This window comes from Zootoca vivipara, chromosome 1 (assembly GCF_963506605.1).
Source record: "Zootoca vivipara chromosome 1, rZooViv1.1, whole genome shotgun sequence".
Classification (NCBI taxonomy): domain Eukaryota; kingdom Metazoa; phylum Chordata; class Lepidosauria; order Squamata; family Lacertidae; genus Zootoca; species Zootoca vivipara.
In genome coordinates this window covers 8,170,958-8,459,315 of record NC_083276.1, presented here as the reverse complement: position 1 = coordinate 8,459,315, position 288,358 = coordinate 8,170,958, and the positions used below count along the sequence as shown (strand labels likewise).

The window sequence follows — 288,358 nt, the reverse complement described above, 5'->3', positions numbered from 1 at the left end:
TAAAACAGTCATGGATTCCCCCAAAGAATTATGAGAGCTGTAGTTCCAAGGGCATTACCCTCCAACATTTCTCCAATGAAAATGCGTAGGTCCTATTCTATTATTAGTGCACAACCCAAAACAGAAAACCAAGAAACACCCACGTACAGGCCCTCCAAATTTTCTTTATTAAATCTATATCTCGCCACATCTCCCCAAGGAACCCAGGGCCAAGGAAAGGATGGTTGATCTGTCAATTAGGGTTTCTCATTTTTTCCAATGTGAAGTTCCTTTTGCCATAGCTGCACATCAGTTTGTCTTTTTTAAAAAAAAAAAGTTCTTGTGAACATTAACTAATATTTTGCTGCACATTTTGCATGCAATTTTGCCCAACGGATATAGATTTGCAAGCAGTTTACAACCCTAGAGTACTAGGGTTAGAGTACCAAAAGAGATTAAAAGCCCTTCAACTTTCTAAGCATTCGAGTAGACTCCTCTTAGAAAGGATGTTTTCAGCAGGTGCAGGAAAGAGCAGGGGCGTAGGAAGGGGGGCGGGGGGCAGGTTGCCCCAGGTGCCATCATGGAGGGGGGTGACAAATTATCGAGGAACAATTACTGCCCTACTAGGGCGGTTCATAAAAATCTTTAAAAAGAAAAAGAAAAAAAGCCTGCTCCAACAGTCTTATCTTACTACAAGCTGACAAGCTGGACCGTGTCCAGAAGAGAGCAACCAAAATGGTCAAAGGCCTGGAAACGATGCCTCATGAGGAACGGCTTAGGGAGCTGGGTATGTTTAGCCTGGAGAAGAGAAGGTTAAGGGGTGATATGATAGCCATGTTCAAATATATAAAAGGATGTCATATAGAAGAGGGAGAAAGGTTGTTTTCTGCTGCTCCAGAGAAGCGGACACGGAGCAATGGATTCAAACTTCAAGAAAGAAGATTCCACATAAACATTAGGAAGAACTTCCTGACAGTAAGAGCTGTTCGGCAGTACAGTATAATTTGCTACCAAGGAGTGTGGTGGAGTCTCCTTTTTTGGAGGTCTTTAAGCAGAGGCTTGACAGGCATATGTCAAGAATGCTTTGATGGTGTTTCCTGCTTGGCAGGGGGTTGGACTGGATGGCCCTTGTGGTCTCTTCCAACTCTATGATTCTATGATTCTACTACACTAGGGATTATATAGCTATATCTGAAATTCCATGCATATCAGTTAATAACTTGACCCTCCTCCACGAAAATAGCTGTTTACTTGGCCATTTTCCTATGTCGTGAAGGCTGAAATTTCCATTCAGTGGAGCAGGGTCAAGATATTAACTGATATGCATGAAATTTCAGATATAGCTATATAATCCCGTTTAGTAAGATAAGACCTTTGGAGCAGGCATTTAAAAAAATATATGTTTTTTATGAACTGCCCTACTTCCCTACACTCCGCTGGGCTTCCCTCCCCCACCTCCAGTCTTCATTGTTGTGTCGTTATCCGTTGTGTGTCCTCGCTGAGGGGGGAAACAGAAGAAGGATGGCCATTGGTCAGGGATGGTCTAGTTGTCAAAAGTTATCTTTCCCCCACCTCCAGTCTTTGTTGTTGTGTGTCCTGGCTGAGGGGGAAAACAAAAGACAGACGGCCATCGGTCAGGGATGGTCTAGTTGAGATTCCTGCATTGCCCCAGGGGTTTGACTAGATGACCCTCAGGGGTCCCTTCCAACTCTACAATTCTCTGGTGCAGGCTCGTGCAGAATTTTAGGTACAAGTTGTATGCAAGGGGTGCGTAGGATTGTTTACTGTGACAGCACCTGCACTTTGGAACTCCCCGCCTATTGCAACAAAGCACGTGCCTTTGCTAGACTCTTTTTTTGGGGACCTGCAAAAGCATTCTTCTTTAGGCAAGCATACCTGGATGCTTAGGAAGGTGAAGTAATTTTAATTTTAATATTTTAGCTTTTGTATGTTTCAAGGTAGGAATGCTAATTTTTCTTGATTTTACTGCTGTGGTGTTTGTTTGTTTTTTGCTTTTTGTTTTGGTAAACCACTTTGCAGGTTTTTTAAAATAAATTTTATTAAATAAACAAACAAGAAATATAAATAAAATAACACAAGCCAAAACAAAATCCACCCTGTAGATTTAAGTATCTGTCCATAGTCGCCTACTTGTCAGCAGAGGCCCGGAATCCACATTCCTTTGTAAGAAAATATGAAATAACGTAAAACCATTTTTGCAGGATTAAAAAAAAAAAATAGTGGGGGGGGGGTTTTGACAAGAAAATTTCTGCACCGGGTAGCACCTGACCTTCCTACGCCTCTGGGAAAGAGTACAACAAAGGGGGCCTGCTTAATCGCAATGGGCGGGGAGTTCCAAACTAAACAACCAGGTTCTTACAAATGTGGGACGGGTATTGTGTGGCATCTGTAGTAGTGCCAATTCTGCCAATCAGAACACATATGGGATAAGAAAATTCCTTCAGTAGCACCTTAAAGACCAACTAAGTTTTAATTTTGGTATGAGCTTTCGTGTGCATGCACACTTCATCAGATACACTGAAACAGAAGAAACCAGACCCTTATGTATATTCAGAGGGTGGGGGGGTGATGGGAATGGGTGATGGGCTGATAGGAGTGGTAAACCTGTAGATGACTGTTAACGACTGTTAATGACTGCAATTGGTCTTGTGGGGGGGGAAGCAAGGGCTGAGGTGCTAAGGAAAGCTTGATCATGTATAATGAGATAAGAATCCTATGTCTCTGTTCATTCCAGGTGGCTCCATGGTGCTACTGAAGGAATTTTTTTATTTTGTTTCGACTCAGACCAACGCGGCTACCTACCTGTAACTAGAAGACATGGGATAAGGTTAAGGATGCTGAGAGTTGTTAGGGGACCCAGTGTTTCTAACCTTCCTCCCAGGGAACTCTGGGAAATGGTAGCTCTGTGAGCGAACTAGGGGCCTCCCGACAACTCTCAGCCCCCTTTGGAAACTACAATTCCCAAGATTCTTTGCAGGGGAGCTGTGGCTATTTGTACTTGTGAACTGCCCTGAGATCTTCAGGTGAAGGGCAATATAATCATAACCATCACCTGTTTCAAAGTTGTCGCGCAAGATTTATACGATCTGAAGAGATACCCGCAAAAGCCTTCTGGGAAATGGTTTATAATGAGTTGAAAGAAATGGTGAAGATAACTTTTTTTGGGGGGGGAGAGAAGTTTTTCTTTTAGGTGTATAACGGGTGGAGAAGTACCTAACGAACTGGGGGGGGGGGGAGTTTATGTATGCTACTACAGATGCTGGAATGATTTCTGCCCAAAGATGAAGGAAGAAACCGTTCCCATCAAGGAAGATTGACAATTGAAATTAATGGAATACGCAGAAATTGAGAAACTCACCAGAAGAATAAGAAATCAAGAAAAGAGATTTTTTTAAAAAATAGAAGGGGGAAAATTTATTGACTATTTGAAGACAAATAAAAACACTAGCAGGACTGAAATAAACACACACAGTAAGAGACAATTAAAAGGAAGATAAGGGGGAAATTATAAATATATTTGAATTGGATATGCAGTAAGAATTTTTTTAAAAAATAAATAACCACAGAAAGGAGTGGAGGGGAGTTGAGGGGAAGGTAAATTAGATTTTGTAAAGATTCTGGGTTTTGGCGGGGTGTGTGTGTTGTTAAAATATTTCTAAAAGGTGAAAATGAAAAAATAAAATTATAAGTTGTCGTGCAAATGGGGCCTGAGATAGCCAGGCTTCTCCTTATTATCCTGCAGAGGGCAGCATCCCCCTCCACACTTCGCCAGTTGGTTCTCTAGCCTGCAGGGCAAGACAAGTCTTTCCCTGGAACAGAGAAGCTGGTATTTGGACAAAGGGTCATTCCCTCCCTCAAAAATGTGGACAGAGAGCATCTAAAGGGTTATCTATGTCCCACCACAGCCTTGCACCCCAGTCCTAAACCATAGGGCATACCTGGTACAATTTCTTCCTACTGATTACTTTCGGTTTCCATTCTGATCCCATCTGGTTTTGCTGTTCTTTATTGGTTAATTTTTGCCTTGTTCCTGGTGTTGTCTTGTATCATACAATCCCAATAAAAACTATTTTAAATATATATGTACCGGTATATATTAAACCTTAGTATCATGTCCTGTTTTGTGATGCTTCATTGCTGGTAGGGCGTCACCAAATACGAGGATATATATCACCCTCCACTCCTCACCCCCCCACCCCCAAAAAGGAGGACATAAGAAGGCATTTTCATATATTGCAGGGGGTTGGGCTAGATGACCCTCAGGGTCCCAACTCTACGATTCTAGGTCTGCGTCTGTGAACCTCCATTGGATGAAGTTGAGCCAGCCACAGCCTCCTAGCCTTACCTACCTCGCAGGGTTGTTGTGGAGGTGGAAGAGCCTTGAGTTCCTCGGAGGAAAGGTGGGATTTAAGTGCAATAACAAGGATAAAACTGTGAATTGTGATAATGGATCAGAAAGATGATGTAGCAGTACATTGGTACCTCGCAAGACGAATGCCTTGCGCAACGGAAAACTCGCAAGACAGCGTTTTGTCTCGCAAAAGGAAGTTTTATATGGCCGTGCTTCGCAGGACGATTTTTTTTCTAAAGCCACAGCGCCACCTAGTGGATATACAGTGGGAATACAGTGGTGCCTCTCGCAAGACGACGTTTTCGCAATACGACACGACTCGCGGAACGAATTAATTCCGTCTTGCGAGGTACCACTGTATAGGCAGTCTGTGACTTCCTGCGTACCATTGATCTGAAAAGTCTTGCTTGTTTTGGGGGGGGTTTCTTTTCTTTCTTTCTTTCTTTCTAAATAGCTGCCATTTCGTAGCACCCTTTCCAAACTTTCTGGAAGTTAAATCCCTTGGATTTCATGCTGGAATTGTAGGAGATGTATATCTGGAAGAGGGGGGGCATTGCTAACCTTCCCCCCCCCGACCCTCCACCCCTCGCTCTTGGTGATTATGTCTCATTACCCTTGTCTGGCAAACCCATCGTCTCGCCTTGATTCTTCAACTTTTTCATGCAATAACACTTGTAAATGCTCACCGCAAGCTTAAATATTTCTGCAGTGACTAATAAAATCCATAAACCAGATGCAGACACTTGTAAAGCAGGATGAATCAATCCGTTGTGTGTGCAAGCGAGGGCAGAGAATATGCTGTGGGCAGCTAAAATACCGGGATGGGGGGGCAGAGAGAGGGGGGGAGCAACAGCTGATTTAAAATGCCTACATCCTGACTTTCTCCCCAGATACCGAAATGAGTGAGAATGTTTGCGGAATACATATAGAATCCTTGCCAAAATAGCACGCTTTAAATTTAAATTGCTTTGTTTCTTACTTACGGAGGGGGGGGATTCAATTGTTAAATAATTTTTAAATATTTTCAATAGGAAGATTAAATGTTTTCTTTGGGCAAAAAATAAAATAAAATCCAACCCCGCAACCATCCAACCATTTCTTCTTAAAAACCTCCAAGGAAGGGGAGTCCGCCACTTCTCTTAAGGGTCTGTCCACTGCTGAGCGGCTCTTACTGTCAGAAATTTCTTCCCAGTGGTGTAGAATCATAGAATCATAGAGTTGGAAGTGACCACAAGGGCCATCCAGTCCAACCCCCTGCCAAGCAGGAAACACCATCAAAGCATTCTTGACATATGCCTGTCAAGCCTCCGCTTAAAGACCTCCAAAGAAGGAGACTCCACCACACTCCTTAGCAGCAAATTCCACTGTCGAACAGCTCTTACTGTCATTACTTCCTAATGTTTAGGTGGAATATTCTTTCTTGTAGCTTGAATCCATTGCTCCGTGTAGCATAGGGGGAGGCACATTTTTGGGATGGGGCGAGATCAGGCACCCCCCTGACAGGCTCCATTGTTGAAGCCTGGCTCCAGAGCGCAAGGGAGATGCCATGGAGCAGATTTCTCGCGCATGACCGCTACAGCTCTGCCCTCAGGTCAGCTCACCTCTGCTGGATTGGTTTCCAGACCCTTGATCACCTAGTTGAGCATCCTGTCCTTACAGTGGCCAACCAGATTACATGAGCACAAGAGCGTCACTCTCGCCTCCCGTGGTGTCTGGCATTCAAAGGCTGTTGGGAAATAGCCACCTTGGCAAGTTGTCCTTCGTGAATTCATCTCATCCTTTCTTCATGGCCACCACTGCCCCTTGTGGCAATGAGTTCCACAGTTTCACTATGGGCTGTGTGAAGAAGTGTTTTCTTCTGTCCACCCCAAATCTCCCAACATTCAGCTTTGTTGGATGCAGCGGCGTAGCATGGGGGGTTGGGCACAGGGGCGGTTGCCCCAGGTGCAAAATTCTTAGGGGTGCAAAATTTCAACACCCAGTGCTGTCTAAAAACAGCTGCATGCCCCATTGAAAATGGCTTCTCCATGTGAACCAGGAAGTGACCTCTCTAGGCAATGGCTCTTCTTTCCTTATGGCTGTGATCTCCTGGGTGACACAGACGCTGTTAGGCAGTTGAATGCTCATGCGCACTCTGTTGGTTTCCCTCCCTCTGTGCTGCCCCAGGCACCAGGGGCGGAGCAAGCGGGGGCAGGGGTGGTGTGCCCTGGGCACCGCCCTGGAGAGGGTGTCACTCGGGGCCGCACCCCCGCCCCTCGCCTCTGCACGGCAGCCTCGGGGAAAACAAACAAACAAACAAAAAAGCTGCAGGTGTGCCAGGTGTGATTGCCTGCTGGAGGGGGGGTGGCTGCGCCCCCACCCCACGATTGGCGCCTGAGCCTGGACGCTCTGTTTAGGCTGTTTAGAAGCCGCGGGGGGGGGCGATCCCCCTCTACGTAGTGATGCATGTGTAGCGGCTGCGCCAGTGGGCTATTTACCTGGAGCCTGGACGCTCTGTTTAGGCTCCGTTTAGAAGTCATGGGGGGCGTGATCCTCCTCTACGTAGCGACGCATGCACCGTTACGAAGTGACGCCGCGCCCCCCGGGGGCATGGCAATTTGCCGCCCTGGGTGTCGTGCCGCCTCGCTATGCCCTTGCCGGGCACTGGCAACCCCCGCTATCCCACTGATTGGATGCCCACAGGAAACAGACCGTTGGCCATGCTGGATAGAATCACAGAATCATAGAATTGTAGAGTTGGGAGGGACCACGAGGATCATCTCGTCCCGGGGTCAGCAAACGTTTTCAGCAGGGAGCCAGTCCACTGTCCCTCAGACCTTGTGGTGGGCCGGACTATATTTTGGGGTGGGTGGGTCAATGAATTCCTAGGCCCCACAAATAACCCAGAGATGGATTTTAACTAAAAGGACACATTCTACTCATGTAAAAACACACTGATTCCCGGACCATCCACGTCCCGTATTGAGAAGGCAATTGGATCATCTCGTCCCGGGGTCAGCAAACGTTTTCAGCAGGGAGCCAGTCCACTGTCCCTCAGACCTTGTGGGGGGCCGGACTATATTTTGAAAAGAAAAAAAAGAATTCCTATGCCCCACAAATAACCCAGAGATGCATTTTAAATAAAAGGACACATTCTACTCATGTAAAAACATGCTGATTCCTGGACCATCTGAGGGCCGGATATAGAAGGCAATTGGGCCGCATCCAGCCGCCGGGCCTTAGTGGGGACCCCTGATCTAGTCCAACCACCTGCAATGCAGGAATACGCAGCTGTCCCATAAGGGGGGTCAAACCTGCAGCCTTGGTCTAAGCAACTGATGGATGGAGCTGATGTGAGTTGCTGTTCAGCAACATTTGAGGGTCACCAAGTTCCTTATCCCTCTGTCTTACAGAGTCTCCTCTGAACCCCCCCGGAGGAAAGACTGAGCACACAAGCACATGTGTGCACATTCAGGGGAGAGGAATAATGCTGTCTTTCCAAGGGCATCTCCCCGCCCTGCTATTTCCCCCACACACACCCCTCTTGGGAGCTGTGTGAATTCGTGGCCAGATCAAAACGAAGCCCTTCTGTGTGTGTGGTTTGCATTTTCCCGTATGGTAGATAGCAGGGAGGCCATTAGCAGAATCAGCCGCAAGCCGGCTGCCCTGCCAGCACATCAGGTTTACCAGCATTCTTAAGCTTGCGCCTGAATAATAAAGGTAGCCGGTGTGGTCTGCAGCCTCTTAAACATTCCTTGTGTTTTCGTTTTATTAGCACAACCCCTGTTAGCCTGAAAGAAAGAAAAAAGGCTCCCCCAAAGGCTTACCAGCAAGTTGCAATGTTCTCTATTTAACGCTGAATTGGACTCCGGGGAGTATGAAGGGCGTTTTGGCAACAGGGTAGAGGTTGGGGGTGAGGTTAAAGGAAGGAGCTTTAAAGCATTTTACAAGAGGGGCCTGCTCAACTGCAAAACTACCTGGTATCTAAGCAGAGCTTGAGGCTGCGCCTGTCGCGCTCAGAAAGGGCTCAGGCATCCGTTGGTACCCATGAGAAAATCCCCAACTGAGTGCAACTTTCTTTTTCCGATGGTAGATGCTTTCAGGAAGCCCACAAGCCAGGCTTGATGCATCCCCTCCAAGCGTCCCGATTTTCCTGGGACAGCCCCAGAATTACGAAAGCCATCCCAGCTTCCACTTTGATCCTGCAATATCCCCATTCCCCTATTGCCAGTGCTGCCGCCACTGAGCTCAGAGAGGAGTATGAGCCGGTGCTTGTCCCGAGGAGGAGCGGTGGGGGGACGTCTTGTTGCCTCTCCATGGCCGCTGCTGCCAGCCTCCTTCTTGTGGGCAGCTTGCAGCGGATGCTGGAGAGCAGGCGAGGAGGAGGAGGAGGAGAGGTTGCCACTGCCAAGGCCCAGCCCTGCATGGTGTGCCAGCTCTGAGGGGCAAGCAGAGGGCAGGGCCACCCTGGATGGGATGAAAAGGGGAGCAGAGTGGAGCACAAGGAGTCTTGAGTAGGAAAAACCCACTCTGCATCCACCTAACCAAGAGCAAAAGGCTCCCTCTCAAGAAAGCTAGCAGGTCAGGGAAGAGAACAACACTTCTCCCAAGCCTGTGAGATTGTGGGGAGGGTATTTGGTCATACAACCATCCAGCAGTATTGTAGAGTGCAGCTCCTGATGACTATAATCATGACACCTTTTCTGAATTAAAGCTGGAACAAAGCATTCAGAGATGCAGCGGGCAACCTCCTCGGTGCATGGCTACGCTGAGCTCACAAGAGCCTTAGATCATGCAACTCATTCATTCATCCACCCGCTCCGGCTTTAATCCTCCCAGTTAGAGAACGACTAGCTCGGGGCCAAGCTACACCTGACGTTCAACGCATGGCTTTTGCATGGCATTTTAACGCCGTTTGCATGTTTTTCTTTATCGCTTAATTTATGCATTGCTTCCTGCAAAGCATCTTGAAGCGATTTCACACCATGATGAAAGCAACGCACAAAACAATTTCATAAAAAAGTTAAAAACAAGTATTTACCACACACACACATGTGCACGCACACAATTGTATATGCGCACAAAAAATTCAAATAAATTCAAATATACAGAGTGGCATAAGAAATTCCACTTGGAAGTAGGTCTGATCTGCAGTCTTCAGGTTTGTCTGATCCCCTCCAGGTGGCAGGTGAAAGGATTGAATCTCCAGGTGGGTGAGAGGGCCTTTGATAATCATGTCATGGAGAAGAAAGTGCATGAAGTTTATAAGCTTAGGCCTGGCAGAAGCTGGCTAAAGATAGACACTTGAGGTGGGAGGCTGCCCTCCTCTGTTCCTCTCTCCCAATTAACCTCCATCTCCTGGGCTCACTCTGTAATGTGACTAAGGGCTTCCCCCGTGACATCATTAGGCCTGGGTCCTGAAACATCAGGGGCTGAGAGAATCCAGGGACAGTCCCGAATTTACAGAAGCCATCCCGGTTTCTGGTTTGATCTCGGAATGTCCCGCTTTTCCTTAGGATGTCCCTATTTTCATCAGAGGGGATGGAGGGGATAGAGGAGGGTGAAAGGTTGTTTTCTGCTGCTCCAGAGAAGCGGACACGGAGCAATGGATTCAAACTACAAGAAAGAAGATTCCACCTAAACATTAGGAAGAACTTCCTGACAGTAAGAGCTGTTTGGCAGTGGAATTTGCTACCAAGGAGTGTGGTTGAGTTTCCTTCTTTGGAGGTCTTTAAGCAGAGGCTTGACAGGCATATGTCAAGAATGCTTTGATGGTGTTTCCTGCTTGGCAGGGGGTTGGACTGGATGGCCCTTGTGGTCTCTTCCAACTCTATGATTCTATGATTCTATGAGTTATGCAACCCCTGAGCCAAGGAGATAAGTAACTATACAACCTTTAGAAGAAATCTGAAGGCAGCCTTTTTTTAATGTTTAAAGTTTTTTTCAAAACGTCTAATGTTTTGTCATGTTTTATATACAGGTGAAACTCAGAAAATTAGAATATCATCAAAAAGTGCATTTATTTCAGTAATGCAACTTATTGTTTTATATTTTTCTTTTAATTTCTTTTGGAAATTCCACAGTAATAAAACAAATAGTTACAATAATACAAAAATAAACATCACTATTACATTTCATTAATTACATTAATGTAATGTAATTAATGACAAATAATTACAATTACAACAAATAAAGGCTTGACATATCTTGCTTTCCATGTCATGCATCTATCTCATATATTGGTTTCACCTTTTAAGTTGCATTACTGAAATAAATGCACTTTTCGACGATATTCTAATTTTACGAGTTTCACCTGTATGTTGGAAGCATCCCAGAGTGGCTGGGATGACCCAGTCAGATGGGTGGGGTATTAACATTATTAACTTTATTTATTTATTTAGTACCTATTTTCATTGGATAAATGTTGGGTGGTATGTTCTCCTGATACGGCAACGCTAGTTAGAAGGCTTATTGCAACTTAATTCCATTTTCAAACTGCACATGCACCAGCTTGTGGGGCAAAGGAGTAAAAATATGAAGATCAGATTAGGAGAGGGTTATTGAGAGGTGGTAGAATTCAACATGTGTTGTTTGACTCTCAAACTAATGTAAAAACACAGCGGAGGCAGGTCCTTATTCCTGACGTTACTTTGCTTAAAATTAGACTGGTCAATTCCTTCCGCTTGACCTCATGGGCCAAGTGTTTCCGAGTGAATTTACCTGTTGAGATGCCAATAACATTAATAGAAGCTGGAGCGATGAATAACTGGGCACTTCACTTCCCTCATCTCATCACAAATACATCGCTCTGGCTCTTAACCCTCCACAGATTATCTTGCAGTTTGAAGGGTTTCAACGTCCCTTGTGCCAAAGGGTGGGGGGAGAATGATGCCCGCTCCGGAGGACATACCCTGGCAACTAGTAAGTTGTTTACCACTTGTGGGCCTCCTTCTGCAGAGGCCTCCCAGAATGAAACCTTTTGCCTCCAGGCCTTTCCCCCGTTCTTCTGACTCTTGCCTCCGCAACCCGCAGCTTTGAAAACTTTGGTGGCCTTTGTTTCTCACCGAGTAAGCTTGGAGAGCACCAGCCTACTGCAAACTTGAAGCCAATCCCTTTCGCAGCAATCCTCTCTCTGCAAGCCTCGCAGGACCTCAGCATAAGGAGGCGGCCTTCAGGGCCGGCTATAGGGGTAGGCTGGGTGGCGCCGGGCTGGCAGGGGGGCACCACGCGGCAAAGCTGCGCCCGCCCACTAGGGCGGGGGCGCCGGCGCAATTTCCACACCACGGCGCCAGGGCGGACTTGCTAGACATCAGCTGCTAAGCGTCCCTTTATTTAACGGGGGTTCAAGAACAACCTTGAAGGACAGATCGTGAAGCTGAGGCTCCAATACTTTGGCCACCTCATGAGAAGAGAAGACTCCCTGGAAAAGACCCTGATGCTGGGAAAGATTGAGGGCACTAGGAGAAGGGGACGACAGAGGACGAGATGGTTGGACAGTGTTCTCAAAGCTACGAACATGAGTTTGACCAAACTGTGGGAGGCAGTGGAAGACAGGAGTGCCTGGCGTGCTCTGGTCCATGCGGTCACGAAGAGTCGGACACGACTAAACAACAACAACAACAACAACAACAACAACAACAACAACAACCTTGGCTTGAACAGGACATAGGAAATGAGGAAATGGCGTGGGAGAGAAATGAAAAGAACTGTCTGTCTAGTGTGGCACTTCTCTCAAGCTTGATCTGGGAGCTGCAGTCTTTGCAGAATGCTGCAGCACAATTGCTGACGGAACTTTGGAACTCCCTGCCTCTTGACATCAGGCAGGCCTCCTTCACTATACTGTTTTCGGTGCCTGCTTGAAACATTTTCATTTAGGCAAGCCTTCCAAGACTAATAGAATGTTGGCATATGTTTCAGTCTGCTTTTAGTTTATTGCCGATTTAATCTTCTGAATGTTTTAAAGAATTGCTTTCACTGATAGTTTCATTCTTCTGTTCTCTTTGAAAACAGCTTTGAGGGTGGTTTTCTTTTTTCCAATCAAGCAGTGGATAAATTTTACGAAACAAGTAATAAAATAAATTAAGGCTTCACAGGCCAGATTGCAGACCCTCCAGGTGTCCCTATTTTCCAGGGACGTCCCTGATTTAGAGAAGCCGTCCTGGTTTCTGATTTGATCCTGGACTGTCCCGCTTTTCCTTAGGACGTCCCTATTTTCATTGCAGAAATGTTGGAAGGTATGGAGTTATCCAACCCCTGAGCCGTCTGAATGTAATCCTGTATAGGGAAGGGTTTCTTTTTTATGTTCAATGAATGTTCAATGATGTTTTTATATGTGTTGGAAGCCTCCCAGAGTGGCTGAGGCAAGCCAGTAAGATGTGTGGGGTATAAATAGGGGGGGGGGAAATATCATTATGGAATGGGACGTCCCTATTTTCATTGGAGAAACGTTGGAGGAGATATTGAAGGAGTGTGGAAAGTCTTGGACCTATAGCAGGCGCTGCAACAGGATTGGTCCTCTAAGACTACATGATTTGGAAAACCAGGAAGATTGCAATCTTCATTATTTGCACCACAATCTGAGCAGTTTACAGTGATGTCCTCCGGCCACTGGCCTAGCAGAGAAGAGCACAATTTTCGGGGATTTTGGCTGGGGCACGATGCCCAAAGTATTGAGGAGCAAAAGGGAGGGCCCCCACATCTTGCCTTACCTGTGCAAACTCAGCTGGCCAAACCCTGAGCTCAGTGGCTGGCGGGCCTGACTCTGCATAGCAATTCCTAATGTTCTTAAATGCAAACCTGCCCTATATTTTACCAGTGCGGCTGCTTCTGCCCTGCCTGCCTGCGTTACCTCATTGCCCCGTTTTTAGCTCCTGGAGACTCTGCCCTCTGGATGGCCTGGGACGAATTTACGAAGCCCATATCTGTATATGGGATAAACGGTAGTAACTGGTCCAGAATTTCCCCCCTTCCAGCCAGAAGCCGGAGCATAAATCTTTGAAATATGTGTTGAGCCAGCTGCTGCATCATTTAAAAATAGTCAACTTGGTGCCAATAAGACAGATCACTCAACATGGGGGCCGTAAAGAGAAAATCAAAGGCATGTGCTTGTGCCCTGACGGAGGCAGAGCCTTCAACCCCCCACCCCCACCCCCATTGCAACCAGCCCCCTCCCGCTGAATACTTTACAGTGTTACGTTACACATTCCCCCCCACCCCGTGGAATTGTCTGCTGTCAAACATTAATTTCTCCCTGCCCAGGAGGGCAGAGAAAGCTTCATGTTGCATTGAAGTCCGGTGCCATCCATCCCTCTCCCTTTTGTTTGACATTATGCAGAGTCTCCTCTACAGCTTAAAAAAAGCAGGAAAGCGGTTTTCTTCTCCCACGTATTAACAAAACATATTCAGTGGCACCTCTACTTACGAATAACTCTACATACGAATGTTTCTACTTACGAACGGAGCTCCGTCCGCCATCTTGGATGCGGTTTAGATAGGATTTTTTTCTACTTACGAATTTTTAGATAGGGTTGCTTCTACTTATGAATTTTTTCTCCCAATGCATTCCTATGGGATTCGACTTACAATTTTTTTCAACTTACAAATGTGCGTTCGGAACGCATTAAATTCGTAAGCAGAGGTACCACTGTATGAATAATTTTTCTGACAGTATGAGCTGTTTGACAGTGGAACGGTTTCCCTTGGGAGGTGGTGGACTCTCCTTCCATGGAGAGTCCTTTTAAGCAGAGGTTGGGAGGCCATCTGTCTTGGGTGCTTCAGCTGACATTTCTGCTTTTCAGGGGGTTGGACTAGATGACCCTTGGGTCCCTTCCAGCTCTAAGATTCCACAATTCTGTGTAATGTAATAGCAATAATAATAATAATAATAATAAAAATAATAATAATAATAATACTGAGAAGGAGGAGGATTAGTAATTATCACATAAACATAAGGTGAGCCTTGGTCCCAGTGGCGAACTTAGAACCTAGCCATTGCAGCTAGTAGCCTTGTGTTTCCTTAATACATAATATTTTTATGTAGCCACATAAACTATTTGCCATAAGGAAAGAGGGGGGAACTCCCACAGGATATTCTTGCAAACTAAACTGCAATGATCAATTATTCTATCTACATTATTCTATCTAGCGAGTGGTGCCTCGCTAGACGAATTTATTTTGTTCCACGGGTCTTTTCTTATAACGAAAAATTCGTCTAGCGAATCCCATAGGAATGCATTGAAATTTTTTTGATTTTTTTTTTTTTGCCCATAGGAACGCATTAATTGAATTTCAATGCATTCCTATGGGAAACCGCAATTCGCTAGACGAATTTTTCATAAAATGAATTCGTCTAGCGAGGCAACCTCCGCTAGAAAAAACCTTTCATTAAGCGGAAATTTTGTTAAGCAGGGCATTCGTTAAGCGAGGCACCACTGTATTTCCCCCAAAGTAAAGTATATTGGTTGTGTCTTGCACCTTATTATTCCAATATTTTATAAATAACCCCCACATTTTGACAAACGTGTTCCATCTTCCTGGCATATAAGCTAAATTCCCAAATCTTTAATAATAATAATAAAATTATATTGTGGCTGCCCCCTGCGGCCCTGCCCCATCACAATTCCTCATGTTTAAGCAGCTGCTAATGAATTAATACTCTTTCCGAGGCCACATTAAAGACAAGGAAGTATTAAAGAGGCATTTGGAATGGTGTCCCTCTGCCCCCGACACAGAAAAAGGATTTTGGCAACAGGAGGGTTCTCTGATTTTTAATGCATAGCTTTGTGGCACTTTCCCAGTTTGAGCCACTGGGGTGATTTATTGGTCGGCAGCAGAACCAGCTGGGACACTGTTCATGACTCAGGGCCGCAATATCTCAAGCAAGGGCGTACCCACCACGGGGCAAGTTAGGGCAGCTGCCCTACTCTAGAAGCCAGCTGCCCCCCCCACAAGGGCATACCCACCGCGGGGAAAGTGGGGGCCGCAGGCTTCCCCTCCCTAGAAGCCGGGCTGGTGGGCAGAGGCGGAGCACAGCCCGGCGGAGCGCGAGTTCGCCGTTCCCGCCCGCTGTGCTGCGCCCTCCCTCCAGCTCCCCGTCGCGCCCTCTGGCAAGGCCAAGCGCGGCGGGGAACCAGAGAGCGCGGTGCGGCGGGCGGGAACGCCGAACTCGCGCTCCGCTGGGCTGGGCTCCGCCTCCGCCCACCAGCCCTGCTTCTAGGGAGGGGCACAGCCCAGCGGAGTGCGAGTTCGGCGTTCCCGCCGCGCTGCGCCCTCCCTCCAGCTCCCCGTCGTGCCCTCAGGCAAGGCCAAGCGCGGCGGGGAACCAGAGAGCGCGGCGCGGCGGGCAGGAACACCAAACTCTCGCTCCGCTGGGCTGGGCTCTGTCTCCGCCCACCAGCCCGGCGCCTCTGAGTGCACTTTCCCCGCCCACTTTGTGGCCCCTCCCCTTCCGTGCCTTGGCCCCTCCCCTTGCCCCCCCCTAGTTTTGATCCTGGGTACGCCCATGATCTCAAGGACTGCCTCTCCCTATGAGCCTATCCGGACCCTGAGATCATCCTTTGAGACCATTCTTCGTGTGCCTCCCCTACAAGAGATCCAGACAATGGCAACGGGGCCTTTTCTGCAGTGGCTCCGCGTTTATGGGAGGCTTTCCCCAGGAAGGCTCACCTGCAGACCCTCCGAGTGTCCCTACTTTCCAGGGACGTCCCTGATTTAGAGAAGCCATCCCGGTTTCTGATTTGATCCTGCAATGTCCCACTTTTCCTTAGGACCGTCCCTATTTTCATCGGAGAAATGTTGGAGGGTATGGAGTTATCCAACCCTCGAGCTGTCTGAAGGCGATCCCGTATGGGGATTTTTTTAAAAAAAGTTTTATTATGTTTTTGTATATGTTGGAAGCTGCCCAGAGTGGCTGGGGCAACCCAGTAAGATTTGTGGGGTATAAATTGTAAATTTATCATTAAGAAATGGGACATTCTTATTTCCATCGGACAAATGTCGGAGGGTGTGCTCTCCGGGTGCCATCATTATACACCTTCAGAAGCCAGGCAAAAATGTTGCTCTTCAGCCAGCCTTTGGCTGATTGACATCTAATGCCCTTTTAAATGTGTTGTGGGAGGAGGGATTATTGGTTTGTTGTTGTTGTTGTTGTTGTTGGTTTGTTGTTGTTGACTATGTATCTTGTTGTTTTTATATTGTGATCTTATGTTGTGGAGCACCCTGAGATCTCGTTCTTTTAAGGCTACACCTTTGGTCTCAATTATGATGGAACTCACAGGCAGAGAATACTTTCATTTTTATATATATTTCTATTATTTGTGAAGGGAATCTTCCTAGGAGCTGATATTTTTATCATTCCCGTTAATCTCCTTTATTTTGGCTCCTGTCGGTGGCCATTTTTCTGGTGCCACTTTGCCCAGCGCCGGAACTCGCATCTACGCATGTCCGGAAGTGCGTAGACGCAACTTCCGGTGTCGCTTTGCCCATCTATGGGCACCAAAAATGGCTGGCGCCAGCAGCGGAAGTTGCATCTACGCACTTCCAGACATGCGTAGAGGCGATTTCCGGTGCCGGCCATTTTCGGTGCCCATAGATGGGCAAAGCGACACCGGAAGTTGCGTCTACGCAACTTCCGGTGTCGCGCAGCTGCCGATCCCGGATTTCTCTGCAAGAAACTTGGCAGGTATTGTTTAGGGAAGTTTTTTATGTTTGATGTTTTATTGTGTTTTTAATACAGTGCTACCGCGGTTTAAGAACAGTCCCTGCTTACGAATGATTTGGTTAATGAACTCTGCAAAACTGGAAGTAGTGTCCTGGTTTGCAAATTTTACCTCGGTCTAAGAATGGAATCTGAACAGTGGAAGGGCACCGACGGTGGGAGGCCTCATTAAGAAAGCATGCCTCAGTTTAAGAAAGGTTTCTGGAACAGATTAAGTTCGTAAACCGAGGTACCACTGTGTTCTATTGGGAGCCACCCAGAGTGGCTGGGGAAACCCAGCCAGATGGAGGGGAATGAATAAATAAATAAATAAATAAATAAATAAATAAATAAATAAAATTCAATAGGATTCCTGCATTTGCAGGGGTTGGACTAGATGACCCCCTGGGGTACCTTCCAACTCTGTGATTCTATGATTTGTTGTTGTTCCACAGCATCCACTGACAGATAGGTCTGAGGTTGGCTCTGATCTCTCCCCTGCCCCCCTTCACCGCAGTATGTGCCATTTGTTTCAGCAGTCCTGATTAAGTCATGAATTTACAAGCAAGCGTTCCATCAAGACTGAATCAAAGCAGATGTTTGGGTTTCCTGCACTCAAGAAGGCATCAGTCAGAGAGAGCCTTGTACATGTCTGCTTGCGTATCGCTCCTCAGACCCATCCCACTTTTTGCAGCACTTCAGGAGGCGAGTTCGCTGCTGCAAAAGTTTAATTTCAAATCAGGCTCCTTAAAAACAAAACAAAAAAACCACACACACATGCACACATAGTCTTTGCATTCTGTCACACAGAATCCAAATTTGGTACCAAACTCTTTTCTATCCTGTAGACGGGGAAAGAAGCAGAGTGGGAAAAAGTTTAATAATATTCTGTGGTAGGTTAGGAGACCAACACACAAACAAAGGAAGACTGTTGCCAATGCTGTGGCTTTGGGAATTTTCTAACAGCTTCTGCTGCCAAAAACATAGGCAAGGAAACATTTTTTGACAGGAATATTTATGAGGAGAGTAATAGATTTGCACAATCTTAGGAATAATGGAGTGGGGTAGAGGAGAGAAAAGACATATAAAGTCGACTAATACCAAACTATTGGTCCGTGTTGTTCCATCCTGCCTCCTGCAACTGGCAGAAGGTGTCCAAGCTCTCAGGAAGAGGGAGAAAAAATGTTCCCAGGCCTCTGAGGTAATAGGAGACACTCAATTTAGTTCACCTGTAAAAGTGAACCTACCAGATTAGCATTTTCCTAAACTACATACAGGGACCCGGGTGGCGCTGTGGGTTAAACCACAGAGCCTAGGGCTTGCTGATCAGAAGGTCAGCGGTTCGAATCCCTGCAATGGGGTGAGCTCCTGTTGCTCGGTCCCAGCTCCTGCCAACCTAGCAGTTCGAAAGCACGTCAAAGTGCAAGTAGATAAATAGGTTTGCCAGAAGCGGCTTTGTCATGCTGGCCACATGACCTGGAAACTGTATGCCGGCTCCCTCGGCCAATAATGCGAGTTGAGCGCCGCAACCCCAGAGTTGGTCACGACTGGACCTAATGGTCAGGGGTCCCTTTACCTTTAAACTACATACAAATCAAAACACAGCCATCCGCCCAAACCTGCAATGCACAAAGCGGTTCCCCAGCCAAGCAGGTTAAACAGTCCTGGTTTCCCTGAAAGATTCTGGGATCTGTAGTTTGTTAAGGGTGCTAAGGTTGTTAGCAGACCCCTGTTGCCCCTCGCTGAGCTGCAATTCCCAGAGCGATTTACATATCCTCCATCATTTTGCCGATAAAAATAGGGATGTCCTATTCCACCTTCTTCTTCTTCTTCTTCTTCTTCTTCTTCTTCTTCTTCTTCTTCTTCTTCTTCTTCTTCTTCTTCTTCTTCTTCTTCTTCTTCTTCTTCTTCTTCTTCTTCTTCTTCTTCTTCCCCCTACCCATCTAACTGGGTTGCCCCAGCCACTCTGGGAGGGTTCCAACATATATAAATACATAATAAAACATTAAACTTAAAAAAAAATCCCCATACAGGACTGCTTTCAGTTATCTTCTAAAGGTTGTATAGTTACTTATCTCCTTGGCTCGGGGGTCCTACATAACAGTTCTCTGATGGAAATAGACAACAACAACAACAACAACAACAACAACAACTGTTGTTGTTGTTGTTTTATTTATACCCCGCCCAACTGAGTGGGTGACTCCAGCTACTCTGGGTGGCATCCAACATATATAAAAATATAATAAAACTGTAAACTTCCCTATGCAAGGCTGCCTTCAAGATGTCTTCTAAAGGTTGTATAGTTACTTATCTCCTCAGCTTGGGAGTCGCATAACACCATGACCTCCAGCGTTTCTCCGATGAAAATAGGGAAATCCTAAGGAAATGTGGGACGTTCTGGGATCAAATCAGAAACAGAGATGGCTTCTGTAAATCTGGGACTGTCCCTGGAAAATAGGGACACTTGGAGGGTCTGTGTTTAACCATCCCACTTCCCAAGGAACTCTGAGACTCTTCCGAAGCATTTGATTGTCAGCAGCTGGAAACGGCATCCGGTCCAGATGGACTTTACCTTGGTCAGATCCAGCAAAGCATTATATCAGGCCAGGAATCTGAACAGCTTTAATTAAATTGCTTTAAGAGCAGACTTAACCCTAAGCAGGCCACGTCTCCCAGTGCCGTCCAAATAAACAGAGCCTCCCCTATGTTTCCGAGCGCATAGCCCCAGGGAGCGCGCCAAGCAAGCATGCTTGATGCCGAGATGGCCTCTTGACTCGTAAAAAGGCTAATTGAAGCCACTGCGTGCCGCTGAAGGGCGAGATGGCGGGTTTACATAGGGACCAGGAAGCGAAGAAGTGGGCGGCAGAAGGGGAGAGGCAGGGGATCTTCAGGGCAATTTAACAAAAGCTGCCTTCCAGGTGGTCCGCAGGCCAGAGGCATGACCTAGGAAAGAGCAATTGGGAGCCGTTCACCTGCAATCAATCGGGGGGGGGGGGGCTGAGCTGCCAAGGCTTCTGATGGTGAAGTAATCCAGGTTCCAGTTATTAATTTGGAGCCGGCAATTTAGGACTGTTCCACTAAATGGTTTGGAGAAGAAAGGGGAAGAACAAACAGAGGAAGCAGCCCAGATCCGAGGGGGAAGTCCCGACCTCTCGGCCACTGCAGCTTACGCGCCGTGGCTTAGAAAACCCAAGGCTCTCTCTGACACACCAGCAGCTAAACCAAACAGGCATTAAGGAAATGAAAACATGTGTGTGCCGTGCCCAGAGACCCACTGGGGTGAACCAGCATTGGTGCAGATTCTTAACCCACATTTTGTGCAGATCCATATACCAATGGCTATCAACTATTTTATTTATTTGCTGGGTTAAGGACTCGCCCTTTTAGGAGATGCTCTTTCTTTATTTAACAGGTTAACTGGCCTTCTGCAAGATTCCATGTGGGAATCATTCAACCATCAAAGGAATTAGTTAAGTGCCACAAACATTGGACAGGGAGAGGCTGGGTGAATAGCCTTTCCCAACCTGGTGCCCTCCAGTGTCAAAGTGTGAGCTGAAAGTAAATCACACTGTTCAAAGTTGGAGTTAACTCTTTATTGGGAAAAGCATGATCTTCACCGATTTCGCTGGGTGTCTGGCCTAATGAGCAGAGCAGCTTATCCCCAGTAGGTCTGGCCACATGAATCAGTTGCCGAGACAAAGCTCCTGTCTCCCTAGGGCCTTTCCGCTGCCCACTTCATGCCTCTTCTGGTTCTGGGAGAGAAGGAAGGAAGGGGACCTTGTAGCAGCAGGAGGGGGAGACACCTGTGACCCTTCCCCAGCCTGACTCATCTCTGCCTCTTGGCCTCCCTCCTCCCCTGCTTCAGCTTCTGCCTCTGATTCTGGGCTGCTCTCTGCCACAGACTCTCGCTGCTCACAAAGCCCAGTTAACATGGAGTCAAAATGGAGTAAAGGGGAATTCCCCAGCATATCTAAAATTGGACTGTTCCTTTGATACATTTACCCCCATTGATATATGGATATTTTAAAAGTTTTATAAGGAATTGAATAGTCAATTAGTTTTTTTAAAAAAAAATAAAAAGTATTTTGCGGGAACTGAAAGGACTATACAGTCGTACCTTGGAAGTCAAACGGAATCTGTTCCAGAAGTCCATTCAACTTCCAAAACATTCGGAAACCAAAGCGCGGTTTCTGATTGGCTGCATGAAGCTCCTGCAGCCAATTGGAAGCCGTGAAAGCCCCATCAGATGTTCAGCTTCCAAAAATAGTTTGCAAACCAGAACAGTCACTTTCAGGTTTGCGGCGTTCGGGAGCCAAAACGTTCGAGAACTAAACTGTTCAAAAACCAAGGTACAACTGTAAAACTATTGGATGCTAATCAGAAGAAGAAAAGAATACAGCGCTTTCAGGTATTAAAAGTTCGATTTTTCAAAATTTCAAACTTTTGGGTATTCAGCAGTTAAACAAAAATGAAAATCCTCCCCTCAAAAAACATTGAATTCTAATGCTTATGTTCTGCCAAATGTCAAATGTTTGCAAAATGTTGTCTCCCCTCCACCCTCCATTCATTGAAGAATTGGACAAGAAAGAAAGGAGGCAATCAGAATTGCTGGCACCTTCATTTCAGGAGCTATAATAAGGTCAGGGAAGGTGGAGCCCTTAAAAGCCAAAGGGTAGGAAGCCTCTCCTCTCCTCTCTCAAGGACTTTTGTTCTGCTCTTTTGTCTACCAGTCAATTAAAGCCCACTTCAAGGTGACCTGGCCAGGTGTGCTCTCAAAGGGACTTAAAGATCTCTTTTGCTGACTCTTTTTCACTTCAGGCCTCCCATTGGTTGGTCTTTTTTTAAAAAAAAATAATAGTATCAATAAGTCCTTTCATGCTGAAACAAGGACTGGAGAAATGCTCTCCAACGAAAACACTTGTAACTGAGTGCAAAGTTACTGGATATATCAGCAAGGCAATTTTTACGTCAGGAAAAAGTCTATGAAAGCAGGAGTCCTTTAGGCTAACTGAACGATGCAGATGGGAGAAGGGAAGGAAGGAAAAGAAAGGAGAAAAAGGAAATGAAAAGTCAAGTACCTGCAATGTTTAAGTGTTTTTCTTATGTTGACAATATGGGCACATGCAAAGGCACACATACAGCTGAAACTCGGAAAATTAGAATATCGTCGAAAAGTGCATTTATTTCAGTAATGCAACTTATTATTTTTTATTTTTATTTTACTTTTTACAAATCCTTTCTTTTGGAAATTCCACAGTAATAAAACAAATAGTTACAATAATACAAAAACAAACAAACATCGCTATTACATTTCATTAATTACATTCCATTTATAACTGACCCGCCTAACGACAAATAATTACAATTACAACAAATAAAGGCTTTCTTTCTTCCCAATGTCTCAACAAATGCATATATTTCTGTAACTCAAGAAAACCTTTAATAAAAAAACAAAAACAAATAAAGGTTTGACATATTTTGCTTTGCATGTCATGCATCTATCTCATATATTGGTTTCACCTTTTAAGTTGCATTACTGAAATAAATGCACTTTTCGACGATATTCTAATTTTCCGAGTTTCACCTGTAAATCTCTGGTGGGATTCTCTCACCCAAGAGTACTTGCCCCAGACCTGGATCTTTGCATCCAGGGAATTCTTCTATATTTATACCTGGGTTTTTCCTTGCACCGACACCAAGCAAATGGTTAAATGTGCAGACAACAACAAAGAGGGGCACATGCAACCGATCTGTGTGCCTCTCTGTGTGCGCCGGGCTATTATTACATCAAACCTCTGCGGCAGGTCAGCATGGCAGGTTAATGCACTTGGAGAATTTTTCATGAAGATTTTTTGACTTGGTCACAGCTTGGATTCATAGATCATCCATTAGTCACAGATGTCAGCAAGAGTATCAAAAGTATTAAAGGTCACAAGAAGAAGAAGAGGTCACTTGTCCTACGGAGGAATCTTGAATGCAATAATGCATCGCAGAAGGGCTCTCCATTGGCTGGCTGCAGAGTTAAAATTACACCCAGCCTTGCATTTGTCTGTGACCCTCCCTCATAAGGCTTGAATTTATGCACACAGATAGATTCAGCAACGTGCAGACTCTGCATTTTGTACAGCCCTTTTGGAGTGTTTGGAGCAGCCATCAGCTCAGAAATCCCTCCAGAAGCCCTGTAAGCGCATAAGAAGAGTCGTGCTGGATCAGGCCAAGGGCCTATCTACCCCAGCATCCTGTCCTCACAGTGGCCAAGCAGATGCCCCAGCCTACCAGAAAGGCAAGAAAGTGCTGTAATGGCTGGAGTCAGCAGCAAAAAGAATAACTCGAGGCCAGTGAAGCTAAAGCTTTGTTCAAGGAAACAAACCACAGCTCAGGCCTAATGGTCTCAGCAACCCTTTCTTTCCAGGAGGTCTCATCCTGATGTAGCAGACCCAATGAAGGTCCCCGCAGGTCAGGGACCGTGCTGAGGAGGGCTGCACTGAGGAAGAATGTTTGGAGGCACCCCCTCCTCCTGATCATAGCTGCCAAGTCCGGGTCGTAAAGATCCGCGATCGGCAGCGCGCGCATGACCGGAAGTTGCGTGACGCAACTTCCGGTGGCGCTTCGCCCTTCTATGGGCATCAGAAAATGGCGGCGCCAGCGCCGGAAGTCGCTTCCACGCATGACCAGAAACACGTAAAAGCGACTTCCGGCGCCGCCGCCGCCATTTTCTGATGCCCATAGAAGGGCGAAGCGCCACCGGAAGTCGCGTCACGCAACTTCCGGTCATGCGCGGAAGCGACTTTCGGCGTCGGCGGCGCCATTTTCTGGTGCCCATAGAAGGGCAAAGCGGCACCAGAAAAATGGCCGCCGGGAAGAAGCGAATTTAAGGGAGAATGCCGGGATTTATCACCAAACGGGAGACCGCCGGGAAACAGTAAGAAAAAAGGGGTTTTCCCGGCGGATACGGGATACTTGGCAGCTATGCTCCTGATCCTGATCGTTCCCAGGAGCAGAGGACAGCATAGATTTGGAACAGTGGTTTGCCGAGGGGCATAATTTAGAAGGCAGAAGCATGGAAATACTGGATGGGGAACAGCTAGGAGAAGAAACACTGGAAGAGAGTTAACAAACTCACAGTTTCTGGATAGTACCTGAAGGAGCATCTCCACTTCCATCGTTCTGCCCGGACCCTGAGGTCCAGCACCGAGGGCCTTCTAGCGGTTCCCTTGCTGCGAAAAGCCAAGTTACAGGGAACCAGCCAGGCAGAGGGCCTTCTCGGTAGTGGCGCCCGCCCTGTGGAACGCCCTCCCACGAGATGTCAAAGAGAAAAACATCTACCAGATTTTTAGAAGACATCTAAAGGCAGCCCTGTTTAGGGAGGCTTTTAAAGTTTAATAGATTACTGTATTTTATTTTTCTGTTGGAAGCCGCCCAGAGTGGCTGGGGAAACCCAGCCAGATGGGCGGGGTATATATATTATTATTATTATTATTATTATTATTATTATTATTATTATTATTATATCCACCACCACCCCCTTCCTCAAAGTCCTGGAGAGCTCAGAAAGTGCAGCAGTTACAAGCTCAGATTACAAGACGTAGGAGTGACGTACCTGTTTATCTACTTGCACTTTGACGTGCTTTCGAACTGCTAGGTTGGCAGGAACTGGGACCGAGCAATGGGAGCTCACCCCGTCATGGGGATTCAAACTGCCGACCTTCTGATCGGCAAGCCCTAGGCTCTGTGGTTTATCCCACAGCACCACCCGCTAAATCATACAGGAGGTGAGAAAGCAACAAAGGATACCTCTTTTCAGGGGCATCCCTGTGTCAAGTGTCATGTCTTGTTCCATCCTTAACTAGGGGAAGGGATAGCTGAATGGTTAAAGCACCTGTTTTCCATGCAGACGATCCCTGGTTTAATTCCCGACATCGCCAGTTAGGGTGGCGGGGAGGGGGGAGAGCCACTGCCGGTCAGTGTAGACAACTTCGCTTGTTATAAGGCAGCTTCTTACCTAAACTGGCGCAACCTCCAAGATAGTAAGGCATTTGTAGAGATTGGAGCCGGTTGACCATCGATCAACAGAGATGTGAAGAGATTTCCGGCGACTGGCATTTTCTTATGCCCCAGTGTGAAAGATAATGGATCAAATGGGAAATCAATGGGAAATGCGGCATTTTCTCCAGTGCATGCTTCAGAGTGCATTACACCAAGGTTTTTGGTTCCATTATTACGATGATATATTGCTAGAGGTGGGCAGGGGATGAGCATCGGAGGAGGAAACTTAACTCGGCACAGTTTCTATTCATAGTTTTGCTCGTGCCGGGAATGACTCCTAAGATATGTACAAATATTTCCCCACTGCCAACGCTGCCGCAAGCCATTCTTTTTGGAGAGTGCGAAATCAATTAGTGATTTTCTGCCTATAAAGTGGCAAGGCAAAAATTTATATGTATATCTATCTCTCAAGTGGTCTGTCAGGAATCCTGGATTTCCCAAAGATAATATCAGCAGGTTCAAAATTGGGAAAGGAGTACGACAAGGTTGTATATTGTCTCCCTACTTATTTAACTTATATGCAGAATTCATCATGCGAAAGGCTGAACTAGATGAATCCCAAGCCGGAATTAAGATTGCCAGAAGAAATATCAACAACCTCAGATATGCAGATAACACAACCTTGATGGCAGAAAGTGAGGAGGAATTAAAGATCCTTTTAATGAGGGTGAAAGAGGAGAGCGCAAAATATGGTCTGAAGCTCAACATCAAAAAAAACCAAGATCATGGCCACTGGTCCCATCACCTCCTGGCAAATAGAAGGGGAAGAAATGGAGGCAGTGAGAGATTTTACTTTCTTGGGCTCCTTGATCACTGCAGATGGTGATAGCAGTCACGAAATTAAAAGACGCCTGCTTCTTGGGAGAAAAGCAATGACAAACCTAGACAGCATCTTAAAAAGCAGAGACATCACCTTGCCGACAAAGGTCCGTATAGTTAAAGCTATGGTTTTCCCAGTAGTGATGCATGGAAGTGAGAGCTGGACCATAAAGAAGGCTGATCGCCGAAGAATTGATGCTTTTGAATTATGGTGCTGGAGGAGACTCTTGAGGGTCCCATGGACTGCAAGAAGATCAAACCTATCCATTCTGAAGGAAATCAGCCCTGAGTGCTCACTGGAAAGACAGATTGTGAAGCTGAGGCTCCAGTACTTTGGCCACCTCATGAGAAGAGAAGAATCCTTGGAAAAGACCCTGATGTTGGGAAAGATTGAGGGCACTAGGAGAAGGGGACGACAGAGGACGAGATGGTTGGACAGTGTTCTCAAAGCTACGAACCTGAGTTTGACCAAACTGTGGGAGGCAGTGCAAGACAGGAGTGCCTGGCGTGCTATGGTCCACGGTGTCACGAAGAGTCGGACACGATTAAACGACTAAACAACAACAATATCAGCAGAGGATAGGATCACATCTATTATCTCTTGTGTTACGTTTTGGTTAATATTTTATGCATGGCAGAAGAATTGCCCGAGTCCGTTCCAGATGTGACACATGGCAGACGTAACTGTTATGGACCAATCAGGGCTAAGCCATGTGCTTCCTGAAGCAGACAAGGAAAGCACAGATGGGAGCCCTGATTAGACCAGAGTGGGGATGAGGAAATCCTCGTCTACAGAGGCCCCTGTTACCCATGGATCTGGAAGTATTGCCCTTAAAAATGTTTAAAATGTTAAAAAAACAACCACAACACCCTACCTGTAATCAACTGGTGCTCCCAGGTAGGGGCTTAATTTGCAAATGGGTCCCAGGGATACCGCAAATGGGTTATTGGATACAGAGGTTTTTCTTTTTTAATAAAAATACTTTAAGAATCAAATTTCCTAGAGAAAGGGGAAATCCAGATTAAATTTGGGGGCAGGATACTGGCTGGTGCCTTGATGCCAATGCTGCGGTCATCTTGCATGCTCAAGAAACTGGCATGCACAAGAAGTACTGATTCCACCAATAAATAGCAAGTTTGTAAAACTACCTTCGTATTGCTGCGCGTCTATTGATTGCCCAAAGATGGAAAACAACATTATCTGAAATTAACACCTCGTTATGATGGAGTAATATATGGAAAATTACAGTGCATGAAAATCTTACTGGGCACACCTGTTTTTTAAAAAAAGGAAAATCAAAGGTAACCTCGTTGGTCTCAGTTTGGTGGGAATACGTTAAAAAAGAGAGAAACTTTACATTTGCCTCTTCCACAAGCCTCTCGGGAAAATTGGGATAAGTAACATCTGACTGCTTGAATAATTTAAAAAAATTCTTGATGTAATATAGAGCCTTTTATTCTTAGTTTCAGTTGCCACACCTATGGACCTCTCACTTCTTTTGATGCCACTCTCCATTTACCTGTCTGCATCTTATCACAAATATCCAGATAACCTGCTTTATCACTTCTTCTTGTGCATGTAACAACCCATGCTAACTTTGGCTTCATTTTGTTTTTTATGCGTTTCATGATTTTATTATTTGGGTTATATGTTAAAAATTCAATAAAAATACTACTTCTTTTTTTAAAAAAACAACAGCCTGGAAGCATCCTGCATGAAGCACACTTTTCATTTCTGCCTTCTTCAGGTGTTCAGATTGTATCTTGAGCGAGTTGAAGGGGATGGGGGGAGTCTATTTGTATAGGCCCCTCGCGTGTGTTGGAATGATGATTTTCCACAGGCACAAGAGGCTCCCAGTTTCAGGAACTCAGCTTCCAACTTACAGAGACCGACAGCAATGGTGATGGATGCAGAAGTTGCATGCTCATCTCAGCATGCTCATCTGCCCCCCAGCATGTTGCCCCCCAAAGCTGCAAATTATCATTTAAGCCAGTGATGGCGAACCTATGACATGCGTGTCAGCACTGACACGCATAGCCATTTTTGGTGACACGCGGCCGCATGCTGAGACCTCAATTCCGTCCGGCGGTGGAATGTCACAGGCGAAGCATCTCTGGGGGCCTTGTGGACTTCCGGCGAGGCAAGATGGCGGTCGGCACGGAGCTGCGGAGCTCCTGAAAGTGACCAGCGCTGCAGGAGCTGCTGGACGGGCTCCCGAGCCACCGAAACTGCCACCGCCCGGACACTGGGGGCCACCAGTGCAGCAACCGGGGAGCTGCCAGACCCTACCCCCACCCCGCAAACCTGATGGACAGTGTTGAGGCACTCCGGAGGCCGGTGGAGGAATAAGGAAGCCCCTGCACAGGCCAAACCCGAGCCCACCTCCCCAGCGGCAGACCCGTTGGAGGAAGGCCTGAGCCCAGAGTCCCACTGGGAAAGACCTCTGGGTTTTGCCTTATTTCCCCCCCCCCCTTTTAAATATTTTTTTAAATTATTTTTTTAAAAAAACTTTAATAATTTTTTTCTCCCCTTTTTCTTTTTCTTTTTTAAGGGGAAACAATTATACATTTTTGTTATTTAAACTCTAAATATTGCGAAATTATGGTTTTTTTTCTCGAAGTGACACGCCACTCGAGTTATGCTCAGTTTTTTGGCGAATTTGGACACATCAGGCTCAAAAGGTTGCCCATCCCTGATTTAAGCAGAGTTTAGGAATAGCTCTGTGAAACACTGTTTTCACTTAAAGATCCACCGTTGGATATAATCTTTATGAGGACGTATGGCCCTATGCAATTGTATTTTATTGTCTCATAGCTGAATGCCATGAGCACACTGGAAAACCTAAATTTTGCACTGGTACCCAAGCACATTGTGCATCCGATGCATTTCCGTGTAAAAGCAATGCTTCTAGTGCCTCACGTGCCTGAAGATTTAAGGAAAGGGAGAAACCAGGCAAGCAATTTTGTTTTTGTTTTGTTTTTTAATGAATAGGGCCTTTGATCTTGCAGGCTGCTCTGCATCAGAGCCTCTGCTTTTCAAGTTTGCAGATGGAGTGGAAATTCAGAGTAACCACAGGACTCCTGGCACAGGTGATTTTTCCTGTTTTCAAAGTTGAAACCTGGCAGCTGCTGCTGCTGTTTCTCTCTTGAACAGGGCAGCCATCAATGGATTCAGATAATTTGCGGACAGAATGGGAGGATGGGATAGAAGCTTGAAAACTGCATGCATAGTCTTCCTAATTTTTTAAGGTGCTGCCACCTACCTGGAAATTCAAGCCTGCCCCCAGGTCAGTTCTGGAGGTCTGGCAACCTTAATCTGGAGGGCTCAAACCCTGCTCATACAGGTGAAACTCAGAAAATTAGAATATTGTTAATTATATAGAACTGGGAATGCAGTATTTTGAGAACGCCTAAAGAAATCTGAGGTAGAAATAAGTGGAAGTCTTTAGTAGGAAGATCATAGCTAAGGAATTGGGATTATTGATTAATTAATAGGGTATGGACATTGAATCTTTGGGGTATGAACGATGGAATGAATGTTTTCTTTTCTTTTTTCTTTCATTTTCTTATTTTCTCTTTTTCTTTCACTTTTTCTTTTCTTTTCTTTTTCTCTTCTCTTTTACTGTTCATGTATTTTGGAGAATATTATTATTTTGTCTATTATTATTTATAGTACCAGATGATTATTCTTATGATTTAGTTTATTCTATTATTACTTTTAGAATTGGGTATATTATTACTTACATATTTGTGTTTGTTTGGTATGTATGCATTAATTTTGAGTATGTGATGATTGTATTTTAAACTAAACTTAAATAAAGCTTTATTTTAAAAAGATTTTTTTAAAAAGAATATTGTCGAAAAGTGCATTTATTTCAGTAACACAACTTAAAAGGTAAAACCAATATATGAGTCCAGAAGAGGGCAACCAAAATGGTCAAAGGCCTGGAAACGATGCCTTATGAGGAACGGCTTAGGGAGCTGGGTATGTTTAGCCTGGAGAAGAGAAGGTTAAGGGGTGATATGGTAGCCATGTTCAAATATATAAAAGGATGTCATATAGAGGAGGGAGAAAGGTTGTTTTCTGCTGCTCCAGAGAAGCGGACACGGAGCAATGGATTCAAACTACAAGAAAGAAGATTCCACCTAAACATTAGGAAGAACCTCCTGACAGTAAGAGCTGTTCGGCAGTGGAATTTGCTGCCAAAGAGTGAGGTGGAGTCTCCTTCTTTGAAGGTCTTTAAGCAGAGGCTTGACAGGCTGCCTGTCAAGAATGCTTTGATGGTGTTTACTGCTTGGCAGGGGGTTGGACTGGATGGCCCTTGTGGTCTCTTCCAACTCTATGATTCTATGATTCTAAGATAGATGCATGACACGCAAAGCAAGATATGCAATTTATTTTATGCAAAATAAATGCACTTTTCCACGATATTCTAATTTTCCAAGTTTCACCTGTAAAATCACAAAATATGCAGCAAGGTAAAACATAATATAGGTTGTTAAACCTTTAAAATATGCCTTTGTGAATTCCAAAACTTCCCTCTTCCCCAGCACAGGAAAAGACCACATGTTTGGCAAGTTAAAATTTGGTTTACTTACAAACTCTTTAAAAGTCAGGTTCATGTGCTTTTCCATACACCATTCAGAATCGGTTGCATAGTCAGTAAAACTTTGCTTAGTTACAGTGGTGAAAGTTCCTAAATCATTGGTCTAGGAACTCAAGAGTGAGTTGCAAGAGCCATGCAGTCGAAGCTTGGAGCATCCAGCTCAGACCTGACACATTGAGCTTCTCTTCTCAGGTAGGCTTGATTACCTTCCTCCCTAGGTGAGGGGGGATGACCTAGCTAAGCCTGGCAGGACAGCTTACTCTATGGAGTTAACCCCTTCAAGCATTGATTAGACTTAAGCATGCTGAATGCAGATTTCCAAAAAACAGCAAGGAGAGACAAGAGGGTCTTCTTAAATGAGCAATGCAAAGAAATAGAGGAAAACAATAGAATGGGGAAAACCAGAGATCTGTTCAAGAAAATTGGAGATATGAAAGGAACATTTCGTACAAAGATTACCATAATCAAGGACAAAAGTGGTAAGGACCTAACAGAAGCAGAAGACATCAAGAAGAGGTGGCAAGAATACACAGAGGAATTATACCAGAAAGATATGGAGGTCTCGTACACCTCAGGTAGTGTGGTTGCTGACCTTGAGCCAGACATCTTGGAGAGTGAAGTCAAATGGGCCTTAGAAAGCATTGCTAATAACAAGGCCAGTGGAAGTGATGATATTCCAGCTGAACTGTTTAAAATTTTAAAAGATGATGCTGTTAAGGTGCTACACCCAATATGCCAGCAAGTTTGGAAAACTCAGCAATGGCCAGAGGATTGGAGAAGATCAGTCTACATCCCAATTCCAAAGAAGGGCAGTGCCAAAGAATGCTGCAACTACCGCACAATTGCGCTCATTTCACACGCTAGCAAGGTTATGCTTAAAATTCTACAAGGCAGGCTTAGGCAGTATGTGGACCGAGAACTCCCAGAAGTGCAAGCTGGATTTCGAAAGGGCAGAGGAACCAGAGACCAAATAGCAAACATGCGCTGGATTATGGAGAAAGCTAGAGAGTTCCAGAAAAACGTCTACTTCTGCTTCATTGACTATGCAAAAGCCTTTGACTGTGTCGACCACAGCAAACTATGGCAAGTTCTTAAAGAAATGGGAGTGCCTGATCACCTCATCTGTCTCCTGAGAAATCTCTATGTGGGACAAGAAGCTACAGTTAGAACTGGATATGGAACAACTGATTGGTTCAAAATTGGGAAAGGAGTACGACAAGGTTGTATATTGTCTCCCTGCTTATTTAACTTATATGCAGAATTCATCATGCGAAAGGCTGGACTAGATGAATCCCAAGCCGGAATTAAGATTGCTGGAAGAAATATCAACAACCTCAGATATGCAGATGACACAACCTTGATGGCAGAAAGCGAGGAGGAATTAAAGAACCTTTTAATGAGGGTGAAAGAGGAGAGCGCAAAATATGGTCTGAAGCTCAACATCAAAAAAACCAAGATCATGGCCACTGGTCCCATCACCTCCTGGCAAATAGAAGGGGAAGAAATGGAGGCAGTGAGAGATTTTACTTTCTTGGGCTCCTTGATCACTGCAGATGGTGACAGCAGTCACGAAATTAAAAGACGCCTGCTTCTTGGGAGAAAAGCAATGACAAACCTAGACAGCATCTTAAAAAGCAGAGACATCACCTTGCCGACAAAGGTCCGTATAGTTAAAGCTATGGTTTTCCCAGTAGTGATGTATGGAAGTGAGAGCTGGACCATGAAGAAGGCTGAGCGCCGAAGAATTGATGCTTTTGAATTGTGGTGCTGGAGGAGACTCTTGAGAGTCCCATGGACTGCAAGAAGATCAAACCTATCCATTCTTAAGGAAATCAGCCCTGAGTGCTCCCTGGAAGGACAGATCGTGAAGCTGAGGCTCCAATACTTTGGCCACCTCATGAGAAGAGAAGAATCCTTGGAAAAGACCCTGATGTTGGGAAAGATTGAGGGCACTAGGAGAAGGGGACGACAGAGGACAAGATGGTTGGACAGTGTTCTCGAAGCTACGAACATGAGTTTGACCAAACTGCGGGAGGCAGTGCAAGACAGGAGTGCCTGGCGTGCTCTGGTCCATGGGGTCACGAAGAGTCGGACACGACTAAACGACTAAACAACAACAAAGCATGCTGGTTACATGAAGCTCAACATGTAAAGCCTGAGCTGGTTGCTGCAAGCTCATACCGCATGGCTCTTACAGGCCACTAAAAGGAACAAACAAGCCAGATCGCATACAGCTTCCACAACAGCATTCTGAGAACACATTCCAAACACCTTTCTGAAATTTCCAAAGGGTGTGGCTTATGGGGTAATCCTATGGCACCACTAAACTTCATGCAGGGCTTCCATATCTGCAGGTACCTGCTCCTGTTCACTACTACTCTAATAACTGGGCAGCAGGGATTTGAGATATCATGCGAGTGGTAGGTGAGAAATCCTATCTCCCTTGTTCTGAGCAGTAAATCAGAACACATTTTACAACTGAGTGGTCTTATTCCTTCACTTTCCTCTCTGTTGCTGTAAATCACTGACCCCTGTAAAAGACAACAGGTGGTGAAACTGAGGTGTTTTCACTTGGTCTTTGAAGGAGAGCATCGTCTCTTGCCATCCTGGTGGATGGTTTTGGTTTCTAGTGGTTAGTAGAAAGGAATGGGGATTGTGTTGATTACATAAGATTACATAAGATTGCTAGTAGGTGGGAGCTGCTACAATGTGTTGCAGTGTGGAATGTTCCTGCTCAGGGTTCCAGATTACTTAGTAAAAGGTAAAGGGACCCCTGACCATTAGGTCCAGTCGTGACCGACTCTGGGGTTGCGCGCTCATCTCGCATTATTGGCCGAGGGAGCCGGCGTATAGCTTCCAGGTCATGTGGCCAGCATGACAAAGCCACTTCTGGCAAACCAGAGCAGCACACGGAAACACCATTTACCTTCCTGCTGTAGCGGTTCCTATTTATCTACTTGCATTTTGATGTGCTTTCGAACTGCTAGGTTGGCAGGAGCTGGGACCGAGCAACGGGAGCTCACCCCGTCACAGGGATTCAAACCGCCGACCTTCCGATCAGCGAGCCCTAGGCTCAGTGGTTTAGCCCACAGCGCCACCTGTGGTTTTGTTCCCCAGTGGGCTAAGCAGGTGCCTTCAGGAAGCCCACAAGAAGGTCACAGAGGCAAGAACCTTCACTATAATACCATATTTACTTGAATCTAATGCTCACCTTTTTTGGCCAAATTATGTTGCAAAAATTAAGGTGCACATTAGATTTGATGGCCCATTTACATTCGCCAGCCAATACTTTTTTGGGTTCCAAGGTTCTGAAAATTGAGGTGTGCATTAGATCCGATGGCGCATTAGACTCAAGTAAATACGGTAATCATTTGATATTTATATGCGGCCATCTGACTGGCATTAAGCACAGTAAAACATCAAACATGGAAATCTTCCCTATACAGGGCTGCCTCCAGATATTGCTGAACCACAGCTCCCATCATCTCTGCCTATTGGCCTCTTTTAAATGGAAAAAGCCATCATGGGACAACTGCGATTTTTGAGAAGAAAGGCAACTGCTTGGCCCTTTCCCTTAAACTGTTTCTCCCGCTCAGCTGTACCCATCTATTAATTTTTCCCCTTTAAGGAAAAGATACAAGGAGCAGTATCCTTTTCCCCAGTGAGAAGGGAAGCACCTTGGGGGAGGGATGGTTTTGAAAGCGGGGAGGGTTATGCAGCCCTTGACCCTCACCTCCTGCTTGCAGCTGTTTTGAAAAGAACAAACTGGGGAAGTTATGCACAACCATGTGTAGCATGTCATTTTGGCCCCCAGGCAATCTTTCCTCGAACTCCTGGCCGGATCAAAACCTTATTAGTTGGAGCTTCTCCATACGCCAAGGAAAATCTGCGTGTGCACATGTAGATGATACAGAGTTTCTCCCTTTTCCTGGGGTACGGATGGAGAATGGAAAGCAGAAGACGCAGAGCAGCAAGGGGCTCAGTTTACAGCCTGAAGAAGTGCTTTAAAGGAGGGAGTCTTAATAACCAGACGCCACCAGGAAACCGCAATTAATTGGCCCTGCTTTTGTGCTATCTCCACAGATGTGGGGGGAATGAGGAAATAAAAGCAACTCCTGCTGTTGACAACTCTATCTATAGCGTAATCCCCGAGCGAACTCATCCATCACCCTGCTCTCTCCTGTGGCAAAACAGGGCTGTAATCCTGTTTTTCAGCTGTGGAAATCAATCACTGGATTGCAGAAGTGATCGTTCGCCATGGGCTCTCTCTCTCTCTCTCTCTGTGTGTGTGTGCGTGCACGCGGTAATTTTATTGTGCCAGTGGACAGAACAACAGATTTATTTCTCTTTTTTTAGGAAGCATTTTTGCTTTTAGCAACAGTGCTCCGTATAGTTAAAGCTATGGTCTTCCCAGTAGTGATGTATGGAAGTGAGAGCTGGACCATAAAGAAGGCCAATTGCCAAAGGATTGATGCTTTTGAATTATGGTGCTGGAGGAGACTCTTCAGAGTCCTATGGACTGCAAGAAGATCAAACCTATCCATTCTGAAGGAAACCAGCCCTGAGTGATCACTGGAAGGACAGATCCTGAAGCTGAGGCTCCAATACTTTGGCCACCACATGAGAAGAGAAGACTCCCTGGAAAAGACCCTGATGTTGGGAAAGATTGAGGGCACTAGGAGAAGGGGACGACAGAGGACGAGATGGTTGGACAGTGTTCTCGAAGCTACGAACATGAACAAGTATTTTCCCACTGGTATGGAAAGGCTTGTCCTCCAGCAAAACCAGACTTGATCCTCTGCAACAATGGAAAGCAGGTAAAAACGGGAGGATGGACCAATTGCCTGACTCCGTGTAAGGCACCCTCCCATGTGCTCCTGTGGCTCCTCCAGACGGCATTTGCAGGGGACAATCTTGTTGGCATCCATCTGTCTTGAGACAATGGAGTGTGCCTCTGGGGGTGAAGTCAAACCACTGCATTAACCTAAGTGACTGTCACGGTCCGGTCGGCGGGCGGTTGAAGCCCTGACTGGGGACGTCAGGACCAGAGGCAAGATGGTGGTGTAGAAGCAGGAACAGGTGCAGGGCTGAGGGTCCAGCAGCAGGCAGTCGCAGGGTCAAGGAGCAAGGCAGAGGCAGAGGCAAAGGTCTGGGAGTCAAGGAGCAAGGCGTCGGCAAGGTCCAAGGGTCGAGGAGCAAGGCGTCAGCAGGGCAAAGTCCAAGGGTTGAGGATCAAGGCGTCGGCAAGGGTCCAAGGAGCAAGAGGCCAGAGGCAACCAGGCAGGGATAGCGTTGCTGTGGCCAAGAGCTGAAGGGAAATGCTGAGCTTTTATCCCTCCCAGCTCCTGCCACCAGGTGCAGTGAGGTATCAAGTGGCCTCACCTGAGTGGCCACTCCTTGCTTCTCCAGCACAAGCTGAGGCAGGCCCCAGTCCTGCAAAGCACTACAGGCCCCAGAGCCTGACTCCTGCCCATACTCCTGACAGTGACCTTCCTGGGGTGCAAGTCTGGGCAATGTGTATGGAGGTCCTGAGCTGCCCAGATGACGAGACTCCCCTGTTGGCCTCGCTGATGTGGTCCAAAGAAAAGCGGAGCGAGACGTTTGGAACCAGCTTGGTTGCCAGAAAGATTATTATTATTTATTATTTATAACCCCCCCCCCCAAATCTGGCTGGGTTTCCCCCACCACTCTGGGCGGCTTCCAGCAAATACCAAAATACATTAAAAGATGTGTGCAAGGCACCATCCAACCGGCTTGTGGACTCTGGATTTCTGTACGGTTTATGCCTTCACCTTTTCTTCTTCTCCTGAAGATATCTCACAAGGCAGCAGAGGTTTAGGATCAGTGAACAAGAAAAAGGAATGTGCCATTCTTCTACCCAAGCTAAGCAAAGGCCTACAGCTCTCTTTCCTTGACTCAAGCATGCAGCTCTTGAGTTCCACCACAGAGGCCGCACCACAAATTGGTGCTCATAGAATCATAGAACCTTAGACCTGGAAGGGACCCAAGGGTCATCCAGTCCAACCCCCCCCCCACACAATGTAGGAATCTCAGCTAAAGCAGCCATGGCAGATGACCATCCAACCTCTGCTTCAAAACCTCCAAGGAAGGAGTGTCCATCTCCTCTCGTGAGAGTCTGTTCCACGGTTGAGCATCTCTTACTGTCAGAACTTTTTGTCCAAGTGTTTCGTCGGAATCTCCTTTCTTGTAACTTGAAGCCATTGGTTCGAGTCCTACCCTCCAGAGCAGGAGAAAACAAGCTTGCTCCATCTTCCATGTGACAGCCCTTCAGATATCTCCTCTCGGCCTCCTCTTTTCCAGGCTAAACATACCCAGCTCCTTCTAGCACCCCTTGTAGGGCTTGATTTCCAAACCAAGGTGCTGTTGGTTTGGGGTCGAAATTGGGTCGCTTTGCCATATGATATGAGATGGCCGAGTTGAGGATGAAGTCTTCATTCAGTTCCAGAAAGGACCTAGAAAGTGTCCACTGCATCAGGCCAATGGTTCCTCTGGTCATGCATCCTGTTCTTACAGTGGCCAGCCAGATGCCAGAATACCAGCAACTAGTATCCTGCCTGTTGCCTTTGTCCATGGAGTTTTCTTGGCAGAATACTGGAGTGGATTGCCAGTTCCTTCTCCAGGTGGATCACATTTAGTCTAAACTCTCAGCTATGACCTGTCCATCTAGGGTGGCCCTGCACAGCATAGCTCATAGCTTCAAGCCTCTTTGCCACGACAAGGCAGCGATCCATGAAGGATCTTGAGAGTCCCATGGACTGCAAGAAGATCAAACCTATCCATTCTGAAGGAAATCAGCCCTGAGTGCTTACTGGAAGGACAGATTCTGAAGCTGAGGCTCCAATAATTTGGCCAGCACATGAGAAGAGAAGACTCCCTGGAAAAGACCCTGATGTTGGGAAAGATGGAGGGCACAAGGAGAAGGGGACGACAGAGGATGAGATGGTTGGACAGTGTTCTCGAAGCTACAAACATGAGTCTGACCAAACTGCGGGAGGCAGTGGAAGACAGGAGTGCCTGGCGTGCTCTGGTCCATGGGGTCACGAAGAGTCGGACACGACTAAATGACTACGGTATCCTGCCTGCAGCAGTGGAGGGAGAGCAGACCATTGTGTAGATCACGGCCAGTTTTTTTTATACAGGGAGTCGATTGCAGACTCTTGGGAGTTGGGCGTGCCTGGTCTAGTCCAACCAATGCAGGAATATGCAGCTGTCCCGCATGGGGAATCGAACCTTGCAACCTTGGCACTACCGGTATCAGCACCGTGCTTTAACCAACTGAGTTGTTACAGACACAACTGTGAAGATTGCACTTTTTATCCTAACAATGTTATTGAAAGTTTTAAAATATATTAAAACACTAAAGTTCAAGCTCATTTGCAAGTAAATGCAAAACACAACTGCATAGAAAAGCGGGGAAAGAATAGAGAAAAGACTGCACTTCTTCCAAGGGCAGAAATCCTGTTTGTATATCACAGAGAGCCACAGTGGTTAGAGTGTCAGACCAGGACCTTGGAGACCAGGGTTCAAATCCGCCCTTGGTCATGGAGCTCGTTGGGTAACCTTCAGCCTCTCACAGCCTCTTTTAGCCTAACCTACCTCCCAGGGTCATTGCGAGGATAAAACGGAGAAAGACAGCTATCAAGACTTCTTCAATACAATGTTGTTTCTTTCATTTTACACAGGTGGCGCTGTGGGTTAAACCACAGAGCCTAGAGCTTGCCGATCAGAAGGTCGGCGGTTCGAATCCCTGCAACGGGGTGAGCTCCCGTTGCTTGGTCCCAGCTCCTGCCAACCTAGCAGTTCGAAAGCACCTCAAAGTGCAAATAGATAAATAGGTACCGCTACAGCGGGAAGGTAAACGGCGTTTCCGTGTGTTGCTCTGGTTCGCCAGCAGCGGCTTTGTCATGCTGGCCACATGACCTGGAAGCTGTATGCCGCCTCCCTCGGCCAATAACGCGAGAAGAGCGCCGCAACCCCAGAGTCGGTCACGACTGGACCTAATGGTCAGGGGTCCCTTTACCTTTATCTCCCAGGGTCGTTGTGAGGATAAAACGGAGAAAGACAGCTATCAAGACTTCTTCAATACAATGTTGTTCCTTTCATTTTACTGTCTCGAGGGTTGTTTTAGTATTTACTTTAATCCCATTGAGTGAAATGGGACTCACTCCCATAATAAGGGCTGCAGCACTAGAGACCTCCCACATATACCACCCTTGCTCCCCCGTTTTGTTTTTGACCCAGATTTTCTACCAGCTGCTCACCCATGGACGTGGAAGGCTGCCAATTGATTGGGCTTGTGAACGTGGTCACTTGCGGAAGTCTGCCCCCAAAGCTGCCATTGAAGGGGGTTGGAAAGTTGGCAACCTTATTGTCTTTTCTGCGGCATACTTTATGGGTGGTCCCATACCAGAGCTCTGCCTCCCATTGTGTCTGGCCATTCACCTTGGCTGTTGACAAGTAGGACTTCCAACCCTGTGAGTCTGACCAGTTTCCCCCAATGCTTGGCAGCAGCTGCAGAAATCAGATCTACGGGTCTCTCCACCCATTGGGCAAGGTGAGCAATTGTCCATTTGGCGTCAAGCTGCCAGCTTCCTCCTCTACTCCCCACCTTATTCCCCAAGCAACCTCTCTATATTTTGCTACCCAAGCCGCCTCTCTATGTGATTTCCCCGGCTGGAAGCTTCTCCCCTGCCCTGGTGCTTGGAGAATTCTGGCCATTACTGCCGGATTTATCTCGGATGAACACCAGGTGGCTTTTCAGGGTTCCACAGCTCATGTGCTTTGAGCCCAGCAGCTGTTGGCCGAGAAAGCAGCAGGGATCGCCATGCCTTCAAAACCAGCCTTCATTCTTCACATGAGGATTAGCGCTTCTCCCTGGTGATCTTGCGTGCCTTGCCAGCTTTGTGCTTCAGCCAACTCTGCCCCCAGCCCCTTGGCAGCCTCTCCACTACCTGTCCGTTAATGGTGTATTGGGGTGCTGTTTCAGGAGGAGCAGCCCCCTAGTCACCACAGTCATTGCCCTGCTGCTATAAGCCGCAAGCATAATTCACTTTGCCTCTCCACACTCCGTAAGGGGTGGGATATACTTGCATCCCACTATATCTCATCCATGCCAAAGGCGTGATGACTGAACAGTGGTTCACTTCGAATCTCCTTTCCCCCAATGCTCAGTTTCAGTTAGGATGGTTATTTTATCTTCCTTTGTTTATTTCTTCCCCCTTTTTTTTCTTTGGAGGCCTAAGCTTGGGGCTTTTAGTAAGGTACAGAGACTGTATACTCATGGGGGTAGTAGAGTGTTGATGCAGAATCCTGGGTGAGAGAGACAGAAATGTTAGGCTCCCATGGAGAGAGGTTGGGATGGGAAATGACAGATCTCAGGTGAGAGGCTGGGAGGAGATGCTTAATCTTCTGTGGGTGGTAAGGGTCAAGAACTACTTTTAAGAGAGGACTCCATATTCTATTTATTTTTTTTGTAGTTGCTATTTTATTGCATTATGAAAAACTTTAAAATCCTGTTGCAAAAAATTGACTTTGGCAAGGAGTGGGAATATAAGAAAGAGAAAGAGAAAGAGTTTGCATCCTGCTACAGTGGCGCCTCGACTTACGAAGTCGGCAAACCCGGAAGTCCTTTCGCCATACGCGCGGTCCGCACTTGCGCAGAAGCGCAAAATCGTGCTTCGCGCATGCGCTAAATGGACGCTTCGAGAACCGAAGGTTTCGACTTACGAAGAGCACCACGGATCACCTTTGTAAGTCGAGGTACCACTGTATATCTCTTTCACACTGCAGGCATGACGACTGAACAGTGGTTCCCTTTCCCCAATGCTCAGGGGTGAGTTTCACTGGTTATTTTCATCAATCCATTCAATTAATTGCTCCCTGAAGTTCTCTCTTCAATGGGAGAAGTCAACCTTTGACAACCTGGTGGCCTCTGGCTGCTTTAGACTACAACTCCCATTGGCATATCAAGATATCTCTGCAAGAGGAATGTAGCTGCGCAGCTAACCTCTACGCAGGGAATCTGGGCTCAGCAGGGGTTGGGAGGCTCTGCAGAAACAGCTTGCTAATTCTGCAAGGGGCACAAATGCCTTCTGATCTGGAACTCAAAGGCGGACGAGGCCTATTAGGTCATGATCGGGCCTTCGCCAGAGCCAAGAGCATTCCTTGCATTCTGCTTCCTGTTGATTATAGACTGAATCCTATGATGGGAATGGGATTGTCTCATTTGCCAAGAGGAGAGACTTCTTGGCTGTAGTTATAAAATCCTAGAATTATGGAGTTGGATGGAACCATGAGGGTCATCTAGTCCAACCCCCTGGAATGCAGGAATCTTTTTGCCCGACATGGGGCTCAAACACACAACCCTGACTTTATGAGTCTCATGCTCTACCAACTGAGCTATGGAAGAAGTTGACCATCCAGTACTGCCAGGAATGGCATGAGAGTTATCTCCTCCTTCGCTTTTCTCCTGAAGCTAGGGGGCGGACTCTACAGTCAGGGGAAGCAATCCATCTTAGCAAAATGTTTTAATATTACACTGTGCAAGGAGACACTGTAGTTCCCCCACACTCAGGGTGCTGGGTGGCGACAAAGATTTAAGGTGTTGGCTGCTAATTGATCTACTGTACGTTTTGGGAAGTTGTTGTCTATTTTGCTCTGCGCTTGGACACCACTTAAGGTACAATCATTGCATCTTGCACGATGGTTCCTGAGCTCAAGGAGAATGGTTACACAAATGCATACATTAGGAGAAAGGCTGCATTAAAAATGCACTTATTGCTGAAAATAGCACACAGCGCTTTGTTGTATCAGGGACAATTGCTAGCAAGAAATATTAATATCAGGTTAAAAGCACATTATGTGGAATGAACATTCAATACTGATGAATTTACATCCTATGCCCTTTTAAAAAGTGTTGTTTTTTTGTTGGGGGGGGCTATTGGGTTGGTTTTTTATTTTTATTATGTATTTTGTGGTTTTATATCTTGATTTTATTCTGTGAACTGCCAACTAATAATAAATAAATTTTCAAGAGGACTATTTAATTTTAAATTCATTTTTTTAAAATGAAATCATAAACTGATGCAACAATCCTGCAAAATGAGACGAAAATTGGAAAAACGAACAGTAAGAAATACCCAAATTTACAGATTCACCCATCCCTCTTTTAAAACATGCATAAGAATGATGAGTCATACTCCTAAGACTGCAGTGAGCAGGGATACTATTAATTCTATTACATATAGATATAGATTTTTTTTAAAAAAAACTGTGGAAGAAGAGGGGGAAATGAGAATTTGGGCATTAGTGCCCAGTGCATAAAGAAGGCTGATCGCCGAAGAATTGATGCTTTTGAATTATGGTGCTGGAGGAGACTCTTGAGAGTCCCATGGACTGCAAGAAGATCAAACCTATCCATTCTTAAGGAAATCAGCCCTGAGTGCTCCCTGGAAGGACAGATCGTGAAGCTGAGGCTCCAATACTTTGGCCACCTCATGAGAAGAGAAGACTCCCTGGAAAAGACCCTGATGTTGGGAAAGATTGAGGGCACTAGGAGAAGGGGACGACAGAGGACGAGATGGTTGGACAGTGTTCTCGAAGCTACAAACATGAGTTTGACCAAACTGCGGGAGGCAGTGGAAGACAGGAGTGCCTGGCGTGCTATGGTCCATGGGGTCACGAAGAGTCGGACACGACTAAACGACTAAACAACAACAAGCCTAGTGCTGGGAGTTTATTTTTTAATTTATTGCATTTATATCCCACCTTCCTCCTCCAATGAGCTCAGTGTGGCCTGCATCGCTCTCCCCCTCGTCATTTGACTCCCCACAACAACCCTGTGAGGTAGGTTAGGGTGAGAGGCAGCGACCGCCTCATGGTCACCCTATGAGCTTTGTGGCCGAGTGGGGATTTGAACCCTGGTCTCCCGAGTCGCAGTCCAACACACTAACCACCATACCTCCCTGGCTTCAGAATGGATGTCTTGGGAACTCGACTGCAGCTTGCAGTCGATTACGGCAAGAGCCCCACAATGGCCCAGTTGAAGAAAAAAATCACCTGTCCAGCCTCGAACCATTCCAAGCATGTCAGAGGGGAAATTCAAGACTTCCAGAGTGCCCTGGCTTGTGCAATGCCAGCCCACGGGACAGGAGAGGACATTTTCCATCTTAATCCGAACAGGTGACCGGATTGTGCAAGAGGACCGCTTGCCCTTGCAACCCGATCCACGCCGTCCCTGACAGCAGATGCTATTCTTACTCACCGCAAGGCCTAAGCCTTTTCAGCACCCAGGGACCTGCCACAATCATAAATCCCCAGCAGTAAATTGCCAAATAATTACTCAGTTTACACTTGCATGTCTTCAAGTGATTGTCAGCAACAGGTTAGCAATTTGGGTGCCCACACGGATTACGCTTGGGGGTGTGGGAGAAGCTCTCTCCTCTCGCTACGAAAAAGGCTGGGGATTTTCTATGAATCGCAGCCTAGGGAGGTCTACATCCTCTCCGCAATGCATCTAAACAGGGCAGAGAGAAGGGAGGAGGGCTGCCATATGGCTCCATGGTCCCCGATTATCCAGGACAGTCCGAACTTTCCCGGTAAATCACTGCTGCTATGTTTCCCTTGGAGAGATGCCTCCAAAAATGTTGTCAATGTGAGTTGCTAGAGGCAGGGGAGAAACTTGGTTCAGTTCACATTTAAAAGTGAACAGGCGAATCCTGCACTTTCTGAGACAATACACGAACCGAAACACAGCCATCCTATGAAATCCACGTTTCTCAGAATTTTGCCATGAAGTTCTCCAGCCAAGCAGTGTTTACAGGAATGCATATCCTAGGGGAAACGGTGCGTTTTAAAAATGCATCTGTTGGTGAAAATAATATACAAAAATGCTTTGGGGGAAAATGTGTGCCATTAGGCAAAAATGCATACAAAGATGTGTATATTGGCTCTATGATGGTGATGAATTTTCATGAGGTCTTATAAAAAATATAGCAAACTGGGGTGGAAAATTGAATCCAAACTTGGGGGGGGGGCGGAATAAACTGAAATGGAAAGGTTCTCCCATCCTTGGAGGGGTGCACCGAAGGGTGGCGCGTCCATTTAGGCAAACTAGGCAACTAGGCAAAATGGAGGGGGTGCTGGCCAGCCTGCCCCCCGCCCCCCAGTGCTGCTTGGGGCTGCCTGTCTCCTCAGTGCCTGTCACTGCACTTGATTTCCCTCCCTCTCCTGCCTCTGCTGTCTCCCCAAAATCTGCTCTGGATCTTTTGGGGAACCCCGCAGATCAGCATATACAGAGTGGGAGGAGTGAGGAGGTTTCTGGGCAAGCAGAAATACTTGCATTGATGGAATAACTGAATTTCACCCCCAGTTCTCCAGATCCTTTCTGGATTCCTTGCCGACACAGGATGTTCTGAAAGGTGCTATGAAGGGAGAACCACAGAATCTGGGGCTAGATTTGGAGTATCTTGAGAAATGATTATCCACGCAAGAAAAGAGAACGTAGAAAAGTGCAAAATTGCTTTAAAGGTGTCCGAAGGTGTGCATGTGTCTGTCTGAACGTTCGTCTGTGATTGAGAGTGTGTTGCCCACTTTGGCCACAGGATATCGGTTGCTGTTAGGCTCGCTCAGGCAGCAGCTGATCTCCCCTGACTAGGCAAAGCTGGCAGCTGCCAGAGCAAACAACTGAACAACTGCTCTCGAAAAGACAGCCACAGCTGCGGAGGAAGGTGGGGCAAGTCCTTCTCCTGCCTAAGAATGAGGGAGAAGCTAGCAGCAAAGGAAGCCCTTCCTGTCCTGGCCAGCTGCCTCGACTGCTGCGGAATTCGCTCCCACAGTGATGGCCACCAACTTGGATGGCTTTAAAAAGAGGATTAGATAAAGGAACGAAGGGAAAGGCTATCAGTGGCTGCTACCCACAATGGCTGTCCACCATTGCTCCTGTCAGAGGCAGCATGCTGGGAATCACCAGTGCAAAAAAGGAGGAGGAGGAGTAGTAGTTTGGATTTGATATCCCGCTTTATCACTACCCTAAGGAGTCTCAAAGTGGCTATCAATCTCCTTTCCCTTCCTCCCCCACAACAAACACTCTGTGAGGTGAGTGAAGCTGAGAGATTTCAGAGAAGTGTGACTAGCCCAAGGTCACCCAGCAGCTGCATGTGGAGGAGCGGGGAAGTGAACCCGGTTCCCCAGATTACGAGTCCACTGCTCTTAACCACTACACCACACTGGCTCCGAGAGCTCTGTTGTGCCCAGGTCATTGTGATGTCAGGTGATTGGCACGTGGGTGGTTCTGCCCACCGCCAAATGTAGCCTGTTGAGTTGTATAATCTGGCGAGAAAGGTTGCCCACCCCTGGGCTGGAACAAGGGCGGCCAACATGGTTCCTTCCAGATGTTATTGGACTACAAGCTCCCTATCCAAAGGAATACACATGCCAGATAATTAACCTCTTGTCAAAGCTGGTAGTTGTTTCTATGGCTCCAAATACCCCACCCCCACCCCCTCCAATAGTTTAAGCAGCTCACCCTTATGGGCTGCAACACATGCATCCAGAGACTGTGCCTACATAGAAGCTTCCTCTGCTCCTCCCCTTTTCAACCCCTCCTGGTTTGAATGGCAGTGCCCATCAACTTTGGGGGGGCTCCAGCCCCCTCAAATATTTTATTGTGGGGGCCAAAGCCCCCACGGCTCTTATGTTTGGACCAGATAGCCTACGAGGCTGTCTTTCACTCTTGTGAGTCTGGGCACCGCTACGTAGATTTATGGAGAAAGCACTTTGAACATAAGGGGCAACAAAGCAGAATACTGTACAGTATAACTGCATCTGATGCACAATTAATCTGTGTGATTTCAACCTTGCATGGTTGAAAGTCGACTCACTGAAATTGTCAAATTACATGCCCGCAAGGCAGAGAGCCTAAAGGCTCTTTTTGCACTGGATTTCCCCAGCGTGCAGAGCTTCTAAGCTGTGTCTTGCTTACTGAGCAAGTCCCGCTCCACAAATGGGCTCCGGGATGCTCTCGTGAGAACGCAGGTGGCCCTGCAAGATCTCCCAAGAACATCCCAGAAGCCTCACACTGAGCAGGACTTGCCCAATTAAGCAAGGCGGAGAGTTTAAAACTTCTCTGCGTTACTTGGGAGGTGGGTAAGGCCGCCTTGGCACAGAGGATGGTTGCAAGGGGGTGGTTTGGGTAGATGCGAGGTGCAATGGTACCGTATAATAAATCCCCGACAAGAATACTGACGGGAGCTGAGAACATGCATGCAACAGCTGCACACATTCTCACTGCACCACCCACCTTCCCAGCCTGTGCAAACTCTCAGCCATGACTTTGATTTGCTACATGACATTTGCTACAATTTTCCGACCCGTTTTCCAGAAAAGTAGTTCCACGAGACCAGACTGATTAGCCTCCGGGCAAGTAGCTCCCTGTTCGGTTTATTATAAATCTCGGGCCTCAGATTACATCATGCCCGAAAATTGAAACGCAAGTCAGATGGTTAAGGCATCAGCGGCGGCGGTTCTGTGGAGACTCAACAATGCAAGCCTTCCCCAAATGACCCATCGCGACCTTCCCTGGGCTGATAATAAAAAAAGTGACATCATGTGCAAATGAGTTTTAAATGCAAACCAGGTGCTCGGCATGGCCCAGGAGTATTATGGGCCACAGAGCAAGCTGCCAACAGCCCAGGAGCTGGGCTCAGCACCTTCAGTATTCAGAAGAGGCTGCCACCAGCCTCGATTTGAAGTCAAGTTCCGGTGGATGCGATTTCCCCCCTTGAAATCCTATGAATTATGGTGCATCGTTTGGACATGCTGCTTGGGCACGAAGAAAGCTCTCTGCAGGTAGAAAGCCAGCCTGTCAGGGTGAGGGGCAAAAATAAATAAATGTGGTGGTAAAATTCTGAGACAATAAGAGTGGGCTGTGCAATGTACCACTTCAGGGTGCAGGTGGGGGCCGCCCACCTTTTGGGATGTTCCTCCACGTTGCAAAAACAAAATCCCTGCAAATAAAAAGCTAGCACATTAATGAGATGTCCCTATGGCAGTTTCATACCTGCAGGGAGGTGTGCTTTGCTTTGGAAGCAGAACCACAGATGAGTTAAAAAGCATGGTTCCTCAACTTGCCATGTGATGTTAGGTAGCAGTCTCCGGCACCTCTTTTCCATCTTGGTGGAACTCAGCAACAGGTAGGGTTGAAATATTGTCACACCTGGCTGTCAGCTGCATTTGGCAGGGGAGGGACCTTGACTCATTGGAAGACCACTTGAAAGGGTCCCAGGTTTAATCTCAGCTAACATCACATAAAAACAAGAATTTGTTGTTGTTGTTTAGTCGTTTAGTCGTGTCCGACTCTTCGTGACCCCATGGACCATAGCACGCCAGGCACTCCTGTCTTGCACTGCCTCCCGCAGTTTGGTCAAACTCATGTTCGTAGCTTTGAGAACACTGTCCAACCATCTTGTCCTCTGACGTCCCCTTCTCCTAGTGCCCTCAATCTTTCCCAACATCAGGGTCTTTTCCAAGGATTCTTCTCTTCTCATGAGGTGGCCAAAGTATTGGAGCCTCAGCTTCACGATCTGTCCTTCCAGGGAGCACTCAGGGCTGATTTCCTTAAGAATGGATAGGTTTGATCTTCTTGCACTCCATGGGACTCTCAAGAGTCTCCTCCAGCACCATAATTCAAAAGCATCAATTCTTCGGCGATCAGCCTTCTTTATGGAAAAACAAGAATTATTGGGCGGCAAATAATAGAAACGAACCCACTTGCTGGACCAAGACAGAGTAGGGAACGCTGGACTCCATGGACAAAAAGGCAGCTCCCCATATGCCTATGGCAGGTGGAAGACACATACACTTAGGCCAGGCCTGGGGAGCCTGTGGCCCTCCAGAATTTGTAGGACTACACCTCCCATCATGCATGGCAATGCTGGCTAGGGCTCATGGGTACTGTAGTCTACCAAATGCCTGGAGCACCCCACTACAAAAACTTGCAATTCACCTGGGAGGTGTGTTGTTTTTTGCACAGTCCACATGAATGTGTCAAGTCCCACTGTTGCGTGTGGAGCAAATGGGCAGAGGCAGCGCAAGCAGAATGCCCCCCCCCTTCACTTGCAGTCCTAGGGCTTCTATTTAAAAGTGAGGTGCCTTTAATTAATTTATTCTAGAACGGGTCAAATTGGAACCTCATAGCACACCATACTATGCATGCAGCCTGCCGCTGGGATTTCCCTCTCCACATCTGTAGGCAATGAAGATAACCTGCAGATCGAGTGTGTGCCCCGCCCCCCGTTCTGTCTGCCCAGCAGCACGATGGAAATTATATTGGTCCCATGAAGGTGTGACTTGCCTCCATTCCATTTAACAGTGTGTCAACTTCAAAGGCTGAGCCTAACCATTGAAACCAGCAGTTTCTAAAAAGCTTGTCTCCTAAGATGTTGCCCGTGATTGATTTTCATTTACTGGCAGCGCCTTGAAACGGTGCGTTTCCCTACAACGCGGCACTGAGACCATAAAGGAAGCTTCCCAACACTGTGATTTGGAGCCACTTTTACATCCCTGGGTTTGGACATCTAGTTAAGGTTTCTGGTTACGAATGCCAACCCATTCTCCTCCTTTTCTTGCAGGGCCAGGAAGTGTAGGCTGCATAGCTGCCAAGTTTTCCCATTTCTCGCGAGGAAGCCTATACAGCATAAGGGAAAATCCCTTTTAAAAAGGGATAACTTGGCAGCTATGGTAGGCTTGGCGGTGGAGCTCATACGTCCATTCATGTTTACTCACTTAAGAGCCAATGCGTTCAGTGGGGCTTACTCCCAGGTAAGTGTGCATCCGGTTGCAGTATTGGCAACGGGGCAGGCTTCTTCCAATTACTCTTTCTTTTAAAGGTGCAGTGATCAGTCCAGGGGAAAATGGGGGCCACAGACAAATCCTAAATGCAACTAAATTAGTACATTCTATTTCATGTAGTGACGGGAAATAAATTTGGCTCTGTTTGCGTTTCTAAGCAAACCTAGCTAATTCGAACTGAAAAGCAGCCATCCTTTGGAATTCTCACTTCCCAGAATGTTGCAGCATCGTTCTCCAGTCAAGTAATGCGTACAAAGAGCTGTATACTGGGGTAACGTGTGCATAAAAATGCATCTATTGTAGGAAATAGCATACAAAAAGGTTTCGATAACGGAAAATTGCTTTCAGAAAATGTGTATATGGGGGGGGGGAATGCACACAAAGATGTGTGTTTTAGGATAAATTTGCACCAAAATGCTGCTGGTTTTTCATTAGTATTTGCTTCTAAAAAAATGGAAACTGGTGTGGGATTGTAAAGAATTGAATATTAGGGGGAAACGGAGAAATATAGAAACTGAGGGAGCTTTGATAAAGAGCTTATGGTTCTTTATCTTCTTACATTTATACCCCACTTTTCTTCCATCACAGAATCTAAAGCTGTGTAAATCCCATGGTCTCCCATCCAGTCACTGACCAGACCAAGACCTGCTTAGCAGGAATAAGGCTTTGGCAGAAAGTGCCTTCAGGCCGTAAGAGGTTTTCTCCTTTTCTTCCCTGGCAGGTCTATTTCAATCTTCCAACAGCTGCCTAAGAGGCAGAAAACAGCAGGTTAAGCTTTTCCCCATCGTTGGATCTCTATGCCAGGGAAGTTTCACATCTTGATAGCCGAGGGTTACGTAGCCAACAAAAACAGTGGTGTGGCAGCAGCAAAATCTTGAAGCACAGCATGTCAGCGCCTCCGGAAAAAAGAGGGTGCGTGGCCACATTCCCCAAGGAGAATCAAAAAATGCAGGCAGCTGTGTCTATCCATTATATAGATATCTTCCCCCACAAAGAACAACAGCACATAGCATAATACCGCTTGTATTAATATCAGCTGACAGTCATAGAACAGTGAGCTGGCAGAGCGTGCTGGAATCTGACTGGCGAGTCTTGGGTCCTATTGGGACTGGAAATCTCCAGCTCTATCTCTAGATTTTAAAGATCTACGGTCCTACTGAGACTATAGGGGTGGCATCCAGCTAACACGTCCCATCGGTGCAAGGATTTACGCCTGTGCAACAGAGCTTTCCATTACTCTCCTCCACCCATTCATGTCCTATGCCCTTCCAAAATCTGCTCTGAAGGGTTGGGGAACCCCAGATCATATTTAGTGGGTACACAGAGGAAGGAGAGGTGGGGTGGGTGGGTGGGGGAAGTCCCATTGTGGACATGTATATCTTTAAGACAGGACATATTAGTTGGATGCCACCCAAGTTCTATAAAATCCATAGCACGACCAATGGTCCAGGACTGAATCATAGAATCATGGGATTGAAGAGTCGGAAGAGTCATCTGGCCCAACCTCCCTAAAATGCAGGAAGAGCAATGCAAGTCAATCATCATCAAATTCTTCACCCCTGGAGTAGTGGATTGTGTTCTTCCTCTGCCAGCCAAGAATATTTAGTTAAGCCCCGGCACATCCTATATTGGGTGCAAATGAAGTTAACAAACTGCATTTTCTCTGGCTTCTGTATTAACTTTTAGGGTTTCACAAACTGTCTGATCGATCCTTGAGAGCTCACGCCAGTATCAGAAGGAACCCTGTTATGTGCTTCTAGCTAAACTTCATGCATCCCGAATTTCAAAACTCCTCTACAGTTCAGTGCCTCTTTCCAAGAGTATACCTGAAGGAATGTCTCCACCCCATTTTTCTTCCCGGACACTGAGGTCCAGTGTTGAGGGCCTTCTGGCGGTTCCCTCACTGCGAGAAGCCAAGTTACAGGGAACCAGGCAGAGGGCCTTCTCAGTAGTGGCACCTGTGCTGTGGAACGCCCTCCCACCAGATGTCAAAAAGAAAAACAACTACCAGACTTTTAGGAGACATCTGAAGGCAGCCCTGTTTAGGGAAGCTTTTAATGTTTAATAGATTATTGTATTTTACTGTTTTGTTGGAAGCCGCCCAGTGTGGCTGGGGAAAACTAGCCAGATGGATGCGGTATAAATAATATATTATTATTATTATTATTATTATTATTATTATTATTATTATTATTATTATTTTATGAACGAGCAATGTGGACAGATCTGATCCTTTTTTGGAAATTAAAAAAAACACAGAAGGAAAATTTCCAGGAACTTCAGAAAAAAGGGGGATGCCTCATCATGCCCTGGGGGGATAAGGCAACAAGTAATAATTGATTTACAGCTGTCTTCGCTTTTTGCACAAGGTGCGTTTTTGCCATGTTATCTATTTAGGATTTTCATCGTACAGACCAAGACAGCTGAGAATAACTGCAGAGCTAAGCCTGTGAATCTGGAGAATTAAGAGATCCTGGGAAAGGAAGGGGGGATGAAGACCACTTGTCACGGCTACAAAGTGAGCGCTTAAGACTATGCTTTATTCTATCTAGCGCATGTGAGTTGGCTTTCACGCCAGCGAAGTATTTTTTTTAATAGGGCGTGTATGCGAGAAAACAAAGCACGCACTGCTTGGTTGCAACGAAACCTTAAATCGGTTTGGAACTTTGGAACTTCTTGCCTAGTGACACCAGCCATTTACCATCGCTTGTACAGTTTCTGACAGCTGCTAATAACATTTCTGTTCAGGCCAGCCTTATCCAGACATGTAGGAGTTGACATGTAACTTGAATGTTTTTAGCTTACTGTTTATTTTAATTATAGTTTGGTTTTTAACACCTGTCTTTTATTGACAATGTTAATGTTCCTTTTAATATTTTTTTGTGAACAGGAGTGGTGGAGGCAAGGGGAGAAGGAGAGCTGCTGTGGGTCTGAAGTGCTGGCTTCCAGCTAGGCTGCCAAATCCGAGGCAGGTCTCCAGTCTATTTTAAAAGTGCTTTTAGCCCATGGCTAGATCTTGTGCATGCCAAGTCCTCAAGGAGAGGTGCACCTATTGACAGACAGTGCAAGTCCTGTAAGGGAAGCAAAAGGTCGTCCAACTTGGAATGGAGAAACCTCACAGAAGACCTTGGGGCATCGAGGGTTTTTTTGTGCTTTTGGCAGGAAGTTCCAGCACGCAGGCAGGAGTGCTCCGGAGGCAGGGATGCTTTTGTAAGCTCTCAGCCAAAATTAAACTCCTTCCATCCATCTGGAAATAATGAGGAACTCCGCACTCTGAATTCTTGCCATTCCAGTATAAGGTTTAATGTCATAATTTCATGTTAAGCTCCTATTTTCTGGAGAAACTCGCTTCCTTTGAGCATACGGTTTTCAAGACAGATGAAAGGCTCTCTCGGTTTAAAATACAAACCATCCCTTGGGACGATTTCGGGGGGGGGGTGGAGAGGGGGAAATGTTGTTGTTTCTACTCCATGAATAATATTGGCTTTGCCCAGAAGTGTTCGCAGCAAAGCTAATCTGGAGGTTCTCCCCCTGGCATAAACACTGTAAATAGGAGTGGTGTTTACAAATCAAGATAAGTTTTCCCACGTTTGTGACATTGTTAATTAATGCTTTTCATAACTCAAAATAAGAGGCAATATTCTCCTGCCCTCTGGAACACTCATGGCCACTATATACTGTGTGTGTATATATATATATATATATATATATAGAGAGAGAGAGAGAGAGAGAGAGAGAGAGAGAGAGAGAGAGAGAGAGAGAGAGAGAGAGAAGAGTGTGTTTTTATTGATTTTCCAATATTGTTCCCATAGCAGCCTCATCATAACAATACCAATTTTATCCAATATTGGCTACAATATTTTGGAGCCAACCACATTCATTTCATGCAGGTATGAGCAGTGGCAGGACAATACTTCTGACCTACCTTACAGAATTGCTGTAAGGATTATTGAGATAATGTATATGAAAAGCTTTTCGCTGCTAGCTTTCTAGGGGAGGGGGGCAAGTTGTATATTCTTCCAAGTCTTTTTAAGCCTTCTGACTGTGGAGGAGACTTTGTTCCCATTCGTCATTAGGCTACCCTTCATCTCCCTCTTGTGATTTTGGCTTTGCTGCTTATTTGATGGTTGCTGCTTAATTTTTTTAAGTTTGCTGTCTTCAATTGCTGCATTTCTTTTTGTTACCCACCATGAAGGCCCTTTGGCACAAAAGGAAGAATAAAAATATTTTAATGAATAAAAGTATTAGGAACACTAATTCTCAGGCGATTCTTTCCCCTTTCTCTTGCTTTGAGGTGCAGGATGGCTGCTTGGTCTCTATTTTAATAAAATATTCTCCCAGCCACTACATTGCTTTCTCCAATGGCACCCGATTCTCCCTTAACACAGTTCCTTCTGTTCTCTTCTTTAAAACTGACTCAAAATACATATTCCATTTTGGGCTATGCAATTTCAGCCGATTCCATCCCTGGCGTCTCCAGATAGGGCTGAGACAAACTCCTGTCCTGAAACTCTGGAGAGCTGCTGCCAGTCAGTGTAGACACTACTGCGCTAGATGATCTGACTCAGCATAAGGCAACTTTCTATATTCCTAGTCCCTAGTTTTCTAAACTTCAATGAAAGCGGTGTTTGGACCAAATCAAACTTGGAAGGTTTTGAAGTGATGCAGTCACTTCAAGGTTTTGCAATAGACCAGCCTCCCCCAAACTGATGTCCTCTAAATGTTTCAGATCGCAGCTCCCACAAGATCTAGACAGCGCCGATTCAAGCTGGCTGATCTTCTGGATACCGTCCAATTGTCTTGCTTGAAAGTGCTCCCACTTGAAAGAGACCCCTTCATATAGAAACATACAAGTTGGAAGCGACGCCAGGGGTCATTTAAATGACCATCCAACCTCTGCTTAACTGTCAGTAAGTTTTTCCTGATGTTTAGTTGGAATCTCCTTGACGCCAACTACTACTGGTACCCTCCAGAGTAAGAAAAAACAAGCTTGCTCCATCTTCCATGTGACAGCCCTTCAGATAGTTGAAGATGGTTATCCTATCTCATCTCAGTCTCTTTTCCAGACTAAACATACCCAGCTCCATTGAGCATTCCTAATAAGGCTTGGTTTCCAGGCCCTTGATCATCTTGGTTGCCTTCCTCTGCTGCAGAAAGCTTCTAATCCTGCTTTCTTCTCCACCACCCCAATCCCTGAACCACCTTCTCCTAGATGTGTAATATTTTCAAAAGCAGGGAGGTATTGAGAAACTAGAGGTATCACCTCCCCCCCCAAAAAAATCTAGTTATTTGTGAATTCTGAAGTGCTGAAGAAGAAGAAGAAGAAGAAGAAGAAGAAGAAGAAGAAGAAGAAGAAGAAGAAGAAGAAGAAGAAGAAGAAGGAAGAAGAAGAAGAAGGAAGAAGAAGAAGAAGAAGAAGAAGAAGAAGAAGAAGAAGAAGAAGAAGAAGAAGAAGAGTAGTAGTAGTAGTAGTTTGGATTTGATATCCCGCTTTATCACTACCCGAAGGAGTCTCAAAGCGGCTAACATTCTCCTTTCCCTTCCTCCCCCACAACAAACACTCTGTGAGGTGAGTGGGGCTGAGAGACTTCAGAGAAGTGTGACTAGCCCAAGGTCACCCAGCAGCTGCATGTGGAGGAGCGGAGACGCGAACCCAGTTCCCCAAATTAAGAGTCTACCGCTCTTAACCACTACAGGGACTGTACCGTGTCAATTTAATACACATGGTTTGAAATAGGTCTGTATTGACATTAAGGATGATTCATAAGATGGGATCTTTATCATTAATTGCACTGAAGTATAAAACGACACATATTTTACAGTTCAGTTATGAAGTCAGGACACATTGGCAAGGCACAGTAATTTCACCATCATATTTTACTCCTCTGTTGAACTGTAAATTGTCTCATATGGCAGGCTTTAATCAAACTTATACCGGGCCTGGTTTTGATCTGCAAATCTAAGCACTCTGGAAGAAGGCCGGGGAGCCTTTGCAAGCTGTTTCTGTGAAACTGACAGTAACAGGTGTAGAAAGATTTCAGCAATTTTCAACCAACCTTCTGAGAAGACCACCTGTCTTGCTGGATTTTAGTAATAACGATTCCACATTTTGACACAAGACACATGATTATTCACTAATTGGCAAGGAGCAATTCACAAATGATCTTCACATGTTGTAATCTCCACTAGGTCCCATTATGCGCCTAAGACCAGATCTAGGCAATGTTAACACAATGCCATTGGGCTCCGAGTTTCCTTGCTTGATTTCATTAGCTACTGCATGCAGGAATTAAAATATTAAAAAAAATGGGAGTGAGGAAGAACTGTGGAAATCCTCCATCTTCTCTAGCTCCAGCATAAGTTTGCAGGACCACAAAGGCTGCTTTGGTGAATGAAGAGATAATTGGTCGGGAGTTTGGTTTGTGATGGTTTTCAAAGCCCCAGGCAGTCTCTTTATGGCATCCAACTTGAGTGATTTTGCTTTAGACGTAGCCGGAAATGATCATTTGGGCTGCTGCGAAGGTGGCAGGGATTATTTCACTGATGAATCCAATCATAAATGATCAGTACTAAACTGACAATACCAAACAAGAGGCCAAGAACTAGCAGTGCACATGCCTGTGAAGAAAATCACACGAACGGTTTAATCCTAAGCAGGAGAAACCAATTTACTATTCTGTTACACATACAGAGTGGAGGACAGAAAATCATTTCACCTCTTAGGTGGTAGAAGCTCTTAAATGGTTTCAATCGAAACAAACAGGATAAAAAAACCCTCTCCTTGGTATGCAGACATCACTGAGAATAAGACATCTATTCACAAAAACTGCACTTGTGGCTAAGGAGACGATTACACCAAAGAATTTGCCCTTTCAACTGGGTAAGGCTGCAGTGAGCTCCAAGACAGTAATGGCTAGACATAACTGCATATGATCTGCTATTGGTGATTGGGGGGGGGGGAGATAAAGAAGATTGCAATCAAATTTAACTTAGATCGCAGGTGCTAATGTCACATTTTGAATTTTCCGCGTCCCTTTTACAAGAAAGTCACTACAGCTCATTTAGCAGAGTGCATGTTTTAAATGCAGGAGGCCTCTGGATCATAAGCCACCAAGCTCTCAGGAAGAAGATAAAGAAAAGACCTCTGCCTGGGGGCCCTGGGGAGGCGATGCCAGTCAGAGTAGGCAATACCAGTCTTGACATGGTATAAAGCAGCTTCATATGCATTGCAGGGGGTTGGACTAGATGGCCTTTGGAGATCCTGTCCAACTCTATGATTCTATGTCATTGTACAAACCTGCATTATGCCTCTTTGTACGGAAGAGGGCATGCAGGAGAGGCCACACAGCAAGTTTATTTATGGTGATATTTCCTCTGAAAAGCACAGGGCAATGTACAGCAAATACTAACGCAGCTCATTATAACATATTAAAAACAAGCAGAAACACAATGCTACATAAAATCTCAGAACAGTCAAGTGAGGAATCCAGAGTTAATAATCCAGGCCTGGATGAAGAACTATCTTCTCAAGAGGCACAGAAATACTGACACAGTGTCGGGGGGGGGGGGGGGAGTGCAACTCTGCGGGGAGGAAATTCTATAAATGCCGGCCAGGGGAACGTGCAGAGAAGGCACTGTCCTGTATCATCATAAAACGGGTTTGCCTGCTGTTGGGACCACAAGGAGCACCTCCCTCACAGATCTCAAGGCATGGGGTGGCTGGCAATGGAGGAAGTGCTCATTAAGTACCTGGGTGCCCAAGCCATTTAGGGTTTCAAACATGAAAACCCAACACCATGAATTGGGTCCAGCAGTTCACGGCAGAAATGGTGATTAGCAAGCAGAAATGGGAATCTTTAAAACTATGCCTGTTTACGGGAAAAGAAACACAACCTCCTTCCGCGGAGGAATTTCAGCAGAAGTGAAATGGCCACCTATTAGAGATGTCCTGCCAGAGTGGTGCATACTCTGGTTATTTCCTGCTTGGACTACTGCAATGCACTCTATGTGGGGCTACCTTTGAAGGTGACCCAGAAACTACAACGAATCCAGAATGCGGCAGCTAGACTGGTGACTGGGAGCGGCTGCCGAGACCATATAACACCAGTTCCTACGTTGGCTCCCAGTACGTTTCCAAGCACAATTCAAAGTGTTGGTGGTGCGGCCCAGTATACCTGAAGAAGTATTTCCATCCCCATCATTCAGCCTGGACAATGAGATCCAGCTCCCAGGGCCTTCTGGCAGTTCCCTCCCTGCGAGCAGCAGAGGGCCTTCCCGGTGGTGGCACCCACCCTGTGGAATGACCTCTTATCAGATGTCAAGGCAATAAACAACTATTTGACTTTTAGAAGACATCTGAAGGCAGCCCTGTTCAGGGAAGTTTTTAATGTTTGATATTTTATTACTTTATTGTTATTATTATTATTATTATTTAATAATAATAATATCTGACCTGCCCAGAGTGGCTGGGGAAACCCAGCCAGATGGGCGGCGTATAAATAAATTATTACTATTATTATTATTATTACTATTATTATTAGAGATGTGACGGCAGACAGGTTCATCTAGATGACCATTGGGGTGTCCTTCAATGTTATGATCCTAAACTCCTTGAAATGGCACAAGTCAGAGAGGGCCATGCACTTTAGCAATTGAATTGCTTTAAGTACCCTCCACATTAGCATTCCAAAACAAAGAACTTAAGTCGGCATCTTACCCCAAGCTTTTGTCTCGATATAAAATCCTCTGTGCTAATCTTCAGATAAAACAGCCCAGGGTATACAAAGAGCAAGCAGGTGGATGTGGTTGAGCCTTTAAAAAGATGGGGGGGGGGGAAGGGGAGTCATTTAGTCACAGCAAGGCTTGTGTGCAGATTTTTTAAGAATACAGGATTGGGGAAGATGAAAGCACAAAAACTTACCAACCACTCCAAAAAGGTGTCTGATGTCAGGCACATACATGGCAATCAAGAAAACTGTCGCATTGAGTGCCAAAGTGACGAGGATGTGGCACATCAGGGAGAAAGGAAGATGTGAAAAAAATACCATCATCACAGCCTTCCTCGCCTGCGGAATTCAAAGGAGAAAAATAAAAGCCTATCAGACCGGTAATAAATAAATAAGTTCACTGGGTGGAATTCAACGTAGCACCAAGAGGGGTATTGCATGCATGGAAAGAGGTCCACTCACAGAAGAGGGGAGGCAGGAGGAATAGGGGGCAAGGCCCGCCTTGCAAGTGGACCTTGTTCCACACTTAACAACTTAATTGAAGCTAACAAAAGACTGTTGACTTGCACTGAGGACCGATATCTTAACACATTACACATAAATTGTGTGGGAGCTGTGATTAGCTGCAGTTCCCTATTGGGTATGTACTAGGTTGTAAACAGAGGCGAGGGCGATTGGGGGGGCTGACGGGGGGCTGACATCACATGCAAGACGTCGAGAGGAGCTGGGGGGAGGGGGAGGAGATGAGCACGGCGGCAGCTTCAATGGCCGGTGGCTCCTCCTCCTGCCGCTGCCACCGGAAGTGACCTACTTTCCTCTTTGTGGCAGGAGGAGGAGGAGTCAATCCCTGAAGCCATACTGTGCTCTGCTCTGCGTTCAACCTCCTCCACCCGCTGATCTTTTTGGACAGGGGGGGGCTGGCACCCTCCCAAAAAAGTGGGGGGGGGAGGTCCCAGCTCCCAGAAGTTGGCACCCTTGGTGTGAATTCTGGACTTGTTACTACATAATGTGTGAGTTGGCCATAAGAGCACTTGCAGCTAATTGAGGAGTCTTCTTGCTCACGAGTGTTTCCTTATCTGCTTTTCCAAACAAAGGGGGAAAGGTATGCCATGGGGGGGGATAAAACAGCTTTCAGGAGTCTGAATAAGTGATGAACCGCAGCATTCCCCTCTGCTGATACTCTAATCAAATGTGCTGCCACCTCCCATAAACGCGATTCATTTTTTAAAAGAGGTTTGGAGCCAATGTTGTGTGACATCTACTTTGGCCCCCAATACAGCGGGAGATTTCAGAAATGGCTGTGACCAGCAACAGTTTTGTGGTTTTCTACAATCCCTGTTAAAAACTTAAAGTAAACTCCATGTCAGGAAGATCCGTTTTGAGCTTGCTTGCAGGAAATCATTAGCAAAGGCCACTTCTTGCTGACTCCTATTTACATTAAAATGCATGCTTGCCTTAAAACCAAATATGAAGAAAACAGAAACAAAACAAAAAGAATCAAACCAAATAAACTTTAGGAACGCCACATTCTGCAAACTGCAAGCAATGCTGTGAGTCAGCTCAGATCTAAAACTCGTTAAAAAAAGAAGAAGAAAAAAGAAAGAAAGCACAAATTAGCTTAGCGGTTTAGGCCTTGTTCCTTTGCCGCTGTGAGCGGAACATACACAAGCACAGCACTCTGATCCACCGCAAGACAAACGGATGAGACAGCCAAGACTAGGATGGCGGGGCCTGCAAATAATTAAGGGAGCCACTTTTGCTGGGCCAGCAATCAGGTCTTTTGCAATACTTACAGGGAAGTGGATTAGGGGCACCGTCAGCACCACCGCAAAGAGGATGCCCAGTTTTACAGTCATGATTACAGTGTCATGGGGCAGGTACGTGCTGTATCCTTGCAGCAATTCTGAGTCCACGTGGTCTGAAATTTTGGAGGGGAAAGGTTATTAAAATGGCAAGCCGCAATCTGAATTGGACCTCACCCATACAATAAACAGCAGGCGCGTGCTTTTGCAGGGGCTCTCAAACTGTTCTGAGATTGCTGGGAAATAAGCAGGGGTTCTTAAGGTGAAAATTAGTCAGGGTATACAGTACAAGATTCCCTGAAAAACTGCCCACTACTGTTTTAAACCTGCTAAGAGCAATTGTAGAAATGATACTGGGACATTTTAGGGACTTGTTCAAATGGGATGGCAGCACCAGCCCCCCTGTTAAGACAGTCTTAAGCCTAGTGGGTCACACGATTGCACAGGCCTGCCCCATCACTTACGAAGAAACAGGAATTAATACTTTAAAAACATACCATAAAAAGTGAGGTATCCAAATAGCGCTGACACAAAATAAACCAGAAAGCTCAGGCTAATCCCAGTGTTGGCTACCTTCTGCATCCTGCTTTTGGATGGACTACGAACACACAGAGAAAAATATGACATTATTTAAGACTTTAGGAGGAGCAGTATGAAAATGCAGGAAAGAAGTTGCTATTGACTGTTTCACAGTTTTCCCAATGTGCATATGAAACAGGTTTCTGGGCTGGTCTACCACTAAGACCATGAAGCAATTCTGAATCTTCAGGGGATTTTAAACTGTCGAATCTTAATTAGTCAACTGAATGCTGCTTTCAAATGGACAATCCTAATTGCTGAGTAGCAATTAAAATGTCACAAAATAACACGCACACTTTAAAGTTCTCCAAAACTCTTTATCAGGGAAGATGTTACACAAAGTGCGTGGGTGGGGGGAGGAGAGAGGAAAGAGAACAAAACAAAAATAACAATAACAAAATTGCCTGCATCCAGACTTAGATTCAAGAGGGAGAGTACAGACAGCCTCTGTGAGGTCCTGCAGGTCTCAGGACACACCTAGAAACGATGGCTGGCAGGAAATTTTTTGAAACATAGGACCGGACGCAGTTCATAACACCCACCAGCAGAAGCCAATGCAAATTTTTCCAGTAGTTTTCTCCTCTCTTCCCCCCATTGGCCCTAAGGGGGGGGGGGAGATAACCCTCAGAACATGGGGTGGGGAGAAAGCGGGAATTGCTGTGTCTGTTAAGCTGAAATGCTTATGCTGAGGGAATGAATGCTATAGTGCTACGTTGAATACCTCCCAGAAAGTCTACCAATTACGCAGATCTGTTTCCAGCCTTAAGTGAAATACGTTGGTCCCTTGCTGGGCAGAGAGCAGAAGTAAAGAGAAACAGGGCAGGCTTTGTGTTAGCGTAGCTAGAGATTAAAGTTAGGTGGTATTTTAGGCAAATAAGGCAACTGTGGCCCAAATGGAGAGGTGTACCTACTGGCGGGAGGGAATGTAACCCTCAAAAAGTCCCTTTTCAAAAACATCTGCCTTGGATCTGAACAGATTTTATGTATGTGTTGTTGTTTTACGCTGTACACACACATGCAATTGCTTTGACAGGTTTTATATATGTAACTTCCATAGGTAAATTGCTTCAAGATATCTCACGGGAAGCAATTCATAAATGAAATCAGTGATGATGGTAATGTAGCCCTTCCCCATCTTGGTCAGGGATGATGGGAGCAGTAGCCCAACAATATCTGGCCACTCAAGGTTGGAGAAGGCAGCTTTAGAGGACTGGTCCAGTGTATTGGGAGAATCAGACATAGAATAAAATTGGCATTCCTTTTGAACATGGATGCTAAATGAAACAGGAAGCTTATGTTCTGAGAATGGCAGCAGTCAGAGCCAACAACATTTTTTAAAAAAAAATGGTACGCGTTTACAAATCACATGTTACCTTTGGAGCTCGCAATAAATTGGCAATACTGATGTATGGCAGAGAAATGAGAAAGCCATCGTTGGAATGGCATATGCACTCTGCCAAAAAAGAAAAACGGAAAAGTCACGCAGCTGAAATGCAACCTATAAATATTTGATACTGATTTCTAAAACCTTCCTGGGTGGTTTCTAGACACATATTTAAAAATGCTTGTGAAAATGCTTTAAAAAAAAAGTTGTGAAAAATAAATTGAATTTGCCATAGCTAGTGTCACATTTGTATACTGCACTTTAGAACACACTTAAAACTTTTTATTTGCAGCTGTATAGCTGAGCCCATAGACTATCACTCAAGAGTTATGATGCTTTAAAATGACTGTTTTTAATGCTTTATTTTGTTGTTACATACACCTTGGGCATTTTTTTATGGAAAGGTAGGATACAAATGTTTATAATGAAATAAGAGCTGGATTGCACAGATTCTCAAAGGGCTGCTGAGGAAGGACCACAGCTGAGTGGCAGAGCAACTGCTTTGCATGCAAACAGTTCCAGGTTCACTCCCTGGCATCTCCAGGTAGGGCTGGGAATGTCCCGTCTGAAATTATTCTGCAGAGCCACCACCAATCAGGGTAGACAGTGCTAAGCTAGATGGACAATGGCCTGATTCTAAATTAACTCTTTGTTTTAGCCAAATGTCGACAGGGCTTTGAACAGTTCAATTCCATACTCATATTATCTTTGTTACCTGAGCAGGGTGCAACACACACAAGGAACACACACAAGGAAATGCACAGACTGAGAAACCCTGGCTTAGCCTGATGCTTAAATACATTTTTGCAAACTCTTGTGATCTGTTGTGATCTGTTAAGAGGATGATTTAATATTACCTCTGCGGAAAAGTTAAACAGCGCTGCTTTACAATCTTCAGTAGAATTTGAGACCTGTGTAGGACAGAGAGGCAAGAAATAAGACTCACCAGCTGGCTTCCCACCCATAATTTTAGAACAAATACTTCAGCTTCAGCAAGGTGCTGACATTATTGGAAACGTACTATACACTGGGACTTCCAAGTCTTTCTGGAACCTGAAGCTGTGCAACATTCAGGAGTGGAGGGCATAGACATTGCCTGCAGTGCCGCTAATACGCTATTTTTCACAAATACGTCACAGTCATAAAATAAGAGCCTTGGATACGACGACTATATTCACTGTATGGATCCGAAGATCCCACTGCATCAATGTAACGCATTTCTGCTGTTTCTGTGCAATTTCAAACAACAAAAAATAATTGACCTAACTTATCATTTTACAGTTTAAAAAAATGCAGTAAGCACTTTTACAATCAAAGAATTACAGATAAGTCAGGAAAGGTACATACCTGGGAGAACCCCACAGCAAGCTTTGGTGGCAGAGGGCAAGGAATGGACCACTTTTTAATTATGACCTGTAGAGAAAGAATACAGTTAACACTTTGCAGACAATGGGCAGGATTCAACTAAGTTGTCACACACACAGAATGAGGTCCACTCACATGCTCTGGAGCAGGCATCTCCAAACTCAGCCCTGCAGATGTTTTGGGACTACAACTCCCATCATCCCTAGCTAACAGGACCAGAAGTCATGGACAATGGGAATTGTAGTCCCAAAACATCTGGAGGGCTGAGGTTGTGGGTGCCTGCTCTGGAGGGTTGGGGAGGAATCCAAAACAGGTTTAGGGGGTGCAGGGGGATGGAAGGGTGGCAAAAGTCTTATTGTGCAAGCAGACTTCATTCCCAGTGTGCGTACTCTGCTCCCTGCTATGTTGAGTTGCACCCTGAGCTAGGCTAGGGGTATAGCTAAGTCACACCTTAGCTCTAAAATGTAGCAATAAGCAGTGGAAATAATGACTTGTTCAGAGAGCAAGATTGGAGATCTGAAACAATGGTGTTCCATTAGGGAACAGAATGCTGGGCTCTCTACGCATTATTCTAATATGCTAGTAACTCTAGAGTACTTTTAGAGCACAGCTCTGTCATTCTTAGATCATACATACTCCCCCAAACCCTGGAAGGTAGCTTATTATTGTTACTCCCGTAATAAAGGTGGGAAGCAGGCTGCCAAAGATCACCCAGGTGGGATTTCAACCCGCCTGATGGTCTCTCAGGGCTAAGCCCATTTCTGTAGCCAATATTCAGTTTCTCTCTCCCTCTCTCTCAGGCAATAATCTGAACAGATGGCTCGCCCTAAAAACCAATCACAGAAAATTACAGTAAATGTAAAAGTATTGCTTCCATATGCCTGGTGAAGATTTCCCCTCCGGAACACATTAAAGTGTATCTGCTTGTGACAGCAACAGATGATATGCAAACCGCCGTATTCATTTCAACATGACATTTTTCCAGCTTCAAAAATCAAAACAAAAAACACCAACTAGCTTGGAAAACTGAACTGCATTTAATACACCTTCCAGTATTTCAGTGCGGCAAATGGAAATTTTATATAGATGTGGATTTCCAAGCAGCAGCGTAATATATAATGATAAAAAAAACATTTATATAGTGTGTGTGTGTGTGCCCATACCGGTACTTGGCTCCTAATGTGCCACACCGACACTTTAGGGTACACAAAATGGCTCTAGATTCAGAAGAAATTCCCTTGACTACAGTAATTAGAGCCAGAGAGAACTTTCTGCATCAGATTATGGCTCAATGGAGATGGAGATTGAAGATCTGGATTCAGATCCCAGGTTGTGCTCAGTGGGTGACCTTGAAGAACGTAATTTTCTTAAAAACTAAAGCTCCCCCTCCCCATTTGTAGTTATGGCCTCACTGGTTTGCACAAAGGAGTGTGAATAAGGTTTAATTTCAGATACTAACAAAAATGCTACATTAAATTCTAAGCAATATACAGGCAGATACAAAATCGTGCTCCTGAATCGAACTTCATGCAGACGCATGAATGCTTGGGGAACACATGTGTCTCACTTTAGGTATAAGGTCAGCAACCTTGGGCTCATTCTCTTAGGGGTGAGTTTTCACTGAACTCTGTGGGATTCACTTCCGAGCAATGACTGATAAGGCTGAACTGTATTCAACAGCATTTGTGGTCTTGATAGCACACTCTGCGTTCCTTCCTGCAATATTCATTCTTCATCTTCCACCATGTTTACCCTTTCCTCTGCCGCATGCACACGATCGCACCTTTTTAGGCTGCATTAATTCATCATCCTGGAAGAGCTGCCAAACAGGAGTCAACAAATATTGTTGCCAGGCTGCAGGTGGTGAGCTCCTACCCCCCCCCCAATGTCTAGCAACTGCCTGTCTCACTATGAAATGAGAGATGGGAGAGATGGATGTTATCTCCGATCTTCTGCTGGGCTTCTGCTTCCCTGTGACTCTGAAGCTCAGCATATGAAAGATGAGCCCCTGCCCCTCTCCTGGGTCCTTTGTGCAGGGGAGTATAGCAGAGGTGGTGGCAATCGCAAGTAATGGCTAGCTGGCAAGGCCAGCCAAAATGTGTGACACCCCCTCCCTCCCTCCCCTGTGACTAATCCAGTTCTATACTGAAGCCAAATGCATAGTATGGCTGCAATACTAAACCCACTTGCTAGGGAGAAAGCCCTGTTGAGCAAAGTGAGACCTACTTCCAAGCAAATGTGTATACGATGCCTTTGTGCAAGGAGGGAATCCCTTTTAAGCTTCAAGGAACATAAGATTCGTAAGGAATGCAAAGGCTAAGGCTCCAGTTCTTAGAATCATAGAGCTGGAAGGGACACAAGGATCGTCTAGTCCAGGCTTGTCCAACTCCCAAGAGACTGCGATCTACTTCCACTAAAAATAACTGGCAGTGATCTACCCATTGGATTGACCAAAGTTGTTGAGCTTTTTGGGGGGAGCATTCATCAAAGTTGTTGAGTGATTGACCACGATCAACCAGGGACGCCCCATGATCGACCGGTAGATGGCGATCGACCGGTTGGACATACCAGGTCTAGTCCAACCCCTTGCCATGCGGGAATCTTCTTGGCCAACATGGGGCTCATATCCATGACCCTGAGTTTTCAAGAGTCTCATACTCCACCACCGACTGAGCTATCCTTCTTAATTGAGGACAAGGCTGATCAAACCTGCCTCCAGCGCCATACTGTGTATTTGTCACTTTTGAAACAGAGAGGAGTTTGAAAAACAGACTGAGTCTGGAAAAACGGCTTGTTGTTCTAAGTTTAAAAACTCAAAAACAAAACAAAAACACAACCCATTGGGAGAGCTCAAGGAGCTGAAACATGCTGGGCAAAAGTAGACCAAAGTCCATATTACTGAATGGGGATTCAGTTAACAGGACGCTGATGCTGAAGATTACCATCTCCTAGACCTCTACAACGTATTTTGGAATTCTTGACAGGCACTGCCCTTAGGGAGCTGCTTCGACAGCTTTGAAGTCTGATGTTATCACATGGTTCAGTTCCTTAATGGGTTGGTTGCCTTGCACTCTGGATGGCATTTTTTTTGCTGGATGCCCTATACGTGATTTTTATCTTCTTTAAAACAAAACCAAAACAAAAAACAAAAAACTAAGAAGAAAATTGGTCCACGTTATCAAAGACCTGCATACAAGTCAATGCAAGCTAAGGGCATTCCTTATGATGCTAAAATAACAACACTGAACTCTTAGCACAGAAGGCTTAAGAGCAAGGCAGTTCAGCTCCTATTAAGTGCAGGCATGATTTCATTCATTCATTTACTTTCATTTCTTCCCCAATCCATCCACAGGGCAGGTAGCGGGCTTTTAAAAGAAAAGGGAGCGGGTAACAGAATAAAGCACCCAATTAAGTAATACACACATGTATCTGTGTGTGTGTGTAAAATCAGCCTTTGTTTTAAGTGTAAAAATGCCTTCTGAAATTATAAAGTATGTTATCTACAGCGACAGGGCACATGGCACCTCATTACCATGTTGCTCCTTAATTCAAGCCATTAAAAGCCAGCCAATCTTCTCCCTTCCCCCAGCAAAAGAAGAAAGAAAACCACAGTAAGTCAAAACAGCAAGTCCAGACCACTCAGCAGGTGGTGATTAATCTCATCCTGGGCCTTAGGCTAGATACCCCAAAGGGAAGAGGAGGGGAGAGGCCATTTGTTAAGGGGTTGTTTACTTTTGGAGAGTCCCTAAATAATGGGGGCAATGCAGCTGACCTTCGCATTCAAGGGCCTGCGCAGCTGCACAGTGACTTGAGAGGTGATGCACAGGCAGCCAGTCTTGTACAAAACTTGGTTTTATCACAAAGCTCGAACTTACACTGAGGACAAAGAAGAAGAAAAGTGTGCCACGTGCAAAAAGATTTGAGGGGAGAGGAACAAAGCCACTATTTCAACTACTATTTCACAACTGCTGATGGACCTGCTTTCATCCAGACTGCCACGTGAAAATATGCATGTGTTCTGCTCTTATGCCGATTATCCAAATCAATTAAACAGAAGCATATTCCTTTGCAGGTAGGGGAATTCCAAGCACATCGGAGCTCCCATGTATGCAATAAATCGCTGGATTTTTAATATTATTATTATTGATCATATTTGTATCTCACCCTTTCTCCAGCAGGAGATTTACCCATTTTTAACACCTGAGGACCATAAAGAAGGCTGATCGCCAAAGAATTGATGCTTTTGAATTATGGTGCTGGAGGAGACTCTTGAGAGTCCCATGGACTGCAAGTAGATCAAACCTATCCATTCTTAAGGAAATCAGCCCTGAGTGCTCACTGGAAGGACAGATCCGGAAGCTGAGGCCCCAATACTTTGGTCACCTCATGAGAAGAGAAGAATCCTTGGAAAAGACCCTGATGTTGGGAAAGATTGAGGGCACTAGGAGAAGGAGACGACAGGGGACAAGATGGTTGGACAGTGTTCTCGAAGCTACGAACATGAGTCTGACCAAACTGCGGGAGGCAGTGGAAGACAGGAGTGCCTGGCGTGCTATGGTCCATGGGGTCACGAAGAGTCGGACACGACTAAATGACTAAACAACACCTCAGGTTAGGATGATAAATAATGACCAGCCTAGAGATTTGAATCCAAGTCTCCCAGGTCCAAGTTCAGTGCTCTTACTACGCCACACTGCACAATGTCTTACAAACGTTGTTGTGTTTTCCTTTAATACCCTCCTCGTTTTCTCTCTTTCTAGTGATAAGAAACTGTGCCTGATAAGTGACTAGCTGAAGGCTGCCACAGTGAATCTATAGCACAGGTGGAACATGAACTGGGACAATCTTCCAGATCCAAATCTAAGGGTTGGCACTTGCCATATGTTCCCTTTGTGGCCTGGGTTGCTGTTTCTGTGTGGCTTCAGCATTAGGGAAACAACCTAGAAATATGTATCTGGGTATCTGAAGAAGTGTGCATGCACACGAAAGCTCATACCAAAATATAAACTTAGTTGGTCTTTAAGGTGCTACTGAAGGAATTTTTTTATTTAACCTAGAAATATATGCAACATACCAACTCCACACTCCAGTGCTACTCATCCTTAGGAGCTGGTTGCTTTGCAGTGGAAGGTAAAAATGTCCCCCCCCCCATGTGTGCAATTCTTGTTGCAAGTTACTAGAACCTGTAGGAAGCAGCTGTTAGAAGAATTTAAGGTCTCAAATATATAAATTAAATGTTCTTAAATTTATTTCAGAAGTCTATCTAAGAGCTTGCACACCAAGGTTCTGGGTTCCTCCTCCCTCCTGCATGTGGTGAGTGAGCACCTTGTTGCAACAGTTTAATAAATATCAGGCTTACTAGCTGCTTTGCTTCTCAATATTCTTTGGTTGGCCTCTGTTATTTTCTCCTACTGATAGGGAACTCACTTAAGGACTCTATACTGGCTCTTGGGGTATCATAAGGGGAAAAGGGCAGGTTTTGTTTACTACACAGCCATGCAGAAACTGCAATTACACCAGTAAGGTTGCATATGAAGTGCTATAAATTCTATATTCACTTCTCCAAAATAATGAGCTTCTAGAATGGGGAAATCTGCTTTGGTCTATCATGCTCCAAGGCCTAGCTCTGTGTTCCCTTTCAGGTGTTTTCCAGCATCAAACCCCTCAGCTTTAAAATAAACACCACCATCTTGTATCTTAAGTTATGTGGGGGTTTGCTTAGGCTAAGTTTATGGTAAGCCCTGCCCAGCTCAAAAGGCACAGTGGCCTCGCAGAATTCATTTATTTTAATTGTTTTTGAATATTTACAATAATTGCTTTTAACTGCCTTTATTGATGATCTCATTGCTTATTCTTTTTGTAAACTGCTTTGATGTTTCTTTGTTTTTACTATCAAGCGGTATATGAATTTGGTGAAATACAATAATAAAATAAAATACTCCATGCCATTTGTGGGCAGTGAAATTGGAGGAGGGGGAATTTGCCAAATATTTGGTAGGGAACGCGGGTGGCGCTGTGGGTTAAACCACAGAGCCTAGGGCTTGCCGATCAGAAGGTTGGTGGTTCGAATCCCCGCGATGGGGTGAGCTCCCGTTGCTCGGTCCCAGTTCCTGCCAACCTAGCAGTTTGATAGCACGTCAAAGTGCAAGTAGATAAATAGGGAACGCTACAGTGGGAAGATAAACGGCGTTTCCGTGTGCTGCTCTGGTTCGCCAGAAGCGGGTTAGTCATGCTGGCCACATGACCCGGAAGCTGTACGCCGGCTCCCTCGGCCAATAGAGCGAGATGAGCGTCGCAACCCCAGAGTCATCCGCGACTGGACCTAATGGTCAGGGGTCCCTTTACCTTTATAAAATTCTCAAAAGTTTTTATCTTCAAAGGAGTCTTCTGAGAAATTTTAGCTCACTTAATGTTGAACAAAACTCTGTAGCTGGTTCATCTTGGCAGATGAATAAATCAGTGCAATAAGAGAGGGCAGGAAGGAGCAAACTAGATCCACAGTTGCACCCAAAATTCACAGATGGCAAAATTCGGGAAACCATTTTGCTGAAATTCCGGATAGGACTGAAATTCTCCAGGGGAGTTGGAATTCACAAAAGAAAAATCACACATGGGGGGGGGGATCTGAGAAATTTCTGCTCAGTTACAGCTCAGTTGGTAGAGCATGAGACTCTTAACTAGAGGGTCATGGGCTCAAGCCCCACCTAGGGCAAAAAAATTCCTGCATTGCAGGTGGTTGGACTAGATGACCCACAGGGTCCCTTCCAACTTCACAATTATATATGATTATGGCTTCACAAAATGGAAATCTTGCCTTAGTATGTTATGCTGGGATTTTACATCAGTTAGTAATATTTAACATTACAGTGGTACCTCTGGATGCGAACGGGATCCGTTCTGGAGCCCCATTCGCAACCTGAGCAGTGGGGCAACTTGAAGTGCCGAATCTGCGCATGCTCGCCGCACGATTCTGCGCATGACGCCATTCGGCGCTTCTGCGCATGCGCGAATCGACAAACCCGGAAGCAACCCGTTCCGGTACTTCCGGGTTCGGCGCGTTCGTACCCCGTGATGTACGCAACCTGCAGCGAACGTAACCAGAGGCATGACTGTATATGGTTTTGAAATTGCACTGCGATTACTTAAGTGTGGTCAATTGTAAACTACTTCCATAGAATCAGAATTGTAGAACTGAAAGGGACTCCAAGGGTCATCTAGTACAAGCCCCTGCAATACAGGAATCTCAGCTTTGTAGAGCTTGCGATCAAAAAGGGACTAAATTTCTTTCTTTCTTTTTTAAAGTTCTACCTCCACTGTTAAAGGCAGTTATTCATCTGAATATCAGTTTCTGGGAACCACAGGTGGGGAAAGTGCTTTTGCACTCAGTTCCTGCCTTCAGACTTCCCATGTGCATCTGGCTGGACTCTGTGAGAATAGGATATTGGGACTAGATGAGCCTTTGGCCTGATCTCACAGGCTTTTCTCATGTTTCTAAATAAATACGATCATTTTGGAAATTCTCTAGAAACCATGGGGCAAGGGCTGGTGGACTGCCCATGAAATGTGAGCTGTATAAATTCTCCAGCTCCCTTCTGGAGAGCACCATTACTTACTTACCTATCTCCTTGATGAAATCTGGCAGCAATTTAGACATAATGTACCTCTGGTGCGCAGTGCTGCCACAAAGGCATTAACATGCTCAGGATGTATGGGCCAGGGACCAGCAAGCTCACCTATGCGCTGCTGCAACATGGATTAAGAACTTTTTTTAAAAAAAAAAATGTTACGGCACCTGCAAGACCTACCACCGCAGATAGCGGTTTTGTGGGCACCATGCATGCCGTCTCGGAGATGGAATCATGCCTAAAATGATTGTGCCTGCTAAAAACACTTCCAAATACTCCCTCATTTGCAGAAACCACTAGCAAAACAAATCCAGACCAAATGTGTTCCAGTACTCTGCTTTCCATATATCATATAGGAATCAATGGCTGCAAATATCAGCACTGAAATGCCCTACTTGGCTCAGAGAGAGAGAGAGAGAAGGGGAGGAGGAATATTGCTTTCAGATGGAAAGAATAAGGCTTTCGCTATATTAATATATACATTAAATTGCTCAAAAGAGGTTTGCTGCGTCTTGTGCTTTTTTACTATTAAGCGAACATGTACATTCAATTTACTTGGAATATATGACATTTTCTTCTGCACGAGTTGCAGTAAATGGTGGTTGGAAGCAAGGACAAAAAAAAAAATCCATTCCACACGTGGAGAAGGGGAGGGGAAAGTGCTCAGGCCAGTATTTTTCATTGACCTGTCAGCAAAACAAATACACTCTAACTGCATTTTACAGTCCAAACAATTAACGATGGCAAATCTTTTCACATTCGTGACTTTTCAGCCAAACCAACTTACCCCAAAAGCAAGAAAATACATACCACCACACTTAAAGGAGAGGAGAAGGAACACTTCGTTTTTAGAGGCAAGCTTTTAAAGCACAGACATCCGTTTCAAAGGAACTCTGAGATCCATCAAAATAATAAGAAAACTTAACATAAGCTGTGATCTGGGTCGGGTTGGGGTTTTTTTTGTGTGTGTGTGTTGTTTTTTTCAGACTTACCACAAGAGCAAAGTACACCATAAAGAAAAATGATAAACTACTTGTGTAGCCAAGAAAGCCTGTAAAATAACAGTAAAAATAAGAGGCAATTTATAAGGAAAGTGATCCTGGAGCAGGGCTAAAGGAGCTTCATGCTGTAGGTATGTTTTGCATTACGGGGCTCGGTATCTGGGGCTTAAGATTCAGAATAACAACATTCCAACTTGCCTGTCACAGATCATTTATGTAGTTTTGTAGGGCAGAATTAGAACTGGCTTACCACTAATGGCATGCTGTAAGTAAATGCAGCTCTTTAATGTTCTGTTGTAAAGGTTTTATTTTAGTAGAGCAGACACAGTACTACTGCAATCTAAGTAATAGGTTAACTAGGCAAAGCTGGAGGACGGCAGACTAGGTTGCAAATAAACCTGCCTCCCCTCCCAATCTTTCCTCGAATCTTTAAAACAAAAAACAAAAAAAAACACCACCCATTAAGGCTTTCTTTTTAAACCCCTCAATTAAATTGCTACTAAAAGAGAACACTACTGCTAATAGTAATTATGGTAGCAATAATACTCCCTTTAAAATTACTTACCAATTTTAGGAAGAAGTGCTAGAGGGAAGACAATGCAAACTGAGGTAAGAAGCAGAAGCAATCTTCCATCGAGATACCAGGAGCTATCGGAAAAGACAGTAGGGTTTCTGTTATTATTCTTATCTCTCTGTCTCCCTGGTGTTCTCTTCATTCTCTTTCCTATTTGCTGTTTTGTTTATTGTATGTTGAAAAGTCTTAATAAAATTAGGGGTTTTTTTTTAAAAAAGGAAAAGATAGTGAGGTTTCAATGTCCTTAGGACAAACACTATTTAACTAAACACTGAGCCCTCACATGCAAATCATGGATAAATAAGCATCAAAAAACAAGAATCACCTTCTTCCAGTCTCCCTAATAACTTCCAAAGAGTGGTCTTTTAAAGGCTGAATTTTAGAGTTTAAAAAGACGTGACCCTACTACTCCCAGACTGTGAACAGGTTAGAAGGGCTGTTACCCTGTTAAATAATTCTTAGCTTGCAACCCTACACACATTTACTTGGGAGTAAATCCCATTGAACTTAACTGGATTTACATCTAAGTAAACACAAGTAAGGTAAGTTATTAAAATCTCATGCCTAATTAATCAGGGAAATGTGCTTCACGTAGCAACATATAGTTTTAGTGGTACCTCGGTCTACGAACAGCCCTGTTAACGAACTATTCGGTGTTCGAACTCCGCAAACACGGAAGTAGGTGTTCCGGTTAGCGAACATTACCTCGGAAGCCGAATGGAAGCCGAACGGTGGAAGGGCACCGGCAGTGGGAGGCCTCAGTAGGGAAAGCGTGCCTTGGTTTAAGAAGAGTTTCAGTTTAAGAACGGACTTCCAGAACAGTTTAAGTTCGTAAACTGAGGTATCACTGTACAGTATACAGTGGTTTATGAACACAATTGGTTCCAGAAGTCTGTTCATAAACTGAAGCGTTCATAAACTGAAGCAAACTTTCCCATTGAAAGTAATGGAAAGTGGATTAATCTGTTCCAGACGGTCCGCGGAGTACTTAAACTGAAGCGTTCATAAACTGAAGCGAACTTTCCCATTGAAAGTAATGGAAAGTGGGTTAATCCGTTCCAGACGGGTCCGCGGAGTACTCAACCTGAAGCGTACTTAACCCGAAGCATGGGTGTAATTGGTTCCAGAAGTCTGTTCATAAACTGAAGCATTCATAAACTGAAGTGAACTTTCCCATTGAAAGTAATGGAAAGTGAATTAATCCGTTCCAGATGGGTCCATGGCGTTCGTAAACTGAAAATTCGTAAACCGAGGTGTTCATAAACCGAGGTTCCACTGTACTGCAAGAAGTCGAACCCAGGGCAAATGTGAGGACAATTGCGGCGGCACTTTAACCAATGTAGCTCTCAAGTCAAAGGACCTTGATGACAGGTATGGTCTGCCTTGCCAGGGGGGGGGGCCAAAAAAATCTCAGGAGGAGCTGTTTTGACTGTGAGCTACAGAGCCACCAAGAATGTTCTGAACGCCACATTAAGAGCCCTCTCTGCTAAAATCCCTAATGCTGATTGATGAGTGTCTTATGCATTATCCCTTATGGTTGTTCCCTATAAACACCTTGGCCTTTGGTCTCTGGTTTTATTTAGCCCAGAACATGGTTAGCACCTCGTAAACAGGAAGGGGCATCATGTTACCATTTTAAGAGTGTCAGTAACACTTATGGGCATGTCTGTACTGGTTGTTGAAATTAGGTGGGCAGTACTGACCTGAGGCATATATTTACACACATCTGACCTGCCTGAGCAAGTAATGTATATACACACACAGGGCAATAGGCACCAGTGGCAAATTACAACTTGTGTAGCTGCTTCGGTTGTGGTCGCCCTACTTTCTCAATGACCCCCCAACATGTGCACCTTGGCAGAGAGCCTATCAACACAACCCCTAAGGCCAGGAGTCTCTGCAACTAGGTCCACATTTTGGCACCTCTCAGCCAAGAGGAAACCACTGGTGAAAAGAGGAATGGAGCAGGGGTGCAAATGGAGTATTCTCCCAACATTATCCAAGCCTACCCTACTCCCCTACGAGTTCATGAACAGCTTGTGGCCTTGCCTGCTCCTTGCACCCCCTGGGTCTCTTCGTAATGCATAAAAGACTATGCCAGTGGTTCCCAACAGGTGGTCCGGGGACCCCCAGGGGTCCGCGAGCTATGCCAGAGGGGTCCGCAAGATGCTATTAGAATAAAAAATATATTAAATATATTTCGTATGATAACAGATTTTTTGTTTTGGCCGCTTCCTGCATGAGCAGAGTCTAGCGCAAAACTAGAATTAGATGAGGCAGTAGTTCTGCTGTATGCCGTTAGGTGGCGCTTTACAAACACTACTGTTTTGCAAAGAGGCAGCGCGCGCATTTTACTAACGCTCACCTCCCCAAGATGCTTTGCGCGCGTCGGCTTCATTTGCAGGTACCCTGTCTTCTCCATTCCCCTCCCTCCTCCCTGGCGCGCGCTGCCTCTTTGCAAAACAGTAGTGTTTGTAAACAAACCTAATATTTCAGAAATAATGGACTCAAAGGACAGATTTAACTCATCTCATTAAGAACTGAAAATTAAAACTAACTGTATACTGATGGAGTACTCTGTTGTAACTGTAAAAAACGTATAAATATAAAATATAAAAAGACTCTTAATTTGGCTCTCACTTTTTTATTTTAGGATTAGGAATTAATGGGGGTCCTTGTCACAATAGCGGCTCGATGAGGGGTCCTCGAGAAAATTTTGTTGGGAACCCCTGGACTATGCTAAACCAACAGAGCCTACATTTATTTGATCACACAATCTCCTGATCCTCGTGTTCTGTAAACTGCCTTCTATGAAGAACAGAGACATAAAAGGAGGGGTGTGTGTATTGCAATAACAGGACCCAATTTCCCCAGAATCCTGATAAATGATTTTTCATCTGCTACCATGGAGATCATGAAGAGTCAGACACGATTAAACGACTAAACAACAACAACCATGAAAACACGCCTACTCTTCCCAACACACTTTTAAGTGCAATCCTAACCCAATTTGCCCTCTCTCAAAAAAACTAGAACTCGTGGACATCCAGTGAAGCTGAATTTTGGAAGATGTGGGGCAGATAAAAGGAAGTGCTCCAAGACCCAGTGCAAAGGTAGCCCATGGAACTCGCTCCTACACAAGGCAGTGATGGCTACCAAGCTGCTCTACCTCCCTGGTCAGGGGCAGTAATGCTTCTGAATACTAGTTGCTGAAAACCACCGGAGGGAGGGCTCTCGTGCTCGGGGCCTGCTTGCAGGTTTCCCACGGGCATCTGGTAGGCCGCTGTGCGAATGGGATGCTGGACTAGGTGGGCCATTCGCTTGATCCAGGAGGCTCTTCTCATGTTCTCGTGGGTCTCGTGAGTTAAGTGTGTTTAGGATTGCAGCCTTAAGGGTGACTGACAAGCAATCCAGCTGGAGTAAAACCATCATTCTCCCGCGGAATCTATGGAACAACAATGGCTTTACGCCAGCTGGATTGCCTGGCACAGATGAACAATGAAATTTTATATTGATCTGGCTCTGTGGTTTCATTTCTTTGGTCTCAGGGCTGAGTGTTTTAATTTAATTGTTGTGCTTTTTTTGTTGCGTTTTACTGCATTTTTCTTGAATTATTTGTAAAATGCCAATAGAATATAAATAATGTAAACAAATAATGCATGCAGTCCCTTTGGCTCTATGTGACACACCCAAGGAAACAAAAAATGAATCCTGTGCACAAGGCTTGCACTCACCTGCCTGAAATATATGAAAGATGCACTATACTGTTTCTAAGTGTACTTTTTCTATTTTAATATTTTTTTAAACGTAAAATAGTCATTAGCAGCCAAGCATATTTAAACCAAATTTATATTGATGAACTATAATTAAATCATACCCTCTTAATATTACCAACCATTCTGTCGTTCCATTGTATTACAAAAAAAAAAAAACCCCAATAACCATTACCCTAATATTGCAATTCCTTGCACATTTTGAAGCCTCTCCTTAGATTCAGCGTTGGATTGTATATTTTCCATTTCTAAGCATTTCCTCTACTTTAAAAATCCATTGCAAAGAGGTGCACATGAAAGTTCTACTCCATCATAGATTAACTTAACAAAATTTAAGGCTCCTGGGAACTAGAATCTCTTTTTAAAATGTTATTTAGGCAATTGGGAATTCTGCCCTATCAGCACTTAGTCTTTGGCTGATGTTGACAAAAGCAGGAAAGATGCTTCTTGCTTATACAGCAATTTAAAAATATTTGTTATGGAAAGAACAGTATTATTGGAGAAGGTAGCAGCTCCCAATGTTGGGTCTATGTTCTCAAACTTGCTTTCAAAATGGCCGTAAATGAAGCAGATTCTCTCTAAAAAGTTCACTATAGGTTAATAATTTGGCTCCTTCAATTTTCAAAGTTGTTTTGGTTTGGCTCCTTTGGGGGGGGGTTAAATATTTTTACAAGGGCTTGAACACTTTCTGGCCAAGTGTTTTCCTTGGCCATCAGCTGCAGTTGACTCCCAAATAAAGAGTTTATTATAGAACTACACAGGTTTTGGCACAGCCAGTTGTCCTCTGCAAATCTGGCACATGCTACAGGAGCCTTGGGATGGGTCAATGTTCAGGGTTTGGAAACTGTGGCTCTTTTTCCATATAGGTGAAAGCAGCCTGAACAGTGTTATGTGTGGCTCGTGTTTGTAAGTGTAGTACGAAGTTATCCAGAGCATCACGGTGCCAACCTGGCTGGAGTGGGCAGGTAACAAAGCAGATGCGGATCTCTAAGAGGTGTGTGTCTAAGGTCCCTTGAAAAGCAGAGGAAAAATTCTCAAACTGTGTGCTGCGAGAAATAGATTAACTCCTGTGAGCTCAAAGCATCATCAACAAAGAAGGCTGCCTGCTGTCTCTCTTTCTAATTCTGAAACAGATTACAGGACATTAGAAACTATGTCTGGTTTCAATTCAGCCTCCAGTAGAAGATGGATTCTGTCCCGTCTCTGCACTGAATATATCCAATCGCTACCAATGCAGGTGCAACAGAATTGCCTGTCCTCAGAGCAGGCATGCCCAGAACCGAATGTAATTGAAACACAAGGGCTCCGATGAGGGCAAGTGGTTCTCGCTCTTGCATGCTCTAAAAAAAAAACACAAAGCTTTCCAGCTGTAGGAGCAAAGTTTCCTTAGCTTAAAATATTTTTTTAATCTCATCTCTCTATATCCATGTGCCGAGACTTGCAATTTTTTTAAAAAGCCCCTAAAAACAGCCATGAAAATCATTATCTGTAAAAGAAAACAAACAGAATAAAAATGTGAAGTGGGGAAGCCCAATGGGGGGGCATTTTTAGAATGTTTTAATGTTCTGAAGTGTGTAGCCACTAGGCAAATATTGAGGAATGGTCTTCCAAAACTAGGGCACCACCATGAAAAGCCCCATCACCGGTAGCCACTTACATAACCCACCCGAGACTCCAGCACCACACAACTCTCTTTTCTTTCCAGTACAGCAGCTGCAAACAAATCCTACAGAGAAGGATAGTTCGACTTTTCCAGACACAGTGACTTATTTTCAAACAATAGCTTAAACATGGGACCAACTCCTGCACCTTTAGCAGTTGGGAAGAAGAGCTCGTCAGAGAGAGATGGAAAAAGGGTAGCCCTGCCAAAACTCTATGCCTGTGTTTCCCAACCCTATGGGTCGTGACCCAAAAGTGGGCTGCAGGCTTTATAAGGAAATGCAAAATAATTGCTTGGAATCCGCAACTGGTATATGATGCAACTTTTTGTTTCCCTGGCATATTGTAACGCTGTGTGTCGACACATGCAACTGAATGCCAGCAAGACTTGAGTCTTACATTTTAACACTCAGGAATTCATGTGACAATTGATCTATGGGTCGCCCCCCCAAGGTGATTTTGGACTTGAGGGTTACCATGCAGACAAAGTTTGGAACCGCTCTTTTACACAACTACAGTGGTACCTCTACTTACGAATAACTCTGCTTACGAATGTTTCTGCTTACAAATGGAGCTCCGTCCGCCATCTTGGATGCGGTTTAGATAGGATTTTTTTCTACTTACGAATTTTTAGATAGGGTTGCTTCGACTTACGAATTTTTTCTCCCAATGCATTCCTATGGGATTCGATTTACAATTTTTTTCGACTTACAAATGTGCGTTCAGAACGCATTAAATTCGTAAGTAGAGGTACCATTCATAAGTAGAGGTTCAGGAGGCCTCCCTCTCTCAATAACTGCTCTTTGTTCTAGAACAGGCTTCCTCAAACTCAGCACTCCAGTGTTTTTGGCCTCCAACTCCCATGATCCCTAGCTAGCAGGACCAATGGTCAGGGATGGTGAGAATTGTAGTCTCAAAACATCTATGCTGAGTGTGCCTGCTGCAACCTACCTTAGGTTGGGGCACAACCGACTTGTTGGTCCCAATCCAATGAGCTTAAACCCAGAGCTAGCGAAGGTAATAGGGGGGGGGATATCCCGATTGTTTTTACAGCACAGATCACCCAGTGCTAGTGGATTGTGCCCTATTTTATTTCCAAACTTGACTAGAAACCAGGGAGAGAGAATAATTAAAATGAAACAAACGCTTAAGATCTAAAAACTGATCCCCTGCTGCCTCCACCCATAATCAAAAACACATTCTTTTTCACTTTTTTGGAGGGGGGAAGTCTATTAAAAATATTGTGCATTAAGCTACAGTTCAAGGAGTATGTTTCGTGCTAAGAGTTTGAATTCATTGAAACCAAGAGATTGAAAAGACGGGCAAAGGACGCCCTGAAGTTATTGTAGGAGCAGGGGCAACTCCAGTCTATTCAAAACAAGAACAAGCTATTCAAATGTTGGAACATTTTTCTCAGCAAGCTGAACCACAATTTTTTTAAAAAAAGAAGAAGTTTTGAGTCAGATCTAAAGATGAAGTGAATGCAGCTGCACAGCCAAATTGGAGGAATTATAAAACAAATACGAAAACTGGCACGTTTCCCAAAGACAAGTCCAATAACTACTCAGCGAAAACAAAAATATTTAAAATTTCACTAACTGCCAGATTTTGCTTTGTGGTTAGAAAAAATATGTTAACATGGTAACATGACAGCGGCAGTTTAAACGTTTCAGGGCTCAGGCAGAGGCCTGATTCTCATGCTGTAAGTTTGGTGGGATTTCTTAGGCAAAAAGTGAATTTTACAAGTGACAGAAACCCATAGGGAACTAGCCTGTCTTAGTAAGGTAAAACTGGATCCTACTGTGTGAAAAAATATATTCTAAAGTATTTTCTTGTGCAAAAATTATGCAGTTAAGGCACCTTGTGAAAACGTCACACGTGTAAAAGAATGATTTACAACTTGGGAACGACACCGCAAGACCAAGGAATCTGTTTGGCTGCTTTTGAGTGGAGTTCCAAAATTCATCTAAAGTGCAACTGATTATAACCACACTCACACCATCCATTTCATTTGAAGCACTACGCTAAAGGAGACCTCTATTTTCCTCAGAGAGGTACAGTTCCCAGAGTGGTTTAACAATAAATCCCTCTTCACAAGGAACTCTGGGAACTGTAGTTCTGTGAGGGGAAGATGGGCCTAACAACTCTCAGCGCCTTTAACAAACTACAGCTCCCAGAATTCTTTGGGGGAAAGCCATGATCGTTTAAAGTCTTAGCATAGTACTTCACATGTGTGGTATTAATATGGCCTAAGGCAGAGTTGCCTCAGACTCCAGTTAGAAAACCCAATTTTCTAGAAGGGGGGGGGTTGGAAGGGGGAGGTTAGATCAATGGAATACTGACAAATCAAGTAGACAGGGCAGGGCAGTGGGAGACTTTGCTTCAGTAAAGCTGCTGTTAAAACCCAGCTCAGCTACAATTTACAAAACCAGCAGAATCAATTTGCTAAAGCTTTGCATGGAGAGCACCACTTCAGAAAAAGCAAGAATATTTTAATGACCCACAATTATTCAGAAACTTTCTAAACACGGAAAGGTTTCCGTGTTCAGCATGGCCGTTTCCTCAATATTCCAACTTTCTATGTGCAGAGATGTGTGTGTGTGTGTGTGTATTCGTGCATGAAAACCTTCTATTTGTAGCCTGAAAATCTACAATTCAAGAAATGTGTTGCCACTTGGTTCTGCTGACTGTGTAAGCTTGTCTGAAGAAGTATCCCACATTTGGCACAAAGAAGAAACAACTATTTTTGTGTGAGCTGCAGGTGCAAATATGCTGACAGCAAGTTATGATTTTCAGGTTCCTATTAATCACTACGGGCGCAATCAGAAATGAATTACACTTTTGAACAGTAGCACACATCTGGATTGCACAGGTGCAGGAATCTCTCTCTCTTTCACCTGCAGAACAGTGGGAAGCATCGTGGTCCCTATGTTTGAGAAGAAATGCCTTTGCTTGCCCTCGCAGGATGCTTTTATGTTTCTCCTTACCCGCTGTGGTCTCCGCTAAGGAATCCTTCAATGGCCCCAGGAAGTTCGGACTTAACAATGAGAAGATAGGTTGACATGGCTGAGAATTAAGAAAACAGGCATTGGTTGAGTTAGAACATCGAAATATCTAGGCAAAGTGCAATGCCTGAAGGAGCGTCTCCCCCTCCATCATTCTGCCCGGACACTGAGGTCCAGCACCGAGGGCCTTCTGGCGGTTCCCTCGTTGCGAGAAGCCAAGTTGCAGGGAACTAGGCAGAGGGCCTTCTCGGTGGTGGCGCCTGCCCTGTGGAACGCCCTCCCAACAGATGTCAAAGAGGAAAACAACTACCAGACTTTTAGAAGACATTTGAAGGCAGCCCTGTTCAGGGAGGCTTTTAATGTTTAATAGATTACTGTGTTTTATTTTTCTGTTGGAAGCCGCCCAGAGTGGCTGGGGAAACCCAGCCAGATGGGCGGAGTATAAATAATAAATTATTATTATTATAATTATTATTATTATTAGCATTGCTAGGACAGAACAGTTAGGAGACCAAGAGGCCTTGTCTCACTAAAGGGCACAGCACAGCACAGAAAAACTCCATTTGTCCCTTTCTTATATTCCGCTGAAAAACTCGTACAAATGTTATTTCATAAGTACTGCAGAAGATTCATTAGTACTGGAGGGACCTTATACAAAGGGGGGGGGGGGAACTGCGGAGATTTCATTCCACGTTATCCTAGTGTGCAACTTGGAGAGTCAGGGATACTTGAAAGAAAGAGAGCAAGATAACCTCTTCCTTTTCCTTCATCCCCCCCTGCTTTTTCTTTCCCATATTTGCTGTTCTCCAGTTCCCAACTCAGTGTCCGATGGGAGTCTCCATGGCAGCTCTGGCTAAGCAGGTATCCAAAGAGATATCATTACTTTCTCCCATGTACTGTAAGTGCCATAGTGCTCTGTACTCTTATGGAAGGGGGTGGGGTGGGAACTGGTGATGAGACACTGCTGAGGCAGAGGCAGAAGCAGACCCCTGTGTTGGGTGAAGCAGTCTCTACCACTGGGTTCGGTGGGGAGGATGAGGATGCTGCAGAAGAGATCTTCTCTCTGCCCTACCTGTCCCCATGATGATAAATTCACTAGCGACCAGATTGCTCACCGGAGCAAGACATTTGAGCGTATTACACCGATCCTGGTCTGACTACAATGGCTACCAATTAGTTTCCGGGCCCAATTCCAAGTCCTGGTTTTGACCTATAAAGCTTTAAATGACTCAGGACCACAATACCTCAAAGACCGCCTCTTTCCATATGAACCTACCCAGACCCTGAGATCATCTTCTGAGGCTCTTCTTTGTGTGCCTCCTCCTTGAGAGGTCCGGAGGGTGGCAAGGTAAGAACAGGGCCTTCTCTGCAGTGGCTCCCCGTCTGTGGAATGCTCTCCCCAGGGAAGTTCGCCTGGCGCCTTCATTAAGTGTTGGTGCTGACCTTTAAAGCCCTAAATGGCCTTGGTCCTGTATACCTGAAGGAGCGTCTCCACCCCCATTGTTCAGCCCGGACACTGAGATCCAGCGCCGAAGGCCTTCTGGCGGTTCCCTCATTGCAAGAAGTGAGGTTACAGGGAACCAGGCAGAGGGCCTTCTCGGTAGTGGCGCCCGTCCTGTGGAATGCCCTCCCATCATACGTCAAGGAAATAAGCAGTTATCCAATTTTTAATAGATATCTGAAGGCAATCCTGTTTAGGGAAGTTTTTAATATTTAATGCTGTATTATTTTTAACACTTGATTGTTAAAGAGTGGTTGGGGAAACTCAGCCAGATGGGCGGGGTATAAATTATTATTATTATTATTATTATTATTATTATTATTATTATTATTATTCACCTTTTGGCACCAGGCAAAAGCATTCCTTTTTAGCCAGGCCTTTGGTTGATCTGATTGACATCCTATAACCTGTTAAAATGTGGCTCTTTTGGGGGTGTGTGTATGTTATTGGGTTGTTGTTTTTATTTTGATTATATATACTGTGGTTTTTATGTTGATCTTTTCTGTGAATCGCTCTGAGACCTCCAGGTATAGCGGGATTAATTGCACACATCAAAATGATTTGATTTGTACCCCGCATCATTTATTATTGAATTCTGTTCTGCACCTTGCTCTGGAAAAAAAAACACCTACCTGTACATTCTTTTAAATAACCAGAAAGGTTCCCAACTCATTCATTGAATTGCATTTCCCCCCCACCAAAAAAAAACATAAGAATGCAACACATTTCTGTAAGTTTGTTATTCATATCAATCACAAAAAAGGAGTAGAAAGTTAACTGCAGAATGCTGCAGCCCTGAAACAGTTAAGATTACAATTTTTCAAGTGGAGGAATGTGGCCTCCATAAAGAAAAGTGAATTGCATTAATCCAGAGTGGCATGTACCTACAGCAAGGTTAAATTAAAAACAGTTGTGAGGTCACTAAATAAGGAAACATTCACTTCTTTGTATTGAGATACTCAGGTTTTTCCAATCGACGCTGGCCTTCCCTGTTGACTAAGGCATGGGGAGACATTTTATTTGGTGTCTCCAATTTTATTCCTTTTTTAAAAGGAAATTTGATGGAGTGTTATAAGGTCATGTAATTTGAAAACCACCAGCATGACTGCAGGACAGTAATAACGATGCTGTACTTTCTGATGGTAACCAATAGGTGCCAATGAATATAAAGGAGATTTTTTTAAAAAAAAAACCTTGCAAAGAAATTGAAACTTCTTCTGTATCAAAACTTAAAAATTTTCTCATGCCCGTTTTGCACATCTGGAATTGAGAGAGCAGGCATTTATCTCTTTCACAATTGTTTTTTAAAAGTCACATTGGTTAAATCACAAAAAACCCAACCTTCAACTAATTTCCAGCTCAGATTTCTTGCTAATATACAATGTGTCACTCTTTCTCGTGCATTTATTTTAGCCTCTGGCGAACCATTTGATCATTTTTTTATCCTTTGTTGTTTGATTGACTCATTTTGTTTCCTAAATGACAGGGCTACTCCTTTGAATACAACACTCCCGAGAGAGACCCGATCGCCTGTGCTACATTCGGATGCTTTTATACAAAAACTAAAATGAAATGAGCACCCTTTCTTCCGCTCATATGCTGTTCCTTTTCTTCTCGTCTAGGCAATAAGTGGACTCCCAAGTTCAGTGAATCTATTTCTACCCTGAAGCTTCTGTAAGATAGAAATCTCTCTTTTGGCAGCTCGTGAGAAAACAGTACAATTCAGACGTGTGCTTTATCCTGAGTTTAAAAGGTTAAACTATGGGGTTGGGTCCCCCCCCCTCTAAATGTTTAGCACTGAAGAAGGCATTCACATAAAAGCCACCGCCAAATAATAGTAATAGCTGTTGGAAGAATAAAAAATCAGCCACTTGAAGCACTCAATTAAAGGGGAAGTACAAGGTCTGCATGTACTTGAGTTGTTTACAGGCACGAATTGCAGAGTTAGCTACAATGGCAGCGCTTAAAAAAGCAGCACATTACATCTATTGTTAGACCTGCGTTACTAGTTGTCAGCTGAACTGTGGTCAGAGAACTTCCTTGTATGCCTTTCCACAGCCACATAACTCAATTATCAATGATGGAGTACTAACGGCAGAAATTAGCTCCTGCTTAGAGATGCTTAAAACTGATTTACAGCCCTTCCTTTCCGCATGGGCTCTTAGACAGGAATTTTACACAAAAGATGCCGGCATCTGGGCATTGCTGGGCATTTGGTTGCTGCTGGAGACAGAGCGCTGGGCAGAGTAGCCTCTTGGTCTGGTCTGCAGCCAATTCTCGCGTATCTCTCCTCTCAGCTTCACGAGTGAAACTGCCCTACTCCCTGCAGATCCCTGACATTTCTTGGTGGATCTGCAAACAAAAAAGTGCCCCATATATCTATCTCAGATGCCAGATTCACGTGACTACTACTTCCCCACATTGCAGGGCTGTTAGGGGAATCAGTTTCTGGTCTGTATCCTTGTGGTGCAAGCTGGGAAAGTGAGTTAATGCTTGCAAGGGGAACTTAGGAAATTTCAAGCAGCCTTCACATGCAGCCCACATATATCCAGTAGCCCAGTCTTGGTGGAAAGTAAAGGCCCTAAAGCCACAGAGAGCCCAACTCCCTGTTCCTTTCTCCCTCCCCAGAGTCTGCAATTGGTGCACTCAAATGCTAGGCTCCTTGCACTTCGCTCCTAGCAATTTTGAATAAATTCACCGTTCCTCAAGTGGGCAGGAGTCAACCAATCACTATGGCCAACATGGTATCTTCCCCAATGTAGTTCAAGGCCAGAATGCCTGCCTTCCCGTTTGCTATTTAGAATACTAAAATGTTTGCTGTTCATGGGGTTGGGCTTCCTGCGCAACCCCCATGAAATAACACACATTATCCCAGCGGAGATGCAGAAAGCCCTCCGGTGACTCACTCATGTGGTGATCAGCTTATCATGGGCAAATTGTTTTTGCACTTTTGAAATTGGAGACACTTGACCGGAACACAAAGCCACTAAGTGCAACCTTCACCCTATCCAGTCCATAGCTGCCAAGTTTTCCCTTTTCTCGCGAGGAAGCCTATTCAGCATAAGGGAAAATCCCTTAAAAAAAGGGATAACTTGGCAGCTATGATCCAGTCATTCCAAAGAGTTGCAGTTTTAGACGCCTTGTTCAAGTCCCAGAAGCACAGAGGCACTCTTTGGACCCATCAGTGCACTACTGCAACCACTCAGAAAGACTAACAGAGACGGCTGCGGGTGCACAATAGTGCCTTTTCCACCCCAAACTATGTATTGCACATGGCTGAACCCTGCCATGGATATGGAATCCTAGCTGAGAAAAAGACTGGGAGCAACCCGGAAAAACGATCGCATGACATTGGCCGGAAAGGAGGGGGAAAGGTCTGAGAGGTTGTGCTACTGCAATAAGTAACCACACGAATGATCTTCATTTGCCTTTACTAAAGAGGCTCTTAGTGGGAGCTAATTCATGGGTCACATTGTGCAGCCACTGCCAGGCATAGGCAAACTCAGCCCTCCAGATGTTTTGGGACTACAACTCCCATCATCCCTAGCTAATAGGACCAGTGGTCAGGGATGATGGGGGTTGTAGTCCCAAAACATCTGGAGGGCCGAGTTTGCCTATGCCTGCACTAAGCTATGGCTGCTTGCTACTTGCCGTAACAATGCCAATTTAGAACTGAAATGGAAGAAACGCAACTGGAAATTTAAAAAAAAACTTTGGGCCGCAGCCACCTAATTCATTTTGTCAGCACAAGGATTCACACTTGCGCAATGGAATCTCCTCCTAATGCGTGTACCCTGCACACTCCCCCAAATATGGGAACCTCCAGAACAGATTCAGGGTGCACGCAGAGTTCCATTGCACCAGCATGTATCCTTGCACTGACAGAATAATGTACTCTGGATAAAAGCCTGTTTCCTAGAAGGAATGACCACTGGGAAGGGCGCAGAGAAGAAACCCCATGGTGTATCTGCAGCACCACAACCCGACACCTTCATCTGCCCTATCTGCAACAAAACATGTCTCTTCTGTATCGGTCTCTACAGCCACAGCAGGCACTGCAACCTTCCCCCGTTTGACTTCACCCCCAAAGGTGTACTCTTTCATAGTCTCTTGAGACAGAAGATGCCAAGAACAACAAATTACCAAAATGAGTTTTAAGGGGACCATGTGGCAGCTTTCTTGCTGCTGTTGCTCTGCTAAACTGCAGGGCAAATAAAAAGTGAATGAGTTTTTTATTTTTATGTTTTAAAAGGCATGAATGTGACAAAGCATGTGCATCATAGGGAGTCAGAATTCCCCACAGTTCCCTGTTGAATGCATCCTTAGTCCAGTGACTGGATTGAATTTCAGTCCAAAACATGGATGGAGAAGGCTGCTTTAGTCGGTGTTTACCCTGAGTAACGTATGAAACAGTTAGTCAGGATTTGCCCTGAGAGATATCTGAAACGATTCTAAAGGCATGTATCTGAAGAAGAAACGAAGAGCAGAGAAATTCAACTTAGACATTGCTTCACGCTTCCTGAATAAATCCCAAAATCATAAACAAGGATTTACAAGAAATAAAGTACTGAAGATAGTCACAGAAAATGTGCCACTCCACCCCCCCCACACACACACAAAAGGTGGGTTTTGTTTTTAAAACCAGAGGCTCCAACTTTTCCTAACCACTCCGTCCACAGACAAGAGACCAGAGCCAAACCATCGGTTTGGTGACAAAAGGCGGATGTGTCTTTGTGAGCTTAGGGAGTTGTCAGAGAGTTCATAGGATCAGCCTTCCCTTGCTGAAGGGCTGGCAAGACACCCTTAGAAATATCCGGTGGTTGGAAAGAATGAACCTCATCCCCTCTGGCTAGATGTTCTTACCCAACCAGTTCAGTTCATGACACTGTTATTAAGAAGGACGCATGTCTTCCTTGCGGGACTTTATGGAACAGGCTAACAGAGCGTTTTATAAAAATGCATTTGGGCTGAGGGTGCATTTGGCGACTTCTGAAATCTATTTTCCCTACTGATCATCACTTACTCAGCATTTTTAATTTTCAAAGTGCCTTGCCCTCGCTGTGGTTGCCCTCATAACAAGTCTGTGAAGTAGGTCAAGCCTACCCATTTCTTTTTGCAGATGGGGAAGTGAGGTTGATAGTTGCTTGTCCTAGTCCACAAATCACACTGATACCGGCACCTACCAATCGTGTGATCCACTAGCCTAAAGAACAGCACAGGCAACTGAGGCTTGGCAAACCTAAGACACATACTGTTTGCCAACCTGGGCTCCTTCAGGAGGAACAGTGGGATATAAATTCAGTAACAATAACAACTGATAATAATAATCCAGCAGCTTTGCAATATTATTGCAACTGGGTGGATCATTTGCAACAGCGCCTGGCCAGGTGCTGTGTTTAACATCCTGTCCCCACCAACCTCACAGGTGGGCCAAGCCTCTCTGGGAACTGTTGCAGATCCTGGGTTTGTTTGAAGTTTAGCTGGCCTCAGGTTGTGGGACAAGTGGTCACAGGAGCAAAGCAGCATACGTAGATCTCACTCTATATCTAGAGCTTTGGAGGCCTTTTGTAAGCCAGCACATTTTTTGGGGGGGGGGGGGTCGTCCCATTCATGCCATCAGCAGGTCAAGATGATTACTTTAATGATTGCACCGAATAACTTAAAAAGTGGGGGGGGGCATACACCTATCTCAAGTGTCAAAAGCCAGGGTAAAAATGTTACGTCAGCATTTGCCCAAAGTTATAAACTGAAGGTGCCAGGCACATCTCTCCGGGAAGGAAGTTCCTCATCTTAGCTTTATACAGTGCTACCTTGGTTCTCAAATGCTTTGGTACTCAAAGAACTTGGAACCCAAACACTGCAAACCCGGAAGTAAGTGTTCAGTTTGCGAACTTTTTCCAGAAGCCAAACGTGCTCCGTTTTGAGTGTTACACTTCCGATTTGAGTGCCACGCTTCCATTTTGAGTGTTACGCTGAGGTCTGTCTGCTATTTATTTTGCGTTTTTGTTTTTGCAGTTCTTTTTCGTTTTGTTTTTGTGACTGTATGGAACCCAGTTCAGATACTGACTGCGTGACTGCAGTACATTGTTTATTGCTTTCATTTTATGGATCAATGGTCTTGTTGGATAGTAAAATTCATGTTAAATTGCTGTTTAAGGGTTGTTTTTAAAAGTCTGGAGCAGATTAATCCATGTTGCATTAATTTCTATGGGAAAGCGTGCCTTGGTTTTGGAACGGACTTCCGGAACGGATTAAATTTGAGAACCAAGGTACCACTGCACCATCTTTACTGATTTATAAGGTACCATAGTTAACCTGTAGATAAAGTTCCTTCTTAGTTCAGGTTCCATGGCATTTTTGGAAAGTATACTTCTTGCTGTTATTTTTTGCAGCCCGGTCTCCCCCAGCTCCGCAAACATGCACTTGTGGAACTGAACTAGTTGGAATTTGCTCAGACAATGTCCAAAAGTGTCACAGACCTATCTGTAGAAAAAAACTCATAAAAGTGTGGACAGTGCATATGGTTATGAAAAGCTGGAAATCTTACTGGGAACGTTAGGGAAATTTAAGGGAGCCCAATAGAAGGATGCAGGTACTCTTGATATAGGACGCGGGTGGCGCTGTGGGTTAAACCACAGAGCCTAGGGCTTGCCGATCAGGAGGTCAGCAGTTCCGATCCCCGCAACGGGGTGAGCTCCCGTTGCTCAGTCCCTGCTCCTGCCAACCTAGCAGTTCTAAAGCACGTCAAAAGTGCAAGTAGATAAATAGGTACCGTTACAGCGGGAAGGTAAACGGTGTTTCCGTGTGCTGCTCTGGTTCACCAGAAGCGGCTTTGTCATGCTGGCCACATGACCTGGAAGCTGTACGCCGGCTCCCTCGGCCAATAACACGAGATGAGCACTGCAACCCCAGAGTCGGTCACAACTGGACCTAATGGTCAGGGGTCCCTTTACTCTTGATATAGGCAAAAGAAGAGATGATTTTAACACCACACGGCACCAATTTGCAGTGGGAAAACACTATGAATTAATTATAAAAGTGGCTGATCCAAGCCCAGTTAGATTACGAGCTCAGAAGTGCTGCTTTTTATTAAGCCCATTCCTTCTCGCATTATTTCCTCTACGCATTCCTGCTAGTCAATATATATGGATGGAATGACACAACCCGCAGGCACATTCATTGTTTCTCTTTTGGAAAGGCCTTCCTGTCCTTAAGGTTTTCTTCCAAAATAAAAATCCTGGACTATTGCCTTAATTATAAAAATAAAACATAATTTACCTTAATGGGCCTGAATTGTTCAACTGGAGAAGGCAAGCCTGCCTTTAATTAAAGCGGAGCTGGAAATCGTCAATTTAAAACAATAAGGGTAATTAGCTTTCAGGCCAAACATAAGCTGCTGAAGGGGTGAGCACTCAAATTAGTCCAAATCCCTTTGTAAACAATCTACACTTGCAGCAAATACAGAAGTCACTTAAAAGATTAATTTAGGCAGATCTTTACCAAGAAATGGATGCCCCTTGGCAGGAAATTTGCTCCCACTTTAGGTGTCTGCTTATTTCAAACATGTTTGGAAAGTATGTACTGTGGTGAGAGAAGAAGCTATATATTTCTGGCTTCCTTCCCTGTATTTGCCTTTCTAATTCCTTGGATTAGCACTTTTTGAAACACACTGCGCACACACAAATACAAAAATAAATCTTTTCTCCATGGCATTCAGGAGTCTGTGATGTGTGCAGGGATTGCCCCATGTCATCTTTTGCAGATAATCAAAGTTTATAAAGGTAAAAAAACCTTTTAGATATACACAACATTTTTTGTGCCGTTTCCCCACTTGATCCTGTAGCAATCTTGCAAACGTCCATAAAATTTGCTAATCTACTTGTCCTCAGATGGTAATTTACATTACAGTAGTACCTCGGGTTACGAACACGATCCGTTCCGGATCGCGGTTCGTAACCCGAAAAGGTCGCAAACCAAGCGCGCGCTTCTGCGCATAGCGCGATTTTCGCATGCGGGACGTGCGCGCGCCGAAAACACTTCCGGGTTTGCGGAGTTCGTAACCCGAACTGTTCGCAACCCGAGCGGGTCGTAAACCGAGGTACGACTGTACATTAATGGGAAGGGGACAGGGAGGAAAGAAACGTACCCAATTTACAAAAGCTTCCCTACTTGCCATTATGGCAAATCTTACCACAGGCAACCTGGCAAGTGGATATTTACAAATCTGTCCTGCACTCCTTTTTACAAAAGAAAAGGAGGTGAGGGAGTATGCAATAACATAGCTCCCTGTACACAATCAGAAATCTGACCTGGTTTAGTCAAAGACCTTTAAGGATCTGAGTGAAGGCGTCAAAAGGACTTGACTTCTCTGTCCTCTCCATCGCCCTTTCAGGGCCAAACCTAACAGAAGTCCCCTATCTGTAGCACAGAGGCTCCTCCCTTCCCATGCCACCAATCTGAGGCGCTCTGTGCAGGAGAAAAGCTTGTTGAGGCAACGTTTACTCTGGAGTCATGTTGCTGCAATATGCCAACTGTTCTACAAATCCACCACAGCGGACTGACTGCTCCCAAGTCAATGTAGCTTGGTCACTTTCCCCAAGACAGAGCCATACACTACCCTGTTTCTCATATTTTAAGACATACCCATAAAATAAGCCATAGCAGGATTTTTAAGCATTCAAGGAATATAAACCATACCCCGAAAATAAGACATAGTGATGGGCGCAGCAGCAATGCCGGCCGCGGCAGGAGGAGGAGGAAAAAAATAAGACATCCCTTGAAAATAAGCCACAGTGTGTTTTTTTGAGGAAAAAATAAATATAAGACATGTCTTATAATATGAGAAACACGGTAGTGAGGATGTTTCAGGAGGGGTGGGTAAAAAATAAAAAAGTAAAATGGCAGAAACATAATTTAAAACTCCTAGATGCCGGCACAAATTTGCATAAGCTGTCTGGGTCATTTCTAAACAGCTTTTTAAATAATGATAATAATAATAATAATAATTTATTATTTATACCCCGCCCATCTGGCTGGGTTTCCCCAGCCACTCTGGGCGGCTTCCAACCGAATATTAAAAACATATTCTCATTGGGGTTTCTTATATGCAATTGTTTTGGCTGTTTTTTTAGATACGTACCCGCTTTATATATGTTTTTATATTGTAAACTGCTTCAGAATCCCTCACTGAAAGGGAAGTGAGATAAAATGACTCCCCCTTCACCAAACAGCTACATAAACCCTGGCTGCACAAAGAGTTAAAAGGCTAAAACCATAAAAAGAAAACGTTTTGCAAAGCAGAAAAGCTGCTCTCTAGATTGCTGCAGAGGAAATACAGATTAGACTAATTACAGACTTGCAAATAAAATGAAGCGTGAACCTAGTACAATAGGTTTTAAGATAATCCCCTCTCCCCCAAGGTCAGGATGCACACTGCTCTCTATTTTTTGCTTGTTTGTTATTTTTTGTTGCCTTCCTTCCAGAGAGAGAGAAAATTGCAAGAGCTTGGCTCCAGCTCTTTCCTAAGAAATGTTCCAGATGCAGCTCTACTTCAAATGACCACCAGATGGAGCGACAACAGCACCGAGGGAACGAAATGTTCTCAAGTGTACCTGGGACTTTTCTTATCCTGTTCTCAAGAGAAATAAACACATGCAGCTCCTAATCCAAGCCACCTTTGGTTTCTTCCTATGTGGAAGGAATCTTGAAAAGCTGAACGGGAGATCCTTAATCCTGTCTAAGGCCCAGAGACCAAAGTCTCTACAGGTAGCCTTGCACACTCACGCTCCTTTTTAAATGGCCTGGTAAATATGGAACAATATTACCGGTGAAGTGCTTGTTAGTGACTCTGCTGAATCCCTTCTATAGTGACTGCTGCAGTTGCTACTGAGCAGAAGGTAAACTAGGATCTACTGGTACATCACTGGGTGGTTTCTGCCTTCCAATTGTTTAATAACGGGAACAACCATTTCTCCACATTAGGATTTCAGAATCCCTGCTCTGTAGTAACTCAAATGTAGATTTATATTTGTATATGCAGGACACTGCAGTGTACGGCTCATGGGCTGCCGCAGGAAAGCAGCTCCCAACTTCCCAGCCCCCATTTTGGTTCTAGCTCTGTTTGCTACCTGCTTAGCTCTTCTTATCATTCTGTCTTTTAACAATTCTCCAAGCTTTCGAGAAACAAAGAGGAAAGTGGGAAGGGACCCAGCACTTTTCCCTGCAGGATTATTCCTGGCTTTGGAAGGAACTAGAGCGGTCTGTGTTAAAGCTGGCAAGGGCTCACACGCAATGCATTTCTGGTTTCCAGGTTTTCAGAGCCGGCTTCTGAAAGGTTGCCCTCACCAAAAAGGTTCACAGGTGTACCCATTACACTTCCTTCGTGCAAATGTCTAGTGGGAAATTATATCAAAAGTGAAAGAAAAATGTAAAACCAAGTTAACTGCTACACAAGACAAAATCTGGTCAAAGGTCTGTATCCAATGCTGGCGTTTCACTTAAGCGACTTCCTTTTCTTCCCCGGACAGCCCCAAACACCCTCAAAATCTGCTTCAGAGGAGGAGGAGGAGGAGGAGGAGGAGGAGGCGTAGTTTGGATTTGATATCCCGCTTTATCACTACCCTAAGGAGTCTCAAAGCGGCTAACATTCTCCGTTCCCTTCCTCACCCACAACAAACACTCTGTGAGGTGAGTGGGGCTGAGAGACTTCAGAGAAGTGTGACTAGCCCAAGGTCACCCAGCAGCTGCATGTGGAGGAGCGGAGACGCAAACCCGGTTCACCAGAATACGAGACTACCGCTCTTAACCACTACACCACACTGGCTGGGAGACATTCCAGGACAGATTTTGGGGGCATGCAGGGGGAGGAGAAGAGGGGGAATATTCCATTCCACAAGTGAAACACCACATGCACAGCACTGGATGCAAGTCAGGAAGCTCACCCAATTTGGCATCCTGCTTCTAACAACAGCCAGGCTGATGTCTCTAGGACCTCCCTTAAGCGAGCTACAAATGCAGCAACTCTCTCCCATTTTCTGCCCCCAGCATGTTATTGAAAAGCCAATGACCATTGATAGATCGATGTTGTATGTTCTGTTTAATCGAGCCACCTTATCCAGAAGTCACCACCAGATCTTGCAGTAGTGAGTGCTACAAATTAGTTATGCATCATGTGAAATAGAACTTAATTGTTCTGAACCTGCTGCTGACAAGTGCTTTTTTTGGAGGGGGGTTTGTTTAAAAACAAAATTAGGTGCTGATACTCATATTTTGATATGACTGCCGTGGGTACCAGCACAAAATGGATGCACAAAAAAAGGTGCCAGTGCTCTGTACTAGTGAATACTGACACATAAAAGCCCTGCTGCCAATCAGTTTAATTGCAGCATTGACAATTTTAGAAACCTGTAGCACCACCACCACTGCTTAGCTCCCTGTGCAGAATGATGGAGGACAGTCCCTTGTCACAGTCCGTAAGCCACCTCTCCACCTGGGTGTGCTGTGCTCTGAATGGTTGGCTTATGTAGCAAAAATGCAGTTATGTTGTACCTTACGGGCATGTTTGCACTGTCTACAGATGTCATTAAAGGTAAAGGGACCCCTGACCATTAGGTCCAGTCGTGACCGACTCTGGGGTTGCGCGCTCATCTCGCATTATTGGCCGAGGGAGCCGGCGTATAGCTTCCAGGTCATGTGGCCAGCATGACAAAGCCACTTCTGGCAAACCAGAGCAGCACACGGAAACGCCGTTTACCTTCCCGCTGTAGCGGTTCCTATTTATCTACTTGCATTTTGACATGCTTTCGAACTGCTAGGTTGGCAGGAGCTGGGACCAAGCAATGGGAGCTCACCCCGTCACAGGGATTCGAACCGCCGACCTTCTGATCAGCAAGCCCTAGGCTCAGTGGTTTAACCACAGCGCCACCTGGGTCCCACAGATGTCATTAGCTACGTACAAAAGAAAGTAACACTATCCATGTAACATGGGATCCATGCAAATATGGTTATGGCAAGAGAATTATCCTTTTGCAGTGACTTTAGGTAAAGGTAAAGGGCCCCTGACAGTTAAATACAGTCGCGAACGACTATGGGGTTGCGCGCTCATCTCGCTCTATAGACCAAGGGAGCTGACGTTTGTCCGCAGACAGTTTTTCCAGGTCATGTGGCCAGCATGACTAAGCCGCTTCTGGCAAACCAGAGCAGCGCATGGAAATTCATCTGCTTGCACTTTGACGTGCTTTCGAACTGCTAGGTTGGCAGGAGCTGAGACCAAACAACGGGTGCTCACCCCGTCGTGTGGATTCGAACCACCGACCTTCCGATCAGCAAACCCGAGAGGCTTAGTGGTTTAGACCACAACGCCACAATGGCTTTAGAACAGGTTAATTTCATGGTGGTGGTGGGAGGTGAAATACCCACATTTTGCAAGATAAATGTGTGTACTCCTATGGGAAGAAAGCGAAACAAAAGCACCGAATGCTGAAGGGACATGGAAATTTCCATCGAGTGATATGTAAAAGCTTGAAATAATATTTTCCAAGTGCAAATGCTGCTTCTTGAATTAATCAGAAATGGGAATTCTTGGCAGATACGTCTTTGCTTTCTGACAGCCAGTGTTATTGTTGAGGACAGAATAAGTAGTTTGATAACACCCAGTGTGCAATAGCTCAGGCCTCTAGGGTTTCTCGGGGGAGTTTTATTAAAAGTGACACACATAGAAGGTTATGAACTGTTGGAAGGAGAAGAAAATAAGACTCAAATTTCCTTTGACCGGCACACTCTTGTAATAGGTCCTAGGTCTGGCAGACCCTTCACTGCTTAGACCCAACTTGTTTAATGACATTTATTTAGAGGTGCAGTCAAATAGAAAAGGAAATTAAAAAATTTGTTTCTCACTACGTAACGTCACCCCAAACCGGTATGAATAAATAATACTTGGTCGTTGGGATTAGAGTGTTCATACTCCTGCCTGGAGTTAATAGCAAGAGTTTATTACACTTTAAAACATACCTTGTTCTACAAAGGACACTGTGAGGGACAGGGGATATCGCGAAGTCCCTCCCCTCCTGAGTTCAAGCCCGTCCCCGAGCAAAGGGGAAAGCAGGGAGAGTTCCGATTCCAGTGGGGAAGCAGGAAGTCGTGTCCGAGGCTCAGGCAAGGTAGAGGAGCCAGGGTCCCAGGTGGGACAGGAAGGGGCAAGTAAGGGGGGAAGACCCATCCCCCCAACTCCAGAATTACGCAGGAAGAGGAGGGGCAAGAGGATGGGTCTGCCAAAGCTTTTGTGTTGGAGAAAGACGCGCCAAAAGCCATTAGGAGGTTCTGAAACCGACTGACAACATCGCTCCGTGTAAATAGCAATGACTTGAGCACTGTAAATACGCAGCACCAATAAAAGAATAAAATGCAGAGCTGCGTAGCGTCGTTACTCTGAAGTAGTCCACTCCGGCCACTGTGACAGCAACCTCCTAATCATTTTTGGGCTACTTTGGAGTTGCCGGGATGAGCGTGTCAGAGGCGGAGAAGTGGCGGCAGATCGCTGAGCAAGCCCAGCTAGAACTGCAACAGCTGTCGCTGCAGGCGCAGGGAGAATTGAAGGCAGCTAAAGAGGAGACTAAGAAGGTCCAGGACGACCGGCTACAACTTGCGGAACAGGTGAGAGAGCTCCAGGAAAAAGAGCAGCATTTAAGGGCGGTGGCGGTAGACCTCCAAAACAAGCTGGATGCAGAGAAAAACAAGGCGGGAGGGGCACCCCAAGTCCAAGTGCTGCCAGGAAGGAGAGCTGGGACCCTAGTAAGCAAGTTCAATGGAGACCCGAAGGAGTTTCAGGGCTTTGAGACTGAGATTGTGTATGCTCTTGAGCTGCACCACGATGAGTTCCCTGATGATGAGCACAGAGTAGCGTTTATTGTGGAGCACCTTACAGGGGCGGCCAGGGAGTGGCTAAGACCGTTAATTGCAACAAGGAATCCTTGCATGAAGAATGTCAAACTATTTCTAGAAGGTTTGAAAACGATGTATTCGTCCGATAGTCATATGGACCAGACTAAGGAGGAACTTCATAATTTACGCCAAGGAAATATGACAGTTCGCGCGTATTGGGCGAAATTCACCATGCTGGTGCACAGATTGGGGTGGGATCTGGAGTCTGCCCCACTGCAAGCGGCGTTTTACTTGGGGTTGCATGAGGAGGTGAAGGATGAGCTCTCGAGAGGTCCAAAGCCCAGTAATATGGATCAACTGAGCAAAGCGGCTCTGGCGGTGGGGGTGAGGCAGGAATCCAGATGGAGCGACAAGCAAGCAACGCGCGCAAAGCGGGCTTGGTTCCCACGGTCGCAGGAGAAGCCACTCCCTCAACAACCCTTTCAAGCCACGCCTGGGGCCAGTCAGGACCAGGAACCCATGCAGATTGATAGCGCGCGCGCGCGGGCTTTTCAAACCCCAGCGGCGCCAAGACGCAAGGAGGGAAGGGGTGGGAACTGCTTTCTCTGCAACTCCCCCCAGCATCTCGTCAGAGACTGCCCACATCGCAGGGAGTGGCAAGGAAAGGCGGGAACGGTTGTGCCCTCCCCCACTGACGCAGCACCACAGCAGGGAAACGGGAAAGCCTGGCTGCAGGAGACAAGGGGCGGCAGCCAGGCACAGTCAGCAGACAACAGCCCCAGCCCACCCACCCGCACAGAGAGGAGCAGAGCCAGCCCACCCCTCCCAGAGCAGGAGTGGTTCTAGAAGTGACGCTCACGCTCCCAAATGGCTATCCCCTGACAGTCCTCGCCTTAATTGACAGTGGGGCGTCAGCGAACTTCTTCTCGAGGAACTTTGCAGAAGAGCACCAGATCCAGCTTCTGCAGCTGGATTTTCCTCTGCACGTGGCAACCATTGACGGCAGAGAGCTGCTGGGAGGGGCCATCACTCATCAAACCCCCCCCATGAGAATGACGGTTGGAAGGCACTCAGAGACACTGGCATTCAACGTCACCACCATCTCAGACCCCCCAATCGTTTTGGGCATGAGCTGGCTGGCGCGCCACGACCCCTCCATAAGTTGGCATCAGAGATGCATCACTTTTGGATCGGACTTTTGCCTGGAACATTGCATGCAGCACCAACCAGGGGAGGGGCCTCCGATAGCCACGGTGGCCACCATGCACGTCAAAGGGGGTGAGGCGATACCCAAACCATACTGGGACCTGCAGGAGGTCTTCAGTGAAGCGGAGTCCGACCACCTGCCCCCACACAGGCCTTTTGACTGCCAGATCAACCTGGTGCCTGGGGCAACTATACCCCCAGCCAAGCTGTACGCCATGTCAGACCAGGAACTGGAGGATCTGCGCGCTTTTATCGACAAGAACCTCAAGCGGGGGTTCATCAGAGAAAGCAAGGCAGCAGGGGGCAGCCCGGTCTTCTGGGTGGACAAGAAAGACACGCAACAGCGCCGTCTTGTGGTGGATTTTAGACGGCTGAATTCGGTGACAGAGCCAGTGGCTTTCCCCATGCCCAGAGTGGATGATCTCCTGACAGCGGCACGCAGGGGCAAGATTTTCACCAAGCTAGACCTGAGGGGGGCGTACAACTTGATCAGGATCCGGGAAGGCGATGAGTGGAAAACCACGATGTTCACGCCTCTGGGCTCTTTTGAATATCTGGTGATGCCCTTCGGGTTGCAAGGGGGCTCAGCATGCTTCCAGGCCTTCATGCACCACGTCCTGGGGTCCCTACTCTTCAGGAAATGCTTGGTCTTTCTGGATGACATCCTTATTTACTCCAACGACCCAGTGCAGCACGTGAAGGACGTCAGGGAGGTGTTACAGCGCCTGAAGGAGAACCACCTGTATGTGAAGCTGGAGAAGTGCAAGTTTCACACCAAGGAGGTGGACTTCCTGGGCTACAAGCTGTCAGACAAGGGGCTGGCAATGGACAAGGACAAGGTGCAGACCATCCTGGACTGGCACAGCCCCAGGACGCGCAAAGATGCCCAACGCCTACTAGGCTTTGCCAACTTCTACAGGAAGTTCATCAAGAACTTCTCTCGAGTTACGGCTCCCATCACTGACTGCCTGAGAGGCAAGCAGAAGTTCAGGTGGACACCAGAGGCGCAAGCAGCGTTCGAAAGCCTCAAGAGGGTGTTCGCCTCAGACCAGAACCTGTTCCACGTGGTTCAGGACGCGCCCCTACGCATTGAAACAGATGCTTCTGATAAGGCTGTGGGCGCCATTTTGTTGCAACTGGACGCCAACAGAGAGTGGAGACCCTGTGCCTTCTTCTCCAGGAAGTTGACCCAGCCCGAGCGAAACTACACAGTTTTTGATCGGGAACTTCTTGCGATCCACGCGGCGTTCCAGCACTGGAGACACTTCCTGGTGGGCGCCAAGCACCCCATCCAGGTGTGCACAGACCACAAGAACCTGGAGTTCTGGAGAACTGCCAGGGTGCTCAACCAGCGGCAGATACGGTGGGCGGAGTTCTTCTCGAACTTCAACTTCTCCATACACTACATCCCAGGAGAGCAGAATGTCAGGGCGGATGCCCTCTCCCGCAAGCCAGAGTACATGGAGGAGGAGGCGCCACCAGCCCCAAGGCACATTTTCCCCCCGTCGGCATGGTCCTGCGGAGCAGCAGTGGTGAGCGAGGCAGAACTCACAGCACTGACGGCAGCGGATGAATTTGCCAACCGCATCTTCAGAGAACTGAGAGGGGGGAGGGAGCAGGCAAAAGACTTTGCAGAACGCAGAGGGCTGCTTTTCTACAAGGGTGCGCTGTACCTACCCACCACCCAGCTTCGACGTACGGTCCTCAAGCAGATGCACGACAACCCTACAGCGGGGCATTTTGGAAGGGACAAGACCACTCACCTAGTCATGAGACACTTCTGGTGGCCAGGGGTGAGGGAAGATGTTCGAGACTATGTAAGGGGCTGTACCACCTGCCAGCGGGCGAAGGTGGTCAGAGCAGCGCCACCAGGGTTGCTGGAGCCTTTAGCCACACCACACAGGCCGTGGGAAGTGGTGTCCATGGACTTCATCACAGATCTGCCTTCGTCCAGGGGTAAGACTGCAGTGTTGGTGGTGGTGGACCTCATGTCCAAAATGTGTCACTTTATACCGTGTGCCAGGGCAGTCTCGGCAGAAGAGACAGCCAAACTGTTTGTTGATCACATTTTCAGACTGCATGGATTACCTTTAAGGGTTATTTCGGATCGTGGCCGCCAATTTGTTTCCAGGTTCTGGCGGCGGCTCATGAACCTCCTGCAGGTGGAGGTCAGCTTGTCGACGGCTAGACACCCGCAGACCAACGGACAAGCGGAGAGGGTCAACGCCATTCTGCAGCAGTACCTGAGATGCTACGTCAGCCAGCGGCAAACGGACTGGGTGGATCGCTTGCCACTAGCAGAATTTGCCTACAACAATGCAGTGCACGTCTCCACAGGGGTGTCGCCCTTTAAGGCCAATTACGGGCGCGACCTCAGATCTTTCCCAGAGAGGGAGAGGGAGGAGGAGGAGGAGGGCCCACAGGCTGAGGATTGGGCAGAGGAACTGGAGACGGTGCACCAGCAGCTCAGAGAACACTTGGAGAGGGCCAAGGAAGCGTACAAAAAGGGGGCAGATCGCCACAGGCGACAAGGGGAGGTCATCAGGGTGGGGGACAAGGTGTGGTTGTCCTCGGAGGGCCTTCCCACCAGAGGGAGGTGCAAAAAGCTGGCACCCAAATGGCTGGGCCCCTTCACGGTCACGCAACAGGTCAACCCGGTGGCATACAGGCTGGCACTGCCAGAGGACATGAGGGTGCATCCAGTGTTTCATAGATCGCTGCTGTCGCCGTACAGGGAAAGCAGCAGGCTCCGAGACAGCGAACAAACCCCCGAGGGAGGGGGGGAGAGGGAAAGCAGGGAGCAACTCAATGAGGCCACGGCCATCCTGGATTCAAGGTGGGGGGTGGGGGGCCTGGAGTACCTCATGGCATGGGAGGATGCTCCACCGTCCCAGAATGAATGGGTTCCCGCCACTCAGATACAGGAGGAATTCTTGGTGGAAGAATTTCACGCCCTCTTTCCCCACAGACCCAAGCCCTGGCACATGGAAAGGGAGGGGGAGGAGGAGGAGGCACGGGAGAACAGCTCACCATGGCGCTGGGAAGCGGAGTTTGAGGAACCAGAGGATGAGGTATGGGTGTCGCCAAGATCCACCCAGTCAGAGGAAGGAGCAGATTGGCAAAACATTTTTACCCCCACCAGCTCTGACGCCACGGACTTTTTGGGATTCCCGTCCTCCCAGGCGGAAGGGGGGGGCTCGCAGGACTGGGGGGAGGTGTTCACACCAACGGGCTCGGAGAGCACCGAGTTTTTAGGCTTCCAGTCGTCACCGACACATGGGGGGGGCCTGGGGAGGGGTGAAGGAGAGCTTGGGAGGGGGGTGGATGTGAGGGACAGGGGATATCGCGAAGTCCCTCCCCTCCTGAGTTCAAGCCCGTCCCCGAGCAAAGGGGAAAGCAGGGAGAGTTCCGATTCCAGTGGGGAAGCAGGAAGTCGTGTCCGAGGCTCAGGCAAGGTAGAGGAGCCAGGGTCCCAGGTGGGACAGGAAGGGGCAAGTAAGGGGGGAAGACCCATCCCCCCAACTCCAGAATTACGCAGGAAGAGGAGGGGCAAGAGGATGGGTCTGCCAAAGCTTTTGTGTTGGAGAAAGACGCGCCAAAAGCCATTAGGAGGTTCTGAAACCGACTGACAACATCGCTCCGTGTAAATAGCAATGACTTGAGCACTGTAAATACGCAGCACCAATAAAAGAATAAAATGCAGAGCTGCGTAGCGTCGTTACTCTGAAGTAGTCCACTCCGGCCACTGTGACAGACACTAAATTGAATTATGAAAGCAAGCGACCTAGTTCTTAAGTATGTTTATAAAAAGAGCAGTGACTGGGCAGCGTGAGTCAAATTTATGCAGTCACAGTATAATTACGCCACTCAGCAACTCTCGTATGTGGTGCTTGGTCCCAAAGCTACAGCAGTCTTTCCTAGGCAGGTAACTATATCTATAAATATATCTATGATCTCCAACAGAGGTGCCCACGAATTTAAGGACATAGAAACAATTCCAAGCCCGGTTTTCATATGTAGAATAACTAGACCGTGACTGGAAGGATGGACGATACAAGACATCCAAGGAGACAAAGCAGTTGACCATAACTAGATCAAATCCTATATAATAATGTCCAAGTTGTCCCTGCGTCCAAGCTGTCCCGTGTGTCCCTGGGTCACTGCGCATGTGCCCCAGGGATACAGGGATTGGACAGCAGAGACTGCGCGCGCGCACTCTCCCCCCACTCTGCCTCCTCCAACCGCCGCTCCCGCCGGACACCGCCTCACTGCAGGGCACGTCAGGGAAGCGAGGGTGGAGGCCGGCGAAGGCCTCCTCACAACCCTCCCTGGCCGTGAGGAGCGGCGGTTGGAGGAGGCAGGGGGGGGAGTGCGCGCGTCCTTCCTGTCGGCGGCTGCGGGAGAGGAACGGAGGAGGAGAGCGCAGCGCTTTCTCCTCCTCCGTTCCTGTCCCCCTGCTGCCGACAGCAAGGACAGGTCCCAGGGTTCGGAGAAGCGCTGCGCAAGCGCTTCTCCGAACCCTGGGATGTCTTCTTCCTGTCGGCGGCTGCGGGAGAGGAACGGAGGAGGAGAGCGCAGCGCTTTCTCCTCCTCCGTTCCTGTCCCCCTGCTGCCGACAGCAAGGACAGGTCCCAGGGTTCGGAGAAGCGCTGCGCAAGCGCTTCTCCGAACCCTGGGATGTCTTCTTCCTGTCGGCGGCTGCGGGAGAGGAACAGAGGAGGAGAGCGCAGCGCTTTCTCCTCCTCCGTTCCTGTCCCCCTGCTGCCGACAGCAAGGACAGGTCCCAGGGTTCGGAGAAGCGCTGCGCAAGCGCTTCTCCGAACCCTGGGATGTCTTCTTCCTGTCGGCGGCTGCGGGAGAGGAACGGAGGAGGAGAGCGCCGCCCTTTCTCCTCCTCCGTTCCTGTCCCGCAGCCGCCGACAGCAAGGACAGGTCCCAGGGTTCGGAGAAGCGCTGCACAAGCGCTTCTCCGAACCCCAGGATGTTCTAGCGCCCGTTATTAAACGGGCTGAAATACACTAGTTACTATATAATTGTCCTCAGGACAGCTCTGAAAGATCCTCATTGTTAATAATAACACTGTGTTATTGTAACTTAACATTTCTTACCTCCGACATTCTGTATAACGATTGTGCTGGCCACAAGAACCTACAAAAACAGTAGATGATGTTAAGAAAGCAGACTTAACCATGTCTTTAACAAAAAAGGAGCAGAAGTCTTTAATGTTACAAGGGGAGATGCTGGGTGCCCATATGGTACTGTAGAGAAGAAGGCTGTAAAAGCTAACCATCCCTTACTGTTGCTAATCCTTTTTTTAAAAAATGAAGTTAAAAGAGTCAATGAAATAAGTTCTGACTTGGGCATAATGCTTGGAAACCATGAAAGAACAAACTTGTGCGATTCATGAAATATCATACAACAGTCCCTAAGTGGGTGGCTCTGTGGTCTAAACCCCTGAGCTTCTTGGGCTTGCCGATTGGAAGGTCGGCGGTTCGAATCCCCGCAACGGGGTGAGCTCCCATTGCTCTGTCCGAGCTCCTGCCAACCTAGCAGTTCGAAAGCATACTGGTGCAAGAAGATAAACAGGCACCACTGCGACGGAAAGGTAAACGGCATTTCCATGCGCTCCGGTTTCCGTCACAGTGTTCTGTTGCACCTGAAAGCGAGATGAGCACCGCAATTCCCAGAGTCGCCTTTGACTGGACTTAACTGTCCAGGGGTCTTTTACGTTTACCTTTTTACCTAAGCGAGCATCAGCCATAGCTAGATATCCTACATGCTACATCCCTCCAAGTGATGATGGACTTTTATCTCTTAAAAATGAGCAATAGCAAAACCAAAGGGAGATAAAGGAGAGTTTGGAAACTACCTTTCCAGGTGAGCCAAATGCGAAGAGACCGAGATCTTCATAAGAAGTAACAGCTGTTAGAAGGAAACAAATAATTCCACATTAATATTTACTGGAAAATTATATGCATGTTTTATGCATGCAGATCAAATACATATCATATGGTTATAAATCTAATATATGTGCTTCTTCCATCAAAAAAACACAAGGACTTAGAAATGCAGATGGGAAAAGTTTTTGGGGTTAATTAAGGAAGTCATGGAGTGTGCCCAAAAATGCTAATTTTGTGGATGGTGTATTACTGGCTAAATTACAGTTATGGTAATTGCCAAATATTAAATCTAGCCAAAATCAAGCTATTTTACGTCTCACTGATTTAACTAAGAACATAAAGTACATATATATCTCTCTTAATGCTCAACTTTGCTAGAATTACTGAATCATACCCTTTGTGTTTATAAAAAGATAAATTAGAATTGCTGAATACAATCAATCAAAAAATGATCTAGGTTTTTAATTATTTCTTTTTTTGCACTACAGAAACTAGCATATTACATATTTGGGAGCAGATTAATGGGAAAAAATGCAGTTGGCATGATACAGAAAATTGCTACACAATGGAAACACACATTCTCTTAAACAACCTGTTAGTGCAAAAGTGCACAACCTGTTAGTGCAAAAGTGTGCGAGATTCTGCATTCCATAAAAATCTTTGGCACAATGAAGACTCCTGCATAGCTCCAAAGGTTGGGTACTCCTGTACCAACGGAAGTGACCCAATAAAAGGTGTCATCTTATTTTACATCTCAATACTGCCCCCCCCCAAAGAAAAATCACAGATGGTGTAAAAAGGTGGAGATCAACTACTGCTCAATGTCCTAGCTAATCCTTGTTGCCATGAGTTCCCGAAAAGATTTAGGCCCCAAAGAAGCTCACTTTCTGCTCAGGGGTCTTGCACTACAGTATTCCTGCTCATTCTGCCAGAATTTACTCAACAATCTTGCGTCTTCTCTCTCTTTTTGGGGTCCATCACATTCATTATTTTTTCCAGACAAGTCTGTGCTTGCCTTAATACCAACTTGCTGTTCTTGTCATGATTTTAACATTTGCTTATTGCATTGTAACTGTTGACATTTTTTAAAGTAAATAAATAAATAAATGACTTGGCCAGTTTTATGGAATAATAGCCTTAAATAATAACCTTAAGATAATAAAAAGTAACAATTGGACCCTACCTCTATCCAACATTTAAGAGTGCAGGCCAAGAAGAAGTGGAAGCCTAGGAGCAGCAGCCTCGGAGAAGAATCAGAGAAGGCCGGAGAATGGCCAGAGAAAGCTACGGCGAACAAAAGGAACAAGGAAAGAGAGAAGAAAAGTTTTCTCACAACATGAACCCCCCTCATCAGAAAAAGGCAGAGAGAGGAGTCAGGAAATGAACACAAAAGTGATGCGACAGAGATTGTGGCCCAAGTATCAGTGGTATCTTTGTTCTCAAATGCCTTAGTACTCAAACTTGGAACCCAAACACCGCAAAGTGTTCCGACGAACTTTTTTGGAAGCTGAACATGCTCCGTTTTGAGTGCCATGCTTCCATTTTGAGTGTTACACTGAGGTCTGTCTGCTTTTGCTATTTATTTTGTGTTTTTGTGGCTCTTTTTTGTGTGTGTGACCGTGTGGAACCCAGTTCAGCTACTGACTGGTTGTGTTAAATTGCTGTTTTTTAAAAGTCTGGGACGGATTAATCCATGTTGCATTAATTTATATGGGAAAGCGGGCCTTGGTTTTGGAACGCTTTGGTTTTGGAATGGACTTCCGGAACGGATTAACTTTGAGAACCAAGGTACCACTGTACTGGAAATCTTGCATTCAGAAGGTTGGGAGGTAGGTTTATGTGTTGGACTAATAAATAATTATGGCGATGACACTGACTCAAGCCTCCTTTTCACTCATGTCCCTGATGCAAATGCAGACAAAGCAATGTGAAAGCCAACAAGTCTACACGCATTCACATCATGCTTTAAGGCACAGGTAGCTAATCTTTTATGATCCAAGGGCCACATGCACCCATTGTTAACTCTCGAGGGACCACATGCCACTAGGAAGTGTGGCACCCACACTCTTGCATACATGCTTTTGCATGTGCAGGCGTACACTCAGGCTCACAGCAGGGGCGGACTGTGGTATTTCAAATCTCAGTGGTGCCCTGTACAAGGCCAAAATTCGGCACGCACACCCTGTCTCTCGCCTTCTGTTCTGCTCAATCCACTATGCCATAGTTGCGGCGCCCCCTAGCCCAGTGTGATGGAACCAGTTGTGATACCCTAAATCTGCCTCTGCTCACAGCTCCCCTCCTTAGTAGATCCATGCAGATCAGCTGAGGAGGAGAAAAGGTTGCTGCCCCCTCTACTTGTCACATGATCGATGACATGACTGGGGAAGGAGAGATTTGCATCCCCTGTTAGCAATTTTACTCCTCCGATGCTGCATTTGTGATTGGTGTAAATCATGCCTGTCTGAGAAGACTGTGGGAAACGGAAAACAGGCTTATCTCTCTCGCTGTATGTACTTTGTAATGTACTTTCACTTTTACTTGTGCCTGTTTGTTCTCTCGGAGCTGGAAAGAACGGACGCCATTATGTTTTTGTCTGTACACAGTGTGTAAATAAATACAGTGGTACCTCTACTTACGAAGACGTTCCGTTCCGCGGCCGTCTTCGTAAGTCAAGGTTTTCGGTTGTCGAAGCGCGCTGTTGGCGCATGAGCTGCCCCTGCATGCTGCTCTGCGCAGGCGCCAGGTGCGCGGCAAAAAGACTTCTGGGGTTGTCGACTTTGGAAGTCGAAACCTTCGGAAGTCGAAGCGTTCGGATGTCGAGGTATGACTGTAGTAGATTAGCTCTACAGTGTCTCACATTTCTTGCTGTGTTATGCCAGAATCTTAGTGTGCATATATCATTATGATATATGTCGCTAGGAAGAGCACTGGAAGAGAAGGGAGATGCCTTTTCCAGAGCTGCGCGTACCGGAAGACGCTCAGAGTTCCGGGGGCTTGCAGGCACCCCCAAGGCATTTTCCACTGCTGTGTCTATCCTCCCTTTTCACTACAAAAATTAGTGGGGTCGGTGGGGGTGGGGGTGTTGGATTTGCTAGGTGAAGTTACTTAAAAGTTTTAAAAACACTGGGCTCTACTTTGGATGGAGGGAACAGAAGCATAAAAGGCAGTGTTAATGAACGAAGAAGCCTCACTGTTCACCAACTCTTACTGCATCTAAAGTTACTGAAAACCCATTTTTCAAATTAACCATGCAGAACTAGCATTCCCACTACTCTTAATTTAAAATCTTGGGATGTTCCTCAACCATTCAGACAAACCAAACTGGATGTGTGCAATATTCAAAGCAGCACACTGCAGCCTTTCCCCAAAAAAGTTCCCTTCCTTGCCTCCCGCCAAAAGGAAGAAGTTGGTTGATATTCTATGTCTTTTTAAATTTGTTAGTGGGAAAGGAGGTCATGGATACTGCGCCCCCCTTTTCCCCATGTTTTTTTTTTTTTTTGTATTTTAATGCTGTGAACTGCCCTGAGATCTTTGGATGCAGGGTGGTGGTATACAAATTTAATATAAATAAATAAACTTGGGTCCCTAGCTGTTGTTGGACTACAACTCCCATCATCCCTGACCACTGTTCCTGCTAGCTAGGGGGTGATGGGAGTTGTAGTCCAACAACAGCTGGGGACCCAAGTTCGAGAAGCACTTACAGCATTACCTTTTAAAGAGAAATTTTCAGACTGGAAAAACCTGGGTTTACAAAGGAGTTTCTAAATCTGACATTTAATAATGGCAGGCATGCCCAGCACTACTGATCTTCCCCTTTCCGGAGCATCCTTACAGTTCAGGGGGGCAGGGGAAGAGCAGCAAAAAAGCCCAACAAACTTGGCAAGCAATTTGCACAAAGGGCTATACATTCAAAAACATCCCCCAAAGCCTTTCGCAACACATTTGTGTGATTTCATTATCAGGCAGGACAACATGGAAAGGGCTCTATGTTGCAATAACAAGATAAATCACTGCAATAACAAGTCACAGGACTTGCCCTGAGAAAACCCCGTGTGGTAGGTTAAGCTGAGAGGTGGTGACTGACATAAAAGCCTAGGGCTTGCTGATCGGAAGGTTCGAATCCCCACGAAGGGGTGAGCTCCCGTTGCTCGGTCCCAGCTCCTGCCAACCTAGCAGTCCGAAAGCACGTCAAAGTGCAAGTAGATAAATAGCTACCACTCCGGCGGGAAGGTAAACGGTGTTTCCGTGCGCTGCTCTGGTTCGCCAGAAGTGGCTTAGTCATGCTGGCCACATGACCCGGAAGCTGTACGCCGGCTCCCTCGGCCAGTAAAGTGAGATGAGCGCCGCAACCCCAGAGTCGTCCACGAATGGACCTAATGGCCAGGGGTCCTATTACTTTTACTCCCAAGTTCTAGTCCCACACTTCAACCACTATGACACACTCGTTCTCATACGGCACCAGCTGCAGCGATTGTTAACCCTTGAAATGCACTTTGCAAATTCTGAATATATTTCTAACTTGTCCATTCTAAAGGCTTGTCTGATTAAATCACTGTGTGCTGCCTTCACTTACCCGTATGAATGCACATAGTAAGCAGGAGAAATACAGAATACGATGCAAGGATGGCAACAATCAGCAGCAACACACTAGGACAGAAGAAATGAATGATCAAGGCCACACTTAATATTATATATATATATATATATATATATATATATATATATATATATATATATATTACATTGTGTATTCCCAGAAACAAGCAGAAGAAATCATTCTTTCCTCATTTTATGGTTCACATCGGCAGAATCTAATTCACGCCACGGTTGGTTACTCAATAGTTTCCATGTTCTGCTTTCCTTTTGAATTTTCTGTGTCATTAAATTTGGTCCCATCATGACTTCCCCATATATGGGGGAAATGCCAATTGTTGAACCATTTGACCATCTCTATGCTTTAGAACATTCTAAAGAACATTTCGGGCCACCCATTTAATTTGGTATTTGCCTGTTTGTTCATGGCAAATGACAACAGCCCTCTCCTGAGAAAGAGAATACAGGAAACACACACTGGCTGGATGACCCACCACAATCACAAGACACAGCTATTTAAATCTGGCACTGGCAATTTCCTGGTTTGCACATAATGCTAAACCACACATTGCTGAATATGAAACAAATCACAACTTGCCCCACCAATCTTTGGCTTGTTTTCCAGCTGCCCTTCCTCACGCCTTTGTAGCTTGGTAAGCACCCGGGGTGGCGCTGTGGGTTAAACCACAGAGCCTAGGGCTTGCCGATCAGAAGGTCGGCGGTTCAAATCCCTGCGACGGGGTGAGCTCCCGTTGCTCAGTCCCAGTTCCTGCCAACCTAGCAGTTCGAAAGCACGTCAAAGTGCAAGTAGATAAATACTGCTCCAAGCGGGAAGGTAAACGGCATTTCCGTGCGCTGCTCTGGTTCTCCAGAAGCGGCTTTGTCATGCTGGCCCCATGACCTGGAAGCTGTACGCCAGCTCCCTCGGCCAATAATGCGAGATGAGCGCCACAACCCCAGAGTCAGTCACGACTGGACCTAATGGTCAGGGGTCCCTTTACCTTTAAGCACCCGGGGTGGGGTGGCCAGCAAGTTTAAGGAAGGGTGCTGGGTTCACACAAAATGCCAAGCTATCAACATCAAGCCATGGTTTGTAAGCTAAAAACAAACCATGGATTCAGGCTGTGGTTTATTGGCAGCAAGCAAACCATAATGAACTCACTGGGCAGCGTTCACACATGATGCCAAGCTACAGTTTGATTGCCACGCCATGCTATGTGTGGACCAGTTCAATGTCAATCACCCCAGTTCGGGTTTCCGAGCCAGAAATAGTGAGCTATGGCTTGCGAATTTATTAAAACATCACAAAAGATGACTGCACAATTTGTCAAATGGTGGTGTTCTGACCCTAACACCCCACCAAGCACTCCTATCACCCAAACATGGCATTTGAAGTGGTACTGTCCAATCTACCACCCCAGAATTCTGCAATTTCATACTGTCGCATGTGTAGATCAAACAGACAAGGGTAGTACACTGAACAAACTTGGGATTTTAACACAATTGCATTCCCCTCCCCCATGTTATATAGTATTTTTGAATACTATATACTATAGTATAGTATTTTTGAAGCTTACTTTAACTTTTTAAATATCCCATAGTATTGTTAGTCTCTCCCCCCCAAAAAACAATAAACCTTTCTCACTATAAGGGTTAATATACATGATTGATATTAATTGATCTACAACTGTAAGTGTTAATATATATACCATTATAAAACTCTTATACACTACTTAAAAATATAGTACAATATAAAATCTAATTGACACACACAAAACTTACCTAAATCCAAGGATTCCTGTCTTGGCCATGGCATATGCCAATCCAAGTATCCCACTGCCCATGATAGCATTCATTAAATTAAATACCGAGAAGCCAAAGGAAGCACCAGACGATGTCTGGTTGAAAAATGTCTGTAAATGACAGAACCAGATTGTTAACACTGTGAATTCTTCATCTGGGCAAAAGCAATCACACAAGCCCAAAGCAAATGGGAGTGGAAAAGTAATTTAATTCAAAGAGGAGGAGGAGGAGGAGGAGGAGGAGGAGGAGGAAGAAGAAGAAGAAGAAGAAGAAGAAGAAGAAGAAGAAGAAGAAGAAGAAGAAGAAGAAGAAGAAGAAGAAGAAGAAGAAGAAGAGTTGTTGTTGTTGTTGTTGTTTGGATTTGATATCCCGCTTTATCACTATCCGAAGGAGTCTCAAAGTGGCTAACATTCTCCTTTTCCTTCCTCTCCCACAACAAACACTCTGTGAGGTGAGTGGGGCTGAGAGACTTCAAAGAAGTGTGACTAGCCCAAGGTCACCCAGCAGCTGCATGTAGAGGAGCGGGGAAGCGAACCTGGTTCACCAGAATACGAGTCCACTGCTCTTAACCACTACACCACACTGGCTCTCGACTACGACTGATAATCCACTCAGAAGTTTTATTACAGTCAAGCGGTATATCTATTCATTTTAATTATTTCATAAAATGTATACACTGCTTGATTGTAAAAAAACAAAAACCTCAAAGGAATTTCCAAAAGGTAACAGTAAAATCAAGAAAAAACTACAACCACAACTAAAATCATTCAAATGTTAAAATATTACAACATATTTTAAAAATTATCTCAACTTTTTAAACACCTGGGTAGGCTTGTCTAAACAAGAATGTTTTAGCAGGCACCAGAGAGAGTACAGTATATGCATTTAGTTAGTTAGTTCATTAAAGGTCTGAGTTTGAACATACAAAAATTATTTAAAACCTAACAGTTACTAGAGATGAATCAGGGAAGACCAAATTCTAATAACTGTTAATCGATTCTAGCCAGGAAAAAGAAAAATGTCGTAATTTATTTGTTTTTTTAGATTTGACATGGCTAGGAGCGTGGAATTCTTAGCATCATTAGGTTTTCCAACTCGATTTCTTTTTTAACCAAGTATTGTAAGTTTAGGGACTTCTTAGAGCCAGAACTTATGAAATACGTAATCAAAATGTGAGCTTTCCAACCTTTATTTTTTTCCTTGGTCTCAAAAGTGGCAATGAAAACAGAAAACGAAGCCAGGTCATGCCTGCAAAAGACTGTACCAGAGCCAACCCTGTTCCATCTACTAAAACTCAAACTTAATAACATTATTGCTAGAGTTACAGGTAGGTAGCTGTGTTGGGTCTGGTGTAGTCGAAACAAAATAAAAAAATCTTTTTCTTCCAGTAGCACCTTAGAGACCAACTAAGTTTGTCATTGGTATGAAGAAGTGTATCTGAAGAAGTGTGCATGCACACGAAAGCTCATACCAATGACAAACTTAGATGGTCTCTAAGGTGCTACTGGAAGAAGAAGAAAATATTATTGGTAGAGTTAGTGGATCTCTAGTCTAGTTGAATAGACCCCTAGAGTCTATGGGGAGAGACACTGATAGTTTTACAGTAGTGGTTTTTGGGGGAGAAATACTATGGTGCTTAGAGGATGGATGTTGTTGTTTTTAGTTCATTTACTACATTACGATTTTGTCTATTTAAAAGGTATCCAGACCCTGTGAGACATAAGAGGTATACATGATCTTTGATTTGGGCTGCAATCCTAACCCCACTTACCTGAGAGTAAGCCCCACTGAATTCCATGAGACTTACTTTCGAGTAGAAAAGGGGAGGGTTGCATTATTCTCTCTTTCCTCTCCCCAATGCAAGTGTCTTTTCTATGCAACAGGGACCCTGTAGAATTAATATACAGTCCATAAATTTCTAGGACTGCAAGAACATCTTTGGCGGGTCCAGATGGATTCCCACAACCACCACTACAGCTGTAGGAATAATGCTAAATTCTGGAACTATGAGATTGTGAGAAGTGGGATGGAATGAAACAAATGGGCAGAGAGACCTGTTCTACAAAGCCTGTATCTTTTAGGTGGGGCATACTGCTGCTTTTCCTAAAGAATGTGCTGGACAATCTCATTTATAAGAGGACTGTGTGCCATGGCCTGTATATAATGGCGGGGAGGCACTGTACTATGGGGCCTTCTGGTGACACAGAGACTCAATAGAGGACAGGACTTCTGTGCCTTTAATTGCCCTGCTCTCTTTTGAGTCTGGAAACCTTAAAGAGAAACCACCAGACCCTTTGCTTGGAAATTAAACAAAGGGTCTGCTGGTTTCTCTTTAAGGTTTCCAGACTCAAAAAAAGAGCAGGGCAATTAAAGGCACAGAAGTCCTGTCCTCTATTGAGTCTGGCAACCCTAGATGACTTCTAAGGGTTGCAAAAAGCATTTGTAGCATGTGCAATGTTGGTGCTGTGAAGCTCTATGGAGATGCAATTGTGTTATAAACAACACCGGCGGTATGTGGGTCCATTCTACAGGGCTCTACGCCAGGGGCCGAGTCTTCAAACCCACATGAGGAACTTCTGTGCCACCAAGCTGAATAATAGAGGAGTATGTGCGTCCATTCTGTGGCTTCTATGGGGTTGTGAAGTTCTATGAGAGGGCCCGACGATGTTTCAGCGGTGGCACTTCAACAAGACTTACTAGGGTTGCAGTTTCATGGGTCTGTGCTGTGTGCTTCTACGGCACTAGGAAATGCCCCTTTGCCCATAGGGCTGTGAGCAATGTGTGCTGGGAGGCTCATGGAGATGTGGAAAAACGCAACACAGGCCTGGTAGCATCATCGGGGTAAATGATGTAGTCTGTCTGCTTCCTGTAGGTTTCAAGAGCAGCCAGGCAACATGGGGAATATCTTTGAGTAGAGGGCTAAATATCGTGGAATGAGTACCGTGAGTCTATGTTACGGCGCTGTGCAAAGCGAGACGTAAAACACTGAGCTGGGAAAATCTTTGTGCCTAATCTACGTGGCTTCCGATTTTGAAGACACAGGATGGAGTATCTTCAAAGGAGAAGTGGTTTCAAATCCTTACTTAGTCATGATGCCCAACTCAGCAATTTGGAGGTCGCCCTCCCTCTCTTAGCCTAACGTACCTCACAGGGTTGCTGCCAGCATTAAGATAAATTCAACAGTGCAAATAAGTTTTCATGGATAGAATAATGGAATACTCAAGTGATTAAGTTTATATAAAATATGCAGGGATTTGTGTTACGCAAAATGAACCATGGAAAGAGAAGAAAGGAAGTCACTGGTATTTTAAGGTTGTTTAAATGAGTATGCTAAATTGTAAAATAGAAAAATTAATAAAAATTAATAAAAATAATTGGGGGGGGGGGTTGGAGGGGGAAAAACCAGTAATAGGAATAGCATTGATTTAGAACTGCAAGGTCTTGGCAGTCGTTATTAATGATTCCTACGGCAATTTATTTTACACACGTTTTACTTACCAAGCCAAACTAAACTGGGAAACCCAGTCAGATGGGCGGGGTATAAATATATTATTATTATTATTATTATTATTATTATTATTATTATTATTATTATTATTATTATTATCGAAATATCTTTTGAAGCCCCAAGCCATATTACAACTTATTTTTAAGCACCCCTCACTGTGAGGGGATTTGAAAGCGGGAAGCACCAACCCGCCCTGCTCTGTGGGGCTGAGCGAGGAGCCGCCGTATAACCTGGAGGAGCCAATCCCCACCACCTCCCCTCTCGCCCCCCACCGCCCCAGCCCCAGCCCCCCACACACCCTGCCCGGGGGCGGCGGCGGCGGCAGGAGCGGCGCTCCGTCCTCCAGCTCCTGCGCCGACAAGTACCATCCCCGCGGCTCGCAGTTGACGCTGCCGACGAGCCGCGGCTCCTCCATGGCGGCGAAGGGAGCGGAGAAGTCCCAAGAGCGGCGGGAGGCCGACCGAAGCCCCGTCCTCAGGGCCGGGGTGGAGCCGGCGGGCGCTGAGAGGAAACAGGGCGGAGCGCGCTACTCGAAGGCGGCGCTTGGGCGGGGAGGCTGGGCCTCGGCGAGCTGAGGGGAAGTGAGGCGCGGCGAGAGGCCGGCATGAGGTGAGGCGCCCCGTTTAAAGCAAACGAGAGCGGGAGGAAGGGGGCCGGGGGCTCACCGCCGCTTCCAACGGCGGCAGGGGAGCTGTTTTGGGGTTAGTTTTAATGCTTGACGTTTTATTGTGTTTTTATGTGCGCTACAGGCCGCTGCGGAAATCCAGCCGGAGGGACGGCCTATAAATATTACTTTCGTTTTTTCCTTCCCTCATATGGCTAGGCAAAGGCACTCTGCGCGCGCTCAGAGGCACGCGTCCCTGCAGCGTGGAGGGAGAAGGACCCTTTTTCTGTAGGCCAACTAGGCCTCTCCCTCCTGCCTCTGCTCCGCGCAACCACTGCAGGGCGAGAACATCCCTAGCAGGCCTTAAAAGCGCTGCCCAACCTTCTCCGGTTCTTCGCCTATTGCAGGGTTTCCCCAAACTGGGGTTGTGTTTTTTGTTTTGTTTTTTGTTTGGACTACCATTCCCATCGTCCCTGGCTTACTGGTCGTGCTGGCTAAGGATGATGGGAGTTGTAGTCCAAAATAATAACAAACTGGAGCCCCAAGTTTGGGAAACCTTTTGTCTGTCGTGTAATGAAGAGGCATTGGGACATCTTTTAGAGCACTAGTTATGGCTGCAAAGATATATTAATGACACACGGAGTTCATAGATTCGCAGAGTTGGAAGGGACCCCGAGGGACATCTAGTCCAACCCCCAGCAATGCAGGAATCTCAACTAGAATATCCATGACAGATGCCCCACCTGATCTCTGTTTGAAAACTTCCATGGAAGGAGATTCCCTGAGAGAGCACTGCCGGACAGCTCTTACCGTCAGAAAGTTCTTCCTGATGTTTAGTCGGAATCTCACTTCTTTTAACTTGAATCCGTTGGTTCAGGTCCTAGCCTCCAGAACAGTTGTCACTGTTATTATTTATTAAATGTGTTTGTCACTTTATCTCGCCCAAGGCAACCTAAATTGACTGTTCCCCCATTTCATAGGTCCTTGTTTGTTTTTGTTTTCTGCTTTTTGCTCTTTTTATTACATATTAGATGTTGTTGTTGTTGTTGTTTTATTTGTACCCCACCCATCTGACTGGATTACCCATTATATGATGTATAATGGTTTTTGCTACATATTGTCAAAAGATAATATTAATACAAAACAATTAAACATTGGTTGAAGGTTGAAGATCCCAAGCCAGGGAGAAGCCCAGCAACCCTCTAGGGTGAATTGGCTGCATTTTGCTATTGCTCTGAAGGTGTTTCATGTCATGTTCAGGCAAAAAGATCTTATCCTTCTGCAGCTTAAGGTAAGAAGAAAAGAAGAGCCCTTCTGGATCAGGCCAAAGGCTCATCTAGGTCTAGCATCCCTGTTCTAAAAAAAAAAAGGCCAACCAGATGCCTGTGAAAAGCCAGAATGGAGGACCCGAGTGAAACAACACACTCCCCACCTGACATTTGCAGCAACTAGTGTTCAGAATCATACTGCCTTCGATCCTGGAGGAATAAATAAATAAATAATATACTACTTATATCCCTATGGGTGGCTTCCAACAGAATAAAAATAAACAGAATACAGTGGTACCTTGGTTCTCGGATAAATCGGCTCCTGGACACCGCAAACCCAGTTTGCGAATGCTTTTTGTAAGCCGAACGTCCAACACAGTTTCCGCTTGAGTGCAGGAAGCTCCTGCAGCCAATGAGAAGTCACACCTTGGTTTCTGAACAGTTTCAGGAGTCAAATGGACTCCCAGAACGGATTAGGTTCAAGAGCCAAGGTGCCACTGTAATAATAAAAACAGCAAAACATCAGACATAAAAAGCTTACCGATACAGGGCTGTCTTCAGAATATAGCCATATTGGGAACTGTAGTTTATCCCTTCCCCCCAGCTACAATATGCAGCACCCTTAACAAACTACGGCTCCCATAATTCTATGGGAGGAAGCCGTGATGGTTGAAGTGGTATAAATGTCTTAAATCTATGGTGTGCATGTGAGCCAAGTTCTTTGCCTTCTCTTATATGACCAACTTTTGAAGAGTGCTGGCCCATTCTCTCTCAGTCTTCTCATTGCCAGGCTAAACATACCCAATTGTTTCCATTGTTCCTCACATAACTTGTTTTTCTACGTCTGATCTTCTCTTAAGAGTTTATTTACTCAAAATACCCATCTACCCCATTTCATTTCCCAAGGAGATATCAGCGACAGAACTGTTGTAATAATAATAATAATTTATTATTTATACCCCACCCATATGTTCTTTAAATCAAGTTTTCCTTTAAAAAGAAACTCAGTGAAACTCAAAGCTATTTGGAAGTATCCAGAAGGCCCGTTGCCCAAATTAAGGATCCCTGTGTTTATTATCAGAGGCACCTTCTTGCTTTACTTGGTACAAGGATAAGCCTGAAGATTCTTAGGATGTGGTTATTCAGCTGCTGAGGGAAAATTGCTCCACATTTCAGGGCCAGGGCTGCAGGTATTTGGGAATAGGCCCCACTGATTTCGATAGGGCTTACTTTTGAGTAGACACAGGATAGCACCCTGCCATTGACAACAGGGCTAAAATCTCGGGTACCAGATTTGCTCCACAGGGCTGCAGGAACCCCTAGAAGAGTTGTAGGCGGCATATGGGGGGGAAACAGGAGGAGGTGACAGTAAGAGCTGTTCGGCAGTGGAATTTGCTACCAAGGAGTGTGGTGGAGTCTCCTTCTTTGGAGGTCTTTAAGCAGAGGCTTGACAGGCATATGTCAAGAATGCTTTGATGGTGTTTCCTGCTTGGCAGGGGGTTGGACTGGATGGCCCTTGTGCTCTCTTCCAACTCTATGATTCTAAGATGGGGAGAACATTCTGTTGCACAAGCAGGAATCCTTGTGCTTAGGAATGTTCACATAGCACTACTTTGGATACAAGCCCAAAACTCCTTCCTCTGCCAAGCTTCCAATTCGTTGCCGCATCAGTGTTATCTTTGGGTTATGTAGAACAGTTTCGAATAATCTCATACAAGTGCAAGTGATTTTATGAGAACTGTACAGACATGTGGATTTGTAGCATTTTTTCCTATTTTTTTTTATTGAATGCTTACATAATGTCTATAAAGTGAATGATTTACCTTCTAGGGTTTTCAGGCGATTAAACAGCTTGCCTGCTAGCCTCCTGAAAGTGAGATATTTTGGAACAACTTGCTCAAATACATCATTTCAAGCAGTCTGGACATTTTGCGGTCAGCCTCTTAATAGGCTTCCTGGACATCTTGCAGCAGCTCGTAGAAATAGTTTGTGCACCATGCCGGAGGTACCTGAGCAGAAATTTGACCTTGACCTGCACTCGCCACATCCCAGGGTCCGTGGAATGACCACCCTTGACAGAGCTGCTTTCAAAAGGGATGTTGTCATCCCAGCTCTGAAGGTTAACAAAGACCTCCTGAGCAAGCTGGAGAAGCCTCTCAAACGAGTGCTGTTGAAGCGCCCAGGTCTCAAAAGAGTTACTGAAGACCCAGAAGATGAAAGCAGAAAGTTTCTTTTATTAGATCCTCATGCCATATCCGACAGCTGTTCCCTGGGCGAATCTGAGCAACAGATCCTGAAGAGCTTTAACATTAGCCCTGAGATTGTCAAGTATAACCAGGAACTGACATACGACCATTTCAAGGTGGACGAAATTCTGCAGGCAGTGCTTCCTGAAGGTCAGGAAGTGACCACTGCATTCAGCAGAGTTGGCCACATCATTCACTTGAATCTGAGGGACCATCAACTTCCCTACAAACACATAATTGGTAGGTTAAGACTTACATCAGAGAAGTCTTGTGTGGTTATTTCCTAAGCAATGACTGAGCTGTTTCTTTCTGAAGCAGTGTTACGTATGTCTGAAGTATGTATTTTACATGTACTTTAAATACACGGTGTGGATATGACTAGATCCAAGCTATAATGTTGCAAAAATTCTGGAGAGACTAAAGTGATCTCTCCCATTCGTAAAGGCCTACTGATAACTCATTAATGGCTGGAGGAGGGCAAGCATTGTGCCACATTCCTTGGCAAGGGCAATCAGCATTTCTTCACTAAAAAATTTAAGCAACAGCCTAATGGAAATGGAGTGGGGTTTATTTTATATGTTCTTTATGAGTCTGTATCATGGACATTTAAATCACCTGCCTGCTTTTTTAAAAAAGCAAATTTCACAGCCCGTTTCTCTGCCTTTCAGGTCAAGTTTTCCTTGACAAGAATCCAGGAATCACCTGCGCTGTAAATAAAACCAATACCATAGATAATGCTTATCGGAATTTTCAAATGGAGGTATTAGCTGGAGAGGAGGCCAATATGATCACAAAGGTACCAAGAATTTTTAATGGTATTTTCTTGCATCAAAAAAGCGGGGGATTAAAAATCTAACATTGAGAAAGCAGACAAAGCAAAGCGCAGACATTGCAGAAAGATACAGTCTGACATATTAATTCTTTATTCCTCTCTGTTCCATAGACTTGGCAGTCTGTGTGTTCCCAGATGTCCAAGTCTAGCCTAAATGAAATCACAATTGTTCATAAGACTTTGGTAGGAAGAACGTAGCTTAGTGGTGGTCAAATGTATAGATGGATATTAATTTTTAGAAACCACACAATCAAAGATGCTAATGAACTCTTGAATTTTTAGAACCAGTTCAGAAACCAGGTACTGATTTTGCTTCTTTGGGAAAACAATGTCTTCCTTGTGCATTAGAAGAAACTGTGGGTGGTATTCAACTAAATTATTGACCAATGCCACTTGCACATCAAGACTGGCCTCCATGCTGTCCCCAAATCTGTTCCAGAGAATTGGGGGGGGGAACCCAGAACAGATTTAGGACTTATGGTATGTCTTCTACTTGGGATCTGATTCCGGATTAGAAAAGGCAAACACACAGCACTATTTCTGAATGGCACCCACATGTATCACAGCTTTCACCTATGGAGTACGCTTGGCCAGGGGCATGATCATTTCTCAGGCACTGATAGTAGGTTTTGCATGCAAAAGATATTTGATGGGATAGATCTTGATGTAGAAGGTGATGCACGTATCTGTATTTTACCTTCAAAAGCAGCTCATGAATACAAAATAAAATGTGTGAGGCATCCTTTACTCGGGAATTCTGGACCAGAGAGATTCTAGCCTGCTAGAGATCATCCCAATATTTTGAACCCTTGCAGGTTAAGGAGCACCATATCATGTACGAATTTGATTTCTCCAAAGTCTACTGGAACCCCCGCCTCTGCACAGAACACATGCGCATCGTCGGTCTCCTCAAGCCAGGCGACCTTCTCTTTGATGTCTTCGCCGGGGTGGGGCCTTTTGCGATTCCAGCAGCAAAGAAGGGCTGCGTTGTATTTGCAAACGACCTCAACCCTGACTCGTACAAATGGCTGCAGCACAACTGTAAGCTAAACAAAGTGGACAGAAAAGTCAAGGTCTTCAACATGGATGGCAGGCAGTTCCTGGAGGAGCCAGTGAAGGAAGAACTGACCAGACAGCTTTCTTTGAAGGAGCGGAACAGCTGCCTGCACATTGTCATGAACTTGCCAGCCATGGCAGTGGAATTCTTGGATGCCTTCAGGCACCTCTTGGATGGAGAGCCGGGCAGCACCAGTCTTCCCACTGTGCACTGCTACTGCTTTTCCAAGCACGACAACCCTGCGCAAGATGTTCAGGAGAGAGTCGAAGCCTGCTTGGGAATCTCCTTAGAGGGCCTTTGCTCTGTGGAGCTGGTGAGGAACGTGGCGCCCAATAAGGAAATGATGTGCATCAGCTTCAGCCTCCCAGCCAGGGTGTTGTACAAGCCGCTGTCTTCTCTGAAAGGTAATAGAGCAGGCATGTCCAAAGTCCGTTTCAGGGGCTAAAACCGTAAAAAAAAAAACCCTCAACAACTTCAACCCCAAGAAAAGCTCAACAACTCAGGGGTAAAATCATTTAAAAAGGTCAAAAACCTTGGCTGTCCCTTTGGTCGGCCCTCATGGTCCTTCACTTCATCAAATCTGGCCCTCTTTGAAAAAAGTTTGGACACCACTGTAATAGAGTCAAAGAAAGAGGCAGGACTGCTGCAAGCTTTTAGGATCCCCTGTGAATCCTTTGCCTCAGATCGGACGTTGAAATGGGGATTAGGGCTGGGCGATACCTGGTTTTCAACATACTGTACAGTAGTGATATATCGCCAGTTAAACATTGTGATATATCAATATATCACAATGTCTGAAATAAGGATGGAGCTATGCAGAAGCATTGGGTGGCTTTACAGTTTTTTCCTGCATCTTGGTTTTTGCTGGCACCTGCGCTTGTGATTCGCTGCACCCTGCAGGATTCAGAGGAGAGCTGAGCAGGCAGAGTTAGCAGGGCTGCAGGAATCAAAAGCAGCGTTGGCTGCCTTCAAGACATGGACTTCAAACCAGTTTTTGATGATAAATCGATATATCGCCCAGCCCTAATGGTGGCCCTTAACCTGTGTAGGAGGCCGAGGGGGGGATGTACTTCTAGGGAGGAAAAAGCATAAAGGCCACAAATAAATAATGTGTTACAGGTGCAGATGCAACTGTTTTGTTGCTGTGCATGCATAGGGAAGCTGCAGCCAGTCCCGATTTCTCAGCACATGAATACATAGGGAAACAAATGTGTGTGTATTCCCACATGACCTTCTATGTGCAGTTCTCCCTGTGGGAAGTTCACAACCTGTGATGCGGCTGCATGTCTTGGGGCATGTTGCAAGTGTGTTGTCAATGCCTCGGATGCTTAATAAAATCCTTTTGCTTTGCTCCTGCTCAAGTTTTGTACTGAGGATGACCCCAAATCCTAAGAGCTTTGCAGGTGTGCATTGAGGTGTTGCCGATGGTCGCTTTCCAACTGCAGGCCCTTTGCCTCCCATTGAATTCTGCTGCTGCAAAGGGTTCCTGAGCTTCAGGAGCAGCAAGAAAGGCTCTGGTGGGAATGGAGGCAGAGCTACAATTCCTCTGCATCCTGTCCCAGGGTCCCTTTATTGTACCTCCCCTGCCCCTCCTTTCTCCACAGCCACTTTACATGAGACAAGTTTGAGAAGTGTGGTTTTAATTTTGCTCCCTAGTTCCAGCTTTAATTTTTTTTCCTCCAGCTTCCTTTTTTTAGGACCCTTTCCCACCCCCAGGCAGCCTCTTGACTGTGCTGCCTACATCACCACACAGCCTGCTGTCGCTGTACCATTTGCATCCACTGCCACACACAGAACCGGGCTGCTTTTAATGCCACATCAAACCCACTTTCAGACGTGTTTTGTGATGCCAACAAAACTGCCCAGCCACAGGCAGACCGCTGGCATTTGCATGAAAGTCAGGGGACTGGGAGAAAAACTTAAGGGTCTCCCCCTAAACTGCTAGAAATCCATACATGCCTGCAGATCCATTTTGAGTCAGAGAGTCTCTCATCTTTTACTTGTAGGTGCAGATAATCCCCAGGAACCAGCATCTAAACGCCTGCGTCCAAATGAAGAGCCCCCTGAAGAAAAAAAATAACCTGATGGTCTAGGAGACTTTGTGGGTACCGTTCCAGAAATGATGTCTATGCAGAACTTTTAACTCCCATCTTTCAAGGGAGGCAAGCAGATTGCATTTGTTCATCAGAACTTGTAAGGACAGCCTCTGAAAAATGGTATTAACAGCTGCTGTGCTGATTATGCCATGATCAGCTTTGTTTCTTTTTAATTCCGTAACAGTTGAATGGGGTACTTAAAAATAAAAAAAAAGAATATTAAATGTTTATTTTGCCACACTTGGTAGCATCTTCTGTTCAGGTTGTGTGCAGTCATTCCCCAGCCAATGAGAAACTGAGGTGAGAGGTTAAAGGAACCAGGTGAAACAGCCTGTGTCTTTGGTAGCCTTGAAACAACACCTGTTCCTGCCCCTGGGCTGCTTCAGGAGGAAAGGCTGGGTCTAAATTGAATAAACAGATAAACATGACCATCTCCTAAGCAGGTTATCTTATGAGGTGAAACCCAGGCCATCACTGTGTTCATGCCAGATGAACAGGTGACCAAGGTGGCAGCAGCAGCAGCAGGTCAAGGGAGCACCAGGAATTGGCAGTGGGCTCCCAGCTGGGATATAGACTACAGAAAGAGTGCAACTAAAGCTGACTCTGGATCCCAGCCCTGCCCATGTTTGAATCATGACAGAAACACATTCTGGGTCTACTTCCGCAACCCAGACCTACCCAAGCCAACTGGTTCTCTCCGCAACACACACAGTGTGGAAGTGCTGCTGTAAGCCTTTAAAGCCCTCTAATGACCCAGAACTAGATTTTTTTAAAGGACCACCTTGAACTATGTGAACCTGCCTGGGTCTTCAGCTTGGCATCAGAGGACCTGCTCTCTAGCCTGTTGTTAGTAGACAAAGGTGCCATGGGCTTTGAAGAAACTCAATCTCAGGACGCAAGGGAGAAACGTGCTAAGAGGAAGGCACGCTTGGCAAATCCACACCGTGATCAACTCCCGCCTGGAAACCAATGTCCCCACTGTGGGTGGACGTGTGGATCCAGAATTGGCCTCCACAGTCACTTACGGACCCATTGTTAAAACCATGTTTATGGAAGACAATCTTACTCTGCTACGAGTGATCACCAAAGAGAGAAATATAACTTTGGAATTGTCTCTGGGAAATTTATCCAAATTTTTCACTTCACATCTTTCGATAGATGCTGAAAGTCTCTCTCCCCACCCCCTTTTTATTTTGTTTCAGAGAGCACTGTAAAATTATTTTTAAATGTTGGTATTAATGCTGCTGTGTTTTATATTTTAAATATTATAGTTATTTTTAGTAGTGAATTTTATTTTTGAGCAAGCCACTTTTGAGGTTTTTGTGGGGAGAAAGCAGGCTGTAAAAGTCATTGAAATAAATAAACATCATCATCCCAAATTGAAATCAGCAGTCACTCTGAACACAGTGCTTATCTACACCAATCTGCCTTGCCTGAGAAATGTCGAAAGGCACATTTAGGTGCTGCCTGGATGGCTGTCCGAAGTAACTCATTGTCGTCATTAAATTTATTTCATTCATTTATTTTATAATTTCATCGATTTCAAAGCAATGTACAATATAATAAAACAAACCAAGCAGCTGCTTTGCTGTTTGTGAAGAAGCAAGAACTTTCCAAACAGGCATTGGAGTGGCTGAGTTGCAATTTATTGTATTCCCTGGGAGAAAAGAACAACTGGTACAATTACGAGGTTATGATGCAAGCTGCAGACTGAATAGCTTTTCTGTTCTGTTGAGGGGAGAGGGAGAGGGAGAGAATCCTTTGGGTGCTTGTCCTTCCGACGCTATGCATCATTCCACTGAATTAAAATTAGCATATTTAGTGGTATAGGATTGTGGCTAAGAGACTGGATTGCAAATCAGGAAGTTGCAACCGCCATGAATTCAGGCATTGGGCTACAAAGCACTTGCAACTCTCCAAAGTTCTGTCTAAATCAGTGGTTCTCAAAGGGTGTGGTGTGGCACACTGGTGTGAGGGGAGGAAGGCAGGTGTGGCAGGAAGATTCAAGGACAAAGAAACATTTGAACATTTCAGTTTAGTATAGTATATAGTATCAAAATATTTATTTGAAGAATATGGATAGATATCTTTTCAAAATGACAGTGGCATTGTCGTGAGCATGATGATTGGCAAAGAAGCTGCCCTGCCCTGTCCTGGCTGTTCCTCTGTGGCTTGCCTGCCCCCACCACTGTTCTGTCATATAGGCAATATATCATATAGGCAGCCATGCAAACTGCAGCATGATGACACCCTTGCAATTTTATTCTACAGCAGGAAAGATAAGACGTTCCTAATAGAGCTGCTGCATTCTGCGGCACAATCATTCTAACTTACATAATTCAGAACGCAAAGTAGAATGAATTAGAAATCAGTCCCATATCCGGTTCTTGTATCGTACTTCAAGGAAGGAAACCCCCATTTGCTTGCATTAGGAGAAGCCAGTGTTATGGAGATGAAAGAACTTTGCGCTTAATGCAGAGCTACAATATATAAAAGTAGCATTTCAGTGCTTGTGCAAATAAAACCCTGAAGTGCAGCAGCAGAATCTGCAGAATTTAATAACAACGATCTAACTTTATTTTAAAAATCTTTTACAAGTCTGGTTCTGAAACCTCAAACATACAAAACAAAATCATTCTCTTCCATTAGCCTCTAGCTGCAAAGTGACTAGAGCCTTTCCCACCCTTACCCTCATTCCACCAGTGAAAAAGAAATATGACCACCATTTTAAAAAGAAAGTTTCTGTACATCATGTTTTTAATATTTATGCGCAGCTGGCTTCACACACAAAAAAGGAAGGAAAGACAGACGGCAGCCTGGCCAGAGTGCAGACGGCAGCAATTTTCACCTGAAGTTTTTTGCTTTGCTCGCTCCGCTCCAGTGTCTGTTACTCCCAGCCTAGCCAGGATGCCAAAATAGCCCGCTGAAGGCATCTTGAAGGGCTCGATGACAGGCAAGGGAGGAAGTATAGCCACCAGCGAGATCTTGTGGGGAGGCGGCTCGGACGTGGTTTAGATACCTAGAACAAAGAAAGGCATTGTCTGAGCTGAGAAACAAGCATTTCATGCTCCGGGATGGGAATTGAAAGAAAAGCCAATTTCTCTGGTTCCCACCGCTGGGATACACTGCCACAGACACTGAACACTTCTCAAAACCTCGGAATCGGAAACGGCAGAGACCAAATCTGATTTAACACTCCTTGTTGGATTAATCATTCACATAATTAGAGAGGGTGAACGGATTCAGTGCCTCACCTGGTTCAACCACCTCCTGCCAGGAGTCAGGACGCCCAGTACCAAAAACTTCAACAGATGCCTGCCCAACATTTTCTCGCATATCCAAGAAAGGAGATGGAAAGTTTAAGCTGCTCCCATATCGCTCCCATCAGTACAACTTTCATATGAATGTGATTGAAATGGTTTCGAAGCTGCTACGCAGGAAAGAGCCCAACAACATAAAACCTATTCACCTGTTGTGTAGCCCAGCTTTGGGAAATCTTTAGAGCACTCATTATGGTTGTAAAGAGATACTAATGACTCTGTGTGAGTTCCCAGAATCCTAGATTTGCAGAGTTGGAAGGGCCCCTGAGGTTAATCTAGTCCACCTATTGGTGAATAAATGTCAAGAGCTAGACGTCCACCCCACTGGGGATCTCACATCGCCTCTGTCCAACATTTACAACATTGGTGGGTCCAATCTTCTTGTTTCTCCTCTTTAACCTATAGCATGGCTCTCATATTAACATTGCACAGTTACTATTGCTCAGTAGCGCTGTCAGCCCATAAATACCGCCTGAGCCTTGATGTGCAGCTGGTTTTGTTACTATCTTTTCAAAGGGATGATGTTTTGAATTGAGCAACACCTGAATGGTCACCTCTGACTCACTCCCATACCAGCTGAGACAGAGGCAAAGGGATCTTGGCCACCTTCCCACTCTGTTTGGCGCAGCAGTGCCCTTACGATGCACCATGGATGCTCGTACCCAAGGGTTCCTCTGTGCGGGAATCAGCAGGGGTGGCCGAAAGAGAGAACCTGGCCAATGCCTCGGCGGCTGTTTTATGCTAGGAAGGAAATAATTAGAGGAGCCCTTTTGGGGTGGGGAGCCTGTAGCCCTCCAGGTGTAGCTGGACTACAACTCCCATCATCCTTGACCACTGGCCACATTGGCTGAGGCTGATGGGAGTCAAAGTCCAACCACTTCTAGAGGACCACAATTTAAGGAGGATATTGGTAACTCGGAACGGGTGCAGAGGAGGGAACCCAAGATGATCAAGGGTCTGGAATTGGTTCCCTTAGGAGGAAAGTTGAAGAGATGGGGATGTTTAATCTGGGAAAGAGGAGATTGAGAGGAGATAGGACATCCATCTTCAAATATCTTAAGGGCTGTCCCATGGAGGATGCAGCAAGCTTGTTTTCTCCTGCTCTGGAGGGTAGGACTTGAACCGATAATAATACAGTAGTAATAATAATAATTTATTATTTATACCCCAGCCACTCTGGGCGGCTTCCAACAAAATATTAAAATACAATGGTCTGTTAAACATTAAATGCTTCCCTAAACAGGGCTGCCTTCAGATGTCTTCTAAAAGTCTGGTAGATGTTTTTATCTTTGACATCTGGTGGGAGGGAGTTCCACAGGGCGGGTGCCACTACCGAGAAGGCCCTCTGCCTGGTTCCCTGTAACTTGGCTTCTCATAGCAAGGGAACTACCAGAAGGCCCTCGGTGCTGGACGTCAGTGTCCGGCCAGAACGATGGGGGTGGAGACGCTCCTGAAGTCACACCGATGACTTCAATTCACAAGAAAGGAAATTCTGACTAAACATCAGGAAAAACTTCAACAGTAAGAGCAGTTCAATGGTAGAAGAGACGCTCTTGGGAGGTGATGGACTCTCCTTAATTGGAGGTTTCAAATGTGAGGTTGCTCTATAATTCCCCTCCAGCTCTATAATTCTATGTTTCCATGCCCCACCCAATGTCTTGGTTGGAAGTTAATGAACAGAGGTGAGGAAGTATATTGGAGGCCAGACAGGAAGCCCATGGAAGACCTGACTCCCTCCCTCTCCCTGCTCCCTGGCTGTCAGTTGCTTATCTCTATCGTAAGGTGTTATCCTGTCATAAATGGGCAGCTGATTGTCTCAGCCCTTCACAGACACCAGAATTCCGAATGAAAACCAGCTTTCGCAGTTCCACCTCAAACCAGCAAGATTACAACTCGCTGTTTTGGTTTCGCCCCATCTCTTGGTCCAACTTGCCTCCTGGAAAGGTAGAGTCATTCCATCTCTCCACTTGGCAGCTCAAGCGTAAACTTGCAACCCACCCACAGATTCTCTCATACGCTTCCCCGAGAAACCTGAAACAGCTGCAGTGCTAGCTGGGGAGAGAACATGGGAGGGACCACCAGTAAAACAGTTGCATCTTCTAATTTACAGCTAGTTTCCGTGAAGGGTGCTTAAACGAAGCCTGCTTTTACAGGGAAGATGTCATAAGCAGGAAGATCCCACCAATGTTGTAAAAGTGTTAAAGAGATAAAGGTCTGTCCACTGACTTTAGTAATAAGCTTACATACACATTCAACGTTCAAACCTATTATTTAACCTCTCCACTGAGAAAACTGAGTGGTCTTGATTTCGATTGTTCACACAAATGCACTGCTGGATAAGTGTTTAATGGTTCTTGTGTTTGTTTCAAAACCAATAATTTTTTGTTTCTTTGGTTTTTTTTTAAGGTGGGGGGCTTTAAAGGATGAATTGATTAATTACGGTTTTCCAAAAGTCTCTGTCTTGCACCTAATAAAGAGAACAGGCAGACGCGAGCACTATTTCTAACCTGGTTATTTTTGTGAAGATGCTACGTAGACAGAACAGGGAGGGCAAACCCCCAAGGTCAGTTCTGCTGCAGTGTCTCAACGGAAGAGGCAGAAGGGGGTCTGGCCCCTACACTTGCCGAGGCATCCAGAGACCTCTGCGTTTCCTTCCAAGGGGAAGGAAACTCGTCACTCCCCTGGAGTACTTAATCTGCCCACAAACAAAAGCTAAAGGGATCACAAGGCACGGTTTCCTAATCCCAAATGGAAGAAAGCTCGCGTATAAGATGACTGGGTGTATAAGACGACCCCCAACTTTTCCAGTTAAAATATAGATTCTGGGACATACTCGCCATATAAGAAATACGACCTGGCGTATAAGACGACCCCCGACTTTTGAGAAGATTTTCCTGGTTTAAAAAGTAGTCTTATACGCAGGAATATACAGTACAGTCGTACCTCGGGTTACGAACCGCTCGGGTTGCGAACAGTTCGGGTTACGAACTCCGCAAACCCGGAAGTATTTTCGTCGTGCGCGCATTCCGCGCATGCGCAGAAGCAGCGCACGGGTTTGCGCATGCGCAAAAATGGCACTCGGTTTGCGACCTTTTCGGGTTACGAACTGCGACCCAGAACGGATCGTGTTCGTAACCCGAGGTACTACTGTACTTGTGATTACTCGCTGGTAGGCATGCCAAGCAATTCCGTCAGAACGGGAGACTGGAGCAGAAATGGCGACAAAGCACACATTAATCAGAGATCAGGAACGGAAGTCATACAAGCGAATCCCAGCAGTATTCACTATTGCTTTTTTAGTTCACAAGTGTTGTGCAAATGATTAAGTTATTTTCTTCATCAAGTTCCAACATTTCCCTTCCATCAAAATGCCTCAAGCCAGCAGGAAACACAGTCAGCAAAGGGCCAATCACTCCAACAGGATAAAACCTTTCTCACTTTTGCAGGGCTCTCAAAATCCGATCGCCAGCACTGCCTCCAAACACAAAAAGGTGTTGTTTGGCCAGCAGCCATCAAGAAACGGATTCTATGTTAATTTATCAAATCCTTTCCGATAGCCGTCTGAGTAAGAGGGCGGCCCCGGATCTAGAAGCGGCAAACTCCCCCAGTTAATAACATTTGATGAGGGTCAAAGGTATGCTGGAAATGTAAGGAAAAAGAAGGGGCCTTTTATCATATGTGGTGGAAATGTAAGGTAGTAAAAGAATTTTGGGAAATGATATATAATGAGTTTTTTAAAATGTTTAAAATAACCTTTTATTTAAAAAACCTGAAGCCTGCCTTTTAAGAATTCTAGGTGCTGAAATCCCAAGGGAGCAGAAAAGACTATTTATGTATGCGACCATGGCTGCGCGGATGTTATTGGCCCAGAGATGGAAAGAAGATTTAGTCCCGACCAGAGAAGAATGGCAGATGAAGTTGATGGATTATGCTGAAATGGCCAAAATGACTGGAAGAATCAGAAATCAGGAAGACCAAAATTTGAATAAGGAATGGGAGAAATTTATAACTTATCTTAAAAACCATTGTAAGCAGTTAAAATTGTTAGCAGGATTGGAATAACACTTGTAGTATAATGGTGAATTTTGGATATAATGGAGAGATAAAAGATTTGGAGTATTATAAAAGATGCAGGAGGAAATGATTAAAAATAGGACCCAAAAAGGGGAGGGAGGAAGTCCAGGAGTCTCTGCAATCTTGTTTCTATGTTGTATGTTGGATATGTGACTGTAAAATTCTAATCTGGAAACCAAATAAATTTATATGAAAAAATAACAACACTTGATGAATAGGGCAAAAGCAGCAATGAAGGGCAGTCGAGCCATTCCTCCACCCAACTGCCCCCACCAGCCTTTGGCCATCTCTCAGGGGTGCTTCAAAAATCTGCTTCCTCATATGCAAGACTGTGTACATGGGAGGCAAAAACATATCCCCACCCCTTAAATATTAAATTTGCATTCCTGCTAGCCCAGGAAACATTTTATCCTTTCCTTTAGGTTTCTTTGGGAAGGGGGGGGGGAACCCAAAGGCGTCCCGCTTCAAATGACAAAGAAATTGGTTTTGGCACATTTCTTAAAACACCTCAGCAGAAAACCTAGTTTGCCAGCAGGCATCTTGAATTGCTCAAGATGTGCGAATTGTGAATATTTGTTTTGAGCAGCCAAGCAGGAGGTTTAATCCAATATTTATACGTTGGAATAAGTTAAGTGCTGCCTAGAAACAAAAGCCAGCCGTCTGCTGCAAACTGGGGACCAGTCTTGGGGGGGGGGGCCTCTTCAGCCGTGGTTTCACAAGTCCAGGATTGGTGGGGAAGGGACCCTTAAGTCTCAGTGGGTCCCATTCATCTGTGACAAGGTAGGTGACAGCTTGAAGGACTGGGGAATAGGGCTGGGCGATATGGTTTGAAGTCCATATTGTTATATCGGTTTCATGATTGTTGACCTGGCAATATATCGTGAATCATGATGTGTTTCTGTGTGCTGTGCAAAAATAACAAAGAGGGGGAAACCGTGAAGCCGGCCAATGACTCTGCATAGCTCCATCCTTATTTCAGACATCACGATATAGCGGTATATTGCGATGTTTAGCTGGTGACATATCGTGATGTTGAAAACCAGATATTGCCCAGCCCTAGTGGGGAATAGCTGGTGTTAGTGCAAGACTGACAGAAGGTCTTGAAAGCCTGTGTTCGGGGAAACTAATCAGCAGTCACGTGCCATGTGATAGCCTTTTGTCTCTCTTGGGGCAGGGCCCAGACCTAGCCCTGAAAAGGCAAAGCGGTTCTTCCTGGAAACATGGGCGACGGAAGCATCATTTGCCCTATCCTGTCCTCGCTTGGGCAGCCTGAAAGCGTGCGTTACACAGACTGTCAACAGTGCACCATACATCTGCAAGTATTTGGCATGCAGATGTTTCCCTCCTCAAAATCTGCTGCCCAGATGTCTTAAGAGACGGCATGGGGAAGATAAGATTCATTCATTCGCCAGTTGTCTGACAGGGAGGGGAGAAAGTTGCACACTCACTAGAAAACGTTGCTGGCTCCCTGATTTAACCTCAGCATCACAAACGGGGGGGGGGGGGCAGGACAGTACAGCAGCTTTTTAAAGTGGGAGAAAAATGCAGAAATATGTTCTTCCTAACTCCTTCCCTCTCCCTTGGGGTAAAGGTAAAGGGACCCCTGACCATTAGGCCCAGTCATGACCAACTCTGGGGTTGTGGCGCTCATCTCGTGTTATTGGCCAAGGGAGCCAGCATACAGCTTCCAGGTCATGTGGCCAGCATGACTAAGCCGCTTCTGGCGAACCAGAGCAGCACACGGAAATGCCATTTACCTTCCCGCTGTAGTGGTACCTATTTATCTACTTGCACTCTGGCATGCTTTCGAACTGCTAGGTTGGCAGGAACTGGGACCGAGCAACGGGAGCTCACCCTGTCGCGGGGATTCGAACCGCCGACCTTCTGATCGGCAAGCCCTAGACTCTGTGGTTTAAACACAGCGCCAACCGCGTCCCAATCTCCCTTGGGGCAGACTCATATAATTGGAAGGGATCCCAAGGGTCATCTAGTCCAACCCCCTGCAATGCAGGAATCTAAACTCAAGCATCCATGGCCAATGGCCATCCAACTTCTGCTATAAGACCTCCAAGGTAGGAGAGTCCACAACCTTCCAAGGGAGACCGTTCCACTGTCAAACAGTTCCCACTGTCAGAAAAGTGTTTATTGGTGTTTAGTCGGAATGTGCTTTCTTGTAGCTTGAAGCCATTGGTTTGAGCAGGAGAAAAGAAGCTTGCTAGTACGATTGATCCAGATCCTGGACGTAAGCAGCCAAAACAAATCAGCAAAAAGCCTTGCAATGCATTCAAGCAATGTTCAGGCCTGCTTCCAGGGGGAGGGAGCACCGCAACTATTATCACTGTCATTATTGCCACGATCATTATTTTATAGATGAGTGTCATCAATACACATCTGCTGGTGCCCATTGGGAATGGTAAGCCAGGGAGGTCGACAGGATTTGGAGCCAGGGCCAATGAGAAGTTTACCATTAATTCTAGTTTACCTCCCAACCTCTTCCTCCTTCCTGATGGGTTCTACAAGGGGCGACATAGAGACCGAGGAGGCAGAAGGAGACAGGCAGCTCCACCCCCTGCACTCAGGTCTGGCCCAAGACTCTTGTTGGAATAAATGGAACTTTTAGCAGGATATATAGGATATATCCTGCTAAAATATAGGATAAAAAAGACCCCCACGGTACAAACAATAGCAGGGATTTTCTACCTTGTCCTTGGGAGGTCTCCCAATGTTGATCTCCTGCTCCACGGGCTTCTGCAACCCCACATTCTTATTGCTGTTTCTATTCTACCTCCACAACCTATCCTGTTGGTTGGTTGGTTGGTTGATGGATTGATATAGATGTAAACCTAAGATCTCAGGATGGTTTACAAGATAAAAATACAGGCTAGAAACACAAAATAAATAGTCAAAAGAAAAACAAAACAACACCCCCTCCCCACGAATTCATTTAAAAGGCTGTGGAATATTAATCGGCCCAAGAAGAGGAACATTTTTGCCTGGAGCCTAAGAATATACGATGAAGGCACCAGGCGGACCTCAAGGGGGAGAGCATTCCACAAATGGGGAGCAACTGCAGAAAAGGCCCGCTCTTGTGTTGCCACCCTCCAGACCTCTTGTGCAGGGGGCACACGGAGATTATCTAGCCATCCTAGCCCAGATACTGCAATGATTTCATAAATGTGTCCAGGCAAAACCAGGAGGATTACAGAAACTGCCATTCCCCTCCTAAACACGTTTACTGGGATAAAAGTCAAAACAGATCAAACGTACCTCCAAGCAACTTGTTCTGGGGGTTGCGCCCCAGAGTGATTTGCATAAAACTACTGATTTGCATAATTCCAACTTGAAAGAAGCATTTGAGTTTCCTTTAGTCGCCGGCTTCCTCACTCCACAATCCCTATGCTCCTGTTTCGACATGCAGGGAGTGCTAACTTTACATTTCCTTCCATAATTTTTTTTTTAGGCGACTGAGGTTTTCAACAGGTGCAAATACACCCTGCTGAGAAAGGCCCATGGGTTATGCTGGGTAACAAATGCCTTTTTAATTTCTTTCTTTCTGTGTGTGTGTGTGTGTGTGTGTGTTTCGAACAGCCACTGGTGTCTTAGATTACAGCAGTGATCTCATCCCTACAACATTCCGCATGCCATCGCTTGGCTGCGCAACAAGGTCGGCTCCAACCAGCTTTTTCAGCACGACAAAAGAAAGCAGAAATCTGCCTCCCCAAATGCACAAGGGAATCTGCTTCCCTGGAGGCCGAGCCTCCAAGCACAAGCCCCTGCCTGTTCATCAGAGCCGGCAAACGGAGCTCGCTGGGGGGCCTCCTCCTCCTCTCGGCCTGAGCTCCTTCCGCCCACCCTCCTCCGAGCTGGGGCCTGGCTTAGCTCGAGGCATTCTGTAGCGGACCCAGACACCTGGCCCTGCATTTGTCATTCTCCTGAGGTCATCGGCCAGCTGTCTGTCCTCTCAACACCCGGCTCCGCCAAAACAGCCAGCGCATTTTCTGCTGCACTCGGCTTTCCAGGTCCGAAACCCTCCAGATAGAGCAAATCAATCATCTCTCCGCAGAAACAACTGCAAGTAAGCATTTTCACATCCTTGAGCAGCTCGTCTGCCTGGCAAGGACACTGCAGTCGAGTCCCCGGGCCGGAATCCGGCAAACGCGCTCCCCGCTGCATGGTGGGGATAGATTGCATGCTCGGGGACCGCAGAGCATTTAGGCCATGGCTAAATCGGGCTTCGCATGCATCTCGCTCTGCAGGGAGGGGGTGAGAATGCCAGTGAGCGTGAGGGACACTTCTTCATTCCCATTGGCTCCCCCTTGGCTTTCTGCTCCCTCTCATCCACGTACACAACTGGGCAGAATCCGAAAGCTTGAGTTTCTCATTAGACCAGTGTTGCCATTCCCCCCGTCTCTGTTGAGCAGGGCACTCAGGAAAGCAGGCAGCCACAGGAGCAGGCCACAAGCCACTTAGCTCTGACATACTTCTGAAGTACTCTCAAAGACTTCGGCGGAAATGGAACAGAGAAAAGGAGGTTGCGGGTCCTGTTCAGCAAAGCCGACCATTTGAACGCAGATCCTGCTGAACCGACTGGCTTGATTCCTTTCCTGATGAATGGCTAAAAGTGCAAATATGACACCTTTAATTGGCTTTTGCATCAAAGTTCGTGGCTGATCCATCAAGGTGGTGGTGTTGGACATAGAACAGAAAAAACCCCTGCTCAAATCTCCCTTGGCTCAATCACCGCCTTTCAGCCTAACGTAGGTCGGGGGGGGGGGGAGGCTATCAGAAGCCACAATACAGTACTGATAAGCAATGGTAACAAAGAGGATAATCTCAGAAATAGTCTGGGACTGTGAGAACTGGCAACTGCCATCCACAATGCAATGCGGTTGTTTCCCCACATGCCACAATGCAAGAATTTTAGCACAAATTCCCTTTAGATCTATGGATTACCCTTGCTGAAACTAAGTTCCTGCAAATTCCCCCAACCTCTTAATTTGTTTTGAAAATCCCCCTGTTGCGCAGCACAGACTCCACCTTGCATGACTCTGGTCGCAATCACTCACGCACTCGCCATGTATTGAATGGGCACCAATGTAAATTTGCCCCCCAATTATTATTTTTTTAGAAAAGGTTAACAACAATCGGTGTAGGTTGGCGTTGCCAGCATGACAAAGTGCCATTTTGCTTCAGCTGCTGTGAGTGGACAGCCAAGGATAGGTAGCCTGAGCTCAGAACCCCAGGCAAACTCACCTAGGTCACTTTTCCCATCAAGCTGGATAGCTCAGTCGGTTAGAGCGTGGTGCTGATAACGCCAAGGCTGCAGGTTCGATCTCTGAATGGGTCAGCTGCATACTCCTGCCTCGCAAGGGGTTGGGCTAGATGATCCTCAGGATCCTGTCCAACTCGGCAATTCTATTATTCTGTGAGCCAGCCCTGATTCCAAGTGAGCAGAAAACAGTCCAGACGAACTCACTGCCCCCCTTTTTGTCAACGTATTATGAGCGCCATTATTCTTTGGCTTCTGTTGCATCAAACACTGCGCCTGTTTTTCCTATTTGTTACAAAGTCTGTACATAACTCACTGCGTTTTATTGTCCCGCTCCATCTCACCATGATAGACTTTCCAGAGAAACGCAGTTAAAAATACAAATAAGGGGGGAGCAGACAAGCAGAGAAGTTCAGCTTCCTTTTAGAGTGAAGACAACAATGAATGAGGATGCTAGAGAAAGGAGGACTTAAAAAAACAAAAACCATAGAATCCAAATCCATGTTTGTAGATGATATGGTTCTGTGGGGCTAATACGATTTCCTGAAGCCGCAGGAGCCAAGCCATCAGAACCGAAGTGTGCAGATATCTATTTGTGACTTTGCACACCTGGGAAAGGAAAAGAGCTAAGAAACTTGTTGTGCAGAGACAGCGTTTCTCATCCGCTGGAATTCTTCACGGTTGCAGGAGGAAACCGTGAGACACCCATTACGAATTGCAGCCTCAACAACAAAGCCGTGTTGGGGGAAAATCAACAAGAAGTTATAGATATAAAAACTAAACTGGTTTTTTTTTTAAGGACAACATCTTTTTCTGATAAAAGGGCTGCATTTTCCAGCTGGTGCAAAGGGTACTGTTGGGATAGAGCCGGCACATTCAGTGACCAAATGGAACATTTGTCCCTGGTACCAGGTACTAGAGAGGGGCTCAGCCAATTCCTTCAGTGCTTGTCCAGACTGAAGGGCCCCTCACGGCTGACCTAGTGTTCTTTGTTAATGGGAAGAATGTACTCAGGGCCGGCCCAAGACATCTTGGCACCTGAGGCGAACCACAATATGGCACCCACCTCCCTGCTACAGAAGGGGTGAGTGAAGATCGGCATCAGCAACAAGGGGGGAATGAAGATCTGCACTAACCTGCCGCCTGAGGCAGTCACCTTGCCTCATGGGTGAGCCGGCTCTGAACGTACTGAAAGATGGAAGCATCAATTGACATGTCAATGTCATGCGATTTTATTTTGGGGTGGGGGGCGTACTACCTGTGCTAGTTCCATAATCTGCCATCCAGACTGACAGGACTCGTCACTAAAATTACATGGAAAGCACCCAGAAAAATGTCAGCCAGGGAACAGGTCTAAGGCAAACTTGCACAATATGTCTGCACTAAACCACTTCAGCCTGAAGGTGAATGCACAAGAGCTTGTGTGTCCCTTAACCTCAAAAAGGCTTCTACGTATGAAAGCTCTGAGTTATGTTTATGTAGGGAATTTCTTTTTATATGGGGGAATGTCTGAACATTCAACGGCCCATCTGCAACTTCAATTGATACTGCCTGGCAACTGATTATCAAGTGAGACTGGTGATCAATGGTTCCAGCTCCCAGGCTTGGTGGGTTTAGGGAACAAGAAAACTGATGTTCTGCCCTGAGCTCCAACGAGGCAAGGCAAGAGCTGAGGCTCAATACTAATGGAGAGCAGAGTTTAGATGTTGCTTCGGCAACAGTCAGCCTTACACCGAGCCCTATATAGAGGCAGTTGTTGTTGTTGTTGTTTATTTTATTTTTTTAATGGTTAAAAAAGACTTTATTTCAAATTTCAAAATGTACAACAAAAGAAAAACAAACTTAAATGAGGTAAAATCAATCATATACATAAATACAATCCCCTTTACCCGCCCTTTCCCTCCCCCTCCCGCCTATACTTCCCTCCGCACTTTTTCGACTTCCTTTTCCACTCTTGTATTCACCCATGCATTTACTTCCAATATAATTCCACTTTGCTATTAAGATTTCTAATTTATTATTTTTGTTTTTATTTCCCTTCATATCCCCTAGTCTACACATATTAACATATCTTCTTTCGAACAATGTTTCCTCATATACTCATCATAACTTTCCCACTCTTTTCTTAATTTCTGCTTCGACTGATTCCTTACAGCTGCTGTTAGTCTTGCCATCAGTAGATACTCGCTTAATTTATTAATCCACTCTTCCACTGATGGTATCCTAGCAGATTTCCATTTTGCTGCTAATTGTTGTTGTTGTTTAGTCGTTTAGTCGTGTCCGACTCTTCGTGACCCCATGGACCAGAGCACGCCAGGCACTCCTGTCTTCCACTGCCTCCCGCAGTTTGGTCAAAGTCATGTTCGTAGCTTCGAGAACACTGTCCAACCATCTCGTCCTCTGTCGTCCCCTTCTCCTTGTGCCCTCCATCTTTCCCAACATCAGCGTCTTTTCCAGGGAGTCTTCTCTTCTCATGAGGTGGCCAAAGTATTGGAGCCTCAGCTTCAGGATCTGTCCTTCCAGTGAGCACTCGGGGCTGATTTCCTTCAGAATGGATAGGTTTGATCTTCTTGTAGTCCATGGGACTCTCAAGGGTCTCCTCCAGCAGCATAATTCAAAAGCATCAATTCTTCAGCGATCAGCCTTCTTTATGGTCCAGCTCTCACTGGACATAGAGGCAGTAGGTCTGTCCAAACTACAACCTCCACCTTTGCTGAAAGTGGGCTCTCCAGTTAAAGAGGCCCAGCTTGCTTCCAGCAGTCTTACTCTGAGGAAGTGGGAGAGAGTCTGGTTGTCCTGGGGCTTCCGCAATAGAGCATTCTTAAGTCAGAAGATGGCAATGTGATATCATCAAGTTGTACTAGTACCACAGGCTCATCTGGCAGAGGTGCAATTCCTCTTCTGATTAAGAGGAAAGAAAGGGAATCTTAGAATCACAGAATTGTAGAGTTGGAAGGGATCCCGAGGGTCATCTATCCCAACCCCCTGCGATGCAGGAATCTCAACTGAAGCAGCCTTGACAGATGGCTATCCAGCCTCTGCTTAAGAACCTCCAAGAAAGGAGTGTCCACAACCTCCCAAGGGAGACAGTTCCACTGTCAAATAGCTTTTACTGTTTGCAAGTTCTTCCATTGGAATTTCCTTTCTTGTAACTTGAAGCCATTGGTTCGAGTCCCACCTTCCGGAGCAGGAGGAAACAAGCTTGTTCCATCTTCCATGTGACAGCCCTTTAGATATCTGAAGATGGCTATCATATCTCCTCTCAGTCCCCTCTTTTCCAGATTAAACATGCCCACCTTCTCCAACTTTCCTCATAAGGCTTGGTTTCCAGACCCTTGATCATCTTGTTTGTTCTCCTCTGCACATGTTCCAGCTTGTCCATAGCCCTGACTCCAGGGCTATGGCACTTGAGTTACCTGTCTGTCTGTCTGTCTCTCTCTCTTATGTGGCCTCCAAAAAATAAGGGGTATTTGAATGTCTGGCAGAACCAGTGTTGCTTATGTACACAAGCTTTAGCAGCCTCTACCTGATTATCAAATTCCAGCTCCTACTTTAAAACATACACACATCCAAGTGCAGCCTGGATAGCTCAGTTGGTTAGAGCATGGTGCTGATGATGCCAAGATTGCAGGTTCAATCCCTGCATGGGGCAGCTGCATATTCCTGCCTTGCAAGGGGTTGGACTAGATGATCCTCAGGGTCCCTTCCAACTCTCCAATTCTATGACTTAATCCAGTTTTCCTTATACAGTTGGTTACAATTTTCTTAAATAGCCTGTCATTTTAATCATTGTTCTGCACTGCTTTTAACAGGGGGTTGTGTGTGTGTGTGTGTGTGTGTGTGTGTGTGTGTGCGCGCGTGCGCGCGTGTGTGTGCATGTTCTCATAGTGCACCGCCCTGGTATTTTGTGAAAGGGCGGTAGAGAAATACTTGTGTAAAGAACAAAAGGAGTTGGAATTGCTGCATTTTCTTGAGCACATGAACCTGTCGAAGGAAGCATGGATCTTCGGAGGAGGGAAGAGCAAGTTCATGACCCTGTGGAGGCTGTCTGAAAGCCCGGCACCGAGCGGGCACCATGAAAACTGCTTGCTGTAAGCTTTCCGAAGGCACAGAAAGTGCTGCATCAAACACTAGGTGGCAGGAGGATCTGTCTCATCGGGGCCACCTGCAAACAGACATGTGCTTGCCGAATAACTTATCCCCGGGCAGATTTTCAATGCATGGGAGGGCGAGGGAGGCAGAGGCCAGTCAGGAAAAGCTATTTTTGTGCTACTGGTTCCTTCTGTCAGCAATGCGGGGTGTGTTTATGTGTGCTGTTATTCGGTGCACAAAGCCCTAGAACTGCCGGGACAAAAAGCAATATTGCATTCATAACCAGCTTTGCATTTTGAGCCTCACCCTAGGAAAACATGGGCGCACGGCTAAGGATCCACACCTGTCCACACAAACGCCCTGGGAGACCACCTTTCCCCTGTGTGCTCCATTTAGAACCCCCTCTAGAGTGTTGGTTTATAGCACAGCAAGTGCACACACGGCTCTAGTGTAAGAACAAGAGACCCTCTATGTTCCCTGGGCTATAAATGAAACCTGGACCTCCTGCGTGCGGAGTAAATGCTCTGCCCCTGAACCACAACCTTTCCCCAAAAGAGTACGGGAAGCTCTGGGTTCCTGACACTGACTGGCAGCTTCTCTCCAGGGTTTCAGGCAGGGGTCTTTCCCAGCCCTGCCTGGAGATGCTGGGGATCAGCGGGAGGCTGGTGCCCTTTGGGACTGGTAGGGCGGAAAGCAGGGAGACCAACAGCAGGTGGCGCTAGAGCCAATGGCAGCAGAGCCGGCTGGTGCTAGCTTTGTCCCAATCCTCTCCCTCCCTGCTGAGTTCCACAGCAACAACACTGAGGCTAAGAAGGAGGAAGCTGGGAGCCAGGGCCAATGCCTAGACTTATTGGAAGTACAAAGGCAGGTGGGTGAGGGCTGGCTGATGGCAGAATGAGGGTGGTAGTGCAGAGACCCATTCGCCGTGATCAACTCCCGCCTGGAAACCAATGTCCCCACTGTGGAAGGATGTGTGGATCCAGAACTGGCCTACACAGTCGCTTATGGACTCATTGTTAAAATCGTGTTTATGGAAAGACAATCTCACTCGGCTACAAGTGATCGCCAAAGAAGAAGACGACCCTACTGGGAAAGCCCCCACTGAGGAGGATTGAACCACCAGTGCCAGCCAGTATGGGGAATTGACAAGGATGATGGGAGTTGTAGTCCAGCAGCATTATAAGCAACTATCCAGCTTTTAAAAAACATCTGAAGGGAGCCCTGTTTGGGGAAGTTTTCAATGTTTAACGCTGTATTGTGTTTTTAATATTCGATTTGGAGCCGCCCAGAGTAGCTGGGGAAACCCAGCCAGATGGGCGGGGTATAAATATATTATTATTATTATTATTATTATTATTATTATTATTATTATTATTAATTACCCTTGGGGTCCCTTCCAATTCTATGACTGTGCTCTAGAGAGTGTCCTGAACTATTGTACATTTGACTAGGAAGTTCCAAGCGGGTATGTGGATCAGTAGCGAGCAACCATCTTCCCAAAGTAAGTAAGTAAGTAAGTAAAACTTTAATACGGTCAAAGACCAGCAAAAGAATAATACAATTCAATTCATAAGTTATCTTGCTATAACCTATAATATTATTGAAAACTACACAATTTTAAAATTTTATAACATGTAACATATAACACGGCTGCTTTAATAACAGAACCTCTATCGCCTCTCCATCTTCTATGGGTTAACTAGGGTCTTTATCTTTGGTGGTTGCTTTCTTCATGGCTTGTCTTGTTCTCGCCACCAAATAGCAATATTTGCAATACAGCCCTAGTGATCTCTGTATCTGAGTCAGCTACGTTTCAGGCTTCGTTACAGAAGAAGTCTTGCAGAGAAAGTCCAGTCCCTTTGCCCTACCATGACTTTATCTGGAGCTTTGCTACTCCTCTGCAGGTAAACCGGGGAAGGTAGTCTAGCGAAAAGAAGGGAAAGCTGTAACTCGCTGGTAGAGCTTTACATGCAGAAGCTCCCAGGTTAAACCTCCGGCATCACCAGGCAGGAGGCCGGTTTGAAACCCTGGAGACTTGCTTCCTGGCAGTGTGGGCAACACTGAGGTAGATAGACCAATGGTCTGACTACTGCCAGTGTCCGTATAGTTAAAGCTATGGTTTTCCCAGTAGTGATGTATGGAAGTGAGAGCTGGACCATAAAGAAGGCTGATCGCCGAAGAATTGATGCTTTTGAATTATGGTGCTGGAGGAGACTCTGGAGAGTCCCATGGACTGCAAGAAGATCAAACCTATCCATACTTAAGGAAATCAGCCCTGAGTGCTCACTGGAAGGACAGATCCTGAAGCTGAGGCTCCAATACTTTGGCCACCTCATGAGAAGAGAAGACTCCCTGGAAAAGACCCTGATGTTGGGAAAGATTGAGGGCACAAGGAGAAGGGGACGACAGAGGATGAGATGGTTGGACAGTGTTCTCGAAGCTACGAACATGAGTTTGACCAAACTGCGGGAGGCAGTGGAAGACAGGAGTGCCTGGCGTGCTTTGGTCCATGGGGTCACGAAGAGTCGGACACGACTAAACGACTAAACAACAACAACACTGCCAGTGTGGGGAAAATAATGGGACCAAGTCCAGCTTGTGATAAGGCAGCTTCCCAAGTTCCTGTTTAAACCGGTGCTTCATTCAGAACCATGGGGACTAGACTCTCGCTTTATATGGGGAAGGGCCATAGATAGCCCAGTGGTTAGAGCATCTGCTCTGCTGTCAGCGGGTCCTGCGTTTGATCCCTGGCATCTCCACGCAGGGCTGAAGCCCTGTTGCAAGTCAGCGTAGACCAGGTTTTCCCAAACTTGGGTCTCCAGCTGTTTTGGGACTACAGTTCCCATCATCCCTGGCCGCTGGTCCTACTCGCTAGCGGTGATGGGAGTTGTAGTCCCAAAACAGCTGGAAACCCTGGTGCTGACAATGCCAAGTGAGGTGCTTCAATGGTCTGAGTCGGTATAAGGCAGCTTCCTATGTTTCTATTTAATAAAAATTCTAATTGTTGCCACGCTTCCCCCCCTCCCAACTTTGAAGTGAGGATCACGGTGGGGGGGGGGCTGCTGCTTTTGTCAGACCACCCCCCCCCTTTGTTGAACCGCCTCTGTCACTATAACAAGAAAGGCAAATGATATGCCAGACCTGGGAGGAGAGCCAAGTTCTGATGAAGAACATTGAATATTTACGGCATAATTATATGTTATAACACTGATTGCCAGAAAGGGTAAGGCGGTGTGTGTGTGTGGTGGGGTGGAAAGTTATCAACATTTGAGCATCTTGAATAAAACTATGTCCTGTTAAGCTGAAACAGATTTTGAAAACCAAAAACTGGGAGGAGGCGGAGACAAGAAAACAACATGTGATCCTAAGACTTAGGCATGATCTTCAAGGGGCTAAGTTTTAATAAGTGTACTTACTGGTGTATATGTTGTGGTAGCAGTGGGGAACCTCTCAGAAGTTCCCCCATAAAAATAATTTGCACCGGCTGCCCAAAAGCCAGCAATTAACGGCGCAACAAACCGCCCCTGCCATGTTTAAATTGCTTTCTGCTTTTCACTCTTCAACGCTAACAAGAATCAATACACTTCAAATAGGGGGGATTTCATAAAGTTTAAGTATAGAAAAGGAAAGGAACTCTATGCTAATATGATTTGGAGGCAGAAGACAGGCTTTTAAAGAACGAAAAGATGGCAACATGGGAAACGTTGCAAGAAGAAAATCAGCCTCATAGTTATGAAAATGGTTTAGTTTCCACAGTTTCGTATGTGTTTTTTTTTTATTCCAAGAATAGCATTCAGCATTTTCCCCCAACCGCAAAAACATGTAATCATAACCCCATGTTTTCATATACAGATTGTATTCTTTTCAAAAGAAAGCTCTTGAAGCAGAATGGGAAAGGAAAGAAAGTTGGATAAAACAACAGAGAAGGATCCAAATAAAAATTAAGATGACCCAAGACAAGAAACCCAGCAGTGGCTGAAAGCAAAATGGAGGCCGAGAAGAAGGAGAAGGCGGCAAACATTTGGAGTTCCCTTTACAGAAAGTAAAGCTATACAAAAGAAATGTCCTTTAAGAGGATGCTAACCCTGGATTTCAGGGACGCGGGTGGAGCTGTGGGTTAAACCACAGAGCCTAGGGCTTGCCGATCAGAAGGTCGGTGGTTCGAATCCCCGCGACGGGGTGAGCTCCCGTTGCTTGGTCCCTGCTCCTGCCAACCTAGCAGTTTGAAAGCATGCAGTGCAAGTAGATAAATAGGTACCGCTCCGGCGGGAAGTTAAACGGCGTTTCCGTGCGCTGCTCTGGTTTGCCAGAAGCGGCTTAGTCATGCTGACCACACGACCCGGAAGCTGTACGCCGGCTCCCTCGGCCAGTAAAGCGAGATGAGCGCTGCAACCCCAGAGCCATCCGCAACTGGACCTAATGGTCAGGGGTCCCTTTACCTTTAACCCTGGATTTCAGGCGTCCAGTATAAAACAGCAAAGATACACACAAGGTGCTGCAAAGCCTATTTTATCTGTTCCAGCTCTGAAAGGGGAAAGGCCTCTTTCTGGAGAAAGGATGCAGCTCAGTGGCAGAGTGTGCAAAGGGCCCCAGGAAAGAGGAGCTGCAAGGCAGTTCAAGCTCTTGAACCCCAGTAACGGAGGTCTCCTTTCTGGGCTATGCTTTCTACCTTGGCTCACCTCGTCTCCTTAGAATCATAGAGTTGGAAGAGACCACAAGGGCCATCCAGTCCAACCCCCTGCCAAGCAGGAAACACCATCAAAGCATTCTTGACATATGCCTGTCAAGCCTCTGCTTAAAGACCTCCAAAGAAGGAGACTCCACCATACTCCTTGGTAGCAAATTCCACTGCCGAACAGCTCTTACTGTCAGGAAGTTCTTCCTAATGTTTAGGTGGAATCTTCTTTCTTGAAGTTTGAATCCATTGCTCCGTGTCCATTTCTCTGGAGCAGCAGAAAACAATCTTTTCATCCTAATACAAACAAACCCAGCTTTACCAGCATATGCACCCAGACCTCCAAATCTCATTTGTGCAAAGAAACCCGGCTGTTGTCTTCGCAAACCATCTTTGACCAGGAAGGTGCCCGTTGCAGTCTAATAATTCTTCTTTCCATTTGAGACCAGTCAGTATTGTGCATTGATGATCTGTGCGATCTTGCTGCCTGGTTTCTTTATATTGTGTGTTATCTGTGTCACTTGGCTGTTTGGAAAAAAACAACCGAATGTCCACTCTCATCTCCGTAGGGAGGAAAAGTAGGATATAAATTATTTTGAACAAATAAATAGACACTTGGATTAGTCAAGAATACCATACCATTCAGTGAGAGGACATACAATGCTGTGACATCCTTACTGAGCCACGTGCCAGATCTGATCATATTTTAAAACAACTATAATTCACGTCCATCGCTCCCCTCCCCACCCCACCCCGGCAAAAAAGGGTTTCTGTTCATACCGAATCAATGGGCAACGTTCCCAATTAAAGGCAACAGAGAAGGCGAGCAATCACACACATACTACAGTTTGCAGTGAAAACAAAACAAAACCTAAAAGGAAGATTTTATTTGGAAGAGGTTGATGGAGCCAAGCGATTATGCCATGGACTTTTGGGAAAGGCTTCTGGTAGGATATAGCAAACAGGGCTAATATGGAGCAGAGATTGAATATGTGAGATGAAGGCAGCTTAAAGAACAGTGCATTGCTTAAAGTTGTGTACGATTTATTCCTGTTTTTAAGAACAAAGTCACTTCAGGGTCTTATGAATCATATAGAATCGTAGAGTTGGAAGGGACCAGTAGGGTCATCTAGCCCAACCCCCTGCAATGCAGGAATATTTTGCCGAACATGGCGCTCAAACCCACGACCCTGAGATTAAAAACCTTATGCCCTACCAAATGAGCTATCCCGTGTCCACATTATGGTACAGAAACGGTATAAACAAAACAATAAATGCCCTCCAACTTGGCCCCACAAGTTCTACCGCCATCTGTGATTTTAACAAAACTGGCCCCACAATCATAGGGTGGGGGGGGGAGCTATACTTAAAGAGAGAAAGGGATGTGAGGATTCGCAAGGCTCCTTTGAAGATGGAAAGGGAAGGAGAGAGAGCCAGCTTGCTAAATTTAAAGGTATGGGAATTGAAATAGATTTAAAGAGTATGTGTGCTGTACAGCCTCGCTTTCATTTGTACTTCTTGCCTTAAGATGCTGTTTTTTGCTTTCTTAGGAAATCTGGCAGCCAGGATCCTATTCTAAAAACAGGTCGCAAAACATTTCACGGAGATACCATTTCCACCAAGGCTTGGCCAAAATAGTGCATGGCAGGACTCTGCTGTTTCAGCTGCCGGAGACCTCGGAAAGGGCAAATATATGCTGAATGCAAGCAGAAAGAAATGATGGTTCTGGCTCTGCAGCCAATTGCTGCCCTCTGGTATCATCAGGAATATAAGGAGCCACCTTAAATAGCCCTTTTGGGCCAAGAAAGCAGAGTAGCAATGGAATAAATAATCAAAAACTAAGCAGAAGGACAGAAATTACTCCGTCCTTGGGACCGTGTGTGTGTGTGTGTGATACGTTAAAGAAGGAAGAGAAAATGCTAGAGGTCACTTTAAAACCAAGCAAATACTAAAACATTCAAATCAAGCCAAACATTGGATCCATTTAATGGTTTTATAGTTCAAATTAATTCTCTTCTGTGGCTCAGGCAGAAACAAAAGTATGAGATTTTCCTTTCCATCCAGGCCCCCCTTTTGGGTTGACAGCAAGATTTTAATCTTAAGTACAGAAGCAGACATGCTGTTAAACTAGCTACCAAGTTGTGCATCAAGGGTAGCAGACCAAGGGCTCGGGACGGTTTTGCAACGCTGCTTTCTTGTTGTGAAATACGGGCCCAGTGATGGGGAGAAGCCAGGGCTGAGGGTGGCGAACTGCCAGCCTCCAGCCTGGAACCTTATCTGCTCTCCCACCCAAGATCTCCAAGCTCAGTCATTGGAGCTGGACTCAAAGCCTCAAACTGAACTCCTGGCAAGAACTTCAGCTAGAAGCCAGGGCATAAAGTGCCATCTGTACTGCTTGTAGTTAATCGGGCAGACATACTTTCTCTTTAAATGTTATAATTGTGTGTTATTAAAAGCATAATTGTTGCTTTCAAAAGGAAGACGGAGGTGACTTCTCATGCGCTGTCTCCTGCAATTGTTGCATAGTCTTAAGAAAAGCAGTTTTCTTCAACCCGTTGCCTGACTAATCGGGAGATACCCTTTTAAGTCAGTCAATCAAAAGGTTTTTTGTCAATTCATCAGACTGATTAATCAACTATATATTGCAGCCCTTCGTGACCACGAGGAGTCACGGAGAGTCGGACACGACTAAACGACTAAACAACAACAAATATTGCAGCCCTAGTTACCTGCCCCTCAAAAAACCTCCCTTTAGACTTCATTCAAGAGGGCGGGAACTCGGCATGGGTCAAATAACTATCCCCCACTTGGCCTATAGAGTCAATCAAGTCCTATTGAACTTTCAAATCAGAGGAAACAGAGTGAAATTGAGTGTGGATTACCAGCATCATTAAAGCGAACAATAAAACCCTCTGCTGACTTCACTGGAGACAGGATTTTGGCGAGGGACTAAAAAAATAAACCCAAATGTTATTTAGAAATGGTGCGTAGCGGTTTATTTGGAGGGGAGGCAACTGGGGGGGGGGAGAGACCCAGGGAAGGGCCTTCAACAGGTACATGATGATATATGCTTAGTGAAGCTGCACAATGAGGCCTCCACATTCAAAGCCAGTGGGACGTCTGAAGTATTGATGCAGGAGAGCAACAATGGGAGAGGGCTTTTGCATCCATGCCCTTCATATGAGATTCCCAGAGACACCTGGAGAGCCACTAATGGACCGAGGATGCTGGGCTAGATTGACTTAGGAAGCCTCTTCTTGGGTGCTAAAGTTTACTTGCACAAATCCTACTAAAACAGGAACAGGAGCTAAGCTAAGAGCTGCCCGTTCTCTTTAGCAGGGCTTGTGCAGGAGAATTTCTGCCTCAGTTGTGCCTTTAGTATGGGCGCCATTTAGGTGGGCCAAGAGGCAGAGAGGGGAGCAAGGTTCATGGGGCAGTTCAAAAGCCTTCCCCTCTTAGGATCTACTGAAGAATGAAACTGCCCCAAAACAATATTCAACGTAGTGCTAAGAAGATCACTCCGTCAGTGCAAGCATTCCCCTCTCCTCCCGCTGTGCGCTGTTCTGGGGCTTCTCCCAACCAACGCCACCTCCAGCCAACTTGGGGGGCATGGGGGCAAAGAAGAGGGGCAAATGCCCATTGCACTAGCCGAAGTCCTTGCATAGGCTTCCGCTAGCAGGACCCATTAGTTGAATGCAACAAAACTTGTGGTCCCTTCGTTACGTAACGTTATAACGGGATAGGGAAGCATCCTGAAGAATATGCATGCGTCCTGAACATGCAAAATGAAATATGCAACATATTAATGTTCATATGTTTAACACCTGTGCATGTATAAAGTTTGTTTTATATCAGTTGTGCTGAATGGGTCACTTTAAGAAGTCAACTTTGGAGCTGTAGATTTCCATCACCAATAAAATCAATAAAATAAAATCAATACTGTACCTATCTATATAGCCTGATATTACAACATTGTTACTTTATGCAAGCAACCACTGTGTTGTGAGAGCCATAATCTTGATATACATCATATGGTATGTACACTTTGGTGCAATTGTCCATATTGGTTGTATTATTTGTTTAAAAGATGTTGAAATACCTTATTGTATTCATTCATATTATTTAGAAACATGTACCACTGACGAAGCCCAGGAGGGCGAAACAGGGTTGTGATTCCAGAAATCCTTGTCGTGGAAATGCAGCAAGCTCCCATTTGGATTCTTTGGACCTTTTGAATACACAGAGGCATATGTGGATTAGAAACAGCTCATATTTGGGACTTTATGAATGAACTGGTTTATTGGGACTTTTATTTACTTTGTCGATCTTTACATGCTCATTATATATGAGAGAAACTTTTGATATTGTGAAAAATACACTGAAGAGTATCATTTATGTGCAGCCGGTTATGCTGTGTGTGTTTGTGTTTAAGAAGATCACTCCGTCAGTGCAAGCATTCCCCTCTCCTCCCGCTGTGCGCTGTTCTGGGGCTTCTCCCAACCAACGCCACCTCCAGCCAACTTGGGGGGCATGGGGGCAAAGAGGGGCAAAGGCCCATTGCACTAGCCGAAGTCCTTGCGTAGGCTTCCGCTAGCAGGACCCATTAGTTGAATGCAACAAAACTTGTGGTCCCTTTGTTACATATAACATTATAATGGGATAGGGATGCATCCTGAAGAATATGCATGTGTGCTGAACATGCAAACTGAAATATGCAACGTATTTCATATAGTGAAATGTATTTCATATACTGAAAAATGCATGTATTTTATATATTGAAAAACACAAAACATGAGAGCTGAAATATAAGGAGTGGGCAACACACCTCTCTGCTACCCCTGAACCTGGAATGCCTCATTTCTAAGGAATATACAACACAGATCAGAGACATTTTGCATTCAACGCAGGAGCTAAACGACAATCAGCTCCTCCAACATGAAGGCGTTTCTGATCCTTACTCTTCTTAACATTGCTCGCAAAACCATCCGCAGACGTTTATACTAGGAGTGATGGATACTGGGGGAAATGTTAACCGAAGAATGAATTAACAGAAACATATTAAAAAATCCAGAAAATATAATTTCTATAATGAAAAGTCAACCAAAGTAAGCAAAGCAAACACAAAAACCCAAGAACTAACAATAAATCAGAATCAGCTATTATCATCAACCTAATGCTCTAACTCTCTTTTGGGGTACAGTATTTTCAAACAAATCTTTTTACTGTGTGGGGTTTTTTTGTTTTGCTTTGTTTTGTTAAATGCAATTACTTTAGGTAGTGGAAAAAGTCTCTGGAAGGTGTACTTTCATAGACATCAATATTGCTGGGGATTTTTTAATTTTTTTTAAGACTAAGAACCCATTTTTTAAAAAGCAAAAACAAATTAAAGCGTCCAGCTTTATTTTTTTAGTGGTTTTTTTTTCTTTTTTAAGAAAAAGCTTGTGTACACACACCTGCTACAAGTCTATCAATCTAGAGCAGGAAAACATTTCACCTCTGCATCATAACTAAGAGCAAAAGTGCTTATTAAAACATTAATCACAGTCCATTATATTCTGTCTCTCTGCCAAACATTTCCCATTACATCACTGAAAAATATCTATTAACTAAAACTTGATTCTGACAAGTTGCAGAAGTATAGAGTTCCTACAGCTCAGTAATGTACAACCCAGGGTTTTTGGTGTGTGTGTGTGTGTGTGTGTGTGTGTGTGTGTGTGTGTGTGTGAGTGAAGGTGAAGTGGGGGAAAAGTTACACAATTGATTTTGCAGTGGCATGCAAAAGCATAGGGAAGGGAGCAAGGTAGGAAGGAGATTGGCGACATTTATGACTGCAAGGGGGGGGCTGATTTAACTTGTGATTTTACTGTGAAATAATTCAAAAATTATTTCAGACCTCACCACGCTTTATTAAACACATTCACCGAAATTGAACGATATACCCAAGGCTGCCTAAACAAGTTTCAAATATTTCAGATGGATGCTGCTGAATGCAAAACTGCATTGTCTTGCAAAAAGGTAGGCCTTGTTTGGAACAGTGTCTCACAGGAAATTATAGCAAATGAAAACCACACCACCCCTGCCGTCTCCCCTCCAACAAGGTAGGATTTATGTTTTTACATTTAAAGCCAGTTGTGCAAAGGAACAAAAATACAGCCGTGCTACCTTCTAGCCTTGACAATGGCTAATCTGTAAATTCTGCATATGTTCAAGTCATTATTTTATTATTAGAAACATTACAAGGCTTCGAGACGTTCCGAGTCCAAAACTCAAAAAACACATTTCTTAACATTGCAGGCAAGGCCAGGAAATGTATTTACTTACTAACTGCCTGGAATTTCTTTGAAGGTATTAAAGCTGAATAAAAACACACACAAACACAAATACTGCTTTACCAAGACATAGAGGAGCAACCACTTTCGTTATTAGTAGAGTGAATTTTTCGTTCCTGCCTCATAATGCTAGAAGTTGGAGGCGTCCAATGATGCTGAATGTTGGAAGATTCAAGACAGACAAGGTTTAAGTAGGAAACTCACTCTCATAAGAAGCAGTGGTGGCCACTAATTTAGATGGCTTTAAGAGAGGAATGGGCAAATTCATGGAGGGTAAGGCGATCAATGGCTACTAGCCATTGACGACTATGTTCTTCATCTGATTGTGACTTGTTGGGATTTAGAAGTGGAGAGAGAGATATGCACTCAGATCCTACTTCAGGACTTTCTACAGACATCTGGCTAGCCAGTGTAAGAACAGAGTTTTGGGACTAGATGAGCCATTGACCTGATCCAGCAGGCTTTTTCTCCTTGATTTTGTATTAAGGAACAAACACGGTACAATTTAGATCTCCAGGCTTGCGATCATGCTAAATTAAAGACTGCTTTATGCCCGGCGCCTAAGTGTATTGGTCAACCAGCTCTCTGTGTGACAGAGCAACAGAGACATGTCTCTCCCCTACATAAAGAACATAACATGCTGCGTTTGTAAGAAAGCTCTTCCCAAAGAGAAAATACTACCTCGGAACATGCCACTAAGGAAGGAAAGCTTAAAACAGGGAGGCTTACTGTCTGAATGATACAGACACCTGAAACTTTTTGAAGACTGGGAAACACTTTTATTGTCAAAGGAAGGACTCTCAAGTTGGGCTTCTCAAAGTGCAGGAGAAGGAAGATTGCAGGAGGTGGACCAACCTTTTTGCCAACTTAGCGGGGAGTCCAATGGGTGCCCTTGCGCTCACGGAAAAGCTTTTGGTCCCGCTGACAGCTTTGTTAATGGAAGAGGAAGGAGTTCACTCTTCTCAATATGGCCCCCCAAAAAACCACCTCTACCCTGTGTCCCAAAGGGTGATTTTAAGAGGTGGCAGGAGATGCAGGGAGGAGAGGGAAATTGGCAAAAATCGCCTCCTTTCCCCTCCAGTTAACAGAGTATCCACTGGGTCAAAAGCTCACCTGGTGAATACAAGGGCATATTGACTTGGTTTCCCTGCCCCAATTTAGATGATAATGTTTAGCCCAACTAAGTTTTTATTTTGGTATGAGCTTTCGTGTGCATGCACACTTCGTCAGATACACTGAAACAGAATCCACCAAACCCTTATGTATAGTCAGAGTATACATAAGGGTTATGAATATACATAAGGGTTTGGTGGATTCTGTTTCAGTGTATCTGACGAAGTGTGCATGCACACGAAAGCTCATACCAAAATAAAAACTTAGTTGGTCTTTAAGGCGCTACTGAAGGAATTTTTTATTTTGCTTCGACTCAGACCAACACGGCTACCTACCTGTAACTAATGTTTAGCCCAGTTGCATTGGGGGGGGGGCTCCTGCTCGTTCTGAAGGTGGGGCAGCTGAACTTCTGCCCCACTTCTGCCTCAAAGTCCTTTCCTGATAGCACCAGCATTCCATGACTGATCTTTTCATAAAATTTCGAAGGAGCCATCAAAATGCCTTGGAAGATGATTTGAAAGCCACTAGCTTTTCAGCGCCATCCTACCCAACATTCCACAAACCCATTCCTTTCTTGCCCTGAATTTCCAACACTTTCGGCCACTGAAAAGTGACCGCCTGTAACTTCAGCAAAACACCAAGACCTTGCTACCCTCCTACAACACACACACACAAAAACCCAGAGACTATTCCAGAATAAAATGGTATAATTACATTTCCTACAGTGACCTTGTAATCTCTGGAGTATTTACTCTAGACTAAACAACCCCCTTCAGCTGCCCTGTGTCTGATTGTCAATGAAAGAAGCTTGTTTGACAACTGCTCAGAGCAGAAACCTTTTTTTCCCCCATGATTGCATTTTTTTTTAAAAAAAAAGGAAAGGGTCGGAGAAAGCACATATTACTGGAGAAGCATTCAGAGCACACCGGCTCATGTGAGATCAATGAGTTAATTCTGAAGCCGAACGCCAACAAAAACAATTACTGGGGACATTCTCCTGTCAGGTCCAGGCTTCTGAGGTTAATTTAGTGGTAACATGCACAGCTGAAGCCAACTTGGAATATAAGTAACTGCACAGTCTGGTGTAGGCTTCTCCCCCCCTTTCCTTTATACATTTTCCATATTCTTGGGTTTTATCATCCTCCCGGGGCCGTTAACAGCTACAGAACCCACACTAGGCCCACAGGTGGGCGGACAGGAAGGAGAAAAATTCTGTTTCATAAGCGGCCCGCTCCTAACATATTCCGTTAACGACCTTGACAGAAGTGCTCCTTGAAGAGAGAAGAGGAGAAAGCTCCATATACTGCAGGGTGCCATTTGAAAAGCCCAGAAGACCTCTTACCAGAAACGTCCCAACTTCTCCAAACAGCTCCGGGCTTCCTGCAGGAGGCCACGTTGCTGTCCTTGGTTGCCGTTCAGCTGGCCAAGCCTCCGCTATCTGCTTCCCTCGTTATTTGGGAAGAAAACAGGCTCTCGTTGGTTCCAGTCCATCACCTCACCATCAAAGCAGGGTCACTCCAAACATTCATGAAGGCCAAATGAACCTGTTCCTAGAAATCAGGGGTTGCGATCCAGCTCCTGCCGTGCGAAACTCATCTTTTCGGCAACTCTGGGGTGTCCCTGGAGAGGACCCCCAGGGTCCCATCAGAAGGCCCATCCAGTCTGTTCAAAGGGGCAAGGGAATGTGAGGAGGCTCCCGCCAGATGTGTATCTGCACCTCGTTCCCAATGTGTGCATTAGCCCAGCTTCTGCACCTGATTCTCTCTCCATTGCTGGCCTGGGACAATTTCACTGTTATTTGTTGATGCCTATTGAATCATTCTGATGCTTGCTCTTCCATAGCGCTATCCATATGGAAAGTGAATTAAACATATTTTTCGCATTCTCTTCCCAAGTGCAGTGCAGAGGTAGGACAAGGAGGAGGAGGAGGAGGAGGCAGTTTCATTGGACTGATCTCATGATGTGAACATTTGTTCAACCATGGAGTAGCGAGTCCTACTGATTCAGAGAAAGCTCCAGGTGCCAAATTCTGCCTTTTGCACCACTCTCATGACAGCACTGGCTAGGGATCTTGTAGTCCTCCTGATGATCATAGAATCATAGAGTTGGAAGGGACCCCAAGGGTCATCTAGTCCAACCCCCTGCAATGCAGGAATCTCAGCTAAAGCATCCATGACAGATGGCCATCCCAACCTCTGCTTAAAAACCTCCAAGGGAGGAGTCCACAACCTCCTGAGGGAGACCGTTCCACTCTCAGACAGCTCTTACTGCCAGAATGTCTTTCCTGGTGTTTACTCGGAATCTCTTTTCTTCCAACTTGAAGCCATGGGTTGGACTACAACTCCCCTCAGCCCAAACCAGCATGGGAAATGGTATGGGATGGTGCGAACCGTAGTCCAACCAAGGTTCCCCAGCCTTGCATTTCAGCCTGGAAAGGCTCTTGATTTACATTTCATTTACATTTCAGCCTGGGTCCTTGGGTAGCAGCTGTGGCTAGGAGTGCTTTTGCTCGGCTTAAGCTAGAACGACAGCTGCAATGAGAGGACTGATTTGGCCACTGCCACTCATGCCTTACTTGTTTATTTATTGGCCAGTCTTCAATCATGGCTCTCAGGGTTGCTTCCAATAAAACCACAAAAAGTACAATAAAGAAGAAAACCCAACACAGCATACAAATCGCAGCAGGCAGATAAAAAAATCTCGCAGCCAGAAGAACATCACAACAGACACAGTCCTAGCCGCATCCAAGATGAATTAGTGGAGGTTCCTTTGAAAAGGTGGTGCAAAACAGGGCAGTAAAGAAGCAGCGCATGCTATGACCTCTACTTTAAAAGCAGTTACATAGGCTTCAAATAGTTTCCAAACCAAAATTCAAATGACTGATCTATCACCACCTTCAAAGCCCTAAACTGGCCTCCTCAGAACCTGCTATCTTCAAGATACTTCGGGAGTCATTGGCTGGGGCTGATAGGAATTGTAGTCCAAAACTGGATGGAGAACACTTCCCTAAACAGTTTAAGATCCAGATACTTAGAATCATAGAATCATAGAGTGGAAGAGACCACAAGGGCCATCCAGTCCAACCCCCTGCCGAGCAGGAAACACCATCAAAGCATTCTCAACATATGCCTGTCAAGCCTCTGCTCCAAAGAAGGAGACACCACCACACTCCTTGGTAGCAAATTCCACTGCCGAACAGCTCTTACTGTCAGGAAGTTCTTCCTAATGTTTAGGTGGAATCTTCTTTCTTGAAGTTTGAATCCATTGCTCCGTGTCCGCTTCTCTGGAGCAGCAAAAACAATCTTTCTCCCTATATGACATCCTTTCATATATTTGAACATGGCTATCATATCACCCCTTAACCTTCTCTTCTTGAAGGACCGTCTCCTAAATGAACCCGCTGATACCATGTTCTTTGGATGAGGTCCTGCTCAGTGTTTCACCACGGATGGAAGACTGGCTGGTCTGCAATGGCTGTGTCATTCAAACTCTGGGAGAGTGGCTGTGTCACTCTCTGTTCAGTTCTTCCTTTGATGTTGTCTTGATTCAAGATGGAAACAGTATTCTTCCAAACGGCTTTTGGCCTGTAATCTGAAGTCACTTCCCATTTGATAGTGATGCTTTTCTGCTCAGTTGTTTTTGCTTTATTGCGATTCATTAAGCGTGCCAGATGCCTATCACAATAGCTCAGTGATGTAGATAGAACCTGTAGCTCATGAGACAAATTAGGCCCAGCGGGGGCCCCAGTTTGGCCCACAAGGCCATTTCCCCCAAACCAAGCCCACGTGCCCCACACCTGACATTGTATGAGTTGTCAGGAGTGGGGCAGGTAAAGACACAGCTACAAAGGAACAACTGGGTGCCTTGAAGCATGGTCCTGATTGTTCCTTGCCAGCGCTGATCAGTGCTTACAGCAAGCAGCACAAGGAAATACTTCCTTTGGCTGTGCCGCTTGAAATCAACCCATGTGGGCAAAGGAGTGTTTCCTATGACGTCACTGTGATGTCACGTGTTTGACAAAGTGGTCTATGGGCTTGGAGGACACTATGATACTATCTGACATCTGGATCCAGTTCTCCATCCCTGCAGTAGCCTCTAGGCAGATTACAATAAAATAAGAACAGTTTGTTGTTCTTTCTGTCCTTTTTTCATTGTTGTTACTGGGCTGTTGTTGTTTAGTCATTTAGTCGTGTCCGACTCTTCGTGACCCCATGGACCATAGCACGCCAGGCACTCCTGTCTTCCACTGCCTCCCGCAGTTTGGTCAAACTCATGTTCGTAGCTTCGAGAACACTGTCCAACCATCTTGTTCTCTGTCGTCCCCTTCTCCTAGTGCCCTCCATCTTTCCCAACATCAGGGTCTTTTCCAGGGAGTCTTCTCTTCTCATGAGGTGGCCAAAGTATTGGAGCCTCAGCTTCAGGATCTGTCCTTCCAGTGAGCACTCAGGGCTGATTTCCTTAAGAATGGATAGGTTTGATCTTCTTGCAGTCCATGGGACTCTCAAGAGCAGGGGTCCCCAGACTTACCGGCGTTTGGGCCGGTTCCCACTGCGCCGATCGCGCGGCGGGCCGGAGGACGGGGGAGCGCGCGCCTGTGCGGGCCGGCGGGCGGGGGTGGAAAAAGCGCCGAAAATCCGTTGTGCGCATGCGTATGGGCCTCCCCCGACCCGGAAGTGCACCAGAAATGACCTCTTCCGGGTCGGGAGAGGCCCATACGCATGCGCACAAAGGATTTTCGGCGCTTTTTTCCCGACCCGGAAGAGCGCTGTTGCAGGCCAATTGGGCCGCATCCGGCCCCCGGGCCGTAGTTTGGGGAACCTCTGCTCAAGAGTCTCCTCCAGCACCATAATTCAAAAGCATCAATTCTTCGGCAATCAGCCTTCTTTATGGTCCAGCTCTCACTTCCATACATCACTACTGGGAAAACCAGTAGCTTTAACTATACGGACCTTTGTCGGCAAGGTGATGTCTCTGCTTTTTTACTGGGCTACAGTAGTTTTAATCTCATTTTGTTAAGGTGCTTCAGAAGGTGCTTCAGAACGTAAAAAGCAGAGTGTAACTAAATGGCGGAGCAAGGGTGGAAGCCCCAGCATGGCCGAGATCCTACTTTGTAAAACGCTGGGCATATTGATCCACTCTTAGATGGACGAGTCAACAGAACCACCCAACACAAACTTTGGATTCCAAAAAAGTGCCAGATGGCGACTCAAGAGTGGAGTGGGGAGCGGACGGGAATATTTATCTAAATACATAAAAGGGATAAGCTTACGTTAGTAGCATAGGAAAATCTCAGCTGCCAACAGAGCAGTCTTGGGAACCTCATTCAGCACTTAGCACTGGGGAAACTCAGCCCTCATTGGCAAAACATTAACTTGTGTTTCCATCTCGTCTGGAGCAAATTAGTGTAATTGGCAGTGCCAGAGAGAGAGAGAGCGGTGCCACTTGGGAGCCGCATGGATATTGTAATCCTTCTTTTTATCCCGCAATAGAAAATATTCTGCTGTATTTCACAAAAACCATAGGCAACGTGTTAAAATTAATTTTGTTCTTCTTTCCAAGTAAGACACAAACAAGAAAGCGACAGAAGGCTTCAGTCATCAACACCGCTACCCTGTTCATAAAATGTGATACGCAAATGTTTTGGCTACACAAATATTTATTTGACTAAAAGAAGACTATTCACACACAAGAGGGAGGTTTGCAGAAGAGTGTGTGCATGTGCCTATAAACAAATTGGGGGTGGGGTGGGGAATTAAGAGGGCAAAAAACATTCAGCCAGGACTGAGCACACCCAGTGGGCACTAAATGATGACTGTCGAGGGGTGGGGTGGACGGAACAGGAGGGCAGGAAGTGGAATAGAGTATTCTGGAATAGGGCATGGTTAGCTGCTTGGAACCCTGAACAAGCAACGTTTTATTGCAGGTCTTACTTGTACCCATTTAATACTAAACTTCTCCCTTTCTCGCCTTTGCCCTGCCATCTTGTCCACGCACAAGATCTACAAGTTTCCTAAAAAACCCACACAGGAAAAATGGATATGTGTTAAATCTTGTTTGATGACTATCTCAGAAGCTGCGACAAAAGACAAAGAGAGAAGAAAACATCTAGAGGGATTGTTGGAAAAAATCGGGACTATTGTGGATTACAGCAAGATTTTGATATCAGGATTAGGATGGCAATGCGAACAGTTATCTAGAATCCCCAGACACTGAAGCATGGGAAGCCTAAAAATTTTTATGATTTGGCATAATAATTGGCTTAATTGATATGTATGTGTATAATTGGATATAATTGAAATAATTGAATTGTGTTTTAATTGGAAAATTTAATAAAAAGTATTTTAAAAATAAAAGATCTACAAGTTTCCACATTCTCTAGCTTCATGAAATCCCTTCCATAGCAAGAAACCTGTGTGCATTTGGCACAACAGTGCCTCTACACCCAGAGAGAGACACACCCGTGTGCATCTGCCACCTGCCCACCCACAGATTCTGGGCTGCGTTGAAGGGAACACAAGTGCGCTGGGCCTCATTGTCACCTTGCATGAACCGAGTGAGCCCATGGGGTGCATCTGGCAGTCCCCCATGGCTGTGCAACGCAGGGGTAAACAGCTTGGCTTGGGTAGGAGTCCTGAGCAGCCAGGAAAGTCTGTTCACCGTTACTGACTCTCTCATTGAGGAATCCTTGACACATCTCCGTGGAACCCCAGGATTCCTTTGGAACCTGGCTTGAAAACCACGGCATTAGAACATAAAGACCGGCGCCATTTCACTTTGCTGTTTGTTCTTTCCCCCCCCCCTTGTTTAAACAAATCTCACTGTTAGTCATGGGCTACAGCAAAAACTTCGCATTCCTAAAATAATATTGCAACTTGATTACTACAATTTATTGCTTACTAGCCAGTTTCCCAAAGCGATGTGCAGACCTCAGCTTCTTCAAGTCTCAGGAGCAAAGGCCTCCCTCCCCCCCAACCCTCCGGGTTCCCCCCCCCTTCCCACCCACCCACCCCTTTTTGCTGCCAGTGCAGCGTATTACTTTTGTCCTGCAGCTTTCTGAAAAAAATTACTTCTGGTAGCATTTTCTATTGATTTTTGGAGACATTGTTTATTACTTTCAGGGCATTTCATGAGATGGGTCTTTCAAAAATATATTCCTGCCTGTCTAATATCCTTCCACAGCGGACTTCCTGCAGCCTTATCAGCAAAATCACTGTACCTTTCGCTGAACAGTTCGAGCCAGGTGGGGAGGAACAGAACTCTTAGGCCTTAGCTACGGGGCCATGGATGATGGAGCCAGTGTTGTAGTGTAGTGGTTAGAGTCCTGGACTGGGACCTGGGAGACCAGGGTTCAAATCCCTACTCACCCATTCATTCATTCATTTTCTATGTTGGCCTTCATCTGCAAGATCTCAAGACAGTTTGCAACACAAAAATACAAGATAAAAACTCAAAATGCACAATAAAAACACGAACAAAACACACACACACACACACACACACACACACACACACACACACACACACACACCAATAAGCCCCCACCCCCTGGGTGACCTTGGGCCAGTCACAGTTTCTTAGCCTGACCTACCTCACAGGGTTGTTTCAAGGATAAAATTGGCAAGCGGGGGTGGGGCAGGGACAGGAGGGGAGAGAGCCATGCGCACTGCTTTGAGCTCTTGGGGAAAAGAGCAGGCTATAAATAGAATGAACGAAGCTCTGGAGCAGGAACAGCCAATATGATGCTTTCTGAGTGTTCGAAAATAGATGGGCACCAGGCACATTTTGCACCTGGCTATTGACCACTTGCGACCAAGTGCAGATGCCGGGGTGCCAGGAGGGCGCTTGAGATCTCCACCATCTGGAGGTGCATGCCTAGGGATCCTTGGATCTTAACTGTTTTCACACACTGATACCACTTCCTGTAGAATTCTGCCCGTTATATTTTATTTGCACAACCAGAATGAATTTCAGGAACCAAAATGCTTCTGCTGTGCAGCCTGAGCAGGAGCAGTGAACAACATCATAGTGAATTGTTGTCGCTTGTCTTCACTTACCACACCCCACTGCCCTACTCACAATTGTGAAGACTATCCCTACATTATGAATGGTCTGTGTCACCCTTCAGAAAAAGAGGTCAGAATAGCCCAATAAATATATATGGACTGTCCCTGGATTAAGTGACTTTTCTTCTTTAAGTTCTCAAAGCTCTTCACCTCCTTCTCTCCTTTCTCTGAGGACCACTCGTAGCCGACTAAGATTGTCTTCCATGAACAAGGTCTTAACCAGGGATCAGCAAACTTTTTCAGCCGTGGGCCAGTCCACTGTCCCTCAGACCTTGTGGGGGGCCGGACTATATTTTGAAGAGAAAAAAATATGAACGAATTCCTATGGCCCACAAATAACCCAGAGATGCTTTTAAAATAAAAGGACACGTTCCACTCATGCAAAAACACCAGGCAGGCCCCACAAATAACCCAGAGATGCATTTTAAATAAAAGAACACAGTCTACTCATGTAAAAACACGCTGATTCCCGAACCATCCGCGGGCCGGATTTAGAAGGCGATTGGGCCGCATCCGGCCCCCAGGCCTTAGTTTGGGGACCCCTGGTCTTAACAGTGAGTCCTTAAGTGACTGTGGAGGCCAATTCTGGATCCACACATCCTTCCACAGTGGGGACATAGGTTTCTGGGCGGGAGTTGATCATGGTGTGGATTCGCCACACGCGTCTTCCTCTTAGCGGAATTTCTCCCTTTCATCCTGAGTTCAAGCATCTTCAATGCCCATGACAGCTTTGATAAAGGCTGTTCTCCAACTGGGGCACTCACAGGCCAGTGTTTCCCAGTTGTCGGTGTTTATACTACTTTTTAAGGATTTACCTTGAGAGAGCCTTTAAACCTCTTTTGTTGACCACCAGCATTATGTTTTCCACTTATAAGTTCGGAGTAGAAGTAGTTGCTTTGGAAGTCGATAATCAGGCGTCCAAACAACATGACCAGTCCAACAAAGTTGATGTTGAAGAATCATTGCTTCAACACTGGTGAGCTTTGCTTCTTCCCAGTACACTGGCATTAGTTTGCCTGTCTTCCCAAGTGATGCGAACAAATTTTGGAAACACCGTTGCTGGAATCTTTCAAGAAGTTGGAGATGGTGTTTACAAGTGGTCCACGTTTCACAAGAGTACAGTAAGGTTGGTAGTACTACAAGCATTTTGGTTTCCCTGTGAATGTCCCGGTTCTCAAACAACCTGCACTTCAATCAGGAGAAAGCTAGCTCACAGTTGTCATCTGAAATAGCCAGATGTTTAATAAGACTTCAGAGCTGTCTTGCCCCAAAATGGCAACCAGGCATTCCATTTTGGCGACTGTGACCTTGGATTAAAGAGCCACTTGGCGCCCAGTTTATCTAGCTGAGTTTCTAACGCTGCGCCTTCCAGATGGCACTGGAGGCCAACTCCAACTAAGCCCGCCAACAGGGCAAAATCATCAGAAATGATGAGAGCTGCAGTCCAGCGAAATGTGGGGTGTCTCATAGAATCATAGAGTTGGAAGAGACCACGAGGGCCATCCAGTCCAACCCCCTGCCAAGCAGGAAACACCATCAAAGCATTCTTGACATATGCCTGTCAAGCCTCTGCTTAAAGACCTCCAAAGAAGGAGACTCCACCACACTCCTTGAGAGCAAATTCCACTGCCGAACAGCTCTTACTGTCAGGAAGTTCTTCCTAATGTTTAGGTGGAATCTTCTTTCTTGAAGTTTGAATGCATTGCTCCGTGTCCGCTTCTCTGGAGCAGCAGAAAACAATCCTTCTCCTTCCTCCATATGACATCCTTTCATATATTTGAACATGGCTATCATATCACCCCTTAGCCTTCTCTTCTCCAGGCTAAACATACCCAACTCCCTAAGCCGTTCCTCATAAGGCATCATTTCCAGGCCTTTGACCATTTTGGTTGCCCTCTTCTGGACACGTTCCAGCTTGTCAGTATCCTTCTTGAACTGTGGTGCCCAGAACTGGACACAGTACTCCAGGTGAGGTCTGACCAGAGCGGAATACAGTGGTACTATTACTTCCCTAGATCTAGATGCTATACTCCTATTGATGCAGCCCAGAATTGCATTGGCTTTTTTAGCTGCTGCATCACACTGTTGACTCATGTCAAGTTTGTGGTCTACCAAGACTCCTAGATCCTTTTCACATGTACTGCTCTCAAGCCAGGTGTCACCCATCCTGTATTTGTGCCTTTCATTCTTTTTGCCCAACATTTCTCCCTGTTAAAATTCATCTTGTTTGCTTTGGCCCAGTTGTCTAATCTGTTAAGGTCATTTTGAAGTGTGATCCTGTCCTCTGGGGTATTAGCCACCGCTCCCAATTTGGTGTCATCTGCAAACTTGCTCAGGATGCCCTCAAGCCCATCATCCAAGTCATTGATAAAGATGCTGAATAAGACTGGGCCCAAGACAGAACCCTGTGGCACCCCACTAGTCACTGCTCTCCAGGATGAGGAGGAGCCATTGATGAGCACCCTTGGCTCACGTTGGCTCTCCGTCTCCTCACCTAGGGTCTTGAGGTCCAGGTGCAGATAGCCACACAACAGCTACCAAAATCGGCCGGGTGTGCCTTTTGGCTCATAGTCTCTTACCCATGTTAGTTATTTGTTACAGGTACTGCTTTTAGGCAAGAGCAAGGACATTTAACAAACAGCGAATGTCACATGGTGACTTCAGGCCGTGTGCCAACAAGCATGACACAGGGAGGCTGTTTCACGTTTGGCTGCTGAAAGCCGGTTCTCAAAACTCTAGTGGAAAACACGAAATGCCAAGAGCTGAGAGATTCCTGATGCGGAATGAGAGGCCCATTCCTTACCAGCACACATTGCAACTGGTCATTAGAAATCCCAGGGCTTTGGAGGCCTAAGCAGCTGTTCTGCTAACAGGTGGCGCTTGCAAGCTCAGGCTGCACCAGGGTTGGGAAAGCTAATTAACATTTGCCTCTAATAACCTGATACACCAGATAGCGAGAAGAGAGGCAGGAAACAATACCTTTGATGTGAAACCCAAAATGTAAAGGGCTCCTCAAATAAAACAGTTGGGGCAGACCCTCAAGAAACCGAAGCAAACCCTACACAATGACATCATAATTCCTTCACCGATTTAGTGATTATTTGCAATACTTATTACGGCTTATCTGTTACATTTATATTCTGCCTTTCCTACCCAAAGAAGCAAAAGAGTGAGGAACGGATCTCCTGAACTGCTTTGTTGCATATGAAAGGTTCCACATTTAGTCTCAGCTCATCACCGTGAAGGACAAAGGCTACTGGGACAAGCGGATGGATGAGGCCAGGCCCTAGAATGATTAAGGTAAAGGATTGCTATTACGCCCCCCCCCCCCAGCTTCTGCTATGCCTACTCTCCCACCCTCCGCAACTAATACTTACAATGCGGGGCCCAAAAGTATCCTGGGGCTAAATGAGAATGACTGAAAACAGCATCGCCCTCAACCCATCCAATTCACATTCACATTCAGCATCATTTATTTTATTTTATTTTTATTTTTTGAATTTATATACCACCCTATACCCAGAGGTCTCAGGGTGGTTCACAGAAAAGATTACAAAAAATAAAATCAAAATAAGAACAAGGACCCAGTAACAACAATACCCCCCCCAAAAAAGAGCCACCTTTTAAAAGGGTATAGGATGTCAGATGTCAATCCAGTCAATCAAAGGTCTGATTATTATGATTAATAATAATAATAATACCCCACCCATCTGGCTAGGTTTCACCAGCCACTCTGGGCACCTTCCAACAAAATATTAAAAATACAATAAATCACCAAACATTAAAAACATCCTTAAAAAGGAACATTTTTGCCTGGCGCCTAAAGGTGTATAATGAAGGCGCCAGGCGAACTTCCCTAGGGAGAGTATTTCACAGATGTGGAGCCACTGCAGATGGGGAACCTGGCTGCTGAATTCTGCACCAGCTGAAGTTTCCAAACCGTATAACATATTGCAGTAATCCAACCCTGAGGTTACCAGAGCACAGACAACAGGAGTTAGGCTATCCCTGTCCAGATAGGGGCGTAGCTGGGTCACCAGCCGAAGCTGATGGAAGGCACTCCGGGCCACTGAGGCCACCTGAGCCTCAACCGACAGCAACCGATCCAGGCATACCTCCAAGCTGCAAGCCTGCCCTTTCAGAGGAAGTATAACCCCATCAAGAGCAGGCAATCTCCCACCCATCTAGTCTAGGGAACCGCCCACTAACAGTGCCTCAGTCTTATCTGGATTGAGCTTCCGTTTGTTGGCTCTCATCCAGTCCATTACGGAGGCAAGGCACTGGTCCAGCACTTCCACTGCCTCACCTGCAGATGTAAAGGAGAAATAGAGCTGAGTGTGCCCTGGGTGCTGGTATTAGGGGAGAGGGAAAGAAATCTGCAAAAAGGCCATTCATTTCTGAAGCCATGGGAAAGACCTTTCATGCAGTTGGAACTATCTCACAAATTGCACGGGGAGGCGAGCCAGTATTCCCAATCCAGGCTCAAATGGAGCTTGGACAATGGATGCTCTCCTGATGGATGGAACACACCACTGAGCTTTGGACCAGAGAGCCAGATCTAACCCCTCTCGTGGCAAAGGGCCAGCCCTGATATTTTTCCTGGCCTCCTACGGCTGGACAAATCAAGGAGCGCCCCCCCCCCGGTTTATGGAGGGGTTCTGCTCTTTAATGCCGTGCAACTGAAAATGAACAGCTACTTCTCCTCAGCTGCCAACGGCAACCTTGAAAACATGAATGCGATCCAGCCCAATCCTCAGCTGATCTATAAAAGACCAGAAAAGCAGAAAAAGGGAGCAAGAAAGAGAGAGAGAGAAAATTATATTCGGCCACCCAAACAAAACATTGATTTGGGCAGGAAGTCTAGTATTTCATTTAGGTCTGTTTTGCTTTCACTCCCCCCCCCAATCCCTTTATTTGGGGGGATAAGATGGCAAGTTTCCTGCCTGAATACCATTTCACTGACAGCGGTGTTGGTTAAAGTAAATAAATAAATAAATAAGGAAAAGCTTACCCAAATTTCCCCAACACTTCAATATCTGGAACTGGCGGCCCGTAGGTCTTCACATGCAATGGCTGATATTCGTAGAGCACTTCCTCGATCTTTGGAACAGGTCCCAACGAAATATGCTGACCCTGTTGGGAAGTTACACCAGGATGTAGAAATACTGTTACCGGTACATTTTAGGGCTTTGGTACAACGAGGGTAATGTTGACCCTTAGAACAACGCTGGGCTGAAAACATCACATCCAGCACATGCTAGCTATTATATGATCCATTTCCTGCTTCTAACTTGGCATTCTTCCCTAGGACCTCAACAGTATGGGAATAATGGTTTGGGTAAGGATAATTCTTCTGGAAGGGGAGGGGTGGAAAATAAGATTTACTAATGTCAGATTTACTGTAACTGAGTGCAGCTGCTTCCCAATGTCAACGGTGAACTAATTAGGTAAACACTTATCATTAGCAATATCAAGCAAACATTGTGCAGCAAGCCTTTTGCAATTTGTAATCAATTATTTCCTGAGAGCCCTAATTAAGAAGGGGAAGCTACTTTTAATTAATCTCTGCAGGGCTTTTTAAGATACCATGCATAATGGTTTTCAGGATGGGCTTTTTACAATGGAGTAACAGTTCATTCATTCAGCAAATTCCCATTTGTTTCATAACTGAAAAGGAGGAACACAGAGACATACTATAATAGGTTAACTTCAGATGGCACATGTGCAAGTTAACTGCTTTTGAGAAACAATAAGGACTCATTTAAAATTCCCATATCATCTGTACCATAAACTATGGTTAATCTTAACCGTGGTTAGTTGAAACAAGCCTGCTTCATAAACTATGGTTTGAAGTTGGCTTGTTTAAACTAACTGTAGTCAAGATTAACCACAGGTTTGTCTTGGTTCAAATAACACGGCAAGCTGCAGGAAATTTAGGACACTAGGAATAGCTTCCAATCTTTGCATCACAGCTATGCTAGAACAGGAGGGAGAGGAGAGCATGCAAGCCCAGGATTCACTGCAGCTCATTCCTGAAATGCTAACCTATGTTTTTAGCATCATGTCCAGAGAATTGACACCCAACTTGGTATTTGCCAGCCACGCAATCTTGTCCAATATATCACAATAGCTTCTTGTACTGAGTCAGCTTTTAAGATGCAGTTGAAATGCTACCTCCTGGCCTTTGGTGGTTCCCACATCTCCTTAAGGAGACCAACCTCAAACTTTGAGAGGCACTGGATCTATAACATCAGAGGCTATGGAGCTGACGGGAACCAGAGGAAGGTGAAGGCTGGTGATGGAATGGTGCTACTGGCATTCAAATTTCTCGCCACCAGAGACCAGCTCCTTTGGGAGAAGAGCAGATTATATTGCTCCGATTCCTGCTGCTCACTGACAGACAGGGCCGTCTTAAGCGCCCTGGCGCCGTGGAGCGACGGGTCCCTCCGGCGCCCCCCCCCCCGCCCAGTTTCCCAGCGCGGTGGGCAGGCGGGCTGGCGGGCACAGCGCGCAGCGTGGCTGCCACAGGCGCTGCTGTGTGGCGGGCGGGCAGGCACAGCGCGGTTGCCGTGGGCGCAGCTGAGCATCGAACCGGCCGGCCAGCGGGTGGGCGGGTGCAGCTCGCGCCGCCTTCCTGGCAGGCCGGCGCCATGGTGCCCTGCGCCACCGGGGGTCTACCTAGAGCCGGCCCTGCTGAAAGAACTCTAGAATTTACATCAGGGATTGCCCATTCAGACAGCAGCACGTGTCCCCTCCGTTAAAGCTGGCTGGCTGGGCAGTGGGGAGAGGGAATCCACCAGTAATCAACAATGCTAAATGCTAGTATACTCTAAGTATATTGGCTTTCCCTGAACTTGAAGGTTGGTGGGTCTTCATGAAAGCACAGTTTCAACATTGCATCCCTGACTCTGTGAGTTGACAGGAAGCTAGGATAGAGGGAGGAGAAAGGAGAAAGTAGGAATTAAACTTTATCTCGGGCAGGTTTGGCCTGTCCATCAAGACAGCAGGGTGTCTCTGTAGGCCTCAAATCTTCCTTTGCTTTGCTTTACCCTATCAGGCCTAGCATTTGATTCTGTGGTCACGGGGAAGCATTTCTCATTCCCTTTGGATGCTGTAATATTTGCATAGGGGGAACTGACAGTCTCCAAATGGTACGTGGAATAAAATCCAAGAACATAGACAACAGGGATAAGGGGTTGTTGTTGTTGGGGATTTTTTTTGGGGGGGGGTGTTTCATGACTCATCACGGTCTGCTTCATTTACTGTACACTGTCCATTCTTTGCAGCTCTGGGAACTGCAAAACCATCCAAAGGTTTATTACAAGAATGCTTGCATAGGACTTACGGTACATTTTCCACACAGCGTGTAAACGAAGAGTCAGACTTAACTCGGGAGGATAATGGCAGCAAGGATATGATCTGGCCTTACAATTGGGAGGACGAGGTGCAGAATGGTGGCGCAACTGGTCAGCGCGTCTGGCTGTTAACCAAAGGGTTGGTGGTTGGAGCCCAACCTGAGACGGCTGTGGGGAGGATTCCTGCATTGCATGGGGGTGGACTACATGACCCTTGGGGTATCTTCCGACTCTACAGTTCTATGAATCTTAGAGGTGCGCACATGTATACCAGCCCTGAATCAGTCTACCTCCCAGAAGCTTTGCAAGTCTCCTAGGGGGCTTTGAGGCAGCTGAGATAGATTCAGGATAACAGAAAACATCACCAGCCAACAGTTACCCTTTTAAAATGTACAGTTAGGGACCTCCCAGGTGATCCAGTTTTTCAGCATTCATCTCAATTTGCAAAGTTTACATGCCCATTAGGTCTTTTACCAAGACTCCTTTCTCATTTGTTTACCGAGCAGTTATTCTGCACCCATCCCAATTTGCTTGTGGGGTGTTTACAAATCTTCCCATTAGTCATTTGTTCACCCCCACACTTTTCAACGCATTTCCTAGGGGAGGCGAAAGAATCGGCTTGCTATGCAAAACCCCAACCCAAATTTCCATTCTATCCCATCCCTTCCACCCCGTCATCTTCCTAAACGTCCACCGCCCTCCCCCAAAACCCCGCATTCTGCTCAAGCTGCTTACAATAACACCCAGGAAGAGGAGAGTAAAACCGATAGATGAGGAAGACCCCGTTTAGTATTATTTTAACCTCTAACCCTCCCCATCTTCTGCAGCCTGTGAAAACAAACAAGTGTCAAGCTGAAATCTGCAATGCCGTCCCTGCCCTTTTAATTCCCAGGCAAAGAGGGATTGATTCTGGCCTCGCAGCATAACTCAGGCTCCTGCTCCTCACAATTCATTCAAGTTTGTTGCTGCTGTTCTGCTTTTTAAGTACAGGCAACTGCCAGAAGGAAAAAGCATCGGCTACTTCACAATTTCACAGATCTGACGCCTGCTGTTTGTTTTTTTCCGTTGTTACCCTGGCAATGGTAATTACCCACAGACAGACAAACAAACAGACACACAAACAAACATACACATGGGACCTCTCCAAAACACAAAGACAGCATAAAAATCAGAGGAGAGAGAATAGATGAAACACGTTTCCCCCCCCCAGAAAAGAGTCACAGAGTTTCATATATGGAGGGAACCTCAAATCAACAAGCTTCCTGATTCACATTTTATAGTTTTAATGAAGGTCAGGAGTTGAGGGATTTTGAAATATGAGTTACAGAATTAAAACAGGAGAGATGAGGGTTTTCATCTATCTATCTATCTATCTATCTATCTATCTATCTATCTATCTATCTATCTATCTATCTAGTATATTCATCTGAAGATCGCAGGGAGGTTCACAACATAAAAATACAAAATAAAACACATAATGAAAACAAGAAAACAAATCAACACTGCCCCCACATAACAGATATATAAAGGTAAAGGTAAAGGGACCCCTTACCATTAGGTCCAGTCGTGACCGACTCTGGGATTGCACGGTCATCTCGCATTATTGGCCGAGGGAGCCAGCGTATAGCTTCCAGGTCATGTGGCCAGCATGACAAAGCCACTTCTGGCGAAACAGAGCAGCACACGGAAACGCCGTTTACCTTCCCGCTGTAGCGGTTCCTATTTATCTACTTGCATTTTTGACGTGCTTTCGAACTGCTAGGTTGGCAGGAGCTGGGACCGAGCAATGGGAGCTCACCCCGTCACAGGGATTCGAACCGCCGACCTTCTGATCAGCAAGCCCTAGGCTCAGTGGTTTTACCCACAGCGTCACCTGGGTCCCTTAGATATATATGCAGATATATATGCAGCAAAAATACTGCATTCATTTGTCACAAAATAGTTTTAATAGCATCTGCTAACGGACTAGGTGTGAGAGTAGAAACGTAAGAAGCTGTCAGGCCATTGGTTCATCAAACTCAAAGTAGCCTACACTGACTGGCAGCACCTGTCCAGGGTTCGAGAAAAGAGAACTCACTCAGCCCTACGTGGGAACTGAACTTGGGGGTTTCTGCAAGCAAGGAAGATGCTCTACCACAGAGCTATGTCCCTTCACCCAAATGAAATGCAGGGATGCGAGACCTCAGGCCTGCAGAGCAAATACAGCCCATTCAGGCCTCTGTATCTGGACCTCGGAATTTCCTGGGGGCTCTGACTCCTCCCCGGGGCACAGCCCACAGCAGTCCAGCCCCATGCCCGCTTCAAGTGTTTTTTGTGTAGCTGGAATGTGCCCTTGTGCCGTGAGATTGCCCCTTGTTTGCCTGGACAGACAGATGTAGACCTCTGGCTCTTCTGCAGCTGGAATGCAGCAGCCTTCCGGACAAAGGTCAAATTCTCACCCCTTGCCCCACCCACTTTTTGCCTCTGGCCCCACTCACCAGTGGCACATGGGCTCTGCAAGGGTATCTGGATGTCAGGATGAAAAAAATACCCCCCCCCCCCACCATCCGGCATTAATATCTAAATCCAAATGCTCTAGGCGGGTGGTTCATCTCCTTTATAGCTGCTAGGCTCACACCATGGGTGTAAAAACTCATTGCATGTAACAGGATGAACAGATGATCTAAAAAACAACCCTGAGCTAGAAATATGGATTATTATTATTATTATTATTATTATATTTTATTTGTACCCCACCCATCTGACTGGTAGCCCCAGCCACTCTGGGCGGCTTCCAATAAATATAAAAGCATAATAAAACACCAAACATTAAAAACCTCCCAATACAAGGCTGCATTCAGATGTCTTCGGAAGGTCATATAATTGTTTATCTCTTTGACATCTGATGGGAGGGTGTTCCACAGGGTGAGTATCACTACCGAGAAGCCCCTCTGCCTGGTTCCCTGTAACTTCGCTTCTTGCAATGAGAGAACCGCCAGAAGGCCCCCGGAGCTGGACCTCAGGTGGGGTGGAGATGCTCCTTCAGGTATACTGGGCCGAGGCCGTTTAGGGCTTTAAAGGTCAGCACCAACACTTTGAATTGTGTTCAGAAATGTACTGTAAGCCAGTGTAGATCCTTTACAACCATTGTCAGTATTTGGAAAGCTATATCCTTCATCAATATGTACATGGATCAATATTTCTTCTTTCTTAATTAATATTTTTCTACCGTACTCACGTGCATGTTGCGCTAGAAGGAATGAGCTGTCAGGTCCCTGCCCCAAAGAGACTACAGTCTAGATCAGGCACCCCCAAACTGCGGCTCTCCAGATGTTTTGGCCTACAACTCCCATGATCCCCAGCTAACAGGACTAGTGGTCAGGGATGATGGGAATTGTAGTCCAAAACATCTAGAGGGTCGAAGTTTGGGGGTGCCTGGTCTAGATGCTGACACAAGGCTGTCATTGTAGGAAGGGGAGGGAAATGGAGACAAGGCTATTCCGGCAATAATATGCCATTATTTCAGTTGCACATACTTAGGCTTAGTTACAATAATGTATGTGGTGTTACCAAAGGCTTCGTACATATTATAAAACTTTATATATGCCAATTTATGGGGTATCAAAGACCATCTGGATAATGTTTTAAAGGTGTCAGCGTACTAAATATTGCTAGAAAATATGCAGAGGGTTGGGAGGTATTTTCACAGGAGGTATATCCCAAACTCCAGCAATGTTGGCAATCATTCTTCATTCAGCAGCAATTAAGTCATATAGAGGAGGGTGAAAGGTTGTTTTCTGCTGCTCCAGAGAAGCGGACACGGAGCAATGGATTCAAACTTCAAGAAAGAAGATTCCACCTAAACATTAGGAAGAACTTCCTGACAGTAAGAGCTGTTCGGCAGTGGAATTTGCTGCCAAGGAGTGTGGTGGAGTCTTCTTCTTTGGAGGTCTTTAAGCAGAGGCTTGAGAGGCATATGTCAAGAATGCTTTGATGGTGTTTCCTGCTTGGCAGGGGTTGGACTGGATGGCCCTTGTGGTCTCTTCCAACTCTATGATTCTAAGTTTCAGGAAGCTCAGAAACTGAAGATCATGTACCTCTACACACACACCCTTAAATCAAACAGTTTGCATGATGGCATTCGGGGAATCCTTCCTATGGATAAATATCTCAGCTAAAGATCACATCTAACCTCAGGCACTCCAATGGCTTTCCGAATAAGAGACCTCCCCCTCCTAAAACAGACTTTGTGGGCTGGAAATACAAGAGAACAGTTCAGCAGTTTGGGGTCTCTGTTTCTCTTTTTTTTTTTCATCCTTTCCTCCACTTTTCTGCAGGAATGTGCAATTTAAAATTTTGAAAAAATCCTCATGGAAATTATTCAGCGCTATAGCACTAATTTTTCCTAGTAACCTTTTTAATGTACATTTATAAAGCAATTTCTCCTAATGTAGAGTGGCTGGAAAACCCAGTCAGGTAGGTGCGGTGCAAATAATAAATTATAATTATATAATTATAATTAGTGCAACAAAATCAGGAAAGCCACACGTCTCCTAAAGTTTTTATTTTCTCCCCAGTCTTTCCCCACTTTGTTTGGTTGATTGGGGATATATTTTTTTTGTTCTTGTTGGTATGAGACAGGACATTACTTTCGAAAAGTAAAAACCCTTTCAAAAATTATCGTAAAAAAGAAGGGCTGTGTTGCTGCTGTTTTAACCGAGCCACGCTAGCTCCCTTTCAAAACGTTGCCATTTCTGCAGCGTCTCTGAAGAAAGCAAATGTCTGTTTAATAATATATGGCAATATCCGTCTGCTTGGCTGCGGAGCAAGTTTCGGGATTACACGGCATGGAGCTATCGAGCATCTTTCCACCCATTCACATCAATACATCAAAACTTCCTGGACTGCAGTGCCAGATGTGGACAGGGACAGGAGGAGGAAGAGGGAATTTGTGGATGTTTATTGGAACCAGCCACTCATTTAGCTTTCAGCAAAAATTCCAGGAGGAGTTCCAGAAGGAGCCATCAAATTCTCCTTTGAATCCCATCCGCCAGGCACATAGGTCTAAGATGAGAGGAAACCACACAATTCCTCCCATTACATATCAGACAAGGGCCATCGCTATTGTCTCTCGGGCGCCTTGTAAAGTCCTTCCTTTTCCAACAAGCCTTTTAAGTGGAGATACTTATCCCAGTCTGTCTCTGGTTGGATTTGAAATTGTTTTTGTTATGTGTTTTTCTTATGGGTGTTTTTTTATGCCATATTTACAGTTATATCGCTTTGGGGTGTTTTGTGGGAAGTAGGGCTGAGCGATATATCGATATATCGTCCAAAACCGGTTTGAAGTTCACATCGTGATAATGGTTTCATAATACCTGAGCTGGCAATGTATCGCGAATCAATCACAAAGGGTGTAAGAGCTAGGCGATATCTGGTTTTCAACATCGCAATAACTCACCAGCTAAACACTGCAATGTTATCACCAGCTAAACCTCACATTATCACCAGCTAAATATTGCAATCTACCACAATGTCTGAAATAAGGATGGAACTATACAGAGGCGAACAGGACAATGTTCTGACAGCTGCTACTACTTAGGGGACTAAAACAAATAAATGACAATATTATCAATCATCAGGCTCTCAGTTTCATCAGCAGGCAAGCCAAAATGCATCCCAACAGGACTTTTGGTTTGGGGCTTGGCTACCAAATGGTGGTAAGGTAAAGGGACTCCTGACCATTAGGTCCAGTCGTGACCGACTCTGGGGTTGCACGCTCATCTCGTATTATTGGCCGAGGGAGCCGGCGTATAGCTTCCAGGTCATGTGGCCACTTCTGGCAAACCAGAGCAGTACATGGAAACGCCGTTTACCTTCCCGCTGTAGCGGTTCCTATTTATCTACTTGCATTTTTGACGTGCTTTCGAACTGCTAGGTTGGCAGGAGCTGGGACCGAGCAACGGGAGCTCACCCCATCACAGGGATTCAAACCGCCGACCTTCTGATCAGCAAGCCCTAGGCTCAGTGGTTTAACCCACAGTGCCACCTGGGTCCCTTATGGTGGTATTCAGGACAATCCAAAGTACGGCAATGAGTCATAGAATACAAATAATCCGGAACTGCCAGACTGCCAGCAGGCCTGCTAGGAGACAGCAGTGCCGGCAGAATGCGAGGCTTTGCAGTGGCGACGGAAGGTGGCAGCAGTAGCGGTGGCAGCCTGCAAGGCCTCATAACGGTGACAGGCAGTGGTGGCAGTGGTGGCGGACTGCAAGGCCTCGCAGTGGTGGCAAAACATGGCAGCAGTAGCGGTGGCAACTTGTGAGGCCTCACGGCAGTGACACAACAGTGACACCCTGCAAGTCTTCGCAGGGGTGACAGGAGGTGGCAGGAGTGGTGGTGGTGGCCTGTGAGTCCTCGTGGCAGAGGCTTGTGGGGACTCGCGACTTGCAACAGTGACAGGTGATGGCAGTAGCGGCATCCTAAGGATTGGTTGAGAGCCGGGTAAATTGGGGCTTCTTCAAAGCCTCATCTAAGTTCATGGCTGTTTCCTTAAGCTTTGTGTAATACATTTTTAACCTAGTGGGTTTGTTGTTTTCTTAAACTGTCTGTCATGAGAAAGAAAAGGATGATTAGGAATCAAAATGACAGGCATTTGCTAGTCAAAAGAGAAGACATAGGGGGAGGTTCTATTTTCTTTGACGATGTCCTATGTGTGGCATTTCCATAAAGGAAAATCTGCACTAAGCTCTTGGCAGTCGATGCAAATGGCCTTGCTGTGTTTTAAGGTACCTCTTCTGAGAAATAAAACCAGTAACATCAATCAGTATCCACCTTTCCATCTGAAGAGACGGGGGGGGGGGGGAAACACCCACTCACTTTAACAAACCGTATCCTGAATCTGCAGGCAATTGGGTACTGCAGCTTAATTAACTGCCAGTTAAACTACAAAACATTCATTTTCCACCAAAAATTTGAAGCATTCAGTTAGCTCTGGACCAGTAGCACTCAGCAGCTTTCAAACCTGCATCACCCCGTTAACCTGGGGCCAGAGGAATGACAGGCACTCAGGCAGGGATTAGGTCAATGTTCCACAATGCACTTCTGGCCACACCAGCAAGGAGACCTCTTAACATCAAGAGACCATGATGGGTCATAGTTGGTGCCCCTTGACTTCTATGGTGACTTCCACATCAGATCTGCTTGCTGGTCTTAGCAACTAGCAGCTCTTGCTGGGGAAACCCAGCCAGATGGGCGGGGTATAAATAATAAATTATTATTGCTGATGAGCTTGGCCTTGATTCATCTCTGCATCACACTGCTCTGCTTCCACCTTGAGAGGAGCAGCACGTGGCGGACACTAAAGCCAGCAGAGCTTGGCACTAATTTAGCCAATGTGATTTATTTTCGTATCCCGTTTGTGGTAGATGCATGTGCATGGTATGTATATTTTCTCTGTTGGCCTTGGAAAATTCTGTTTGCGTGGAAAGGCAACAGGCAGAGAACACTTATTTGCATTATTAAAAGCCAAGTAATCCTTCATGACAAGGCTTGTAAAGCACCTCTGTAAATAAATACTTCATCAATTAACACAATGCAAACTGTCTTTTGCCCACTCCTTCTCAGACTACTTCCAAAGGTAATCTCCCTCCGAGAGCACCTGGAAAATACGACATTTAAGATATAGCAGCCTAGGTATAAATTGCTTTCAATCCTACTGGGGTGTGTGTGTGTGTGTGTGTGTGTGTGTGTGTGTGTGTGTGTTGCATTTCTGGACCCATTTTTCTTTGACACAGAAATTCACCCATGTATGGTACTTTGCCGGCAGAAATATCAACAACCTCAGATATGCTGATGACACAACCTTGATGGCAGAAAGTGAGGAGGAATTAAAGAACCTTTTAATGAGGGTGAAAGAGGAGAGCGCAAAATATGGTCTGAAGCTCAACATCAAAAAAACCAAGATCATGGCCACTGGTCCCATCACCTCCTGGCAAATAGAAGGGGAAGAAATGGAGGCAGTGAGAGATTTTACTTTCTTTGGTTCCATGATCACTGCAGGAGGTGACAGCAGTCACGAAATTAAAAGACGCCTGCTTCTTGGGAGAAAAGCAATGACAAACCTAGACAGCATCTTAAAAAGCAGAGACATCACCTTGCCTACCGTGTTTCTCATATTATAAGACACGTCCTATATTTATTTTTTCCTCCAAAAAACACACTATGGCTTATTTTCAAGGGATGTCTTATTTTTTCCCTCCTCCTCCTGCCGCAGCCGGCATTGCTGCTGCGCCCATCACTATGTCTTATTTTCGGGGTATGGCTTATATTCCTTGAATGCTTAAAAATCCTGCTGTGGCTTATTTTATGGGTATGTCTTAAAATATGAGAAACAGGGTACAAAGGTCCGTATAGTTAAAGCTATGGTTTTCCCAGTAGTGATCTATGGAAGTGAGAGCTGGACCATAAAGAAGGCTGATCGCCGAAGAATGGATGCTTTTGAATTATGGTGCTGGAGGAGACTCTTGAGAGTCCCATGGACTGCAAGAAGATCAAACCTCTCATTTCTTAAGGAAATCAGCCCTGAATGCTCACTGGAAGGACAGATCCTGAAGCTGAGGCTCCAATACATTGGCCACCTCATGAGAAGAGAGGAATCTTTGGAAAAGACCCTGATGTTGGGAAAGATTGAGGGCACTAGGAGAAGGGGACGACAGAGGACGAGATGGTTGGACAGTGTTCTTGAAGCTACCAACATGAGTCTGACCAAACTGCGGGAGGCAGTGGAAGACAGGAGTGCCTGGCGTGCTATGGTCCATGGGGTCACGAAGAGTTGGACACGACTAAACGACTAAACAACAACAACAATGGTACTTTGAACAAACAAGTCACAGTTGCGAGCGAAACCCTGTCGTGTTGGGGCTGGTTGTACATACATCTATCTCTTTTCATGTTCCCTCTTTCTTGCCATTTCTCTAAACTAAATAACTGTATAAAAGATAAAGTATCACTATTGGGTTGGAATAAAAACTTAGCCATCTCCAAATGAAGGGCTCCTTCTGTTCACAGAAAGCCTTCCACTGTCAGAGGAGGGGAAAGCGGTTTTCCCCTTTCCGAGTCCCTCCTCTGTGTGTGTGTGTGTGCGCGCGCACACACAGCCAGAGGGAGTCCTCCAATTCTGCAGAGCAGATTTTCAGAGGATGCAAGGAGCTATTGGCAAAAGTTGTCTCCCCTCTCCCACCAGCAGAAGAGTCTCCTGAGCAAAACTCCATACTTTGGGGGTGCTCCTTCCTCAGGGAGTAAAAATTCTGGATCCAAGCCATGATCTGCTGTACAGGGGTCAGCAAACTTTTTCAGCAGGGGGCCGGTCCACTGTCCCTCAGACCTTGTGGGGGGCCGGACTATATTTTTTTGGGGGAAAAGAATGAATTCCTATGCCCCACAAATAACCCAGAGATGCATTTTAAATAAAAGGACACATTCTACTCGTGTAAAAACATGCTGATTCCCAGACCGTCCATGGGCTGGATTGAGAAGGCTTTTGGGCCGCCTCCGGCCCCCGGGCCTTAGTTTGGGAATCCCTGAGCTATTACTTAATTTAAGCAAAGTTCAGGGGGGTGGGGGGTGGGGTTGTTCATGGACTCCTAAAAGTTTGCTTGGAGTTTGTTCCAAAGGCTGCCTGTCACTGTTCAATGAATGTATTTAGCTCCCATCGATTTTGCTTCAGGAATTAACACATTTTCACTACACTTATAAAAGGGAAGGGCCATAGCTCAGTGGCACAGCATCTGCTTTGAATGCAAAAGGCACAATTCAGTTTGTAATCCCAGAGAGCTGCTGCCAGCATAGACAATACTGAGCTGGATGGACCATTGGTATGACTCAGTAAGGTGGCGTCCTATATTCTTAAAATAAATATTAAGTCAGCCTCTACTGGGACTTCTTCTTCTTCTTCTGGGGTGGTTGCTGGATGAGCAGTTTGGGAATGTTGTTTTGTACATTGCTGCTTAGATTCCTGGTTTTTAATTCATCTCTTTGCATATTATCTTGTTATGTCGCTTAGAGACCTCTTTTTATATATACGGCAAATCAACTTAAGAAAAGATATAATTAATTTAAAATAAAAATTAAGTGTGTGAAGGAGCAGACTTCAGGAAGCCAAGATACGGGACAGGGGAGGGAGTGCTTGGCATACCCTGCCTAACCTTCCTTTTGGAATACCTGGAAGTTTAGCAAAAGGCTCTGTGGCCATCATATCTTTTGAACCAGAGGTACACTGCCCTGGGCCCTTGCACTCACATCCAAGACAGAGAACTGGAGTGGCAGCTTCCGCACCCAAACTCAGCCTGCTTTTTCTCTTCCGCAGCAAATCACAAAAGAGGCTAGGAGCCACCTATTTAAATATTTTCCAAACAGCACATGTAAACATTACTGCTTAGTCTGGCAAAGGGCAACAAATATAAATCAATACGGAGGTTTACAACTTTTTTTTTTGTAGGATTTTTCAGCCTGCCTTACATCCCAGATCAGGCCCTCGAGGCAGCCAAGACATATATAATAACGAAAACATTTAAGTCCCGTAAAAATAAAGTTATATTTTAAAAAACAGAACAGCAGACGTAAAACAAACCATCTTAAAAAGTGAAGTTTGTCATTGGTATGAGCTTTCATGTGCCGGTAAAGGGTTTAAAAGGCAATTTTTTTGGGGGGGGGGGGATCTTGCTAAAAGTCCTTCAACGTTGCCGGGTACCCTTTTCTCTGCAGAGGGCAACATTCCCTTGAGCAGGAATCTGCTTGGAGCTGCATGTTGGCAATAGGAGGAGTCAGAATCAATGACTAGGAGAGCCAGAGACAAAAAAACATTGTGGAAAAATCAGCCCGAATTAAGACTACCCTGCTTCATTTTTCTTCCCAGCTATCCAAATTAGAATTCCCAATCCTAGGCTGCTCTATGCAGAAGTTCACTCCACTGGGTTTGATGGAGTTACTCTTAAACATACAGAAATTTATTTATTTATACATCCCTGCATTCCTATGCATTGCTGTGCACTGCAGTTCTGTGCTGCTGTGGCATTATTCTGATAGTGGCTGTTTTTGTGGTTTTCACTGTATGTTTCTAATCACACTTCCCCACCCCCACCCCCGCAACTTGCCCTGGGACCGCTTGGTGTGGGGCAGGCTATAGAAATACAAATAAGTTCAGCTACACAGTAAAGGGAACGCGGGTGGCGCTGTGATCTAAACCACAGAGTCTAGGGCTTGCCGATCAGAAGGTTGGCGGTTCGAATCCCCTCCCGTTGCTCGGTCCCTGCTCCTGCCAACCTAGCAGTTTGAAAGCACGTCGAAGTACAAGTAGATAAATAGGTACCGCTCCGGCGGGAAGGTAAACGGCGTTTCCGTGCGCTGCTCTGGTTTGCCAGAAGCGGCTTAGTCATGCTGGCCACATGACCCGGAAGCTGTCTGTGGACAAACGCTGGCTCCCTCGGCCTATAGAGTGAGATGAGCGCGCAACCCCAGCCGTCCACGACTGGACCTAATGGTCAGGGGTACCCTTACCTTTACCTTTACACACTAAAGACAATTTGTTTTCAGGCTGCTTCCCCACCCTCCACTGCCCCGGACCATTAGCCATCAGTAAAAACATATATACAGAGAGAGAATTGGTGGGATTCAACATCACATCATTGATTAATGTTCTGTCTGCACAAGCAACTCAGCTCTGCCAGACAGAACAACTCCCACTTTCCTCCTCCATTACTATATGCCTGTGAAACATGGACTACTTATAAATGCCATCTCCAACTCCTATCTCCAAAAATTTTTACACACCACTTGGGAAGACAGGCGAACGAATACCAGTGTACTGGAAGAAGCAAAGATCATCAATGTTGAAGCAAGGATTCTTCAACATCAACATCGTTGGACTGGTCATGTTGTGCGGATGCCTGATGATCGTCTTCCAAAGCAACTACTCTATTCCAAACTTAAAAATGGAAAGCGTGCTAAGAAGAAGGCACGCTTGGCAAATCCACACCATGATCAACTCCCGCCTGGAAACCAATGTCCCCACTGTGGAAGGACGTGTGGATCCAGAATTGGCCTCCACAGTCACTTACTCCACAGTCACCTCCATTGTTAAAACCGTGTTTATGGAAGACAATCTTACTCGGCTACAAGTGATTACCAAAGAAGAAGAGGAGGAGTTCTGGGGGTTCTTCCAACCCCCAACCCCCAAAACCATATCCCTTATTTTCCACCGTTTTGGCTTTAATTGAGAATTCTGTACCCCACAGAGATATAGTTGTATATGCGTTGGAAGCATAGCGGCGAATAATATAAAATGGCCCTGATCAGCTGCATATATCAACTAGATCAGTTTCCCAAACTTGGGTCTCCTGGTGGTTTTTGACTACAACTCCCATCATCCCTAGCAAGCAGGACCAGCAGTCGGGGATGATGGGAATTGCAGTCCGAAAATGGCCAGAGACCCAAGTTTGGGAAGCCCTGAACTAGATGCACGCTTCAGGTGGGTATGTATATAAAACAAAATATACAGGCAGTTCAGTGAGTATCCGGATGTGCCTTTGCACCTGTATAATCTACACACACACACACACATAGTTCTCCCTTGCTGGATTGGGGGCAGGTTTCTTCTTTTCCATTAGTGGGTCTTATTTTTATACAGCATGTGGAAGTCCAATAATTTTTTAATCTTCTCATAACGCCGAGCTTACTCCATAAAACTTTTAAAAAGGAAGTTCCCTACACTAAGAAGCACACTGCTTTGAAGCAATTAGCACGGATCCTGAAGCCTTAAGCCTTTTTGGAAATAGCTGCCCTAGAAGAAGCACCCTCTTCCACCAGTTGCTGCCACACATGCTAATGCCACTCAGGAGCATTTGCCGGAGCGCATTCCGGAGTTTGCTAAGTAATCTCCCCACCAAACTCGCCCCACCCCCCAAATTGGCCATGTGCAATTAGAAGCAATCCCCTCTTCTTTTTAAGGAATAGAAAGCACTGCAGTCCGTGGGGTGGGGGGTGGGGGACGAGCCTGGAGCCCAGCTTTTGCTTTCCTTTTCCCATTTTCAGAAATGTTGCTGTAATATCAGCCAAAGATAATACAGTAAAACTGCTGAGGAGGACGGAGGGAAGAAATGAATCTCCAGGGTCTATTTTTACAAGAAGATAAGGATCATGGTGTTGGACGAGATCGCAGCCTATCTAGCTCAAATTAAGTAATCAAGTCAGCTAAGTGTGAAGAAGTAGTGACCCTATCGGCAAATCAACTTCACTGGGTGACCCTTCGCCCTTGTAATGTACAGCAAGGGAAGGGAAGTACTTTGGAGCGTTCCTAAGGCCAGCAAGGGAAGCCGCTGGACCTTCAGATGATAAGGGAGTCAAAGGTGTGCTAAAGGAGGAAAAGGTGACTACAGAAAAGCTGAATGAATTATTTGCATCTGTCTTCACAGGAGAAGATGGAGGGGCAGATCCCTGCACTTGAACTTTTTTTTTTCCGGAAGGGAGTCTAAGGGGATTCTGGAAATTACAGATTGTTTTAACTTAATGTCTCTTCCAGGAACAGTGGTGGGAAAGCATTGTTAAGGAAAGAATTACCAAGCATATTGAAGAGCAAATCTTGCTGAAGCAAAAGTGCAGCTTCTTTAAGAATATCAACAAGCAGATGATATAGAAGATAGAGATAGAGATAGACTTCAAAAAAGCTTTTGATAAGTTTAAAGGGATGCACATTGGGGCAGAAAACCCTAATTTCACATATACGCTAATGGGCTCTGAACTGGCAGCGACTGACCAGGAACAAGACTTCCAGGTCTCAGTGCAGAACTTGATGAAGATGCTGACCCAGTGTGCGGCAGCTGTGAGAAAGGCAAATTCCAGGATAGGGAAGACCAGGATAGGGAAGAGTGTTTAGTTCTGGTCATTTCATCTCAAAACAAGTATATTGTAGAGCTGGAAAGGGTTGAAAAAAGAGAGAGCCCAAATGATCAAGTGGATGCTTCAACTCCCCTGTGGAGAAAACGCACAACATTTGGGACTTTTTAGTTTTGGAAAAAAAATGTGAGTAAGAGGAGGCAGGAGAGAGGTGAGTAAGATTACGCATGGCGTAGAGAAATTGGGTAGAGAAAATTTTATTCCCCTCTCTCATCAAACTAGAACTTGAAGCCATCCAATGAAGCTGAACACTGGAAGATTCAGAACAGACAAAATAAAATACTTCCTTGTGGAGTTAAATAATGGAATTCGCTCCCATTAGATGGCTCGGATGGCTTTGAAAGAAGATGAGACAAGCTCGAGGAAATAAGACGATCAATGGCTACTAGCCACAATGACTAGGCTCTCTGTTCACTGTCCAAGGCAATAGGCACCTGAACACCAGTTGTTAGGAATCACAAATGGAGAGACAGCTCTTGCGCTCAGTTCCTGCTTGCGGGCTTCCCATGGCTGGCCACCATGAGAACAAGAAGCTGGTTTAGATGGGCCTTTGGCCTGATCCAAGAGGGCTCTTTATGTGTTCCTATTTTATAATGGCCCTTGTTTAAGCCAGTTCCTTTTTAAACTAAAAGCCCCAAATGCTTTAGTAAGTCAGTAATTCCCAAGCCAAGTGTTCCAAGAATTGCAATTATGCTGCAAGAAATTGAGGATGAGGGTGATGAAACCTAAATACACATCCGCAGAGGAGGCTGCCCACTGCAACTCTGCATGAGCATCTGCTCTGGCCTTGCCTCCTCCCTCCCTCCCAGCCAGGCTCAGATGGGGGTGGACATTTTTGCCGCATTTCTGCACCAGGTGTAACTGAATGATCTAATTGCACCCAGTGCAAAGATGCAGAATAATCGCTTGCCGGGAAGGTACCACCCACCCCGGTGACTCAGACGAGAACAAAAGAGGTAAGCCGTTTTGCAGGTGAGGTGCTTTAAAAACCGTGATCTCCGTTTCAGGGAAATGCTGGCTCTGGGCTTTCCTCCCAGCTCCTTGGGCCATTTCAGTTGCCAAATATACATGGTCAAAAAACAAGCTTGGGGAATTAAAAAATGCAGTTGTAAATGGGATCCACCCCATAGATCAAAAGGGAAAAGCAAAACTATGGATAACTTTGCAAAGTTGTAATTTCTTTTTCTTTTCCCCCCAACAAGTAAATTTGACCTGCTCCATTTTCACATCAGGTTTTAAACATAACCACCCTCCCAAGCTGCCATAAAGCTGCTCTCATTCAGTAACGCAAGCTAGTTCCATGACCTTCCCAACGACCTCTGAAAAAACAGTTGTGCGTACTACTGTGGTGTAAATCCTTGCAGACAAGTCGAACCTGTTCTTTCTGGCATCTTGCCCTTCAGACGAATATTCCCTTAAGATTTATTATGAAAGGGGAACGAAGGGGCGCTATTGCACAACATGCGTCTTCCACATAAGAGTCAAGTTTAACCCTCCTACGCCTTTTTTTAAAAAACCCACTTTTACTTATCTGATGCTGGGGGTCAAATAGAGCCCGGAAAAATCAGTTTTTTAAAAATGAGACGTATTTGCTCCAATTTAACGATAAAAAAAAACAACCTGTGTCAACATGGGTATAAATATCCCCAGGGTAGTGGCTAGGATATGCAATGAGCCCCCTAAGTAATTTCCAGTGGGGTCCCCCGATACTTTTGTTCATCCACTTTTTCAATGAAAAGCTTCCTGGGGGTATGAATAATTCTTTCAAAAGCACCCAATGGTTCACGCCTTATCTTAAAGGGGGGGAGCCTTTTCAGCCTGAAGGCCGGGTGCCTTTCTTGACAACCTCCCAGGGGCCACATCCCAGCAGTGGGCGGGGCTAAAGGCAAAAGTCGGCAGAGCCACAGAGGTGAATTTTACCTTTGTGGAGTGGGCTGCTTTCTACAGAGATTCACACACCCGTGTCTCTAGCCTCCATCCAAGCAAGCAAAAGGCATCAGCAAAGTTCAAGGAGACATTTCAGCCATGCAAGGACACTCAAGGAGAGCCCACAATGGGCATGGCCTGCAGAGAGGGGGGGCGTACTGAGTAAGGAGAGTCCTGAGGGCCAGATAGAGGCTTCAAGGGCCACATTTGGCGCCTGGACCTGAGGCTCCCCACTTCTGTCTAGTATTGTGTTTGTTCAATGACAGCCTGTGCCATAGTGGAGTCGTTTAGATTCCCAACACTTTGTGGACGTGCGCCGTTTTATTTCACCGCTACACCCTTCCAGTGGAACCGCCAAACAATCGCAGAGGAGTGAGGTCTGAAGCACTGCAAAACCAACTCTTTTTTATCTGATGAGACCGTACCAGTTATGAAGTGGTATAGATGAGAAGAAAGAGTTTTCCGTGTTTATTTTATACCTGAGTTAGGACTCCAAAATGCGTACAAATGGTTAATCCCTTTTAGCATTTCCAATGGCTAAATCCACAGGATCTTTGGTGATTTGTGAAAGATCTTTTGCTGCTGTATCTTAAATGCCAGGCTTTAATGTCATTATGGATGCAGAGAGATCGCACAAGACGGTGCCTGCAAGTATTGGAAGGGCCTTTTATTAATAAATTAGTATTTCCTGTAACTGGACTCGGGGGGGGGGATTCAGCAAACCCTTCAGCTGTTTATCTGAAGGATTTTTTTCCATGCTCAAACAGCATCGGATTCCCCTAAAACGATGCACTTTAATGTGATTAAACATGAGCGCTCGGGGATCATTAACAGCACGAACCTAACTAGGTTTACTCATAAGTAAGCCCTAGCTTAGTAGGGATTCGAACTGCAGCTATTTTCGTGGGAAACGTTCCCCTCCCTGCATCTGACAGCCTTGGGCACTGGAATTTTAAATCTGAAACTCAAGGGGGAAAGAGAAAGAAGTATTCTGAGGCCTCCCATTATAAAATGCCAACGACATGAACAGTACTCAAGCACTGAGCCTTACGGAAACGGCATGTAAAGTAAGCTGAGGACTCACATGCACAACTGCATGCCTCTTGCTGGTAAAGCAGTAAGGCATAAGAAACATATGTTCCCGCGGAGCAACAGCATGACTAAATTATTCTGCCAGCTAAATTAACGCATTACAAGAGGGTTTCTTTCCCACCATTCGAGGTGATGGCCATGAGCGAGCTACTCAGTTTTCACTAGGCATCTCCTATTGCAGGGTATCGACAGCGCCTGACATCCTTGGTTTCAGAATGTAGGACTTCGCAGAATTCTACAGAAGGGAAACTAAATGCGTATAGTCTCTCCCCTTGCACTCAAAGCGTCGATCCAGAAATCCCACGGACGTGGTATGTCGATACTGACATTTGTCCTCCAAGGCCAAAGGTGTCTGTGTGACCACAACCACCCACATGACGCTATCAATATATCCTTATATTTTAACCATTTATCTTCCATGTTCAACTTTTTATTAACTTTTGCCTCAAGAGGTGAAATCCACCTGGGTGTTTTCCTTTCTAAAAGGTCTTTATATCTGGCCCAAACATTAAACAGTGATTTCCTTATAATATGGCATTTAAAACCTTTATGAACTTTGACCTTGTCATACCATAAATAAGCATGCCAACCAAATGCATTGTCAAAACATTCCAAATCTAAGACATCAGTGTTATCAAGCATAAACCATTCTTTCATCCAGCAAAATGCCGCAGCTTCGGAATATAACTTTAGGTCTGGTAGGGAGAAGCCTCCTCTTTCTTTAACGTCAACCACCCACATGACGCTGTTGCCTGAGCTTATCACTAGGGGGACCAGCTTTCTTCGTCAGGTCTGCTGTGTGTGCTACTCAGACCTACTGCCAAAAATGGTGCACAAAAGCTGGGACTCAAGGCTGGGCAGAGATAAACCCACCAAAAGTTAACGGCCTCAAAAATCCAGGACCACGCACGTGCCAAGAAAAATAGATTTTACCATTCTATCTGAATGTCTTTTTTAAAACAAAAAACTGAAATAAAAAGATAATTAACTTCTCTCTTTTTTTTACAAAGGTGATTAACTAACAGTAAGGCATAACTGCATGAGCCAGCAATGTGTGTATGTCAAACCCAGGAGGAGAGGAGATGGAGGAGTTGGGGCTGGTGGGGGATATAGCTCATGCATGCTAAACTACATCAAACTTAATCACAGAACCATCGTCATCCTTTACATTAACTCCAGAGCTCTAAGCGATCAGCCATCAAAACATCTCTTTGTTGAAAAGAGAAGGGAAAGGAAACAGAAAGGAGCTAATGCAACCGGCCTGAGTATTTTCATCTGGGGACTTCAGGTTCAAACTAGCTTATCAGAAAAATCACTCTCCTTTGCCAAAACTGAAATATGTTGATTCAGGTGACATTCCCTTATCTGACCTCTCTCTCCCTCTCCCCCCTTCCAGCCTCAACACTGGCTGTCACAGGCAATTGAAAATTCATGAACGCACCAATAGAACTGAAAAATAAGGAATTGGGACGTTCCCAGCTGCGCACGCACACACACACACACACACACACACACAGAGAGAGAGAGAGAGAGAGCAATCTGGGGAAAATACTTTCCTCCTAGTGCAGGGATAGTGAATTCATGGCCCTCTCGACAAGGTTGAATTCCAGCTGAAAACTGAAAAATCTCTGCAAATTGGAGTTGGGGCATTTAAAGCACATTACTTCCCCCACATCCAGGGAACTGTAGCCCCATGTGGGATAAACTACAGTTGCCATGATTATTCAGAGGCCACGGTGTGCTTTAGAAATATAGCTATTCATTAGTAAAACAAAACCACAAGACAGGAGGTAGATTTTTACTTTATTTCTACTCTGCATCTTCCACGACTAGCCCTTCCTGTGGATCAATTCTTCTTAGCAGCCAATGATGCGAAGCAGGGGCAAGGCAATGGGGGGGGACGGTACGGACACTGGGGTGGCCCCATACTGGAGGCCGGCCATTTTGAGTGTCAACTTAGCCAAAGAAATTGGCCGATGGTGAAATGGAGGGGAACTCGCAGTGAAATGTTCACAGATTCATAGAACTGTAGAGTTGGAAGGGACCACGGTGGTCATCTAGTCCAACCCCCTGCAATGCAGGAACCTTTTGCCCCATGTGGGGATTGAACCTGCAACTCTGGAATTAAGAGACTGAGGGGCTCCATACATAAATGGAGATTACTTGGTGAACCTTAGCTGACTGCATGAACTAAAGGTAAAGGGGCCCCTGACCATCAGGTCCAGTCGTGTCCGACTCTGGGGTTGCGGCGATCATCTTGCTCTATAGGCCGAGGGAGCCGGCGTTTGTCCGCAGACAGCTTCCGGGTCATGTGGCCAGCATGACAAAGCTGCTTCTGGCGAACCAGAGCAGCGCACGGAAACGCCGTTTACCTTCCCGCCGGAGCGGTCCCTATTTATCTACTTGCACTTTGAGGTGCTTTCGAACTGCTAGGTGGGCAGGAGCTGGGACCAAGCAACGGGAGCTCACCCCATTTCAGGGATTCGAACCGCCGACCTTCTGATCAGCAAGCCCTAGACTCTGTGGTTTAACCCACAGCGCCACCTGGGTACCGACTGCATGAACTACCACCAGCTAAAGTATTAAATGTCCAAGCTGAAATGAAACATATATAATTTAGAAAATAAGCTGTCCATTTATTTACCCGTGAAATTAACAAACACTGGTGCACCTCTTAGCTAGGCTTCATTAGAGTTGAAACACATATTTCTAGCCCTCATCATCATAAACAGAGACAGACAGACTCGCACCTCCTGCATATTCAAACACACCCATCCCAATGTGTTACAAACTACAGCAAGTGTTCTCTTGTCCCATTAAAATACTAAAGGTTTTATTTACAGGTAAAGGATCTGCAAAGGGTCTGTAATGGTATACTTTGAAATTGGATTAGCTGGGTTAATTATCTGAGAGGAAATAAGAGCTGATACAATAAAACCAAGATAAGCCATTAAACCTTTCAAAGGCTGAATATTTTTATCCCTTTAAACAAACAGGGATGTAACCAACAGGTGAGTGCATTTGCCTCGGTTTTGACTTCACGTTTGATGTCTGACAATGGTTGCAGGGAACAATAATCTCTTCTCCGCCCTTGAGCACCTGAGCACACACCCTTCATGAAAACCATCATTAGGACATCTTCTTCACTAGGTATCTGAAGAAGTGTGCATGCACACGAAAGCTCATACCAATGACAAGCTTAGTTGGTCTCTAAGGTGCTACTGGAAGGAATTTCCTTCACTTTAGTTCATTGTCTCTTTGATGCAGAAACCCTTTTCACCACGACACATGCAGGCAGGCACTCAGTGCTTGTACTGTACCTGATTAAGGCCAATTCCCAAACATCCAATGGGCACCCAAATAAATTCACTCTTCTTTAGTTCCTCACAGGAGGAAGAGCACCTCTGGCGGGGGACACGTCATGCTCCTTCTGGGGCAGCCTGTCCACCTTTGGTCTCCACCCTGCACTCAGCTCTTACCTGTGGCTCCTAGAAACTGTCAGTGGCCACACCCAGGAAACGACTTCGACTGGGTGGCAAAACCAGGTGAGGGTAGCCATTGGGTCTCAAACCCTGCATGTGAAAACAGGCTCTACTGCATTGGACCCAACAGCGGGTCCAAAGGTCAAAACATCTTATCCCAAACCTCTGCTGCCTTCATACTTGCCAAGTTGCTGTCAGAGAAATAAGGGACCGGGCCGGAAATAGCAGACTGGAGGTAGCGCTGTCGCCATTTTGGAACTGGGCGGAGCATGCTCAGAAGTGACTTTTGATGCTGCTTTGCCCAGTTCCAAAATGGCCGCCGCGCCAGAAGTTGCACTGCAGCCATTTTGGAACTGGGAAAAGCAGCATCAAAAGTCGCTTCTGAGCATGCTCCGCCCAGTTCCAAAATGGCCGCCGCGCCAGAATAAACCGGGGGGAAACAAAAAAATCCGTTTTTTCAGCTTGGAACAGCTGGAAAAACGGGGATTTCCCGGGGAAAACGGGAGACTTGGCAGCTATGGCTGCCTTGCGGGATAACTAAGGAGCTAAGCAGTAAACCCTACACATATCCAGGGGTCTTGTGGTCTGGGCAGCCCAGGACCTCCGTACACACTGCCCTGGCTTGCGCCCCAGGGAGGTCACTTAGATAGATAGATAGATAGATAGATAGATACTTTATTGTCATTGTACATAGTACAACGAGATTGAATGCCATCCCATAAAAACAAAAACAAAAGCACAATTACAGCCACACATACACACACATCGCAACTCCCCAAGATCCTATTATTTAGTTACAGCATTTAAGATGCTTATAGCTCTTAGATAAAAACTTTTTTAAATCTATTTGTTCTTGATTTAATTGTTCTGTAACTCTTGCCCGAAGGCAACGGTGCAAAAAGACTATATCCAGGACGAGATGAATCCTGCAAAATATTATTTGCTTTTTTTGAGGCAACGGGAACTGCATAGTTCTTCCAGAGATAGGAGGGGATGACCAATAATCTTTCGGGCTGTGGCTATGACCTTCTGGAGCACTTTCCTATCCATGACTGTGCAGCTGGAAAACCAAGCACAGATACAGTATGTAAGAATGCTCTCTATGTAGCCTCGGTAGAAGGACACACGCAGTGGTTAGACTTCACCCCTGGAGGTGCACTCCATTGTCTCTCAGGGCAGATGGATGCCAACGGCTCAGGACCGCAATACCTCAAGGACCGCCTCTTTCCAAACTATTTTAGAGCATAGAGCAGTCACATGCCTGTAAGACCTTGTGACTTACACTTCAAGGGGGACAGAAGAGGCTACAGGCCCTTAGTGCATCCAGCTCAATGCTGTTTGCACTGACTGGGAGTGGCCCTCCAGAGTTTCATACCAGGAGGAGCCCTTCCCGGTCCTAAGCAAAGGTTCCTGGGGACTGAATCTGCGACCGCCTACATTCAAAGCAAATGCTCCCCATGAAAAGCCAGACTACCACAGAGCTGCAGCAATTCTCGCAGCTGCATTACTCGTTTTTAAGAAATACAAAAAAACCCTGCAGCAAATCACACAAAATATTGTTTAAACTGAGTTGCAAGCAAAAGGCGCTCCTTGACAAAGTTACCGATGTTCCTACCGGTTGCCCCCTTTCTCCCCAGCTGTGGCTATCCTGGAAAATGCCCCCGCGGCGGAATGAGGTTTGAAACCAATCAGTTCTATTGAAGCCAGTAGCAGGCTGTTTTCAAGACCTGTGGAACTCCTTGCCAGTAGAAGTCCAGAGGGAGATATACCTTCTGTCTCTCAGGCATCTTTTGAAAACTGCCCTGCTCAGGCAGGCCTTCGCAACTAGAATTCTTTTTTCCAAACGGTTTATTGATGTTTTCACTGATGCTATTGTTGCAAAGCTTAAGTTTTCTATGCTGAACACTGCCTTTCTACGTTTTCTAGGAAAGCGCCATTTTTTAAATATTTAAATAAAGAAATGCTTAAAAGCAGGCCCGAAGTGGGATCTGATCTCACGGCCACCGACATTTGCCAGCCATTAAAACTTCATCCAAGTTTCTTTTCTCGGCCATTTCGCTTTGAATATTAAAAGTTTATTACCAACATTCTAAAGCAGTAAAAGATACCACTCAAAATGCATCTTTCCATTATATTTATATGGTGCAAGGTTTTATTTCGTTTTTCGGCCCTCCGTGATTTATTCAGCACATGGTCAAAAAAACACGGTTAACAAAAGAAGGAATGCAATAGACTTCATCTTTAAAAAAAAAAAAACAACCAACCCAGACAGCAGAAATGAGAAGTTATATTGAGATAATCTATTAAATGTGCTTGCATTGCACGGATGATGTGCTGTTCCATCAGAAAGCATGTAGGAAGTCAGCATTTATCCAAAGTGTGAAGTACTTCCATGTGCTTAAAACGTGATCTTTCCAAAGCAAACAATAGCGGAAAGAGGAGGGGAAAACAAAGAGTATCTATTCCCTGCCAGCTATTTTTTGGCTAGTTCTAGAGACACCTTCCGTCTTGCACAGCTTAGCCGAACAAATCAGCAAAAAATCAGCACTAAAAACCCTGGGAGTCCACTGATGAGTATTTACTTACTAATGGACATACTGGCGCCCTGTCTTCTGGTCTCTAAAGATATGCAAGGTGGTTAACAACATGTTGGAAATATTAGAAAATAATAATGAACAAAAAGAAGACAGGCACAGAGAAATGAACACAACAGAAAACTGCAGGGAACAATAAACAGGGGCACCATACCAAACCAATGCCTTTTTACAGCATCTAAAGATCAGCAGAGGGTGGACAAAACAAGCATCCCCCAGGGAGGATGTTCCACAGCTATGGTGCCACTGTTGAAAAGGCCCTGCCATGATCCTGATGATGATGATGATGATGATGATGAACATTTGTTTATCTTGCCCAGCACAAGCCATAGCAACATACAAAAAAAAAATCTGACAGACAAAAAAACCCACATTAAAACCAACTGGAAAAAGAAGTACATTAAAAACATCCCGCCCACGTCTAAAAAGCCACAGCTAGTTAAAGACTAGAGGAAAGTTGTTGACTGGCACCTAAAGATACAGTATAAGTTGCAATTTTCAGCTGAAACCATTTGAAGCATCCATTGTGTTGAGCTACAGTGGTGCCTCGACTTACGAATTTAATCCGTTCCGAAGACACCTTCGTAGGTCAAAAAATTCATAAGTCGAAAAGTGCCATTGGAAACGCAATTTCCCATAGGAATGCATTGGAAACAGAAAAATTCATAAGTCGAAGAAACCAACCCTATCTAAAACTGCCGCGGTTTCCGTTCGGATGTTGATAAATTCCTAAGCGTGCGGACATTTGCCCCATTCATAAGTCAAAAATTTGGTTGTCAAGTCGTTCGCAAGTCGAGGTACCACTGTATTTCAATTGCTTTTGTTTGATTTGCTCATTGCAAACAGCTGAAAGTCTGTACATTTTGATAACAAACCTAATTTGCAATTGGCGCTGAATAATTTTGATTGCAACTGTATATAATGATGGTGCCAGGCAGGCCTCCCTGGGAGGAGCATTCCACAAATGGGGAGCCACCAACGAAGAGGCCCATTCTCATGTTGCCGTCCTCCTCCAGTCCTCTCGCGGAGAGGGCACACGAGGGTCTCAGGGGATGATGATCCCCTCCATTATAACCTTGCCAGCAGAGGGACCTAAAGTATCATGGATACCATACACAGCCTGCAACAAAGCATACATTGCAACCTAGTCTGTGGCTACAACAGAACGTTTCTTTCAAGCCTAATCTTTTTTGGGGGGGTAGGGGGGGCCGAGAGCACCAGGGAAATTCTTTCTGGGAACACCCTGGTGAGTCCTGAGTGAGTGTCTGCATATCCCATAAGCCAGGGGTAGGGAAACTAAGGCCCAGGGGCCAGGTGCGGCCCATTCGCCTTCTCAATCCAGCCCATGGACAGTCCGGGAATCAGCATATTTTTACATGAGTAGAATGTGTGCTTTTATTTAAAATGCATCTCTGGGTTATTTGTGGGGCATAGAAATTCGTTCATTCTCCCCCCCCCCAAAAAAATAGTCCAGCCCACCACATGGTCTGAGGGACGGTGGACCAGCCCACGGCTGAAAAAGGTTGCTGACCCCTGCAATAAGCTACTGAAACCTTGGTGGATGACTTGGGTGGTTCAGTTGATGTCAGGGACTGGACTGAGGAGGAATGGTGGAGACCGTCCCCCCCACTCCTCAACCTTCAAGAGAAGAGGGAGACAGTATAAATTTACAACAGTGGTTTGTAGACGGTCACAGCTCAGAGATAGATGAGGGGCAAAGCTGGGAAATAATGGGAGGAGGGGGGGAAGCAGAGCCGGAGCAGCTGGCTGACACGTTATCACTAGAAAGCATTCCAGACACCCCTTCTCCCTGAACCATTGAAAGTAGGAGAGCAAAGAGACAAGTGGCCCTAAGCAGCCACCGGAAGGGACGGGAAGGTGGAGATTACTCTGAGCAATCCCCTTACTCCAAGAGGCTGCCTTTCTAAGCCTCTCTCTGTGAATATTGAATAAAAGACTATGGTAAGAGCTTTTCTTGTTTATCTATCCCTGGCAGCCTGCTGTGGGGGGATCGGATTCCCTGACGCCTGACAGCTGTGCAAGTATTTGGTGCCACACCAACACAAATTCGAAGGCTGTGGTGTATTCTGCTGAAGTTCTGCTCACCTTGATGCCCAATGGCAATAGTGCTACTGGACCGTCCCCAAACAATTGTGTCGGGGGACTTCAATATCGCACCAAGCCTGTATGGGAGGCTCCTGAGTTTCCTAGTGAGTTCTGTGTAATGAAATTTCAAGTGCAGGTGGCACAAGAACTGTAGTGACAATCACAGAGTTGTAGAGTTGGCAGAGATCCTGAAGATCATCTAGTCCAAACACCTCCAATACAGCTGTCCCATATGGGGATTGAACCTGCAACCTTGGCATTATCAGCAGCGCCTTCTAACCAACTGAGCTATACAGTGAATCCTTGAATCCAGTGGATCAATGAGCAAGCACAGGATCATAATTTGCCTACCAGGTAGCAGTGCCAAAGAACGCTTACTTCTCCACCACCATTACATCCTGGAGTTGCTCCTTAGCTGGGCTGTACGGCAAATTACCTGATGAAAACCAGTCCATCGTAAGTTGCATCAGAGCCCCTGGAAGCCAGCTGTGCCCAATCTGCAGGGCATCTTGTGGGCTCCACTTTTGATGAAGGCTGACAAATTTCAGCTCAGTCTCAGGCTGCTACTGCATGCAAATCAGGTGAGGCTGTGTGGGTGCTGGGCCTCTGGCTGGAGGCAGAAATGGGCAGGATGGTGACCAGTAAAATGACTTATTAGTCACTTACGATTTTTCTTTTTTTAAATAAAAAAAACTAAACTAAAAACTAAATCCAAGCTAATTGAGCTTAATGCTTGAACACTTTGAAAGATCGGCAATTACATAGTAACCCTCAGGCTAATTAACATATCCTATGCACTAGTTGGTAGGTTAGCACTCATTTAAAAAAAGAAAAACTGATCCAATGACAGGCTGCTTTTCAACACACTCTGTCTGGCTTACACTTCAAATAACAAAAAAAGGAGGAAATAGTCCAAACCTCTCAAATGCAGCTAAACATGTTCCTGCTTGAACCTTTTCTTCGCTAAGAACATTTTAATTTTTTAATGTGGTTGAAAGGTCTTTGTTATATCATCATCATCATCATCAACAACAACAACATCAACAACAATAAACTCCAGGCAACAACAACAACAACAACAAACTCCAGGCTTTGCCTGTCCTGAGACAATCCAGTGCACAACAGAAATATACAAACACTTTCCAGAGGGGAGGGGATAGTCCCATTGCACCAGCTTCTGCTAGCTCAACAACTTGGTTGAATCCGGCCCTATATTTTTCAGAAAGTTGTTTGCTCTGCATTTGGACAGCTCTTAAGATCCCACAACCGAATGTTGCATGGCAGTTCCTGAGATCGAGGAGCAGGTTTTCATCTATATTCAGATGCATCATTTTGGATCAAGACGACAGACTGAACCTTTCAAAACTGAACTAATTTGAAACACTAAATTTAAATACTCCCAAGCAGCACCATCCTGCTTCCTACAATGGCCAGTCCAAACCAGGTAACTCATGGAAGCATACATGATGAAGGCATGACCCCGCACCTCTACCCTGCAATTGTTTCTCTCCACAGGGACGTAAGATGTTGTTCTTCTATACCCGATCACCCCAACAGTACGCAGAGTTCAGTACGGTACTTTCTACTACAACAAGGATAGCCAATGTGGTGGCCTTCCAGGTGTTGTTGAAACAAACCTCCCCTTCGTCCCCAACCACCGTGCAAAGTGTGCAACTGAAGCTTCTTCTTCTACAAGAAGATAAAGCAGCCGGGGGAATTGTGCCAGCACGCAGGTGCTCCTTGCAAAATATCGAGAAAGCGCCCGTGCATTTTACAACTGCATGCATGAAATTTTCATGATGCATTTTTAAGGTTGAGCATTTGCTTTTTCCACAGTGAGGACAGGTAAAGGGTCCTGGAAAGCCTTTTCCAAATGTTTTGTGGTGGGGTCATATGGGGAAAATGGAAGGTGAAAATGAAGTGGAGTTACAAAGAATTAAAAATACGTGCCTCTGGTTAGTTTTGTGCATTGGCCTGTGTATGTGATTGTTTGTGTGTCTGGCCCTGCAGCCCTTTGCCTAAAAAAAAAACATTTCAGAGCATCCCTGCACCCATAGTACTAGTATCAACAGAGAAAAACAAGCCCTAGATTTTGAATTTGCAAACGCTGGGACCATGAGCCTCCCTGAACCAAAAAACACACCAGCAACTCAGTGAACAATGCTGCTAAGATGGTGCCTGTTGTCTTTGTCCATGGACTTTTCTTGGCAGGGATACTGGAGTGGCTTGCCAGTTCCTTCTCCAGGTGGATCACGTTTAGTCAAAACTCTCCACTATGACCTGTCCATCTTGGGTGGCCCTGCATGGCATAGCTCATAGCTTCTCTGAGTTATTCAAGCCCCTTCGCCACGACAAGGCATTGATCCATGAAGGGGTGCTGGAGGAGACTCTTGAGAGTCCCATGGACTGCAAGAAGATCAAACCTATCCATTCTTAAGGAAATCAGCCCTGAGTGCTCCCTGGAAGGACAGATCGTGAAGCTGAGGCTCCAATACTTTGGCCACCTCATGAGAAGAGAAGAATCCTTGGAAAAGACCCTGATGTTGGGAAAGATTGAGGGCACTAGGAGAAGGGGACGACAGAGGATGAGATAGTTGGACAGTGTTCTCGAAGCTACGAATATGAGTTTGACCAAACTGCGGGAGGCAGTGCAAGACAGGAGTGCCTGGTGTGCTATGGTCCATGGGGTCACGAAGAGTCGGACACGACTAAACGACTAAACAACAACAAGATGGTGCAGTTGGCAGAACTCTGTCCTGTTCCATATCCACCAGATTGCATATTGCAGGGAGTTTGGCTAGCATTTAAGATCCTGAAAGAAAGGCTTTCAGGCTCTCTTGCGACAAGCTGCGAGCTCTTCCACTACCACTACATGCTGCATTTTGCTGAATGGGAAGCTTTCTGAGTGTGGCCTCCTCACCCAAGCAAACCATGAGCAAATGTACTAGAGCAGCCTGTTAATGCAAGGATTATTGAAGGGCCATCATCTTCCATATGAACTTCCTTCAGAGGCCTTCTCTGGGGGTCCCCATCAACAGAGGACAGTTGATAAGTGAATAGGGACAGTGCAGCATCAGTCGTGGTGCCCGGATCGTGGAATGCTCTCCCCGACACCTTTCCTTTATTAGCTTTTAGGTGCCAGGTGATGTTTTTGTGGATAATATTTCAGGGCAGCTTTATCATTTCACTGCTGACTTGTTGCTGATGGTTTTATTGCTGGCCTCCTCTCGCTGCTGTTTGAGACATTTTTATTGCCACATTTGTTTTAAATTTAGAGCTTTAATTTCTGTTGTTAGCTGCCTGGAAAGCTGTTTTGCCGAAAGGCAGGGGGAAATTAATATTTTGAAATCAGTAGTTCCATACCTCTCCTGGAAACAGCTCACACGTCAGAGGGAGCTGGAAGATCAGCGGGACATCTAAGCCCTGCAATATCTTCTGATAGAAAAAAGAGGAAGAGGACGGAGGAGGAGGAGGAGGAGGAGGAGGAGGAGGAGGAGGAGGAGGAGGAGGAGGAGGCGGAGAAGAAGGAGAAGAAGGAGAAGAAGGAGAAGAAGGAGAAGAAGGAGAAGAAGGAGAAGAAGGAGAAGAAGGAGAAGAAGGAGAAGAAGGAGAAGGAGAAGGAGAAGGAGAAGAAGAAGAAGAAGAAGAAGAAGAAGAAGAAGAAGAAGAAGAAGAAGAAGAAGAAGAAGAAGAAGAAGAAGAAAGGGAGGAGGAGGAGGAGGAGGAGGAGGAGGAGGAGGAGGAGGAGGAGGAGGAGGAGCTCCTCCATGGCTATCGCTATCCATTTCCCACCAGGTGCCATTTTTTAGATCAACCTTCCAAGGACCACATGCCAGTAGAAGACAGGGCCAGAGGCAAAAGTGGGCCGAGTACTACATCTAAGTTTATGCTTGTACAGAAGTCAAGTTTCTACACACACTCACACATCCCTGTCTAGCCTCAACCCAATGTCAGGGCGGGTGGCGGGTGCAGGTCTGCAATAACTCGCAAGGTGTCACTGACGTTAACTCTTTATTCGAAGAAACAAAACAGCTCAGGCCTGGTGAGCACAGCAACCAATGAGGTCCTCACCTTCCCACAGCTCCCTAAGTCTCCTCCTCCCCGGGTCCTTCCTAAGCAATGTGAGCCTCCGATGCCTTGACTGTTTTTGCTCCCCCCTTTTTTATACCTCTTCTGGTTCTGGGAGGGGAACTGCTCACAGCAGGAGTTTTTTTTAATGTTTGATAAGTTTTTAATGTCTGGTTTTAGTTTTGTTTTTATATGTGTTCGCCCCAGCCAGATGGGTGGGGTACAAATAATAAAATTATTGTTGTTGTCCCACCACCAATCCCTTGGGCTCTGAGCCTTCTTCCCTTGGGGGTTCCCCAACTGGTGCCTCCCCCACATCCCTCTGCATCCAGCCAAGCATTATTAGATTTCAAGGACACTTGCCAGGCAGGCAAACAGGAAGGAGGACCAGTGACGGATGTGTTCTTCTTCTTCTTCTTCTTCTTCTTCTTCTTCTTCTTCTTCTTCTTCTTCTTCTTCTTCTTCTTCTTCTTCTTGTTATTATTAATACCCAGTCCATCTAGCTGGGTTTCCCCAGCCACTCTGGGCGGCTTACAGCATATCTAAAAACATGATTTGGCCTGGGGAGAGTTCCAAGAAAGGCTTTGAGGGCAATATCTGGCCCCCGGTCTTGAGTTTCCCTATTCCTGCTGCAGAGAATTCTCTCTATGCCAGATATGTATCTGTATAGAGTAGTAGGCAGGGGAAGCAAAGTGCTATGCAGAAGCTAGATCCCCATGAAAAATCAAGAATCCCAGGTTAAGATCCCTTTTGCCAAAATATGGGCTGGACACACGGACCCCAGAAGTCCAGAGCATCCAAACAAGAGTTTGGCCAACATGTCTGTAAGAGTAAAAAAAGTTTGCAGCTTGCTTTAGCTGCCAATTATCTGAAGTGTTCTTACAGAAATCATGCTGAACCTCTTCACCGTTTACAAGATTGACGTTCCAGATAAAACTGCTCCAAATGGCATTGGGATATTTGAGGAATTAAGTAATTATCTCCATACAATGAATTTTGCTACAGGGGACCAACAAAAATGTGTTAAAACAAGCAAGGAAAGCTTTGGAGGGCTAACATCGAGGGAGGAAAGAAAAAGAAAAGCATTTCAACATAGCATGCAATCAGCCCTATTTTTTTTAGTTTGAATTAAGGGAGCAAGGAGTGTTTAAACAGCACAGAAGATTAAGTCATTACCCAAATGAAAGCTACTTGTGGCTTTGTTAACTACTGAGCAACCGGAAAATATGGCAGAGTCACTTGCGCAATCATGGAGTTCTTGTGTACCTACGGATTGTGCAAACACCACTTAAGACTCATCAGTTTGCGTCCAATGAAGTTGTTTGGCCAACACAAGGATATCTGCTTGCACAAGGCAACTTCCCGTCCTCTCCCTGCATGCCACCCTCCAAATCTACTCCAGGGGGTTGGGTGGAACCTCCAAAACAGTTTGCAGGGGGCATGGAGAGCACACACTGGGAGGAGAGGGAGGGAAAGTTCTATTATGTCAGTGGAGTCCCTTATGCCAGGCATGTCCAACAGGTAGATCGTGATCTATTGGTAGATCACTGGACGCCTGTGGTAGATCACTGGCTCCCCCCCCCTAGAAGCTCAAGAACTTTGGCTCCCCTAAAAAATGCTCAACATTTTAGCCCTTCACCTCCCAAAAAGAGGGCTTTCCTCCCACCTCAGAAAAGCTCAACAACTCTGACCTGAAGCCCTAAAAATGGGCCTTCCTCCTTCCTAAAAAATCTCAACAACTTTGACCTGAACCCCTAAAAGGGGGTAGATCACTGCCAGTTTTTAACTCTGTGAGTAGATCGCAGTCTCTTCGGAGTTGGCAACCCCTGCCTTATGCCAATTGAACCATTTTGTTGGGTAGAACCCAAAGAATGTTGGAAGGGATTCTAGTCCAAACCCGCCCCCATTGGTTCCGCTGCCTACTTCCACCATCACAAGCCCACTCAGAATAGGCGACACTCATGTTTACAATAACCACGTGGAAACCTGGTTCACACCAGATTGCACGCACCAGTGAAGCACATAATGTATTTTGGGGTTTTTTCATATTGTAAACCGGCCTGTGATCTTCGGATGAAGAGTGCTATAGAAATTTAATAAATAATAATGACCCCCCTCCTTTATTCTTTTAACCACCGCCTTCAAATTTACATTATACCAACACTACTTAAGTGCTACCACAAAGTTTGATGCTGGCATGGTGTTAAAGGCAAGTCAAATGTAGATCTCAAAGACCAAGACTGAAAGAGCTAAAGACTGCGATGCAGAATGTAGAAAACTCATCCCTCTCCCCCCCCCCCGCCACGCACACACACACACACACACATGCACAAAGATGTCTGGCCTTACCATTTTGATGCCAGTTGAAAATGCAACTGGCTTGACTGGTTTGGGAATCTCCAGTTGCATTTCGAGTTGGGTAGACCTGTCCTTGTGCTGGGCCAACAGCAAAGAAGCAGGCAGATGAGAACTTTCCTGTAAATGGAATTAAGGAGAGAGAGAAAAATAAGACAGAGTAAAATATTTAAAAGGCATAAACAATTCACCATTAGTGCCGTATATTCCTAGAATGACAAATTGCATCTCAAAAGGCTGTTTTCAGGAGAACAGGACACGGCTCGATACTCCTGGTTTACCAGAAAACGATCACTTTCAGTAATAAGAAAAAGCTGCATTAGCCTCATAAATCAGAGGGACTTGCAAACAGCCATTTTTATAGATTCCACATTAAATGACAATATAACAAGCTCCTTATTTCAGAAGGCCAAATGCAGCCATTATGTATTAAAAATGTTTTTTTAAGTAATAATAATTAGAACTTAATCACAAAAACAAGCAGCACAGAAAGTCATCTAACTTGGATCAGATGTTTATCTAAGACGCATTCTTTCAACCAATGAACTCCATCCAGTTTCAAATTGGTTCTCCATTAGATTTCACCTGAGGCCGTTTGGAGGTGATCCTCGCTCCCCTTTTGCACAATGGCGCTATTGTACACGCAACCAACAGCATATTTATTTTCTCCTTTAGTGATTTCTTTTTAGGGAGGCCAGTCAAAACCTTTCCCATTTTAAAGGAAAATGGGCGTGCGTGCACATACAAAGCAATGAAAGTTGCTCAAAAACAAGTTAAAATTACTTAAATTTTTATGAGCAAGAGCAACAACAGAAGGATTGTTAATGCGGGCAAGCACTCTGCATACCAAGGAACAAGAAATCAAATTATTGGCTGAACTGACTCCTGAGCTTTGACGGGAACTACAGGTAGATGCAATGCCTGCCGTGGGCTTGAGGCCAAAAATGGCAGATTCCTCCCCTCCTCCTAATACAGTCATACCTCAGGATATGTCCACTTCATGTTGCATCTTTTCAGGTTATGGACACGCCGAACCCAGAAGTCCCGGAATGGGTTACTTCTGGGTTCGGTGTGTCCATGACCTGCGCGCATGCACAGAAGCGCTAAATCACGCTTTGCACATACACAAAGCGCCACATTGCGTCACGCTTGTGCGCAGATGCGGCGCTTCATGTTGCAGCCTTTTCATAGGATCATAGAGTTGGAAGAGACCACAAGGGCCATCCAGTCCAACCCACTGCCGAGCAGGAAACACCATCAAAGCATTCTTGACATATGCTTGTCAAGCCTCTGCTTAAAGACCTCCAAAGAAGGAGACTCCACCACACTCCTTGGTAGCAAATTCCACTGCCGAACAGCTCTTACTGTCAGGAAGTTCTTCCTAATGTTTAGGTGGAATCTTCTTTCTTGTAGTTTGAATCCATTGCTCCGTGTCCGCTTCTCTGGAGCAGCAGAAAACAACCTTTTGCAGAGGCCGCCCTGCAAAACGGGCCGCCGGAACGGATCCCGTTCGCAACATGAGGTACCACTGTATGCAGTTAGGAAAATGGATTATGTAGTACCACAGTGCACATTTTCCTGCTCCATTTCTGTGGGGCAGGACAGGGCATGTGATGATATGGCTTGAGAAAAACTCCTGGAGGATAAGGTTAGGAATGGCTGCTAGTCATGATGGTATAAATAATAAAATTATCATTATCATTATCATTATCATCATCACCAATACCATTATCAGAGGCAGACTGCTGGTGAACACCAGTTGCAGGAAAACACAAGTGGGCAGGAGGGCTGGGCAATATCTGGTTTTCAACATCATGATATAGCACCAGCGAAATATCGCAATATACCAATGTATCACAAAGTGTGAAATAAGGATGGAGCTATGTAGAGGCAATGGCTGGCTTCCCAGTTTTTCCCGCATCGTGATTTTGGCCGACACCTGCTGTTGTGATTCGCTGCCCCAACAGAGTTAACAGGGGCTGCAGGAATCAAGAGAAGCATTGGTTGGCTTCACGCTTTTCCCTACATTGATCCAGCTGCAAAGCTCTTATTTTCCTACTGCTCATACAGAGCAGATTGTGCCAGTTTTGGAACAGCACCACTGGAAACTGGTGCATTTCTGAGCACAATTCAAAGCGTTGGTTGTACCCTACAAAGCCCTCAATTGCAAGGGGTCAGGGTACAAAATTTTAAAGGACCACATTCTCCTGGATGAATCTGCCTGGCTTCAGATGAGCTTCGGAAACCCTGCTTTGGGTGCCCATCAGCATCAACATTGAAGTCAGGAATGGGGTGAAAGTAGAGAGGGGCTTTTCAGTGGTGGCCCCACAGATTGTAGAACTCCATTCTCAGGGAGATTCTCCTGGCATTGTTTTTATTTTCAGCACCAGGCGAAAATTTGGTTTCCAAAGCTCTTTAGTTCTGCCTATATTTTTTGCTGGATATCCTAAACTGCCGCTCAATTCTCTCTTTGTTTTATTTTAATGTCACTTTGTAAACCCCTCTGAAAGCCACGACTGAGTAAATATGTTAAAGAAATAAACAGTGCACTGCGTGAAGCAGCAGTATTTTTTTCCCCCCCAGTCCGGAGCTTACCTGCCAATCAAGCCTTGTTCCAAACCTCTCGTTTGACATGTGAGTAAATGTGTATATATAAACACCATCTACTCTTCAAGCTCTCAGCTGCCATCTCCCAATATTATTTCACAGAACAATTGAATCATCAAACTTAAAATGACCCTGGAGATCCTTCCGCTTCTGTTCTCTACAGCGTACAGAGGCAGAAATAGCCAGGCAAGGAGGCATGGGAGAGGAGACAGGACTGGCCATCGCCAAGGCTAGAGTGCTGTTAAGCAGGAGTAGCAAGCAGACCACTCTCCAGATGCGGCAAGGCTCCCATCAACCCCCAGCAGCATGGCCATTGGCCGGTGATTATGGGGGTTATAGTCCAGCGACATCTAGGGGCTGGATTGGCCCAGTTTTGGCACAGAAACTGCTTTGGTCACCCGGTATGATGACCTCTGTCAAGAGAGAGAGACATGGGAAACATGTCCCTGTTAATTCTTCTCGACCTCTCAACGGCTTTCGATACCATCAACCATGGTATTCTTCTAGAGCGACTGTCCAAACTAGGGGTTAGGTGGTGCCGCTTTACGTGGTTCCAGTCCTACTTGGATGGTCGTTCCCAGATGGTGTTGCTTGGGGAAAGCTTTCCAGCCCCATGGAACCTTCGATGTGGGGTTCCGCAGGGCTCAATCCTATCCCCTATGTTGTTTAACATCTACATGAAACCGCTGGGTGGGTTTATCCAGAGGTTTGGAGTACGCTGTCAGCCGTATGCTGATGACACTCAGCTCTATTTCTCCTTTACATCTGCAGGTGAGGCAGTGGAAGTGCTGGACCAGTGTCTTGCCTTGGTAATGGACTGGATGAGAGCCAACAAACGGAAGCTCAATCCAGATAAGACTGAGGCACTGTTAGTGGGCGGTTCCCTAGACCAGATAGGTGAGAGATTGCCTGCTCTTGATGGGGTTATACTTCCTTTGAAGGAGCAGGTCGCAGCTTGGGGGTACACCAGGATCCGTTGCTGTCACTCAAGGCTCAGGTGGCCTCAGTGGCCCAGAGTGCCTTCCATCACCTTCAGCTGGTAGCCCAGCTATGCCCCTATCTGGACAGGGATAGCCTAACTCCTGTTGTCTGTGCTCTGGTAACCTCAGGGTTAGATTACTGCAATGCATTATGCGTAGGGTTGCCTCTGAAGACAGTTCGGAAATTTCAGCTGGTGCAGAATTCAGTGGCCCGGTTGCTCACCGGAAAAAGACGGTTTGAGCATATTACACCGATCCTGGTCCAACTCCACTGGTTACCAATTAGGCCCAATTCACAGTGCTGGTTTTGACCTATAAAGCCTTAAACGGCTCAGGGCCGCAATACCTCAAGGACCGCCTCTTCCCATATGAACCTACCCGGACCCCGAGATCATCTTCTGAGGCCCTCAGAGTGGTCCATCCTCGAGAGGTCCAGGGGGTGGCAGCACAAGAACGGGCCTTCTCTGCATTGGCTCCCTATCTGTGGAATACTCTCCCCAGGGAAGTTCGCCTGGCTCCTTCATTATACACCTTTGGGCGCCAGACAAAAACATTATTTTTTTAACCAGGCCTTTTGTTTTTTTGGTTGACATCCTATGCCCTTTTAAAATGTAGGGGGGGTGGGGTTGGGGGGGTCTATTGGGTTGTTTTTATTTTGGTCATGTATTTTCTGGTTTAATATTTTGATGATGATGATGATGATGATAATAATAATAATAATAATAATAATAATAATAATAATAAGGCACCACGTTGTCTACCTCTGCAATGAAAAGGGACCCAAACCCACTAGGGCGATCCTGGGAATTTAAAAACACAGTTTATGAACTGAAAGGGGAAATTTCCAGATCATACAGTCACAAAGAGAGACCCAAAAAGCACGTGGGCAATTTCTGTATAATGCAAGGAAGTCATACAGAGACGGACGCTAATAATAACCAACAATAACTTTATTATTTATATAACAAAATAAAAAAATTCCTTCAGTAGCACCTTAAAGACCAACTAAGTTCTTATTTTGGTATGTTCTTATTTGGTTCGTGCATGCACACGAAAGCTCATACCAAAATAAAAACTTAGTTGGTCTTTAAGGTGCTACTGAAGGAATTTTTTTATTTTGCTTTGACTCAGACCAACACGGCTACCTACCTGTAACTTTATTATTTATATGCCGCTCATCAAACTGGGTTGCCCCAGCCTCTCTGTTCAGCTTCCAGCAAAATATTAAAGTACTATAATTCATCAAATATTAAAAGCTTCCCTAAACAGGGCTGCCTTCAGGTGTCTTCTAAAAGTCAGGTAGTTGTGTATCTGCTTGACATCTGATGGGAGGGCATTCCACAGGGAGGGCGCCACTACCGAGAAGGCCCTCTACCTGGTTCCCTGTAACTTCACTTCTTGCAGTGAGGGAATTTCACTACAAGACTGAACCTCCATGTCCGGGCTGAAATTGGGGGAGGAGACTATAAGAGGGTTGCTATCAGGAATGCAGAGGGCTTGTTTATAGATTCAGAACTACTTAAGCTCTATCCCATCAGAATGACAGCCTGCACTCCATAAGGCACAAGGTTCTCACCACCAATACAAACTGAGATATTTTTTTTCTTTTAAGGAAAAAAATTAATTGAGAATTCACAAAGGAGGTTGTGAATATTCCCTTTCGGGTGGAAAGAAACACAAACAAGAACCTTCTTTCCACCCTGCCCTTCGCGTTACCTTTCAGTCGTTAACAACATATTTAGATATGTTTAGTAGCAATGTGTGCACAAATGTCATTAAGTTACCTATTTTGGTCATGTTATAAAGATTATTTATAACTGCTCTCTTTTTTTGCAAGCCATCTGGCAAAATGGATTTCCAGTAAAACCAACTGCTGTGTAAGAAAACAATGTCCACCCCGTATAAATTAAAAGAGCATTTAAAGCTGAGTTGGAAACACTTTGGTGACTCAGTATAACCCTCCCCCCCCCCACTCCAGCCATTAAAAGAAATAAACTGTTAGTACTGGAGCTGTTAAGAACTTCAGACTATGTCTACCTTACAGCTTGCCTCCTCCATGTATTTCTCCCCTGCCACTTGAGATAAAGACATAGGGCTTTGCATCATGTTTCCCCATGTACAGGGGGAGACGTCTTGCCTACTGACCATGTGTAATGATTAGAGCAGGCATCCCCAAACTTCGGCCCTCCAGATGTTTTAGACTACAATCCCCATCATCCCTGACCACTGGTCCTGTTACCTAGGGATCATGGGAGTTGTAGGCCAAAACATCTGGAGGGCCGCAGTTTGGGGGTGCCTGGATTAGAGGGTCACACTGCAATTGGGGACAACTGAATTCAAATCCCCATTCAGCCATGAAGCTCAATGGGTGACTTTGGAACAATTGCTGCATCTCAACCTAAATTACGGAACTCCCAATCAAGTAAGGACCATATGGCCCCTTTTCTGCAAACCACTGGAATACCAGCAAAGACTGTGGTTGGTTGGTTAGTTAATTATTTTAATTTGTATGCCACCTTTATCTTCTGTGGATTTCAAGGTGGTGTAGATCAGAGCTTTCCAAACTGTGTGTCGCGACACAATCATGCGCTGGCTGCAGTGTGCACGTGTGTCATGCAAACGTTCCCCGCGCTTCCCGGGGCTGGAAAGGGGTTAGTTTAACCTCCAGTTTACTAGTAAAACCGATTTACTGTGTCGTGAAATGGTGCATGTCTAAAAAGTGTGTGAGCGACATGAAAAGTTTGGGAAGCTCTGGTGTAAGGTGGCTCTCATAGAATCATAGAGTTGGAAGAGACCACAAGGGCCATCCAGTCCAACCCCCTGCCAAGCAGGAAACACCATCAAAGCATTCTTGACATATGCCTGTCAAGCCTCTGTTTAAAGACCTCCAAAGAAGGGGACTCCACCACACTTCTTGGCAGCAAATTCCACTGTCGAACAGCTCTTACTGTCAGGAAGTTCTTCCTAATGGTTAGGTGGCATCTTCTTTCTTGTAGTTTGAATCCATTGCTCCGTGTCCGCTTCTCTGGAGCAGCAGAAAACAACCTATCTCCCTCCTCTATATGACATCCTTTTATTCCTCATAAGGCATCGTTTCCAGGCCTTTGACCATTTTGGTTGCCCTCCTCTGGACACGTTCCAGCTTGTCAGTATCCTTCTTGAACTGTGGTGCCCAGAACTGGACACAGTACTCCAGGTGAGGTCTGACCAGAGCAGAATACAGTGGTACTATTACTTCCCTTGATCTAGATGCTATACTCCTATTGATGCAGCCCAGAATTGCATTGGCTTTTTTAGCTACTGCATCACACTGTTGACTCATGTCAAGTTTGTGGTCTACCAAGACTCCTAGATCCTTTTCACATGTACTGCTCCCAAGCCATGTATCTCCCATCCTGTATTTGTGCCTTTCATATTTTTTTTGCCCAAGTGTAGTACAGTACTTTACATTTCTCCTTGTTAAAATTCATCCTGTTCTCCTCCTCCCCATTTCATCCTCACAACAACCCTATGAGGTAGGTTAGGCTAAGAGAGGGTGACCAGTCCAAGGTCATCCAGTGAACTTCATGGCTGAGTAGGGATTTGAACCCTGCTCTCCCAGGTCCTAGTCCGGTGATCTAACCATTACACCACACTGGCTCATTTGGTGTGGATTTTCTCTTCGCTGGATTTTTGTGCTGCTGAATTTTCATCTATTCCTCTTTTCTGCGTTAGGTAATATTGGTTGTTTACTTTCCATCATGTTGAATTTACTTGGGCTCTCATGTCCAGTCAATTGCAACCAATGATTATTGGGGGGGGGGGTTGCGGTGGAGGAGGGGAACTGCAGAAACTCCCGAAGTCAAGCTATGGGCAAATTATCTCAGACACTACAAAAGGGGGGAAGGTACTGAGCATCGCAGCTGCAGTTTTCTTCAATAGCTGCAGGTTTCGGCCAGCCCTGGAGTCCGGCTTGATTTTGCTTATTGCCACAACACACCATTCAAAAGTATTATTTCAGCAGCTTTGTTGTTAGGCTTTGGAATGTCCTGGTCCGCTGATGCTTGCTGCTTTGCGTTTTAACCAGAGGCTGCTTTGGAAATATTTTACACACAACGAAGTTTCATTGGTTTGGGGGGGGGGAGTCTGTCCTTCAAGACCCTCTCTTGGGACCTTTAAGGCTTTTTTTTTAAAAAAAAGGAGGAGAAGGAGAAGAAGGTGGAGGAGAACCCCAAAGAGAGAGAGACTAGGCTCAGAGGCAAATTCCCCCTTAGCCCACCCAGATTCTTTTAGCTGCAAAGGAAAATGGCCTGTCTCATAGCTTAAAACGGGGGCGGCAAATGTGATACCATTGAGATGCGGCTGTACTACAACCCCCATCAGCCAGCAAAGGTCAATGATGATGGCAGTTGTAGTCCAAAATGTCTGGAGGGCCCCACATTGGCTATTCCTAGCTTACAGGATGCTATTGCTCGAGATTTGGCTCTCAAAATGTATGTGATCGTGCCCTCTGAGTCCAATTCCTTCTACTCTTTTGGGGGTGGCTGTAAGGAAGAAAATGCCAGGCCAGCATTCCTAGGCCAAACAACTGTGGGCTTAAGAGTTCCAGGCTGCTCTCTGCTGCCAGAGGTACTTAGCACCGTGCATATACACTCTTTGAAACCTTGCAGTTTTGAGTAGAGAGAGAGAGGTTTGCTTAGACCTCCCCAATACTTTCCTGCAAGATGAGCAGAAAATGCAGCAGCTTAGTGGCAAGAGCATCTGCTTTGCATGCAGAAGGTCCCCAAGTTCAATCCCCGGCATCTCCAGGAAGGGCTGGGAATAATATCCCCTGCCTCAAACCCTGGAAAACTGCTGCCAGCCAGTGTTGGCAATGCTGAACTAGATGGACCAGTGGTAAGGCAATTTCCTAAGTCCCTGCCAAGTGAACAGGAACATAGTTCCATAGTAACCTCTGGCATCATCAAGCAGAGCTGGGGAAAGACTCCTGCCTGAAACTTGGAGAGTTATCTTTGTAAAGAAAAAAAAACCTGAAGCTTTCTTACTAGGAATTTTAGGTCCAGAAATACCTATGGATCAGAAGAGACTATTCACAACAGCTGCGCAGATGCTACTTGCCCAAAGAAGGAAGGAGGACAATCTACCTACAAAAGAAGAATGGCAGATAAAGATGATGGACTAAGCCGAGTTGGTGAAAATGACCGGGAAAACCAGAGAACAAGAGGACAATTTTAACAAAGAATGGGGAAATTTTCTAAGTTAATTGAAAGAGCACTGGAAACAATTGAAAACATTGGCAGGATTGTGAAAACACTTGCAATGAAGCGAGAACTATAATAAAAATTGAGTTTTTTATTATTATTAAAGGTTCTCTTGAGTTACAGAAATATATGCAATGTCTCTCATAACATGTTTACAAATCAGTTTCATTTGTTGCGACATTGGGAAGAAAGAGGGGGGGGGAATTGAGTTTTAAGAAAATATGGAGACTATGATATAACAGAGATTGAAAAAAGAGTATCTGGGGAAACCATGGAAGGGTGGAGGGAAGTTCCGGGATTCTGAGAATACTTTTTGTAAAATGATCATGATTTATGTATGATGATGATGATAAATGTTAAAAGTGAAAATGAATTTTTAAAATGTTTAAAAAGAATACCTGGAGAGCAGCTGCCAGTCAGTGTAGACACAACTAAGCCAAATGGACGAATGGTGTGACTCTGCATAAGGCATGTAGTGTGTTCCTGCCTTGTCCTCTAACCCACCTGTTTGGCTCTAAGTGCATCCATACGCTTAATACCCACTTGGATACTACAGGGGAAGTGACAGAGACTATAGACTTAAGAAAAGAAAAAGGGAAGGAGGGAAAGCAGCCAGACCCTGAGCAGGTTGCAAGGTCTTTAAAACATTATACTGTTCTGCTGCCTGCAAGGTCAAAGGCTACACAGGATTTCCTTTTTCTGTCAACATCCAAGAAGGGGAGCATGCCGAAACATCTAACATCTAAGAATAATTTAAAAATACAATACCTCCCCTTTAAAAAATAAAAAAAATATCCACATGCCCCCTTGCTCCCAAGTGAGGTTCTCCCTGGGTATATCCCCCCCGCTCAATAAAACCACCTCTTAAATCACCTGACACTAAATCCCCTTCTCGTTTCAGTGGCTATCCCTCAGGGTCAGATAAGGAGTTCAGGTGCTCAGCCCAAAGGAAGAACGGAAACAGAACAGAAATAAAAACACATCAACAATTGGATAGGACTATTAAAGCAAAACAATAAAAAGTGTTGTTGGGGGTTTTTTGGGGGGGGGTTGCAAGACAGGAAGAAAGTGAAATCCAGCTGGTGTGCTCGTAACAAGAGACCCAGAGGAGAGGAGAAGCGGGAAGTGAACATTATGGGGTGCAATGGAGGAACCATGTGACTAAAATGAAAATTCAGGTTGGGCCATGGTGCCAACAGAGTAGCCAAGGTGTATTTTTAAAGAGATCTGACATAGCCCGATGACCAGTCTTGTACTGACAGACTGATGGAAAATCTCTTCTGGAGGCAGGGGGTGAAAGACAGAAAAAGAGCCAGTCTCCAAAATAAATCGGTCATTCTCCTGCTCCAGCCCACTGAGCCAGTGTGGGATAATTGGTTACTGTATGGGACGTGGACCAGAAAGGCTGGGGTTCAAACCCCCATCAGTGGTGAGACTTGCTGAGCGACGTCTGTGCTCTGCCTAACCTACATCGCAGGATTGCTGCGAGGAATAAAACACAAGGAGACATGCGTCACTCTGAATTCCTTGGGAAGAAGGGTGGGATACAAAGCCTATGCACCGAGACAAACTGTGTGTACAAACTGAAAAAAAAGAGCCACTGCCAGGTGGGTAGCTCCTAATGCAATCTAATCGCCGCTCTTCCATTGCAAGCTGCAAAAGGAATTGCAATCAACTTCCCACAATATCTGGGGTGTTGCAGTTCTGCTGTGTGCTATGGTCTGTGCAACCCATTCTTCTGGGGAAGAAGAGAAAAAATCAAGAGTTGCTGCAGTCTGCGAAAAGGCAGATCCTCAGGGAAAATGCAGAATCATCATCACAGTTCAAGAAGGATCCTGACAAGCTGGAACCTGTCCAGAAGAGGGCAACCAAAATGGTCAAAGGCCTGGAAACGATGCCTTATGAGGAACGGCTTAGGGAGCTGGGTATGTTTAGCCTGGAGAAGAGAAGGTTAAGGGGTGATATGATAGCCATGTTCAAATATATGAAAGGATGTCATATGGAGGAGGGTGAAAGGTTGTTTTCTGCTGCTCCAGAGAAGCGGACACGGAACAATGGATTCAAACTTCAAGAAAGAAGATTCCACCTAAACATTAGGAAGAACTTCCTGACAGTAAGAGCTGTTCGACAGTGGAATTTGCTGCCAAGGAGTGTGGTGGAGTCTCCTTCTTTGGAGGTCTTTAAGCAGAGGCTTGACAGGCATATGTCAAGAATGCTTTGATGGTGTTTCCTGCTTGGCAGGGGGTTGGACTGGATGGCCCTTGTGGTCTCTTCCAACTCTAGGATTCTATGATCATTGGGCTTTGGTGGTTATGTGGATGTCCCATCAAAAAGTGACTGAACAAAGCATGGCGATGATGATGATGATGTAATTATTTATTCCCTGCCCATCTAGCCGAGTTTCCCCAGCAACTCTAAGTAGCCTAGTGTGGGAATATCACCTTTCTGGGAGTGGGTACTTAAGAGAAGGTCATTGGTCTTTGGTGGCATGATATGGGAATAAGCCAGACAAACAGAGAGAGAGAGAGAACCTGCCCATTTCCGTATTAAGTAATTGAGATGCCCTTCTGGGTGCTTCATCACCTACCAGCTTATCGAGAAGGTCCTGCTTGTTCTTCCTCTTCAGCATCTGTTGCATTTGCCCCTCCTTTTGTATAAGAAGCCGCCTGATCTCGCTTTCCTGCCGCTCAACCTCCAGAGCCTCTTCCAGCTCCTCTTGCTCTCGGGACTAAGAGAGAGAAAACAGTGAGCACTTGGGAGGTGAAGCCTAAGAGAAGGGTATCTCAACAAGGACCATCGCAGCAGAAAAACAAAGGGGAAGAGCAAGCCTCTGACTGAGCCATTGCGAGGTTTCAGAACATCACAAAGGCTCGTTCTCCAGAGGTGGCGAACTTGTGCCTAGGCTGTACCACTTCAGACCACCCTTGCAGGGCGGGCAACGTGATGGAATGCAACTCAACACAAACAAGCAAAAAGGTTTGCCTCCAGATAGGAAGCTAGCATATCCAGGGGGGAGAATCCAGCCTGAGATGCTAGTTTTCTATGTAAAGGGGTTTTAAAAATTATTTTTTGAGTAGAATTCGCTGGGTCCCCTCCATCACCCACTTGCAATTTGAAGTGACAGAGGTCGGTCACGCACGCACACAAAATAACTCAGAACTAAGCTGAGTCTCAAATACTCTAAAGCAGCCAAGGAATTGCTGTCTCCTTCCTCAGTATGTTTAGAATGATGTGTGGGCTAAGCTTCAGACTTGCAAAACAGCAACAGGTACTAAAGCACAACTCCCTCGCATGTCTCCTTACTCATTCTGAATATGGGTGCCAGCTCAGCTTCCCTGTGTGTTTGCTCTAATTACAAGACAGACTCAGAATGCTACATATAAAATTTAAAAAAAACCACTGCATATAGTTTTTGTTTTTGTTCTCCAGCCCAAAGAACATGCCTTAAATTTGTTCAAACTTAGCTTGCTTTCTTTAAGCCACTACTTTACCCATTCAGAAGACTGTCTATAGCAGACTAAGGCTTTCTCTACTATTTTAGATACTAGACAGAACTAGGGCTTTTTTTTATTTAAAAAATTCCATTGTTTCTTTTGGCAAATAATCCAAAGAAGAACTGTAAACAAAACAAAAAAAAGCCAACCCTAAGCAACTTACCAGTTTGATCTTATTTTTCTGAATGACTTCCTTGTTTTCTTTCTGATACATCTCCATCTTCTTTCTTGTGTTTTCTACATCAATGTTGTTGGTTAGGTTGAACACTAGATCAATGTTTTATAAATTAGCAGCGGGAAGAAAAGAAGCAAATCATTACTCTTACTCAAGGACAATGTTTTCTAAAAATATATTCCCACCTTAAAATTAAGACTCAGTTTCTATCATCAGAAATCTTAATTTCTGCAACTATTCCCCCGCACCTCATAAATTGTAAAGATTTAAGTAACAACATGCCTCATGCATAATTATACATAGTGCTTTTTTCTGGCGGGACGCAGGGGTACGCATACCCCTAAACATTTTGTGAATCTAAGTTTGGCCACATTGAGGAGCAGTATTTCAATGTGAGTAGGAAAATGAGAGTACCCCTAAACATTTTTTTAGAAAAAAGCACTGATTATACACCATAGATGTATTTAATTTTCTAGTTTATCCTGGTTGCGAGACAATTGTTCACAAAAAGGCAAGCACAAAGGGATTTGAGCGCGAGCGACACAAATTCAAATGCAACGTTTGATATCTGCATTAAGCAGAGCAGCAAACCTTTTGAACTGCACTGATTTTCTTTAGCAAATAGGAAGGCAACAGACAAGCTTTCATCTTCAGTTCCTAACTGGCATATTCAGGTTTTTAACAAGCTTGTCCACAGACCATAAGCCAGGTCATCAAACCTCCCACATTGACCCTATGTGCCTCGTGACCTGTGCATTCTTCTCTGCCCTAGCACCCTTGGCCTCATTGGCTTAGCTACTCTGATGTCAAAGAAGGACTGGGCAGCCAACAGCTCAGCAGCTTAGTACTAATGGAGGGGCGAGGGCGGGAGTGCTTGGGATTTTCCTGTTTGATTGTTCACAGGATACCACTGGCTAGCATTCAGAGCCATTGGCTGGAAACAGACAGGAAACACTTCATACGGTAGCTGCCAAGTTATCCCTTATTTTAAGGGATTTTCCCTTATGCTGAATAGGCTTCCTCGCGAGAAAAGGGAAAACTTGGCAGCAATGCAACACTTGCATTTATGTATGAAATGGGATATAAGACTGCCAGCATTTGTGTATGATTGGTCCTATAAAAAAAATGGGTTCTTCCTATTTCAAATGGGGTTTATATTTTCTTTTCCAAGCTAGGAGTACACATTGCCGGCCTCAGCTTCTACGCAGGGTTTTTTTGGGGGAGGGACATAAATCAGGGCTGGGGAACCTCAAGCTGGAATGTAGCCTAGTATACAACAGTTAGGTGTCACCCTAACCCTAACCCACCATTAGCATGACACACACACACACCCAGACAGCTGCTCAAGAGGGAATGTGGCATTAGGGCCCCAAAAAAGCATTTTTAAGAAATAAAAACTAAGCCAAGCCTTGTTATATTGCAGGAAAAACTTTGGATACCAGTCGCTGGGGTTCACAAGTGAGATTGGACTATTGAACTCAGGTGAAATAAGTGAGATTAGACTATTGCACCCAAGTGCAATATGTAAGTGGGCTTTCCAGAAGAGGCACCTTGTTAGCCATTGCGAGAAAAGGAAGCTGGACTAAATGAGCCTCTCTGGCCTGATCCACCTACAGGGCTGCTCCACTTACGTACTTATGAACAGGTGGCTGTTTTGCAGGGATTTAAAAGAAGCCTCTTTTTTGCATTCAGACAGAAGCATACTGTACGTTTCCAAACAAGAACGTGCCCACAGGGGCCGGGAGAGCAAAAAGGAAAATAGACTAGTGTGCAGCCACTCTTTATCTCCTGGTCCATCTCTTATTGGCTGGGCTTTAGACATCTGTCAAAATATAATACAAAAAGCCCATTGTTTCTGAAGCCCAAAAGGTTTACTGCTCTTTGAATAGCAATCCCACTTCTGAAAAGCCAGACTTTCTTCCGCGGAGAAAGAAAAATGCTCTGAATGGAAAGGAAGAAGCATTTTCCAAGCCACTATCCAAAAAGGGAGGGGAGTGGCGTGATGCTAGAACTGCAGGTGAACTACTATGCCATAGCTCAGGGCCACAAGCTCAGTGGTAGAACATCTGGCTAAAGCCCTGCATCTCCAGCCAGGACTTGGAGAGAACCTTGCCTGAAACTCTAGAGAGTGGCTGCCAGTCAGTGTGGACAATACTAAGCTAGATTGTCATGGTTATGATTGGATAGATAGAAGATAGGGTGCAGCAGAAGGGGAGAAACAACAGCTCCATGGAAAAAGGAGCGTGAAGCCAACAAAAAATGAGAGAGAAGACGAATCTGTGTTTTGACTGTATATGTTTAAAATATTAAAACTTAATAAAATATAATTGGGGGGGAACCCACTAAGCTACCGGTTGATGGACCAGTGGTCTGATTCAGTACTGTATAAGGCAACTTCCTACATTACTATATTTCTGAGCTGCACTGATTTTTCAACCTGCTACTGCAGCCAAGGAAGGCCTCAAATTTAAGACTTGGGCACCCAGTTCCACAAAACCTCACTGTCTGGGTCACCTCGCCAGAAGAAGGAGCCACTGGGCTTCTATCCAAGGTACCTGCAGCTTACAGACTCACAAGTTGTCAGGTGACACAAGGGACCAACACACTCCACGTGGCCCTAAAAACAGGGTCTGGGAACCTGTGGCCCTCTAGATGTTGCTGGACTCCAGCATCGCTGATTATTGCCCATGCTGGCTGGGGCTGGCGAAAATTGGGAGCCCATCAATGGGCAGTGAGTCCTACAAGACCTGCCCCCTGTTTTGTCTGGCTTGGGAGGGTAGGATTTGGACTGACTCCAACTGCAAAGGCGGCTTCTGCTGTCCAAAGATACTTACAGGCCACCAGGGTGAGGCTGTTGCTGGCGTCAAGACAGTTTTGAAGGTGCATTGGCTTTTTGCTACTAACTTGATTGTATTCCTGTAAATTTGGTTGCTAGATCTTGTCGTGAGCTCCTTCTACTCCTCCCTAGACAGAGAGAGGGAGAAGGAAGGAGCTACCCAGCTGCGATTCCTGCCTCGAGTAGAGACTCCGCGGTTACAGGGAGCCACCGAGACTGGGAATGGGACTGTCCCACCATCAGAGGGGAAAGGTAGCCAAAAGGGAAGGCAGGCATCCAGCCGCCAGAGGACTCGCAGCTCTATCGCTTCCTGGAGTTTTGATGGCTGTGCTTCGCAATACATTGCCAGCTCAATCATTTTGAAATGGTTCTCACAATGCGGTCTGCAAACCGGTGTTGGACGAGGTGTCGCCAGCCCTACTTCCAATAATGGGCAATAACTACTCTGGCAGCACTAGTAACACTTTGTAATGCCCAAGTCACCTTGACTACTTTAATGATATAGTTTCCTACCACTATCAAGGCTGGCACGATTGTACAATATGCTCAGCCACTAGGGAGTTTTCCCCTAAATGAAAAGCTGGCTACATCTTTTCCAGGCATATTTTTATTTTACAACATTTTTATTCTGAATCTTTTGACATTAAAAGCAGAGGAAACCAACAAAAAAGTACAATGAACCAATAAATAATAATAAAAAAGCAAGGGGGGGACACACACAGCCCAGGGTAAGCCAATGAAGCAAACACACAGTTTAATAAAGCTAATCCTTTAATGCTCCTTGGAACAAAAAGGTTTTAACACTCGGTAGAGATGTGGGACAGAAAACTTTCCACTGCTTTATTTTTCCATAGAAAATTTTCCATTTCGTGAGTTCATTAGTAACAATGAACAGGTGCCAATTATAAATACAGCAAGGGACAAGCTTGGCAGCCCACAAAATACAAGTAGAATCATATAATTGTAGAGCTGGAAAGGACCCTAGGGTCATCTAGTCTAACCCCCTTGCAATGGAGGAATCACAGCTAAAGAATCCCCAAAAGATGGCCATCCACCTACTGTTTAGAAACCTCCAGTGAAGGACAGTCCAGCACTTTCTGTCTGTTCCACCACTGAACAGTTCTTAACGTTAGAATAAACAAATTAAATTAATTCACTCCCTAGGACATCAGGGGGGAATTCCAATGCAATCTGACAATTTTCTGTTGCAAATTACATGCAAATTAGTCTAATCTGCATAGTGGGGAATCAATTCAAAAATGTTTTTTTAAAAAAACACCTAAATCACTGACCCTGGGACATAAAGCAAAAGTAACGCACCAGACACATGGATGGGTCTACATAAATAAATGCATTATAAGGAACACTCCTGTCTGTTCTCATTTTCTGTGCAATGGAAATTCCATTTCAAACCCTGGGTCTATTTGTGTTTGTTTGTTTGTTTGCAACCCCACGTTTCTCCAATGCAGGACACAAGGAGGCTCATGACATAAATTAAAAACAGATAAATCAAATAAAAAAACCCATCAATTATCAATATTAAATAAAAAAGTTACCATACTAAAAGTAGTACTAAATAAAAAAACCTCTAAAATAATTTAAAAGCACAGCAAAAGGGGATGAAAGAAAAGCAGAAGGGACATCAGTCAAGCCTCCTTCAGAAGGGAGCTCCACCATCTGGAAGCAGCCACTATTGTCCACTCCTGCATTATGTAACTGTATCCTTGGATAGCTCAATTGGTAGAGCATGAGACTCTTAATCTCAGGGTTGTTGGTTCGAGTCCCACCTTGAGCAAAAGGTTCCTGCAATGCGGAGGGTTAGAGTATTTGATCCTTGGGGCCCCTTCCAACTCTACAATTCTGCCCAGCAACCCTCTGGGGTGGCTGATTTCTCTTTCCTCGCCAACATTTTCAACTCAGCTGCCACTCTCTTGCCCTACCCCACCCCACCCCCAAAGAAGTATGAGCTCCCCACAAAAGCTAGAGAGCCCTCGGGCAATGGCATCTGCAGACCTGAAATCCAAGCAGAGAGAGAGAGAGAGAGAGATCCGGGCCTCCCTCGCTCTACATTAGCACCATAAAAAACCGTTCCCAAAGTGGTATGCAAGGTCAAATGCTTCAAAGCGCTCCAAGCTACTGTACTTGAAGAAGTGAGAGGATGAAAAAGGGGCCATATGGCTTGTGTCACAGTAAATAAAGCCAATGGAAGCACAGATTAAGAATCCCCCCTTTCTTTTTTATTTGATCTCCCCACCCTCTCCATTTCTCCAACATCCCTAGTGCCTTGACAAAGCGTTTTCTTCTTTGGGCGAATTTGCTCCCTGCGTCTCCCACCGACTCCTTGCAACCCTGACAGATAAGAGACAAGACACGGCGGCCCAGTTGAAGAGTTCCCGATTAAAAATGTAAGGAGAAAGCCATTAGATAACTATTGGGTACCAAGATAGAGACCCGATGAAAGAGATTCAGCTTTAATATTCTGCGGGGCCTGCGAGAGACGAAAGCACACCACGCACCAAATATGCATGCAATAGGACTTACCAATTTCTTCAACTTCTTCTAGGAAATCATTATACTCCGTTAGACTGCGGAAGTCATCCTCTCTTTTGTTGTATCTGTGAGAGAAGAGGGAATAAAATAAGCGTTGTGCTTGCATGCAATCGAGCCAAGATGACAACGCCTGATGCTTCACCATTCTTCCTGAGGGTCCAAGCACCCTGGGTGCATTTGAACTGAGCTCTTGAGCAAGGTCCAGTCAGTCCAGCATCCTGTTCTCGCAGTGGCCAGTCACATGCGAGACACATGGGAAGCCTGCAAGCAGGACCTGAGTGCGAAAGCACTCTCCCTACCTGTGATTCCCAGGTGATTCAGAGATAAAGTGACTCTGACTGTAGACACAGAACACAGCCAGTTTAGAAGCTAGTGAAAATATTTTTCCTGAAGCACAGCAAGGATTGAGATCCGAAGGGCATTATAGCACCACTAAGACAAATAATAATAATAATTAATAATAATAAATTTTCATTTATACCCCGCCCTCCCCAGCCAAGGCCGGGCTGTGATTTTGAGTGTAAGATAAGCTAGAGAAGCCTTTGCCAGATGTTTTGGACTGCTGCCAGCTGGTGGGAATTGTAACCTCAAACATCTGGAGGGCCAACCATGCAGTTAGAACTGTTGTCTATTATATTTTTAAAAGCTGTTTCATAAGCACTTGTTAAAACACAAATATCTGTAAATTAAGTATTGCCGTTGGTGGCTCCCCTAAGTTTGAATGTTGACAATCCAGCTTTTAAATCTTCCAACCTATTTGGTAAAAGTTCTCAGCCCCTTTTAAGGAACTGAGAGGGTCGTTGTATGCAGTCATCGACCATACATGCAATTTAACTATATTCTCTAAAACAAGCAGGTGATGAGATCACTGGCAACTATCAAAATCTCCATTTGGTCTGTCTCCACCATAAGATGCCTTTCTTATATTCGGCTTGTATCTCGGGAGATCAACTCGGCAAACAGTTTAAACAGACACCCTTCCACAAGCACAACCAAAGGGAATCTGCCCTTGACCGGCGGGGCAATGGAGGCGGCCTCCCTTATTTGGGGCTTTGGGACACTAACATTTTCAACACCTTCTTCCGGATTTCCACCTCCTTGTCAACAGCTGGGTCCTCAAAGAGCTGCACTCTGAAGTTGCTCTTCCGCAAAGGGGTGTCACACTCTTGGCAGTTCCCAGCCCCTCGGACAAACAGCAGCTCCACGCAGCTTTCACAGCTGAAAGAGAGAAAGCAGCTGAATGCAGAAACTGGTGCTCTATTTATTTTTTTAAAAGAAAGAAAGAAAGAAAGAAAGAAAGAAAGGTGGAGAAATACCACTTCAGCCTCACATAGTTGCTGCTGAGGGTTCTTGCATTTGTTTCCTGCTCTTTAGGATGGCTTTTTTGAGGGTGCATTCTGAAAATGGTTTGAAAACTTCAGCTAGTGCAGAATTCAGCAGCCAAGTTGCTCACCGGGGCAAGATGGTTTGAGCATATTACACTGCACTGGCTACCAATTCATTTCCAGACCCAACTCAAAGAGCTTGTTTTGACCTATAAAGCTTTAAATGGCTCAGGACCGCAATACCTCAAGGACCCGCCTCTTTCCATATGAATCTACTTGGGCCCTGAGATCATCTTCTGAGGCCCTCCTTCGTGTGCCTCCTCCTCGAGAGGTCCAGAGGGCTGCAACACAAAAACGAGCCTTTTCTGCAATGAGTCCCCAGGGAGGTTAGGCTGGTGCCTTCATTAGGCGCCAGGTGAAAATGTTCCTCTTTAACCTAGCCTTTGGCTGATGGACATCCAATGCCCTTTTAAAATATGTCATGGAAGGGGGGGGATTATTGGGTTGTTTTTAGTTTTTAATTATGTGTTTTCTGTTTTTTTTAATATTGCGATTGTCTGTTCTGAACCACCTTGAGATCTACAGGTATAGGGCAGAATACTAATTTAATAAAACAAAACAAATTCTGCAACATGTCATTGGTGCATTAAGTATTGTCATGGTGGTCCAATTTATATTGGGCTGTCCACACATCATTAAGAACGTAAGAGCCTGGTGGATCCAGCCAATGGTCTGTCTAGTCCAGCATCCTGTTCTCACAGTGGTCAAGCAGAGGCTCCATTGGGAAACCATGAGCAGCTCTCCCCTCCTGCGATTTCCAGCAACTGGTTTTCAGAATCACTACTTCCTCCGACCCTTGACCCTTGCCAGCCACCCTGAGTGCAACGTGTAGAAAAGTGGGAATTAAATGTAGTTTAAATAAATGAATTAATAAAGGAAGAGGGTGTGCAGTCTAAAGAAACAATCACAGACCACATTGTGATTGACTGTGAGGCTGCCCTGGAGTGATGGCAAGCTCCTCTTCCATAAGAGGCTGTTATGCGCCATAGATTTTGCGGCTGATTTCGCAAAGGCTGACCCAACCATATAACAAAACGCTCCTCACCCCTGATCTACAAGGTTAGGAAATGAACGACAACGACTAGTTTTAAATGAAGGTCAGAACAAGCGAGTTGGACTGGATTTTCAGAAGGAAGCAAAACTTCTTGAAATACGTGAATAAATGTACTCAGGCTATTACAAACTAAGGCAGCAACAACAATAACAGCCACTTTGGCCTGGGGGTTGAGGGGTGAAATGAGATAACCAATGCTGCGCAGGTCAGAAATCCCTGTTTTACAAAGGAAATCTCCACAAAGAGCTTAGGGCGAACGTATGAAAACCAAGGGGTTTTGCACAGTTTGCAAATCATTGCTAAACTTCAGGTTATTTTTTTTTAAGGAAAGGGGGAAAAGGGTTGGTGGAAGGATGGCATTTAGGACTGAGAAAGGCCTACAGTCAGTGTAGACCAGGCATCCCCAAACTTCGGCCCTCCAGATGTTTTAGACTACAATTCCCATCTTCCCCGACCACTGGTCCTGTTAGCTAGGGATCATGGGAGTTGTAGGCCAAAACATCTGGAGGGCCGCATTTTGGGGATGCCTGGTGTAGACAATACTGGCTTGGTTAAACACATCATGGTAAGCCAGAATGGAGTTTATCATGACCACGCAAGCAGGTTGGCAGCCAAGGAGGGAACAGCTTGTCCCAACTAGGCTTTTCTCCAGGCTTAATGGGTCAGAGTGGGAGGAGAGCTAAGCCAACACATAACACAGCGGATCATCTGAACTTAGGATCGCAGTTAAGGTGTCTACTCCTTAACCACACCTTCTAAAAACTATTTTTATATTGGACATTAGCATCCAAAGATGTGCTCTACGGGAAGTTGGCTTCAGGTACCAGGCACATTGGCAGACCAGCTCTGCTTTACAAAGATCATAGAATCATAGAGTTGGAAGAGACCACAAAGGCCATCCAGTCCAACCCCCTGCCAAGCAGGAAACACCATCAAAGCATTCCTGACATATGGCTGTCAAGCCTCCGCTTAAAGACCTCCAAAGAAGGAGACTCCACCACACTCCTTGGTAGCAAATTCCACTGCCAAACAGCTCTTACTGTCAGGAAATTCTTCCTGATGTTTAGGTGGAATCTTCTTTCTTGTAGCTTGAATCCATTGCTCCGTGTCTGCTTCTCTGGAGCAGCAGAAAACAACCTTTCTCCCTCCTCTATGTGACATCCTTTTATATATTTGAACATGGCTATCATATCGCCCCTTAACCTTCTCTTCTCCAGGCTAAACATACCCCCAGTTCCCTAAGCCATTCCTCATAAGGCATCGTTTCCAGGCCTTTGGCCATTTTGGTTGCCCTCTTCTGGAAACGTTCCAGCTTATCAGTATCCTTCTTGAACTGGGTGCCCAGAACTGGACACAGTACTCCAGGTGAGGTCTGACCAGAGCAGAATACAGAGGTACTGTGAACGAGGTACTACAGATGTCTGCGAACGTAATGTATGAAGGCTGGCAACATCAACCCCGCCCTGCAGGCGACCGCAGTGCCTAGACAGACAGGTTGTGCATCCACAGGAGTGACCAGAGGAGGAGGAATGACCGCTGGGAGGAGCGCAGAGAGAAGAAATGCCATGGTGCATCTGCAGCAGCAGCACCGGACGCCTTCATCTGCCTCAGCTGCAACAGAACCTGTCTCTCCCATATCGGTCTCTACAGCCACAGAAGGTGTTGCAACCTTCCAACAGTTTGACGTCACCCCCAAAAGCGCAATCCTCCATTGTTTCCAGAGACAGACAGGTGCCAACACAGAATTTTCATATATTTGTTGTTGTTGTTGTTTAGTCGTTTAGTCGTGTCCGACTCTTCGTGACCCCATGGGCCATAGCACACCAGGCACTCCTGTCTTGCACTGCCTCCCGCAGTTTGGTCAAACTCATGCTGTGATTATTATTATTATTATTGCTGATGCTTTTATTGTGAAATTGCTTTGAGATATTTTATGGGTGGCGAGCCATAAATGGAATGAATGACTGAACAAACGAACAACCATTCCAAGCTACCACGTTGACCTAAAAATCCAGGGGCAAGGCAATTGCAACCTACTTCTCAGGAGCCACCACATGCATGCGAAGACACGGTCTGCCTTTGCGTGTCCTCCAAACACGACTGCAGAGCTAAATGGCACAATGGTCTCACTCTGCATAAGGAGGCTTCTTCCTAAGCTCCCATAGAAAGCTGAGGAGGAAAAGGTCACGGAAGAAAAGTGCTGGGAAACAAGGGCCGAGAGATTGTGTGGAGAAAGTCCGAGGGAAATATTTGCACCTTCCCGCTGACCACCACCTGCCACACTGCAGATACATGGCTGAAATGTCCTGTCTGTAGGTGTGGGATCCAAGTGAAAGAGAATGAAAGGTTGCCGATTCACACACACACACACACACACACACACACACACACACACACACCGGTTGTCTAGCAGCAGCAAAGCCCTGTTTGAGCAACACTGCGGTACATTTCGCTCAGGCTGCATGCCAGCGCTAAAGACCAGGACAAATAACTACAAAGACATTGTTGGCTAAACTGTCCCAGCCTGAAAAGGGGAACCGGAGTGTGTTGGGGGGGGGCGGGTGAGAGAGAGGGAAATGGTTGGCCACAGCCTGTTCAACCCCAATAACCAAAGCCGGTCTCTTCTAGAATAGGTCCCTGGAGGGAGCAGGTTTGTTCCAACATCAATGCACACTTCTCTGCCAGAAATCTTGTTGCAGAGCCTGAAATTGGGAGAGGGACAGAGGGGGAGGCAGGCATGCTACAACTGGGTCTTTCTATGCCCACACACCACCACCACCACCCCCACACCCTTTCCCCCCCTCCAGCACGCTAAGGATATAAATAGGGCCCACTTTGGACAATAGGAAGTGACTGCAACAGGTGTAGCCATGCTTCCTTTGGCAGAGTGACATTTTTCCATAAAGGGCAGAGTTCCCATGCCTACAGAGCTCTGAAGCAGGACAACATCCAACAGGTGTGCTTTGCCCCACAGTCAAGTTAGGTGGACAGTGATTGGGGGTGTTGGGAGGCATGCTTAAGGAAACTTCTTTTATATATATATATATATATTCTTATGCCAGCTTTTAGGAGATAAAGAAAATAACCCGCCCAAGGCAGCTTGCAACTAAAAGACAATACACCCCAGCAATAAATTCATTAAAAGCTGATAGAAAAAGGCCAATTAACAGCCCACACACCCCAAAAACACAACACACAACCGTAACAAAAGTCTGCAGACTGCAGCTTTAAGGAAAAAGTAGTCAGGGGAAAAAGAACAGAGTCTTTGGGGTTTTCCAAGCCCTTAGCAGCGATGGGGCTGCCAGAGTGCAGCTGGCAAAAGGTTCCAGAGACCACTTTTTAAACAGACAGCTGCTCTGCCTTTCTGGGAAGAAGAGAAGGCCAACATTTACACACGCATACAGGATTGCAAGCAGACACAGGCATTACTAGCCGACAAAAATGTTTACTGCCCGTTCATTAGTCATTTGTGGCACAGGAAATATAATCATAATCATATACCATGATCAATGGTAGCAAAAGCTGCTGAAAGGTAGAGCTAGGGAAGATTTCCCCACCTGAAACCCTGGAGAGCTGCTGCCAGTCAGAGCAGACAACAGTGAAGTAGGTGAACCAATTGTCTGACTCAGAATAGGGGGGGGGGTTCCTGTGTCCCTATGTTCCCTTATTAACTGAAAAATGGAGCGACTGCTCACACTGAGGTTGGGCGGAAAGCCTCTTCTACTCCTCCACTCCCAGCCCAGAAGCGGCAAGAGCTGGTGATTCAGGAAAGGAATGTGTATTAAAGGTATGGCTAATGTCTCCCGCACTGGGACTGCAATGACTTTCGCTGCTCAACCTAAATATTTGGATGGCAACTTAACTGTGTTCGAGACATCGCAAATAGACTTCGGGAAGATTATTTCAAATGTTTGTTCTACCCTCTCGGATAACATTAGAGTGCATGTTAAAGCAATACGGCTTGCTTGAAACTCAGCAGTTGTTCTGGGTCAGCTGCCTATAAAAACAGAAATGACGGTACAGCAACAAAAGGGCAGCGATAGGACAGGGCCGATTTCTACCAGAAATCGGTATTGGCAAGCTCCTGGGCAAATGAATTAAGCCTTTGCACAGCCGGACACCTCCATCTGTCCCAACTGCAACAAAACATGTCTCTCCCACATCCGTCTCTATAGCCACACTGGGCTATATGACAACAGTATGAGTTTGACTTCATCCCCAAAGGCACACTCCTCCATTGTCTCCCGAGATGGATGGGTGCCAGCAACACATCACAATATGCCTTTCAAGGACAGATCATAGCTCAGTGTAGATCACATGCTTTCTTAGTTCAATCCCTGACATATCATACTGGAATGAATGCTGGAAGAAGCAAAGATCACCAGTGTTGAAGCAATGATTCTTCAACATCGACTTCGTTGGACTGGTCATGTTGTGCGGATGCCTGATGATCGTCTTCCAAAGCAACTACTCTATTCCAAACTTAAAAATGGAAAGCGTAATGCCGGTGGTCAACAAAAGAGGTTTAAAGACTGTCTCAAGGCAAATCTTAAAAAGTGTAATATAAACACTGCCAAGTGGGAAACACTGGCCTGCGAGCGCTCCAGTTGGAGAACAGCCTTTACCAAAGGTGTCATGGGCTTTGAAGAAACTCGATCTCAGGATGCAAGGGAGAAACGTGCTAAGAGGAAGGCACGCTTGGCAAATCCACACCGTGATCAACTCCTGCCCATGAAACCAATGTCCCCACTGTGGAAGGACGTGTGGATCCAGAATTGGCCTCCACAGTCACTTACGGACCCACTGTTAAAACCGTGTTTATGGAAGACAATCTTACTTGGCTATGAGTGATTGCCAAAGAGAAAGAGATCATGGCAAAATTGACAGTAAAGCCTAAAACCCTTGAAGACCAGCCTTTGCCTATGTGGTACTTTCAAGATGTTCTGAACTACAACTCCCATCATCCCTGGCCACTGGCCATTGTGGCTGGGGCAGATGGGAGTTGTAGTCCAACCCTCTTGACGGTCCCGGGTTGGGAAAGGCTGAGGTAGACATTCCTGGTCTATATGGAGAAATGGCCTGACCTACTTTCTGGAAGTTTACAATGTTCCCTACAGGCCTGTCATCACCACACCTCAGACCAGAATTGTTCCTATCCCAACAATTTTTATATTCCTGGGGATGAGCCAGTGAGGCCCATATACAGGCCATTTGTTTTAAAAAGAGCTAATGCTCTATGAGAAAAGCAAGCACTTGCACAATATGTACGCACTGCCAGATTAAACACAAAATTTACCCAAGGTGCAAGAAGGACCACTTCAAACTCCATTAGCATGTAGGGCAAACAGATGTACTTAATGCATCCAAGTGAGGGGGGGGGAGAGAAAATGTCCACAATCTTTCAGTATGTCCTCCTGGCATGGGAGCGTTGGCAGAGGAAGGAAGCTTTTAAAAATGAGTAAGGATCGTTGCAAAAGTCTGCACCTTGGTCCCCCCGACACAGCACCTCCAGTTCATCCGAGACACAGTTCCTAATACCAGTTGCCTCTGGGCTGGCACAAGCCAAGACAAACAGCTTTGACAAAGGGCAAGTTGGGGGGGGGGGGAATAAAGAACGCTGCTTCAAGGAACAGGCCAGTTCATTGCTCAACTTCCTGCACAGTGAGAAACTCACAACCTACCCTTCAGTCTGAGTGTTTTGTTAAGACTCTCAAGGGTCATACAGCTACCTACTTATTTCACCCACGCTGTATGAGAAAGACGCCCCACCCCTGCCCCCAAGGCACTGTTTTTTTTCTAAAGGAAAGGAAATCCATGCAACTCATGATGATTTTTGAGATTCCGTAATTCAGGGCTTGTCTACAACTAAGCACAATGCCAAAGGCGTGTCCATATTTACCTTTCTCATTCTCCCAAACAATTGAATCTGGATCTGCTTCCACACTTCCTTTCTACTCTGCATCAATATGGGAAGAGCTACGGCTTAGTGGGGGAAAGGTGGCAGTTTAATGGCAGAGCATCTGTTAGCATGCAAAAGGTCCCAGGTTCAATCCTCAACATCTCTTGAGCAGGAATGGGACTACCTGCTGCCTGAAGCCCCAGAGAGCTGCTGCCAGTCAGAGGAGATAATAATGAGCTAGATGGACCAATGGTCTGTCTCGATATAAGGCTGTTTTCCCTGATTCTAACTTCTCAAGTGCATCGCTCTCCAATGATACCATTTGTCTTGTGTTGTCTTTTCCTTACCCACTCAACAAAGAAGAAGAATGAAGGCTCAGAAGAATAATACAGTGGTACCTCTACTTATGAATAACTCTACTTACGAATGGAGCTCCATCCGCCATCTTGGATGCGGTTTAGATAGGATTTTTTCTACTTACGAATTTTTAGATAGGGTTGCTTCTACTTACGAATTTTTTCTCCCAATGCATTCCTATGGGATTCAACTTACAAATTTTTTCGACTTACGAATGTGCGTTCGGAACGCATTAAATTCGTAAGTAGAGGTACCACTGTATATGGTACTAGAAAAGGAGTTTTAAAAGGGGATCCAGTCTTTCACGTTGGGATTTGGTGGTCTAGTGAGATCTGAAAAGACTCAATGCTACAACCGCCTGTCAACTGAAAGCGCTTCTCCAAGGTCAGAGCTGCCCTTCAGCATATTTCAAAGTTCCCCTAACTTCCCAAGATTTCACAAAAGGCTTTGTTTTCTCTCCAAGCGCAAAAAAAGGTCGAGTCAGGGCTCTAGATCAGACCGCATGGAAAAATTTCACATCCCCGCAATGCTTTGCGTTCAAGTTCTTATCTAAAAATCTCGCTCAGAGTCAACTTTTGCAAAGTGAGGGCTATTCAGCTTCAACTTCAAGATATACAAGCATTGGGGGGGGGGCAACACACTTTCTTTACTTTGATATTGCACAAAGCACTAAGCCAAGAGGAGCTGTATACCCTACCTGAGTGATGAGGCACCGAAGAGGGAGGGCTCTCCTTCCTTGGAGGTTTCTAAGCAGAGCTTGGATGGCCACCTGTCATGTTTGATGTGGTTGAGATTCCTGCATTGCAGGGTGTTGGAAAAGAGTGGCTGGGGAAACACAGCCAGATGGGCGGGGTATAAATGAAATTACCGGTATTATTATTATTATTATTATTATTATTATTATTATTATTATTATTAGCTCCCAAAAAGGAAAGGGAGAGAATTTCCAGCAGGGGCTTAACAGAAGGCTTATTAATAATTGGTTAACTGGAAAGTTTTGAAAAAACCACCCACCTTACTTGTACAACAGGTTGCACAACTTGTGACCTCTCAAGCCACAGGTCCCTTCCGTCCCCCTCCCCTGCCACATGCTGGTTTCTGTGGTCCCACACAAAGGGTGAACTGAACCCATATAAGGCTGTCAGTGGGCCTTGTTCCACTTCACAAGCCACTAGGGCTGGATGATATATCGATATATACAGACATACCTTGGTTTTTGAACAGCTTAGTTCTGGAACATTTTGGCTCCTGAACACCGCAAACTCGGAAGTGGCTATTCTGGTTTGCAAACTACTTTTGGAAGCAAGACGTCTGACGGGGCTTCCACAGCTTCCGGTTGGCTGTAGGAGCTTCCTGCAGCCAATCAGAAGCCGCACTTTGGTTTCCAAATGTTTTGGAAGTCAAACGGACTTCCAGAATGGATTCCGTTCCACTTCCAAGGTACGACTGTCCTACAAAGTGGAAACCAGCTCAGACATTCTGATATATCAGTACATCGTGGTGTTTAGCTGGTGCTGTATCACGAAGTTGAACACCAGATATCGCTCAGCCCAACAAGCCGCCAGCTGGCAAAGGCCCACTCTGTAGGAAAGGAAGGTTGGGTGCTTAAACCCAGCAGGCCAAACGAGGCTCCCCTCTTTATCTAGCCCTTGGGACTCTCTCTTGGAGACACTCCCAGCCACACTGGCCCACTGGGGTTTCTTCACACCCTCCTGGAGTGCTTTTTTGCCCACAATGAACTCTGGCAATGCTTCTTGAGGGTGCCTACGTGTGTGTAGAAATCAGCCTATCATGCAAAAGTAATATCTGCTTAATTGCCCAACCCATTTTTGCCTGCCCATCACAGGCATGTGGCCCTCAGACGATCTCCCAGCAGGGAATGGAGACCCTGGAGCTGAGAAAAGTAGCGGTATCTACCCCCCATGGTCCAGAACATACCTCTTGCTAAACGGATGCGGCAACATTTTCGAGCGGGCGCCTGAGGGCCACATAAAGCACCTTCAGAGGCCCTCTCTCCAGCTATACGCCATATGTCACCCGCCCCTGACGTAATTCGCTCCATCCATTATTGGCAGCGGCACCCACTCCCCTGCCATATGCCACCCTTGCCTAGGGGGAAACCCTTTGACTCCCGTCAATCATCATTAGCAATCTCAAGCTCTCACATGCCTTCTTTTAAACTCTGTGATTTCAAAGACTCTTTTCATAAATCTTTCAGATCCCCATTAAGGAAACCCGCTTCCTTAATTTTCTGGCTTTTATCTAGAGCCGAGCTGCTTTCAACCTTCAGAAACCACACGCAGCGGGGCGGACAGGGAGTGGGGTGCGGGGAGAGAAAGGTGCAAGGATTTGCACTGTTACGTCAAGCTTCTAAAATAGGAGAACAGGGCTTGGTGTAAGAATGTGTCTCGCCTTCCCCTCATGTTCTTGCAAAAGGGCAGGCAAGACTTGAAAAGAGCACTGGGTGAAGTTACACAGGAATATTTCCGGCTTCTCTATGCTAATTTTCTTTTAGAAGTATACTATGGCACTAAAGAATATGAAAAATAAAAATGGGTACCGCCGTATCCTACACAGGAGTTCTGAACTCAGAAGTCTGATCAACACCGAGGGACGATCCAATCTTATTATTTTTTAAAGAAAGATCTCTGTTTGGCCAATCCACCAAATGTCATTCACAACAGGGGCACCCTATAAATACCTGGGCGACTGAAAACCAAAACTGCAATTACTGCCAGCAGACAGCTTGGAAAAGGCACACAACCCTTTACGAAACCCATGTCAGTGTTTGCATGTGCAGTTCCAAAAAAGGTTTCAAAAAAGGCGGCAGATGAAATCCTTGGCATGTGCAGCAGAAATGGACTGCCCCACCCCGGGTGCTTCACTCCTTAGCCCTAATCCAGTTCCATGCCACCCACATGTCCCATTTCATCTTTCTTTCTCTCTCAAGAAGTTTCAGAAGTGGAATCCAAAATAGGTCTTGGTTCCCTGTAGGTCAGGCAGCCACTCTGTTTTTCTGGTGGGATGCCAACAATTTTTGTAGCTCAGGAATTTGAAGAAACAAAAGGAAATCAGTGCAGTTTTGAAATCAGTGGTTAAAATCAATGCAGCTTTTAAAGGTTCAATCTACTGCAGGCATAGGCAACCTTGGCTCTCCAGATGTTTTGGAACTACAACTCCCATGATCCCTAGCTAACAGGGCCATTTAGTTCCAAAACATCTGGAGAGCCAAGGTTCCCTATGCCTGGTCTACTGTCTTGATTCAAAATGGTATCTAAACAGAAACACCTGCTTCTCAGGAACAGGATCTTAGGAGATGTTGTTGTTGTTGTTTAGTCGTTTAGTCGTGTCCGACTCTTCGTGACCCCATGGACCATAGCACGCCAGGCACTCCTGTCTTGCATCCAAATGCATAGCAAACAAACAGCTTTCCAAAATATATAGCAGATTTGTATGTATGTAAACTGCCTGGGAGGTCCTTGCCCTGAAAGGTGGCACCGAATTCTTAAAACCACATAGATAACCTCTGTTTTTCATTGCTGGTTTGTTTTTTAAATGCGAGTCTCTCGCACATTTATTTACCTATTTCCATTTTGTTTATGAATCGTTTCCTATGAAACAACTCAAAGCGATTTAACAATTAAAAAACATCAGCGTTGAAATACACACAGAGGGCTATGTCATATGTTTAACAACTGTTCCAAATCCAACACAGATTCAGACTGGGATTTAAAAAAAAAAATCTTCACTTTAAAAGGCTGGTTGAAAAAAGGAAAGTTTCCAACAGGAGCTGAAAGGACTGAAGAAATTGTGGCAACAGGGTAAGTACCACTACACTTAAAGTCCTGATTCCAACATCATACAGAACAGACATCCCGGTGTGATGGTATCTCACAGTGGTCGGCTGGGTATATAAGGGGTGAGATGATATTTTAGGTATCCCAGCCCCAACGTAGCAGGACCCAGCTTCCTGACCCCAAAAATCCCTGCTCACCACAGTGCTTGCAGAAGCGTTAAATGGACTCTACCGCTGCTTCTGCATCAGGATTCCCAGTGCATTGCCCTGCGGCATTGGGAAGCTAGATCAGCAACACAGCTCTACCTGCATCATCACGCCGCCAGCGGCTACTGTGTTTAGGTCTCTGTACAACAGGCTTCAGGCACCAAGCCCGTTGGAAGACCAACTCTGCACTACAAAGATGTCTGCAAACATAATATAATAATAATATAATAATTTATTATTTATACCCCGCCCATCTGGCTGGGTTTCTCCAGCCACTCTGGGCGGCTTCCAAACAGAACATTAAAATACAATGATCTATTGTATTCATGAAGGCTGACAACATCAACCCCCGCCAGGTGGAGAATCCCATGCGGATGAACTCAAGTGCCTGGAGACAGACAGTCAGGATTGTGCATCCACAGCAGTGAGCAGAGGAGTAATGACCGCTAAGAGGAGCGCAGAGAGAAGAACCGCCGTGGCGCATATATTTGCCCCAGCTGCAACAAAACATGTCTCTCCTGTATTGGTCTCTACGGCTACAGCAACCGTCCAATAAGTTTGGCTTCACCTCCAAAGGCACACTCCTCCATCGCCTCCCATGACAGACAGATGCCAACAACAACACCAGGACCGAGACCTTGAAGCTAACTGGAAGCCAGTGTTTAACACAGGGGTAAGAAAGCCAGGGTACAAAACTAAAAAAAAAAAAGGCTGTTGAAAGGGTTCTCCCACCTCACACACACACATGTAGGCTTTCTAGGGACCTTCATGGCATAGCTTCTCTGAGGCACTCTCCCTCGGCTGCTGCCTCTTAGTTCTCCCAGGGGCTCCTTACTTGTCTTTTGAAAGAAATCTACTCTGCAAAAGACATCCGAAAGTTGCTTGGGAAAATATATTGCTTCATATCTCGTTTCTGTAAATTCAGCTACTATATGTTCTTATTGATTGCCCTTTTTTATTTAGGCCTGATGTACTGGTCTAAGGAGACATTCGCATTCAATCAAGTTGGTTATGTACAGTCTCCAAGGGCTTATGCGGGCGCTCATCACCAAAAGCAGGAAGCAAGCGGAGACACGTCAGCGACTCCCGGTGGCCATTTGAATTAGAGAAGTCCATAGCTCTCAGCTGCCTCAAGCTCCAGCTGTTATCCCCCCTTGCAGAGGAAATATATGGTCCTGTACTTTGGATGTTATGCCAGAAGCTGGGAACCGGAAGCACAAACCCTGTACTCGAGGAAAGCGTCCAATTTGGCCATTTCCCGAGGAAGTGGGAATATTCCTGCAGGTGTCCCTAGACTCTGATAATGTCTGAATGGAGGAAAGAGAGATGTGTAAGTTTTGCCTACTGTACAAAGGTAATATTTTCATTTGTTGCTCCACCTACTTTTTGCCTCTGGCCCCGCCCATCACAGGCATATGCCCCCCCCGCCCCGCTGGAACGATGCCCAGGAAAATGCAACTCTTAAGCTGTACAGTCATACCTTGGGTTGAGAACCTGATCCATGCGGGAGGCACGTTCGCAACCCGCAGCATTCGCAACCCGCGGCGGCGCACGCGCAAGACGCTATTCGGCGCTTCTGCAGATGCGCACGATGTCATTTTGCATTTCTGCGCATGTGCGAGTGCCGAAACCTGGAAGTAACCCGTTCCGGTACTTCTGGGTACGGAGCGGAGCGCAACCTGAAAACGCGCAACCCGCAGCGCTCGCAACCCGAGGTATGACTGTAAAAGGTTCCACACCCCTTGTACTACAGGAACCATCCCAACGTTTCATTCTGCTCTGGAACTATAAAAGAAAAGGCAGTAATCCATCAATCAAGTGTTTAGAGCAGTGGTTCCCAATGGTGGTCCGCAGACCCCATAACCTACCCAGGGGGTCATAGAATCATAGAGTTGGAAGAGACCACAAGGGCAATCCAGTCCAACCCCCTGCCAAGCAGGAAACACCATCAAAGCATTCTTGACATATGCCTGTCAAGCCTCTGCTTAAAGACCTCCAAAGAAGGAGACTCCACCACACTCCTTGGCAACAAATTCCACTGTCGAACAGCTCTTACTGTCAGAGGTGGAATCTTCTTTCTTGTAGTTTGAATCCATTGCTCCGTGTCCGCTTCTCTGGAGCAGCAGAAAACAACCTTTCACCCTCCTCTATATGACATCCTTTTATATATTTGAACATGGCTATCATTTTCATTTGTTGCTCCACCTACTTTTGCCTCTGGCCCCGCCCATCACAGGTATATGCCAGCCGCCCCGCCGGAACGATGCCCAGGAAAATGCAACTCTTAAGCTGTCTGTGGCACCATTCACATAACAAAAACTACCATAGGGATATTGAAATTTTCAGAAGTTGGGGGTCCATGGCTTGGCTTTTGGTTTAGAGCATTTGTACCCCTCACCCAAAAAGGTTCTCAGAGTGGCTTATACACAGTCAAAACAAGGAAGTCCCTACCCACAGGCATACAATCTAAAAAGCTTGACACACAAGAGGAAAGCGACAGGGAAGAGGAAAATAAAAACTGGGGAGCCAAGTTCTGAAGAGTTGTTCCTATAATGCTCGGCTGGCCCAGTTCAGGGGCAGAAGGTTCCTGGCAGAGCTGGCCTCTCCCGCTAGAGCCAAGAGAGTGAGCTCTACTTCTTAGCTCTCCGACTGAGGCGGAAATAGAAGCTCACTTCTCCCAGACGGTATGGGGAAATGGTTTATCATGCACTCAAAAAAAACAACCCCAACCCCTCCTCCGCTCTCCACACTCTGGAGTGTTTGCAAACATGATGAATGCCAGGGTGCGTTTCAGCATGCCATCCACATCTCCCCCCCCCCCCCCCGAAAAAAGAAACTACTAGAGAAGCATCACCTGCTCCCTGGCACAAAAGGCTGAGTCACCTGTGTAGCATTCATTACCCTTTCAGAACCAGGGACACAAAGACACAATGTGCTTCTCAAAGGCGGAACGGCTCCCCCCCCCCCCCCCGCCGCCCCCCACAGCTGCACACACAAAAGTCACTTCCAGGGAAGAGACATTCCCAAAGCATGAAGAAGAGCATTAGATGATAATTTCAGGGTTGAGGTCAGTTCATATGGGGAGAGGCGGTCCTGAGCCATTTAAGACTTTATGGGTCAGTACCAGCACTTTGAATTGGGCCTGGAAACTAATTGGCAGCCAGTGCTGTCAGGCCACAACTGCTGTTATATGCTTAAACCGTCTGGCCCAGGTGAGCAACCTGGCCACTGATTTCTGCACCAGCTGAAGTTTCCGACTCAGCTTCAATTGTAGCCCCATGTATAACACGTTGCAGCAATCTAAATACCGTATAAACATCTTTGTATACAATTTTGCTTAACATGTTCATTTTGTTATCTTGTGGTTATCTTAGGTGTTAATAAAAACCTTATAACAAAAAATATATACTTTTTTTGCAAAGCAACATTCCCTAACATAATGCATCCACAGATGCTATTTTCAGTAATATATATGCATTTGTATGTGCACACTGCCCCATTTTTTAACACACTGCTTGGCTGAAGTGTGACCTTTGAAGGCTGGCTGTGTTTTGGGTCACGTCTTGTTTCAGAAAGTGTGAATTAGGTAGATTCACCTTTAAATGTGAACTTGATTGAACCCCACCCCACTCCAATTCCTACATCCATACCATATATTTAAAGCACACGGTTTCTCCCAAAGGATCCTGGGAACTGTCACTTACTCCGCAACAAGCTGCAATTCCCAGCATCCTTAAACTACAGTTCCCAGGATCCTTTGGGAGAGCCATGTGCTTTAAAGGTACAGTGCAGAGGTGACCTTAAGAGGGGTTCCATTATGAGCAGAGCTGCAATTCCATTAACAACAGTTGGCAACTACAGGTGAAGACAGGTAGCAGTGGGCAAGAATGTACTCAGTTCACACAGGGCAATGGCTGATGCCAAAGAGGCCTGGGCAGCATTCCACATGACATGAGTGTGCATGACCAAGAACATGTCCCAGAATCCCAGAAGTTAAAAAGCAGGGAGTTGGAGAGAAAAGGTGGTGAGCTCTCCTTTCTTGGAAGTTTTTGAGCAGAGGTTGGATGGCCATTTGTCATGGATGCTATAGCTGAGATTCCTGCATTGCAGAGGGTTGGACTAGATGACCCTTGGGGTCCCTTCCAACTCTGCGATTCTATGATTTCTATGATAGTTGATCTGTTTTAAATTTGCAACACAGATTGGCCCTAGTCTCCAGAGCCCCAGGACCACACTTTGAGATCTGCTGTAGTAGACACACACTTCAATACATCTTTTTTACATGCATTTATAATAAAATATGACTTGCAAGCTTGCATTTCTCCTTAATGCCTCATTCATCTTTTTTTATACTGACACCGAAAGAGGGTGGGCTGAATGTTGGGGAGGGGGAGGGGGAGAACTAGGCAAGTAGAAACATATGTATGATTTCTGCTAAGAAAAGAACAAACCTCCCATTTTGAGATTGCACTTGAGATATCAGCACAAGGCTACATTAGCAGAGAATGTGCCTGGTTGTTAAGTTTTATGCTTCTGCATTCAATGACATCGCCTTATATGGGCCTCTCCTGCTTCGAATCCCTCTCCAAAATACAAATCAAACCGTGAATGGATATATGCCAGTTATAATTATGAGAAACCGTAAGGAGGCTATGAACTAAACAATGCAGTCAATGGAACGAAAAGGGCTGTGTTCTATTTTATTGTTTAGAAAAGCGGGGAGAAACCTATCCATCGTTAATACTCAAGCATGCATTTGGATACTCTGTTGGTAAATAAAGACAGCTACTGTAAATATGTATGTGTGTGTATATATATAAATAAAATGAAGTCTCTAGGTTTCATTTTCAACTGAGAATGAACAGTACAAGAGCCAAGGTGCAAGAGTGGGGCTTTGGCCGGAGAGTTCCAAGTTCAAATCCACCCCCCTGCTTAGAAGGAAACTCACCCTTCGAAGGAGAAAGACAGAATCAATAAGCTCCACAGCAGCCAGCAGACAAACACATTTTATGCTTGCTGGCAATATTCTCAGGGCCGGTGCTAGGGCTTTTTGCGCCCTAGGCAAAATCACCTCCTGGCGCCCCTGCGTCCCCTCCATAGGCGGGAGGAGCGCAAGCCAAAAGGAGGCTCCCCCCTATGGAGGGCATGCTGTGAGCTCCTCAGTGGCGGCGGTGGCAGCAGCAGCGCCCATAGCTGAAGGCTTCAGCTACAGGCGCTGCCGCTGCCGCCACCGCTCGCTCGTTGCAGCCGCTGAGGAGTTCACAGCGTCCCCTCCATAGGCGGGAGGGCGCTGAGCTCTCCTTTTAGCTCGCGCTCCATAGGACCTCCATAGGCGGGAGGAGCGCGAGCGAGCGCCGTGGGAGGGCGGCGGTGGCGCGGGGGTTTTGCGCCCCCTCCATTTACGCGCTCTAGGCCAGTGTTTCTCAACCAGTGTGCCTCCAGATGTTTTGGGACTACAACTCCCATCATCCCTAGCTAGCAAGACCAGTGGTCAGGAATGATGGGAGTTGTAGTCCCAAAACATCTGGAGGCACACTGGTTGAGAAACACTGCTCTAGGCAACTGCCTAGTTCGCCTAAATGGACCCACCGGCCCTGAATATTCTGCAGCATCACCCTCTGTTATGGAAAGCCTGTCCCTGTTGAGGCTGACCCTTAGCCTCTTCGAATGAAACTGCATCACTTGTCCTTAAATAATAATAAAAACCCAAATATTTATTCATTCATGTTTATTTCATTTGTTTTTCATTGTATTGTTTTGCTGCTTTGTTGCTCGCCACTCCTGGGCTCCTTAGGGAGGAACAGCCGGATGGATATTGAATGGCTATGCTGGCTGTTGTGGACTACAACCACTCACACTGCTGCTGTGAACTGTGGTCCAGAAAGTCTGGAGAATAGCGAAGGCTGTACCTAGTGGCAGAGCAAATTACCACCTGCTATATCAAGTAAACACTGCTCTGATGAAACAGAGCAGGACTCTGGGGATTTATCACAAGTAGCTGCCCAAGCCAGGACTGTGGTGTGAGTTTTAAAACATGGTGCCAGATGAAAGTCGTACAGAATACTTGGGGGGGGGCAGGACTCCTTGGTGGCCCAAAAAAAGTTGTATGCCTCAAAAGGCGAACCCATTTAATTTAGCCTCTGAATTGCTCTAAGAAATAAAATTGCAGAAAATGGGACATGCCTTTTGTAAACACATTAGCCATGGCCATTGGCAAGTTGCTCCTTTTACCCAAAAGTAGAAATTGCAGGCTCATGAAATATAAATAAATCACTGCAAAACTGCAGAGGCAATGCACCACATCGATAGAAGCATCATTAAATTTTCAGTAATAACTACTTCCGTATTTGGCTTTTCTTTCCTTTTCTTTCTTTTCTTAAAGTGAAGCAACGGCATGTTTGGGGTTTATTGCATTATTCTTCAAATTCAGCATTTTCTCACTTTCCACTCCACAAAATGTCTTTTAAGATGATGATGATGGTGATGATGATAATAATAAATTAAAATGAAATAATTTTTTGCAGAATGAAAACTGGACCACACTGCTTTGTGGAAGCATGCTTTCATATGGTATGTCAACTATGCTAGAGAGGAGCCCATAACCTCAGTAATAAAGCGCTTTTTTCACATTCATAAGACAATAAGAAGAGCCCCCGTTGGACATAGCTGCCAAGTTTTCCCTTTTCTCACGAGGAAGCCTATTCAGCATAATGGAATTTCCCTTAAAAAAAGGGATAACTTGGCAGCTATGCCGTTGGATCAGGCCAATGGCCCATCTAGCTCCCCATCCTGTTCTCAAAGTGGCCAGTCAGATACCCTGAGTGGAAGCCCACAAGCTGGATTTGATCACAAGAGCCCTCTCGCCTCCTATAGTTTACAGCAGCCAACATTCAGAAGCCTTGTTGCCTCCAACTGTGGAGGCAGAGTACAGCCATCATGGCTAGTAGCCATGGATAGCCTCTCCATGAATGCTCTTTTAAAGCCATCTTTGTTGGCAGCCACCACTGCCTCCTGTGGGAATGAGTTCCATAGTTCAGCTTTGCGCTGTGCAAAGTAAGTCCTTTTTACGTGTCCTGAATCTTCCAACACTCGGCTCCATTGGGTGTCTGTGAATTCTACTGTTAGGATAGAAACTTTTCTCTATCCACTGCCTCCATGCCTTGCATAACTTCATAAACTTCTATCACATCAACTCTTACTTGCCTTTTCTCCGTAGCAAATAGTCCCAAACAATGGGAGGAGTCACTCCAACATCTTGACAGGGGCTTTTCTATGGGGTTGCCTAGAGAGACTGAGCCCCAGGTCTTTTGCACAGGTCCCCATATCTCTTTCTCATCCCACAGACTCTTTGCTTACATGGCAGGTTGGCATGCAGCAAAGCTCAGTGCCAATGAAACCCCAAATTCCAGATATCCGACTAACCATCAGGAAGAACTTTCTGACAGTAAGAGCTGTTCAGCAGTGGAACAGACTCCCATGAGAGACGGTGGACTCTCCTTCCTTGGAGGTGTTTAAGTAGAGGTTGGGTGGATGCTTTTGTTAAGATTCCTGCGTTACAGGGGTTTGGACTAGATGACCCCCGGGATCCCTTCCAACTCTAAGATTCTATGACTCTATGCCAGGGGTCCCCAGACTTACCCGGCTTTGGGCCGGTGCCCGCCGCGCTGATCGCGCAGCGGGCCGGAGGGTGGGGGAATGCGCACCCGTGCGCACACACACTTACTGGCGCGGTGGCGCGCTTCCAGGTCGGAAAAATCGCCGAAAATCATTTCTGCGCATGCGTATGGGCCTCCCCCCGACCCGGAAGTGCACCGGAAATGACCTCTTCTGGATCGGGAGAGGCCCATACGCATGCGCACAAACAATTTCTGGCGCTTTTTTCTGATCTGGAAGTGTGCTGCCGCGCTGCGCGCCATAAGAGCAGGCGGCGGCAACGGGCAGCGGGGTCGTCGCGGGCCGGATTGGGAGGCCAACTGGGCCGCATCTGGCCCGCGGACCCCTGCTCTATGCTTTCATGGGAAATGTCCCAGCTTCAATCAGGTTGAGCTGAGGACTATCTGAAACCCTGGAGAGATGCCACCAGCCAGGGACACCAAGGCAGAGAGACCAATGGTCTGACTCCCTAGATGGCAGCGTCTTTGGATTCCAAGATAAACATTGGTATGAACAGATTTCCAGAGCTTGTTCTTTTACCGTTAAGTTGAAAGACACAGCATAGATCCAGCAGCCTGAGAAACTTAAGCCTAAAACTCTTTGTGTCATAACTACAGCAAGGAGCAGTACTATTTCCATAGCACATAAAACTTACACACACAGGCATACATATATACACAATGTACATAAAAATCACACACACATATGTACCTCACAGACGCAAGGAGATTTACAGATATTTAATAAAAGCCATTTAATCACCATTCCTACACAGTTTAAGTAATGGGCATGGATGGCTTGAAGAAACAAACGAAGGCAAACGAAAAATAATAAAGCAGTAATTTCTGCTCACTAACACTTTCATGTCCCAACTACATAATAATGCAAGCATGCAATCTAAAAAGTTCAATCCTGCTAACAATTCTTCAGATATTACTCATCTCCCACAATAAAGAACATCAGAGTGATTATATGGCTGGGTAACACCAAAAGAGACCCTCCTGGATGTTTCACTCATTAATCACCTCAATAATAGATGTGTAATAGGCAATGGAGACACTTATAAAGGAGCAAGCGAAGTCTTCCCCAAAACAGCTACACCAGCACAACACACACACACACACACAGAGAGAGAGAGAGAGAGAGAGAGAGAGAGAGAGAGAGAGAGATGTTCATGATTCATGAGCAATAATAATAATAATAATAATAATAATAATAATAATAATAATAATTTATTTATACCCCGCCCATCTGGCTGGGCCTCCCCAGCCACTCTGGGCGGCTTCCAACAGAAATATTAAAATACACTACAGTAATTTCTTAAAGATTAAAAGCTTCCCTAAACAGGGCTGCCTTCAGATGTCCTCTAAAAGTCTGGTAGTTGTTTTTCTTTTTGACATCTGGTGGGAGGGCGTTCCACAGGGCGGGTGCCACTACCGAGAAGGCCCTCTGCCTGGTTCCCTGTAACTTGGCTTCTCACAGTGAGGGAACCGCCAGAAGGCCCTCGGCGCTGGACCTCAGTGTCCGGGCAGAGCGATGAAGGTGGAGACGCTCCTTCAGGTATACTGGACCGAGGCCGTTTAGGGCTTTAAAGGTCAGCACCAACACTTTGAATTGTACTCAGAAACGTACTGGGAGCCAATGCAGGTCTTTCAAGACCGGTGTTATGTGGTCTCGGCGGCTGCTCCCAGTCACCAGTCTAGCTGCCGCATTCTGGATTAATTGTAGTTTCCGGGTCACCTTCAAAGGTAGCCCCACGTAGAGCGCATTGCAGTAGTCCAAGTGGGAGATAACTAGAGCATGCACCACTCTGGCGAGACAATCCGTGGGCAGGTAGGATTTCAGCCTGCGTGCCAGATGAAGCTGATAAACCCACAGATCTAGCAATGAGAGCAAATGTTTTGTGGGGAGGGGGGAATTAAAGGTATATATTGGAATTTGAATCCCATTTTGGGGTTATTTTGATGACGGTTACTTTAAGCAGTTTAAAGTGATGCCTCCCCTCCTCAATCAAAATAATATTTTTGTGTGGGGGCTTATTATTTTAATTTTTTTAATGTACATTTGTTTTTATCCACTTATTTTGAATTTTAAAAGCACCAATAATCAGTTCAAAGTATCTGTAATAAGAACAGACCTATCTCGCACATCCATACGTCTATGTGTTTATTTTAAAAGCTTGCCTCTTTGGGGTTGGGAGAGGAAACGGGAGGTCGCTGGCAATGATTATGCTGACATTAACCAGTAGGGATGATTATCTTTGAAATGTTTGCTAATGTTCCTTTAAACTTCCTGTGAAATTGTTGTAAGACTAAGAAAGTGTCACCGTGACACAATCACAAGGATGGCCCCTTCAGTCCTTCAATACGTCAAAGGTCTCACACAAGGAGATGCGCACAGGTATAAAATCGTACTGCTTGCAGTATGCCTCTAAATCAGGCTTCCTCAACCTCAGCCCTCCAGATGTTTTGAGGTTACAATTCCCATCATCCCTGACCACTGGTCCTGCTAGCTAGGGATCATGGGAGTTGTAGGCCAAAAGCATCTGGAGGGCCAAGGTTGAGGAAGCCTGCTCTAAATCATGGAAGAAAAACTCTAACAACAGCCAAACCAGCCAGACACTGTGAAACAAATAAAGGTAAAGGTAAATGACCCCTGGGCGGTTAAGATCAATCAAAGCAGACTATGGGGTTGCGGCGCTCATCTTCGTTTTCAGGCCGAGGGAGCCGGTGTTTGTCTGCAGAAAGCGTTCCTGGTCATGTGGCCAGCATGACTAAACAGCTTCTGGTGCAATGGAAACAGCAAGACAGAAGCCAAAGCGCATGGAAACGCCGTTTACCATCCCACCGCAGTGGTACCTATTTATCTGCTTGCACTGGTATGCTTTCAGACTGCTAGGTTGGCAGAAGCTGGGATAGAGCAACGTGAAACAAATAAGACACAGACAAGAGAAAAGCAGGCAACACTCCCACTACAAAAACAGGTTACATTGCTGGCACCCGTCTGTCTCAAGAGACAATGGAGTGCACTTCCGCAGGTGGAGTCAAACCGCTGAGGAATCACAGCATCTGCTGTAACTGCAGAGACCGGAAACTCGTAACTGCTGCCTCCCGCATTTGCTGCATTTAGCAGCACTGACATGACTCCTCTGGAGCGCAAGCCTGGGCAGTGTGTCTAGAGGTCCTGGGCTGCCCAGATGACAAGACACACATGCCCGGCCTTGCTAAGGTGGTCCCTATCATTCTTCTCAAGCTAGGAACCTTTACAGACTGACATTCCAAGCCCCACTGTGTCAGGGAGGGAAATGGTCAACATCGTTTTTGAGCCGAGTTTTCATGTATGCTCCAGGCTGACTGAAACAGGACTTTTAAAAAAGTACTGGTACAGTAAATAAAAAAAAAACCCCACAACATACACCAACCTGCTTTAAGTAATCAGCATTGTTTATCCAACTCCAACTTTCACACACAGCATCTCCCAAGAGTGACCACAAAGGATGATTAGGATGTTGCTACCGCACATCAAAATGCAAGTAGATAAATAGGAACCACTACAGCAGGAAGGTAAACGGCATTTCCGTGTGCTGCTCTGGTTCGCCAGAAGCGGCTTTGTCATGCTGGCCCCATGACCTGGAAGCTGTACGCTGGCTCCCTCGGCCAATAATGCGAGATGAGCGTGCAACCCCAGAGTCGGTCACGACTGGACCTAATGATCAGGGGTCCCTTTACCTTTTACCGTACTTCTACAGTCATAGAAGTCATTGCCTCATCAAACACACCACGAGGGCTAGAAAATTGCTGCCATGTTTTGAGAGAGAACTCGAATACAAATACTATTCACTCCTGCACAAATTGCACAGACCTCAAAAGGAATAATCAAGGGAGTAGAATTAAGCATGCCCTTGGATGCCTCCAAGATTGTTGCCTGAAATTAAAGCTGCAATTTAGACCTCTCCGCCTTTAATGGCTTACTATACGGAGTACTTTACTTCAAGTCAACAGGAACGCTGAAATCAGGTCTGGACTAGCTGAAAATAAAAAGAGTGTTTCAGATCAAGTAATCGCAAGCAACAGCACTATTAGCTTTGGCCCTTTTCTCAGTGCCAAAGACTTCTGCATTTAAGGTAGTTGTAGTTCAAAGTCCCCCCCCCCTTTTTTTTTTAACTGTAGCCACAGAGTGCCACAGAAGATGTCAAAGCAATCAGATCTTCTATTTTTAAAACTGTACATCTTAGAGATTGCAAGTTTCTCTCTCTCTCTCTGGATCACATTTGCAGCTGATACAGTCTTCCTGAAAACAATAGTGCTGCATCTGCTTTCGCTGACCGAGTGTTTGACCTTCAAGGAATATGGTACAGCAGTGCCCCCCCCCAAAAAAAATCTGATAGCAAAAACATGCTTTTTCTTCTTCCTCCTGCATTAGAAAAAGCACAGGCCCACTTATTCTCAGAAAGTGTTGCTTTTATTTTATATTTTATAAAGCATTTTATTGAATTTTCCAAATAAACACATTTAAAACAATAAACAAAACAAACAAACATTCAAGAACAAATAACACACACAACTATCTTTTTAACAATTCTTTCCAAATCTCTCATTCTCAATGCTCTGCCGAGCTTGACTTCCCTCCCTCCCCTCATTTGGTTTTCTATTCAGCTCTTATCTCGCAGTTCCTTTATTCCATCCATTTAAAGTCAATTCGTAGGATTTATTTCAGTCGGGCAAGTGTCTTTAAACTTCTACAGTTCTTTTCCATATAGTCCACAAATTTACTCCAGTCTTTTTGGAACCTTGTTTCCCCCTGGTTCCGGATCCTGCTAGTCAGTCTCGCTAGTTCCGCATAGTCTATCATTTTTGTCTGCCACTCTTCAATCGTCGGTAAATCTTGAGTTTTCCATTTTTGGGCTAATAAAGTCCTAGCTGCGGTTGTCGCATACAAAAATATTATATAGTCCTCCTTTGCAATCTCTTGTCCAATAATTCCTAATAAAAATGCCTCTGGTTTTTTGGGGAAAGTATACTTTAAAATCTTTTGCAGTTCATTATATATCATTTCCCAAAATCTTTTAACTTTTTTGCATTTCCACCACATATGATAAAAATCTCCTTCCTTCTCATTACATTTCCAGCACATTTTATTACTCATCCTATACATAGAAAGTGTTGCTTTTAAGCATGAAAGAGAAAAGGCTATCAACCTGCCTGCCCCTGTACAGATCACGCCTGGGGAAATTCTATTCATGGCAATACACTCTACAAAATACCATAGGATAGTGAGGGCTGTTTTGCAGAATGCCCTTTCATGTTCCATACGTGAAGCAGCAGCCATTAGTCGATTCAGACTTACCTTTTTGCCCAGGCTTTTTCCCCGATTCATAAGGCTGGATCTTGCTTCATGCCTCTGAATTTTTTGTTTAAATTCACTTTTATATCCTTCACTGTGTTTTCATATTGCTGGTTTTAGGCTGTGTTTTTTGCTTTTGTTTTGATGATATATTGTTCTGTTTTCTAAGGTGGTACACTGCTTAAGAGATTCCTGAAATATTAAGCAGTATATACCAGTAAACACTTTCAAAGAAAGAAAGAAAAGAACTGGGCTTATAGCAGTGGCAGGAAACCTCAGTCAAGCATGCCTGGATGGAGCAAAGCAGGTGTGAGAGTGTGGGTAGATCAGACTTTTTGCCCATCTTGTCAAGCACTGTCTACTCCAGCCTGGTGCCCTCCAGCTGTTCTAGACTAAACTCCCATCGTCCACAACCTGCATTGCCAATGGTCAAGGATGACTAGGGTTGCAGTCTAAAACACCAAATACGCAGACTGAATTATCCTCCATCCCTATTGTAGGGTCTACTTGGTGCAGTATGTCTTCTGGAACCGTTAAATACTCTATCCGAAGAGGGCTGAAAATGGTGTGAACTTCTGTTTGGTGTAAAAAGAAAATGTAAAAGAATTATATGGGAATGCAGTCTACGGCCTCATCCAATACAACATAGATTAAGCAGCCTTGTATGCTGCTTGAGCATCTTGGAGGAAGGACAAGATAAAAAGTAATTTTAAAATTATATAGTCTTTTAAAAAAAGAAGTTCCACAATTAGGCAAGATCAAACAAGCCACACAGATTAATTTGATCTGCGGATTTTATGCAATCAGCCGAGTTCAGCGACTCTTTGATCGGAATTTAGTGCAGGATTTTGATTTTATCATTTAAAATGAAGAATTATTCCTGAATTATTCCTGAAAAGCTTTACAGACATGATGGCCCGACCTTCCTCTTCCTCTTTGATATGGGAGGAAAAAAGGAACAGGCCCAATTTTTAACTGGTTGGTTTGTTTTTTTAAAAAAATTCTCTATATATTTCCCCCCATGTAAGAGATCTGGCCCCTGACTTTTAGAGACCATGTGGCACATTTTACAACCAGCCATAAACCTCATTTCCACAGTCCTGTTCAACACAAGAGTCTTCGCATTAATTAGATGTATTTTTTTTCCCTTTGTGCAGTATTTCCTTTCCATTTTCTTTCTTTTTAGTGCCTGCAAGACAACTCGCAAAGCTAAACTTTCCAGCTAAGGTTCATTGCAAGCAATGAAACTTAAGGAGGAAGTATTAAGAGATGAACTTGTGGTCTTCCATTAAGCCAGCCTGGCAAGCACACACTCAGATGGGCAACCAGACGTTGTCATGCTCATACACAGTTTTTTCCCTCATGGTTAAAGACGAAGGACAAGAACCAACCAAAGTTTAAGGGCCTTCAAGACCTACCGATTTAAACCGGAGAGACACAAGCACAAGCTCAGCTCTCTCACTAAGTGCTTAATTTCTACCCCAACAGCTTTCCCTCGTCCACTTGCTTTGCAGGCAGCTTGGACTACAGCCCCCATCAGTCTCAGCAAACACAACGCTGGCTGGGGCAGATGGGAGCTGTAGTCCAAAGCATCTGGAGGGCAGCGGGTTAGGCAAAGGATGGGCCTGATAGGCTGAGTCCTAAAATTAAAGTGAAAGTGATGTACACAGAAAACTGGACAAAAAAAAGCAGTAAAAATGTACCATAAAACCGAACGCTACCTTAAAATGCATGCTGGAAAAATAAAGTTTTTGTCATGCACCTGAAGTTCAGCAAAGAGGGTGCCTATCCAGGAGGGCGTTCCACAGGATTGGGCCCACTACAATGACTGCACATTCTTGCTGACCTTGTACTGAACCACAGAGAGGCAAGCTCCTTCCCTGCCCGAGCTTGAAGCAGGGGAGGAAGGCACAAAAGGACTATCCCCACAGCTGCACTGGTCCTTGGAAGAGCCCCATGATGTCACAACCAGGACCCCAGCCCTACGCATGACACAGCTTCCGGGTCATGTGGCCAGCATGACTAAGCTGCTTCTGGCGAACCAGAGCAGCGCATGGAAACGCCGTTTACCTTCCCACTGGAGCAGTACCTATTCATCTACTTGCACTCTGATGTGCTTTCAAACTGCTAGGTTGCCAGGACCATAGGGCCTAGGGAGCGTATTAAAAGCTCTCAGAATTAATTATTATTTCCTGGCATAGCCCACAAATTTTAAGTTGACCTTGCACCCAGGCTTGTGCTCAACATTGCCTGTGCCTCTCTTGTAATGCGTTATTTTTGTAAATTTTCTGTTCTAGGGCCTTCCCTGTCAAGCTCACCAGACGGTAGTTACCTGGGGCTTTCTTTCCCCCCTTTTTGAAGATGGGGACAACTTTTGCCCATCTTCTAGTCTGTTCTCCAAGAATTCTCAAAGATAATAAACAAACTGCCAATAGGGTTTAAGCACTGTTCCAACTAGTGTTGAGATATAATGTATTGATAGCAGCCCTACTCTATAAAGAGACATAAAATTCCGCACAATATTACACTTCAGGGCAATCATTGAAAGCAATCCCGTGCAGAATAGACTGTATTTTCAGACTTTGAAGGCATTCAATAGTAGTCAGGAGATACAAATTGGTTATAAACAAACTGGCTTTTTAAAAAAATATATAAGTCTTTGGAAAGGGCAATCTGGGCCTAATGAGAGACTTTCGAAACAATTGTGTCTGGTGTTTGTTTGTTTCTTTACTAGAATAGGACAATTCCAAAGGACAATGTAAGACAAGTAGCATTGACTTTGACTTAACCTGTTATAAATTGCTTTCATTTGATATTTGCTTATTGATTTTAAACCTGATGCAAGTAAAAAGATTGATCGCATTACTGTAAATTGAAAAAGGGGGCGGGGAAGGTCCAAACCGAAAAGAGAGAGCTGGCCCCCCATTCATCCAAAGGTACTCCTCATATCTTTATTATAGAGTTGGGCAACACAACTAGTCATGGAATCTCTGGAAGAAAGACCATGAATAATCTGATTTTGCTCATGACGGATGGAAGTGCTACTGGCTTGAAACCCATCATCTGAAGACGTGTGCATGCACACGAAAGCTTATACCCAGAACAAACCTAGTTGGTCTCTAAGGTGCTACTGGACATTCATTCATTCATTCATTTATTTATTTAGGCTACTTGATCAAGACAGAATCCCACCTGTAGAATCCAAGTACAATTTAACAGCACACATCAAGTGAGATACCTTCAGAATATTTTTTTATTCAAGGAATTCCCTGGAATACTGTTGCCCAGAATGTTATTACTACAACTGACATATGGGCTTTCAGTTTGAAGCCACCACAATTATCTCCACCATTAGTCATACATTTGCACAGATCTAATATATTTGCTTCACGTGTATTATATTGATTAACCACACTCTGCCACTGTCTCTCGAGACACACGGATGCCAACAAGGCAAGATTTGAACCTAGGGCGCCTCCAAGCTCATGCTCGTAATTTGCATTGTACAGCGTTGTTCTTGAGACAGGAAACTTGTAAGATGCTCTAGTTTCTCTTTAAAAAGAGAGTGGACCATACATTTCCCACAATTTCTGCAATAAACAAAGCATTGCTTAAAGTGATGGTGCTGCAATAAATAAGAATTGTTGGAATATCAAGCAACAACTAAATCTTACTTTACTAATTCATCCCCTTCTCATCTGTCAAGGAGGCATTGGCCTGGTTAACACATAATAACTCTAATAATAATAATAATAATAATAATAATAATTTATTATTTATACCCCGCCCATCTGGCCGGGTTCCCCCAGCCACTCTGGGCGGCTTCCAACAAAACAGAAATTCTAAAATACAGAAATCCATCAAACATTAAAAGCTTCCCTAAACAGGGCTGCCTTGAGATGCCTTCTAAAGGTCTGGTAGTTGTTGTTCTCTTTGACCTCTAGTGGGAGGGCATTCCACAGGGTGGGAGCCACTACCGAGAAGGCCCTAAGCCATTGTTTGTTTAGCCTAACTTTGGTTTGGCAGGAACCTTCCCAGGAAGACACCAGGGACTGAACTTGCGATCTTCTGCACATGAGGAATAAAAACATCAGACAAGCCCTGCTGGAACAGGCCAAAGGCCCACCTAGCCCAGCAACCCACAAGCATGACCAGAGTACAACAGCCCTCTCTCCATTTGTGATTCTCAGCAACTGGTATTCAGAGGCATAATGCCTCTGAGAGCAAAGGGAGATAATACAGCCACCATTACCACTGAGTTATGACCCTTCCCTAAGGACTGTGGCTCATGGCTAAGCAAGATACCCCATCACCCTAGTTTACAAAAACAACCAGCCAGAGCTAACTGATAACAACTTGGCGAGATCACCTTACCCCTGCATGCGCCCACTCAACCACTTCAATCAGCAGAACTGGCACTGCTACACGTGCAGCCACGTAATAACCCTTCTGTACCTGTATGAACTCAAACTGTTTTTAGCATGGCAACACCCGCACTTTGGAACTCCCTGCCTATTGATATCAAGTGTGGGACGCCATCGCTGTGCTCTTCTCGGTGCCTGCTAAATACAGCTCTTCTTTAGGCAAAGCCTACCCTTGTGCTTAGAAAAAAAACTGTTTAGTATTTTATTATTACTATTCAAGTTGGCATCCATCTGTCTGGAGAGAAGAGTCGGCCAACAGGGTAAAGTCAAACCGCTGGAGAGTTACAGTGCCTGCTATGGTTGTATAGAACAATATGAGAGAGACATGTTTTATGCCACTGAGGCAGATCAAGGCATCCAGTTTCACTGTTACAGATGCACCATGGCGTTTTTTTTTCTATGCCCTTCTTCTCTCTGCTATTACTATTAGTAGTACTGTATATTCCTGCATATAAGACTACTTTTTAACCCAGGGAAATCTTCTCAAAAGTCGGGGGTCGTCTTATACGCCGGGTCGTATTTCTTATACAATAATAATAATAATAATAATAATAATAATAATAATTTATTATTTATACCCCGCCCATCTGGCTGGGTTTCCCCAGCCACTCTGGGCGGCTTCCAACAAAATATTAAAATACAATCCTGTAGCAATCCCAAAAGAATGGAGTAAACACTGAAATAGCAGAAAAATTAAGAATCATCCATAAAAATGCTTGCTAAACTCACACAAAAACCCACACCCACCCCAATAAACTAAGTTGGTCAACCTATGCTGCCCAAACAGAAATTGTTAATGGCCACAGAAGATGAAAAAAGTTACAGCGGTTCCATGGCCACTTAAACTGCATGCCCTCAGGGGATATCTTGGTCAAAAGGGGCTTAGAAGATATACGGCGAGTATATCCCAAACTCTATATTTTAACTGGAAAAGTTGGGGGTTGTCTTATACGCCCAGTTGTCTTATACGCCAGAATATACGATAGTAGTATTTACCTGTATTAAATTTCTTTACCACCTTCCATCCAGGATCACAGGGCAGTTTACAACATAAAAGCACAAAAATGTATAACATAGTAACAAACAAATACAATAAACCCCTTCACCTAATTTAAAAGGCCATAGAGTATGTTTTTTGCACCTAAAGATATGTAACAAAGGCTCCAGGCAAGCCTGCCAGGGGATAGCATACCACAAGCAGGGAACCACCACAGAAAAGGCCCGTTCTCATGTTGCCACCTTCCACAGAGAAGGCACACAAAGTAAGGCCTCCGATAATGACTTCAGGGTCTGGGTAAGTTCAGTCCTTGAGATATTACAGTCCTGAGCCATTTAAGGCATTATATATCAAAACCAGCACTTTGAATTGGGCCTGGAAACTAACCGGCAGCCAGTGCAATCTGGCCCGGACTGACGGTCTATGCCCAAACCGCTTTGCCCGGGGAAGCAACCTCATTGCTGAATTCTGCACCAGCTGAAGTTTCCAAATCCACTTCAGATGCAGTCCCACAAGTCACAGAGGTAAATAGCTACAGGTTTTAGAAGACATCTGTCTAGGGAAGTTTTTCATGTCTGATACTTTATTATGCTTTATACATTCTGTAAGCCACCCAGTGTGGCTGGAGCAACCCAGTCAGGTGGGCAGGGTACAAATAATAAAACTATTATCATTGTTATCCTTTTTTTGCTTTTATATTTGCTGGTAGCTGCCCGGAGCGGATGGGGCAACCTGATCTGGTGGGTGTGGTACAAATAACAATATTATTATTATTATTATTATTATTATTATTATTATTCTAATGCCTTGCAGTAATCTAGCCTACAGGTTTTTACTGGACCAGAGGCAGACATTAATAGTACCGGTAGCATTTTAGTACCTGAACCGGAGGAGAGGCAACTATTAATTTTAGTACCTGCCTGTTGCGATTGTACGATTCCCCTTGGCTTTTTGCAAGGGGGTTTGTGAGATGGCCTTTTGCGGTCCCTTCCATTCTATGCCTATATCTATCTATCTATATCTATATCTATATCAAAAACAACACCCCAGAATAAAATAAAATAAAATTCCTTCCAGCAGCACCTTAGAGACCAACTAAGTTTGTCATAGGTATGAGCTTTCGTGTGCATGCACACTTCTTCAGATACACTTCTGCACACGAAAGCTCATACCTATGACAAACTTAGTTGGTCTCTAAGGTGCTGCTGGAAGGAATTTTTTACTGTATTTTGTTTTGACTACGTCAGACCAACACGGCTACCTACCTGTAACTAACACCCCAGAATGGTCACGAAGAGTCGAACACGACTAAACGACTAAATAACAACATATATAAAATGGGATCTGGGTGTGTGTATATACACACATATACATACACACACACACACATATACCCTACACAGCCCATTTTATGCAGCAGCTAACAGACAAGGATTACTGACGCCTCGAAGCAACCCCCCCCCCAGCAGCACTTACAGCGTGTGGCCGCAGACGTTGACCATGAGCTTGAGGGAGGGGTTCCTGTACTTGGTGGTCTTGCAGCGGGGGCAGCCCTGGTCGTCCATGGCTGCTGGGACTCCGCTCCCTTCCTCCTCCTCCTCGCCCTCCTCCTGGCGCTGCAGCTACTCCTCGCCGCGGCTCAGCATCGCCTGGCAACTCCGGCGAGCGGCGTCCCTCCGCAAACAACGTCCGGGCGGCTCCGAATCCTCGGAAAGAACAGTTCCGCATCGCAGAGGGCGTGGAGGGGGGGAAGGAAAGCCGCGCCGCACAGAGAGCCCGACGGCTGAGTTCTTTGAATTGTAGACTTGTGATGGGCAGTTCTCTTTCCACAAGGGCCCACGCTGATATTAGAGGCATAGCTGCCAAGTTCTCCCTTTTTTAAAGGGAAATTCCCTTATGCTGAATAGGCTTCCTCGCGAGAAAAGGGAAAACTTGGCAGCTATGATTAGAGGGGCTCATGCTAAATGACTGTCTTAGGAGTTCAATTTGGCGCACGGCCTAAGTCTCTTATGGATCGCGTCTGTCTTGGCAGCAATCTAAAAGGCGCTTGAGGATCTGTTGGACTAGTCCAGACGGCAGATGGAAGAGAGAAAGACGTCTCATATACTGTAAAGTAAATCGGTGGCTTCTGAGCAGAACAGTCGCAGCCGCTTTTATACATGAAAACTGCTTTGCAATTATCTGTACTGACAAGCCAAGTTAATAAATTTGCTAGGATCGTATTGTACATCTGATGTCCTTTCCCATTCCAAACACCTCTGTGAAATGGGTGTCTGGTTCTGATTCACAAAACGCGGGGAATGTGCCTGTCTCTGCTGCGGTGAGCTGAACCCAGGAGCAACAATCCACTGTGTCCGTGGGTGAAAGGAAATATGTTTTAAGAAAATGAATGAACTATTCCCAGAGAAAGGAACGGCTGATCAAACATACTTTTTTTTTAAGGAAGTTGTTTTCTTCTCACTCCATTCTCAAGTGCCTCTTGTGCAACAACTGGATATTACGCACCATACATTTCAAGCACATTTAAAGCCTGCACACAGAGCAATAATCCTGGGAACCGTACTTTGTTTTGTTAAGGGTGCTAGAAACTACAGTTCCCATGATTCTTTACTGGGAGGGGTGTAGAGAGTGTATACTTGAGAGGACAGAGGCTGCAATCCTATGGTTCAACTGGGAATAAGTTAATGAAACTTATTTCTGAGTATAAATGTACTGCTTAGAATTGTGCTCTTATGTCCTACTGCACACTGTGAGTTTGTTTACTTGCAAATAAATGTGTTTAGGGTTGCAGCTACGATGGTCTAATCCAGGGGTATTCAAAATAGTACCAGCCAGGTGTTGTTGTTTTTTGGACTCCAACTCCCATCAACCACTGCAAGCATGGTCATTGGTCTAGAATGATGGGAGTGGAAGTTAAAAAAAATGGTGGCAGGTAGCACTTCCCTGCAGCTTGCAAAGATAGCAGCTTTGTATTTAGACACAACACCCTCTCTGTTTATACTGCACTGTTTTAAGCATTGGCTTTTGTAAACCCAAAATCAAATAAATATACATCATGCCACTGCTGGTACAGGAGCATTGCAACAAAAAACAGGAGATTCTTCTAGGAATGTAACTTTTTTTTCTCCCTAAATTAGGCATTGGGAGAAAACAAGAAGTGGATTTTGTGTGTAAGGATTCTGAACTCAGTTCAGGTTCATAGAATCACAGAAGGAAGGATTCTGAAAATGAATTCAAGGTTAAGCAATTCCTAAAACGCTCCTTGTAACTGAACACTGCTGGCCACTTGTGTCTTCAGAGGATGAATTAGACACTGCACAGGGTAGGAACATTTGTTGTTGTTGTTGTTGTTGTTGTTTAGTCATTTAGTGATGTCCGATTCTTCGTGACCCCATGGACCAAAGCACGCCAGGCACTCCTGTCTTCCACTGCCTCCCACAGTTTGGTCAAACTCATGTTAGTAGATTCAAGAACACTGTCCAACCATCTCGCCCTCTGTCGTCCCCTTCTCCTAGTGCCCTCCATTTTCCCCAGCATCAGGGTCTTTTCCAGGGTGTCTTCTCTTCTCATGAGGTTGGAGCCTCAGCTTCAGGATCTGTCCTTCCAGTGAGCACTCAGGGCTGATTTCCTTCAGAATGGATAGGTTTGATCTTCTTGCAGTCCATGGGACTCTCAGGAGTCTCCTCCAGCACCATAATTCAAAAGCATCAATTCCTCGGCATTCAGCCTTCTTTATGGTCCAGCTCTCACTTCCATACATCACTACTGGGAAAACCATAGCTTTAACTATACGGACCTTTGTCGGCAAAGTGATGTCTCCACTTTTTAAGTTGCTATCTAGGTTTGTCATAGTTTTTTTTTCCCAAGAAGCAGGCGTCTTTTAATTTCGTGACTGCTATCACCATCTGCAGTGATCATGGAGCCCAAGAAAGTAAAATCTCTCACTGCCTCCATTTCTTCTCCTTCTATTTACGGTATTTATATGCCACCCATCTGGGATTCCTCAGCTACTCTGGTCAGCTTCCAACAAATTAAAACATCAAACACAGGGTTGTTTCAGATGTCTTCTGTCAGATTGTTGTTTATTTCCTTGACATCTGACAGGAGGACGTTCCACAGGGCGGGCGCCACCACCGAGAAGGCCCACTGCCTGGTTCCCTGTAACTTCACTTCTCGCAGTGAGGGAACCACCAGAAGGACCTTGGAGCGGAACCTCAGTGTCCAAGCTGAATGATGGGGTTGGAGATGCTATTTCATACAGGGCCACCACCCCACCCTCCAGAATACTGGCACTCTAAGTCTGCATCTACAGACCCAGCGTTATCACGCAGCATGTTAGTATGTAGTCTACTTGTGAGTAAGCAATCTCTGAATGAGTAGCTGAATATAAGGCATGCATATAAAGGCATGGTTCTCAAGGAGCGTGGCAGGAAAGGATGACTGTGGCAGGAAGATTCAAGGACAACCAAATAAGCATTTAAACATGCAGTATAGTACAGTATAGTACCAACAACAAAAATATTTGCAGAAGATATTTTGTTTTGTTGTTTTCTTTTGTTTTGCAGTAGAAGTACACCACTGCATTCTTTTTGGATATCAACCAGAAACGGTATCTGCGCCTCTCTTCAAGAGCATTGGTAGTAGTAGTAATAATAATAATAATAATAATAATAATAATAATAATAATAATAATTTATTTATACCCCGCCCATCTGGCTGGGTTTCCCCAACCACTCTGGGCAGCTTCCAACAGAAAAATAAAATAAAATAATCGATTAAACATTAAAAGCCTCCCTAAACAGGGCTGCCTTCAGATGTCCTCTAAAAGTCTGGTTAATCTTCTACAGTTCCCTATGACGTATTGCTGTGAACAAGGATTTTCAACTCTGACAAATATGAAAAATCAGAGAAGAGAAAGGCTGTGTTGATATGGAGATGAGAGTTTGTCTGTCTCAGATTAGACCTAATATAAATAAGATTACCCAGCAAAAGCAAACACACCTCTCATTGAGTTTGTATACATATTTAAGATATTTAAGATACATATTTAAGATATATGTAACAGGCTCGTTTATAATTATATTTTGGTAATGATTCATGTTCTGCTGCACGCCTATGACTGGACTCTGTTTGACGTGTGTCTAGATTGCAGCCTTATCTGAAGTAAGCCCTTTGAAACTCAGTGGAGTTTCCTGCCAAGAAAATACTTTTGGGGTTTATGATCAGGGTTTATTCTAACATTCAGACACATCTTGTGCAGAGTCACGAAAATTGTGCAATTTGAAATAAGCTTGTGCTGCAGTTGGGCATCTGGGATTTAATAAGGAGCTAGGCAGATTCTAAAAAGAAGAGGAGAAAATAGATGAGAAAAGACAAAAAGAAATAGAAAATGAAGAAGAAGAAGAAGAAGAAGAAGAAGAAGAAGAAGAAGAAGAAGAAGAAGAAGAAGAAGAAGTTTGTCTTTGCCAGCAAGAAACTCTTTCCAAAGGCAAAGTGTTGTGGTTTAGTGTTCAGCAGTGGTCCAAAAACTGTCTCCAGCAGCTGCAGGTCTCCACAGGCCTTGAGGGACTCTTTTCTACTCTTTTCAGTAGAACGTAGACCTGGTAGCCCAGTTATCGATTTCTCCTTCAACAGACAGTTTGGCAAGTTGCAAGATAACACACACACATAAACACACCCAGCCAACTATCATCTCAGCTCTTTGCCTCCCTTTTCCATCCCTTCTCTGTTTTCACTTCTCAAGTATAAAAACAGCTGCAGTCTGGCAGAGGTCTCTGCTGCATCTTAGGCCACGTTCCCACCATACCTTTATAGCACTTTGATACTACTTTAAACAGCCATGGCTCCCCCCCAAAGAATTATGGGAGTTGTAGTTGCTTATGTGTGCTGAGAGTTGTTAGGAAACTAATGTTCCCCGCACAGAGGTCCTGGTGAAGATGAACCACTCTGGGAACTGAAGCTCTGTTGGGGGAATAAAGGTAAAGGTAAAGGACCCCTTCATGGACCAATGCCTTGTCGTGGCGAAGGGGCTTGAATAACTCAGAGAAGCTATGAGCTATGCCATGCAGGGCCACCCAAGATGGACAGGTCATAGTGGAGAGTTTTGACTAAACGTGATCATGCCTGCTTCTTGGGAGAAAAGCAATGACAAACCTAGACAACATCTTAAAAAGCAGAGACATCACTGGAGTGGCTGGGGAGACCCGGCCAGATGGGCGCGGTATAAATAAATTATTATTATTATTATTATTATTATTATTATTATTATTATTATTATTATTGTCTACAAAGGTCCGTATAGTTAAAGCTATGGTTTTCCCAGTAGTGATGTATGGAAGTGAGAGCTGGACCATAAAGAAGGCTGATCGCCGAAGAATTGATGCTTTTGAATTATGGTGCTGGAGGAGACTCTTGAGAGTCCCATGGACTGCAAGAAGATCAAACCTATCCATTCTGAAGGAAATCAGCCCTGAGTGCTCACTGGAAGGACAGATCCTGAAGCTGAGGCTCCAATACTTTGGCCACCTCATGAGAAGAGAAGACTCCCTGGAAAAGACCCTGATGTTGGGAAAGATTGAGGGCACAAGGAGAAGGGGACGACAGAGAACGAGATGGTTTGACAGTGTTCTCGAAGCTACGAACATGAGTTTGACCAAACTGCGGGAGGCAGTGGGAGACAGGAGTGCCTGGCGTGCTATGGTCCATGGGGTCACGAAGAGTCGGACACGACTAAACGACTAAACAACAACAAACAAAAACAAAGGACCCCTGACAGTTAAGTCCAACTCTCAACAGAATCACAGAAATGTAGAGTTGGAAGGGTCCCCGAGGGTCATCTAGTCCAACCCTCTGCAATGCAGGAATTGCAACTAAATCATCCATGACAGATAGCCATCCAATCTCTGCTTGAAAACCTCCAAGGAGTCCACCACCTTTCGAAGGCGTCTGTTTCATTTTCAAACTGCTCTTGCTGTCAGAAAGTTGTTTAGTGTGAGAATTTCCTTTCTTGAAACTTGAATCCATTGGTTCGAGTCCTACCCTCTGGGGCAGGAAAAAACAAGCTTGTTTCCATCCTCCATGTGACAGCCATATACCGGTAGATATTTGAAGATGCCCTTCATGGATCAATGCCTTGTCGTGGCGAAGGGGCTTGAATAACTCAGAGAGGTGCAAGGTCCCCAGACAGAAACCGAAGGGCAGGCAGATAGATCCACTGATATTAATAAGTTTGTTTTCCGGACCTTATTCCAGACAGTGTTGTAAATAATACATGGGTTAGAAGCAGCAGCAACCGTGCAGCTTTTGAGCAGCCATTTTGCGAATATCCTTCATTAACTCTTAGTATACCACAGCAGTAAAAGTAAACAGAACCTTCAACGTATTTTACAGGGAGAATAGTCATTTTGAAACAGACTGCAAATCCTAGTCACAAAAAAATAATATTTTGGGTGGGGGCTCAGCTTCATAGTTCTCTTTTGAGCAGGAAGGGAGTCTTGGTGCCAAACTGCAGGTTAAGAAAGGTAAATAATCTCTTTGCCCAAGAAACTGGCAGGGGAATCCCCTTACTACCGCATTCTTTTCAATTAAACTTTGCTTTTTCTTGCTCCTTCACTATATTTCTCGTTTCCCCAAATTTCCAGCCTTCTTCCTGTGCTGTTTTTTTCTTCTTCCCTGCCTCTTTCTGTGTTAATTCTTGTTTTCTCTTCCCTCTTTCATTTTCTTTCATTCATTTTGAGGATGGGCAGTATGCTGGCTGCTTGTGGGGGGGGGGGGAGAGCTTAGAGCCTTAGACTAAACCCTACTTACACTCCCATATTTTATCCCCCCAATGTTCACACAAGAGTGTTAAAAGATGGTGACTTACAGCACCATCCTATGCTTGTCTTACTCAGAAGCAAGCCCCATTTAGTTCAACGGGACTTTTAGATAAGTTGATACAGGATTTCACAGGATTCTATCCCATGCTTAATTGGGGTTGAGGAGCTCAATGGGGCTGACTTCTGAGCAATCCTCTACGCACATTGGAGTAGGAACCTCTGAATTTTATGGATCAGACTCCTAAATAGATATGCATATATTTGCATAATTCACCAAGTAATGTGGAGAGGCAGAGTTTGAACTCTCTAACCCCTACACTAGCTGTTCACGGAAAGTTATCTTACACTCTCAATCATTTATTTGGAAACCTGAAAGTTGTAACATAACTGGGAAGCTTAACTGGGACTCACTGAGCTCAGTGGGACTTTACTGAGCAGCCCTCTGCACACCACGCAGGAAGAATCACTGACTTTAATGGATCTAACTCCTAAATATAGGTGCATAGTCCTGTGTTATTGACCAATTAATGTGGAGAGGCAGGATCTGAACTCTCCCTTAGCTAACCGCTACCACTCCATTGAAAGATATCCACTCTCTCAACAATTTATCTCGAAACTTGAAAGCTTTGCTTTTAAGGATGCCTAGAAAGAGGGACACCTACGCTTCCCCTTCGTTTTGTTCTTCTGCATCTCCCCCATCCCAGCCGCTCCAGGGAAGCATTGCAGGGGAAGTGAGGGGGGGGGTGGCGGCGCAGACCAGCCGCACACGCCCCGATCTTCCAGGTAGAGGTGTTTCGCTTTTCGAAAAAGGAGGGAGCAAAGCCTCGCCAAGCGGGCACCGACGGGAGGGGCGGGGCGGGGGAGGGGTTGATTGACGGTTCCCATAGAAACCCCTGGATGCCCCCGCCCCCTCCGCGCTGGGCGTCCAATCCGCGCCCGCGCCCGGGTCCGGGAGGCTGCTTGTGCCATTAAAGAACATGTAGGCAGGCGAGAGGGAGAGAAGGCTTTGGAGGAGTCACGTTGTGGTGGTAGTGGAGGGGGGGCGGGGGGAGAGGAAGAAAAGGGAGAGGGGGGGTTGGAGAGGAGGAGGTCGGACAGGGGTGGGGGGGGGAAGGAGCCGCGATCCGTTTACACAAAGTTTTGCTCGAACAAGCTGTCTTAATGGTTCCTGCGCGGCGGCGAGGAAACCTGATCGGCTGAACGCCAGCCGGGTGGCGGGGCAAGGAGGAGGAGGAGGAGGAGAAACGGTGTGTGGGTGTGTGTTTGTGTATGTGCACTGGGGAGGGGGGGAAGAGAGAGAGAGAGGGGAAAGGGGGGGAAACCCACAAACCCACACCACCCAACTCCAAAACAAGGGAGGGGGCGGTGGAAAATGTCCTCTGCCTCCCCCACCGCCCCGATCCCCGGCGTGGTGGCAGCGATCAAGCAGGAAAACGTGCTGGCGGACATGCTCTCCGGCGTCGGGGCGCCCGAGAAGGCAGCCCGGGAAGGCTGCGCGCCGCCTTTCGCCAGGAAGCAGGAGGAGGACGACGACGGGGAAGACGAGGACGACGAGGAGGAGGCAGCGGCGGAGGCGGCGGACCAGGTCCTGCTCCACGCCGAGCTGCTGGTGCGCAACCAGCACCAGCGCCACGCTGCCCTCGCCAGCGCGGTCGCCTGCTCCTCGCCGTCTCCCGCCTCGCCTTGCTCGTCGTCGCCGCCGCAGGCTCCGCTGGCTTTCTCCCCGGAGCACGTCGCGTGCGTGTGCGAGGCTCTCCAGCAAGGCGGCCACCTGGACCGGCTGGCGCGGTTCCTGTGGTCGCTGCCGCGGAGCGACCTGCTACGTGGCAACGAGAGCCTGCTGAAGGCGCGCGCGCTGGTGGCTTTCCACCAGGGTCTTTACGCGGAGCTGTACGGCATCCTGGAGAGCCACAGCTTCGACGCCGCCAACCACGCGCTGCTGCAGGAGCTCTGGTACAAGGCGCGCTACAGCGAGGCGGAGAGGGCCCGCGGGCGGCCCCTGGGCGCCGTCGACAAGTACCGCCTGCGCAGGAAGTTCCCCTTGCCGCGGACCATCTGGGACGGCGAGGAGACGGTGTACTGCTTCAAGGAGAGGTCGCGCAACGCGCTCAAGGAGCTCTACAAGCAGAACCGCTACCCGTCGCCCGCCGAGAAGCGCAACCTGGCCAAGGTCACCGGGCTCTCGCTCACGCAGGTCAGCAACTGGTTCAAGAACCGACGGCAGAGGGATCGCAACCCCTCTGAGCCGCAGTCCAAGAGGTGAGCGCGCCCGCGCCGACGGGAGCGGGAAAGGGAAAACTTTCGCAAACTTTTTGGAGAGAGAGAGAGAGGAGGAGACAGGGAGTGGGGAATCGGCCGGGGACAAAGCAGCTCCAGAATCCGGGAGTTCCTTAAGGCGGGGGGAGAGGGAGAGGCTGGCGATGGGGACGGAACTTTGCACATGGGCAGGGGGCGCAGGAGTGTGATCTGGCCTAGCAAGTCCCCCGGTTAAGACCCGGCACAGCCTGAGGCTCTTGCCGGACGCGGGGGCTCCGCACTCTGCTTGATTTCCACTCTATGTTTAGACTTCGTTGCCTGCCCTTTATCGCCTGTTGTCTTCCCTTCCCCAAAACTTCCTGCTGCTTTGCTTGATTCCCTCCCACCCCTCTCCCTTTCTTCTGCCCTCTGCCTTGTTAGATATGCTCATTTCCCTGCCCCACGGAAAGGCCTTTGGTGCCCCCACCCTACCCCAATGCCCATCTTGCTTTCTGGTTTAGCATCCATATTGCAATTTTTTGGAGTCCGATCAAAGTGCTTTGCATGCATCCTCAGTGCGCTGCACAACAGCCCTGCAATGTAGGGCACTGTGTTGTTTTAAGATTCCTCCGTATTGCAGGCTGTGGGAGCTGGAGCTGAGAGAATAAGTCGTCTGCTGAAGGCCACCTAGTGAGTTTATGGCACAAGCGAGATTTGAACTGGGGGCTTGGCAATTCGCACTCTGAGCCACTGCCTCATTCCCTGCTTATTCCCCCCCCTTTGCATCCCCCATCCTTCTTGCCTTCCACCTTGTCTTTCTTTGTTTCTCCAACCACCACATGCCATCTCTTTTAACACCTTGCCTGCTCCTTTGCTTTTCCTGTCCTCCCCCCCCCCTTTCCCCTCCTGTCTGGCTTGCTCCCTCCCTTCCCCTGCCCTGTCTGTCCTCGCCTGGCTCTCATTCCTTGACAAACATGGCGTTTACCTTACAGCTTTCTTCTCTCTCTCTCTCTCTTTTTCCTCCCACCACTGCCCCAAATCTCTCACTTTAAAAAAACAAAAACCCACACACCTCTCTTCTTCCTTGCAGAGTGTACAGTAAAATAAGTGTCTCTGGTAATCTCCTTGTCCTTTAAAAGTACTTTCTTCCCACTTCCTTCATCCTGCACTCAAGGCTACATAATTCCCCCACCTACCCACTAAAAAAGAAAGTGGTTATTTTGCTTCCAGATTCCCTGGGTGGAAAAATATCTCCTCCAGCAAGGCTTGCACCCCATAACCTTCACAGTATCTCTGCCTGGGAGCACTCTTTGTAGCTTGATTCGCCCTGGGGTGGGGGTATCCCTTTATTTCTCTCCCAGTGCGAAAATATAAAAGTTCCTCTCCCCCCAATGCTCCCCACTTTATCCACCAGCAAAACAGCTTCCCCCCCCCAACAGCAAAACTTCTGTGTGTTCTTTCCAGTGCCATATCCTTAATTTCTTTCTTTTCTCCTTTCCTTGCGCACGATTCATGAAATTTTGATGTTCTGTATACGTCGCCACAAACCGCCAACCTAACATTTAAAATCTGCTGTTCCCGTGGGTGTGGGTGAAAAATGTTTCCAGATCTGCAGACTCCATGCAACCATGGGAAGAAAAGTTTTCTTTCTCCATCTTAACCCTCTGCATAAATAGCACCAGCCTCCTTTCCTAGGTGCCCTCAACAAACCCAACAAACCCAATGCAATCGTCTCCGGATCATCTCCTCTTCTTGTTGTCCAAGGAAACTTTCTCTCCCCTCTCCCATTTTTATTTGACAGCGTTAATCATTTGCCCAGGTTTTATGTGGGGGGGGGGGAAACAGAGAGAGGGAAACTCGAAGCTGGCAGGAGGGCTGTAGTCCCTTCTCCCCACCCCCTCCTTGCACACTCACTCGGGTCTCTTGTTGTGAAACTTGATTCTGCTTTCGGTTCAGATCAGTTTTCCTTTCCCCCACAGGACAGGAAGGGAGGACTCCCCAGGTCCATAATCCCAAGCAGCCCCTTGCCCTCAAAGGCTCCCAGGACAGATCACCACCTAGCTGATCTCCCTTTATTCCTTCCCTTGTTCCCACTGAAAATATACTGGTGTGTGACTTATTCCTAAAATACTGCAGAGGTTTAAGTGTCTGAACCCCCAAAGCCTGCTCTCTCTTTTTCTTTCACTAGATCTGGGCCAATGGTTGGGTCAACAGTTGAGGGCTAGGAGACTTAAAATCAGGGCAGATGGGGGGCGGGCTTTGGCTAGTGAGAGGCCACCCCAGAGGTATTCCGCTGGGCCAGCCAGGTGAGCTGACCTGCTTGCCTGCCCAAGGCACATTCCTCCTCCTCCTGTTCCTCCTCTTCTATTTTCTTGCCCTCTTGCTTGCTTGCTTGCTTTCGAGAGGGGCTGGTTGACAGAAGGCAAGAAAAGTGGCTGGGTGGGTTTTTTTCCCCCGTGAAAGGAAAAACACCACCCTCAACGGCCCATCTTCAAGCAAGGACACACCTGTGGTGCTGAGGCAGCTAGATTCTGCCCTTGGAGGACATAACACCAAAGCTACGAATGGCAGGCGAGGAAGGAGGGTGTAAAACCGGGAGGACCAGCTGAAAGAGTCCGGCTTGTGGAAGTTTGGCCAGGCTACAATTCTGGCAAAGCCAGTTGTTTGTTTGTTTGTTCCGTGGGCTGTATCACATGTTATTTATGTGGCTTAAGAAACACACACAAAACGCTCCAGGAAATATTTGATGCATGTTGCTTGCAAACATGTGTTTGCTATCGGCAAGTGTGTTGTAGCAGGAACATGAATTCCTGGAGCCTGTTATCAATGTATGCAGTTTGGGGGGGGCGGGGGAGGGATCCTCCACTCCCCAATTTCTCCCAGCCCCTTCCCCCAATCAGATCCCTGTTCTTCAGAAGCCTCCATAATATACCCCCAGTCAGCTTACTGGCTTAGCAGGGCTAATTTGTTATAGCACTGAACTGTTTGTGTTCCGTGTATCCTGAAGGCAAACTATATCCCAACCACTATCACCCCAGCTGCCCCCCCCCCAGTCCTGCTCCCCCCCTTGCATGGATAAACTCCAGCATCACAACTAATCTGAATACTATTTTTAATAGAAAAGGGAGTGTAAAATTTAAAACTAATTTAATCCCTTCTGGATCAATGAGGTGCAGAGACGGAGATTAAGTGTGCACAAACCCATAGGATATGCTTCACTGCATAGCAAATATTTATTCCTGGCCCTATAACTGCAACCCTATGGGGAGATGAGGCAGGCAGCAAAGTCATAGAATCATAGAGTTGCAAGGGAGCAGGTGTGAAATATGCTTTCTTTCTTTGCTGATCTAAAATAAAATGTTCATTTGACTTCTTGGGGTGTGTCTAGGGGGCATCTATCTTCCTCAGAAAGCAGGTGTGTCAGGTTAGGTCAAAGGCAGAAGTTCTTTTTGCTTTAAGGACTATTTTTTAAACCTGCGTTAACACTTTTTCATAGTTGCAAGGTATAGAAAACCAGCTCCAGCAAATATTCTTTAATCACTCTGCTTGGTGCAAGTTTAATCAGGAGCCTATCCCAGAGCAGGCCCTTCACACCTCTTCTATCTCATCCCTCCCAAAAGCTCTATACAGTACTGTATATCTTTCTGTTTTTCCCAGGGAGGCATGCTTAATTTTGTCCCATTTTTTTATCCTCACAACAACCCTTTGAGGTAGGTTAGGCTGAAAGAGAATGACTAGCCAAGATTCATCCAGTGAGGGTCATGGCTGAGCAGGGATTTGAACCTGCACGTTCCAGGTCAGACACTGTAACTGCAACACTACACCTGCTCTCTTGCAGAAATCTGATGTTGTGTCCCTTTGCCTGCGTTAAGACTTGACTGCTTTTCAGCTTTTAGCAATATTGGTTATTGTGATGAGTCTGCCTGGAGAGCAATTGTCATCTCTTTCCCTAGCTATCTTCTTTTTTGGCGGCAGAAAGTGGGGGCCACTAAACATACAAATTGCATACAAATTTATTCTCTTGTAGCTGCGTTAATCAGTGCTTACATTTAATTCTTTTTTTTGCCATCACTTGAATCCTTTCCAGTAATGGTTTGTTTTGCAGATGAGTAAGATGCATGGCCTGTAACATCCTCTTAGTTCAGACCACAAGCATTGTAGAAATGAGAGTGTTCGAAAAATAAACAACTCGGCTCCTTTGCTTATTTGCAGGGATGTGTGATCATCCCCCCTCCAAACCCCTCTGAAACTTCACAGCTGTAATAACCTTGGGGTGCTTACTCCTTTCATTTCCCCAGTGGGCTGTTCCTTTCCTCCCATTGGGAAGTGCCAAGGAATTGAGGACATCTGACACATTTTGGCCATGCTGCCACAGTGGTGATAAATCCATCAGTTCAAAGAGCTTTTAACAGGCTGCTGTTGTGTCTGAGACCAGCCAGTGACTTTTGGGGCAACTCTGATGTTCTGGATATTGCCTAGTTGGCCATGTCTTGAAGTCTCGTCTTCCAGGTGTCATATTAAAGGCTTCTCTACTTGTCGTTTTCCTTACATGGGGGAAATGGCATCGCTTGGTGGTAGAACACCTGGTTTGCACGCCGAAAGTCCCATGTTCACTCCTCCCAGGTAAGGGTGGGAAGGACTCTTACCTGAAAGCCCTTCTGTGAGCAGGCACATCATCTTAAAAACAAAACCAAATATGCTTCTTGCTTCAGAATTCTTTCCTCCTGCCTAATAGACAGATCAGCTCATGTAATGGATGATTTAGCTGAAATTTTAGGTTGGACCAGATGAACCACTGTGCCCTTTCCAACTCCACAATTCTGTGATTCTATAACCCAGTGTTTCCCAACCTTGTGCCTCCAGCTGTTTTCGGACTACAATTGCCATCATTCCTGACCACTGGTCTTGATAGCTAGGAATGATGGGAGTTGTAGTCCCAAAACATCTGGAGGCACAAGGTTGGGAAACACTGCTATAACCCACTAAAACAGGCGTGATAATTATTTAAGCAAGATATTGCTCTGTTTACTTAATTTATTTCATTAACAAGTCTCTTCCTATGAAACATCTCAAAGCAATTAGCTAGTTAGACACACACACACAAAAAAACCTTCATTGTTATATTGTCTTTTAAAAACGTTTCTTGTGCTGGGATACTGTGAAGAGCTGGTTATAAAAGCAGCGTTCTGAATTCATTTTGTGCCTGCCTATTGGCCAGTTGCGACCAAGTGAAGATGCCCGGGTGCCAGGACGACGCCTGACGTCTCCACCACCTGGAGGTGCATGCCTGGGGATCATTGGATCTTGACTGTTTTCACACACTAACAAAGCATCCTGTAGAATTCTCTCCGTTATCTTTTATCTGCACAATCGGAATGAATTTCAGGAGCCAAAAAGTCAAATTGAAAAATACAACTTTCGACCCATCTGGCCCCCAAATGGCAGCTGGGCCATTTTGACAACTTTAACTCCGGTTAAAGGAGTCATTTGGCACCTAGCTTCTATATCTTGAGTTTCTAACACTGTCAATAAATAGTTAGCGTTTTAGGCCTCAGGCAGACGTGTAGAGAAAGAGACGGTAAATTAGCCACCTAACGTGTGATTCGTGCCATGCATAATTAATTTGCGAGATTTGCTGCCGTAAGAATTGAAGGCCACTGTCCTGCTTATTTGAAATATTGATAGTCTGCCTTTCACATCCTGTCAGGGCAGGCTCCAAATGTAATAAGCCACCATAAAGCTTAATAAAATACTAAGCCCATCATAAGAACGCTAAAATCAAATGCTCAAAGTTGAAACAGCACCTGTTCAAACGGTTGCACTATAAAACCCATTATGCAAAAGCAATTTTAAACAGTGATGGGACTTGGCGGGCATCACTTTGTAGCAGAGTTTCACAGGCATGGGGCCATAGCTGAGAAGGCCCTTTCCCCCTCTGTACCTCCAAGTCTAATTGACCTTGAAGGCAGGCACACTAGCCAGGCCTTGGAAGGTGACTTCAAGGTGCAAGTAGGTCATCTTTGGAATGCTCTCCCCTGTTGAGTTGCGCCTGGGCCTCAAGAATCCTCCAGATAATTCCAGAATATTCTGAATGTCATGGCGTGCAGTTCACGAGGCCGTAGCATGTTACGAACCAGGTTACCCAATACTGGTTTCTGAGCGCTAAGTCTGAACAAGGGCTAGTGGAAACGGGTTATTAGCCTGTCGGCAGTGCCCTCCAAAGCAGGGTAAAGCTGCATTTCTTTATTTTTTGCAAACGTGATATTGGCAGTCAGGAGGCATCCGCGTCTTCATTTTTAATGGAGTTGCAGGCTTATTCAAAAGTAAGGTGCTGGAACGTGTACAAGTCTGTCTTTCCTTCCGCTATCCTAAGTAGAAAATGGCTAGTGTGTGTTTACTTTAAGCCATTTTTCTGTAAAGCCTTTAAAGCCCTATACGGCCTAGGACCCTCGTACCTATGGGACCGCTTCTCCTGGTATGCCCCACAGAGGACCTTAAGGTCTACAAATAGTACAGTCATACCTCTGGATACGAATGCTGCGGGTTGCGTACAACACGGGTTACGTACGCGCCGAACCCGGAAGTAACGGAACAGGTTCGGCGGTTCACGCATGCGCAGAAGTGTCAAATGACGTCATGCGCAGAAGCGCCGAATTGCGACCCACACGTACACAGAAGCGCTGACGCGGTTTGCGTACTACTCTGGATGCGAACGGGGCTCCGGAACGGATCCCATTCGCATCCAGAGGTACCACTGTAACACCTTGGAGATCCTGGGCCTCAGAGAGATTAGGCTGGCTTCAACCAGAGCCAGGGCCTTTTCGCCCCCGGCCCCAGCCTGGTGGAATGCTCTCTCACAAGAGATCAGGGCCCTGCGGGATTTGATATCTTTCCGCAGGTCCTGCAAGACGGAGTTGTTCCGCCGGGCCTTTGGTCAGGGCTCAGCCTGACTCCCTTTCCCTTTTTGTATAAGAGCTAGAATGAAAGTGGCTTCTCTGCATTCTCACAGGCCTATCCACATAAGATCAGCATACACAGTTGGGCCTGATAAGCATTTACTGTTCCCAACCCAAATCCTGCAGAAAGCCATCTCATTCAGATTTAGGGTTGCCAGACTCAATAGAGGACAGGACTTCTGTGCCTTTAATTGCCCTGCTCTCTGTTGAGTCTGGAAACCTTAAAGAGAAACCAGCAGAAACCAGGGAACCACCTGGGATGAACAAAGACATTGGATTCTTATCTCATTATGCATGATCAAGCTTTCTTTAGCACCTCAGCCCTTGCTCCCCCCCCCCTGCAGGACCAATTGCAGTCATCCTCAGTCGTTAACAGCCATCAACAGGTTTTTTCTGTTTCAAGAGTATCTGACGGAAGTGTGCATGCACATGAAAGCTCATACCAAAATAAAAACTTAGTTGGTCTTTAAGGTGCTACTGAAGGAATTTTTTTATTTTGCAGCACACCCTTTGTTTAATTTCCAAGCAAAGGGTCTGCTGGTTTCTCTTTAAGGTTTCCAGACTCAAAAGAGAGCAGGGCAATTAAAGGCACAGAAGTCCTGTCCTCTATTGAGTCTGGCAACCCGATTCAGATTTTAATTTTATCGTGACTTGTTTTTAAGAGGTGATTTAATTATTGTTTGATTTTATATCAATATTTATATGTTAGCCGCCCTGAGCCCAGTCTCGGCCAGGTGGCGCACATGCATGCAAAAGGTCTCATGTTTATCCCACAGCATCTCCAGTTGAGAAGGATGTCAGGAAACAGGTGATGTGGAAGATATATGCTGAGGAGCCACTTGTCAGTCAGGGCAGGCAGTTCTAGAATAGCGACAGGCGCATTGTTTGCTCTGGCAAGGCAGCTTACTACATCCAGCGCTGAGGGCCTTCTGGCAGTTCCCTCCCTGCAAGAAGTGAGGTTACAGGGAACCAGGCAGAGGGCCTTCTCGGTGGTGGCACCCGCCCTGTAGAACACCCTCCCATCAGATGTCAAGGAAATAAACAACTCTGTGACTTTTAGAAGACATCTGAAGGCAGCCCTGTTTAGGGAAGTTTTTAATGTTTGCTTCTATTTTTATTATTCTGTTGGAAGCCACCCAGAGTGGCTAGGGAAACCCAGCCAGATGGGTGGGATATAAATTTATTATTATTATTATTATTATTATTATTATTATTACGTACCTTTGGTCTGAACTCAAGAGTAACCCTATTGAAATTAACTGGCATGGCTAACTTACGGATATGTGGCTGGTGACCTCATTGTGTTGTTCTAGCCATCTTCTGAAAGCATCTTTATTTTGGCAACCTTACCCAGGCATACAATTAGTCGTCTATTTCATCATTAAACTAATTTTTATCTGTGTTCTAATGATAATTATTTTATGTACACTTGTTCTTGCTGATTTCCTGGATTTTACATGTGTTTCGTCTACAGTTTTGTTATATGCAGCCACTTAGCTATCTGATTTCATAAAGATTTTGACATTCATGCAAGTACATTGATTTCAGTGGGTCTACCGTGAGTAGAGCAGAATGGGATGCAACCCAAGTGCCCCTATTTTGGGGGGACAGTCCCAGATTTACAGAAGTCGTCACAGTTTCTGATTTGATCCCAGAATGTCCCCACTTTTTCTTAGGACGTCCCTATTTTCATTGTAGAAATGTTGGGAGGGTATTAAGTTAAGTTATGTGACCCCCAAGAAAGGAGATAAGTAACTATTCAACCTTTAGAAGACATCTGAAGGCAGCCTTGTTTAGGGATGTTTAAAAAAGATGTTTAATGTATTTATTATGTTTGTGGCTGGGGCAACACAGTCAGATGGGCAGGGTATAAATAATAAAATTATTATTATTATCATCATAGAATAGGATGTCCCTATTTTCATCAGAAAAATGTTGGAAGGTATGGTGTTTATGAATCCTGGAACAGCAGGACCTCCTCTGACTTATGTTGCAGCATAGCGGGTAGGGGCATAGCTGCCAAGTCTCCCGTAGTCCCCGGGAAACCCCTGTTTTTCCAGCTGCCCCCAGCCGAAAAAATGGATTTTTTTTGTTTTTCCCCGGTTTATTCTGGTGCGGCAGCCATTTTGGAACAGGGCAGAGCAGCATCAAAAGTCGCTTCTGAGCATGCTCCGCCCAGTTCCAAAATGGCGGCAGCGCTACTTCCGGCCTGCTGCTTCCGGTCCAGTCCCTTATTTCTCAGGCCGGAACTTGGCAGGTATGGGCAGGGGGGGGGGCTGTTATTGTGAGAAACCTCAATACAGTACACATGCAGAGCTTTAGGTTGTGACCAGCTGTTTTTTAGGACAGTGCCTTAGCTTGGGAGCTACTTGCTATAGGCTGGAAAATAAATTGTCCAAGGATTCCCAGATCTCAGAGTAACTTCAGCTGATGCAGAATTCAGTGGCCAAGACGGTCTGAGCATATTACACCGATCCTGGTCCGACTGCACCGGCTACCAATTAAGTTTCCCGGCCCAATTCCAAGTGCTGGTTTTGACCTATAAAGCCTTAAACGGCTCAGGATTCAGTACCTCAAGGACCGCCCCTTTCCATATGAACCTACCCAGACCCTAAGATAGACTTCTGAGGCCCTCCTTTGTGTGCCGCCTCCTCGAGATGTCCGGAGGCTGGCAACATGAGAACAGGGCCTTCTCTACAGTGGCTCCCCGTCTGCGGAATGCTCTCCCCAGAGAAGTTCACCTGGCACCTTCATTATACACCTTTAGGCGCCAGGCAAAAACCTTCCTTTTTCACGAGGCCTTTGGTTGATTTGATTGACATCCCTTTTAAAATGTAGGGGCATAGCTGCCAAGTTATCCCTTTTTTAAAGGGATTTCCCCTTATGCTGAATAGGCTTCCTTGCGAGAAAAGGGAAAACTTGGCAGCTATGTGTAGGGGTTTGGGGGGGGAGGAGGTTATTGGCTTGTTGTTTTTATTTTGATTGTGCATTTTGTGGTTTTACATTTTTATTCTATTCTGTGAACCGCCCTGAGATCTCCGGGTATAGGGCAGTATATAAATTCAATTAATAACAATAACAATAATGACAACAACTTCAGAACCCAAACCAAAGCACAGGAAGCAGGAAGTGCAAGTGTCTCATTCTTTTATCTGTTCTTATTTTCTTTAATTCCTCTAAAATTTCAGTGTCCGGAATAGATTTTTCACGTCTTACCCAGGTGGGGTGAGACAGGTCTAGGGTTGCCAGACTCAATAGAGGGCAGGACTTCTGTGCCTTTAATTGCCCTGCTCTCTTTTGAGTCTGGAAACCTTGAAGAGAAACCAGCAGACCCTTTGTTTAATTTCCAAGCAAAGGGTCTGCTGGTTTCTCTTTAAGGTTTCCAGACTCAAAAGAGAGCAGGGCAATTAAAGGCACAGAAGTCCGGTCCACTATTGAGTCTGGCAACCCTAGACTCAGCCTGGTGACCTCCAGCTGTCTTGGACTACAACTCCCATCATTCCCGCTCAGCACACTGATGGGAGTTGTAGTCCAAAACAACTGGGGGCTGATGGGAGTTGTAGTGACAGCCGGAGATCACCTGGTTGGCGAATACTACTTGTAAGTAAACTATGAAGGGGGATCAAAAATGACTGTAAGTCAGTGCAGAAGCATACATGCATGTGTGCCTGGACACATAAAGACTGCTACATGGGTTGGCGTTCCCAATACATTTCAGTATTAAGGGTAAAATGATACGATCGAAATGTGTTTGGATGATCAATCTTTGCAGCTCTTCTCCTCCCTTCGTACAGACCTGCCTCAGCCTGATGGTTGAAGCTGATTCTAACTGGCTGAATTGTTTTCATAATGCACCTACTAGCCCAAAAACTCTGGATGCAAGCCAACCGAGTTTAATAGTTTTCAAGGGCCCATTGATCCCAAAGGAAGAATTAGGCATTGGACTCCCATCTCACCCATTGAAATCAATGGGGTTTGAAAAGTACTGAAATTGGGCTCGGCTGTGCCTTAAATAATTAAAATGCCCACCATAAATAATGCAAGAATTTAAATAGGATAAATGGCACGGGGTTAAGTGAGAACCTTCTTGTATATTTAGATGCATGTATTCAAAAATCGATAACAAATACTAATAAAAATAACTTATTATTTTTTAAAAAGAAAGAAAGAAAGATTATGTGTGACTTGGAAATCATGTGGGACTAGATTGCCATAGCTTTAAAGACATTCTTTTCCTTGAGAACAAATATTTGTACAGTATAGCTTCCAATTTTTGCTCAGAAGCGGCTTGCATTTTTCTGCATGGTAGCAAGTTCAGATAGCCGAAAATGTGCCATCATTTTCTAGTAAAGAAAGACTCTGAAAGTAGTAGTAGAAGGATTAGAAAGATGATTTTAAGAGAAGTGATATATTGGTCAATTATTTTTTAAAAAAAAAATCAGCGGTGGGAGAAAAAGAAGTTATATACAGTGGGTGAGAAGGAATGATAGCCAACTTTGAGAAAGAATTACAGGAGTGTATGTCGTCCATAATTTTATCATTCCAAAAGTTGATGACAAGGCGCATCTTTCTATGAATTTATAATGTTGGTTCTTTGTTGCCCTACTTTGGTAAGTTACCAGAAAGCCATTTGTCTTTTCCAAATTAAACTTGGGGAAGGGCTTCAGCCAGGGTTAGAAATGGAGATATACAAGCTAGGTCTTTTAAACAAAGGTTACAGTCGCCAGAGCATTACGTCTAGTTGCCATTTTGGGTTAAGACGGCTCTAAAGTGTTATTTTTCAAATGATGGACTGACTGTGATTGATTATCAGTTAAACACGTGGCTAGTTCGGATGATAACCTAAAATAGATTAAGAGAATTAAAAAAAAATGTCCAGTAGCACCTTAGAGACCAACTACGTTTGTTCTTGGTATCAAGAAGTGTGTGCATGCACACGAAAGCTTATACCCAGAAGAAATATAGTTGGTCTCTAAGGGGCTACTGGACATTTATTTCATTTTTATTTATTTATTTCAACTGCGCCAAGCTAACACAGCTACCACCTGAATCTAGATCAAGAGATTTGAGAATTTAAAGAAGAAAAGTCTCTTGATCCAGGGACAGCACACATATATATTGGGTGACTGGAGTGTGGTGGAGTCTCCTTCTTTGGAGGTCTTTAAGCAGAGGCTTGACAGGCATATGTCAAGTATGCTTTGATGGTGTTTCCTGCTTGGCAGGGGGTTGGACTGGATGGCCCTTGTGGTCTCCTCCAACTCTATGATTCTATGACTGCTCCTGCTTAGGCTGCACAGAAAAAGCATTTTGGTTCCTCAAATTCATTCTGATGGTGCGGATAAAAGGTAATAGATAGAATTCTACAGGGTGGGGTAGTAGTGTGTGAGAACAGGCAAGACCCAAGGATCCCCAGGCATGCACCTCCAGATGATGGAGATGTTAGGCGCCATCCAAGCATCTTCGCTTGGTTGCAAGTGGCCGGTAAAGGTAAAAGGGCCCCCTGAGCAGGTGCAAAATGCTGGCTGCAGCTTAGTAGCAGAGCATCTGGGTTGCATTCAAAAGGTGCCAGGTTCAGTTCCTAGCATATTCAGGTAGGGCCGGGAGAGAGAACCCTATCCGGAATCCTGGAGAGCTGCTTTGTCCAAACTTTTTTCAAAGGGTGCCATATTTATTGAAGTGAAGGGCCGTGAGGGCCAACCAAAAAGGATTGAAGTTGTTGAGCTTTTTTTAGGATTGAAGTTGCTGAGGTTTTTTTTTTTAGGATTTTGCCCCAGGAAATAAACTGCCACAGGGGCCGGGTTAAACCGACCGGTTAGCTCCCCAAAACGGACTTTGGACATGCCTGGTGCTTTAAACTGTCTATATGAAGCAGCGAATCTAATGCAAACCTCAATTTTCAGCACCTTGAAAGCAAAAAAGCATTTGCTGGCAAATGTAAATGTGCATCAAATCTAACACGCACCCTCATTTTCGCGACATCGCATTTGAGTAAATACGGTAAAGGTAAAGGGACCCCTGACCATTAGGTCCAGTCGTGACCGACTCTGGGGTTGCGGTGCTCATCTTGCGATATTGGCCGAGGGAGCCGGTGTACAGCTTCCAGGTCATGTGGCCAGCATGACAAAGCCGCCTCTGGCGAACCAGAGCAGCGCACGGAAACGCCGTTTACCTTCCCGCTGTAGCGGTACCTATTTATCTATTTGCACTTTGACATGCTTTCGAACTGCTAGGTGTGCAGGAGCTGGGACCGAGCAACGGGAGCTCACCCCATTGCGGGCATTCGAACCGCCGACCTTCTGATCGGCAAGCCCTAGTCTCAGTGGTTTAACCCACAGCTCCACCCGCGTCCCACGCCATAAATAAGGTAGTTTTGTATAAATTCTTGCAACGGGGGTTCTAAGGAAAGGTCGAAAAATTAATCTTGATAACATTTTGGCTGCATGAGTGTGCGTGCACTCCTCTATGTATAGGGTTGCCTAATACCACACTCAATAGCAGACAAGATGCCAAGAACACATTGTTCCCCCTGGCATGTCTCCAAATGGCTGCAAATAGCTGGGCGTCCCCCACATTTGTGCCTCTCTTGAGGGCACTTTAGCAGGAGGCAGGGAGGCTGGCCTGAGGCTACATCTTTCCTTTTGATTCCTTTTGCAATAAACATGTTAGACTGCCCTGGAAATAGGAGCCTGAGAGGACATTTGCCTCTTCTCTGTGCTTGAGGAAATGGAAATATATATATAAAAATAAAAAATATAGTCCAGTAGCACCTTAAGAGACCAACTAAGTTTGTCATTGGTATGAGCTTTCGTGTGCATGCACACTTCTTCAGATACACTGAAACAGAAGTCACCCGACCCTTATATATAGTGAGAGGATGGGGTGGGGTTTTTCTCAGGAGGGCAGTAGGAGATGGGTGATTGACTCAATGGGTATGGTAATTGTTGTTGTTTTTGTTGTTGTTGTTGACAACTGTTAACGACTGCAATTAGTCCTACAGGAAAAAGCAAGGGGTAGTATGCAGGTGATTAGCATACGTAATGAGACAGGAATCTAGTATCTCTATTAAGACCAGGTCTCTGGGAAAGAATCCTAAAGGCCATATAGGAAGGCTTTGGGGGCCGCTTTCAACCCATGGGCCTGAACCATGGGGTTCTCCTCCCTGTGCTAGGTACTAATCGTGTCAGCCATGCACTAGATCACGGGTAGAGTTCTTCTTGCGGGTTTCCCATAGGCATCTGGTTGGCCCCTGTGAGAGCAGGATCCTGGCCTGTTGAGATGCCAACGTTGACTTGTTTAATTAGAGAGGAATCATTACTGGCATATATTTTTTTGGTAAGGATTGCAAACTTCTTATGGACTTCCTGCATGAAAGAGACAATTAACTTGTAATATCTGGATTTGAAGATTTTAAAAAAAAGTGGTAGATAGAATGATTGGATGAGTGAATATTTAGCTGCAGGACAGAGAACCGAAAGTGTTTTTTTTCCTTTATCATTTTCTCTATTTTTCCTTTTCTTCTTTCTGTTTTTGTTCTTTTTTTAGATTAAGTATCTGTCTTATTTCCATGTACTGTATTATAGAAAGAGACTTAGTAATAGGTGTGAATTTTTGTATATGTTTGAATAAGTATCAATAATAATTTGTTGTTTGTTGTTGTTGTTGTTGTTGTTGTTCTTCTTCTTCTTCCTTCTTCTTCTTCTTCTTCTTCTTCTTCTTCTTCTTCTTCTTCTTCTTCTTCTTCTTCTTCTTCTTCTTCCTCCTCCTCCTCCTCCTCCTCCTCCTCCTCCTCCTCCTCCTCCTCTTCCTCTTCCTATCAGCAACAACAAGATGGGCCATTGGCCTGACCCAGCAGAGTTCTTATCCTGGGCTGTACCATTTCAGGTGACAGGTGAGAGAGCTGTGTGTCTGCTCTCCTTTAAACCTCAAGACAAAAAGCAGTTCTCTCTACAGTAGTACCTCCGGTTATGTAACCCTCTGGTTACATAAACTTCGGGATGGGATGCGAAAGTGGCAAACCTGGAAGTATTTTACCAGGTTTTGCCGCATTCGCAGAAGCGGTCCTCAGGTTGTGGATACCTTGGGATCTGACCGGACCTCCAGAACGGATCCTGTCCGCAACCAGAAGTACCACTGTATATGGAAAATGTGCGTCTTCATCTCATCTTTCCCATCACATGCTAGTTTTCTGTGCACAGGGAGGCTCTCCCTCCCCCAGAACGAGGCATCGTTCGAATCAAATTGGAGGCACCATGTGAACTCACTGCTCTTTCTCTCTTGCCTTGCAGCGAGTCGGATGGCAACCCCAGCACGGAAGATGAGTCCAGCAAGGGGCAAGAGGACTTGTCTCCCCACCCGCTTGCCAGCGCCTCTGACGGAAGTGCCACCTTGAACCTTCCTGGCCACTTGGAGCCCGTCTACATGCAGCAGCTTGGAAACTCCAAAATATCTCTAAGCTCCCCGGGGGTTTTGTTGAACGGGAACTTGGTGCCAGCCAACCCGTCCCCCGTTTTCCTCAATGGCACCTCTTTCATCCAGGGGCCCAACGGGGTCCTCCTCAACGGGCTCAACGTGGGCGCCACCTCGCAAGCGGTGCAGTTGAATCCGCCCAAAACGTCTCCGAGCGCTTTGAGCAATGGCATGCCCTTGGCCGACATGCTGGCCTCTTCGTCGGAAGATGTGAAAGACTTCAAAATCCTCCAGACTTCCATGTCCAATTCCGCAGCCCCGTCGACGACAACGACGACAGCATACAGCCCCAGTTCTGCCCCTTTCTCAGGTCTGATACCGAGCCTTGAGGTGAAGAGGGAAGAAAGCGAAGAAGCCATCGCCTCGCAAGACGGCAGCTCCATTGTGACCTTCACAGGCCCTGTCCAAATAAACCAATATGGCGTCGTCCAGATTCCCAATTCGGCAACAAACGGAGGCCAGCTCCTCAACGGGGGCATCAGTTTTTCGCCGGTCCAGCTCCCTCCTGTGTCAACAGCAACTTCCCAAGGTAGGTTTTTCTCTCTCTCTTCAATTTGCTACGGGGTTCGGAAAGCTGAGCCTCTTGCATATTTTCGTAGCTGTGCTTCATACGTCAGATTTCGCCCTCCTGCTCCCCTCCAGGACCGCAACCCCCATCAGCCCCTGCCAGCACGGCCATGATGTCTATGGCCGTGCTTGCCGAGGCTGATGGGAGTTGTAGGCCAAAACACCAGGTGGGTGAAAGCTCCTGTATGGAATGCATAAGTGGGTGTACACAGAAGGAATTTTCTGCAAAGAGAAGGTCATTTGATCATGTGGATTGTGGCAGTTTTTGACAGTCCTCTCTGGGCCACCTTGCATGCTGTCCCCGAGCCTCCCCCAAAAATGGCTCCTGGGGGTTGAGTCTTCTGGAGCAGAATGGCTTAAGGTGGTGAAATGGGAGGCTGAAACAGAGGGGGGGGGGTTACTAGAAAATTGAAGAAACCCACCCTCCTCATGTGTGGCTTATTCTCATTGAGGATCCCTCCCCCCACTCAAGTTTCACATGCATCCAATAAAGAAATGAGCTACACACCATCTAAATCAGATGGATAACAATGTCTAGGGTGCCTTTGGTTGAAATTTAAAGCACTTAAACAATGTTGAATCAGAGGGAAGCAACCATTTTCTCCCACAGTTTTCTAAAATGTGCATCTGTTCAAATATGTCTCTTGAAATAGCGAAGCAATATTAGTTTCGTGTGTGTGTGTTTATTTTATTTTATTTTAGTTATCCAGCTCTGTCAGTCCTGTAAAAGTGGCTAGCATACATAAAAAGGAGTGGAAAGTAAATTCCCAAGTTGGGGAGCCAACACTGAGAAGGCTCTCTCACAGATCCCTACCTGCATTGCAGCTGAAGGGAGAGGGCATGTGAAGAAAGTTCTCTGGGGAATAATAATAATAATAATAATAATAATAATAATAATAATAAATTTTATTATTTGCACCCCACCCAACTGACTCATGGCTCATGCATGAGGAGATGGCCATTAAGATAGTCTGGTCCCAAACCATTTAGGACAGAGGTGGCTAAGCTGTGATCATCCAGAAGTTGGACTACAACTCCCATCATCCCTGACCATTGGTCATGTGGACTGGAGCTGATGGGAGTTGTAGTCCAAAGCACCTGGAGGACCTCAGGTTAGCAACCCTTAATACAGGGCTTTAGAAGTCAAAACAAGCATGCTGAATTTGGCTCAGAAATAATAATAGTAATAATAATTTATTATTTATACCCCGCCCATCTGGCTGGGTTTCCCCAGCCACTCTGGGCGGCTTCCAACAGAAATATTAAAATACACTAATTTCTTAAAGATTAAAAGCTTCCCTAAACAGGGCTCCCAATGGATTGGGAGCCAGCATAGCTGTTTTCAAACTAGTGAGATGTGTCCGTTATTCCCAGGCCCAGTTAATAACCTACCTTGCCATAGTTTCCAAACTCTATTTTTTTTTTTGTCATTTTTTGCATTTATAAAAGACAACCAAAGTAAGCAGGTCTCAAATGCAAACAGTAAGGTAACCTATATTGGTCAAGTGAGAGCTCATTTTCTGAACTTGGTATATGATCTCCCTGGACTGAATTTTAATTGCATCAAACAACTTGCTGCGAGGAACCAAGGGCTTCAAATCTCCGGTCTCCGTTTTTCTTCTTCTACCCTGGAGGAGATCCTTATAAATAGTTCTCCACTCCACCATCTGGGCTTCTCAAAATACCTCTTTGTTCTTTGCTGAGCTAGAATTTGCATTCCGGTGCCTTCTGCAAAAAGACTAATCTGACTGTGATTCGCATTAAGTTTCTTTGCCTTGCTTCATGATACTGATTCTCTTCCATATTTTAAGAGGTGGATTAAAGAGCCAGGAAAACAGACTTCTTCAATTGTGTTAACCTGCGAGTCATTCGTAACTTTTGGGCAATGCCACAGTTGCTGGATAAAACTGCCTGAGATCCAGTGTGGGGTAGCGGTTAGAGGGTTGGACCAAGGACCCAGGAGACCAGCCATGAAGCTCATTGGATGACTTTGTGCCCGTCACAGTCTCTCAGCCTAACCTGCCTCACAGGGTTGATGCGAGGGGGGAGAATGATAGAATTGTAGAGTTGGAAGGGAACACAATGGTCATCTAGTCCAACCCCCTGCAATGCAGGAAATGTTTGCCCAACGTGGGGCTTGAACCCACAACCCTGAGATTAAGAGCCTGATGTTCTACCGACAGAAAAAATGAATAGTGCCACAGAACCAGAAACTAGATTATTCAGCCTAGCTGGGGCTGATGTGAGTTGCAGTCAAAAACATTGAGATGGTACCAGGTTGGTGAAGGCTGTGGCCAAGGAGGGATTAGCAGCACACCATCATTCTGAAGCTCCTTTTCTCCTAATTCAGATCTTTATAGATATAAACCAGGCGTTTGGATGTGATATCCTGGTCTTGGCAAGGCAGCAAGAATAGCACTCAGATGAGCAACTTGCTCTGACAACGCCTGAGAATGAACAGAAGGCTTCAAGTAGGGGTGGCTAACCTGAGGCCCTGCAGATCTTTCTGGACCACAATTCCCACCACCTCTGGCCATTGGCCATTGGCTGGTGGGAGCTGTACTGCAGCAGCATCTTTTGGGCCACGGATTAGCCATTCTTGGTTTAAAGGGGCAGGCCTTTCTTTGGCTTGGAGCTTAGCACTCGTCTGTTAAATCCCTCTGGGTGCAGAGTGGGGGGAGATTGTAGGTTGTGGCTTCAGGTGTGGGTTCGAACAGTCACTCCTCCCCCCCCCAAATCCATGTGGGAACTTCAACCTTCTTCATTCCAGCAGCTCTTGGGGTGATATGCACCTCTGTTCTCAATCATAGGAGCCAACTCTCCTAGGGCTCAAGGTCCCTTTGCCCCCCATAAAATATTTGAGTGGCTAGGCCTCCCCAAACCTGATGAGTATTGCCTTTCAGATGGTGGGCATGTGATTCATCATGTGGGGTGGGGCTTACCTCCCTCCCCCCATATTTTTTCAAGTTGGCACCCTGCTCTCTATCCACTCATTTTTGTCTCTCTGACCGAGTTTGGACCTAAGGAAGCCATACTTCCCTGCTATGTGAATGAGTTCGGGCCTCAGTGCTCTCTCTTCCTCTTGTGTGGGTTAAGAGAAGGTGCACAGAAACTTCTGCTTTCACTTACAAGCTAACGCAGTTCCCTGTGACAGCTGAACTCAATAAACCATTGTTTACCACAATTACGGCGGTGGGAATGTGCTGGCATAAAAATGTACCTCCAGGCTCCTCCTGACTTGTTCTCAGGCTGGTCAGTGTGGCAAAATCTGTTAGATCTGTTAGTGCATCGTACAGTATAGGTATTTTGGAGGGGATATTTCCATACCCCACTTAGGATTTCATGGTGAAAAATCTTTCTGCTGCTGAAAAGCTAGACTGTTGTTAAAATGCATCATTTAGGAAAGCCCATGAGAGACAGAAACACATTATTATTACTATTATTATTAACATTATCATTAACATTATTAAAAATTTGTATAACGCCTTTCATCTGTAAATCTCAGGGCAATTCACAACATAAACTCACAATATAAAAAACATAATAATAATAATAATAATAATAATAATAATAATAATAATAATATATTATTATTTATACCCCGCCCATCTGGCAGGGTCTCCCCAGCCACTCTGGGCGGCTTCCAACAGAAGAATAAAACACAATAATCTATTAAACATTAAAAGCCTCCCTGAACAGGGCTGCCTTCAGATGTCTTCTAAACGTCTGGTAGTTGTTTTCCTTTTTGACATCTGTTGGGAGGGCGTTCCACAGGGTAGGCGCCACCACCGAGAAGACCCTCTGCCTAGTTCCCTGTAACTTGGCTTCTCGCAACGAGGGAACCGCCAGAAGGCCCTCGGTGCTGGACCTCAGTGTCCGGTCAGAATGATGGAGGTAGAGACGCTCCTTCAGGTATACTGGACCGAGGCCATTTAGGGCTTTCAAGGTCAGCACCAACACTTTGAATTGTGCTCGGAAACGTACTGGGAGCCAATGTAGATCTTTCAAGACCGATGTTATGTGGTCTCGGCAGCCGCTCCCAGTCACCAGTTTAGCTGCCGCATTCTGGATTAGTTGTAGTTTCCGAGTCACCTTCAAAGAAGAACAAAAACAAACCAATAATCCCCTCCCACAACACATTTACCGTGTTTCCCACATTTTAAGACACCGTCTTATATTTATTTTACTCAAGAAAATAAGCCTATGGCTTATTTTCGGTGGGGTGTCTTATTTTTTTAATTAAGCAATCTACATTTTGACCTTTGGAGCTGGGCGCGCGTCATACTTTTTCACCGGCGAGCGTGGTCAGAGCCAGGAGCGCGCCCAGCATTGCCCGCGCTCCTCCTGGGGCCGCCATGCTCAACTCCCATGCCCAGCCAACCCAGAGACCCTCCCCTCATTGCCGCCAATGCCGCGGGGCATTTCTTTTCATAGAATCATATGATTCTATGCCTCTTTTCAGGAGGAGGAGGCAGACGCCCGGAACCGGCTGCTGCAGCTGGGCCAGGCGGAGGTGAGGCCGCTGCTTGCCCCTGGGGGCTGCGGAGGCGGCTGGGCGGGGACAGCCGGAGCCCAGCCGGGTAGCAGCAGCAGCGGGAGGACGAGTACGGTGCTGCTGCTGGCCACGACAGGAGGAAGCAGGCACCCGAAAGCGGCAGCGCCGCTCGTCCCGAGGCAGCGGGACCCAGCAGCAGCGCCGTCTTCATCCTCCTGCTGCTGTTGCTGCTGCTGCCCAGCCAGGTGGAGGTGAGCCGTTGCTTGCCTCGCCCCTGGGGGGTCGCAGAGGAAGCTGGGCGGGGACAGCCGGAGCCCAGCCAGGCAGTAGCAGCAGCGGAAGGACGAGGACGGCGCTGCTGCTGGGTCCTGCTGCCTCGGGAGGAGCGGCACTGCTGCGCGCTCTGTCGGGGCTGCAGTAGCCGCCGCCTTTGGGCGCCTGCTTCCTTGCCGTGACCAGCAGCAGCACCGTCCTTGTCCTCCCGCTGCTGCTGCCCGGCTGGGTTCCGGTTGTCCCTACCCAGCTGCCTCCGCAGCCCCCAGGGGCGAGCAGTGGGCTCGCCTCCGCCGGGCCGAGCTGCAGCAGCCGGTTCCGGGCATCTGCCTCCTCCTCCCGAAAAGAGGCAGAAGTCCTCCTTCTCCTGCTGCGGCCAGCGTGCTGTGTCCCACTGCCTGGCTGCGTGCTCGTGGTCTCACTCCGCGCAGCGCGGAGGTATGGCTTATTTTCAGGGGGTGTCTTCTATTTAACAAATACTTAAAAAGCCTGCTATGGCTTACTTTTTGACTACGCCTTAAAAAGGGGGAAACACGGTAAAAGGGCATTGGCAGTCAATCAGCCAAAGGCCTGGGAGAAGAGGAACGTTTTCGCTTGGTGCCTAAAGATATGTAAAGAACCAGGGCCTCAAAGGATGATCTCAAGGTCTAGGAAGATTCGTATGGAGGGAGGCAGTCCTGACACATTCTATGATTATGATTATTACTATTTAATTAATGCATCTTTTAGGAAAGCCACAGGGGCCACAGAAGCACATGGGCTGTGGGACCTTGACTTTGCAATCTTTATTTTGCACTGATGCACAACTTTAAGACTATTCCTGTTTGTTTGTTTGTTTGTTTTTTCCTTCCCCTCTCACCACAGGCAACTTGCCGCTAAATCAAAGCACACCGAGCAGTGGCACGTTTACAAGCGACTCCGCTGGGACGCAGCAAGGGAAAGTGTTTTTCAGCAACCTTCCTCCCAGCGCGGTGGTGTACACGCTCCCCAACTCGAGCCAGGCCATCGGGCCAGTCAAGCAGGAAGGGCTGGAGGCCAGCCTGGTGTTTTCTCAAGTAATGTCCCTCGGCCAGAACCCGCAACTCCACGCAACTCTGCCTTCGGACAGCCTCTCCGGCGGGGGCCTGCAGGCAGGGCCTTCCTCGCTCGTCAACGTCACCCTGTCACATAACTTTTCCCTGGGACCGCCCACTCTGATAAACTCCGAAGAACTTGGCTCGCCCGTGTCCGAGAGCCCACCCCTGTCGGCCCCCGCCACAAGCGGGGCTACCGTGGTTTCCATCACCAACTCAAACTATGCAACACTCCAGAACTGCTCCCTCCTCGCTGGCCACGACCTGATGTCCATTTCGGCGACGCAGACGGCACTCGGGGGGATCGGCCCGGCCATTGGCAGCCACGTTGGACCCCACCCGTCGCTGCAAGTTCACCCCCATTTCGCCCCCCGGGAGCAGCGGTTGGTGCTACAGCCGGTCACCAGCCTAAAGGAAAACTTCATGTCCGAGGCCGAGAGCAAATCCGCTAGCGGCTTGATGATGCTGGATTCGAAAACCAAATACGTAATGAGCAATATGGTCGACGCAATCTGCGAGGAGCTGGAGACAGACAAGAAGCAGCTGGCCAAGCTCCAGACTGTGCAAATGGACGAAGATATGCAAGACTTGTAAATTAATAATAATAATAATTAATTTTGTTGGTTCATATTTCCATAGAGAAGCCAGATCCTAGGACGCGCACAGAGTGTTGTTGTTGTTGTTGTTTTTTCTCACCTAGTCAAGTTATGCATACAGATTAACCAAAAAAGAGAGCACATTTTGAAGGGTCTGCTACAACGAAGTGGAAATCTCCGTTAGGAATATGAGATTGCCATGCGTTTTTTGCATGAACTCTGACCTTTGTTAAACTTGGAAATTGGGGGGGGGGAGGTACAGCATACCAGTCAGATACGGGATGGTTTGGCTTACTAATATAATCCAAATAGTTTTATTAGACATGCAACACTTCCATGTATTTTCAGAAAGTATATCCTCCAAATATTAGATAGGAACGAGAATTACCTTTTTGAAAAGTCTGGGTGTGGGGAGCCAGTCTCTCGCATTCTGTTCTGGATACTTCTGGGCATTGACGAAGGTGGCGTTTGTTTTTAAGGAATGTTCTAGATGATACCTCATGAGCTGCTGTTACCTCCTTGGCAGAGAAAGCGCAAGTTTGTTTTTGTTTGGCCGGTTTCTTTTCCTTTCCCTCTTTTGCTTTTTGCAGCAGAGTCCTTTTTGCAACCGAAAGTTCTGTGCACTCCACCTTTGTGGTTCCTGAAACGTTACATGACTTTTCCTTTTTCTTTCCTTCTCTGTAAGGCCGCCGTCTGCACTATATGTGTATTGAAAGCACTCTCACACCACTTTTAAACAGCCATCGCTTCCCCACAAGAATGCTGGATACTGTGGGGTTGTTTCGGTTTTTTTTAAGTTGCTGCATGAAGCTGTGATTCCCAGCATAATCAATCCCTCTCCCTAGGAACTCTGAGCAACTTCAACAAACCACAGTTCCCAGGTACGCTGCTGCTTTAAATGTATAGTGCAGATTGCGCCTTAGGTAGGATTAACCAACATGGTGCCTTCCAAATGTTGCTAAACTACAGCTCCCATCATCCCAGATCATTGGCCATGCTGGGTGGGACTGATGGGAGCTGGAGTCTTAACACCCACACACACACACCCTAGAGGGGTACCATATTGACAACTCCTGCTCTAAGAGTTTGGAATCAGTGCTGTGGAAGAAAAAGTCCGTTTTGCAACTTGGAATCATGCAGCGTAGAATCCTCTGCTCCACTATTTATGTAAATATTGTTTTGATTGCTCCCAAAAGGGACTCCTCTTTTTATTAGTATGTTGGGTTGTATTTATAGCTGTTGGTGTCCCATTTATCATTTTTAGACATGTCGCACAGTTTTTACAACTGCTTAATTTATTTTTGGTATTTTTGAACAGGAAGTCACTTCTGAACATTTTAAAACTTTCCCCCGCCCCCTCTTGCTAGGGCTTGCATCAATTGGTGTTGTTTTTGTTTTGTTTTGTTTTTTAAAAAAATTTTCAGACTGATTTAGACAAAAGGTTAAACTTTCTGATGTTGGAATATAAACGAATGCAATTCGGAGACTCTGGGACATTTCCCCCCTGGCACCGCTTCTGCCCTGTGAATTTGTGTTTTCTGTTTTAAAGTAATATTACAAGGTTCATGTATTTTTCTACAGAAGAACGATAATCCCGCGTGCCTTTTTGCCTAGTGGCCTTACATCTTTGTGACGACAAGCACAGCTAATGTACAAAATGTGAACTCTGTTGTGAAGCAATCTAACCTGATTTATCTTATTTATCTGCGCAGTCCCCTTGAAACTAATGCCGGTGCTCTGATAAATAAGGAAATTGTGATTGGTCACTTGGGGTGAAATTGCCCCCCTTGGCGCACAAAGACAACAGATTAAACCATTTGAAACTGGATAACTCTACCCCAACCCCCCCAGTACTGCCCGTTCTTCTCACTTTACTTTTTGGAGTTGCAGTGATTTTGGCAAAAGGGGATTTTTGAATATAAACCTTGATATCCCAGCTTCCCAGTTTTAATTCAGAAAAATAAATAAATCCCAAGGCCTGTGAAAGGATTCCACTTGATTGAACTCAGCTGGTAATCTCCTCTTTGGCCCACATTATCCTGGATCTATCTTTGATCTAGAATAAGCAGCCCCTTAACGTTACTCAGAAATAGAATTGTTCTAGCGCCATTTGCAACATATACAGAAGGCTTGGGATGTCAGCCTGGTCAAATATGTGATCCCTTTTGTCAATGGGTTGTATTTCGCCCCTTTTTTGTCTGCGTGCAATAAAGTCAACAACAAGCACGTCTTTAATAACTCTGAAGATGATGGCAATTTGCACATTTTACTTTTTTGAAACAATAAACTCGAAGGGCATTTCCGTATGCGATGTTTAAACCTTGCTTTAAATTGCTCTCAGCTTCCTCTTACGCCGTTGTCCCAACCTGCATTAACTGCATCCATCGCTTGTGACATGGCAAGGGAGATGCTCAGAAGTCCCTTGTAGAGCGAGTCTGTGAGAGTGATAAGGGGAGAAATCTGTAGTCCTGTGGTTCTTGTCCCTCCCCTTACGTTGCAGAGCTAGGGAGTGCTAGCAGAGGGGCTCTCCTTTGTTTTTATCTCACGAGCAGGTCTCCAGAAAACCATTATATGGCCTTTATTTGCAGTGGACAAACAACTTGGCCTGATCTGTAATTGGCAGCAGAAAGGATTCCTAGGGTCGGCTTGTTTACTGGGCAAATGGTAGTATGAGCAAACAGAACCTGGTTAGAAGAGCTTTTGTGAAACCATAATTACTATCGGGCATTGGAGAAAGTGTTCATGGTCCCCACCATTCTTAGGGCAGCTGGAGCTGGTGCAAATTCCCCCCCTCCTTTACCTGTAGGCTTCCTGGTGGGATTCCTGGACTTGGTGAATGTGGCCAGTGGAAGGCAAGCAGCGCACTAGCCCAGTAAGCTCAGCCTGCCTAATTGGTCCCACTTACAACCCATTAGTGTCTAATACAGGGCTTCCCAAACTTGGGTCTCCAGCTGTTATTGGACTACAACTCCCATCATCCCTTGCTAGCAGACCAGTGGTCAGGGATGATGGGAACTGTAGTCCAAAAACAGCTACTGCATGTGCAGAGGAGGGCAACCAAGGTGATCAAGGGTCTTATGAGGAACGGCCGAAGGAGCTGGGAAAAGAGGAGACAGGATAGCCATCTTCAGATATCTTGAGGGCTGCCACAGGAAGGGTGGAGCAAGCTTCTTTTCTCCTGCTCCGAAGGGTAGGACTCGAACCCATGGCTTCAATTTACAAGAAAGGAGATCCCGACTAAGCATCAGGAAGAACTTTCTGACAGTAAGAGCTGTTTGGCAGTGGAACAGACTCCCATGGAAGGTTGTGGCCTCTCCTTTCTTAGAGGTTTTTTAAGCAGTGGATGGATGGCCATCTGTCATGGATGCTTTAGCTGAAATTCATGCCTCGCAGGAAGTAAGACTGGATAACCCTCGGGGTCCCTTCCAATTCTATGATTCTATGGAATTTGTGCTTTACCAGAATGCTTTTTAACTTATTTATTTCTGACAGACAGGAGCTTTGCCATGTACTTAAGAGAAAATGAATACTTTTCAAACATACCGTATGGCAAGAATCTTGGCGATAACCTTTTCAGCTGTCTATCTAGCCGTTAATTAATGGTGTTGAGTGTGATCTTGTTGATTGGTTGCCGCCACCGCCTTTAGTTTTAAAGAATCCAAAGTTCGTCTTACAGGTTTTAGTGTGTCTGTCTCTGCGGCCGCCTTGGACCCAGTCTGAGCACAATGCTCCAGAGGTTTAAGAATGCCAGAATTCGTGTGCTGCTTCTCACTGTGGCTAAACAGAACCTCCTTGACATAGTTTTGATAATTATCTCGTTCAGGTTAATTTTTTTAAAAGGGAAATTAAGCATCCTAGGCTACAAAAAGGCGATTTCTGGCTCAGTTCGACACCCTGGAGTGGCCTGTTATAGGATTTCATAGAATTGTAGAGTTGGAAGTGTGGCTACGATTCCAAGATGCAGCTGGTGGGCTGGATCTGAAGCCATACAAAATGTAATAAATTGAGCCAGTGAAAGATCTTGCACCATAATGAATTGCAGGGGGTTGGACTAGATGACCCCCAGGGGTTCCTTCCAACTTTTGCTATGATATGATATGAAACTCTAGATCTTGTGCAAGGTCTCGTGCTAACCGTTGGATTTCGGCTCTCTTTTTCGCACACAAGGATATTGCACTAAGCCAAAAACAAAAAAGCCCTTCTCCTCCAGGAAGAGGCCTTCTGTTTGCCAAAGAGCTCCTCTGAATCCAGTCTGCCGGGTTATAGAGCAGTGCCCCCCTTTTGAAAGGTCCTCCTCAGTTCACTGAGAAGACTCCTTCACGCATGTTTATGTCCTCTGCACTTGATTATTTAAAATGTCAAGCCCTGCTTGAAAAGCACTGGGTTCTGGATTTTGAAGAAAGTTCTGTTGGTGGTATTGTATCACAGGCCCATTCACAAATGCAACCAAACACTTGATGTTACTGTTTTCAAGTGTGAACCGGGTCACAATCCTGCACATTGTGGTCTGCTGGTGAATGTCTGCCCCGTCCCCAAATGTTGCATTCCAAGGCACAATCCTTCCATGTCAAACATCCCTTATTTTTGTGTCTCCTCTCTTGGGCAACTCTTGGTTTTTGAGTGCATGTCAGTCATCCTTAGGCCACCCTCACCCGGGTCTCTTACCTTGCCTCCGTTTTCTTTCACTTTCCTTTTGTTGCTGTCGAACCCTTCTGGGGAATTGTGCAGATCCTTCTCTTAAATCAGACAGGATCGTGGTTCTATTCCGAGGCCAGTATTTTGTTAGGCAAAGGCTTTCTTTGGGGGTGGGGGGAGGCATTGTCCTGAGCAAATATTCGTTGATGGCGTGCTAAAGGAAATGGTTCTTTTCATGGAAAGGCTTTGTGGTTCTGCCCGCACCTGTTGCCACTAACTCTTGATCTGACTGTTATTTTGAAGTGTTTTACCAAGACTCCTAATTGCAGCTGTGTGCATGCAGTCCCATTGTCGCAGAAAGCAATGCAGAAAGAACATAAAATATGGGGGGGGGGAGATACATGCTTGTACATACAGTACATCCTAAAAACACCTGTGCATGCAACAGCTACTGTAGTTATATTTCCCTGGCACTGCTTTCCACATCAGCTGTAAAGTGTGGACCTGCCCTGCAAATGCGGTGCTGAGTATCACTGCAACATCTCTTCCTATCGCAGAGGCTTTTTACTTTGCAGTGCTCGCTACTGACAATAGCTCTGAAGTCTTCCAGGAAGCAAATAAGTGTGTGTTGCGCACTGGTGCTTTAAGCCTGTGTCCACTTAAGACAGAATAAATATCTCAGGCTGCCTCCACTCTGCAGAACTACCATTTGGTGGTGTTTGCATCGGTTTGGAGACCTCCCGACAAAGGCTTCTGGGGTGCAAATTCGGTGCACCTAGAGCACATGAAGAGCTATGTTGTGATTTTTTTTTTCATATGGGCTGTAACACTTGGTGATATTGTTTTGGAGAAATCTTGTGCTTACTACCCCGTGTGTGTGTGTGTGTGAACCTAGTTTTCCTGCACTTAGGAAACCTTAGGGAGAAAAGCTATACAGTGTTACCTCGGTTTATGAACACAATTGGTTCCGGGACTCTGTTCATAAACTGAAGCGTTCATAAACTGAAGCGAACTTGCCCATTGAAAGTAATGGAAAGTGGATTAATCTGTTCCAGACGGTCCACAGAGTACTTAAACTGAAGCGTTCATAAACTGAAGCGAACTTTCCCATTGAAAGTAATGGAAAGTGGATTAATCCGTTCCAGACGGTTCCGCAGAGTACTCAACCTGAAGCGTACTTAACCCGAAGCATGGATGTAATTGGTTCCAGAAGTTCGTTCATAAACTGAAGCGGACTTTCCCATTGAAAGTAATGGAAAGTGAATTAATCCGTTCCAGATGGGTCCGCGGCGTTCGTAAACCGAAAATTCATAAACCGAAGGGTTCATAACCCGAGGTTCCACTGTATTGCTAGTTTTGGCGACAGAGAGATTCCACCTATCACTGGGAGTTTTCAAAACAAAATACACAGTCGTCATCATCATATGCTATGCATGCCGAATCACATTCTCCAGGTACAGTAGTTTTAAATACGCCCAGACCCTCAAACACCCAGAGATGGTCTGAAAATGGTTCTACTGGTAACCTGTTGTAACGATAACTCCACTGCTAAAAGTCTGTTAGAAAAATTCGCGATGCTACGTGCTTGTTTTTTCCAAAGATCTCCTGTAAAACTAAGCAGTTCACAAAACATGTGGCCTAAATAATTGTAATCTTGTGGTTTCTGCAAGCAGATAGGAACAAGGCCAACTCACTGCACCCTTTTGGGGTGGTTTGTTTGGTTTTTAAACTAGTGTATTTCAACTCGGTTTTTCATTGATGTCTCTCTCCAGTAACACAGGCAACTGCTTTTCAATTAGGAAATGTGTACACATGTAATTCAGAAAGGGTGTCATTTCTGTTTCAATGCCCCCAGTACAATGATTTGTTCACAGGCTGCCTTTGCCTCTCAGAAATAAATAAATCGTAGCCCAGCCTACCAAGGTCTAATACCCCCCATTTCTGAGGTGGGGGGAATCACAGAATAGAGGGCGTGTGATTATTTGTTTTGTGAGCTTTTCATGTGGTGGTTCTCACCAGAGCAACTTCACCGTACAAAATGTGAGGTGGAGAGTTGCCTTGTGGTGGCATCTCAAAAAATAACCACACGAAACCCAAATAGGAACGACAAGGCCAGCAGAAAAATGGGTTTTGATTACTCATTTGGAACTGCCTATTTTCTTCTGGCGATATTTAGAAACATGGGATAAGTCTCAAACAGAACGGAGGTGTGTGGCACATCGGGGTTCCATAGAGCAGCCATTGACACTCTGCTGCCCTCCAGATATTTTGAACTGCAGCTTCCATCAGGCCAAACAAAACATCTGGAGGGTATCAGTTTGGTGAAGGCTATTATAGAGTTTGGTTCCAAGCTAAATAACTTCTCACAGGTGTTTTTTTTTTAAAACAAACAAACAAACAAACACATATTTCTATTTGGGTTTGTTCTGCAAATTGGCTTGGAACAAACAACATGTTCCCATGGAGTGTGGGAAGTCTATAATTATTAAATAACTTGCTGAGTCAAGTGGTAGGTTATGAGAAATTGGGAGGCGGTGGGGAGAATGACAGGGGGGTGTTGTCAAAATCACAACAGCATTTGTCCAGAAGTGTTGCCTAACATTTGGAATCACTTTGATGCAATTCAATTTGAAATGGAAGTCTGGTTCCTCTTGCAGACAAATAAAATTCTGGCTTTGATCATTAAAAGCTCGATTTCCAAATTTGCAAAATGTATTCGAGGAAATTCCAGTGTTTTTCATTTGCAAAGTGGGTTTGGGTGTGCTGCCCTAATTCACACTCAAGCTATGTCCCAATATGTGGGAATTGTCTGCGTAGCACATTCGCCAGCAATTCAACTGGGTGCGACAGTCCCTGCTCACAACTCCCCACACGAGAGAGGCGATCCAATGAAGCTTTGCTTCAGGACCACAAAAACAACAGTCCTCGCACGCCGAGGCGAGTGAGAAATTGCTTTACCCAGACAACACAAAACCAGAAATTCAGAATCTCTTGGAAACGTGAGCAATACTACAAAATCCACGTATGTTGGAATATTTTGACCATACAGCCCCGTTCGTTTTAAGTTGGAAATCTGTGAAACCAAATTCTCCGTTTGCTTAGTTAGATTTTTGGGTGAAGGGTCGTATCTCGATGAACTCCACACAAATGTTGTTCTTCGCTGTCTTCACAGTCCCTGAATAGGTTGCGGCTGTCGGAAAGTATTACTAGTTTTTTTATATATATAAAAAATGCTATACGTCTATATAATATTTATTTTCTGTATACTTTTTGCTTAAATTAAAAAAGGAATCCAGAAATAATCTTGGAAATCTGGCAGCGAGGGCTATTTAAAATGATGTCTGTATGTTATCCTTTGGTCATTATGTGTTTTGGGTACGTCCTTGATAGCTTGTCACAAAATCATGGCTGTTGGTGAACTTAACTGGAACCAGGCAAGCGTCTATACAGGGGAATCTTCCTTGGCTGTTGACATGGGGATGCTCGCGTAGACTGGTCCATTAGGGTGGGCTACTGTCCCACCAACCTCAGTTCTTGCCTGCCCCCTTCCCTCCTTAAAACCAGTCATTGGGGGTGGGGGTGGCTCTGCCTGTCCTTGGCTCTAGTGCCACCTACTGATGGCCTCCCTGCTTTCTGCCCTACCGATTCAGCGGGCACCAGCCACCACCAAAGGCAACTGCTACCAGGAGCAAATGCAGCAAAGGTTTTAATATATGCATAAGATCTTTTGCCGAAACTTTCCTGTATCTCTCCAAGCCGCCATATCTCGAAGGATGGTTTTGACATAATGCATTTTGTAAGTTTCTTTTTTAAAATAATAATAATAATAACACTGTAGGGAAGCTAATAATACAGGGAACTTTTACATTTCTCAGCTGTAAAAGAAAAGAAAAAGCATGTGGATTTCTTAGTCTTTGGAATTTACGCTTAGGAAGTCTCTTTTCTTTCGTTGTGCACAAACTGTATGCCCAGAACTGTAAATCGATATGGTTTTGATTGTGCCTTATGACAAAGGATGGAATCTTAACACGAAAGGTGGATGTTTAAAGAGGCAGAAGTGTTGTTTGCTGCACTATCCGGGATGATGCGTTGCATGTCACAAGAGAGATTGCCATGCTTTTAACCCCCCGCCCCCAACCAAAGAGATCGAGAGAGAAAAATATGTGTGTATGTATGTTGTACTGTAATAGAAGCTTGTGCCTGGAAAAATGTGTTTTTGTGTGTGTGTGTGTTTCGTTTTGTTTGTATTCTGAAATGTGAGCTTATTTTTCTAAACACTATATACTGAATAAACTTTATATTTATACATAACTTTTGTAACGTTTGGTTAATTGGCTCTTATACCTGTAAACTCTTACGAAGCCGCTTTCGGCTTTAAGTGGTATGTGCAGAAATGAACATATAGCCCCTATCCTTCTGTTCAAGTCAAACATTCTAGCCCAGGCATGCCAATAGCCAGTCACCTGATCACCTAGGGCGAGTAAAATTCACCTATAGGCTGGTTCTCACACTAGACCCCCCCCCCAACTATTGACGTACCACAGATGTCTCATATAGGTATTTGATGGCAGATGGAAGAGTTTGGGTTTGGATTTGATATCCCGCTTTATCACTACCCTAAGGAGTCTCAAAGCGGCTAACATTCTCCTTTCCCTTCCTCCCCCACAACAAACACTCTGTGAGGTGAGTGGGGCTGAGAGACTTCAGAGAAGTGTGACTGGCCCAAGGTCACCCAGCAGCTGCATGTGGAGGAGCGGAGACGCGAACCCGGTTCATCAGATTACGAGTCCACCGCTCTTACCCACTACACCACACTGGCTCTCATGGGATAGGAACTGGCAGAGATATCGAAGCCTCCATCCTTACATTGGCCTAGGATTGGCTGGAAGCGTCCCCCCGCCCAGCTGAGGCAGCCTCATGTTGGTTTGTCAACCAACCTCCCCTTCCACCTATTAAATATGTAGGTAAGATGCTATTGGCAGGCTGCCTGCTGGTGGCAGCCAATGAAAATCCCTGAAACAGCATTTTGAGAATGGAGAGGCGGTTGGATCAGGCCTGCTTGTCTCCTCCCTTTTCCAGCCTAGTCGCCATTTCCTGCAGTGCTGTGGATGCACCTGGCCTCAGTATACCCGAAGGAGCGTCTCCACCCCCATCATTCAGCCCGGACACTGAGGTCCAGCTCCAAGGGCCTTCTGGTGGTTCCCTCACTGCGAGAAGTTACAGGGAACCAGGCACAGGGGCTTCTCGGTGGTGGTGCCTGCCCTGTGGAACGCCCTCCCATCAGATATCCAGGAAATAAACAATTATCTGACTTTTAGAAGACATCTGAAGGCAGCCCTGTTTAGGGAAGTTTTTAATGTTTGATGTTTTATTGCTTTTTTAATATTATGTTGGAAGCCGCCCAGAGTGGCTGGGGAAACCCAGCCAGATGTGGGTGGGGTAAATAATAATAATATTAATAATAATAATATTTATTAGGTGAAGTTGGATTGCACCCTTATTTGCAAATGGGTCTCAGTCTCTCTGCCTCCTTACCTCCAGCGAACCGGTCACAAACCCGCATTCCTTGTTGTCTTCCGTATATCACGTGCCCTTCTAAACCAAACGCCTCTGAGAGATGAGGAACAACTTCTGATTGAAAGTTCATTGGCTCGACAGGAAGAATCGAGCAAAACCGTTAATCAATAAAAAGCATTTAAGAGCAACCGCAATGGCAAGGCAGCATTTGTGCCTCTTTTCCTTAGTGACTATAAATAATCCATACTTTCAAAAAGGGAGTAAACTCCATTTAACGGCAGCCTGCAAGAAAATGAAAGCAAGGCATTGGCTCTGTAAGGGCACTTAGCTCGAAGCCAGTGGGCAGGGGGAGGAAATCTATTAGAAGCACCTAAAGTGGATTACAATGGAACGGGTTCTGAACCACAAAGTTTGACCTATATCGAGCTTTCTAAAAGCATTCAAGGCCTTTCTTCAAAACGGTGGAGGGGGGGATACAAAAATCAGATCACCACCAGAAATTAAGCATACTCCAGACTTTGTCTAGAAAGACGTCACTCATCT

The 288,358-nt window shown here is 45.6% G+C and overlaps 4 protein-coding genes and 1 non-coding gene across 7 annotated transcripts; 3 read left to right on the top strand and 2 right to left on the bottom strand.

The window, feature by feature from the left end:
• Positions 1–50,579: 50,579 nt before the first annotated feature.
• On the bottom strand, positions 50,580–112,747 carry SLC38A6 (solute carrier family 38 member 6). 3 transcript variants are annotated; one of them, XM_035104298.2, is made up of 16 exons: positions 112,612–112,747; positions 108,718–108,848; positions 106,916–106,989; positions 102,312–102,364; positions 101,551–101,590; positions 79,840–79,918; positions 71,412–71,494; positions 70,838–70,896; positions 62,203–62,268; positions 61,713–61,766; positions 60,845–60,924; positions 59,390–59,490; positions 58,884–59,008; positions 57,285–57,429; positions 57,081–57,175; positions 50,580–54,982 (listed from the first exon to the last, which is right to left on the bottom strand). In XM_035104298.2, the coding sequence occupies exons 1-16, from the start codon at positions 112,612–112,614 to the stop codon at positions 54,902–54,904; spliced, it is 1,269 nt and encodes a 422-aa protein (XP_034960189.1). In that variant the 5' UTR covers positions 112,615–112,747; the 3' UTR covers positions 50,580–54,901. The 3 variants fall into 3 exon arrangements, with proteins under 3 accessions (XP_034960189.1, XP_034960199.1, XP_034960180.2); XM_035104289.2 differs by having other exon boundaries at positions 50,581–54,982; positions 112,545–112,747; XM_035104308.2 differs by lacking the exons at positions 106,916–106,989; positions 112,612–112,747 and having other exon boundaries at positions 108,718–108,968.
• Positions 112,748–112,784: 37 nt separating this feature from the next.
• On the top strand, positions 112,785–120,589 carry TRMT5 (tRNA methyltransferase 5). The gene is made up of 5 exons (XM_035104276.2): positions 112,785–112,855; positions 115,949–116,604; positions 117,033–117,160; positions 118,012–118,657; positions 120,260–120,589. Exons 1-5 carry the CDS (start codon positions 112,851–112,853, stop codon positions 120,331–120,333), a joined length of 1,509 nt encoding a protein of 502 aa, XP_034960167.2. The 5' UTR covers positions 112,785–112,850; the 3' UTR covers positions 120,334–120,589.
• A 67-nt stretch (positions 120,590–120,656) lies between these two features.
• MNAT1 (MNAT1 component of CDK activating kinase) lies at positions 120,657–246,859 on the bottom strand. Its single transcript, XM_035104252.2, has 8 exons — positions 246,662–246,859; positions 215,136–215,288; positions 214,062–214,135; positions 208,673–208,776; positions 207,603–207,743; positions 196,183–196,308; positions 162,296–162,417; positions 120,657–123,368 (listed from the first exon to the last, which is right to left on the bottom strand). Exons 1-8 carry the CDS (start codon positions 246,748–246,750, stop codon positions 123,248–123,250), a joined length of 930 nt encoding a protein of 309 aa, XP_034960143.1. The 5' UTR covers positions 246,751–246,859; the 3' UTR covers positions 120,657–123,247.
• On the top strand, positions 136,591–136,664 carry TRNAI-GAU (transfer RNA isoleucine (anticodon GAU)). The gene has a single exon. It is a non-coding gene; the product is annotated as a tRNA-Ile (tRNA).
• A 7,266-nt stretch (positions 246,860–254,125) lies between the features above and the next one.
• Positions 254,126–284,678, top strand: LOC118079736 (homeobox protein SIX4). Its single transcript, XM_035104240.2, has 3 exons — positions 254,126–255,261; positions 270,479–271,188; positions 276,859–284,678. The coding sequence occupies exons 1-3, from the start codon at positions 254,375–254,377 to the stop codon at positions 277,659–277,661; spliced, it is 2,400 nt and encodes a 799-aa protein (XP_034960131.2). The 5' UTR covers positions 254,126–254,374; the 3' UTR covers positions 277,662–284,678.
• The last annotated feature ends 3,680 nt before the right edge of the window (positions 284,679–288,358 follow it).

Coding starts and splice junctions, on each gene's coding strand:
- SLC38A6 (XM_035104289.2), bottom strand. CDS start 112,661: ATGGAGGAGCCGCGGCTCGTCGGCAGCGTCAACTGCGAGCCGCGGGGA. Junction 106,990..108,717: donor ACAGGAATCCTTGGATTTAG/GTAAGTTTTGTG, acceptor CTTCTGTCCTAG/TGTGTTGCTGCTGATTGTTG. Junction 101,591..102,311: donor CATTTGGCTCACCTGGAAAG/GTAGTTTCCAAA, acceptor CTGTTTTTGTAG/GTTCTTGTGGCCAGCACAAT.
- LOC118079736 (XM_035104240.2), top strand. CDS start 254,375: ATGTCCTCTGCCTCCCCCACCGCCCCGATCCCCGGCGTGGTGGCAGCG. Junction 255,262..270,478: donor TCTGAGCCGCAGTCCAAGAG/GTGAGCGCGCCC, acceptor CTTGCCTTGCAG/CGAGTCGGATGGCAACCCCA. Junction 271,189..276,858: donor GTCAACAGCAACTTCCCAAG/GTAGGTTTTTCT, acceptor CTCTCACCACAG/GCAACTTGCCGCTAAATCAA.
- TRMT5 (XM_035104276.2), top strand. Junction 116,605..117,032: donor TCCCTACAAACACATAATTG/GTAGGTTAAGAC, acceptor TCTGCCTTTCAG/GTCAAGTTTTCCTTGACAAG. Junction 117,161..118,011: donor AGGCCAATATGATCACAAAG/GTACCAAGAATT, acceptor GAACCCTTGCAG/GTTAAGGAGCACCATATCAT.
- MNAT1 (XM_035104252.2), bottom strand. CDS start 246,750: ATGGACGACCAGGGCTGCCCCCGCTGCAAGACCACCAAGTACAGGAAC. Junction 207,744..208,672: donor AGAAAAATAAGATCAAACTG/GTAAGTTGCTTA, acceptor TCTCTCTCTTAG/TCCCGAGAGCAAGAGGAGCT. Junction 123,369..162,295: donor GAAGTGTTGGGGAAATTTGG/GTAAGCTTTTCC, acceptor TCTTTGTTCTAG/GTATCTAAACCACGTCCGAG.